The 288,358-nt window shown below is 40.5% G+C and overlaps 1 protein-coding gene across 2 annotated transcripts; it reads right to left on the reverse strand.

The window, feature by feature from the left end:
- Positions 1-18,164: 18,164 nt before the first annotated feature.
- On the reverse strand, positions 18,165-239,339 carry RAPGEF5 (Rap guanine nucleotide exchange factor 5). 2 transcript variants are annotated; one of them, XM_046669359.1, is made up of 26 exons: positions 239,043-239,339; positions 202,103-202,153; positions 200,290-200,396; positions 195,578-195,699; positions 193,929-194,097; positions 179,783-179,849; positions 158,234-158,282; positions 128,073-128,146; positions 118,182-118,307; positions 87,775-87,890; positions 87,243-87,331; positions 64,260-64,338; positions 60,159-60,303; positions 58,850-58,947; positions 57,111-57,141; positions 56,089-56,167; positions 53,355-53,504; positions 49,662-49,759; positions 46,480-46,602; positions 44,569-44,747; positions 39,491-39,581; positions 35,904-35,954; positions 35,027-35,114; positions 29,648-29,712; positions 25,360-25,414; positions 18,165-22,300 (listed from the first exon to the last, which is right to left on the reverse strand). In XM_046669359.1, exons 1-26 carry the CDS (start codon positions 239,265-239,267, stop codon positions 22,182-22,184), a joined length of 2,646 nt encoding a protein of 881 aa, XP_046525315.1. In that variant the 5' UTR covers positions 239,268-239,339; the 3' UTR covers positions 18,165-22,181. The 2 variants fall into 2 exon arrangements, with proteins under 2 accessions (XP_046525315.1, XP_046525314.1); XM_046669358.1 differs by having other exon boundaries at positions 87,775-87,893.
- Positions 239,340-288,358: the final 49,019 nt, after the last annotated feature.

Consider the following 288,358-nt stretch of genomic DNA (forward strand, 5'->3'; position numbering starts at 1 on the left):
GAAGCTCTTGTGAAGGTCCCAGCCCAGGGGCACAGGTTCCTGAAAGACTGTGACCTAACCCCAGGACAGGAGACCGCTTCCCCTCCACCGTCGCCTTCCACATCACTCGGGCTCCTGTATGACAATAAGGGACACAGCAGACAGAGTTGTGCATCTCAGAAGGTATTTACGAAGTCTCTGGGGGAACTCCAAGGACAACACTGGTGGCAAAGACAAGGACTCTGGACAAAGGTCGGCCTCTCACATCTACAGCTACAGCAAACAGTAACCGCAGCCCAGCCTCCAGCCCGGCGAACAAAACTCCCACTCATAGCCTACTTCCCTCAGTTCCTTTTACCCAGTACATCACGCTGGGCTTGCAACAAAAATTCTAAGGCATGCTAAAAGAGAAAAACCACAGTTTGGGGACCCTCCAAACCCCTGACACATGCTCCATTGTCCCATCAGACTTCACTTACAAAACACAAATTCAAAACTAAAATTATTAAGGATTTCAGGATGGAAGCCACAGGGTGTTACTCCCCAAGCAGAGGCCATTCTCAGCGCAGGGCCCTGTGTGATGGCACTGGTCACACGCCCCTGAAGTGACCCTGCACGTCAGGTTGAAGTCTGGTTAGTACGTGTAACGCTGTGGTTGCTCATAGCGGAATTTTGTCTCCTCCAGATCTTACCCAGGAACTAAGTTATGGAAGGGATGGAGTTTTGAGCAGTTCATCTTACTCCATCAACTCTGTTTTCCTTCAAATCCTAATACTGTCTCTGGGACCACCTCAAGCTCAGCTGGCCTGTGGTAGCCCATGTGCCTTCTCACTGGACACGTGCCCTGGCCTGGAGGGTAAGACCTCCGCCCTGCCTGCGGGAGACAGAGCCCCCATTTCTGCGTGTGTGTTTGTTGTGCTCCATCACACAGGGCAGGGATGTCTTGTATCCCTCAGTGCGTGTATGCTTAGCTGTTTTTAGGAGGAAATAGTATGTCTGAAACTCTGCATGTCATCTGCAGAAGCTATTCAGTTGAGTGATTTTCTCCTAAGATAATTACTTAAAGCAAATCAAAGCTATTCTGTAAGAAACAATAAAACACGGGTAACGTTATCTCATTGCAAAGAGGAGTTACCCCAACATCACTGACAGACAGAACATAAGATCAGTAAAAACTCAGCAAAGCCCTGGTCCCCTGGGTGTTCCTGTCAGCCATCAGAATCTAGACACCACACAGTTCCTCTTTTATCACAGTTTGGTGATTCTTCATATTAAACTTCCCCTGTTTAACCTCCTGTGTGGTTTTAAGCTCCTGATTGGATGTAGGCAAACTGAGAGATTTTAAACTATGAATTAAATTTCTTCAGTTGATACAGGACTACAGTTACTTATTTCTTCTTGAGTAAGCTTCGTTAGCTTGTGTCTTTAAAGATATGTCAGAAAGTGACGTCATCAAAATGATGGAATAGAAGTTTTCTATTGTCTTCCTCTCACAGAACACAAATTTTGACAATCATCCACAGATCAGAGAGAGTTTGTGGTAGTCCAGGAATTCAGCGGAGAAGTTCCAGTACACCACTGGAGCTAAAAATCCGAGACAGGATGCATCAAGCAGAGTGAGAGGAATGGCTTGGCTTTATCTGCCTCACCCCTCCCCCAGGGCAGCTCAGCTCAGGTCCGAGAGAGCCCATGTTGGCCTGTGATGTCTCCCTTCGGGAAAAGTGAGAGCATGTGAGTGAGCGCCCGGATTCCCCAGCTGTGTGGGATGCTGCCAAAGGAGCCCATTTCTCTCTCGCCACATCCAGATTCCTGAGTCAGGAGCTGCCCACTTGGACCAAGGAAAAAAAAAGACTCAAATAAATAAAATCAGAAATAAAAGAGGAGACATTACATCTGATACACAGACATACAAAGGATCATAAGAGACTCCTAGGAACAATCATACAGGCACACCTCGTTTTATTGAGCTTTGCTTTATTGTGCTTCTCAGATATTGCATTTTTTTAAGGTTTTTTTTTTAAAGATTTTTATTTTTCCTTTTTCTCCCCAAAGCCCCCTGGTACATAGTCTTGTATTTTTAGTTGTGGGTCCTTCTAGTTGTGGCATGTGGAATGCCTCCTCAGCATGGCTTGATGAGCGGTGCCATGTCCACACCCAGGATTTGAGCCAGTGAAACCCTGGGCCGCTGAAGCAGAGCACGTGAACTTAACCACTCGGCCATGGGGCTGGCCCCAGATATTTCATTTTTTGACAAATTGAAGGTTTGTGACAACTTTGCACCGTGCAAGTCTATCGGCGCCATTTTTCCAATAGCATTTGCTCACTTTGTGTCTCTGTGTCACATTTTGATAATTCTTGCAATATTTCAAACTTTTTAATATTATTATATTTGTTATGGTGACCTGTGATCAGTGATCTTTGATGTTACTATTGTAATTATTTTGGGGTGCCATGAACCACACCCAGATAAGATGGCGAACTTGATAAATGTTGGTGTGTGTTCTGACTGCTCCACCAACTGGCTGTTCCCTTCTCTTCCTTTCCTTCCCCCTGGGCTCCTTCTCCATGAGTCACAACAATATTGAAAGTAGGCCACTTAATAACCCTACAATGTCCTCTAAGTGTTCAAGTGAAAGGAAGAGTCACATGACTCTCACCTTAAATCAAAAGGTAGAAATGATTAAGCTTACTGAGGGAGGCATGTTAAAAGCCGAGATAGGCTGAAAGCTGGGCCTCTTGTGCCAGATGGTTAGCCAAGTTATTAATGCAAAGGAAAAATTCTTGAAGGAAATTAAAAGTGCTACTCCAGTGAACACATGAATGATAAGAAAGCGAAACAGCCTTATTGCCAATAAGGAGAAGTTTCAGTGGTTGGTATAGAAGAGCAAACCAGCCACAACATTCCCTTAAGTCAAAACCTAATCCAGAGCAAGGCCCTAACTCCCTTCTGTTCTGTGAAGGCTGAGAGAGGTGAGGAGGCTGCAGAAGAAAAGTCTGAAGCTAGCAGAGGTCGGTTCATGAGGTTTAAGGAAAGAAGCCGTCTCCGTAACATAAAGTGCAGGTGAGGCAGCAGGTGCTGATGGAGAAGCTGCAGCAAGTTCTCCAGATCTAGCTAAGATCATTAATGAAAGTGGCTACACTAAACCACAGATTTTCAGTGTAGACAAAACAGCCTTCTCTTGGAAGAAAATGCCCTCTAGGACTTTCATAGCTAGAGACAAAAATGCCTGGCTTTAAAGCTTCAAAGGACACGCTGACTCTCTTGTTAGGGGCTAATGCAGTTGGTGACTTTAAATTGAAGCCGATGCTCGTTTACCATTCTGAAAATCCTAGGGCCCTTAAGAATTATGCTAAATCTACTCTGACTGTACTCTTTTAATGCAACAAAAAATGTCTGGATGACAGGACATCTGTTTACAATATGGTTTACTAAATATTTTAAGCCCACTGTTGAGACCTTCTGCTCAGAAGAAAACCTTCTTTTCAAAATATAACTGCTCATTGATAATGGGCTTAGTCACTCAAGAGCTCTGCTAGAGTGTACATCTCATCGTTCATGTGAGATTAATGTTGCCATGCCTTCTAACTCACTGTTAATTCTGCAACCCATGGGCCAAGGAGTAATTTTGACTTTCCAGTCTTATTATTTAAGAAATACATTTCATAAGGTAGTGTTGCTATAGGTAGTGATTCCTTTGATGGATCTGGGCAGAGTAAATTGAAAACCTTCTGGAAAGGATTCAACATTCTAGATAGCATTAGGAACATTTGTGATTCATGGGAAGAGGTCAAAATACAACATTAACAAGAGTTTAGAAGAATTTGATTCCAACCCTCATGGATGACTTTGAGGGGTTCAAGACTTCAGTGGAGGAAGTAACTGCAGATGTGGTGGAAATAGCAAGAGAACTAGAATTGGAAGTGGAGCCTGAAGATGTGACTGAATTGCTGCAATCTCATGAAAAAATATTAATGGATGAGGAGTTGCTTCTTATGGATGAGCAAAGAAAGTGGTTTCTTGAGATGGAAACTATTCCTGGTGAAGATGCTGTGACTATGGAAATGTGACAACAAAGGATTTAGAATTTTACATAAACTTAGTTGATAAACCAGCCACAGAGTTTGAGAGAATTGACTCCAATTTTGAAAGAAGTTCTACTGTGGGGAAAATGCTATCAAACAGCATCGCATGCTACAGAGAAATTGTTTGTGAGAGGAAGAATCGATTGATACTGCAAACTTCATTGTTGTCTTATTTTAAGAAATTGTGACAGCCACTCCAACCTTCAGCAACCACCACCCTGATCAGTCAGCACCATCAACATCGAAGCAAGACCCTCCACCAGCAAGAAGATTATGACTCACTGAAGGCCCAGATGATGGTTAGCATTTTTTAGCAATATTTTTAAATTAAGGTATGTACATTATATCTTTAGACATAAAGCTATTGCAGACTTAATAGACTATAGTAGAGTGTAAACATAACTTTTATATGCACCGGGGAACCAAAAAATTTGTGTGACTCACTTTATTGCGATATTTGCTTTATTGCAGTGGTCTGGATCTGAACCCACAATATCTCCGAGGTATGCCTGTATGTCAACAAATATGATGATAACCTAGAAGAATTGGGTAAATTCCTAGAAATGTACAATCTACCAAGACTGAACATGAAAAAACAGAAAATATGAACAGACCAATAATGAGTAAGGAGATTGAATCAGTAATCAAAAACCTCCCAACAAAGAAAAGTTCACGATCAGATGATTTCAGTGGTAAATTCTAACAAACATTTAAAGAAGAATTAACACCAAGCCTTCTCAAACTCTTCCCAAAAACTGAAAAAGAGGGACCACTCCCAGTCTCATTTTATGAAGCCAGCATTACTCTGATACCAAAGCCAGATAAGGATTCTACAAGATAAGAAAATTACAGGCCAATATCCCCGATGAACATAGATACAAAAATTCTCAACAAGATATCAGCAAATCTAATTCAACAGCACATTAAGAGGATCATACACCGTGATCAAGTAGGATTTATCCCTGAGATGCAAGGATGGTTCAATATCTGCAAATCAATAAATGTGATACACCACATTAATAGACACATAGACCAAAGCAATTGTCAAAGTATTCTAGGAGCTTGCTGAAGTTGCAATGAAAATAAGATGGGCACGTGACCCAAGTGAACTCGGAAGGAGGAAGCAAGGAGAGAGGGTTCAGATCAGAAATGGATTGCCGGAAGATGTGAGATCTAAGCAGAAATATAAAGGATAGATACAGAATAGATAGGTGAAGAGAAATGAAAGAATTTTCTAGGCCAATTGTTCTCAATTCTGGCTGTATATTATCTTCTTAAAAAATAACTTTTTGAGGGGCTGGCCCCGTGGCCGAGTGGTTAAGTTCGCGCGCTCCGCTGCAGGCGGCCCAGTGTTTCGTTGGTTCGAATCCTGGGCGCGGACATGGCACTGCTCGTCAAGCCACGCTGAGGCAGCGTCCCACATGCCACAACTAGAAGGACCCACAGTGAAGAATATACAACTATGTACCGGGGGGCTTTGGGGAGAAAAAGGAAAAAATAAAAAAATAAAAAAAATCTTTAAAAAAAAATAATAATTTTTTGAAAGCTGAGTGAAGGATCGATTCCAGCCCTCTCTCCTTGGCTTGTAGATGGCCGTCTTCTCCCTGTGTCTTCACATCATCTTCCCAGATGATGAACAGAGAGAGATGCATGAAAGATTAAATGAGATGAGAGATGTCCAAATTTCCCCTTCTTAAAAGGACACCAGTCATATTGAATTAGGGGCCCCATTTTACTCCAGTATGACCTCATTTTAACTAATTACATCTTCAAAGATCCTATTTCCAAATAAGACCACATTCTCAGGTACTGAAGGATAGGACTTCAACACATGAATTTTGGGGAGGGCACAGTTCAAACTGTAGAAATGTGTATAGTGGCAATTATTATTAAACACATTTTATAAATATGTCTTTGAAAAGAAAAACTCCTGAATTCTAGCTTTGGGAAGCAAATGACATTATCCCCACAGTTCTTGGCCAGTGTGCCACTACATTCTGTACCACAGGATGCACAGCTGAGCCGCCAGTTTCTCTGAAGAGAGAGGTACCCGCTTGGGTGACATCTGTCAGATGGAATGCTCAGCTGAGCGAGTCTCGAGTTGCAGAACAGAACAGGCTGCAATGTGCAGCCAGTAAGAGGTCATCTCAAGGTGGCTAAAAAGACAGACTGGCCACTCACCAAAAGTGGGATAACTTTGCCTTGTAGATATGGAAAGAATCTCAGTGGAGAAGAAAGTGAGAAACACTGAGTGAATATTGCAAACTGAATTTTATCTTAGCATTTTAAAACATGCTTTCCTAAACTGCTGTCCACTTACTCTCCCTTCAGTATGTTGTCTCAAGCACAAAAATGTTGACACCTATGCACTAACAACCTGTTTGATGAAAAGATTGAACTGTTGGCTTTTCTCAGCTGATTTGGGGTCACTATTGGGCTCTCATTGTGTTCTTGAGGTCTCACTTTGGCTGCCTGTCAGTCAGCAGCCTCAAAACCCAGTGCCCAGAGCAGCTGTATCCGAGTCAAGCAGGAATAACAGACAGTGTGTCTGGTCTGGGACCCTAGAGAGAAGGTTTTGCAGATTAACTTGTTTCAGCAGGGCAGAAGCGGCTCACCTGCTTTGCAAGCATGTGAACCACTAGATGGCGCTCGATACTCATACTGAACCCGTCAAATTTCAGCACAACCAGAATCTGGCTGGCTTCCAGGGCTGATCTATCCTTTAGACATGGCAGACACAGTGCTTGGGCCCCCGATACTTTTAGGAACCCACAAAAGTATTTTAATTTCTTTTAAAGTCAGGAGAAAAAAAGGAATATAATATTGCTGTATTATATTCATCTTTATACCAACACAGTAGCAAAATATGCTTTCACAAATACATCATATATCATATATTATGTGCGTGTATATATATATATTTTAAGGCAGGAAGGGGCCCATGAAGGCATAGTGTCTAGGGCCCAGAGAGTCATAATGCAGCCCTGAGTGTTTTTGTGCGTCATCTTTAGAGTGTGAATCAAAAATGTCAGTGAAATGTCACGAAGTTCCCAGGGAGCATCTCTCCTGTAGACATTTTTCAAGATGCATGCATTCATGTATTTATTTAACTGTAAATCTCCCTTCTCAGTGACGTGTCCTCTTGACTTTACCTCCTAAATATCTCTGGACTCTGTCACCTTTGCTGTATCCCCATGCTGCCACCTGAGTCCAGGCCGCCGGTACCTTTCTCTGGGACTTTTACGGCAGCCTCCTACTGACATCTCTGCTTCCAGGCCTGACTATAAGCAGCCAGAGACACTTTCCAAAATCAGAACTGATCACATCAGTTTTTGGCTTTAATCTAAACCCTTCCATGACTCTCCACTGCCTAAAGCAGCTGTCGCTCAAGTGGGGAGTGTGCGCTCCAGAAAGTAGGCAAGATAGTTCACTGGAGCCGAGAGAGAAAAAAGAACTTCTGTTTATATTTAGCTTTTATCGCATCCTTTGAACATTTCTATTTTTTGTATGCTTTATCTACATGAAACATGTACAATATTTATACAGAAACATATATGTACTGGGAGAGGTATGGGTTTTTAACTTTTTTCCACCAAAAAGATGCATTATTGAAAGTGTTTGGAGACCTTAAAAATGATGTCCAAGCCTTTGAGAATTGCACATAAGGCCTTTCTGATATGAATCAAACCTACCTACAGGATTTTATCCGCTGAGTTCCAGCCACACACAACACCCCGTGAGAGCTCTAAGCTTTCCTGCCAAGGGTTCATGGGTAGGATGCGCCTCTCTGATCATCACCCCTCACCTGTCAAACCCTCCTCCCCCTTCAACACCGGGCTCCCTGCAGCCTCCAGGCTCCTCTCAGCAGCCCTGCTCCTCCCTGTGCCGCCTTAGCTGTACTGCATTTATTTGTTTACGTTTGTCTTTTTCCTTTACCGTGTTAGGAGGCATGTAAGTGGGTGTGTGCCTGCACATGTGCGTGCACAGTCAGGAAGGTTGTGTTTATAGAGCAGCTAGTAGATTCAGGGCACTGTGCTAGGCGCTTTCTATGTAATTTCAGTTCATCTCTCATTTGGGTGACCAATTCATCCTGGTTTGCCTGAAATTTTCTAGGTTTTAGCTCTGAAAGTCCTGTGTCCCAGGAAATCCCTCAGTCCCAGGCAAACCAGGATGGCTCGTCACCCTGAACAATAACCCCATGACACAGATGAGAACACTAAAGTTTGGAGAAAACTTCACTAAACCCACAAAACTAATTAGTGCCAGGAGCTGGCTGTGCCCCTCAGAGAATCAGTGCTCCTTCCAGCATACGTCATGTCTCTTCGTGGGCAGCGTCCACGTCTTATTCAACTTTGTATCTTCACGCCTGTCCTGATTCCTGCATAAATTAAATATTTGATGGATGAGTGAGTGAATCAATGAATGAACTCTCCAACAGAGAACTAAAACAGTTATTACATGGTGACAGAGGGAACTAACCAAGCCAGGTCTCCTTCCTCCCTGTGATTCTGCATAGCCACAGAATGTTAGAAGATTAGGCTCAGAGGATAAATGACTTGCTGGAGGTCACAGTTCTGGGAAGAAGGTTGAGCAGGGACCAGAACCCAGGTTTCCTGACTTGTACTCTGGGGATCTTTCTGCTAGAGCCACTGAGTGAAATAACCCAAAGGGCAGAGGAAATAGAGAAGACTGGGCTATTTTTTAACATCCGAGGATGCTAAGCAGTTCTGAACTGCCAGGATTTGCACCATTCAAAACCCCCTAAGATTGGAAATTTACCTCCCCACTGCCACCCCGAAACAGTCAAGCCTTGGGTCCAAACCAGCCCGGCATCTCCCGAATGGAAGGCCAGTACAGAGACCAAGTGCCAGGCGCTGCCAGCCAGCGAAGAGGCAGTGCACCACGCCACCGCCGGCACCGCTCTGAGATGCCAGTTTATCTCCATTTTTATGGGCGTCTCTTGGCTTCCAGGCAGTGTTTGTGCTTTGTCCCTGGCCTCTATTGACCTCTTTGATTCTGAGGGGAGGCTCAGCCCCAGGCAAATGGGAATTTGAATGCACAATGGAAAACACGGGTTCCTCTAGGGCCAGCGGCTGGTCCCGACATCTTGACTCTGGCCTTTCCAGAGAAGTGTGGGTCCGACCCTGCCCCTGCCAAAGAACAAAAGGAGTGACCACTGGGGCCAATATGAGCCACGGAGGGATGGAAAGCTGATGACTTGTCATTCTGGATCTGCCTCAGAGGCTACTTCATGGGAAAGATAGGAGGAGGGAAGGAAATAAAGCTTTGTGTTTTTATTCCCGCCCCCACCCCACTGGCGGGCTGCAAGGCCACCCACTGAGGCCACACCTGGCCATATTCCAGACCTTTATAAATGGCTAAGAAAGCAGAGTCGCTCAGCCATTGTTGTGAAAGTTGGGAAACTCTTTGCCTCATGGGATCTGTGAGCAGCCAAAGCAACTGACGCTGGCAGAACTGTAGGGGTGACAGTGCAGAGGTGAAAGTTGAGCAGACAATAATCAACCAGAGTGTTGTTTCTGAGCACAGCTTGATCAATGTCACCCACTGTGTCCTCTGAACTGTGGACTGTGTTCCAGAGCCTCAAGGAAGAATGTGACAATGGTGGTCCAAGGACCCTTGGACTGAAGGGTGCTGGCACAGACCTCAGGCATGGCTTACCTGGAACCTGCTCTGGAAAAGTGAACTTGGAGTCACCTTAGCAATAAGCGCTGAGGAACATTCTGGAATTGCTACCAGCTCCTTTGCAGGCAGACACTAGAATGCTGGGAGGGGCCAAAAGGGACCCAGGTCCAGGAGGTTCTCACTGCATCAGGCAGGCTCACCATTCTCTCCACCCTCCTGGGACTGGAGCTCACCTGTGGTGGTAAGTTCTGCTGCGTCTCCTGAGGTGGCAGCACCTCTGTGTAGCAACTGTGTCCTTTATCTGGGTCTGTGACAGTCACTTTAGCTCACAACATGAAGACAGCCACACAAATACCTGCCACGTGCCTGGATTTGCGATGAACCCTGACAGATCAGCGGTAAAAAAGACAGCCTGCTCCCTCAGGGGCCCTCTAGTCTAGTGCGGGGTAGGTGAGGCCGAGCAGGGCACAGGCTGTTACTTAATCGAAGGGGGGCACACCTGGGGGATGAGAGGCACCTGGTGGAGGGGAGTCCAAAGCCGACCGGAGGGGTCCAGGTAGTTCCCCTGCAGGTGCTGAGACCTGGGGCTTGAGGAAGAGTCAGTGAAGCAGAGAGAAGAGGAAGGGGGGCAGCCCACACCCCGCACTGTGAGCTCCCTGAGGAGACCCTGAGTCTACTTCACCAATACATCCCCATGTTTGTCATAGCGCCTTCTAGTGCCACGGAGGACCCATGGGCTAATTGGTCACTGAACAGAGTCCAAAGGCCTGGAGAGAGGGTGCCTGAAAGGGTTAGCTTGGCTGGAGCAGAGTGAAAGTGTGGGGCTCGTGGGGAGTGAGGTGGGGATGGGGAGCAGTGCCCAGAGGGGAAGCTGGGGAAGGAGGCAGGCAGCACATCGAGGGGTGGCCGCTGAGCCACCTTCAGGGATTTTCACTTTCTCCTGAGGGCCAACGGTTGGGAGTGGGCAGGAGTGAGGAGTCGCTTGATCCAGCCTATTCCCGTCCTCACCCTCCTCATCCCCTTAGGAGATAACAGATCACAGGCCTGCCTTGACCCCTTCAAGTGTCAGTATTCTCTCGTTCGGCTCCTTTCCATTCCCTTGATTTCTGTATTTTAAAAAAAGATTCTGCATTGTATTGTAAAAACAGAAAACAAGAACCCACTGGACCGTGGCCGAGTGAGGCAGCCAAGCCATTGCTTCTCCCTCTGCCACTAACAGTGCCCCATTGTGTCCTTTGACTTAAGCCGGGCCCTCAAGAACAGCTTTTACAACTGAGACAAATTCTGCACAGGATCACCACATGCCCACCAGATGTCGCTAATGTCTTACATTTTGGTTATGACAATGGCAGAGACCTCATTTCAATGTGCAGTGTGCAGATTGTTCTGAGGATAAAAGAAGGTTATTTTCCATAAGGGATAAAGTTCGTCTCTGGCTGTGCAATGGAACATTTGAACCGAAAGCTCAGGACCACCTTAAAAAGCTCACTTTGAGGGCCTATTACTATCTGTGTTCTAGGCATATTGCATTTCACCTTGGCCAGTTGCAGCCTCCAGAATCTGTGATGACAGAATTGTAACTCATATTTCTGCATTTCTTCTGGGAAGGAAAGCCTAAATGAGAAGGCAACCACTGAACAAATCTGTGAAGTCAGAGTTAAAGGTGTGGTTGACAGAGGAAGAGTGTCAAGAGCCTCAGTTGGTTGCTCCACGAGATGACCTGCTGCCCAGTGGATGGGGGTGGTGGGGTGTGCATGCTTGGTGGAACTTGGAGGGCTTCTGGGCTGGGAATGCTTGGAGCATGACTCTAGAGTTTGAAGGATCATTATTTAGCTTAAGTCAACCGAAAGTATATACTCATCCTACACAACAGCCCAGCTGTCACCTTTGACCCTGGTGAAAATCCAAGAAATGGGTGGGGTTCAATGAAGGTCCAGTGTGTCTACAAACAAGCCAGACCTGGTGTTAAGAAACTCCTGTTGGCTCCAGTCCATGCCTCATGGACAGCTCAACCTGAACACCTCCCAAACCGAGCTCTTGATAGTCTCCTTCAAATCTGCCACCTCCAAGGTCTTTCTCATACCAATTAATTGCAATTTCATCACACCAATTTCTCAAACCAAAATCCTTAGGGTTAACATTAACGCCTCTTTTTCTCCACATTCAATCTGTCAGCAAATGCTGTCAGCCCTACCTTCCAAATATATCTGGAACTGTTCAACATCACACCACCCCACTGCCACCACCCAGTGGAAATCGTCATGGTGTCGTGCTTGGATTATTCCAACAGCTTCCTATCTGATCTATCTGCTTCCATCCTTGCCCTTCTTTGGTCAGTTGAAAACTCAGCGGCCAGAGTGATCTTATTGAAACACAGATCAGATCGTGTCATTCTCTGCTTGAAACCTTCCAGTGTTTTCCCCTCGGAGTTAGAGGAAACATCCAGGCTGCAAGTGATCTAGCTGCATTGTCTCTGACCTCTACTTCTTTCTCCTTACTGACTGGCTCCAGCCACACCAGGCTCCTTGTTGGACCTTAAGCTCCAGGTGCACCTTTAGGATCTTTGCACCGGCTGTTCTCTCTGCCTGGGATGCTTTCCCTTCAGATATTTGTATGGTTGGCTCCTTCCCTTCCTTCAGGTCTTTTCAGCAAGGCCATGTTAGTTTCCCAGCGCTGCCATAACAAAGTACCACAAACTGGGTGGCCAAAACAACAGAAGTGTATTGTTTCCCAGTGCTGGAAGCTGGCATTATATAGTCTGAAATCAGGGTGGTGGCAGGGTTGGTTCCTTCTGAGGGATGTGAGGGCAGGATCCGGTCCAGGCCTCTCTCCTTGGCTTGTGGATGGCCTCTAAATGTTCACATGGTGTTCTCCCTGTGTGCGTCCCCAAATTTACCATTCTCATAACGACCTAAGTCATACTAGATTAGGGCCACCTGACCTCATTTTAACTTGATAACCTCTGTAAAGATCCTATCTCCAAATAAGACCACAATCTGAGATCCTGGGCTTAGGACCTCGACATGTGAGTTTTGAGGGGACACAATTCAACCCACGATAAGGCTTTCTCTGGCTACCCTCCCTAACATGCCACCTACTTTCCCGGCACTCTCCTCTCCCCTTCCCCATTTTAGCTTTTTTCTCTTGAGGAAGGTCATATCATCTGAGGTATTACTACATATTTCACTACTTTGTCTTGTTTATTGTCTATTTCTCCAACTAGATCAAAGCTCCAGGAGGAAAGGATCTTTGTTATGTTCATGGTTGTTTCCCACCACCTGGAACAGCACCTGCACATATTAGATGCTCAAGAAATATCTATTAGATTAATGTTAGCTTACTAACGAGGTGGGGAGGGAAGGAAGAAGAGAGAGAGGAAGTTACTGGTTGATTTAAGGAAGGAAAACACCAGGCAAGTATAAGCTCAGGCCCAAGGTGAGCTGTCCCTCCTTCTTTTGGCCTCTCCTGCTTTTCTTTCTTCCAAGGGGAACTTCGTCTCAACGCAGGGCTCCGAGTCTAGGCTCAGCCCTTTAGTGCTTGTGTCACTGACTCTAAATGAAACCAGAGAAAATTTCCCCCAACCGCAGAGGACACAACTAGAGAAGAGTGAGCATCTGTCCTTCTCAGTCTCGTGTCAGAATTACGACGCTTCTGTGTTGCCACCAGGAAGCCTGATGCTTGTGAGGTGGAGCTGCTGTCCAGCAGTTCCTGGGCCTGTGGTCTGGGCAGAGGGGCACAGGGAGATGGTGGGGTGGAGCCAAGGAAAAGCCTTCCTGGGAGCTTCACTGAATCCTCAGAGAGGTTGTGGCCCTGGATCAGATGAGAACAGGTCCAAGGTCTGATCAGCCCTTTTCCTTCCTGAGTTAATATGTCACTGACAATGTTAATGTTAACATTAGTTTCACCCCAGTTCTGCAGGCTATGTGCAGGCATCTTTGTTTAGATCAATCAGCAAACATTTAGGGAGCCGCTGCTTCGTCCCTGTGTCTAAGAGGCACTTGAGGATTCAAAAGGAAATCTCTCATCATTTGAGTGCTTACTATGTACCAGACATGGTACTAAGCACTTTACATACATTTTCTCATTTTATTTCTCATACAACCTTGTGAAGTAGGGGGTGCATTAACCCCCATTTTATGAAACGCAGAAACAGCAGCTAAGGTCAAGGGGGAAACTTCCGCCAGTTGTCCTAACGCCTAAAGGTCCAAGCCTGATTCGAACCTGGCAGTCTGGCTTCAGAGGTTACACTGTTAACCCTTCTCCTCACCCTCGAGGCAGCCCATGCTGGATCGGAGACAAGGCAATGCAGAGCGGTTCCGCAAACAGAAATGGGTGGGACCCGCTGTAGGAATGCACATAGGGTTACGGGGTTCAGTGTTGGTGGGGTCATCCAGGAGGACTTTGGAGTGGATGAGCCTTATTTGGGAGGTAGAGAAGGGGTCCTGGTTAGGAGGCAGAGAAGAGCCTGGCCAGACCTGAGTGCTGGGTCCAGGCAGGGAGCCTGGGAGAGAAGGTGTGGTAGGGCCAGATGGCCAGAGCCGGAACACAGGGACAGCTGAACGGACACAGTTTACCCTCACCATGTACCCTCCTTACCCTTCAGGAGGCACGAGCTGGCTTGTTCTTGGAAGCAGGCTCAACTACATTGATTCCAGGGACTTTATTTAGTTCCTTATTGCAGGCATTCATCTCTGGGAGGACTGCGGAGTCAGCATCGGGCACAGGACAGGGAAGGGGTGAGGCTTTGCCTTCCGGCATCCTCCCACTGCCTTTTCCCTTCCAGCTTGAGGCCAGGCCCAGGTCAATTGAACACAAAGAAGCATGAACAGTTCGTATTTCCCACATCAGCCAAGTCACTTCCTTAAAAAAAAACAAACTAAACAAAAATTAATTAGCTCCAACAGTCACAGATCTGCACCAGCTTTCTTAACAGCCAGCAGCTGGAAGGATCGTAAAGGTCGCCTAGCACAGCCCTCATCTGATGAGTGAATTGCTGGTTGGTTTTAGATCTGTTTGCCCATCTCTGGTGGGGAAGAATTCATTATCCTTAAGGCAATTCTGGTGGCCTGGGCTCTTCCTGGTAGGGAGCCCCCACCTCAGCTCTCTGTGCATCCATATCAGTCTTCCTTCAAGACTCAACACCTTGAAAGTAGGAAATAAGCCTCATAGACATTTATTTATTTAGCAAATGTTTGGTGCATGCTATTTTCAACAGGCATTTTCATTAGTAGGAATCAATTATTCGCCACGTGTACACTATCAGGTGAAAGTGGGTACCAAATTATTAGTCTCCTGGGGGCATCTTCCTGATCTCTCTGGCCTTGGACAGGTAAGTAGAGACGAGAATGTGAAGAACTTGTCTGCACATGGGGTTTAGGTCTGCAGCCTGGGAGGCGCTATCGAAGGATTTTGAACTGGGGAGAAAGATGATCACATTTGTGTTTTAGGAAAAAAAATTTTTCAGGGCCGTTTGGAGATTCTATGGGGGCAAAATTTAGACTAGAGGGAAGGAGACTAGACGGAAGGTTACTACAATGACGGAAGTAACGGACAGCAAGGGCCTGAACTCAGGTGGGGAAGTGGGATGGGGCAGCTGTGGGGAACCTGAGCAAGGGGTGCTGGTGCGCGGAGCCAGGATAGTTCCATGGGTTTGGACTTGGCTGGGTGGTGGCACCACTGACTTTCCTAGAGAAAGGGATTTCCCAGTTATGAGACACCAGAGAGCTACTGTTGCCACAGAACTTGGGAAAAGATCTTGCCACAGCCTCAGGTCTCCCGTGATGGTTAAATGCTTTGAAGACTTCATTCTCTGTTTTGGGTTTTTTTTGGCTAGGCGGGGGGGCGGGGGGTGGGGGCAGGACTCCAAAAAAAGCATCTACTGCAGGGATTTTCTCAGAATATGGCTATGTTTATTCAAATTCTAATTAGAAATTACAGCCTCTAACCACACACAGACATCTCGGAAACTTCCAAATGTCCGTGAGCAGAAAAGGAGCCTTCGGAGAAGAGGACTCAGTCCTACCTCCCATGGTAGCATCTCGGGCAGCAAGGCTCACAGCTGGGGTGGCCTGAGGGTCTTCCTGGGAGAAGACAAGGCCAGTCTGGAGCGCCTGGTTTTCCACCCTCCCTATTTCTGTGTAGGAAACCTGGGGATGTTAGAAACAGCCCGAGATATTGGAGGGGAGTCCACAACAGGAGGACTTGTTCTTTTCTTCCTAGGGGAAAATGCCTAGGTCTGTCAAGAAGACCTGCAACGTGGTTGGATTTTAGCAGAAAATAAATTGCGAGGTGGTGCAGTTAGGCAGCAGGGAAAGGCCTGGAATATTTCCCAGGCTGCCCCTGTCCTGCTTTCACCTTGGAGTGTCAGGGCCCTCTGAGGATGACCCAGAAGCTCCTTTCCCTCCAAGCAGGGGTGAAACCATACACTCAGAAGGTGGCTGCAAGGGTAGCTGCAGAGCTTACTATGGGACTGCCATGGTGAGGACTGAAATGACCTTGTGGCAGAAATGCCCTAAAAACTGACCAGAGGGAACCCTAACCCAACTCCTGGGAGAAGCCCCAGCCCGAGGGATGGAAGGCATATCTAGGAGCCACAGTCGGGCTGAAGAGTAGGTCAAGCTCCCCCTGAGCGAACAGCGAGTCACCATAAGAGAAACAAAATCAAGAGCTACAACTTGACCCAGCTCTGGGTGTGGCTGGAGTAGGGATCTCAGCTTGTGTCCCCAGAAGCTGAGTGACGCTGGAGCCCTGCGCTGGGACTGCCCTCCGGACCCCACGCTCCTGCACGGTAGGTCTGCCCTGTTTGTTGGGAGTACCTTTCTTGGGCCGGGAAGGGGAGCTGGCTGCTCCTCTGTTAGGTAAGGGACATTCGTGCTGCCTTCAGGAACAGGAACACTTTACTGAAAAAAATGAGCAAGTCTACAGCTTTAGGAATGCTGTTTGTTTAAAGTAGTGAAGGGAAAGCAAATACACAAGCGGCTCACTGGGATCGAGAAGACCTCAAAGAGGAGCCAGACCAGACATGGAGCTCTCAGTCCCTGAAACAGGATTTTGTAGCCAGCGCACCAGGGCCAGGGTCAGAAAATTCATTGGGAAGTTTGCTAATTTAAACAAGAACTGGCTTCTGAGTCCGCAGGAGCCTCGTCCATCTTTCCAGGATGGGCAATCACAGTGAAGAAAACCCCCGAGTGTCTGAAGCAATGGGAATTTCCTTCCTTCTCCCATTGCCTTCCGAGGCTGGAGCCTAGAGCTTCCACTCCCCCTTCCTCTCCGGCACCGCTCCAGACTCCAGGCTGCCCCCATGGATGAAGTGATTACAGGCCAGGACAAAAGCGGTAAAGCCCTGTGGTCTTCCTCTCTCTGCTCCCCAGTTGTCTGTCTTAGAGGCAATACCCCCTGTGCTCTCTCTCCCCATTTTCCCTTGTTTCGCAGAAGGGCCACTTCCTGGTGATTAAGAGCCCAAGAAAATCATCTTCTCGTCTTTACCTTTTGTCACAGGAAGACAAGCCCTTTGCATGGATGTGTGTTAACAGGGGATTCCCATTAGGGACTGTGCAAAGCCAAGACTATCGCCCACACGTGGACTGAAAGGACACGTTATCAAGAAAGAAGTGTCCTGGGAGACTGCATTAGTCAGCTTAGGAGAAATTCCACTGAGGTAACAAACCACCCCTGAATCTCAGTGGCTTCTAATGCTGCTATTTCTCACTCAAGTTACACAGCCTTCACAAGCTGGAGACCAGGTGGATGGAGGTGCCTTTACCTGGCACACTGCAGGTCTCATGGCAGAGGAGACTGGCAGGCATAGGCCACCTCGTAAAGCTTCAGTTTACAAGCTGCACAGGTCACTACTCCCCAGTTTTCACTGGACAGAGCAAGACATGTGGCCACTCCTGAGTTCAATGTGGTGAGATATAGAATCCTCTTGCGGGAAGGGATTACCAGATGGCAAAGGCCAAGTCTGACATCAACAGGCAGGATAGATAATGCCCGCATAGAGACGGGTGGAGATTTTGACCAGTGATACAGCCTGCCATAGTGTATACACAGCTAGTCTTCCCACTTCCCCAGAGCATGGTTAGGACCCCTTCGCTTTCTCATCCCACCCAGAGCTCTTGTGCTGTCAGGGCCTGGAGCCTCCTTCAGTATCTGGGTTGATAAGGGAGAGTTCCTGGTCCTACTCAAGTGGGTGACAGGGGCTGCTGGCATCCCCAAACCCAAGAATATGAGAATACTGTTGCAATTTCCAACACAGGGTGTTTGGTTTCTCCAATAACTCAATGGCAGCATAAGTGATTTAGGCTTCTACAGGCTGCCTGAGAATCTCCTCACCCACCTGTAGCTCTCTCAGGGAGCAAAGACTTTCCGAGTTCCAAACAACTGAGCATAATACGCTGCTGAAACAGAGGCAATGTAGCCCACAAGCATCACAGACAAAGCAAGAAGCTACGAGGCATGAATAGTATCTTCAACATCTTATATTTGGAAAAGCAGTTTTAAAAAAACACTTGAAAATACAAGATAAGGTAACAGTGACTTATATAAGTTTTCACCTTATATTGCTTGGCCATTTTTACATATAAATTATTGCTTACTAGCTTCGATAAATACACATCACAGTCATATATACAGAAGCAGAAAGCAAGAAATATGAGAAAGAAAATACTGTTAATGGCAATTCTGGTAATTCAACAAATGTTTCATATTTACCAGCTCTTATAATGGTGGAAAACTACGAAGTGTAGTCCCTGAGAAGTTAGGTAGACGCCCTGATTGCAGGTTTCCTATATGCTAATTGTTAACACAAGCTGACAATGTCACAGCAGTCCTAGTTAATGATACAGTAAAAGGCAAGAGTCTTTACTTCAGGTTATCGATTTCATCCCAGTTTTTAATAACAGTGTAATAGGAATACAATAAATAGGCTATGCAAATAAATATTACTCTGCTAAAAAACGTTTAGTATATACAGCTTTGCTTTATACAGTAGTACGTTTTCATCTAACTTTTTGGCAACTTTTAAAAACTTTTCTTCCCCCACTACTATTTTGAAGCACAATGGCCCACTCATTAATAAGCAGGCTGAAATTTTAAGGACATGTCTTTGAAGCATTTAAAAGAAACTCCTTGTTACACAACTGCAGCGGACCCAGTCTGCCCCATTTTAATGTTTTTGCCTAGTTTCTGAGAAGCTTGGGTTAGTTGTGCCATTTGGGAGCACTAAGTTTGGGATTTGTGGCATATGTGATGGCTGTACCAGAACGATGGGGCTGAGGCGGGGCAACAGAAAAGCCCAGCTCCAGGCATCAGAAGTCACGGTCCCACTCTTTCATGCAACTGTTTCTCCCCCTGTGGAGGCGAGGATACATTAGTGCAACATCTTCCCCCTACCAGCTGGGAGCTGTGGGTTTTACTTTATCCTCACACTTCTGAATTCAATGTACATTCTGCCTGACTTGCTTGTGGAGTCTAGGAAAATGAATTTATTCTAAACATAATTAACGGTACTAGAATAACATGAAGGTAGGCCATAATATATATCACTACAACCATTTGGCAATTGTACAGATTATAACAAAGAGTGAACTTACAACACTGTACCCTTTGGAGCATCTGCTAATGTATATGGCAAAAAAAATTCAGAAAGGTTGCGATTTTGCCTACAGGAACTTGTCCTGTGCTAACTTCCAAGCAGGGCTGGTTTGCTGGAATGCTGACAGATCCAAAGACCTGCGGGACTGTCTGAGAGCTGTGCTGCAGCAAAAAGAAGCCACTTAGACATGCCCCTGCACCACCTCGCTGGTGAAGATGGCAGATTATAGAAGATTCTCAGAGGGAATGGAGATTTTATGGATGATAAAAATCTAAGAGAGCTGGAAAGTAGCGTAGACATCTTCCAGTCCACCTTTCTAGCCAGAACAAAACCAATTCCAGAGGCTCTGACAAATATCTGGAGAGAGAATACAGCCCATCTTCATTAACAGGGAGCCGCTTAGGTCCTGCAGTGGCCTGTTCACTGTTGGACAGCTCAGATTTGCTGGAAAGAGCTTCCTGTTGAGCTAAATCTGGTCCCCACAATTCCGCCTGGAATTCTTTAATTCCAGATTTAAGTCTTCTCAGAGTTTCTGAAATTTCTGAGAGCTGCTGCCTGGGAAATCTCTGGAGACGGTTGTTAAATTTCAGAAGGATTCTGACATTCAGAAGACAGGGATGGAAAAGCAAATCTAAAGAAAATCCTCCTTTCCCTTTGCTGCCTGAGAGCCACGAGACCAGGGCTGGAGTAACAGTGAACAAGCACCATTTTCTCCCCAGCCTGTTTCCACCCACGCCACACAGGATACTCTGACTACCATCCAAATGTGTTTAAACATGATGCATGTGTGGATTCGTTTGGCCGTGTACATATTTGAAGGAGGTTTAAGCAGCAGGTGCTATGCTGAAATAGTTCTCCGTTGAAAATTAGTCCTGAAGAAGTAATGTTCTAGTCGGAGCAATGGAAATCTAATGTGAATAAAAATTTACACTGTAAAACAAAGAGACAATGTCAAAATGGCCTTACATGATTAGATGGGCCAAATGCTTCTCCCTAGCATAGAGAAAAGACCAGGACACACACTTGTGCTGTAAGCCCACGCTATGTCCAGTAATCGCCACGGGGGGGCTCTGGTCCAGTGTTTGATTGGCCAGGAGAGAAGTCTGTTTTCCCTGGTTCCGATGGCTCTGACCTCCTCCAGTGGGTCTCATTCCATTCCCGGTAGCCTGGAGCATTTCTCTGAGAGACCAGCCCTGGATGGTGCCTTTCTATAAAACCCTGTTCATTTTCAGGAATGAAGTTCTACGTGCCAGACAGACACGGTTCCTTCCAGTGCTCTCTCCAAATCAGTGTGTTTCCCGAGCCCAGGAAACAGCACCGCTATCTAGGTGTCAGAAAGCATCAGACACACCTCAGAAATGAGGTGTTGATGAGACAAAAGGAAGCAGTTCTGTACGGGCACCTGAGAGATGCAGAGGCAGGAGTGGGGAGAAGTGCACCAGGATCCACGCGAGTGGAAAATGAAGGGACCTAATACACGAGGAGTGCCCTTGTATTCTAGCAGCGTGACGAGTATCTAGCTGGCAGGGGTGGATTTCATTGTATCCCACAGGCTTTTTGTTCATTTGAAGGTGGGGGGAAATCCTCTAATCAGTTCTTGAGAATAGCAAGAGGTTTTATTTACTGTAGGAGCCCCAATGGGTAAAAATGGGAATTAAAAAAGACTTAAAAGACTCTGAGGCTTTGAAAAGAATGACAAATTATGGAAAGGCTCCATGCCTTGGTTGGGAGGTGGACTACAGACAGGACTTCTAAGTGTCCAGTGTAAATCAGACATTTGGATATTCAGGGTTCTTTTCATTTGCTGGAAGATGGGCAGTCCCCGCTACCTGAGCCCTTGCTCTTCTCTAGGGAGTGCTAAGCGCTCCACACATGAAAACCCACCTGACCTCCCTGTGCTGGCTGTTACCATTCCACACTGTGGGCAGGGAGCCTGCTGGAGTCATGCAAAACAGTAGGGTGTCATCAGGCACAAGAATGCAGACTTTTGTGACTGTGTCACCCCAATAAACAGTCACTGAGTACCTACAATGTGTCAGGCACTGTACTTTTTCAAAAATCACATTGTTCCCAATAAGAGATGAGAGCCTGTTTGCACATGTAAAGACAATCCCCGGAAATTATACAGTGAGTCAATTTCTTAAAGATTACTATTTTTCCTTATTGGCAAAGCAACTTAGTCTAACTTGCCTATAGTTGCAAATCAGTTGTGCTGAAACAAATTTCACCTGCAAGCGTACACGGATAAGTGATTGTGGATGCAAAGAAATGCATGCCTTGACATTTCCTCTGGAAATCAGAGCATGGATGCCAGCTGCTGGTCCTCACTAACTCCCTAGACACAAGTCGCTTTGGTGATGTCATAGTTTATATCCACAGAGACCATTCCTTCTCCCTGGAAATCTACAGATGCCATCACTGTCTTTAGATGTTCAAATGAGCTCCTCCTTTGACAGCCTATAAACAGCAATCTTCTACCAGGCAAAGTAAAACTTCTCCCTGTTTCATGCACACTTTTACTGAAATATTTGGTCACTGTATGACAAGACATGTTCTCTTGTCTTGATGCTGGCCCATCTCAAATTGAAAATTGGATTGGCTCAACCACGTGACCCTAAGAGACCAGACTTCTCCATTTCAAGAATGCTTCTGACTCTTCTTCTGCCTTCTCGTTCCAAGAGCAGCGTGGGGAGGCCTCTCCCCACCTCCGGTGGCTGACATCACTTCCTGAGCACGCTTTGGCTGGCTTTCCTGTGTGTGTCGTGTGATATGCTGATAAAACTCAGCAACTTCTTTTCTCACAGGAAAGCGACGTGCTTGGCACTGACATTCCCATAGCTCAAAGTGCTGCGGTTACAGGGAGGGGAGGCGGCGGGGCGGGGGCTCACACCCGAGGCTCGATCCTGTGTGAGAGCTCAAACAGGGCCTGCTGGCTGTCGATGACGTACAGGTGATTAACATGGGATTTCAACTCCTGGTGCTCTTTTGGAGACACATCACTTCCTATTTTTTGGAGGGAAAAAAAGGAGTCGATCTCAGGAGAGCAGTAATGCTATTTATAAACACCAGCAAAAGCCCACATTGAGGCTTAGAGTAAATCTACCAGGTAGACGCGCATTAGTCAGAATACGAGCAGACTTCTTTATTCTAACAGTGGAGATGCTTGTTCAGCTCAGACTAGATTCCTCAGGTCAGGTAATTAGACTGGTAAGGTATTTGTTTTACCAACGTTTATATAGCATTTATGACCTAACATTATTAGTATTTAGTGATCATGTTATCATCCCCCTCGACAGAATGGCAAACAGCACAGACACACAGCAAGCAAGTGGCAGAGCAGGACTGGAACCTAGGCCACGTGTCTCCGAGTCCATGGTCTGAAGTCTCACGTCACAGCAATTGCCCATTTAAATAGCTTTCACTCACTCTTATATCTCAGTCTGCTATTGTCAGAAATCATTGCTACGCTGGTGAGCGCACAGACACAATAGTTCCTCCCCTCCCTTTTTATTTAAGGTTTTGTATGATCCTTTGGTGTCCTAAGATTTGGAAAAAAAAAATTAAGGGACCAATTGAATGAACAGATTTCACATAACTGAACTTAAGGTATGGTTAACAGGCAAAGCAGGTTCCAAAAATTTGTGGATGGGCTAACATCTACCCAGCGGAGGACAAGGCAAGGGGGGTTTCCATTCCAAATCCAGGGTGGTTAGTGAATCAAAGGGCCCCCAAGGCTTTCGTGCACTGTGAACACGTATGTGCCATGTTGGTGACAGGATGCTAAGGAACCAGAGACAAAGTAGCTGGGACAATGTGGAAAATGGGGCAAGCCCACTTCCCATAGTCAAAAACAAACCAAATCCAAAAAAACCCCCCACGAAACAAAAAGAACCCAAAACCTCAAGGCACTGGGAGACTGGCTAAACTGCACAATAATGTCTGTCTCACAATAATGAGACAATGTAAATGTGAGTGCTAGTGACGCCACTTCCTCTTCCTGGAATTTCAGATGGGAGAAGCAGGGTGTGAGACTGGAGCTCAGCTTGAGCAGAAGGATGGGGCCCGTGGGAGGGTGAGCATTTTAATGCAACAATTTTTTCTCTTGGTGAAAACCCGTTTTTTCCTCCCCCATGGCAAATGCATTTTATAATTTAAGGCTTGTACGTCATGGCTGGCTTGTAATTCTTAAGTTTACCAGACACAAGGCTTCCTGCTTTCACAAGGTAAAAGCACCAGGAGTTAAAGTTTTTCCTGTCCCACTTGCTTGAAAGTGACCAAAAAGCTGTATTATTCTATAGAATGCCTTCTTAGGAAGACATCAGACTGCTTTTGGTTTAGAAAACACGATGCGACAAAGATAATTTTGTTGTTAATTTTTTGGCCTTAAAAAGATGTCAGAATGAATGGCTGACAACTGACACTTGAATGGCACTTTATAATTTATGAGTGGCTTGATTAACAATATCTCATTTTACCCCAAATGCTGATACTGGTTTACCATGCCTATATAAACTGTCAAAAAGAATTTAGATAATTCAGTCCTACATCCAATTTTAAAAGATATATAAACATAGAATACGAATAGGCCTGCTAGTTATTTACATTTTTCCTTTGCTTTGTGCTATGCAGACTTACTCTCTGGTGATGGGAGGTTCAAGAGAGGGTCAAGGCCAGCCAAGCCAGTATAACCTTCCTGTCCACACTTGCAGGGTACATAAACCAGAGCCCCTTGGTAAATGAGACTGATGTCTTAGAATCAGTTGAGTACTCAAATACTTGGGAACCAAAGGAGGATGAAATAAATATGAACCCATTATTCATCAGCAACATTATGCTTGTACATTTGAATTAATCTCCATGACAATGTTAATTTCACTGTTTCCATTATAACTGCATTGTACTTGTGTATTTAATGGAGAATTATGTAAGCACATTTCAAATGGTATTAATTGATGTTACTATTCGGAAAATTAGGTCCCTGTAATTCTACTTTTCAAACAGAAACTTTGTAATTCATACAGAAGTTCAATTGCTTTGTTAGGGTACAACATTGCCAGCCAAGATAGAAAAACAATTCTTAAGAATATGCACCTATCCTTAGGAAGTGGGATTTTGATTTTTCTACTTTATGTACATGCTATCTTGTTGAAAAAACTGTTTTACAATGATGCATTACTTAAAGTAAGTTTTACTTAATGGTCACCTTTGATTGATTTGTAATTATTAAACTCAACTTTCTATTTTTTGTTTTATTGCCCTTTTTGTCAATAGAATCCACATAAGCAAAGGAAAGGGTAGGGGCCAGGAAGTCAGGTAGACTCGATCTAAACAATGGCTGCATGAGTTAACCTCTCTGAGCCTCCTTTCCTGCTCTGCACGCTCAGGGTTAACAACCTCCAACCATCAATCACCAATACTGGTGTCAGGATTCCAATGCCCATGTGAAAGCTCCTTGAACTCAATAAAGTTGACTTCCTTTTCCTGTGATGTTTTAACACCATTTAAACATAGTATAAATTATGCCTGAAATTTAAAAAGGAACAAATGTTCCTACATACATTAGTCTCAGTGGGGAGTCTATACAAATGCTCAGAAAAATACTTTAGTGAACGGCACCTCCAGACGGGAAGTTTTTGTTGCAGAGGAAAGATGCTGGAAGGCTGCTTTAGGTACTTTTTCAAACTATATTCCTATTCCAGGAAGGCTCCAAGCAAGGAGGTTAGGGATGGGGTCATCCCTAGTAAACCCATTGGTAATTCTGAGCCAATGGGCAAGCAAACAAGACTTTCTGGGTCAGGGGTGGGGTGGGTAGCCTCTGATTATCTAAAGTCACTCTGCACAGTGTAAACTTGCTGCCATGAGAAGATAGAGATTGCTGTATCTTTTCTTCCTCTGCATCTCAAACATGCAGTGATGAAACAGAGAGAACATAGTATATGCATACAATATGCATATCATACTTCACAGGTTCAAATTTATTACCACCAAATACCTGGGATATGGGCAGAGTCTGTACCAATGAAGGGTAAATTTACATTCCACACCCGACTTCAATTACTCACCAAACTGGTTAGTCCTGCAGTGTCTCAGGGTTCGCACAGTGTCTGCAATCATATGCTGGAAGGTAGAGCAGGAGACGTATCAGTGGAACGGTCATTTAGGGTGTTGCTGAAGTAACAGTGCCTGCTATGATGGAAGGATATTTACACCCTCGGGTGTAAACTGAAAAGCTATATTTGGAGCTGGAACTTTAAATGATAATATTGAGCTTGGATTACAAGAGAATATTTAATCCTTGTCTGTAGAAACAGTGGCTCCCAGACCTGGTCGCACAGATTCTAACTAAGCCTTGGGAAAACACACTGTGAATAAATTCAGCACTCCCACCCGGTAGCTACCTGTCCAAATCTGCTTAGGCTTTTCACTTCAGGGATGTTTCACCTTCTCTCCATGAAGCCTTTCTGAGATCTTCCTTCTGAACTTGAGAGGCTCCATTCTTAACATCCCCACTGTTCTTTGTGCAATACATGTTGGCTTTGTGTTGTCATAACTGCTATGGAACTTTTCTCCTCCTCTAGACCAGGTACCACTAGAGGACGTCACATGCTCAGCCTACCATACATCATACACATTGACTCACACATACGAGCTGAATGGAGATAGGAATTTTTGTGGAATCAAAGACTCAAGAATCTCCAATGGAGACAGGAAATGAGATATTCGTGAAAGATAAACATTTTCTAAAACATCACCATCTTTACAGAGACTGTTTTCTGTTTGTAATTTACATTCCCTTCTAGTCTTCAGCATTCAACTTTAATTTCTTTCTTTAAAGTTCTCACTGATCTCTACGCAGTCTTCTTAAACCCGCAGCTGCTTTGAGAAGACCCCATCACCTCATACTTGTGTCCTGCAACAGTCTTCTAACTCCATCATTTTCAGTTTTCCATGATGAAGGAAAGATAGCATTTAGGACAAGACCATTCACCGCTACTGTTCCTCCTAAACAGTTGCCAGAATAATCTCCAAACACTGTCGTCATGCTTTAGTCCTCTGGAAAGTCTACAGTGACTCTCTACTCTGTTTCACATCAAGATCCAAATGTCATCCTATTATTCAAGAATCAACATTATTCAGTATCTCGTCCTCCAAACCTCCCCAAAGGGGCTGTCATCTCTCATGTCCTGCTTATATCCAGTGGACACAGGCTCATCCATATACAGCAAACCCTCAATGAACTACTGCTGAAAGAATAATGTTAATACTCATTTTTTTTTTACTTAATATCTGGCAGAACTATAGAAACTATTTGAATATGACCTACTTATTAAATTATTCTCACAACTGTATTTCTAACATATTTCTACTCAATAGTGGAAAATTAAATAGGACAGTGCTTACAGCAGTGGCTCAAGCTGCATTTGTAAAGGAAATGAGACCTGTCTGTGAGTGTATTGTTAAATTTCCTTCCCCAAATTTTACCACTATTCCCAGAACAGTTCTCTTGTTGCTTTAAGCTATGGCATCACTTGATTTCTATCATGCGCCATTTGTGAGCTCACGCAAGGCTCAAGCTGACTCGAGGCTCAGTACTGAGTGTGGCATTGAAACCTGAGTCATGATCCTCATCTTCAGGCTTTCTAAAGGGGCTGGGGGAAGGTGTGGTAAAAGGTGATGCATTTAACATTGAGGGATAAGGAGAAGAAAAGGAGGAAGTATTTGTTTTTTCATTATTTAATCGTCTGAGACTGAAACATTCAGAGTTGCTGAGGCAGCATAGGGAACAATGGGAATCTTATTAGACCCAGTGAGCGCTTCTGGGTCTTCATGTCATCTGACTTAATGTGTTGGCCTGTATCAGCCAGATAAAGATAATACACTGAATTATCTGCAAGCTGGCTTAAGCTAATATCCCTCATGAGGAATTGGTTTCTCATAAGTTAATTCAGTTAGGTTCTATTGGTTCATTATTATGAAAGATGATCCTTTTTTAGCCTAAGTGAAACCCTGTCCTTTGCTAAGAAACATTCCTTGAAAATACTGATTCTACTAGGAAATTCAGTTTCATTCTCTGGCATCCAAGTATAACATAGGGCTATATCCAATGTACAATAGATTTTTGTCCTTCTAGAAAAAATTTTAACTTCACTCCTCCTTCTCTGTGCAAGGAAGGGGTCAGGATGAGGTGTGTTGTATCTTAAGTGCCATCTGCTTTGAGGACTGGGAATTCACTCATACTACAAAATCTGCTCACTTTCGAAATGATGTGCTAGCAAGCGCCTGAGGGTGCATGTGTGCGCTATGGGCCTGCTGTGTGCATGTATAACTGCACTCATCTTCTAGCTGTCTTTTTAATACAAGTTCTCTTCAGGAATTTAAAATTTAAAATGGAATATTACTTATTTATGCCATGTTATTTCCTTAAACTTTCTTAAAGAATTACGGGTACAATTATTGACCCTAATAGAAGTACCATGAGTTAGACTTTCTCTGTTTCAGTCCCAACAGTTAGTTTGAAGTCTTGGCACATATGCAAGCAAGACCCTGGACTACACTAGCTTGCATTAAATGGCTTCCAGTGGATTGTTGGGAAAATCAGGGGAAGACCAGAGAGGCTGGTGAGAATGAAAGAGAGAAGGGTGTAGGGATCTTGCCATTGCTCTTTCCCAGTTGTGCCTTTATGGAATTGTCCTCTCACTTCGGTAGAACTATCTGAGGGGAAATGACATAATGTTAACCAAAGCCCTGGTTCACTCTGGGGAGAAGGTCAACCACCAGTCTGCTCTTAACAACAGACAACGGTCTACTTATAAAGTACAATTGTTCTCCTATGTCCCCTCTGGGTTAGTCAGAAGGAAAGTTACCAGACTTTATAGGGAATTCCCATTGGTGTGACACAGCTCATCCCACATCTTCACACATGTTCTCTAAAGCTTATTTGGCGTTCTTAACCAAATGTGTTGGCCAGGATTTGAAGTAATATAGACCAAAGCCTTCATATTCCTGTAGTCATTTCATTAATACCAAACACTGGAGATTAACCTGCCTAGAGACTAAATGTTAGCGCCAACAGCCTTTGGTTACAAATAAGTGCCCTGTGATCTTCAGAGCATTACACAGTGATGCAGAACAAATCTCTAAAAGAATAAGTACAAAATCTCAACTCTTTTAAATACCCATTTCCAGCTATGTTGGTTTGACTGCTCTATCTAAAACAACTGAGCTCTGATTCCAAGGCACTTAGTGCCGAGAGAGACTTGAAAAGTTACAGACATATTTACTTTAAAAATAACTAGCCATGAAGTGATCACCCTCGAGTGGTTAAAACGGAGCTATAGCAAGATATTCCAAGATGTCTGTCTTCCAGATTCCAGGTGCTTGGGTTTTCAGGTTGAACAGGGGTTCTGTGCTGCCTCATCCTATGTGTGGTGAGTTAACCTGACAATTGGAGCAGGGCACTTAGGAGGCAAAGGTCAGACGCCAAACCTCGTTTGGACTCTTCAGTTTGTACTGTTCTTTGGTCATGGTCTGTGGCCCCTGCCTCACTTGACCTTCTCTCAAATGCCTGACTCAGTCTCACAGGGAACTGAAGGTCAGTTCCTGAAAGAGTTCACACAAATCCATTACCATTACTGAAAAGGTCACTTAAAGGTCAGGATCTATGGACAGGGGTCACTGGTATCATCTTTAACCATGAAGGATAGCCTAATACATGACACTAAAGTTCATCTGTCAGACACCCATTATTCCCACAGTCAACCAGGTCTCTTTGGAGCACTCCTATTTTACAGATGCTCAGTTCTTAGAGGCAACTCCTCCTCTGCCACAGGCCAGTTAGAAAGCCTACAGGAGCCCACTGCATGACAAGGCACCTGGAAGGTCCTGGAAATAATTCAGGAAGAGGCATTTCAGTAACTTGTGAGGAAGGATTGCCTGGGACCCCTTACTCGTGAGCAGGGAGGGCACTTTGCCAGCCTGAGGTGCCACTGTCCACAGGCTGATAAAGGGGTGGTGCTTCCCCTCACATGGAGACCCTCTCCCGACAGCAACTTTACAGCTTTAATTCCAGTGCCACAACATATTCTCAAACAGTGATGTTAATCTAATGAGGTTCCATCTTCAGAAGTAAAAAGCAGATTTTCATATTTGGTTCTCAAAACCTTGGTGGCACACATTTTTAATTGGAATACATTTTACTGACAATGCACGACATGCAGCAAATAAGCTCCTGGAAATCACCATGGATTCAGCAGAAAAAAGTGCTTAAAGTATTTGTTTCTTGGAGCAAGAGAGAAAAGCATACATTTCCCTTACACAGGGGAAAAATGAGAAATAACGAAATTTACATACCAGCTTTTCAAAATTGACAAGATTATCCAAAAACGTTTTATTTCCTTCATGAATAAATGTTACATCTGAAAATTAAAAATAAAAAGACACCTTTAGGAGTGGATCATAAGTTAGGGCTGAAGAGGTCTAGATGCAATGAAACATTCATTTTTCTTAAACATTATGGATTATTCTATGCATTTTAACAAGAATATTTGAGTATTGACTCTGTAGTGTATTCGATGTGAAAGGGCCTAATTTATGTGTGTGTGGTGAGAAAAAAGATTAACATTAATGCAAGTATACATTTTGCACTTACAATGAAGTGTTTGACTTCAACCTGCTTAATATAAGCCAACACTGTTCCATAACCTGACCAGTCCCTTATGTTTTTAGACCTGAACATTGAGCAGAAAAGAACTGAGTACCCAGAAACAACAGGATTTTAATATTTATGTGTTTGCTTTTTAACTACCCCTGGCAAAGTGTATGGGATCTGCTTTACTTAAAATGTTAAGATTTAGATGTTTAAATTTAGATTTTTAGTTCTCAGATCCAGTGCCTGATTGTGTATCGGAAGTGAGTGAGGAAAGGCAGAGGTTTGAAAATGGCAAGGTTTCTGGCCCTGTTTAACTGGTAGAAAGTCAGCACCACTGATGAAAATAATATAAGGAAAGTAGGATGAGGGGACATTTTCAGAGGAAGGGAAAGTTACATTTGGTTTTGGCCTCACTCCATTTAAAGTGACGGAAGACATTCAAATAAAAATCTTTTGGTTGTAATAAACACAGGAGTGCCTCCTTGAGAGAGAGGGATATTGGGAATTACAATAAAGACAGCAGCCGAAGCTCTGGGAGCGGATGATTTATAAAAACTCAGATCAGAGGGTCAGTGACTGAGCATTAGGGAATCTATACAGACAAGAATCAAAGTAAGAAATATACTGCAATTAAAGAGCATACAAATAATCATGTTCTATCACAGACAGAGGGCAAACCAAATGAAAATAATTTTCGGAAATCTTGTTAAAATAACCTGATGTAAAAGAGGGAAAAGAACAGATTAAGATTCCTATAAACAGAAAGGGAAAGTATTTGCATTTAATCAAGATTTTGATTCTGCTGCTCTCAATGGGGGCAATTATAAGATAGGTGCTCTGGTAACCCACCTCTAACACACTAGCTGCTGAGCTTTGATTGCCCGCCAGAGGGCGACACCAGTTACTTAGTTACATCATAAACTGATAGAACTCCTCCCTCAAGACATCCCTTTTACACAGCTTCCAGTATGGACTGCAATGTTTTCCTAAGTTGTTTTTTTTTTTTTGCGTGTGAGGAACATTGTTGCTGAGCTAACATCTGTGACAATCTTCCTCAATTTTGTGTATGGGATGCCGCCATAACTCGGCTTGATGAGCTGTGATAGATCTGCGCCCAGGATCCAAACCTACGAACCCCCGGCCACTGAAGCAGAGCATGCAAACTTAACTACTACACCACCGGGCCAGCCCCTCTTTTTCTTTTTTAACTGATGTTCTAGCAGGAAAACAATTCAAAATGACACAGTCATCTGACAAATTCTCTGGTTATTTTATTATCTTTCATGATTTTGCTTTCAGAAAAGAATTGCAGGCGTTCATTCTGTGACAACATTTAGAAAAGAGCAGTCAACAGTTAGCTTTTCCCTTTTTGTATACCACATACAGCACTGTGTGCACTGTCTACATTAAACACCACCTAAAAGCCTAGTCTCTCTTAACTTCCCAAGAATTCGGCTACAAACACCCTCTCAGAGTCACTTGGTCTATTTTCCCACTGTTACAAGGTTCATCATCCCCTGCCTACGTTCCCAAGGACGATGAGGAGGGGTGATGACAATGACAGCTTATATTTATTAACAGCATCAGACACGGCATTAACTCATTGAATCCTCACAAAAGACTATAAGGGAAAGCCCTAGCGGGAAAGAGCGTGAAGAAACTATGGTCCAAAGACCGTGTGCAGCTGGCCCACGATCACAGCTCTAAGTGTCAGAGCCAGGATTCAAACTCGGGGGCCTGTATCTCTCACCACTGTGCCTCTCAGGTACCTCAAGTTGAAAGGACTTGGACATTTCTTATAACTAGTCACAGTTAACTTGCTGAATTTCCGGCTTATGGGCTCCTCTGCAACTTGCGTTTCCTCCGTGGCTCCCTCTTTCTAGCCTCTCTAGTCTTAGGTCTCTCCTCTTCCCGGGTGGTCTCACTTAACCTCAGCTCTCAGGGACTTGTGGAGGTTAGCTGATGAGGATGGGTGCTCTAGTGAGGGTGGCGGCTGTCAGGCTAATACTGCCATGAGGATAAGGCAGGGAAGGTATGTGCGGCCAGATGGGGAGGGAAGAGAGGCTGGAAGGGGCTGCCGCCCTGGAGAAGGGAGTTCAAGTGGCTGAAGGTTTTGACACAGTTGAACGGCAGGTGTGTGATGAGGAAGGCGTGAGGGAGATAAGCCAATGGGCATTTGAGCTCAGAAACTGGGATCTCTAAGTCATGGGCTGTGAAGTAGTTCAGAGTACCGACCAGGTTCAGAGCATGGGAAATGAGTACCTGCACGGCTCCTTGCAGCTGGAGACACCTGAACATACTCCAAACACTTCATATACTAGAACTTCCAGGTGAAATTACTCCATTTGAAGAGATGGCAAATGAAAGAGGAGGAAGAAACATACAAGCACCCAACATCCCTTTTATTTAAATATACCCACAAATATGCAATAATAATCTCTACTCTAACATACACACACAACCTACCAGGAGGACCTCAGTTTATCTTCAAACACCTGTTGATTGCTCACTCTACTGGAAGGGACTCCCATCTCCAAAGACACTGAATGATATGGACTAGTTTTACTGTGTCTGACCTTTAGCTCAGCTGGATCCTTTCCTCAACACTTACTTAGGGTTTCCCATTCATCACTTTCCACCCGATTCCACACCACAGTAGAGGGGAAAGTAAATCAAAAAGCAAGAAATTCAACTGGGAAATAGGAAAGCTGATGGCTGGAAGGATCCTCAGGTTATGGGCATACTTGATCATCTGCATGTTTACTGGGAATTGACTATCTCAAAAAATGAAACATGGGGGGGCCTGATCCTTCTTAACACTCACAGAGTCCACTTTGGTCCTTTTTCTCTAACTAAAAGCAACCTCAAGTAGGAGGCACAACACGAGGGGAAAAGAGTTTTCATTAAAAATGTGATTGCTCTAAAATATTTTATTGCAACTTTTTTTCTTTTTTGAGGAAGACTAGCCCTGAGCTAACATCTGCTGCCAATCCTCCTCTTTTTGCTGAGGAAGACTGGCCCTGAGCTAACATCTGTGCCCATCTTCCTCTACTTTAACATGGGATGCCTGCCACAGCATGGCTTGCCAAGCGGTGCCATGTCTGCACCCGGGATCCGAACCGGTGAACCCCGGGCTGCTGAAGCAGAACATGTGCACTTAACCGCTGCACCACCGGGCCGGCTCCAGTTTACTCCAACTTTTAAAATAATCTTGCAGTTAAGAAAACCTAAGAATTAACGTTGTTTATTTTTTCCAAAATGTCTTACATATTTTAAATTTTCATCCTATTTTCCTTTGGAAATTTTTTCAGACAAAAATGGGAACTTTAAATATGATAGAATACTACTGATATTTATTTTTATGATGGCAAAAAATTAAGATAAAGGAAAAATAAATGCTTATTTAAACTCAAGAAAGCTTCTAATAAAAAAACAAAAAGTTTAATTTACTAGAGCAAATGAATGAACGTATTTTCAGTAGAAAAAAGGAAAATTTGTTCTGCTGCCAGAAAAGAGGTGTAAAACTGAGAACTGCATCTGAGCTAAGATGTAAGTTTGAGACACTTGACTACATTAAATATTTTTTTTGGAAAACCACTAATATACAGCAGAAAGCTCTGCTTATATCTAATTAAGTTAAAGGGACATTATCAACCAATTCCCCATTACCTTAAAAATATTGTTTCAAAATTTTTTCTTCCTAAAATCAATTCTTTTCCCAGATTTTTCCTCATTTCTTATTTTTCCTATTTGTGTGATTCTAAGTGTTACTTCCCACCTGCCACCCCTACTCTCTAGTTGAAGGTGATTTATTTTGCAAATAAAAATTATAAACCTGAATAAACTTATCTTAAAAGAAAATAAATATGAAGAATCAAATGAACTTTAAAAATGTTATTTTGGTATTACAATCTCTCCTTATTTCATTCATTTACATTTAGCAGAATCTTTGCAGCTTGAATGAAGCACCCGTGCATCTCTCAGTTGTCCTAATACATTACCGTTTCACACAGATTCTTGCTTTATACTAGATGAAGACTGAGTGAGTACCTGCGGGGATGCACAGCAACTCAATAGTTCTGCAAGCTGTGGTTGTTCTGGAGAGAAGACGAAGAGGGAAGAGCAGCTTGAGTGCCAGCGGGGCTGGCGATGGGGGCAGGTGGGGCAGGAGGATGGCCACGCCAACCAGCAATCGAGTTCCTAGGTAACTCATTTCCAGAATCACATTTATGGATCCAGTCACTGGGGCCTGACCCAGCAGAAGTTATAAGCCTCTGCAGGGCAGAGCCTGTATAAAAGAGTCGTCCTATAAAATCCCTTGGGAAGAATCAAAATATGCCCAAGAAAATGGCCAAATCCCTTTTCCCTGGAAAGCACATAGGTAGGATATATACTGAATGTCAGAAGTGTAGGCCAGATCAAAAAGAACTTCCCTGTCATTAATCCCCTTAGTTTAAAAGGGACCACTGAGATCTCATTAGTAAATTCAACTAACATGTTTCTTGATGAATTATTTGGTGCTCTACAGAAGAGAAGTCAGTGGACTAACTTGGAGCTGTCACATACTTTCCTAAATGGATTCCACTCCTGGAAAGAAGAAAGTACATCTCTACCAATAATTTTCATACACTATATTGCTCCTGTTGACCAAAGGTACTTCTCACACAGCAGCAGGCCGTGGGCTGTACCTCGGAAATTTAGGTTGCAAACACAGAGCAGGATAGATCACCGTTTGGGTTCTTTATGCCAGTCTTATTCTTGGTTGAATTAAGTGGATTGTAAACTCCAAGAAAATAAGATAGTGCTTAGAAGCAGAGTAAAATAAAAACACACGTTTCCAGTGCCAAGTTTTGTGAGTCAAGTGAAAATGCTTTGATGTCTACTCAAGTACAGTTAAGTATTTTAGGTATCTCTGAAACAACTGCTCTTTTGAAGACCAATCACAAGCACACACAGTTAGGCTTGAATGTCAAAACTGCTTTAAAGAAACAAACGGAGAGTCCTTTTTTTGCCCTCTATAGTTAGAGTGATAAATTTTTGGAATATGGAATTACACAGCACAAAAGAGAGAAAATTGTTACCTTTAAGCAATAAGGGCATGAAAGGGATTTTGGGTGGCTTCATCTTTTTGAACGCATCTCTGTAGGCTTTGTGATTTAGTGAAGGATCCTGCCAAACAAAGCAGATGACAAAGAGAAGGAAAAATCAATGTGCTATAGAAACAATTCTAAATCCACTGTTGCTATACAATTTGAACATGATTTAGCTATCAGGGGTTCTTCCTAAGAATGAAGTAGATAAAGGTTTCCTAGGAAATAAACTCACCAAATTAGGGCAGGAAATCTAGGCAATGAATGAAAGTCAAGTTATTGGTTTACAATAATGGGAGATGACTGCAAAAGAGAGACACCCTTTGATTGCCCTATTATCTTCCTCAAATAGATCCTTTCAGTAGCGTTTCCTCTGCCTAATTTCTATCATGAGGTAACCCCAAAGTCTTTTGTTAGGTACACTGCCAAGAAAAACTGCCCTCATAATGCACAGACAATGCAGAGGAAACAAGAGAACTCTGTTTTATTGTATTCTGAAAAGAAACTATACATTTTGTATCTAAATTGAAGAAACGGTAAAAAGGAGAAAATAATGCATAACACACATTGCACACAAAATTTATACCAACTAATTTCGTAGGCTTTGAAACGGACTATACTTAAAAATCTGCCTTCTGAAAATTATACCAAAAGAACCATTCTCACTACCTTTTTCCATGGAGAGGAAGAAGCATTACTGTCAACTTACTTCTCTCCATGAGGAGCAAAGCTACCTTTCCACATACAAGTGAACAAGTCTAAGCCCCCTGACATGGCGGAGCACAGGTACTGACCCCTGAAATCTAGACAGAAACCTGACACTAGCAATTAATTTGAAGAATAAGTCTCCTTTGGCTCAACTACTTACTGTTAAACTTTCAAGTTCAGAGAAAAGTTTCTTAAACTTCCCAGGGATTTTCTAAAAATAAACAAAAAACATAAAAGAAAAGGTTAAAGAAGTCAGTTATTTTGAGAGGCACTAAAGGGAATTTTCATTAAGTTGTGCTTACATGTCTCACATTTCTAAACACAAATCGTTCCCTTGTCTGGTTCTACCCTGACTGCTTCTCATTATGCAATTTTCATCATCCCTTAATGTAACATTCCTTGGGAATGTTGCTAAAAAGTTGAAAATAAATAACAGCCATATGATTCAGGAATCTAGGTGGTTAGACATTCCACACATTGGCGACTTTTTAATAAAAACTTGGATTTCAGTTCCATATCCTACCTTTGATGAATGCTCTTATCTTCTTAAATAGTCTTGCTGAGTGGGAAACAATAAGGTTGGCTGACATTTTTGTATAAATGATATAATTAGGTTTCACAGCAGAGGGCTAAATAGTGAAAGGCCATGAAAACCCTGAATGATGAAGCCTGCAATCTAATGAGTCGAATCACTAAATTGTAAAGATCAGCTACACCAACAGGTGGCATATAAAACGACAGAGGATGGAAATCTGGGGATCAGACTTGGCCACCCCAAAATGTGTCTCTCTGGCTTGATTACTTTTAAAAACAAAAGACTAAAAGAAACTTTGACCTCCTCCCCAACTGCCTAAAAGAAGTGAAACAGAAGGTCCTGTTCCAGGAAGGAGCTAATACCATAAGGTAACTGGAATGTGACATAAAAAGTGTCTCTCAGGTCACATTGGGTGTAGTTGGCCCATTTACATTTCCATCTCCATGTAATTGCCTTCCACCCCCTTGAAGTCCCAGATCACTACTCCCAACATCCTCCTTTGTCTTTAGCTGAAGATGATATTTAAGCTAGCAGTTTGGCCATTTTGGCGAGTTACTCAGTTTCCCTGGGTCTCTCCTACATATACGTGTTATAAAGCTTTGTTTGATTTTCTCCTGTTATTCTGTCCCATGTCAATTTAATTCATAGACCAGCCAGAAAGACCTAGAATGGGTAGAGGAATTCTCTTCCTCCCTAACAGAAACATATGTCATCCTCCCAAATAAAAATTTAGGGCTAAGGAAGAAGGGTCTGGAATTTCCCAGCCTGCCTTGAACACTGTTAAGTGAAAAACTGGATGGCTTCTGCACTGACTTAGTAATAAGTCCCATCTGAATTTGAATTCTGACTCTGCCCTTTCCAGCAGTGGGGTTTGGTGCGAGTCTCCAAACTCTCTGACTGACATGGAGACAACTCATAAAAAGAGTATAGAGTCCACAGCTGGTGCTTAACAAATTCCAGCTATTAACACTAGGGACAATGTTCCAGAAGATATTTCTGGAATTCTCTGTTTCTAAAACAAATCAAAATAATGAGACAAACCCCACAACAATTGGACTTTTATATTACTTGGAAATAGACTTTTCAATTTGATAATTTTGAATCTGAGCTCAGTTTATCATAGCACACAGGTAGTTTAATCTGTTTGGAAACTACTGTTACACACACAGATGCACAGGTATTAATGACTGGAGGACAAATCAAATGAGAAAAGATAAAATGTAGACATGTGCAAGTGATTCCAGTTTTCCTTCTGAGCTGCATATCTTAGTCTGTTGAACAATCCACATGAATGTCCCAATGGCACCTCAAACTCAACATATCTAAAGCCAAACTGATCTACTCCAGGGGTCATCCACGGGCCAAATCTGGCACACCACCTGCTTTCGTAAATCAAGTTGCATTGGAATACTGCCATGTCCATTCATTTACAGAGTCATTGTAGCTGCTCTCGCACTATAATGGCAGAGTTGAGTCACTAAGATAGAGACCATCTGGCCTACAGAGCCTAAAAATATTTACTATCTGGCCCTTTACCCCAAAAGTTTGCTGACCTCTGTTCTAATTCCTCAATCTGACTTCTTTTCCTGTATTGACTATTTGGGATAGTAAGACCACTTTCTAGGCCTAGAGATACTGTGGTCCCCTCTGCCTGGGATGGTCACCTCTCCCCAGAGTCCCCTGCAACTCCCAACTTAACCTCTAAGGCCCTGCTGTTCAGGTCTTCTCAGCTAACCTGAGGCAGAATGAGTCCCTCCACTTGCTCTTCTGTGGTCCAACTGGAACTGGTTCAAGACCTCCTTCATCACGGCATACTCTGCCCTAAACTGTCTACCCACTTTCCATCTGCCACTGCGCTGATGCAGTGCCCTGCACATAGTAGGCAGTCAATATGCACATAAAATGCAGGCTGTGGAAATTTAATTGAATTATTTCTCCTCTGAATTTTTGCAAATCAAAGTTTCTTTCCAGGTTAATTCAAAATTCCACTCTCCCTTGACCCTGGCTAGTCATTTGTTTCCCTCCTGCTCTGATCAATTGCGGCAATTCTTGCCCACCTCCTTTAATCTTATAATGTGCGTGTCCATCTTGTTTGCTTAACTAGAGCGGGCCTTTCATTTCTTTTCTTTCGAATTCCTTTAAGAAGCACTGACTCTGACCCTCAGGTCACCACAGTGGATTCCATCAGAGTATGACCCCAGACACAAAGAAAGTGAATCCATAAGTTGACCAGAGACCTATGCTGAAATTAGTGTAAGAAAAAAAAAAATCGTTGGCCTATCACTTTCTGTTGCAGCAGTTTGAACTTGGAACCCTGAAGAGAATGGAGCAGATAGTGATAGGGGCTGAATCTGAGAGGCCTGGAGAGAGGCTAAGGAGACCACAGTGAGCCACATGCAGGCTGGAGCTATAAGAGAGAAGACGTGATGGTTGAAGAGAAAGGATGAGGGAGAGAAATGGTACATGGAGCGAGGTAGCCAGTCAGTAGGGAATGGAGAGAGAAAGAAAGAAAAGCCCAAAGAAAGAAGGTGACGGGGTCATGGGAGAGGCAAAGAGCCCTACATCTGTGTCTGGCTAAATTTAGGTACGCTCCAGTTTCAGTCCTTCTCACATATATCCTTAGGGTCCATGTAGAACTTGTGCTAACTTGAGTGGGCCTCTCCATCTTTGAACCCAAACAGCCTTTATTGTACAACACTAACAGAGGCAGAGCCAGGATTAGGGAGGCCTGAAACTTACAACATTTTGTGGGCCCTCTTTCAGAAAAATACAAAATTATCGTACTTTTGCAAATTTTACAAAGATACATATCATCCATGTGAACACACTGCCAGAAGCCTTGCAAGTGAGAGGCCCTGAAGCTTAAATTCATTCGTATATCTTCAGGCAGGTGAGCTTTTGAAAGGACCACCATGGAAGTGGAACCACGCTACCACGGGAGCAGATCAGAAAACTAATTCTAGCTGGGGAGAATTTTACAATTTTTATCTTTCATATATATTATAGAACCATTTGGAAGACCTTTGGCCAAAATAGTTCCTACCAACTTGACACATAAATTTTTAACATTTTTTCCTAGTAGTACTTATCTCATTTAAACCATTTAAATAAACATTTTAAATATAGGCTTTTTTGTTGGAACAACTCCTGTTCAGTTTTATTTGCCTCCACCCCCCCTCCCCCCCAACCCCATGTAGACCCCCAAGGCTCACCTCCCAGGTCTGCGACAGCCGGCTGACAGAAGCAGTGTTGAGACCCATCACAATAGCAAAGAAAGAATTCAGGTTTCTCTGGGCTTTGCAGCTATGGAATAAAAGAAAGCAGAAAGCACTCTGAAGCAACATCTTTTTGCCAGATGACCACAAAAGATGAGCTGAAAAGACTCTCCTAGGCCACAGAGTTCGACCTCTAGGGCAGGGCTAAACTCTGCTCCAGGGTCTACACAGCCTTGACTGCCCCTGTGGGAGCGGGTTTCCTCTCAACTATTTCTAACACCAAGGAAACACTTCCAAATGCTTCAGCTCATCCTTACCTTTAGGAAAAGATCTGTGCTCTTGATATCCTCTGGATACTTCAAAAGATTCCTCCTTTTTAAATCTGTTTTGGATGCATTTACAATTTCAACTGAAAACTCTTGAATTTCTGTTTCTTTATATATACCACACTCTTATTATAACAGCTTAGTCCCACCTCTTTAATCAGTATGCTGTCTTTATTTTTTGATAGACAAGCCCCTCTAACCTCACAGGTCTAAGCTTCCCTTTCCATTACCTTTAGATGTATTTTCTTTGCTATCAACAAAATAACTACTATATTATGTATATATTTAAAATATGGTATATATTATGAGATACTGTCTCACATTTCTCATTTAAAGAATAAAGGAAATAAAATGCAAAGTAAGATCATGTTGACCTCCATTCACTCTGTAAGGTTATCTGTTCTGTATAACGTCAATCATTCGACTTAATTGGTCAAAATTCCACTGATTTTCAAAGCCAGCTGAGGGGGCTTGGTATAAGAAGATGGAGGCTGGGCTTCCAGAATTGCCTGTGTATTCCAAATACTCCATTATCGGGGGCACAGTAGAAAACAACTTCTCTGAGGCAAGTCTTCAAAATTAAGAAATTACCCTAACTTGATAATTACATATGAAGAAATACGAAAGTGCTTAGCAGTTAGCTGGGTGCATAAAAAGTACCTAGTATATATTAATTTAGCTTCCCTCAGATGCCATCTCTTCCATGACATCTCCATCAATGTCTCAAATGGAATTTGGGAACAGTGTATATATAATTCTGTATTCTAATTTTTCAGTTATATACTGTGTTATGTTATATATTATGAATTCTTCACTATCATTAATGGCTATATATCACTTCATCAAAACATTTCATAATTTATTAATTCATTTCACTATTGTTGACATTTAAATTATCTTCAATTCAACAGAGAATGCTGCAATGAATATCTTTGTGTATAAAACTTTTTACTGTACTTATGATTTTTTTGAGTTAGACTTCCAGTCATTACCTGATTGGTCAAAAGCTATCACGACTGTAGGAGGTTCTTGACACATATTGAAAACTTCTGTCCCCCAAAACTATACCAATTTCTCGCATTGAAAGTTGTGTATAAGAGCATCTAGTTCAGAACTAGGAAAATGGTGTGGGCTGTTAACGTAGTAATACACCTAGCTGGCTGTGCTCTGGCAGGTCCTGGCTGAACTGGCCTGCTCCTAGAGCCAGCCTCGTGGAGTAGATACTGCCAAAGTACAGTGGCGCCTGGACTAGAAGGAGTGAGGGTCATGCTTGGGAGCATTTTGGAAGTTCTATTTCTATCAACAGTGGAACCTGGAAAGGCACTGCTGCCTCCACACCTAGTATCCAAAATATCTGGGGTGAACACAGCAGTCCTGCAGGCCCCTCACCACTGAATCTCCACTGGGCATGGTCTGTTCCTCTTATAGTCTTCCTGTCCAGCTTTTCGACTCTGCCTGCAGTTTGCTGGTAGCCAAGAGGACCTGGAACTCAGTCTAACTGGCTCCTTCACCTGGTTTCTGCCAACCTTCTCCCGGGTGGACCCAGCTTGGTATATTCCATAAACAAACAAACAAGATACTTCCTGGTCTATGATTTAGAAATTCATCCATTTATGAGAATCACTGGTGCCTGAAGGCGTCCATACTGTGACTCTACTTCCCTTCTGCCATTCACTTCCCTCATTGTACCCTTTCTGTCTCATCACACCCCTGGAAAGTTCACGCCAGCCAGAACAGACTTGAGTCAGCCCCATCTCTTGATGTGATGGTTTGAAGTGCCAGGCTCCTCTGTCGAGGCTCTTGTGGTCAGTGAGAACTAGCTCTATCTCTACGCCAGAAGCACCTCAGTTGGAGGCTCTCTCCTACTACATGATAGAGGTCCTGCTAGACAGTAGGTTCTTTAAGGCTAGAGTGTATGTCTATTTCATTCTCATATTCGGCTCATCACCCAAATATGCTTAGTATACAGCAAGCCTTTCAGAGAGCATTTGCTAGAGTTGAAACAAGATTTCCTGGGAAATGGTTTTATTATTATTCATTATAAAAAGGTTTATTTTCCCTTTTTTATTTACCTATATGTATGTATGTAATGTAATGATATGTAAAGTATCATTTACCTATATGAAATCTTAGATATAAGTATCATCTTTTCATGTTTTAGCTCCCCATAAACAATTTTCCTGGTCCCGATCTCTTTTTTTAGTCATACTTAAAATTAAAAAAAAAACACATATAACCAACATCTAAATCTGTAAAAAGAAAAAAGGAATTAACACAGACACGATTTCTCTAGAAGACAAACTGAGAGAGTACAAATACTGGATGTCATTCCAGTCTGGAATTCTCTGTCATCAAGGTTCATTCATTCCAAGATAAGAACAGACTGTCTGACACTAAAACATTCCAGTTTAGCAAACACTCCTTTGTCTGTGTAAGGAAATAAAATCCACTCAATCCACAGAGGTGGGGGATGGGGATGGCGAGAAAGAAGGGGAACATGAATATGCAAATGGATGCCTTAGGCAGGAAAGACACTTCGTGATCATGGAGATTACTGTGTTCCCTTGGTTATTCCTACAACTGTGATTATGAGGAATTTAACTTTATGTTTCTGTTGGCATTCTATTCCATGGACTAGGGACAGAGATCAGTACAGTAAATAATTCAAAAGCATGGGGCCACATGGAGACGATGTGAATATATTTCATTTCCCTGAGGATAGATATAATCTTATACTGGGAACTAAACTGTGTGGTGTCATTTTATTCCTTGGGACGTTAATGTCCCACTTCTCCAAGTAACTGGCATTTAAAAGAAAGTTTCTGATCCAAAAGAGCCTCACCTCTAGGAATTTCACAGACTATTTTGGAAAGCACTGGTGAAATAAAAAAAAGGAGCATTCACCATAAACACGGTCCAAGATTTAGGCATATCTATTATCTCTCTCTCATTCCAGTCCCTGCTACACCAAACACCAGCTCATGTACTTCTATTATCTCTCACCAAAGTAAACAAAATATCCTGCCTGGGGAGGTCTCCTTGCCCACAGTTCAGTCTATGTGCTACTTTCAGATCAACCTTCCTGAAGGACGACTCTCATTATATGGGTCTCCTGCACAAAAACTTCCAATGAATCCCTACTGCCCTCTCAATGAAGTTCGAACTCTTCAATCTGAAACTCAACATCCTTTGTAATTTGGCCCCATCTTCCTTTGCAGATCAATCTCCCACAACTTCCTTATAAATACCCTCCACTCTGGCCAAGCTGGATGGGGTTCCTTTCCCTGACCACAGGCTCTCTGCCTCCAGTGAGCTTCTCTGCTTCTCTCCTCCAGGGAGTTTGACCTCTGGGGAGAGTGTGCCCTTTTAAATTCTTACCTGTCAAATTCCACCCAGAATTCAAATGTAACCTCAGATGCGACTTCCTTCACAAACGATTCTTGAATCCTCCTTTACTACATCATTGGCATATGAACTTCCCTTCCTCTAAAGCCCCCAACAGAATTTCACCTCATAATGGGGCACACCCCTGTTCTATTTTGCACATTAGCTGTTTGAGTTAAAGAAGTGTCCCCCACACCCCAGCACACTGCGAACTCCTCCAAGGCAGGGAGCGGGTGTGGGCTCAGTCTGATTTCCCCACAGCACCTTGCATGAGTCTGCACATATACTGAGTGATCAATACCTATTTCCTGACTAGATTACCCTGGCAGGTACTTCAAAGCTGTTTGATATAAAAATTACTTTGAAAGACAAAGGAGAAATAAAATGGGAAGACTGGGAGAGCTTTTGACTCCTGCTGCCTGCTTCTGTTGGGAAGCTGTCTGAAGAGCAGTCTCAGGATACTAACCCGGTATTTTAAGAGATGCTCCCAGCAAGCCACTAAAATGTCACTCAACCAACATTTACTGAGTTACTGCTATTTACCAACTTCTGTACCAGGCACCCTAGGTACAATGACTGATTAGAATTAATCCCTGTTCTTTGGAGGCTAACAGAGCCCAGTGAAGGAATCCTAATATAAACAGATAAGTTTAATAAATAAGGAAATTTTTTAAAAAAGGAAAAAAGCATGTGTGTATGGGCGGGGGGGGGGGGGGGGGGGGAGGGCAGAGGTAGGGAGTAGTTGACCTTGCATCTGAAAGTCAGAAATTACTTAAGAATGACAGTAATTTGCTGGGTAGAAGTGGTCATTCTTGGCAGAGCCAATAGCACCTTGTCCAGGCTTGGAGGATGCTGTGCACAGGAAAGAAATAGTCATTCAGAGTGGCTGCAGCATGGGGTGCACCCAGCAGATGAAGCTCAGAGGTCAGGTGGGACCAGCCCATGCAGGTCCTGCTAAGGAGTTTGCAAAGTTCGTTCTGTGGGTAGCAAGGAGCCAAGAGCAGAATCCTAGAACTCACCTAATATTCAATGATTCTCACCCCCTCACGTCGTCTTCCCCCATTTTCCTAGCCTACGGTAGCTCGCCTGGCCACACTATGACTTAGCTGCAGGATACCACGTGTGTGCACTGCCTGCTTATTAGTTCTGTAAACAGAGTAGAGTGCTTTCGTCTGGCAGTTTGACATTTACCTTAAATACTTAGAAGCAAAGACATAAATATTCAAGAACGGACCTTTTCAATCCTTTGGTCACTTAACTCAATATTATACTTTTACATCCCAACCCTTCTTATCATCACAAGGAAAAAAATGTACTCTCTCAAGGAGAAGAAAGAAATTGCCCTTTTCATCACAAGAAACTCACTGGGCGGCGATTTTGATGAATTTTTTCACCAGCTGCACTCGCTTGCCTAGCTGGCTGCAGAGCAGGATCTCCGTGGCCACCCAGAGCTGGACCTCATTGCATCTCTGGAGCAGGAGGCTGAGGTTCACGGTGTGCTCTCCACTTCCTTGTCTGCTGAACGTGAAGTAGATCAGCTCTTGCTGAAAGAAAACATATTCATGCCAGCATCTATTTTTAGCACATTCAAAGTCAAAGTGATACAAAAGTTAGTCGATCTTTAAGACCTACTTGGGGAAGCCACTCTCATATCACAATGCTATGAGAATATAAAATAACAATATATTAAATTTGATAGAATTTATCTTTAGTTTTAGAGCTGCTTCATTAAATAATGTTTACTTAGAATCCTTATATAAATGTCATTTTTTACAATGTAAGGATGATGCCTTTACATGAAAATCTAAGACATTCTAAAGTTTAAATCACAAGTTGAATCAAATGGAAACTTCCCAAACTGGTTATATTGGCAAATACAAGTGAAAATGAACACCACCAGTATTCATTAAGATGCGCATTAGACCCTCACTGGTACATTCTCTAGACAAGAGTTCCCAAATGTTAGCATGAATCAGGATCACCTGGTGGCTGTTAAAGCACTGATTGCTGGGCCCCACCTCCAAAATTTTCTGATTCAGTAGATCTGTGGCCGGGCCAAAAATGTGTGCTTCTAACAAGTTCCTAGGTGGTGCTGATAATGCTGGCCTGGGAACCCACTCTTTGAGAACAACTCACACTGATATAAGATACTGTCAAATCATAAACAGAGAATGAGATTAGGGCAAGGTCCCAAATTTACAAAATCCAGTAAGACCAGTAACTATTTATATGGACGGATCAAATGCAAAACAATAGAAGCGATTTGCTTCTAAATGGAAGGGTGTGCGTGTGAATATGTATTTTACAGAAGTAATTCACATTCTCCCACTGCATAAGCAGGGACACATCCCTCTCTATTAACATTTGCAAAGTCACAAGTCATTTGGCTTGAATGAACTCACTACTTGCTCAAATTTAGATTATAACGCTCAATGCTTTTTAATGAGAAAATACAATGACATTTAAAAGACATTCCAAAATGAAGTGAAGCTCAAGGGTCCCTAAGTTGGGCATGAGATCCTTCTTCAGAAGGAAAGGCTATTTTGTAATGAAAAATTTCACTATATGGCAAAGCAGATCCAACATACGGTTGCACAGAGCTGTCACATTTTTCATCTCCCGATTCCTATGAGCCTTTCCACTGGCTAAATTTATTTATTAATTGTCAGTAGCATTTTGCCTCTAACCTATTGCTTTATAAATGTTAAAGCTGTCCTCAAGGGAGAGGTTGATAGACATAAAAATTTGAAAGATATCTCAGTTTTCAAGAAAGCACTTGAAGTCTCACAGCAGAGTCTAAATTTATAGTATGTTCTTAAGTAAAAGAATGTGTGTGTGTGTGTGTGTGTGTGTGTGTGCAGGTATGTACATAAATATGATTCTTGTATAACCACTGTAAACTTCACGGAAAAATTAAAATATCAATATCAAAAGTATCAAATGTAAAATGGCTCTTCAATCCTATTAGAGCTTCATATATACAAATACATATGTATTCACACATAAAAATACAGCCTATTTATACTGCATTATACAAACATATGACTGTATTAGAAGCAAATAGAGCATGATCGTGTATTCTGATTTTCCTAGGTGTGGTCAGTCTTTCAATATACTTCAAGTCTCCAAATATCTTTTTGGGCCATGGTATCCTAAGCAGAACTATATCACCAGATGATGGATCTTCTTAAAACCTAGTCACACACAAATAGTCTTCAAAAAGAATTTACAGCTAAAATAGCACTAGCATTTATTTTATCTTTTCATTCCACTTACCTCGTGAATTGAATTGAAGAGACTCCAATCAAAATTCATTAATTCCAGAGCAAGATCCCAAGTGTTCATTCCCAAAATCCTCATCGACCTTTGCTGTGACTCCTCATTTTCTGCAAATGGGTTCTAAACCGACAGACAGAAGCGAAAGGCTCCTCAGTAATTCCCAAATGTTTGGCACTGAATTGACTGGCTGTAGAAAGGCACTAGAGGCCCAAATTAGAAAAGTAATCTTGTCTGAGTGCACTTAATATTTTCCCTGGTCTGTTCACCTTCAGTGAATTACAGCCAATTTAGGAAACAGCCTTGGAAACAGCAGAATGTGATCAATGATACTTCACTGAGTTAGTCTGCCCCCTCCCCATCAACACACGTGCACGCACAAATCTGATTATAAAACACTGCCTGGCAGACAGCATAATGAAAGCAAAAGCCCTGAAATCACTTGGCTTCTGGTAAGAATTAATGTGCCAGCAAGGCTAGTATAAAAACAAACAAAAGAAATGTCATGGTGCACTTCAATAAAGACAGACATGGCTTTTACAGGAAATATGCTCAGCAAGCCTCATCCCAGACACACATTTACAAATTTTATTAAAATGCCTGCGGAAAGCGATAAAAATTTAAACAAGAAATAAAAGATCAAAGTTACTTCATTTATATTCCATGGGGGATGATTATCTGAAGTATCTATTGCTTTCCCGACACAAATAGTATGAGTTTGGTAACAGGATTTCCTTAAAATCTGGCATGAAATTATTAAATGCCGCCACAGCATTAGTTTCACTGTTACATTTATTAAAAATTATCTGACATCTTTCCAAGATATTTGATATTTTCTTATTAAAATATAAATTCTCCCATTTGAAGGGTTGGACTTGAAGAGATAATGATGTTAAAATAGTTAATGACTTGGAAAAAAAAGAATGGGACTCTACATAAATAAATGACATAGTAAGATAAAGGAAATATTTCAGATTCCAAATATTAATCTATTTTTAAACTATGAAACAAACTATTTGCATTTTAGAAGTTTGACATTTATAAAAAATTTTCCTAATTAAAAAAAAATGAATGACAAATGATCTTCACAGAGCTTTTCCACAGCCTTGATTCTCTTCAGAGTAGGTCAAGGTACAAATTATCCCGGGATCCCCAGAGTGGGATACAGAGTGGAGCTTAGTAAGGGCGGACGGAATGAATGCATGTGAAAATACTGAGGTGTTGAGATGGGGGACAAGCCCACGTTTCTCAAGGATTGGTCTGGTTAGTTTGGGACCAGATGGATGCCATGCTGCACTGCAGACATTCCAAGGGAGAGCCAAGAGCTGGGCAGTAACACAAATTTCTACTCACTAATTTAGGGGTGTAATGGCATTTTCACCTGGCTTTTTCTCTCTAAATGTGCCCTTTACCCTGGCACTGCCCTCTGGTTATTCAAGGTTGTCCACCGCTTTCTCCAAGAAACACTTTATATTTCTCTATCCCATTCATTCAGGGCTCTAATTCCCGCTTTCCAAGAAGATTAATTAATCCATGTGCAAGGATAGTGGGTACTAGCGGTCGTTTCAAGGTTCCAGTTCAACTGAAATCTTTTAGAGATGAAATACCTAAAGTTATGATTCCAACAGGGAAACTTTGATGGTATGCAAAGTTGGTGGGGCAAACATGTGAGGGCAGGACGGCATCTGGCTCATCTCAGAATACTTCATAGCACCCACTTATTCCATTAAGACATTGCCTCCGGCCCAGATTATGTTCTTCTGGAGCTGGCCCTGGACAGTGGTAGGAGAGCTCTGGAGATGCATGCAAGGGAAATGCAAGAGAGCTGTATGTGGCCTGGAGGAGGAGGGTGTGGAAGACAGAGTCCAGGTTCCCTTCATCACCAGGAGCCCACAGCAGTTACACATTACATTGTCCTCCTTCATGGGGAGGGGTAAAGTCAAATCATTCTCATTATTTGCTCAAAGATGCTGTGCAGAGTCCAGTTTGCCATGTTTCAGTGATGGAGTTACATCATGTACAGATGCAGGACCTGTGACCTGCTGATGGACACTCAGAACTGAAAGGCCCAGTAAGAAAAAAGGTTTCCCCTTCTCTCCTTTTCTCCCTCATCATGTACAAATGAAAGGAATGTGCAGGAGCTCCAGAGTCAAACACATCAGTCTGAAATCCTAGCACTGTAGGCAGCTAGAGTAAGCTACTCAGCCTCTCTAAATTCCATAGGGAATGTTAACACTCCTATTCATTTAACATGCCTAATAAAGAATTCCTTATTAGGCATGTTAAATGATATACTGTATGTCAATTACTCAGCACATATGAATCTGGTAATAAATGTAAAAAATGACAGTGACTAATATTATTATGGTAGCTTGATATCCTGTAGATAATTTTACATATTTTTATTATAAGCAGTTTTGTTAACCCATGTGGTACATACATTCCTCAATTATGTATACAACAGGAGCCAGCTGAAAAGGCCCATCCCAGCAATGACTCTATGAAACAGACTAGGGCCATGAGTCTGGATGATATAATCACAATCTGGTAGAGCCTGCTTTTTGTGGGTCATGGATCTGAGGCCTGATCCTACCATTCAGAAAGCAACCACAATTCTGAGGTTTTTAGAAATAATAATAACAAATCATCGACTTAGACGTAAATGTTCTTAAATTTAGAACTGAAAATAACACAGTGCGGGTTCTACATTTCATACTCTTACTCTTCTATGGCATCTGATGTCCCCCTATTATGAGGCCATTTTACACAGGGAAGGCTGATAACCCATCCTCTCTTTGAGAGGAATGGTAAATGGACGGAAACAAACAGCAGAGTCTCTTTTCTCCTAAATCCACACAGGGTGCATTTCTCAACCTAATCTCCATATATGCGCCAAAAAAGAAGAAATGGAAATAAGATTCCCTGGGTGAGGGAGTCACTTTTCTAAAATCCCTTATTTTAGGGGCTCAGAAAGAAGCAGGGTTTGACTTAGGAAGGGTTTAGAATTTCTCAAGATGGGCCTCTCTTTGCTTTGCAAAAGTGTTATTTGATGAGTGTATTGTTGGCTAACAGAGGAAACAGTTCAATATATTTTTCCAATATTCATTAAAAAATATACAAAAATATGCTTTGAGTCTGACATTAGTGGCTATGGTTTCAAGTACAAGGCTAAAGGTCCTTACCAAAGTGTCTGCCAGGTCTTTCCGATAGACATATATCCGACCAGACGCTTCAAGGGATTTAGAGATGGCCAAGTCATTTGGCTGAAGTTCATGCTTTTCTTTATTTAAAAAAAAAAAGGGTAATTAGAAACACAAGAAGAACAGTAGGCATATATGGTACATCAGAAGAGTGAAATTTGCCAAAGAAACATATTTAAAAGTAAATAGGATGTAAAGTAGATTTAATTCAGTTCTGCATTTTCTGTACAATGATACCAGTGGGACTATGGACATCACTGCTCATTATCCCTCAAGTGGAACCCTCTTGTGATTCTTTCTTATAATACTTAGTCATTTTTTATAACACAGAACAGTTTAGGGAAGAAGGTAGAATTTGCTCATAATCCCATCACTCTAAGAAAATCATACAATGGTAATATTGGTAACATTTGGGAATATTTTTGTTCTGATGTTTATGTAAATGTGTGTGTGAACATACACACACACATACAGTAACAATTATTATTTATACATATACATTCATAATCGTTATGGGTACACATATACATATATATTTGCAATTATTCCATATATGGTTTTACATTCTGATTTTATTATAAGCACTTACCCACTTGTCAAAATTATTTATATAAGTATGTTTAATTGGTTACAGAATAGTCCATTATACCATCATTCAATCTTTCCTCTATTGTTGAATATTTAATGGTTTCCAATTTTTTTGGTCATATAAATTAGATGGCAAGATACTAGCACCAGGCCTGGCACATAATAGGGTCTTGATGAATGGAATCTATTATTATAGCAGCCACAATATATATTGCTGAAGTCAATAACCTTGTGCATAAATCTTTGGCTGCTTATAGATACTCTTCTTAAGATAGATTCCCAGCAGTGGAACTACTGGGTCAAAAGGAATAAATAGTTTCAAAGGTTTTGATACAAACTTCCAAGTTGCTTTCCAATTCCTATTTTTTAGAAAATTAGTCATCGAATTCCTAAAAATAGGAATAAAACTTGTCCACTGACCAACAGAGATCATTACATTTGGTAAGTCTGCTATTTTGCTAAAACCAAAAATAGATTCCCAGTTATATTTCTTGACTACTAGGGACACTGAATATTTTTCATATATTTTTCTTCAATTTATTTCCCTTATTGCAAATTGTTCTTATCCTTTGACCTTTTTTCTACCATAGTTGGAGTTCTCCTGTAACACAATAGCCTTCTTCACAGAAAAATGTCCTCCTCCTAACTTTACAAAATGCAGATGGAAATCGACTAAAGTAAAACACAAGTTTATTCCACTGTAACATAATCAGCTTCTCCTGAGGTAGCCCTTCAGTTATCCAGCATGGTTGGGAAATGCAACATCCTACATATCTTTTTCTAGATAACTTAATTAGTTCAAATGCCAAATTTTGTTTTGAACATTTCTGCTTAATATGGAGTACATAAATGATAATCTAATCTATTTTTTATGGCCCAGCATCATGAAGATCAATAGTACTGTCATGTTGGGCTGTTGACGTGTGTAGTAAATGGTCCCACACAGCAGGGCTCTGAAGTTCTTCCATCTCCTCCCTCTTTGTTTAGCTACAATTTCTTGCAACCCTCTGTGTGCTCATGTGTACACATTAAATCTGAATTTATGAGAGCTATTCCACACTTGCTATGGAATAAAATGGCATGGCTTTCTGACAGTAATTTTTCCATTTACTAAGAAATTTTTTTCTTATTTTCAGGTTTGTCACTAGACTATAGAAGATTAAAGCTGATAGAATTTTAAGCTCTGAATAACTGGCTAGGTTTCTGTACTATATCCATACACCTACCCTGGGTACAAAACAGAAACCTCCTGAAAGCTATGAGATAACAGCACCGGGCCTTTTAGAAAAATCCACAAAACATCATTGCCAACATCTTTAAACTTTTTTTGAAAAAAAGAAAATAACAGTAGATTTCACTGTCATTTCATTTTGGAGTAGCATTTAAAATATTATTTATTTAAAATTATGTAACTAGGGCAAGGAATACATTAGGCTCTGGGTTTTTTCCTTAATAAAAAGATTATTATTTGGGGGATATTAAGCTGCAGGCAGAAAGGTTCTTAACAGACAAAACTACTAATTGATGTAAAGTGATGGCAGGTTTCCAAAACTGTGAGATAATTCAAGAGATAAGTTGATACTTCTAGTGATGATTAGCAATGAGTGTGTACACATTAGACTGCCACTGCCCACCCTGACGAATCTAATTTCATAGAGTGTAAAATGGCATTTCACAGCCATCAAATAGATTGGACAGTAAAGAGCTACTCGTTAATTTCCAGATTCACATGTGGCCCTGGCCTACCTGTGAGTCAGACTCTGAAGGAGATGGGCCTCAACTGTGCTACCAAGTTCACTCAGGGTCCTTCCTTCTCCAGTACCTTCTGTCTGAATGGGGACCCAATGATTCCTCTTTGTAAAGGCACTGTCTTAAGAGGCAAATGTTGCTTTTGATGAAGCTTAATACTGTTTAGAATCATTTAATATTTTTGGTCACTTAAAATTAAATATACATAGATCTATCTGAAATATTTTATTAAAAACTCAACCACTCCCTGATTAAAATTCATGCAGTCCACATGCTTATCAAATTCTTGCTCTTTTTTTCTAGATAGTGTTTTGATGGATGCACAGTTGGGGCCCTAGGAGAGGGAGGAGGGACTCTTGTTTGTTAGGCCTTGGGAGATGGGCTGTATCTGTCTGCATATGTAATTGACTAGCTTGTAGGACCATTTTACCTGCCTCTGAGTAACAAAGCAATAGAAGCAATCCTCTGTCACGTGATGCTTTAACATCAAATATATCCTGATATCCTCCGACTCTAGAATGATAACAGAGGTAAGAGGAAAGCGGCTATCTGATCCCCTCCCCGGCCTGCCCCATCTCTGGTTGATTAGTTCACATAGCATGCCCATTTTTCAACTACTGATGCTAAGTCACTGTCTTCGTATTTTTCTTGGGGTTAATGAGATATTAAACAAAGATTGTACGCCAAAAAAGAGGTCAGCGACATTGAGATCTGACAGGCTCCAGTGAAAACGAGAGGGCCTGTTCAGGTCACGTAGATCAATAGCGTCAGCTTGTAATCTGGGTGATCTTATTCAAAACAGACAATAAACCATTCTCTGAGGATAAATAAGGCCCAACAGAAGGAAAAGCTATCATCAGACCTCACTCCCCACGTCCACCTAAAGGAACACTGCCTGTGAGCTTTTGGCTTATTGTATAGTTTGTATTTCCTTCAACAGGGAGTCTTTAAGTATTAAATTGTCAGCCAGCAATATGACTAGTTCTAGGCCGTCTTTCTTTTTCCTTTGTAATTTCATCCTTTAGCAATTTCCCAAGTTAATTTAAATATGAAAATAGAAGGCTTATCTAGAGTGCAAAATAAGAAAAGCTTTATAATATATTTCAAAACACTGGCATGCCTCTTTATGCAGTTCTTGGGGAAGAAATCCAGAATCCAACAGTGCCCAACTGTTGTCATGGAAACACCTCTGGTAGGCAGTTTCTTATTGTCACTGTGGTCACCCAGCTGCGGACCCAGAAGGGATGAACTGCATGTTTACTCTATAAAAATGTCAACTCTCACCTTTTGGAGCAGATCCAGTGAAAGATTAATATTCAAGTACAGAAAATAACTTACCCCCAGAGAATGTGACGGCCACCAGAGCCAGATCCTCTTCTGCATGCTGGATCTTTTCTGCCACAACTTTCAGGATCTCTTGGGCTGTGCTGGCAACTTTGGCCTTCACACTGACATAGGAGTGCTCTGTTATATACACGTGACAAAAAACTGTACAAGGCAAAAGAATTGTTAGTAAACAGAGAACTGTGGACATGAGGTACAGACTTCTCCAAACCAAGACATCACCTTACTAGTCTCTTTAAACATGCACAACTAGATTTACATATTTATGTGTGCACATGGGCGCCTGAGGGTATATGCATACTAATGTGTCCTTGCACACCCGAGATGTGGATGTTATACAGCTGGTGAACAAGCATGAGTAGTACTTAGGTTTCTCATACAGCAATGAGAGACCCACGTCATGCAAGTATGCCCTCATGGTGGAGATGGCCTGACCAGAATACACTGGAATCTGTGGGAGATGGACTGTATTCTTGAGTCCTTTCTTTGAGCATTATTGAGATCTCCCAAAGCAGTATATTAAAAAGTCTAACTTGGGGCTGGCCCCATGGTCGAATGGTTAAGTTCACGCGCTCTGCTTCAGCGGTCCAGGGTTTTGTCAGTTTGGATCCTTGGCGCTGACAAAGCACTGCTCATCAAACCATGTTGATGCAGTACCCCACATAGCTCAACCAGAAGGACCTACAACTAGAATATACTACTATGTACTAGGGGGCTTTGGGGAGAAGAAGAAGAAGAAGAAAAAAAGATTGGCAACAGATGCTAGCTCAGGTGCCAATCTTAAAAAAAAAAACACAAAAAAGTCTACCTCATACATTTTTATTTTATACTCCATTTCTGGACAGTCACTGTGGCCCAATCAAGAACACTACAGTTTGTTATTAGAACTCTCATAAGCTTATCCAAATAGCTGTCATTTGCCATGGTTTCTGTATTCAGCCTTCTTGATCATTTAAGAATGAGCCCCTGAATCAAGATCGTGGTGAGTTTAGTTTCCAAATAGAGGTCACACTTCTAGTCTTTTTAATTTCCTTTTTATTGTCTGCAGTGTGAATAATTATTACTAGGACATTTCACTATCAGGGTGAACAGGTCCTGGAAAAATTTTTCTTTATGATTTGATAGCAGAAACTGTTTTAATAGCAATGGAGATAATTGACATGTTATCTGCTTCCTATCTCAGCTATTCCAAATGTATAAACCACTGGCTTCTTTAGAAAAGACAGAAGAACAGTAATATACTTAGATACTCTTCTCTTCTATACTGCAAAAAAAAAAAAAAAGGGGGGGAGTGAGAGTACAGCTCCTAGAGAAATTTCATATGCAATTTAAATGGGACCACAAAAATAAACCCAGGAATGTTTTCAGAGAAATGCAAATGAAGCCAAAACCTAACTGAGTTTACACGTACAAACGTCAAAATAAACACACCACCAGGAGGCACTGACAGCATTTTGTTTTTGGTTTGGTTGAGTGTGTCACTAAAACAATAGCATCTAACAAACAGGTGTTTTATACGTTGTCAACAGACTTCTGAGAGACAAAAAGGCTTTTTACCTTCCATAGAAAAATGGAATTTTTGAGCAAGGCAAAGATCTGCTCTACAAATCACTAAAGATGAGGCAAGTTTACAGTTTGCTTAATAAACTGATGAACGAAAAGAGGCCAGGATCGTGAAATACTCAAACTCTTTGAAACTCAGCTTGAAAAACTATATAATTAAACCGTAAGGCAAATGGTCAAGGACGGTCAGCAAGTAAGGAGTTAGGAGGTAAGGTCACTTCCTTTGCTCTTTCACTTGGTACAGATGTTACTTATGATACAAGAGTCCCATTGATGAGCATCATTATATACAAACGCAACATAACAGAAGAAGCATCCTTGTGACATTTTGCTGGTTAAGTGTTCAAGAAGTTGAGCAAATATTAAATGTGCACACTTAGAATTTTAGCACATTGAGAAAGGCAAGTTAACAGAGAAAGTCTCCAAGTCACAATAGCGTGAACGTTTTAACTGCTCTAAGTGCTTCCCAGCTCTGCACTTGACTCAACCTTCTTCCAAACAGGAGGAAACCATTTCCTGTTTCATTATAAAATACTAACGTAGAACAGCACGTCAGCACCTTCTGGGTGCTAAAAAGGTCTTTTCCCTTGTATTGACTGAGCAGCCCTCTTCAGGGTGGGTCACGAGCCCTCTCGGCACTGACGGGCAGAGACTGAGGACATACTGGCTATGTGCCACTGCCCAGCACAGCCTTGCCTTGAAGGAATTGCGATTGCACATCCTTCCTTTAATTATTCTCTCCAAGATTTTCTTCTCTAAATCTCAGGGATTGACTCAGCAAAGCCCTGCACATTGGCTTTAGTGGACTTTCCAGTTAGTCATAGGCAATGGGCTGACAGAGCAAGGAAGAAGGCGGCCAAGAGGAAAAGGTTGCATGTCCAGGCAATTTTGCACCTCTCCCTAAGAACGCAGGAGGCTCTTTGCAATCTCCTTTCCTTACTTTCCAAATTAAAAATGGCTTTGGTCCCTGGGGCACAGGTATATGATCAAGAAAATTGTAATGCTCAAAGCAAGAAAAGGAAAACCATCATTTTTGATGTTAACGTGCCTTTCAGAGTGTGACAGCTGGAAATGGTTAAAGGCAGGCTGATGTGTTAATGTTGGAGAATGAGGGTGATTAACTGCGACTCCACCTACCCAAAACCCTTGTTAAAATCATACTCACTTTCCTCTGTTTCAGTCACAGTTCCTCTGTGTTGGAGCCAGTTCTCCTTAAGACTGAATTGGTGGAAAAGGGCTTTATTCTGTGAGAGGGGAGAAAGAGAACAATGAATGAATGTATTCCTGCCCTTTGGAAAACCACAGCTGTTTACAACATGTTCCAAAAGAGCTGGCCAATTTTTTCTTTTTAATATGAAATCCACCCATCCAATCTTAGAGGAATAAACTGGGAGTTGCCTCTATTAATGCATGTGGAGGTGGAGAGTCTGAGCACTATGACAGACCTTGGCCAAGGCCAGTAGTAGGCAAAAAGCCCCTATAATTATTCCCTGCGACATCCTGGAGAATATCGGCATGATTTTTACTAGATACTACAAACATCCACAGATTCTTCTCCTGAAAAAGACATTGTTTCCACATCCCAACATCAACCTTGCTTTTGGATAAAGCAACCTTGGGATGGTTTCATACCTCTGCTGTAGTGCAAAGACTTTCTTAAGGGAAAAAGCTTCATTATTCAATATGATTATCCACCTGACACATCAGCTTCTACAAAACTTGTGCCTGACATCTCATTTGCATTTTTCCCCTCAAGTCGAATAGGAAACACATTCCTTCTTGCGCTCCTCTGTTTTTCTGTTGTGTCAGAAGTGCAAACCTTTTCCTTACAGGACTTCCTTACTCTTGCAGTCAAGATTCTTGCCTGGGTTTTTTCCTTTTTTGCATTGACATTTAAAATTCAAATTGATATCACTCTAGAGACACTGGGGAAACTCTGAGATTCCAAAATGCACCACAAAAATATGCAGAATGTCATAGGCACATGGTGAAATCGGATCTGCACCAGCACAGGGAAACTGAAGTGCACAGGAGAATGCCGGCAAGCCGCAGCCCCAGGCTTCTCCCACCACAGCCCTGTTCTGCTTGAGGTGCTGTTCATTTTAATCACGAAGAGATGCCAAAAGAGGCTAGGCAAGGTCTCCAAACCAGATCACTGCACTTCAGATAGAGAAGAGTCTGCCTTACCTTCCTTTGCGGTGAATACTCATCCACAGTGCTGAAAGGAAGAGGACAGGAAGTCAGTCTTTGTCTCAAACCCAGAATAACGCAGTTATTGTCATGGAAGACTAATTTTCAGGCACTGGGCAGAGGTTTTTGCTTTTCAAAAAGATGAAACACATTAATTTACAATGTATAACATGCTTGACATCGGGCTCTAGATTTCCAGTGAACCAGGAAGAAAAAAACCTATCTACTTAACAGGTATATTTTGCTTCCTACCCCCAGAAAGTGAGCAGTGAGGGAAGAACTGGATTTATTCAGTCCACAAAAACTCGAAAAGTTTTCTCATATGTTAGCAAATTTTAGGTGAAATTATTGTTATTCACATAGCTAAATACGTCAGCCAAGGCACATCTAAAAGATAATGTTTCTATGTGGACCTGAGGGACATTCCGCAGGTCCCTAGCTCAAATTTTACTCCAGAATCTACAGATATTTCATAATTTTATACCAAAAAGGCAAGAAGCATGCCTTAATATCATTTTCTTGTTTTAATCTATTATCTCCCATTTTTATGTGTTTTTTTAATGGAATGTATTAAATGTATTAAATTCCATTAATGCATTTAAACCTACGAAACCATGAATTAAAGTTTCCCAACAGGCCTGACTTGTAGCACAGACCAACTTCTGGGGGATTATTTTGATTTAAAGGCTGTCTTCTTTTTCTTTTTTGTTCATTTGTTCATATTTTCACACTAGCCTTAGGCTATGGAAACTTACTATAGTGTAAATTGTGATGAAAGAACCGCAAAATTCACTACACATTTCTTACACACTGTTCTAACTTGCACCTCATTTCTCAATTTCTAAATGTGTGATTTTTGTGATGGTGGACTAAGGGTTACATACGATTTGTTTTCTCTCTAATCTTAATTTATACACACATTTAATTTGCAACAGGATTTCCCTTTACTAAAATTAAGTCAGGCTTTAAATGTCAAATCAGTAATCTGAAAGGCCTGAACCAACATTTTCTATAAGAAATGCATTTGTGACTACTGAAATCTTAGAAGTTTTTAACAACTTGACAAAAGATGTGTTTCACATTTACTAAGTAGAAACTACACTGTTTCCCTTCAGATTAACTTTGCAGCTGTATCTGAAAACTGAAGAATGACTTGATGTTTTCATTTACCAAAATTAATATGGAGAGTTAGTGGTAAATCAGAGTAAAGTCAGGTATTGGCAATTTGAAAGACTAATCAAAGACGTTGAGGATACTTGCACATGCCCAAAGTCACTGAGTAAATGGTTTTCTTTTTTCTTTCTAAATTGATAAAGAAACCTCAGGGAATCCATAAAATTGAGCTTTTAAAATGCTCCATGACTTGATGCAACCTATTTATAAAACTTTTTTCCTACTCCATTAAAGCCTCCAAAATGACAAGTTCAATATTTACACTTTTGAAATTAAATAATAATTTATTAAATTATTGTTTTTGTGTACCCAGGTTATGGCTCAGCTTGTTTCTACTGTATCAAGCAGGGTTAAAAAAAATAAAAAGTCAAAATGAGTTTGATTTAGTGTTCATTCATTTTGAGATATAAAAACAAAATACACAATTTGCTACTAGAAAAGATAAGGAATCAAGATGAATCCCAGATTCAAAATGTTCAAAATGAACTGTATAAGACACCTCAAATTCTGTCACATTTGCTGCTTTCTTTCCTTAATTGCAATAAGGAAAATTAAATACTTACTGGCGACGGTGCATTCCAAGTATCTTTTGAAATTCTTTCAATTCTTTTTCAAGTATTGGGTATTCATATACATCATCCAGTACATTCCTGTATATGGTCTGGGGGAAAAAGAAAACTGGCAACTGAATTGGTTTAATGCCCATTTTGTAAGGATTAAGACATTCATACACTGGTCATTCTGCCCAGGGAAATAACGAGGAACCCAGGACAAGGGAGGGAGTTAAACCAGGTACCATGAGACCCTGAGTGGGATTCCACCTCTCCTAGCCCCTCACTCAACTGGCATGGCTCTCTAGCAGCTCTTAGGGGCTGTAGGAAGGGAGTGCTGGAAACTTGGAGATCTCTGGCTCACTACTCAAGATTTCTGTGCCTACTCTATATTTTAAAAAATAATATCCATGGAATCACTTGGTAGGGAAAAATCAATTGAATTACCCAATTGTTTTGAAAATAGTAAGTTTAGTCAAAGAGTTAGTCAAAGAGTTGAGTCAAATAACATTAGTTTAGTCAACCAGTTCTTAAGCAGGTGTCTAAATGATATCTGAATTCTGAATTCAAAGCGGTTTCCTTCATGAAAAGCAGAATCAGTTTAGACACTTGACTATTCTGGAATAGAACTCTTCCTTGCACAGATTCCATTCTACCCCTTCTCTCTGTTAACCTACACACCTAGTATGGTTTTGGTGGCCAAAGGACTCCAACTGTCTACAGATTATCTCCAGAGAATCATCTGTGTTGAAAAGCCTATTAATGATTAGAAATATATCAGTTTATCTAACTCCAAATGTAAATCTAGGTTAGTATCTCCTTTATAAGTTATTATTGCTTAAAATTCTCGAAATACATCATACTCTGAAAAAGGTTTATAATGTATATATTATCAATGTAGTTTTTAAATGACAAAATTTTATCTAAATATTGTATATATGAGACTGGTTAGTCCAAACTTTTAATAAATCTCAACATATTAAATAGTATCAAGTTTTAAAGTATGTTTTATTTTACCTTCCTTAATTACTTTTTTGCAATAAAAAATTCCCATGAATTATGTACAATAACCTTAAATTAGTGAATGTAAAATTTGCTGTCTACATTTTTTCATAATGAATGATTTAAAATTAAAAGAAAATTTCTATCTATGTACAGAGTACTGGGCCTCAGAAGTCAAAATAAATGTATACTTTCTTTGAATCACAACTTGAATATCACAAAAAAGTTGAATGCTACCCAAAATGAGATTTTTTTAATGTATAATTGAGAATAAAATCTGTTATTTGGCATCAAAGAATATTTGGAAGTATTACATTACCTTTAAAAACATTTTTGAATGTTCATCTTCATGTAACCAGTCTTTGTACAGAGCAATCCACTGGGAAACAAGATGTAAGACCTTACGTTTTCGACAAGGAACATCTGAGTTTTCTTCTTTGCCCTGATACTTCTTAGCAGAATAGGTGCAAATGGTTAAGAAAGAATATTACGTTGTTGAAAATGAAAATATATAAGAGATCCATTTATTCTTGCTAAAGCATATTTGCCAAAGAATCTACTAGTATCTAAGCATGCAGGAAGAAAAGAACACTTGTAGGGAGAGCAAAAGGTGTGCACTGAGAAAAGCAAAAGTAAATGGAGAAAGATGATTTACGTACACTCAGTGGCAGGCCATGAAGATAAGGGTTAGACAATCCCATTGACACAGCTGACATACTTCCACAGGCAGCACAGGTTAACGCCACCTCAAAGATTCCAAGGGTGGCTCCAAGAGAAGATCTGGCCTCACTACATAGGTGAACATTATTTCCATAATGGTTAGATCAGAACGAGGCCAAATACCCTTTGATCCTCAGAAATTCACATTCTGTAAAACAAGTTACTTCTCAAGTAGCCCCCAATAAGCCCAGATTTCTAGAGCATAATTTGTGATATGATTCAAATGCCCATGCCTGGGAATTCACTTGAAAAAAAGTTTTGGATGAATGTGCAAACATAAGAAAAAAAGACTGCTAATTTTCATTTTTTACTGGAATAAAAAAAAAAAAGAATACCCTAAATGCCTCAACCACTGAGGACAGTTAACTAAATTATTACATGTCCACTTAGGAAGCTATTCGGCAGCCACAAAAATGATGGTCCAGCAGTATATTTACTGATATAGAACATGCACAACATACTGTTGAGTAGAAAGCAAGTTAAAAAAAGAATATGTTAGGATGATCCATTTGTATTAACAATGCTTATTTATGTGAATAGTTTCATTACCTGGAAAAATATATATTGAAAGTTAACACAGGGTTCTCAAGGTAATGAGATTTCAGAGTACTTGAATTATTTTGTAATAATAAAATATAAATAATTATAAATTATAATAATTATACTCATAAGAATTTCCTAATTTGTATACAATGACCACATGTTAACTATGTTGTTAAAATTATACAAAAATTACAATCTCAAAGGCATTGTGCTTAAAGTCCTAGGAATGAGATAGAAGCATGGTGTTTTCCAAACTGACTTAGTGTTTTTGTCCCCAAAATGATCATTTCTGAGTATCTGGACACATGGAGAGCTAACTAGGAACAGGAAATGCTATGGTACCAAACACATGTAGGCTTTGGTATTGTTGGACAGGATTCTATATTCTTTAATGCTGGTATATAATTGCAAAATAGGAATAAATTCTATATCAGGCTTTGTAAATATATTAAAACATAATTCAATCACTGTCTCCTCAACTTTCGAAAACACATTAAGATGATCTGATTTCTTTTATTTCTACCTATGAAATAAACCCAAGCAATACACAAAGAATCTGTTAAAGTATCTATTTCTTCCAGTTTTTCACTTAGAAGGCAAACTATAAAAATTTATTCCACATTATTTCCACTTATACAAATGTTTTCTTCTTTTCCTGTGAATATAATGGCTTCAAATAATATAAAGAAAACAATCTGGAAAATTAAGAAATACTAACAACTTCTTTCTTTAGGTCAGCATGTGTAAGTGAAGAGAGCAGCTTTTTATTAAAGCTGCATATCCGTTCTGCAGTTACGGACCTGCAGGATAAAACAATTTCAGGGACTGAAACTTCAACTCTCTTCTCCACCCATAGTTACTACCATTTATTTGCTTAATCTTGTTCTCCATCCTATAAGCTGTATTTTTAAAAATATTAACTGATTAAATTTGCAGTTGTTTTATTCTGGTTTTCTGTATCAGGGTATATTCATTCTTTCACATTTTTCCCATGCTAGATTTTACTGATTTATAAATTTTGCTGAGAGAGGGGAACAGTGGGAAGGCATTGGGTGAGTTATAACCTCAGTGTAATGCACTGAACATTAGCCAACCTAGGGCTGTGAGCTTAAATAATGCTATTTATAATGCTAAAAGCTGAAAGGTATTAAATCCTATTGCAATAAAAATATCCATCCAAGATATCCAGACATAGCACAAATGCAACTAATCTATAAATAATGTGCAAAAATGATGGGGGAAAAAGCAACAAAAAATAGCTTGGACCACTCCTTAGAAGTTGATAGTAGCGGGATAGAAAAGGTATCTTCACTAAGATGTATCTAAAAATACTTGGATTAAATATGGATACTGTAGTTTTGTTTGTGGTTTGTATTACTTCATAAAAGGCAGAGTCTGCAGATATACAGAAATAGCCATGTAGGAAGACTCCCGGCTTAAAATGTTCTGGATTTCATGGGTGTTGATGTTTAGTAAAATGGCTGCTAAGAATCAGAACTAAATTTTCATATAAAATGTCTTAATCAAAGACGCAAAACATGTTTATAGGGCCAGCCGTGGTGGCCTCATGGTTAAGTTTGGTGCACTCTGCCTCGGTGGCGTGGGTGCAGAACTACACCACTTTTCTGTCAGTGGCCACGCTGTGGTGGTGGCTCATATACAAAAAGAGGAAGATTGGTAACAGATGTTACTTCAGGGTGAACCTTCCTCAGCAAAAAAACCCCCCCAAAACATGTTTATATCTAAGTAAAGTTGTAGAGATTCTTTAGGGAAATTCTATGAGGTATTCAATTAGTCAACAATAATCACAAATAATATTAGGATCATATTTGAAAACAATAGCTTGAAGGCATCTAATTTGCTGTAAAATAAACTATGTTATTTAACGATGGTAATTCCTTTGGAAATATATTATTAAAATGTAGATAAAATTAACTCATAGATATTTTTCTAAAACATTTTTAAAGAAGGAGAAATTGAAAATCTTGTACTTATTACTAAATTTCTTAGTAACACCCCACTTGAAAGCTGTGGAAGAAATCTGTCTTATTGAAATTTTTTTAATTCAAAATAACTAATAATGTTTCAAGATCAGTTTTATGAACTGGTTCTAAAAAGTTTCAAAATATCTCTAGCTTGGCTTAGCCATGCAATATAGTAAAGGACTAAAAAGTAATCACCATTTCTAGCTTACATATTTATCAAGAGAGATTTTAGTTCAATTATGTCCTTGATGGAGTTGTAGAGTACTTGTTTATAGGAAAGGCCTGTCAAGTGGGGAGAAATGTAACAATTATCCAACAGGAAAAGAATATTACCAAGACCATTATCATCAGAGTTCAGTAAAACTTCAGTATATACAAAAAAAAGTCCATCTTCCTAAAAATTTTCATATGGGCTCTAGTGGAACCTTTAGTTGGGTTTAATAAAAACCTAACAGTTAACCGGTTACTTAAATGCTTCTGAAGCTGCTTCCTTAAACACTGTGAGGTAAGAAGCCCATTTGCAGACTCTGAGTTTACTTACTTGGCTTAGCTTTTTGGCCTTTCAATGTGTCTATGTTGCATCTCTTCTAGTTAGTGGATAAAATCCTAACACTTCCTTAACTCGTCATTAACCTTTTAATCACATCCATCATTCTAAGAGAGCTGGGACAAAGCTCTGAAAAGATGACATTTGATTACATGGGGTAGTTAGACCTCCCATATGTGGGGAATGGCTTGTCCCCTGGGACATTTGCCCAGAAACATGACAGCACATATGTACATTTTCACACACAAGTGGTAGAGCACTAACTGACTGCTTGTCTCATAAGTTCACTTATTGCCAATCCACTCTACCTCTCGATTCTGGGGTTTATTCAGTAGGCTGAATTTCCCTCCGGGTTTCTAAAGACTTGAGACATAGGTTTGAAGATATAATATAAATAGTACAATTTACCCGCAATGTAGAATGTGAAAACAGCAGCTCTGCATTTCTACTTCCCCCTGTCTATTCTGTCTCATTTCACCTTTTACCTTGGATATCATTACATTAATATTTAACATATCCACACTCTACTGTGGGTTGAGTAAATTAAGAAAGGCAGTTAATTCCTAATGTGAGACATCTGTCGGAGAAAAAGCCGACACAGCATCCTGAAGTTAATGAAGGATATTGCCTTAACAGCGCCTGGCACAAGTCATCAGTCGTCATGAAGACAGTGTACGTGAGAAGGAAGTCATCAAGGAGGGTCTCTGCAAAGGAAGAGAAACAAACACAAGGTAAGCAAAGCAGTAATAAGAAAGGCAACTGCTCATCCAGGCCCAGAACAGCGTGCACAACAGAAAGATGATAAATGGGAGTGGTAGTGGGAGGGGTTTGAATAGGAGAATTTTAACCACAAAATACATTATTTATTTTTTATTTTATTTTTTGTAAAGATTTTATTTTTTTCCTTTTTCTCCCAAAGCCCCCCCAGCACATAGTTGTATATTCTTCACTGTGGGTCCTTCTAGTTGTGGCATGTGGGACGCTGCCTCAGCGTGGTTTGATGAGCAGTGCCATGTCTGCGCCCAGGATTCGAACCAACGAAACACTGGGCCGCCTGCAGCGGAGTGTGTGAACTTAACCACTCGGCCAAGGGGCCAGTCCCTACATTATTTATTAAAGTTAAGATTTTTTAAAATTCCTTACACAGAATGCTTCAAGCAAGGAGAATTTTTTGTTGTAAGGTTCTCTAAATATACAACTTTTGTCATCTTTTTTTTTTTCTTCTAAAACATTATTTCTATTTGTGGGTAAAGACATTATACCGCATAAATAATGTGCTTTTAAAAATAAATTTTAGAAGATTTTTCAGGTACATACTCCAGTCCTACAGGGAATGAAGCCTGCATGTTCTAATAAATTAAGGCTTTCTAAAGCCATTTACCTAAGTCTAGGGCAAGAAGAATGGATAATAAAACCCAGAGGACACAGAACAGGTTCCAAGGCCATTCACCTTTATCTCTCAAACGCAACTGTAAGACGTTGGGAAAGTGGTGAGTGATTTTCTTAATGCTGTGAAGAGAGACAGAGCTGAGTCCAGTTAAAAATGGAGAGCAGGTACAATGAATCACAACATGTTCCTTCCTAATTCCTTTTCTACCTCTTCAACAAAAACAGGTTCCATTTTTACTGCCTCTTTATCTTGAGCATTGTTGGAAAATTCTAGCTTACATGTAATATGGACCTGCTAAACAGGCAAACTCTGACCACCAATATAATTCCAAACTGATAGAAAAGATTATAAGCAGAATGCAAAATGGAGCTTTTGCCATAATAGTCTTCATCTAATCTCCTTAACTTAAAATTCATTTTACTATATGATTTAATTTTTGTATCTTTTACATTCTGGACATCAAGCTTTTAGTTATTTGAAACAGTAATAAATTGTAAGAATAATGAGCTTGTATACTCAATAGGATTTATGCTCTCTAAGATCTACATCCTAAAAATGTGTAAGTAGACAGAATTACCCAGTGCAGAGCATGACAGCTCAATGTTGAAGACTGGAAAAGCTCCAGAATTTTTAGAAATAACCAGTAACATTTACTTTAAAAGCTGATCAATGAGAAACAACAAGGCTATGTTTATGAATACAAAACTCTGATATAAAAGTTGTGAATGACATCTACAGTCCTATTATCAGCTGCAATGGTTACTTTATTTCTATATTTTGTTTGGTTGCAGAACATCAAGATAATCCTGATCCACACAGGGAAGTGGTTGTAAATCGTATTGTTTAAAAATAAAAAAAAAAAAAAGCTTGCTTTCTAATTGCAAGATATTCTTTTTTTCTTTGAGATTGGCACCTGAGCTAACATCTGTTGCCAATCTTTTTTCTTCTTCTTTTCCCTGAAGCCCCCCAGTACATAGTTGCATACTCCAGCTGCAGGTCCCTCCAGACGTGCTATGCAGGACACCACCCCAGCATGGCCCGACAAGCAGCGCCATGTCCACGTCTAGGATCCGAACCCATGAAATCCTGGGCCACCAAAGTGGAGCCCATGAACCCAACTACTTGGCCAAGGGGCTGGCCCCAAGATATTCTTAATTAAAATAAATCAGAGGTGTTAATGAAGAGTATTAAGGGAATTTTTTAAAAAGATATTTATTTATGATAAGAGCATTCCTTATTAAAAAAATAAATTTGACAACTGGCACCTAAAATGTAAAATAAGCCTAACTTAGAATATTGTATCACACTGCAATATGCCAACAGTCACTGGTCTAACTTAGAATGACTCTATGGCAAAAGCAAGTTCTCAAACAGAAGTGTCTGGGACTTGCTGGGCGTAAACTAAGTCCAGTACAAGAAAACTGTGGGAATGCGGTGGGTTGGACAATTTAACGTGAGTGGACAAGCATAGCCTGCATTCACAGACGAGCTAGGCGCTCTCTACTAGAGTCCCTGTTTACAAAAGTTACAGGTAAACTCTGACCTCCAATATAATTTCCAAATTGATAGCAAAGATTATATGCAGTTTCAAACACTTGCACAAAAAGGCAGGTGAAGCTTTATTCTAAGATCTGCCCCGAAACCAGTTAACCTGGCAGCACAAGTTAATCACCAGTCAACTGCATGAAAAATTTGGAATACATATTTGAAACTTTGTGTGTCTTTTATTACAGATTTAAAAATAGTTTAAATTAGCATCAAACAATAGCATAATGCCTGAATTCTCAGGATATTTTACAATACAATTTGAAAACTGTCACTCTGGGATGCTACTGAACAGCAATGTTCACAAATTCTCATATTTCTCTATACTAAATGTGGTTGATGAAAATCCTCAACTTCTCTGGTCTGATCAGAAATGGAGTCTTTTTTGTATTCAATGTTAGATATAGGCAGCAAGGACCACAGAGTAGCCTAGAATCTGTTTTAGGGTTTTCAAGGGGCCCTTGTAGATCAGACAATATACAGAATGTCACCACTGGGGGACAGCCCTGAGAACCTCACACATTTAGCATTTAAAATGCTTGATGTGATACACAGGTTCAGACTCTTTGGGATGTTCTTACACTTAGTTAATTTAATGAGGTTGGAACTACGTTCTAATCAAGATTTACTCCATTAGTAACTTTGACATAACCAGTCATTCCGTCCCGGAACAGCCTTAGATAATGAACTGAGTGACTATGAGAGTGGCTGGATGATGGCAAAACCATTTGGAATTCAATTCAATTAATTAGCTCATATGACAATATTTTGTTAAGGGCTTTGACCCCGAAATGCTTATTTTCCTCCAAGCTACTACCACATTTAATATTCAACAGCATTTACCTAATTATCTCTCTAAGAAATATTAATTAAAATAAAAACAATGAAGCTACATAAAAACATCTTTAGTTAAAATCCTAATGAATAGAAGAGAATCCCAATACTCCTAACTCAAATCTTTTTCTATTTAACACCATACTATTCTGAACATTTTCTCTAGATAGAGTTTTCCTTTTTTTTTTTCAGCATTGGTATTTTTTTTTGCTGCACATGAAAGTAATTGAGCGATATAGTCAAAATGACACACTTCAAATAAAAGTGCATTTTATAATAGCTATGCTTCAAAAAAGGCTGTCCCATTGGTATTTAGAGATATTTTTAGAACCACAATGGCTATATAAATGATCCCCTGAAGACTATTAGCCAACAACAGCCATTTAGAAAGACTAGCAAATCCACTGGCATCCACATTAAAACACTATAATTATCTATTATGTTATACAGTGCTTAATTAATAGTAATTTAAGACTCTGGGCAGAAAAGTACCTTTGTGTATAAAAGCATTTTTCATTTAAACAAACTCATAGTTGCCGTATACACTAACATTTGAATAAAAAGATTTATTCATTTTGATTTCTAACTGGAATACCTAGGTATTAATATACAAAAAACTTTTCTTTGAAATTCTATTCATTAAGTCAATCACTAAATCTAATCCCAAGATCTTGGCTCATCACTGGCAGAAATATTCAGCTATCCTTTTGGGAATACCACCCTCCCCCAAAATAAAAAAAATATTTTCATAGTGGCTTTTTTAGATGCAGGAAGTACTCTTGCAGTATAAAAGTAACACGTGATAACCAAAACTGGAAAGCAAATAGTATTACAGTTTTAAGTACTATGTAACTTGAAATAAAATATATCAATGTGCTGTTAAAATCTAAAGGCTTGATAGAAATGGCTCTAAAATTCATGTTTATAATTAGCATAATGATGTTAATATAGGACTTTTCCCTATCATCTGGAATTGTTTTAATTTTAAGGTATAAGAAAAGAATTGTCTACTTTTATTTGATTCTACTTGAATGTATTTTTCTTTTATGTATAAATTAAAATATTTTCTCAGTCTCATTTTAAGAGTATCAAGCACTAAAAAGTTCCATTTTATTTCTGCAAAACCCAAGTGTTTCCAGAGCTTCCTAGAGTTGTGCGGAAGGTAGCACAGTAATTGGTTTGCCACAGATCTTTTTTAGAGGGTTCTGGCATGTAAATGTAACCCAATCAGAGGAACTGATCTAAATGTTTTCAAAAGGTCTAAATTTAATGAGATTTTTTTGGGTAAAAAATAAAGAAACATAAAAACAAACCCTGAAGTCTAGAAACCATAAGGAGTACAGTCATGCTTAACAGGGGCTACATTCTGAGAAACATGTAGTTAGTTTTGTCGTTGTATGAACATCATAGAGTGTACTGACATAAATCTAGATGGTATAGCCTACTACACCCCTAGGCTTTGTGGTACTAATCTTATGGGATCACCGTTGTATATGTGGTCCACTCTTGACCAAAATGTCCTTATGCGGCGCATGACTGTATAGGGTTACTTAGGAACAATTAGCGACATCTGCTTCAGTTATTTTTCAGCACTCATAAGCAAAATGCACTGCAATAGTGAAACCATTCACCTGTTAAAGTGAATTACCAAGAAAGAGAATGAAAAGAATTTTGCCAGACAACTGCCTATATCAGCCATTTAATCGAAGTATGGTAACGTGAATAATCAACATTTCTGTACTAACTCATATTCCCCAAAGCACCGTTAGCAGATTTGTTTCACCTGTATTTCTACTTCAGATGCAATGGAATTTAAGGCACTCTAAAATATGTTCTACTTAACCTTTATTTCAAGGAGCCAAGAAAAGCTTTGTACCTGAAAGGGCCCATCTGTGGCCCTGGAACGTTACAACTTACCATTCTTCTCTGAGAAGCAGTGCCAAAATGTACCAAGTAATTTGATTAAGCACAAATAAAAAAAAATTTAACAATCATGTTTGAGCCATAGGTTAAAGGGCTACACCATTAAAAGCTATGCTTCTTTCTGAGTGTATTTTACCTTTCTGAAAGCAATATTAATGACCTCAAGTGCAGCTGTTTATCACAGCTTTTAAATTCATTCAATTTCTGCATATTTTTACAATTCATGAGAGTAATCCTTAGCCCTTCTACAACCACCAAATCTTGAGAACTAATTCAATTTTTCCATACTGGTTGCATAAGAAATGCTTATTCATTTAATGCTGTTTCTACATCAAATCTTAAAAGACACTCCTTTAAGGAGAGGCAATTACTACAGACAGGGTTTAGGTGGCACTCTTCAAATAATGAAATCCAGTTTTACTTTAATTTGTAGGATTTGGGAATCCTAATCATTCTTTCTCTAGGAAAGATGTACTTGAATACAAGAGGTATACGTTCTTAGCTATATTACATCTCACGTGCTGCTTTTTAAAAATGTCACTATAAGGAGCTTAGAGTAATAAACATAATGCTTGCCCACCTTCTCCACACAAAAGGTCATGTTTGCAGGTCGCCCTGGGGTTAAGAGAGGTGGACAGGCCTTAGGAGCTCCTGCTGTCCCAGTGCCAATCAGCTGCTCTCAGCATCCAGGCACAATTATAACCCATTTGTGGCTCACACCTGTGTCTGCCAAGCTTGCTGGGAAGCTCAGAAAACAGTGTAAAGAACGCAAAAGGAATCAGAGAGCTAGCTTTCTACGTGGTAGCCTTAGGCATAATATTCAGCATCTCTGGGGCTTAGCTAAGTCACTTGTAAAGTGGATATCATATCCACACCTAGCAGAACTGTAGTCAGGGTTAAACAGAATAGTGTATCTACAGCAAATGGCAGAGAAACTGGCATACGCCAGGCACTCAATAAATACCACCTATTCTTTATTTTCATAAACTAATATTTAGATCCTGTCCCAATTCTTCAAGTGCCACCAACCAACCAACAAAAATTGAGTATTAAGAACTGACTAAATATAAGGCATTTGTTAAGAGGTTAGGGGTTGAGAGACAGGAAAGTGCAGAGTGAGTCATGGTTTCAAGCTCATAATGAGTGAGGAGCTGAAACATGTATCCCCATGAAATGAACTTAATGAGGTAACATTTCAGCTGAGCAGCACCAACCACAAATGTCGCAGGGGTTAAGGAGAGACTCCAATATGCCATGGAAGGATTACCAAACAGGTGGGATGACATGACCCCTAAAAACTTCCAAGAAGAATTGGTGGAGAAAGAGAGAAAGTAAATGTGAGCAAAGAAGTGAAGTGTGGGTGTGTCTGTGGCTGAGTCACAAACCTGGGGCCTTTGGGCCTTGTTTAGCCCTCAAAGATGTTTTTTGTTAGATAACAATATTTAAAAATGAGATCTGGCAACATCAGGCCCACATCTTATATGGCAACCATAGTTCAGAGCTGAGTTATCCTTTTTATGCAGGGTGCACTCTCTGGTTTATATGGTTCTGCCCTAGTTGGCTTCCCTTGTACATATTGACTGTCTGTGGACAGGAGAGTTTGTAAGTCTTGGTCTATGGCATAGTTATGAAAGAGTAACGAAAGATATTACATGGTATAACTCAAACGTAAGGCTAGAAAGTAGATTGGAGCTGGTTCCTGGAGGGTCTTTGAGTGCTAGACTAAGGAGCTGGGGGCTTGTTCTATAGGAAAAGGGAAGTGAACGGAGATTATCAAGATGAGAAGTGACAAGAGATAGAGATTAAGCTTGCTGCTTCAGTGAAGTCAGACTGGACAAAGGAAGAATAAGCAGAGGGAGGATGAGTTTGCTTTTCAACACATTAAAGCTTGGGTTCCCTAGCTTACTTTAAGCAAAGCTATTGGGTAAAAACATAAAAAACCAGAGCTTGCTAAAGAGGGCTGGATAATGACAGGAGCTACTGTACAGTAGCCCCCCTTATCCAGAGGGGTATGTTTCCAGACCTCCAGTGGATGCCTGAAACAGTAGACAGCACCAAACTCTCTCTATATTATGTTTTTTCCTATATATACATACTTATGACAAAGTTTAATTTAGGCACAGTAAAAGATTAACAACAATAATAATAAAATAGAACAATTATAACAATATACTATAATAAAAGTTACCATAGATCTTAGCATCTTCAGTGTGATTTTTTTTCTTTCCTTATTAAAGGGAGCCTTTTCACTTAAAGCAAGCACTTTATGGCTACTCTTTGGCATATCCAAATTGCCAGCATTACTACTCTTGTGCTTTGGGGGGTTACTTGAACACAAGCACTGTGATACCATGACAGTTGTTCTGATAACACAGATGGTTACTAAGGGACTAACGAGCAGGTAGTGTATATAGTGTGGGATATGATGGACAAAGGGATGATTCATGTCCTAGGTGGGATGTTGCAAGACGGCATGAGATTTCATCATGCTACTCAGAAGGGCGCACAATTTAAAACTTATGAATTATTTATTTCTGGAATGTCCCATTTAAGGTTTTGGGACAATGGTTGATTGCGGGTAACTGAAGCCGTGGAAAGCAAAACCACGGATAAGGGGGGACTACTGTATAAAGAGAGGCTGAGAACAACATGAATTTTCAAATACAATCCTAGGAAGATGTAAGCAGTGATCTTAGGGTTGAGCTGGGGTGGATGTTCACATTTGGACAATGGTAAGAGAAAAACAAGTTACAGAAGAGGAAAACAGGAGAGAAACAGGAGAATTGGGAGACAGAAATGTAACAGAAGCAAAAAGAAAGAAGGGATTGGAAAAGAGAGCAGATCCTAAGTGTCAAAAGTGGCTGGAAGGAGGTTCATAGACTGAGCATTCAAAGGTTACTGCATTTGGTGTGTGGATGGTCCCTGGTCTGAAGGTTTTAGAGAGATACACCTTGGTAAATCGTAGGAGCATGCTCTAGTTAGGCTGAAAGGAACTGAGGATATTCTGATAATCAGCTCTCACACCATCTATCACACTGTTTTTCCCCAAAGACTCTTCTTGCAGTTGTACAGCTCATTGATTAGTAATAGCATTTGCTCTCACAAATGACCCAGGAGGAAAAATTTCTTCATGATCAGTGCAAGTACCATTTTATTTAACAGTATAGATTAGAACATGGGAATTGTCATGGGTATAAAGCCTTCAATACCAATCTGCCAGCATCTACCAACAAAAATTAATATCTGGTTTTAAGATTCACCCAGTCTAACATAAGTGACCTCTCCAAGTTGCTCCATTTAGTATGATTAACATCACATAATGCATTCTTAAGATAGACACTATGGTCCTAAGTGCTTGCCGATTAAACATTCTAAAATTTCATGAAACAAAGAAAAATTAATTTAAACATTAAATCTTAAATCACAAGTCTCAGGCATAGTTTTTCAAGGAATAACTCTAACTCTTGAATCAACTTAGGACAAGTATGATATATATATATATTTTTTTTGCTGAGGAAGACTAACCCTGAGCTAACATCTGTTGCCAATCTTTTTTTTTTTTTTTGCCTGAGGAAGATTCAACCCAAGCTAACATCCATGGCAGTCTTCCTCTGTTTTGTATGTGGGTTGCCACCAAAGCATGGCCACCAATGAGTGGTGTAGGTCTGTGCCCGGGAACCAAACCCAGGCGGCTGAAGTGGAATGCACTGAACTTAACACTAGGCCATCAGGCCAGCCTCGGGACAAGTATGATATTTTTATCTCCTAAGCACCAAGAAGAATCTGTATTATCAACTTTCTTTCAAAACTTGAAAAATAGCACCAGTTGAATGTTAATTTTTTTTCCTGGTTATCATGAATCATTAGCACTGAGCTTCAGATAAGTAAAATTTTGTTTGTTTCTGGTTAACAAACTCTAGAGACACTAGAGAGAAGCTTAGCAATGGATAGTCAACTATTTTAAAGCTAAGAATTGGCATGATAGCTAGATATATTAAAGATAAGATATTGTACAAACTTACTAATTTAAAGTAAATACAACTAAGGCTCTTTCTAAACAATCTGGGACAAGATCTTACACAAACTGAAAACTTCCAATACAATAAAATTTACTTTAATGTATTGCCTGTGTTTACAAATATTTCTAGGACAAATATTTCAACCAGTGACTGAAAGCAGGCATGCCTTTGTGTTCTGGTTTTTGGAACAGTCATTCGAGTTCTTTTCAATAACACACAGTTGCTGTCTTCCTCACACAGGTGAAAGAGAGACTTGTGGTTGAGGGTCACAAGGAAAGATTTGGTCACAACTGTTGACTGAACACCTATCACTAAGGGTTGAGCACTATGCTCTGAGCACTGTGCTCTTTGAAAAAGACAAAATTGTAAGACAAAGTCTCAATGTCCACAGGGGTTTGGAAGCTGGTTGGTGAGATCATTAAAGGACTGCCAAGGCAGCCTATAAGCCCCAGGCTGATGAATAGTCCATTCATGTGAATGTTTAAGCAAATCTCTGCCCACCACCACCACCCAGCACAAACGTTCCAGCCCTAGAGAGCCCCAAATGTGCTTTGAACCACATCCAGTGGTTCCAGCTGGTGGCAGCCTCAGTGGGCAATGAGGAAAAGTAGAGAAGGGAAGACAGTAGCTCCTCTATTTGAAAATAATCACAACAGCCACCTTTTTTGACCACATACTGCATGCTGTACCAAGAGCTTTACTCACGTGATTTGTGCTCCTCATATCCACCCCAAGAGATAGGTCTTATATTCTGTTTTGTGAGATGATGACACCGAGGCTGAGACAAGTAAGGTGAATGACCACAGAAGTAGGTGAAGTAAGGTGAAGGATCCCCAGAAAGTTAATGTTGCAAGGGGCCTACATCCCAAGGTGAGCTGAGCCTATCTCCTAGGAGGCGGATCCAAATAGTCTGTATCAGGGGGAGGGGAGAGGAAGGGCAGGAAAGTCACAGAATCTCGAGTTTGGAAGGGATGAAGCGCCATTGATACAGGAACTTGGTTTTTTCATTGGCCTTGAATCGCCAAACACATGCCTACGAAGTTGTTTTCCATCTATGTGCCAGCGTGCTGGACTTCCTTTATTCCTACTCAAATTTTATTCTGTTTTTATTTTCTAGTGAACACCTGACCATAGCAAATAGATATAAGAGACTGGACAATTTACTTTTCTAAAGGTAGAACTGGCAATATCATGGAAGGATTACGATAGTCCACAAATACCTTTTGTGGACTTTTAAGATGTTTTGGTGGCCAATTATACATATTTATATTGTTAAAAATTGAAATGTAAAAGCAGAAACTAAAACAATTTTTTTAAAAGGTCAAACCATAAAATTCTTCCTTTCCTTCTAAATAAACTTCTCAGTATTAAACATTACAGATATTGAAAGCCATTAGTCACGTTATATTTTGTTCACTCTTTCCTAAATCAAAAGAATTGACTTTCAAGTCAAGGTCTTGGCTGTCCCTCACTCAGTTATCATCTGCACCTATCAGGCCAACATCTGGGTAAACATGCCATTAAACAGGTATCAGTTACCACTGGCCGAGATATTTTCGCCTTTGGGCTAACGGCACTCATACAAGCTCCTTGGTCTCAGACAATTCTAATAAGTCAGTGTTGTTTCATTTTAAAATAAATGTACTAGTCCCACACGTAAGAACATCCTTAGGCCTTTCTCTTAGCATTGAAATCAGATGATTCATGATGACTTGACCCACAAAGCAGATATGTAATGAGCAAGTTCTGAAATATCACCAAGAATATAAGATCAGAATTTATACAATTATATACTATAAGCTACTCCTAAAGAACAAATTTAATTTGTGCTATTGTTAAAAAAAAAAAAAAAAACCTCTTCAAAGCTGTAACATATGAAATATCTTAGTATATGTTTGATTTATTTTATGAAAAATATTTCTAATTCCTCCTAGGGAGACTTTTGGAGTAAAAGATGTAGAATTCTCAAACATGGGTTCAGTGGCTCAAATCAGACATGAGAAACGTACTTACAGTTAAGTAAACCTTGCATGTTAAGAATACATGAGATTATTCTAAATATTCACTTGTTGAGAAGAACATAAGAGCTAATCCAAAACACTTTTATAGGCTTTTTAAAAAATGATTATACAACGCTTTAAATCACAGTATGTTTATATTTCCTTGAAGAAACAGAAATATATAATTATGGCCTTGAGTCTAAAGTATCAAAACAAATTAACATGAACTTCCACTTATAAAATTATATGCCATTTTCCTTTCTTTTACGAATCAAACTTTGATTTTTCTGGGGCATATTGCTTCCCAGATATTTTAAAAAATAGAACTAAACAGGGGCTGGCCCCGTGGCCGAGTGGTCAAGTTTGAGTGCTCCGCTGCAGGTGGCCCAGTGTTTCGTGGGTTCAAATCCTGGGCGCAGACATGGCACTGCTCATTGAGCAACACTGAGGCGGCGTCCCACATGCCACAACCAGAAGGACCCACAACGAAGAATATACAATTATGTACCGGGGGGCTTTGGGGAGAAAAAGGAAAAAAATAAAATCTTAAAAAAAAAAAATAGAACAAAACAATGTATTTCCCAGCTTCACTTGCAGCTAAATATGCCCACAAAACTAAGTTTTGGTCCATGAGACAAAAGTAGAGCCATGTGTGATAAACAGATATGTGTTCTTCATGACTTGCTCCATCCTGCTGCCTGGACTGGGATGCTGACATCCATCCTGGTCCCTGAAATGATAGTCAGACTCTAGGGAAATGGAGCAAAGAGGTGGAAGGAATCTCAGTCCTGGCTGATTTCAGAGTGGCCTTACCAGGCCTGGACTGCATTTCTCCATATTTATTTTCATATGAGAGAGAAGTATATTTATACTGTTCAAGTCACTGTTAAAATTTTCCTGTTATACGGAACCATGCCTAATTACAAATAATGCATACACACAGAAAATTTTCAGAAACTCAAACACATGATCAGTAATGTGATCTGGTTCTCAAGTTTCTCAATTAACAAAAGCATTTAAGGAAACATTTAAGGAAAGATAAGTATTGTGAATTTATCCTGATCTCACTACCATGGATTTCTAGAACGTGTTGATGAAGACATATTTGCCTTGCATATTTTTGTTTTTGTGTTTTTTTAAAAAAAGAACACTCTGCCCAGAAGACTGTCAAATAGTGTAAATTATCATCATAATTCTGAGATGTACACTCCCAGTACGGCAGTCAGCACTAGAAGAATTTGAGCTTACTAAAATTTTCTACAAGTCATCAGTGGTAAATGAAAATGGCTTGCAATGCCTTCAAATTCAGATCAAACTGAACTGTGATGTGAGAGAAGATCCAAAATTAGGATGAAAAGATCTTCACTCTGTTCTTTTTTTCTTAACAAAATATATGATGTGACACTAGATTTACAATATCTATAGCCTGCTACACAAAAACAAAATATGTGATATTAAGCAAGACAGGAAGAAAATTTAGGAGAAAAAAATCCAATTTGCTCTACGTGCTATGTAACTCTCTCTTCATAACAGGTATTTTAAAGCACACTGAAAGGGATGTATTAAGAAGGAAAATAGCAGATGCTTTCATATAAGAGCCACTATCTATCATGGGTCCTAACACATACACCCATTCCCCAAAACTACGTTCATTTTTAGACTGAGAATTTAAGTAGAAATATCTAGCCAGGTACACAGGGTGCAATTAATTTGTACTTTTCATCTTCACACTAAGAGAAGCTCATTTAAAGGATTAAAAGATTTAAAAGTTAGAAGATTCACCAAGTATCCTGTATGCTGAAGACAGACAAGAACAGAATGTCTGAAGCAGAAAAGGATACAGAATTGCTCTGAAAATAATTTTCTGTCACTATTTAGATTACAACAAGATATTTCAGTTTTCCATACTTTCTGTTCACCCATATTTAACAATTCTGTCTAATTTCATATTTATTTCTGAGATTTGAGGGAAGGACTGCCAGCCAAGTAGCAGCCTTAAGAAGGAGGCAAAAACGCAGCAAACAGAATGAAAAGAATGGTTTCAATTGTAGAGCAAGAAAGCCCCAAGGGCAGAAAATGAGGATAATGGGAAATGGGAGGGGAAGGTTTTAAGGAAAAAGATTGCAAAGAGAAATGAGGAAAAGCTCAATTATAGGTATGTTAAAGGCAAAAATTCTCCCACTCAAAGAATATCTCTTTTAGACACGTGTTTGTCAATTACAGCAATTGTGTGGCATTGCACCCTTTAAATGAAGCAATAATTTGATTGAAACATGCTATGAGAGATTAACATGAAGTGATTATAATCAACAAATAATCATCCACTAACATTCCTTCCTCACTTATAAGATTATCTGAAGTACACTCTCTTACACAGACAAATCACTTGTGTAGTTTTCATTTTCTAATAGGAGGCAAAATTTTGTTTCAGGAAGATGTCGCAGTATTTTAAAATAAAGACAAGGACATCTGATGGTTTCACTTTAAATCCATCAACTGTCTGGGGAGATGACAAACAAGAACTCTGAGAGAGAGAAAAGAGAGTTTTTTCATCTTTCAACATTGTCTTAAATACAGTTTGTGTAATTTCAGTTGCTGATGTTACAGTGAAATTATGGTTTTGCTAAAATTATTAGATTGTCAAACTCACTATAAACACAATATCTCTTCTGTGTGAATTTCAGAATCTGTTGCTCCTTTCAATTTGCTGCTCCAAAAATGCCTGATTTGCATCACACATTTAAACAAGTTTCTGGAAATACAGGTAGACTCAAAATTACAAGTGTTTCTACTAAAGCACAATATTAAGTATGCAACAGACCCAAAACTCACCGAGAAAATATGGTAGTTTTAAAAACTTAAGAATTGAGAACAACATTTTCTTTTTAAAAGAACAAAACTCCATTTCCCTTTTAAAAGAACAAAAAAAGATAAAGATTTGCAAGAACAAAAATCAGCACCAAACTAACTGAGAAACTGTGCTACAGAGATTATACATATAGAACTACAGAGAGAACGGAAATAAAAGTAGCAGCCTTTACTCTTAAAGAGTATATATTAGGGAAATAGAATATAAAGAGAAAATTAAACAAAGCTGTTATCTTTCTCAAATTTGTTCTTATGAGAAAAATACAAGTTATATTAAGGATTTGTGTTTCAAAAGCAACCTTCATCCCATGTCAGACTAGATAGATTCAAGTCAGTATCTGATTCAGACAATAATAAAACCAAAGACTATTAGGACCTCATAATTCTACATGAACTTTGTGACTTATTAGACAGGGCCTTTATACTTTATATTTAAAAATAAGATTGTAATTTTACATACTCTGATTCTTTGAAAATTGACAATTCATATGCCAATTTATGGCAACTTTCAGTATAACCAGAATATTTTATTTGTAATACAAATACAAATAATGCAGCCATTCTAGAAAACTAGAAATTTACTGAACTACAAAGAAAGAAATACCTAAGGTTCCTCACAGTCATTTATCCAAAAAGATGAGTATCAAATGGGCATCCGAGGTTGAGGGAAAGCATTTGAAGTGCAGCAAATTAAATGTAAATATGGCAAAAAAAGCAAATAAAATGTGCCAATGTTAAAAAAAGAAAGTCCATTCATTTCTAAGTTTTTCGTACTGGCTGTAGTTTACACAGGGAAGCCCCTCCCGGTTCAGGGTTGAGGAATCATCATCAGGATCGATTTTACAGAAACTAGCAGTCACGTGCGTACTTCTTTTAGAATACAGCGTGAAGGAAACTTGGAGAGACCCTCTATCTCCCCTCCAGCTCTAGGACAAGGCCTTCACTGTAACCCTTCACAAAGCGGTTGCTACTTTCCTTGAAAGTATTCAAAGAAAGACTAAAAACTCTTGTTAAGACATCCAAGTTTTTCAAAATCCTTAGTCAGGAGGCTTAAGATCTAATTTCTAAGGTAATTCTTGCCCTCGGTCTATTTCATTTTCCATTTCCTATCTGCAGATCCTCTTGAAATTAATTTCCCGTAGCTGTACAATACTTTAGTTTGTTTCCAGTGTACTCTAGACTTACACTTGAACTCAGAGTACCAGAAGAGATCAGTGGCGTAAACATGAAAATGATGCAATTTAAAAAAATGCATTCCAGTGATCCATCCTCATTCTAAATAGGGACTGTTTCCCTGAAAAGCATGCTGTATACTCCTACTTATCTCCTTATCCATTAGACATCTTCCTCTGCCCACTGGTTATGCTGTAATGACAACCTCCACACTTCCATTATTAATCAGTGTATGTTAATGACCTTATGCTTCAGCTCTGTCTCACTTCATTTCACCTTGCTTCATTACCAACAAGAGTTTAATTAACCCACAATCTACTGGCAGTGTAAAAGCATCAATTCCCTTGTTACCATACATAATATTGCATGTTCAAAGGTGGTATGAATAGATTAGTTCAGAAGATGCACACCTCAAATGAAATCCAAAGTCAAAATCTGATTTTTAATCACTTGTCAAATGAGTGCTCTGATATAGCATCAGCTGGAACTAGGACCCTTCCTCCACACCCCCCATCTTTTGTAACCTTCTCGAAGTAGCTAGCTCACCCAGTGGCCATGATGCTCACAGCTGGAAACCAAGAAACAGGTCTTTGTGCTGGAGATTAGATGCTCTTAAGTGGCTACTGAAGCACCTGATTTGGGGTTTATAGCTAGAGTTGAATTGTAGGTTTTCACTTGAATTATGACTTTCATCTATGATTCTAGTCACTAGACAAAAATGATCTCTGGGATAAAGCTAGGAATACACCTGGGTTCATTTCCAGATTCAAATGATTACTCTATCTCTGAAGCAGCTTAGTTCATTTCTTCTACCTTAGCTCCTATGTCCATTAGATGAAGACAATTATCCTGTACAAGGATCCATCTAAAGGGAGTGGCGTCTTGAGCAATCTTCAAATCCCAGCTCTCAAATCTGGAAGGAACCTCAAATGTCATGTGGTCTAAATCGTCTGCCTTCATAAATGAGGAAACCGAGAAGAAAATTTCTACAAGATTCCAATTATCACTTTGTCAATATTAATTTATAAAGTCTCCCAATGCTTCAATTATGGTCAGCAAATATATTACATTCTCCATACTAGTAATTACGAGAGAAGCTAACAGAATGGCCAAAAACCCAAACCAAACCAAAACGAACAAAACCCATAGTACCACAATGATAGAGCAGAGCAGAAACCATATTCTAATGCGAGCACTTTTACTTCCAGCTCTCTCTCAACAGCACTTCAGGGATTTTTGTTGTCACTGCAGATAGCTGTTTCAAGCCTTCCCTTTATCTGGATAAACAAGCCCTGACTCAACAGTGGCGCTCTGCATCTGCATCTGAGGCACACCCAGGGCAGCTGGAGTTGGCGCTAATGAATTTAGTTAGTCTTCATCTATGCAAACAAAATTAACCTAATATTTAAAAGTGACAGTTTCATAAAGCTGAAAAAGACCTCAAGTGGCAACTGAGTCCAGTTATTTGTCTCTGAGAAAGCTATTTTCACAGGTCAAGATGATAAAAGGCCGATATCGAATATTTCCATGGATGCCAATTCTATGGCTTCTAGCCCTGGCTAGTACCCTTGGGATAACTACACCTCCTCCAAATTTCTTTTACTTCCTTTTTTTTCTTCAGTTAAGTCTATTTCCTTTGGTTCTGAACTTTGTTGGACATAACCAACAGTTTCATGTTAATTTTCTAAAATACTTTAAATACATTAAAATATCCTCTAGGTTCTTTATTTTTAAAGACATGTGGATATAGTCATCCTAAATGAGTACTTGTAATGATATTGGTTATTTAGCACCTATCATTTAATACCCACTATTTCCCTTTTTTGGTTTTTGTCTGACTCCCTCCACTAGAATATAAGCCCCACGAATGTGAGGAATGTGTTTTGTTTACAGCTGTGTCCCCCACATCTAGAACAGTGCCCGCATAATAGGAGGTCAAAGATATTTGTAGAACGAAGAAATTAAATTTTTCTAAGGCATTCATTCATGTGCATATAGAAACTGAATAATTGAAAATGCACTGTAATATTTTATTATAGAAGTAGTGTGCAAAGCTAAAAGTAAAGAAATTACAGAGAGATGGCTAGTATAAGAGGTAGGATGTAGTAAATTTCATCCCTAGGGGAAAAGTTACACTTTTTTTATGCAGCAGACTCTTTCTGAATATCCCAAAATGGCTTGGTAATAAAACTCTGCAAATGGATTTTACTATTAGGTGATAAATCAAAGCTATTCTTTGGAAATGTTAGAGCATAATTTCTCAAAAAAACTTCTTAAAACATTTCCCATTGGACAAGGGTATATACAAACAGACTTAAATCATCACCAAGCATGGCCACTGGACCTTGGATTCCAAGCTTCCTATCCCATCAACATTCTAACTGCTCTATGACGTTAAAGAAATGCAGCAGGAATACAAACTAACATTAAGTCAGACCAAATAGCTCAAGACCTACGCAACGGCTAAGTGAGGGTGATTTCAGCATAAAGTGACCCCAAGGTTCTGGAGGTTTTCTATGTAAATTCTCCTCCAGATCTAGAATTCTACGGTTCTGTGACATTTTCTCAAAGGAAAGGGGTTATAGAGAGCCCTCTGAGTTGGAGGGTTTTAGTGATGAAAGACACTTTGGAGATCGTCTCTCATGTATGACTTGCTCAAGGTCTTAGGTTGTTTCCTAACGGAGCCCAGATCTGGGACTCAAGCCTTCAGAATCTCACTCCAGCATCCTTTCTACTCAGCTATGTGTGTTTTCTCCTTCCTTAAAACATTATTCTTACAGAAGCAAGCATTCTTGGCTGTGAGACCTAAAGACCACCCAGAGATTTTTGCAGTGTGACAGAACCCTGGCAAAAATCCAAATGGGTTTTGTTCACTATACCATCACCTCCTCATTCCAAGAGTTGAGAAATCGAACAGCTGTGTATCCAGTACCTCTGTCTCCTCTGATTGTTTCCTTTTTCAAAACCATTTCAGTGGATGGACCGGCAGTGCAGGTTCATAAATTTTTAGTTTCTCAGCCTCCAAAGGCTTCAGAGCAGGGACCAGGGGATATGAGGCTGGACATAAAGCCCTGGGCAAGGAGTGGGGAGGGCAGGTAGAGTAAAGGGGGAATGATGTTCCTAACTCTCAGAGGCAAATATATAACTATTAGAAACTCAGAACACATCTATCAGGAAAAAATAAAAGGCCAGGGAGACAAAGTCAATGTTCTAGTTCAGTGGCTCTCACACCTGGCTGCACATTAGCATCAGCTGGGGAGCTTTTAAAGCCCATAAGGCTTAGGCCCCAACTGAACCAGAATCTCTGGGATGGGACCCAGGCACTGGTACTTACAAAAAGTGCCCCATGAGCTATTAATATGCAGCCACAGATAAGATCCACTGGTCTATTTGTTACATTATAAAACTAAATAAAAAAGATAAGTACAAGATAATTTTACGTGTATATTAATTGCACAAAATCATGGAGAGACTTACCACCACCTAAAAATTTCTGTGCCTACCCTCACAAAGTTTTAGTCCTGCAAAAGCCATGCTGCTACAGGGTTTTAAGGTCTTGCCACCTGCAAGAGGCGGCCTGGAGCAGAGGCACCAAACATCTTTCCAAAAATCCTAAAAGGTAAGAAAATCAAGGAAGAAGTTCACCTAAATTGTCCTCTCCCTTTCCAACGATCACAAGAAAGCATTCTTAATTTTTCCTCACAAGAAATTTGTATCAAGTGCATACGACAGGCTTTGTGCTGGCAGGAAAGACGATAAAAAAGTTTTAATGAAAAATAAAGTACCTGTCCTAGCTTTACTCAAGGTTCCATCAGTGCTTTGCTCTAAAAAAGCCATTAAGCTGGCAACGGAGAATAACTTTTGGACTCTATCAATTGAGTGAGACACTCCTATAACAAAATCCACGTACTTGCAGAGATGTTATTGCCTCGTTAAACGGGTAAGGTACTCGCTTCCTCAATGACATGCTCAACCTACTAGGGGCTGCTGAAAGCAAACCACCAATACTGAGGCATCCACGACAGATCAAAGCAGGCTGAGCAGACAGCTCCACACCAAGGACACATTAATAGAATACACTGAAGGATAACCTCACGAAGTAAAGAAATCAGCCATGCATTGAAGAAAGCAGGTCAAGCTTAATAAGAATCAGCTGGTAGGCTTTACCTAGTCCCACTATCCTATTCTGTTTGCTTATTTTTCTTGGAAACCTGTAATCAAAGCCAATTTTCTTCAAAAAGATGAATAGAGTAAGGAAATGAAAATAAAGAGTGGAGCAAATAATGCACCTCCTTTTGTGTTTTCCCTAAGGTAGACACATCATAATGCAGATTTAGAAAGAAAAATCTATAAGGTTTTTCTCTATATAATCCATCTGACACATAGTTCTTCCCTTGCTTTGAAAGAGAGATCATTATTCTCAGAAGCATCTCTAAGCAAAAAGCACTTTATCCTTTCCAGGGAGGGGAAAGGGTTAAATAGAAGTAGCAACCACCACACACCCTGCAGACCAGGCCTGGCTGCTGCAAACTTGCTCCTCCATCCCCCTGCTCCTCTACTCACAGCTTGTTTCTCTTCCTTCTTGCCTTCCTTGTAGTTCTCCTGGGCTGGGAATGCCCAGTGATGTCTGCCCTATTTCTGGGAAGATGAAAGATAGAGCTGCTTGATTTTTCTCTAACATTCCCAATGTTTCAAGTCAGAACCTGAACCTTGAAAGAAAAGGAAATCTTTGAAAAGAGCTTTAATCACTTTCCATGTTCACAAACAGATATTCAGTTACTAGACTCAAATAGCTGTTCCATTTTAAACAACGAAGAATTACTCATTCATTCATTCCACAGATATTCGCTGGATGACCCCTTGCGCCTGGTACCACCAGGGAGGAAAGGTATGCACATAGGGAACTATGAAAACGAGCATGGTAAGTGTTGTATGGATCTAATCATTTAGCGAAATCACCAGTAGGTTGCTTTTAAGCATCTCTAATGTTATTTTTGGTTTTATCATTCAGTTCGATTTGGTGATAGAATACCATATGAATTGTTGTTTTCAATTCTGTTCTTGAGTCAAGTAGCAACAGGAATACATTATCTCAATTGCCTTGGCATTCTCCTTCCTATTCCATTCAAATAAGTAAACTTTGTCTCCATTCGCATGTTAACATCAATTAGTAATCACTTCATCTTGTCCTTTGTGATACAGAAGGTCTCTTTCACTGTGCCTTGCACCTAGACTTTCACAACTAAGTGACTTTTGTGGGAGAGAGATGGGAAAAAACTTGCTTGGCTATATTCCCCAGCCTCTGGAGGGTATAGGAATGTAAGAATCCAGTGCAGGCTCACCTCAGCCTCCAGGACCATTTATTTCCTCCCATGTACCCTTTCTTCCTCATTGCCACTGGGGCCATGTAGACGACCACCATATGGCTCCACCCCACCCCATATGGCTCCATCTCTCTAAAAGGGGCGCTCAAGAACATAAAAATGCTGCTGTATACTTTTAGTGCAGCCCCTTCTCATTTTCCTCCATCTGTCTTCCATATGTTTATGCGACTCTATTAGGCTCTTGCACACACAGTCCTTTTATAATGAGGGTTGCCAGCCTGACCAAGATAAAGAACTAGAATTCACCTTTGTCAGTGATAACGGGCCTCAATTACTTTAAACACGTGGTTCATCTCGTATTCAAACTAATAACCACTTTTCTTCAATATGCACATGAAATTTATTTTATATTTATGATATTTCTCTTAATTTTATCAACAAAAATCACAGGGTGGCTTTTCTGTTGTATTTTCTCTGAGTGTTGTAAAGTTTTGAAGAATTGTATGTGACTTCCACTTAGGTGTGCTTATTATATACACATCAATCACTCTTCAAAGTTGACTTTTTCATTTTCATAAAATGCTCCTTTATTTGAAGGGAGAGTTGTTACCATTTTTTCCCTAAAGTATCCTTGCAAAAATCTGAAGTTTATATGTGTCCTCTACAAACTCTAAGGAAATGAGTAGGAATGAGGAGATGCTGACCCTGAAGAGGCTCTTGCTGCCCTGCTCAGGTCAAGCCACTGAGTCCTGTCCTTTTTGCTGTGCTGAGCACGTGGCTAAAGTGACATATTTGATCCCAGGGCCAGTATAACAGCCACTAGACACCATGCACAACACCATGTCTCAGCAGGACGCAACTCCTGACATTAGGAACAGTAATCAGAGCGATTTCTCATTCTCAGTGCTAAACAGTGGGAACTTGTTAGTGGGCTCCTAGGCCATCTTTCTAAAAAGACTAATGACAACAGAAAGAAAAAAGAAATCAAGTAAGGCCTAAAATTGGCTTTAATAATTTCTATACTTCCTAATATGACCTAGACCGAAAGTCTTGTATAATAGAACTGTGGTGCTATTAAGAAGAAGAAAGCATTCAATCCCCCAAAACATCTACCCGTTTAAGGGCGTCCTCTTCAGGGCAGATAATTTGCCTGTAATCTAGTCCAAACCACCTGTGTAAAGCAGTCTGGCAATCAGTACATGGAAAATTATGCCCAGTTCCATGATAATTATATCTGATGAAGCAGAACATGGGAATTGTGCTCAAATGCACAAAATATCGATAGACGTACAAAAACAACCCAGCACATGCCACAAGAATACATTTTTCTTTTAGCTTGTGCATAAATGACAAGTATTGATTCCCTCCCCAATTATATGCAAATAAGGTATTTATTTAAACTTTGAGATTGAACAATAACATTATACTAGGATACTGATTGGGTCATTTTGCATTTTTTTTTTACCCGCTTATATATTTCACATATCTTTGTTTCTCTTAGTGTCCTTTATAATGCAGTGAAGAGCCAGGCATCAATTATGTTCAGGAAAAACTACTGGGACACAAGGAAACTCCTGCTTGCACCTAAGCTGTCATTTTACAATCCTTCCTGCATGGAAAAAACCTAAGGAGTTACTCTGCACTAATTCAACCTACCAATACCTTTTATTAATGCAGTCACTATATTGCAAACTGTGGGCATTACAGGTGCTGTGATGGCAGGAAAAAGTGCCTTTTAGTCAGGGGATCAAGTTACAGAATTTAGGCTACAGCCAGAGGCCTATTTATTGGAATAATTGCTCCAGGCTGGAAGAAATTACAATTCTGGTTAAGAGAAGCAAGTACTTGCCCTTCTGTGATAAAGGAAGTGTGGGTAGGTCATTTTGTAAATGCAATGCAGTGTTTCCACAAGTGCAAGTGTGAAAAGGCTAAATGGGTATTTTTCTCCCAGAATAAGCAGAAAGGACAAGAAGTCAGATCAATAAGTCTTCAGTGAATAAGAATTTCTGGTCTAAGAAGTTACCAGTATCATATTCTGCACTGCCGGGCTTGCCCCCAGCAATTTGCACAGCACTTCGAAAAAGGCAGAAGTTGCTGCTAAGCTTACAGTTGCTGGGTAGTTGCATTAATTGTTGACATTTCCTCCCCCAGCTCAGTGCTTTCCACAGGCCAGGTGAATGCTTGCTAACCCCCACTCCTTCTATTTCTTTCCACTAAACACTGGCTATTGAATGTTGGCCTCTTGCCAACTGCCTTTAGGTGAGATTTGGTAAAAAAACTGCCAAAGAAACAAGAACACCTGCCTTCGTATCATTTTCTTTGTACAGCTATTTTCCAGGCAGCTGCTTGGGTCTACATGTGTCCATTTACTGGATTTAAACAAAACAGCATGAGCGTAAGGGGGAGGTGCACAAAGCATATGCTATTTCAGCCCACCCTGGTTTCAGCTACAGTAGGAGCCTTGCCCCTAAGGATACTGACAAGGGCAGCCACAGATGTGAGTGTGGAAGGAGGAGACACCCCCTGCCTTACCTGTTTCTTTGTCCTGGACTTCTTCCAGGTGCAAGTCATTCAAAAGGTGCTCCAAAATCTTCTCCGGGGTCCCGGACACGACCACGTATCTGTCAGAGAGCAGAGAGTCCACCGAGTCATCCTCGGTTGAAGACTGCGAGCGGCTGCTCCATTCATCATCCTCATCCTCCTCGTCAATGTATTTGAAATAAGGCACATCGAAGGTAGGCAAGGGCAGCTCTCGGTCTGAGAGCGCCGCGGATTCCTTCCTCTCTAAATTAGAGTCAAAGACCCTCAGCCGGGAGCTGCCCATTGTGAACAGCTAGTAACAAAGGCATCCCCTAAATGCTAAAAGATCTTGCCATCTCTGTCCTTTCACTGGGAACTGAGTCCATCTGGCTGCTAAGAGCTCTGCAGTCAGCTAGAACGCTCGAGAGGCGGAGAAAAAAGGAGGGAGGGAAGAGGAGGCAGAGGGAGCGAGTGAGATGGAGCAGAGAAGGGAACGCAGGCGAGGGAAGGAAACAGGAGCGCGTGCCTCGGTGGAAACTCTCACCTCCAATCGCTCTCCGCACTCCCGGCTGGGGGGGCTGGGCCACAGCACTGCACTTTCTTCAGCACCAGGACGTTCTGCTCTTGGTCTTTAACCTGAACAGTCGTCACTTCATCGTCCTGCTTTAATTGTGGACGGGAGTGAGGGATGGAAGAAGGAAAAAGGGAGAGAAAATTAAAAAGAAAAAAAGGAGCTAACTAAAGCTGCATTCTCTTGAGTTGCTGTCCACTGTAATTTCTTTAAAGATGCAGAATAAATTAGGAGTCTGCTCAAAAATCTCCCTCTAATGGTACAGTGTCCAGGCTCAAGTTCTACAGACACATAAAGCATTAGAGAGACATAAGTACTTTAGAGGAAATAGGAAAGAACATAAAGTGGGGATGGGATTCAGAGTTCGTTTTTAAAACCACTTGAATGATTTGAATGAAAGAATCTAAAGTTCGAAGTTTTAAAAAACACAACACACTAATTGCACGTGTACTATATTCTCTTTTATCTGGTTAATGCTTATGAAACAATCACTGTATTAAAATTGGAAGGTCCTATAAAACATCATTTAAACACTAAAACAATAAGCCATGTTATGTAGTTATAGCACATACATATATTCATCTACATCACAGCCTTACTTTAAAAGGTGAGCAAAAAACTACCCATTCAGCTCATTTTTTTTCCCCGACTTGAGATGGCCTTCAAATTTATCGTGTGCTTGTTTTGCCAGAATACAAGCAAAAATGGATCTCTAGTTAGAATCTCATCTAGGCTGAAATTCGGATGTCATGGGTGAGTGCACAGACTTTCTTCACTTCAGTCCGTTTTAAAAAGGAGAGAAGGCTGAACAATCATTCATTTCTGCACACACAGCTTCCACAGCCCAGAGCCAGCATGGCCCGCTGACGTGGCTGTCGGAGTCGGGCTCCGTGCTGACCCAGCAGTGTGCAGCCTGGCCCTGAGAGATGAACGCTTCCAGAGTGCGTAGCGTGAAATTCTCCTGATGTGCGACACCCAGGAAGAGTAAGGTAGCCCAAGAAAAAAAGCACTGTGAAATACACGTAAGAAAATTTAGCCTCTCTATTTCTGAGGATCTGAGCAAAAGATTAAAAGAAGAAAAGTTGATAGCAAGTAGGCTTCATCTTAAAAATGATGTTGCCTCTTTAAAAAGGGAAATATATCCTAGGGTTCCTAGCACATTTCTGCTACTGGCAGAAAATCCTACCTATAATTAGGTACAAACACAAAAAAAGGATATTTTTCCCCCAATGGATAAAAAGTACTCTGTCCTTGTGCCTTATTAATCAGTTCCACAGATCTATCAAGGACGTCAATGTATTTTATTCCCCTCTCCTAAGAAAAGGAAGGCATTAATCTTGTCATAATTGCCAACCAATCAGTGATAAAACTGTGATTTCCATTCCCGGTGTCCTGATTCCTGAGAAAAGGTAGCGACCTAGTCATTTGAGTCTTCCAGGATCTTCCTAAAAACAAAAAATATTAGTTGTTCTAAACAGCAATATAATTTTATGATTATTTTTTAATCTTTTAGTGGCAAATAATTTTACTATGTAAAACTGATGTATTACATTTCAGCAAGGTCAGACATGCAGTTACTGTGGCAATTAATGTTGGATATTCATTGTTAAACTCCCTGAGGACGGCAGTGTGACTCCTGTAACATGAACACCAATGTGTAATTGCTATTTTTCATTTCTCCAAAGGGTTTCTTTTGTTATCCATATGGCTGAAGTGAAATAACGTGCCTGGAGAGACAGGCATATATTGACCGAAAAAAAAAAAAATAAGGGGGCAGAATGTAGGTCTGGGATACTGAGACACACAGAAATAATTTAGTAAACTGCAGATTTGAAAGGACAAAAATCTTTCCCTGGTTTTCCTCTCATTATAAGCCATACTCATTTTACATGAGCCTGCTGTCATTCTGAAGTACATTTTACATTCTACGTGCACGTGATATATGGCATTATTAACTTCCACGGGCCATGCACATACATATGGATGGAAAGGGCTTCTCTAATGTCTGTGTAACTAATATGTATTACAGGGCTGTGCACAGAGCAGCCACACTCTGCTGGGCAGGGGAAGAGCTGAATCATATTGATGTACTATCAATAGCATCTTATGTCATAGTGATAGTTTCCATTTTGAAAACCTGTTAAAAAATAAAGAAGAGAAAAAGCAGAAAAATCAATGTATAAAGAAAGATGAAAGTTATCTAAAATTGCCAGGAAAACATAATAATCCTATGTATTAAGTCTGGCTCTCAAGAAGGAAGGCTAAATTAATGCCTCCTGACCCATGCACCTTTACCTAACTGTTCCTCCTGAAAAAGAGCAGAAGTACCATGGTTGAGGTTTTGGGTATGAAACTTTATTCTAGTGTTTGCTTGGTTAAGAATGAAAGTATCTGGAGAACTAATGATGGAAAATATGTTCAATGACAAACAGTTCATGGAATGCAAGTAAAGCATTAAAATGCTTATTTATAGTCATTCTTCAGCAAATAGTGAGGGTGTCCTTTGGGTAAGGCACTTGCTGAACCCCAAGAGGCAAGCAACGATGAGTAAGTTAAGTACCCTGCCCTTAAATGACAAGTTAATAGGCTCCATAACAACATAAGGCTAACTCTGTGAGCACCCTAAGATGAGGGCAAATGCAAGCGACGGTGCAAAGGCAGAATCCATGGGATTTGATAGTGAAAGCTCACTGCAGGGACAGAGAACAGGAATGTCACTACACGGGGCAAAAATGTACAGAGGAACTGGTTCTGGTGAGACTGATGAATCTAGTTTCAGATACTGATGTTTTAGTACTGATAGCACATCATGCTGTGGATGTTTGGCACGCAGTTAGAAATAAAGAATGATGACTCTGGACAAAGGTCAACGACAGAGACAGATCCGTGAATTATTCCAGTTTGGGGAGTGGATAAGATTGTCAAGGGGGAACAGGAGAGAAAGGGAACTACAAAGATGGGGACAAAGGAAGAAAAACACAGAAAGTAGGGAGTAGGATGTGGGGGTTCAGAGCCACGGAGGAAACCTACTCATAGAGATTATGAAGAAATAAAAACAAAGAGAACTTGGACAGCACTGTCTCAGGAGATTCAAGGAAAAAGCTCATGCGTTGCAAGTTTACAAAGATGATAAGTCTAAGGAAAAGTGATGACGAGATCACTTTGGATCCAGGGGTGGGAACAGAAGTGTTAATGTGTGAGTGAATGTGGAGGAAGTGAACAGACAGGGAAGACCACTTCCTAGGAATTTCATTTTGAAGGGAAGGAGTCAGACCGAAGAGTCTGCATGGCTGGGAAAGGAAGCGAGGTGAAGGGGCATCGAGAAGAGGCAACAGGGTCAGGAACACAAGTGGAGGGGTCGGGCTATAAAAAGATTGAGATTTCTTCCTTTTAAAGATTTTTTTTATTTTTTTCCTTTTTCTTCCCAAAGCCCCCCGGTACATAGTTGTATATTCTTCGTTGTGGGTCATTCTAGTTGTGGCATGTGGGACTCTGCCTCAGCGTGGTTTGACGAGCAGTGCCATGTCCGCGCCCAGGATCCGAACCAACGAAACAGTGGGCTGCCTGCAGCGGAGTGCGCGAACTTAACCACCCGGCCACGGGGCCAGCCCCGAGATTTCTTCCTTTTAGAGAAGATCATGGGAAAGAGGATGGGTGGAGATTTAGAAAAAAATTAAAGTAGGAAAAATAAGGAAGCTGAGATAGATCATATGAGATGGTCTCTATCTTCCTAATAGAGTGGGAATTGAGACCATCTTGTAGAGTGAGGCGGTTGAGGGTGAAGTTGGTGGCCTAAAGAGAATATTATTAGAAAAATGGCTTCGAGGGGTGCAACAGGGGATAAAAAAAGTCATGGAAAAAAGGATTGCCAGGTAGCCTTGTGGACTGCTGAGAGTAGAAAACACATGGTTATGGTTTTCTGGATTTCTGCTGAAGCACTCAGAAATCTTAGAGGAGAATAGTGAATGATGGAGTCCACCCAGGAGAAGGTGCTGGCAAAGGAGACAAGAGGAGGTGACAAGGGGAGGGATTCTGGGCAGCGGTCAACAGACCACGAAAACAGCTCATCGCCACATGATATCTGGTTAGGGAAAGAAGTGAGCCAAGAAAGAAGCTGATAAACTAGGGAAATGTGGAGGGACCGAGGACAAGTCCCCACAGGAGCTAACGGAGCAGGCAAATGGTAGAGGAGGAAGGAGGTAGAGGCTTTGATCAAGAAGTTAAATATCTGAAGTGGAGCCGTTCAGAGCAGTGAAAACTGAGGAAGAGAAAAGCAGCCCCTGACCTCCAGGAGCTGGCCTGGCACTCACAGCTGGGCCTTGGTGTTCTCCTATCGAACATCAATGATTTCATGAAAAATCAACATCAGACAAGGCCACTCTGTGACCAGGATGGAAAAAGACAGAAACATGGCCACTCAGTAATCATATCGGAACACAAAGCAAGAACATCGGCCAAGCCAGAAAATACCAAAAAGCCAGATACCGAGGGGCTGCTGCTTCTTGCCCAATTACAGCTGTAGCTTTGCTTTAGTCTTCCTTCCCCACAGATAGTCCAATCATAGAGTTACCCTGTTTCTTGACAACATCTAACCCAGAGAAAAGCCCTGCTTCTTTAAACCCTCCCCAAAATCACCTAACACAAACCCAAGTCCCACAAGTCTTTTCTCTTAACACCCTCTTAATACTGAGCTGCTCCAGAATTCCCCATGGTGTGAGGTCTCCCTCACTGCAACAAGCAGTAAACATAACTTATTCAACTCTGTTTTCCTGGTGATCTCTGGCTAGAGGACACTGACAAGAGTCAGAAGATGCTGCCTTGCCATTAGTATGGAGTGGTATGGAGATGGTGGTTAATGAAGTCAAGGATAAAAAGCATTTCCGTGTAAGGGTGATGAGAGAGTCATACACAGGAATATTCCTGAAAGTGATTGCAGGGAACGGGGCTCAGAAGATGGTGAAGTAGGAAACAGATAATAAAGCTATTAATGGAAGTGGGAGAGCATACTGGAGTGGAGGAAAGATGACCCAAGCAAGTGGCACAGGCGTCAGGAGAGAAGAGGCTTCGGTAGGTGCAAGAATGATGTGGAAAGTGAAGTGGGGAATGGGGTGTATTCCCAGAAAGCACCATGTTCCTTTATGCCTTTGTCCATGGTGCTCAGCCCTGGTTTGTACACGTTCAATGAGAAATTCCCCCCTCTCCCAAAAACACAATTTAGCCGCCAGATCTGCAGAAACCAGTTCTTTCCCTCTTCTCTTGAAAGGATGGTGGGAAGAACAAGAAACTCCAACAACTAGGCCAGATGGATTCTTCATAGCTTTGCTTAGGGGGATGTAATTTGGGATGAGTGGGGAGAAGGGGAGCAGAGGAAGTGCAAAAATAAATGTGTCCTCAGATGCAAGTGAGGGAGGATGAGGGATGAAGGGAAGCTGTTTGATCAGACAATCACAGGACCATTGAATGGAGCCCATCAGGAGTATGAAAACAGAAGAGGCCTCCAAGTTTTCTCTGCTCCTCATCTGTGTTCCATTCTTTGGGCGAGTAGCTCTGATTTATTTTCTTTTTATGGCTACCTTTCTATCCTGCCAGTGAATTTCGAATGAATAGAACCGGTACCTTTGACTTACTTTAGACTAACTTCTGTGATCATGATCAGCTTTGGTATTTCTAAATAAAACTTTTCTTTCACTTATTCACATGAAAGATTTATTTTTAGGATGAAAATACTTACAGAGTGATAAAAATATTGATTTTTTTAAAGTACATAAGGTGACGAATTGATGCTCACAGTTTAGCAGGTCTTAACTTGTACTGTCCTGAACCGAGGATCTGACTGTATTTATATTTTCACTCATCATCAGCACTAACAAGAAAAAGTGATTACTAAGGGATTTCTCAGGCCTGCTGGAATTGTCACAACTACTTGCTTGATTTTCCATTATCAGAGATAATGGAAACACAAAGAGTCCCCTAGCTTGATGCCATGGCATTCAAGAAGTCATATAAGTAGCACAAGTTGCAATGCCGCGTCCCCTCAAGTTTGTGAACACAGTAACTGAAGATGCTAACTTACAGAAAATATTCCTCTCCCAAGTACTCACATAAAGCAGCCACTGGTATTCTCCATGGCATCGTGTCCCTGCTGCTCTGTGAGCAAAACTCCTACAAGAGCTTCACTGGGGGTTCATGGATGGGCTTTAGGGACTCAGAGAACCCTCTGAAAGTATATAAAATTGTTACATGTAGGCACATTTTTCTGGCAGAGTCCAGAGTTTTAAGGCTCACTGAAGTCAGTGAATCCCAAATGGTACAAACCATTCCATACGATGAAACTCATACTTATTACCTCATCTAAGGAGCCTCCTTTGACAAGTGTCTTGCCACTAACACACTCTATCCAGACAAGATGCCCAAAGAACCCTGTCATGAAATCCACCACACTAACCTCTAATCATCTGTTTCTTCTGTGTTCTCCACTAAATGATGACATCTTGAGGGCAGAGATGTGACCTCCATTTTTCTTCCTAACACACAGCTTAGGACCTGGCATGTGATACTCACTTGGTAAAGGTTTATTGAACATGCAAATTAACGAGAAAGAGAGTCAGTGAATTACCTTTAAAAGGCAGAATTCTATCTCACATGGCTCAAAGGTCACTCTTACTACGAGGCTTCCTTTACCCTCTCCACTTAGTCACTTTTCTATTACAGTGCTCATCACATGAGATAATTGTGTTTTGAACTTGAGTGTTATAATTATTTATCCCATCTGTCAGAATTCTACCAAACTAAGCTCCACGCAACTAACATATAAAAGGCCACCCAGCTAACACACCACTAGAAAGGCATTCAGTAAATGGTACTGCCCCTCAGTCTAGGGCACATGAAAAAAGAGGGGTAGGCATGAACAGGTTAAACTGTGGGCTACATTGTGAACTGGGCAAGATGTGTATTTTGTGCCCTCTAATTTTCCCTTCCTGCTACACTGGGCCCCAACGAGGAACCTCAATGCTCCTCACGTTGGCCCAGTGCTCCATAACCAAACCTGGTTGAAGCAGGCAGCATCAGAGAACACTTCAAATGGAGAACACGAAAAAATCACCTAGTGTGATGCCATAGCATTCAAGAAGTCATATAAGTAACCCAAGCTGCAATGCTTTTTTCCTTCAAGTTTGAGAATACACTAAATGAAGATGCTAACTTAATTATAGGAAGGCATTTGCTATGGACTGCATGTTTGTGTTCTCCCTCCAAAAATTTATGTTGAAACATATGAAGCCCCAATGTGATGGTGTCTGGAGGTGGGGCCTCTGGGAGGTAAGTGTATCATGAGGGTGAAGCCCTCATGAATGGGATTAGTAGTCTTATAAAAGAGGTCCCAGAGAGAGCCCTCGCCTCTTCTGCCATGCAAGGACAGACCAAAATGGCCTTCTATGAAGCAGAAGGCGGGCTCTCATCAGACACTGAATCTGCCAGTGCCATGATCTTGGATTTCCCAGTCTCAAAAACTGTGAGATAGAAATTTTTATTGTTTATAAGCCACCAAGTCTGTGGTGTTTTGTTATAGCAGCCAGGACAAACTAAGACAGCATTTATAGCCAACAGCTTATTACGACTCCTTTCATCTCACAACCTTCCTGGTCTAACTTTTATTCATCTCACAAAGTTCACTTCAAGAACTGCCTCCTCCAGGAAACCCGCCCCCTCCACCTCCAGTCTGCTTTGGTTGGCTCTTCTCTGTGACCCCACAGCACCACGTGAATCCTTCTGACTCAGCATTCTGAAAAGCACATATTGATACACTTTTTTGTCTCCCTTCTAAAGCATAAGCTCACTTGCAGGCAGGCACCATATCTTCGTCAACAGTGAATTCCCAACAAATAGCCAGGTCTGGACACTTCACAGATACTCAAAGAACATTAACTGAATGAACAAATGAATGAACAAAAAGACGAACGGATAAATGCACATTTTAGAGTGGAAGTTTAGAGACCACCACCTTGAATCTCAAAGAAAACATTTCAAGCAGTGAATTCTGATGGTGCTGAGATAGCGGCTATTTTGCTGAAAGGAGCTCTTCCTAAGGATATTACCAGTGTGTCCTGTTCTGCATCTTGACCATCAACTTAGATGAAGCACTCAAACAGATATGAGTAAACTGAAAACAGCTGGCATGCTCTTCCAACTCGACAATGATAAAGCTAGGCATGGGGTTACACGTCAGATCAAATGACCTGCTCTAATTCAGGATCTTAGCCTGAGGAGAACTGATGTGAAAAATCATTGTGAAGCAGCCCCAGGACTTGGCCAATATATAAGAAAACGCACGATAAGTATTTTTTGAAGTATAAAACGTCATGTAATTATTAGTTACTGGATCATTAAAAGCTAATATAGTTTTATCTCATAGTGGTAGAGGTACCCACAACTCAAGAATTAAGGGGATAGCACAGCCATATGCAACAAACAGACCCACTAGGAAGGGACAAGAAAGGAGGGAATCAAGCCATGGCAGGCAGATAAATGCACAACAACAAACATTTATGGAAAGTTTATCATATATTGGGCAAAGCTAAGAGCTGAACATCCATTATTTTATTTAATCACTACATCAATTCTATGAGGTAAATACTATTAAAACTCCCATTTTGATAAAGTAACTTGGCCAAGAATGATCAGGGCAAGGGCATGGTAAAGCTGAGATTGAACCCAGATGGGCTCAAGCACAGAGCTTAACCAGAAACACAGATGTCCCCTAAAGATGGTCAATAATACACATTAGAGACTACAACTATTGAAAAGGACTTGGTTTACCCTTGGAGCGCACAGCCAAAGCAGGCCAATCTGCTTCATGGGTCACGCAACAGGTACGTCTAAGTCATGGTGAGGCTCTAAACCATTATAGTGGCCAGTTTTTAGTTCTAGATGGCCAGTCTGGTTTGAGAAAGCCACCAACGGACTGAATTGCAAGAGCAGAGGAGGGTTGACAAGGGCTGAGCGTGGTGTCAGGATCACAGCTAAACCAGCTCAGGCCAGGGCAAAGCTCAAGACCCAGCTAGGTGAAAATGAAGTGCTGGGAGGAATAGAATTAAACACGGCAGGGATTAGAGGAGTCTGGAAGTCTGTGGGCACCTGTGCCAAACAACTTGGATATACAGAGACAAGCAGGTTAAGGCTGGTGGGGTTTCCAGTGCACAAGCTGCCTTAGGCCCGACGGGCTCAAGCGCTGGGTAGACACTGAATTGTACATTTTAAAATGGTTAATTTTATGTTATGTGAATTTTACCTCAAAAAACAAAGAAAAAACCTGGGCTGCGATGAGCCTGTGGGCACAGGGGATTGCTGATGGAGGGTACACAGAACCCTGCATCAAGAAGCTACAAGGAGGTCTGAGAAACATGCTCAATGAGGTACAGTCCAGGTACCTGGAATGTCTAAGAAAGAAAAGATCAGAAGAATGAAACTGTAGTAGGTAATTTCCACTTTCTGAGCTACCCTGCCTTGTGAGAGAGGGAGCCATAGGCTTACTCAGGATGTTCTAGAAAGGTGACCTTCCTTTAATGGATGGCTAGATAAAGGAGGCTGATTGTAGCTCAATTTAAGGAAGTACTGACAACAGAGGCAGAATGAGCTCTCCCTCCAGCTGGACCAGAGCCTGTCAGCAGTATCACAGAAAACGTGAAGATGGCTCTTCAGTGAGAATGGGGCTGGACAAGATGATCTCAGCATCTTTCCCAACACTAAGGTTCCACAAAATTCAGCTGTCTTGACTCCAATTTTCTCACAGAAGCCCCATGTTGGCTCTCCTAAACAGGAAAATTGCACATGATTTAGCAGTTAGGTATCTCTTCTCATCTTGTCCTATGGAAATTCACACAGAAGCTTAGCAAACCAAACCACAAATGCCCACATCTATTCTTGGACTGTAAATGTGGGTATGGCAGAATTGGAATAGTTATCTGAAAAAAAATCTCCTCCAGCCAAAACCAATTTTGTCTGAGAACAACCTTCACGGAATTTGCTGATAATGTATCTCCTGAATCTTTTCTCTCACGGAAAAAAAAGTAAACAGATTTTTTTTTTTAAAAAAAAAAAGGTCAAAAGAATATTGCTGGCAAGAGAGACCTGACTAAGAGAGCACACTAAGAGAAAGATTAAGTAAGCAGATGTGTGTCAAGGTGAGCGTTGGCTTAGATTTACCAGACTGCAAAGTCGTGGCCTTACAAACACATCTTTGTACAGGCTACTCTGGCAGAAAGAGAGTATTCAAATAATGACAACGGATTTCTTTTTTTATTCCACATGTATTAAGATTAATGACTCAAATTAAAGCCTAAACAACACTAATAGGACTCATCATATCAAAACTAACAAAATCTAGGTAAAGTCTGATTTTCGTAAGTGTGAAAACAAACATAAAGTTGCTATGTAATATGACCAAACTCCCACAGAAAACCAGTAAACATGACAGGATGGAAAGCTTCTGGCTGCTAGAGAAGAACTCTGTTTACTAAATCCTATTGCCTCTAATAATTATCATGTAAAACAACTTGTCTAAGAACACTAAAATTAGGGAAAGCCTAGGAATTTGATCCTAAGGGCAACTTCAGCTGGGAAACCTACTTCACAATATAGCAGGAAACATGGGGATAGACTGTAATATCTTGAAATATAAAGTCAGTATCTTTTCATCCCAAGTATATTTCAATATGCAGTATTAGCTTGATGGATCATTCTGGCAAAAAAGAGAGGCAGACTCAGCTGGGGTTCTGAAAGTGTTTAATGAAGGAACAATTTACAGAAGTGTGGGTAGGTTTGAGGAAATTAACCAAAAAATGGTGAGATAACCATGGGCCAGCAAAGAGGGAGATCTGACTACCCCTGGGCCTGAAGGGGTGAGAGGAGGTAAGAGTGAGTGAGAGACTCCCAAGGAAGAGGGGCAGTCACAGAGGGACGTGGTCACTGCCAGAACTGCAGGAGGCAGCAGGACAGAGGTGGAAAGAAACTCCCTGAACTCTCCCTCCTGCACTCTGACCTCCTGCGACATCTCCCATTGGCCAAATCCCATTTGGAGGTGGAAGGCAAGAGATCCAGGGTGATACAGTGCACAGGGGTCAGGACTCACTGCCCACCACCAGAGAGCAGACATGAGAGCGAAGCAGGGCATGCAAATGAAGACAATCAGTGCATTTGACCTTTCAGTGTCCAGAGAAGCTGTGTCAACTTATCATTAATTTAGATGCCCACCTTACAGGTCATGTCGTCCATCATCTTGCTGTTAGGAAAACAACTCAAAAAATCTAATAGCTTTAGAGTAGGGTATGTTGTTAGCATTTCACTAGCTGACGTAGTCTAATTCCTGCATGCTTTACTGTCTTAACACTCTTTCTTGTCTAATACTTACATCAGTTTACTGCAACTCAGATCCTACAATTTGCTTCATACTCAACACTGCCCACATGACCCTTGAGAATTGTTATTAAATTACACAGGTGTTATTGTTTTTAACATAAAAACAAATTTTTATTAAATCTTTCCCAGCAAGTCCTCTAGTTCGAGGATAAAAGTTCTTGCTTGATGATCAGATTTGGGGGTGGGGATGGAGGGGAGAAGAGAGGAGTGATGTCAGGACAAGTTCCACTCTGATATTAGTGGCATGAGACGAGGGGCTTGATCTGTTTCATTCTCTGTGCAGTCCCACCATCCAGAACAACACTGCCTGTTAAATGAATGAATGACCTAGTGAATGATGGATGTGCAGACAGATACCATACATCAGAGTGGCCCAAGATCACGGAGAGAGAGCTTACCAAAGGCAAGGAGGTAAAGGTTCAGCCACACAGGGACTCAGCCCAGAGAGCAGGCTAGGGCAGAAGGGAGAAATTCAAGCGAGAAGGCTGCAGAACAAAAGGTCAAGATCTAGACCGCCTGTGGCTAGGAACCAACGCTCCAAAGTCAGATGTGGGCAAAAAGTCTGATTAATGGGCGCAGCTCACTTACAGCAGAAACGGAGTTTGAATCTGACTCTGGGGTCTTTTGAGCCACTTCTCATCCAAGGGAAGTCCTGTCCTCAGAGAAAGGCTGAGTTCACAGCTGCGGAAGAGGCCTCAAACTGTACTGAGAGGACAGGGGCCATGGGACTTGCCTTCTCTGGAGTGAAATCCTGACCACCGTTTAATAGCTGTATTCCAGAGGAAAAAAAGGTACTCCCCAAATCCCAAAGTGTCATCCAGAATATGAGGCTATTATACCCCTCAGAAGATTTTTAGATACTAAAAAAGACAGCGAATACAAAAGGACTAGCATAGTCCCACTCCAACTATCCTTCAATCACCAATGACTAGATAAAACAATTTATTTAACAATCCACATGCCTTACCAAACTCCCTTCCACCAGACCCATGCCAGGGGTATGGTCCATTTCTATCCCATGAGTAACAACCGATTCTTAATCAGTACAAAAATTAAACTCAGATGATGGCAGCCCTTCAAAGCACTTATGACCTGAATTAAATTAAACTGATAGCCACCAAAGAGAGACCTGCCTGGGTTCAAATCCTAGACTTGCCACTTACTGGCTGGGTAGTCTTAACTGAGTTGTTCAATCTCTCCGAGCATCAGTTTTCTTGCCTGTGAAATGGGATAATGCCTATCTTATTGACCCAATTATTAGTGCTGGACACAGAGAAAGCCCTCAATAAACAGATGCAGAAAAACATACAAACTATATTGCAACTGTATGACATCCAAGTATATTAACACCAAAATGTTACAAACTGGATTTGTATCAGGGCCTTGCTACAATTTTGTTCATGTGTATATGTGTTTAAGTATCATCCATATTTAAGGAAACACACAATGATGTCATTAAATTTTTTCAGCTGCATTGAAAACTGCTCCCTATGGTGTTGTATGCACCATTGAGAGCCAGAGACCATTGCGGGAGTTAATTACAGAGCTCACTGAACCTGGAGGAAAGAAGGCTCAAAGCCCTTCTGCTAGAGGAGCAGTGGGATTGAGGAAATGGATCATTTTCACGGCACTCTGGCACTCACCTCACCCCTCAACCCTAAATCTCACTCACCAAGAAGCCACCCACTTCTAGAGGGTGGCATCTAAAAGGGGGACGAAATTCAGTTGTTCCTGACTTTTATATTTTTAAAACAAAATTTCAAGAGTTAGTTAATGCCTTATGAGCCCCTTGTCTTTGGGTGGGGCTCCTGGTTATCTGCAGGGGAGTAATCAGCATCCTTTAGCATCAGCAAGCCTAAAGTATAAACGGGATAAAACACCAGCAGCAACAAACAAGGCGTGATATCAGCCATGGTCACTGGGGTGAACTCCCCTGCTTCTGCTGCCCCTCTGTTCTGGATATGGTGGTTATTTCGTTCAGCTAAGACTCATGAGTTATAAACACTGGTCACGGTTAGCAGGCCCCACGGAATATGAGAAGGGTCAGCTGAGCTGGGAAATCACTAAGACTTACCCCTTGGCTTCTCTAGAATCAAGAGGCCTAGGTCAAAGGGCAACTGAGGGGTACTGCCTTGTACACAGAGGATCTGATGGAGGCCTATTTGAAGGTAATTCAGAAGAAATGAGGATGCCTTCAAATTCTAAATTAGATCCTTAAGCATTTCCTAACATGTGGCAGAAGAAAAGGGAAAAAACTGTCAACGACTGGGATTACTGGAGAAAAACTTCGCCTGTCAATACTTTGAATATGTGAATCCTGTCAGCCATGGCATCCAGGCAGACTGCTTATACGATATGTTCACGACAGATTCTGTCACACTGGGATTTGCAGAAAACTGAGATGACTTAATGCTGAGAACAGTACTTATTTCCTTCTCTCATTAGTAGTATACCTTGATGGTCCTCAAAATTTACATACTACCTGAAATTTTTAAAAACCCCAAAATCTGAAATCTTGCTTCCAAGGAGATTGTCCAGAAATGACAAATATAAATGTTACCCTGAAATACCTTCTAGTTTCCAAGAATTCTCAAATCAAGTGCGTGTGTGTGTGTGTGTGTGTGTGTGTATGTCGTACATGCAAAGCTATTCTAAAGGGAAAATATCAATATTTACACTTTCCCCCAAGCAGCCCAAAGATGGGTTGAAAACCTATGTGAAATCATGACTCAGATGAAGTTTCTACATTCTGGTGGCAGATACACTTGTCATCTGGGGTTTGAATAACTCACAGCAGCAGTTTTATAGAAGCCTTTAAAGTCTGAACCACAGGAGGACGTATGGATCCTTAGAGCAGCACTTGATAACTAGCCCTGAGTGCTTCCTACGGCTTTGGCTTGTCTTCCCAAATTCCTCTTATAGGAAACTCAGTTGTGTTTGGAAATGCCTCCTAACTAAGTAAAGACCTAATTTATAAACTGAAATTACTTGAAAAGGCTAGCTCTTAACTCTGAATAGACCCAGCAGAATATTCTTCAAGTTTAAAAAGTATTAAATACTTGAAGTTTGATAAGAGAGTAGATCTTAAGTGTTCTCACCACACACACACACGGTAACTATGTGAGGTATGGATATGTTAGCTTAATTGTAGTAATCATTTTACAATGTATATGTATACCAAAACATCACATTGTAGACCTTAAATATATATGATTTTTATTTCTCAATCATACTTCAATAAAGCTTGGAAAAAAAATTTTAAAAATAAAAAATAAAGCAATACACTTAGAAAAAGGGAAGGCTTCAAGTCAAGGAACTCTACAAACTCTTTCCATATCTCTTCTGTGTGTATGTGAATGTGTATTTACGTGTGTGTCTGCGTGTGTACATGTGGATATGCCTGTGTGTGTCTGCACGTGCATGCATGTGTAACTTCAGAGAGGACAAAACAGGAAGAAAAAGGGTAGCCTCAGTACTCATGCAAGTTATGGAATGAACAATCCCTAGTTACCATAGCAACTGCGAGATCACATGGCCTGGGAGCAAAGAGATACAAAGCATCTTAAGTAAACACTCTTGTTTTCTCATGTTTTGTACATTCCTTGGTGTTTTCAGAGAGGCACGCCTTTGGTCTCTGCAGTAACCATCTCAGAAACCTCATTTCACAGTTTGAAACAAGACTGGGAGACAAGTATTACTGTGTCGCTCTTGGTTCATTGCACAGCCATGGAGAGTTGGTATTAAAATAGGTTAAGAAAATTTAAAATGCAATGAAATACTGTTAAAACTATTTGAGAGGCAAACAAAATTAGGAGGTAAAAAGAAAGAGAAGGGGCCGGCCTGGTGGCGCAGCGGTTAAGTGCGCACATCCTGCTCCGGCGGCCCAGGGTTTGCAGGTTCGGATCCCCGGTGCGGACATGGCACCGCTTGGCAAGCCATGCTGTGGTAGGCATCCCACAGCATAAAGTAGAGGAACATAGGCATGGATGTTAGCTCAGGGCCAGTCTTCCTCAGCAAAAAGAGGAGGATTGGCAGCAGATGTTAGCTCAGGGCTAATCTTCCTCTAAATAAATAAATAAGTTAATAATATTAAAGAAAGAGAAATGGTTAAAGTAAGACAAAAATAAATTTGGTTGCAAGTAGTAGGTCTCTCTCTCTCTTTTCCTGGGGTGAAGCATGGGTGTGGAGGGAAGAGAAGAATGGATTGAAAAGAAATGGAAGTACTTAAGTGACAATACAGACAAAAATATCTTCTATTTTCCTGAATACTAACATGTTCTTGTGTGCCAAAGAGAACTGAAATCCTCACATATAAACCCGCCCAGGTAAGATCCTTGCTCCATAAACTGTGACTCAGTGAAGTTTGAAAGTTTGTGTCTACTCTTTACCAAGTCTGAATTCTCTCAAAGGCTTGTCTACAGTTACAAATTGACTCTAGATGAACCTCCCTATCTTTTCTGCTTGTCCTTTCCAAGGTTAATTCTCCATGCTACAAAACCTTTAATTTAAAACTTTCCATCTCTGATGAAGTGGAATCCTGGAGCTGGAACAACCTGAGATTTGTGCAGATTTGGTTTGAGTGCTTGAACTTTGGAAAGATTTTAAACCGCCCGCAATTGCCTTCTCTAGTGGATTCAGGTCAACAGACATTGATTGAAAGCCTAGTGGCTAGACACTGGGGATAAAAGTTCAAAGAAAACATGAGGATTGCTCTCAAAGAGTAAATTGTTTATGAGAGAGAGAGACATGGGAGAGATATAAATTCACATTTTTAAAAAGCAGTGGTTTGGAGTTAGGCTGTAGATAGTGATTAGTTAATGAACTTAGCCAGTATAAATAATTAGACCGCTTTCTTGTTATTTCTAAGAGTTCAAGGCAGTGAGATGTAGCATTTTTTTAGTTTGTCGTTATTTGGGAGTTCTGTATCTCACTCCTCCTCAGGACATTCTGAACTCAGAAAAACAATTCCAAATATTTAATGACTCGACTTGAAATATGGCTTTAATACCCTCATAGCAGAGATACTTCTAGCTGGATATGCTAGATCAGCTGTCTGTCCCATATCAGCACCATTTCACAAAGAATAAATTTTTAGAAGTTCTATCCACAGGAGTATTTTTAGTACATAAAAGAACAGAATGATTTTTGGCATTGACAGGCATATTCAATCAGAGAAAAAATGGCTACTCAAAGCCTTCCAAGTAATCAATTGGTATCCACTAAAAACTGGCAACATTTTCCCAAAAGTGTTCAACATTCAAAAGTATGGATGCTGGTGAATTTAGGGGGAAGGGGAGGGGTTGTCAATTTAAGAAAGGAACTTTAGATCTAGAAGAAATCTGAGATCTCTAATATCCTAACTTTATAGATGAAAAAACTGAAGCTCTGAGAGGTAATGGGACTCACTAAATTTGTTCTCATATTTAATGTGGAGGAAGTTTGTTAACAGAATGTCAATTCTTACAGAATAAAATGGATTTTTTAATGCTGGTAACAAAATAGCAAATTAACTGAAGAAAAATTTGGCATGTGACAGCTAATCAAGAAATCTTACTTTTACATTACAAAGACAAATCCCAACTATATTAAAGATCTGAGTGAAAAGTACAACTCCTAGAAGAAAGAGAAGAAAATAAAATTTTTTTTGAGGAAGATTAGCCCTGAGCTAACATCCGCAGCCAATCCTCCTCTTTTTGCTGAGGAAGATTGGTCCTGAGCTAATGTCCGTGCCCATCTTCCTCTACTTTATACGTGGGACACCTGCCACAGCCTGGCTTGATAAGCAGTGTGTAGGTCCACACCCAGGATCTGCACCAGCTAACCCTGGGCTGCTGAAGCAGAGCATGCGAACTTAACCACTATGCAACCGGGCCAGCCTGAGGACCTTCTAATTTAAAGGCAATTTTTAAAATTAAAAAACATGAATAGTTTTGCACATATATGTATAAAAATAAGTAAATAAGGAAGAAACAAACTGGGGAAAACTATATGCAACAAATATGACAAAGATATTATATCCTTAATATATAAGGAGCTTATTCAAATCAATGAGAAAAATCCAAATGGAAAAATGGACAAGGAGGTGAATAGATTATTTACAGAAGAAAGATAAATGGATTGCTATCCATTGCAAATATTCAACCCTACTAGAAAAGAAATGTAAATTTGAACAAGATAATACTTTCTCCCCAATCAATCCAACAAAAATACTTAGTTTCTCATCCTAAAAATCATAACACTAAATGAGAGTGAGGGTGAGGTTGAGGGCATTACAAGACAAGTACTTTCATGTACTGCTGATGTAAGTGAAAACTGGCAGAAGCTTTATGGCAAGTAGTGGAGCAAAAAACATAAAAGAGATTAACACAGCTCATACCTGTGAGTAGTAATTACCCAGCTAGAAATTTATCCTGAAGAAATCTAAACTTAGGTAAAGATTTTTGTAGAAATGTGCATGTCAGATCATTTAGAACAGCAAAATTTTGAAAACATATTTGCCCCCAAATGGCAAGGTCATTAAGTAAAGCATATTATGGACACATAAGGAAAGCCTCATAATGTCTAAGTAATATATGGGGAAGGCAAGGGGGAATCGTGGTTAGTTATCACTAAGCTTTTCTTTTCTTCCTAGTAGCTTTCTATTATTTCTAAATTCTCTACAAAAGGCATGTATTACTTTTACAATCAGTAGAACATTAAACAAAAAAATCTTTAACAGAAATGTGCTATAAATTCCAGCAAACTGCCTGATACCTTATTCTTGACTGTTAAACACCTATAAACTTCTTCGAGAATGAAGCTTGTTTTTGAAAACAAATTTAATCAGTAAAACAGGTCAAGAACTATCTGTAATATACTGATTTTTTTTTTTGGAAAAATATATTTTAGCTAGAAACTGAGGGAAGGGGAGAATGGTAAATGCCAACAATACGTAACTGTCTTTAGATTGGATATTTATGATCTTTGCCATTGATGATTTGTGTCCTTACCTGGTCATAACCCACGAAGTAAAAAAGATGATGTTTAATTTTGCAAATACCTCACAAGAATGTGAGGAAACAATTTTCTGGAAACAAATACTTTATTCAAAGGACACCTCTTTCTTTCTTCTGTCTGCATACTGCCCTTCTTCACTCTCCTGTGTTTGTTTTCTCATCCTTCTCCCTCCCTAAATGGTGGGTGCCTTTGGGGCTCCAATCAGATCTTGCTCACTTCTGTCTCTATTTTGTGTGACGCCTGGCTCATAGCTGCTCAACAAATGCTTTTCTCAGTGAATAAAGCCAAGGATAAATTAATCTTAGCCAGATATTTAAAAAATTTGTTCTACATATGAAAAGGGAAAAGTTCTACAGAGATTAAAAATTATTTAGGACCTCAACAAAATCAGCTTTATGTGTTGTGGTTGAAGAACCACTCCTGGAGGCAGCAAGCTAAATAGCTATTTAACTGTGCCCGATCTTCACCTGATATGATGCTTTCCAATCATCTCCATGAACTCAAGCATGGGAATCTGAGATAAGCTCTAATGATGGAGAAACTAAGTGTCTGACTGATGAGGGACGCTGGCCTCTGTCTGACGTCCTCAGTGCAGTTAGGTAAGTGATGGAATTCCCCAGTGATGGTGGGTCACCACATTCAGCTAAAGGCGGCACATTCAGTTCATTCTGGATCTTCCACAGGCCTGTGCTACCCAACTCTTCTTTTCTTTCTAGGATCCCTCAGACTGAGATGTCTGGAGCCCACCATCCTCTGTCAGAAAAGACACCATTCCTGACTTTTCTCTTCTGGGTTGAAGGGGTCTCAAAACTTAGCTTTGGGCCAAAATGGGACCAACAAAACACTCTTTCATTACATTCTTCCCCAAAGGTAGCCACATGTGGAGCACAAAAGTAGAAGTCAGAGCTAAGATGCAAAAATGGCACACCACAGAGGGTGGGGCAGAAGGGTATAAGCAGCTGCAGATATTGAATGTACCTAGGGCTGCTGTGATCTTTATTAATAAAGATTTTTCCAGGGTGTGGTGAGCTTTTCTCAGGTCTGTGCAGGTCTCCTCTATAGGCCAAGATTATGAGTAACACCCAAAGGACAGGAATTCGAGATGTACTGACTTGGGATGGAAATGGGATCTACTTAAAATTGAGATAAAGGTCAGATTTGATTGCCAAATTACAATGGAAATGGCATTTAGTAGTTCAACAAGTCATGAAAGGTTTCTGTCCACAAGTATCTGGCATTCAAGTATATTCCTTAAAATACAATCAGAATAAAATTGGCTCTTTGCTTTGTGCCAAGGTTTCCTCTCTTGGCTTTTAAGGGTTAGTCAGAATTCTGCCTCATCCAAGGTCAAAATCCACCCTTCAACATCTTGTTGACTTATTCCTTAATCTCAAACCTGTAGGTATAAATCACCACCAATTTGGGCCATGTGTGCTCCCGTCTCTGCCATTTTATATTCTGTGGTTCCACGCATTTACATCTTTTAAAATTTCAGTCATACAATTTACTAGAGGAGACAGTGTTATCTCCATGGCTTCAATTACCCTCTTGGTTCCCATGATTTTAGAGTTATATCTAAATACTGTTTTAATACTGAGATAATATTTAGATCTGTGCTTCCCTCTGGATATTTAATGAGAAGCACTGAATAATCCCATTTATTTTTTGCTGACAAAATTGTTTGTGTCTCCTTTCAGGAGTTGCTGTGTTAATTTTCTGATAGGGTAACTGCTAAGAAGTAGGGGAAATACAGTTCAACAGAAATGTTTTATTGGGGCAAGGGTGATTTCAATCAGGCTAGCCTCACTTTAGGGCTCCACAAACTATAACTTCAGGAACACAAAGACTGAATTACAACTTTCTCTAACAAACCTGAAGGATTTCTGGTAATTACTATTTTTATTAACGATTGTTTGCTTCTGATTACAGAGGCTAAAAGGTATCTATTTTACTAGAATATTATCAATGGAAATATTTTTAAATTTTGTGATTAACAAACTCCCAACAAAATTAATGGATTATATAGTATTTATTGCCCGTTATAGAGGAAACTCTTTATAATCCTATTTAGCAGGTTCCAGTTTTTGAACAAAATTTTTTCTTACCCAAACAATCAAGACACATGGTATCAAAAGTTCTTTCCACTGCCTATGACTTTCAGGGGAAAACTTAGGATACTCAGGTTGATTGCAAAAAAAAAATCACGCATCATCACAATCCCCCAAGTTGTAATAACAATAAGTTCACTGAACAGGGAGAAAGTGATAGCATCTATCAACCATAAAATTCAGTTTGAGATTTTATTATGTATTGCACCATATGGGGATCATTAGAATTCTTTATTCCTAAGAGTCTCAATATAAAGCTTGTTTTACCTCTATAAATTGTAGCTAAGGCAAGCTCAAGAAAGATTTAAAAAATCATCTGTATGAAGTACCACTCTCTCCCCTCTTTGATTGCACAGGGACAAAATTTTACCTTGACACATTCCACCCTATCTCCACCTTTGAGGTCACCAAGATATGCTCTTATGACTCATTAAGTTTTCATGAACCTCCTTACAAATCCCTACCCCTAAGCCACTTCCTGCCATCTTAATTGTCTCATTATCACCATTATTCTCTTCCTCTATGTGTTTCTTGGATCTTGAGGAGTCCCTAATCCTTTGTTCTGACTCAGCTTGCTTCAATCATGCCCAGCCATTCCTGGAACCTGAACAAGAGGACATTTACAAGGGTTTGTTAAAACTGTTGAGCCTTGCTCACTTAATTATGTACAAACGTACAATAAATGAACATACATGCCAAACTTTATTTCTCTATTTGTTTAATACAGGAGGGAAATATTGGAAAAGAAAACAAACAAACAAACAAAATATAAAAACCTCTTCCAGGTAAACCTAAGTGTTACAGCATTGACTTCTATAGATCAAAAAACCAAGTGCTTCTTGCTTCAGTATTGGATTGCACTATGTTTTAAAAATTAAAGGCAAATTTTTATGTAATGACAAATAAGAACATAGTCATGTTTTAAGTAAATATGGGTATTTATCATGATTTATTAGAAAAATATGTACTGTACACTTGCCCACAGTCTGTTATCTTCTGTTATGATATTTTCAGCAATCTTCTATTTTTGCTATCTTAAAACAACATTTAGGGCTGCTGTACGCCAGATGGAACTTTTCCTTTCCACCCACTTCCCATAGCAAAAGGGAAAAAAAGGTTCTTTGCATCCTACATGGAAATCTTTTATGAATTCCTTTCCCTTATCTTTATCATCTCAAGTGTCTGAATCACTCAGAAATCACCGAACTTCGGCGGAATCAATATGTGGCAAATATCAAACAGCCAAGTAAATATATTTAAAGTGAACATATATGCCTGCATGGTGTTTATTAACAAAGGATTCACATTACATGCAAGCTCAAAATTCATTTCAACAAAAATAGGACTGAATCAAAGTTAGCTTTTTAAAGAAAATGATGATGTAGCAGTATATTTTAGGGTAAAGCTAATAAATTAGAATTGAATTGTAATTGGACACTCTATCTTCACTGGGACTTTTGCTCAAGGCTCCAGACTTGAGCTCCTCACAGCAAAGCCTTTATGTTAATGCAGGTTATTGCTTCATGCAAAACCAACAGGGAGGACTGTGAGGAGAGTTAGAGCTCTGAAAGGAGCGAGTGTGACCCTTTTTCCCCTGCAAACCCACTTCCTCTCTGCAGCAGAGGAATCTCTAAAATTCAAATCTAACCATCTCTCTCTCTCTCTGTTGCTTACTAAATTCTTCACAAGAGCTCAATATTGCTCTTAGCACACAATTTTTGGCTAAGCCTATAAGGCTCAGCGCCCTCTGGCCCCTAAGCCTCTTCCCTCACCACCTGCCTCCTTATGCTCCAGCCACTTGGTTCTGCCTCTAGAGCTGCAGCATCCTCTCTCTGCATCCTCTTCACGTCGTCACACATGCTCTTTCCTCTGCCTGGAATTCCTGTCCTTCTTCACTTCTCCTTGTAACCCTTCCGACCCTTCAGATTCTGTCTCTTCCTCAGGAACACGTGCCTCTTTTCCCAGATCAGCTGAGCTTCCTGGGAGAAGCTTCCATAGCACCCTGCATAACACTTATTGTACAAGTAACTGTGAATTCAGTCTCTGAAATTCTTGGCAAGCCTTAACCCCCTGAAGGCAGTGATGTATCAGGGCAGGCCCCAGGGAGCAAGGCACACTCTAACTTGGTACATGTGTCACCCTACTCCTTGACATCTCTTCAGGCTTCTATTTCTCCAAGCCTCAGAAGTGCACAGCTATCATGAAGTACTGTCCATCTGTCTGCATTTTTTTCTATACCTTTTTGTCTGAAAGCATCCCCTATAAACCCAAATGAAACCAAACCACCAAAGATTTCTAATGTTACCTGATCAGACAACAATCCACAAGGTAATAATGCTGTTATGTCAATGTAGATTAGGCCTTGGTCAGGGTAGAGAAGAAAAGAATATAAGGTTGCCAGTGGTCTGGAGTGAGATATACCACTGAGGGGGGCAAAAGCCAAAGAAAGATAACTTATTTTTCCATATCTCACTTTAATTATTTCTCATACAGAGAGGCTATGGTTATTTTAATTTTACAAGTATAAGACTGTAATAAACTTAAGGAGCAGCATCTGTACCACTGGGAATGCAAGATTCTTTGAGAACATGAGTTTGATAAATCTCAAAGCCAGTATCAACTTTCTTAATTGGGCCTTTTAAAATAAACTTGAGTATTTTCAGAAAAATAAATAAATAGCATAATGACAAATTCTTCTATCTTTCAAAATGCTGAAACCAATTTCTTAAAACTGTCGGGACTTGCAATGGGCTTCTTGTGAGAACCTAAAAATACAGCTAATGAGCAGATGGTTCCACCAGACAGCACGAGCACATCGGTGACTTTCTAGAGGACAAAAAAACCCACACAGAATTTAAAGAGTACATGAGCGAACCAAACTTGTAAACCTTGTTTTTGAATAAAGGAGTGCATGGATTGCTGCAATGTGAAATACGTCTACCAGAGGTATTTCCCTCTCTCTGAATGCCTGTGGAATTATTTAAACATTTTATTAAATACTGTCTTGAATGGTTACTTGTTTTCCATGTGTGAATTTTTCCCCAACTAGAAAACTTCTTGGAGGCAAGAACTATCTTCTACCACTTTTATGTTACTCTGTGACTATATTAATTCTGATTAAGTATAAACTATAACAACTTGCTCACGGAAGCCTATTTCCTATGAAAAGGTACTTTGGTACTAAACCTACACATAGTCAGGATTTTGCTATTAAAACAAGTAACATGGTTTCTATGCAGCAATTTCTCAGTGGTGGGCAACTTAATATATTATGAATTGACTATTACATCTGAATTCTGGCTTTCAATACTAAGCAATAAGGTTATAAAATTCTATCTATCTTTAAGTAGTTTCTTGGTTAAACTAAATTACTACTAAACTTCAAATAATGCCATGATTGCTCTTAATTTCACTTGCCTAGATGTACAATGCAAGTTTGAATACAGAATGATAAAACTACTTTTCCTTTTAGTATTTCTTATAGTGTAAAAAGAGAGTTTTCATCTTACATTTAGGCTTTAAAAAAAACCACACACAATGCAATAGATGGGAAATAAACGTTGGGAAAAGGCAGAGACCAACTTTTTAGTAGGTGAAATAAGAGTGGCAGAAGCCAGAATACCCCAAACCACTTCTCCCCTTGTAATCCTTGAACAAGGGACCCTTTGACGCAGGCAGAATTCCAGGATGAGGCTGCAGGAAACAGGGAAAAGGAAATTCCGGTTGAGGCTGAGTGATAGGGACCCTACCCTGGCCGCAGACTATGCCAAGATTCAGGTTCAGAATGTGCAAAATCCCCTTCCCACCCATATTTCATAAGTGAATTAGAAAAGGGAAGGAAGTGGGGTGGGTCCCCAGACTTAACAAAGGAACTGAAAGAAAACGGGCGGGAAAGGGAGGGATAAGGACAGAGTCCCTAGGGAAAGCGGCATTTAGCACGACTTTCACATACACTTTATAGACTCTCATGTCTGCAATTTGGAAATGAGGAACTCAGTTTAGGAGCTACTGTTGGTATTTCTACTCTACAAGCATAAGCTACATTTCAGGAAAAATAGTTTCGGTCTTTCAGTAAAGAGTGCAGTTGCATTCCAGAAAATAGGATTCACATCTAGATATATATATTTTAATATAGCTGTTTCACAGATACTAAAATCTGAACCGTTTATATGCTTTTCAAATCTAAGTTAGGACTCAAACTAAGCAAGCACCTTAGCATTCCCTTTTCTTTCAACCTTCCCCCATCTACCACCACCAGCCCTTCAATACATTATTGTTCTGTCTCTTTCCCCCAGGGCTGTCCTCCTAGTTGTTCGTCTTTCTGAGGACTATCATGATTCTTGTCAGCCTGGCTTCCTGTCCTCCTTCCTCTCAGTCCTCCCTGCAAGGGTGATTGCTGAGAAGATGTGCTCCACATATGATCAGACTTGAGTTCACGCTTCGCTCAGTTCTGCTTAATCACTCATCAGCCTCAGCCTTCTAATTTGTTATACTGAAATAATATCATTTACCTCACATAAGGCCCCACTCATCCTCCTTTTTTATGAAAACTAACAAGACCAACAAGTCAATGGCTCCTCTTTATTTGTAGAATGAAGTGAAACTTCTCAGCCCTCAATACCCTTCGCAGTCTGGTCCCAATGTCATTTCTCACTAAATCTTCCTTCACCTGCCTCCTTGTCACCATCTCCCCCTTCACGCCCACTCTTGGTACTCTGGTGACACAGAATGGTTTTGGATTTCCAAAAAATACCTTGTATTTTGACACTTCTGTACATTTTCGAATGCTATTCTTCCCACTGGGAATGCTTTTCTTCCACTTGAATTGTTTAAATCCAACCTAAAACCTACCTTAAGGTCCACATCAAACTCTACCTCTACCATATAGAGAATCCTGTTTCCCTAGGTGTAAATTCTTCTAACTCCTATGTATCTCTTTGAGAAAATCATCACTGCCTCCTTGTGTCTCAGTTATTTGTGTCAACGTCTTCTCTACAACTTGACTATACTCCTTCAGGGTCAGAGCTATCATAGTTATTCTGGATCCCTATAGCATCAGCTTTAATAAAGGTGTACTGAATAAATAAATGACCAAGAGTATTCTGGAATAACAGTTTAGTAACACCAACTCAGTCTACATGGGTCAGGAGAGCACCTCTAGAGTCACCGTGAAATCTGAAGTACAAACAACATTGCAGCAAATGCCAAAGATTTGGCCAAATAATTCAGTTTATTTTGGGGCTACCAGGGATTCTCCGTCCTTAAGGTATTGTCAAAGTGTCTAGTCTAAGAAGAAGGTTTATGTGGTCCCCATACTGTTAGCCAGAACCCCCATCTAACAATTTGTTCATGAGATAAACACTAAGTGCTTTAGAATGTATCTCAGACACCGGAAACATACTACAGGAAAACAAAGCAAGGTAAATGTCTTATGTAGCTTTTTGGCAAAAGTGAACAACCATTCTGGTGATAAACAGAACATTCTCATGTCTACCACTATACCACATAAAACAATAAAAATTCAAAATTTCTTAATATAAATTAGCACATATCCCTTCCCATTAGCAGTCATCAAATTCTGCCAATTTTACCATCTAAATGACTCTCAACATCTGCGGACTTCTCATTTCCCATAGTTGCCGCCCTGGTTCAGGCTTACATCTCTCTCCTGACTCACTACAACAGCTTTCCAAGGGTTCTCTCCAATACGTCCCTCTTCCCCACTCCATTTTTCCTCTAAACTGATGCCAGAGGGATTTTAGGAAGACCACCTTTGATTATGCCACTTCCCTTCTTTGATGGCTTCCCTTTGCCAGAAAAGCAAGTCTAAACTCCCTCGGGTGGCTTACTCGGTCTTTCACAACTGAATTCTAGCCTCCCATACAGCCCACTACCTTCATTCCCCATGAATCATCTAGTCATGCATCTTCCTGCTGGTCTCTCTGCCTTAAATGCTTTTCCCTGCACTGCCCTTCTATGAACATTGGTCATTCTTCAAGGTCAAGCCGACACGTCCTCATTTGGTAACACAAGCCCCTTCCTCTATTGATATAATCATAGGATTAAGGCTAGAAAACGTGATGCCTCCATAAGAGATTACCTTCTCTTTATTCTTTAAAGAATAAATAACCCAATGTTAATGTCATTCTTATAATGTTTAAAAGAAATAGCCAATTCCTGACCCCTTCTTAAAGTTCTCACATAATTTTCAACACTTAGGAATGAGTGCTGGCTAATTTTGCCTACTGCTTGTTAATATAAAAGAGGAAAACCAAGTGCTTCTCGAGAAACTTGTGATAATTATACATTTAACTTTTTTTATTTCAGAAACATCTTGGCACAAGCACAGAGTGAAGTGTTTCTCTAATTGCATGCATTTATAATCATGGCATTTACCAGTTTAAGAAAATATTAGATATGGCTACTTAGAAAGCCCTAAGCCCCTTCAATTTGTAACAAGACATACCAGCAACAAAAGCTTTATTCCATCAAATTCATTTCTATCTCTATGCAGCAGTACCTCAAAGTAGCTTTCTCACTTTGGCACTTATGTACAAAAAGGGATGTGGCATTCCAGAAGTAGAGAAGCACTGCGGTTTGGTAAAAGAATGACTCAATAAGCGACTTGGATTCTAACTCAAATTTCGCCACTGTCCACTTAAATAACTTTGGCCCAGGAATGGTAGATGAAGTACTTGAAGCATTTTAAAATCATAAAAGAAAGAAAATCTATATGTAACTCTAGGGTTTGGTCATTATTGTTGTGGTCATAACAAGAAGAGGAAAGTGCAGAACTAGGTTTACATTATGTAAACTGCAGTTTCCTCTGTTCATTCTGTGTTACAACTGAGCTTTCAAGAGCAAGAGTAGACGGCCCCTATTGAAAAGAAAGTGAGGCCAGGAAAAATGAAAATGTTACATCCATCTCATGGACACTGTGAACTCCATGTGCAAGCAAAGGTATAGATATATCAAATGCTTTAGACAAAAAAAGCAGTAAAATAATCTACCAGATTGTTTTTGTGTTTGTTTTGTTGGGGTTTTTTTTTTTTCCTACTGAGGAAGATTCACCCTGAGCTACCATCTGTGCCAATCTTTCTCTACTTTGTATGTGGGTTGTTGTCATCGCACGGCCACCGGTGAGTGGCGTAAGTCTGTGCCCAGGAACCAAACCTGGGCCGCTGAAGTGGAGTGTACCAAACTCAACCACCAGCCCAGGGGGCCAGCCCCCCAAATGGTTTTTATTCCTAATAAATTATTGTTAAAAGTGTAAGCATCTAGTATCAAATAATGCACTTAGTGGAGTACTATATAAATATCAGCCTTGAGAGTTGATTAGTTCAACTGCTGTCCTCCTGCAGGAGGGAGGTCACAGAATGCCTAAGTTTCTATTTATCACTAAAGAAGAAGGATCCTTAATATTCACCTTTTCTTACTTTAAGTTTCAGTAGAAAAGTCTACACAGAGAAGGCCATAATTCCCATGTTCATTTAGACACCATCTTTCCTCTCAGCAGCACAAACACTTCAGAGCTGTTAATGCATCCATATTATGACATTCACGCAAGAAGTAAAAATCCTTAGTGTTCTATTTTACTGTCTTAAAATGAAAGTTTAAAGATAACAGAGAGTAGATAACCATAAGCAAAGTTGCAAACCTTCTACCCATAAATTTGTTTCATGTTAAAAGTATTTACAATTATCAGCACCAAGTTCCCATTTCTATTTTATATTTGGAACATATTATATTCTCATTAGCTGAATGTAATATTCTGGACTGAACTACACATAAGGCACACAGGTACCTTTTCAATAAGTTGTTTGTTGGCCTGAGACAGATGATTTCTAACCTTGGTGAAGTGGTACTCTACTGTTTGTTTGATTTAAAAGATGTTGCCCTACCCTCAGATTATTGTTGGTCCGTTGAATTGAATATACAATCCATTGCAAAATATATCATTCATTTTAAGGACTACTGAAAAAGAAAAATGCTCACAATTACACTGGTCCCCCCTTATCTGATGGGGGATACTTTCCAAGACTCCCAGTGGATGCCTGAAACCGTGGATAGTATTGAACTCTACATGTAACTGTTTTTTCCTATACATACACGTCTATGATAAAGTTTAATTTATAAATTAGGCACAGTAAGAGATTAACAATAACTAATAATACAATAGAACAATTATAACAATATACTGTAATAAAAGTCATGTGAATGTGGTCTCTCTCTGAAAATATCTTATTGTACTGTACTCACCCTTCTTGTGGTGATGTGAGATGATACAATGCCTACGTGATGAGGTGAAGTGAGGTGAAGTGAGGTGAATGATGTAAGCACTGTGATATAGCGTCCCAGGCAGAATGGCGCACAATTTAAAACTTACGGATTGTGTATTTCTGGAATATTTCACTTAATATTTTCGAACTGCAGTTGACCCTGGGTAACTGAAACCACAGAAAGCAAAACCGCAGATAAGGGGGACTACTGTAAACTATGACACGTTCCATACCATCAATAATTAAGACCCATTCTGATTTCAGAGATGCTAAAAGGTGGGGGAAACATGCATCTTGAAATCAATAAACTATAGCTTATGAAAACTGCTGCTCTTCTAATTAAAATGAATGAAAAGGAATATTGTTTTGAGAAATTTAAGCCACATAGTAGGATATTCAAATATTTTAAGGTCACAGCAGAGGTTAAGAGTCAGTCTTTGATAGAGTCAAATTTTAGGATACTTTTAACAACTTAAACAAATTCCTAAATTTATCAATACTACCCAGCTAAGTGAAAGCTCCTGAGACCTCCACTTGCACTTAAACTCAATAGTCACCTCTGAAATAGCTGCAATTACAAGGCTTTGAAACTGCCTAATTATTCTTCCCCTTGAGAGACCAATTGTAATGATTCGATGTCCCACTGTTAGAGATGTGTTATGTTATTAAACTAAGCAGCCTGCCCTTCTTGAACATTTCACCTCCTCTCCTGCTCAGTAAAACTCTAACATTGTATTGATGGCCTTGGAACAGAAAAAGCCTGAAGCACTTTTTCCCCCTTGGAAAGGGTTGAAAATAAAATTCCAAGGAAAAATTAAAGTCAGAGAGAGACATGTTTATAAGCACTAAGGAATTTTCCCTTTCATGAGCAATCCTGGATAGTTCAGCACTGAGTGTCAAGTCTTAGAAACAACAACAAAAAGTCAACAGACAATAACATGTAGCAGAAGAAAGTAGTCCCATTGTCTTCCCAGCATGACGGCAGCATTCTCAGTTCTAAGGCTCAATCTGAATAACCGCTTTCAGAAGAACCGAGCAGAGTGTCCCTTTCCTCCAGTTTAACTACATCCAAACAATATAACTCTTGTTGGAACACAAACATTCATAAGATACCGGGACAACGCCCTTCTGATGCTCTCACTTGGTCTTCTGTTCTTATTCATCTCTAGTGATCTAAGACACATTTGCTTGGTCACTAGATCCACCCGTGTACCAAACATAAAAATACATCAGAATGTTCTTTCAAAATTCATATTCTACAAACAGATAGGGTGAAACTCCCCAAGCCGAACTTGAAAGCCATCAAATCAGGATCATAAATAGACACGGATTCATATTTACTCACGTGTCCTTATATTTCCACATGATTTACTTTTGAGAAGAGTTATCTTACAAGTCCAGTGTCATAAACCACTGGCTCAGAGCTATGAGCAGCTGTGATTTTACTAAGGCAGATGCTTTTGGAGGGGGAAAAAAACAAAACCTAAAGAATTTAAAATAAAATATTCTTTCCTTCAAATGTACAGCTGGGCAGAAATATTTTCCACTCCTTCAAACCTGCATCCCCAAGAGGAAAAGGGCTTACGTGTTCAGATTTCTCCTGTTCTTTTTTGTCCGTCTGCAGAAATTGACAGTTTTCTCTTGCCAGCTTCTGGACCAGTTCAATTCGTCCGATATCATCTCTCTCCTGAAGCTTGCACATCACCCCTGCCTTAAGAGTTGGAGAAAAAGCGAAGATATACTTAAATCCACAGTCCCAGGACATGACACCACTGAAAAGTTCACCTTATAATAAGCTCATCTTCTCCGTCGCCTGGATTAAATCATGGTCTTGGTAAAATATTTTGCCTTTCCAGAACTGAAACTGTGTTATTTTAATCTAGAAACGCAGCACCAAAAGACTTAAAGTTGAGATCATTTATCAGTCTACTTTAAGAGGGTGAAGGGCAGAGCAAACTAAATCATTTGCTACTGAAGTCTGCTCCTGATATCCCAGTATTTGTTCCTAACAGCCTGTTTCCTGTTACATAAGCCTAGCAAGAGGTTAAAAACTCATGGGAAAGTTAGCCAGGAACTACTCCGGCCATAAGGGTGAAGTGATACAGAGTACTAAAAATAACAGAACACAACCTCCTAACTCTTTAGCTCCACCAGACCATTCCATGTACAAATACACAGTTAAGAAGATCACAAGATAATTTTTTTTCACAACTGGAAAGTTACTACGGGGCATTATGAGCAAAATACTTCCAATACTGCACAAAATATGGTGGAAAAGTTTATTAGAAATAAACTGAAAAAAGAAAGCTTAAAATTCCATCATGGTTTGGAAATGATCCATAAAGCATCATATTTTTTATTACACCAAAGTACCTGAGTAATATGGAGGAGAATCAAGGATTTTGATTAGAAAAAAAAATGCATTCGTTACAACACAAAAATTACAAACTGTTTCTGCTCAAATTCTTTCAAAAATGGTTCACATTGCCATATCAGGACATGATCTAATAAAGAAATCTGAAGTTACTCTTGGCAAGAACAGCCAAAACTATGGAATCTTTGTTTCACCCAATACAACCTACAGAATTTTAATGGACTCAGCAACATGACCAAATACGGAGAGGGGGCCAGTAAGTGATCACAGCTTCATGGTCTTAACGCTTTGTGCTAAAGATAACCATTTTGTTGAGTGGGCATCAGAGAAATGGGACCACCCATGCAAAGAAAGACTATTCTCTAGAAGTTTCTCCAACAACTAGGAAGGATATTAACAAATCCTTGAAGTGGCCCAAATCACAGATTCCCAAAGGACAGCAAGTGGAATTCCTCCACCAAGGTCAGAGATTTATTTTTCCAACATCCCTCACAAGAGGTCCTCCAGTTTGTTTCCAAGGTTTCCTTGGACAGGGATCTCAGTTTATCTTAAGACAGCCTGTGCACTGTTGGAGAGCCACGATTGTTGGAAAGTCCCCTATCACATTAGACAAAACTCTGAAACTACTGAACTTCGCCCTATGAGTACTAGTTTTGCCTTCTAAAGCAACAGAACTATATCTTCTTCTTATCCAATACGACAATCTTTTGAATATTTAAATACCACTGTTTATGATATCCTTTTAGCATTCCCCATATATATTTTCTCCATCTTCCTACTTTATGCATTCATTCATTCACTCACTCGACATTTTAACTGAGCAGCAATCATGTGCCAAGATCTACTATAGGTTCTAGGAATATAGTAGTGAACAGCAACAACAAAAAACAAAGCCCTACCTGTCACGGAGCTTACATTCAATAGAGGATGTAGATTATATAACATAGAGATATGAAATATCAGATGGTAATACATTATTGGAAGGAAAATAAAAAAGGGCAAGGAGATAGAGAAATGATTGAAGTGTTACTAAGATAGGAATGTCTGGGAAGGATTCTTTAGTAAGATAACATTTGAGTGGAGACCTAAAGGAAGTGAGGAAGGGTGTTTCAGGCAGAGGAACAGAAGTGCAAGTGTCCTGAGGCTTGGGTATGTTTGGCATGTTCAAGGAAGAGCAAAGAAAAGCACGGCTGGAGCAGAGCTGGTAAGAGGGAGACCAGTATGAGTGGCCAGAGAGGTGATGTCAGACCAGATCATGTAGTTTCCTTACAGGATGTGTAAGGAGTTTAGATTCTTTTTCTGAACAAGATGGAAATCCTTTGAAAGGTTTCAATGAGATTACATAATCTGACTTATACTTTAATAGGATCATTCTGTCTTCTGGGTTGAGAAAACACTGTTAGGTGAGGAGAAGTAGTTGAAGCTAGAAGACCAATTAGAAGACCGGTCTTCAGACAAGAGATAGCTTGGAACTTGTGGTAACGGCAGAGATGGTGAGAAGTGGTTAGAATCTGGATATATTACAAAGGCAGGGCCAACAGAACTTGTTGTCTCCAAGATATTTGGCCTGAGTAACTGGAAGGGTACGGTTATCATTTCCTGAGATTGGGAAGACTAGGGGAGAAGGTCTGGGAAGGAATATGCCTATTAGACATCCAAGTGGAGCTCTGGGTTGGCAGCCTGGAGGTCCAAAGGAGAAGTCCAGGCTGGAGATAAGGCTTTGGGAGTTATCACAGTGTAGATGGTACTTAAAACCAGAGGAATGAGTGAGGTTACCTGTGGATGTAAACAGAGAAGAGAAGAAATCCACGAACCGAGTCTAATGTTGAGAGATTGGGAAGATGAGGAGCAATCAGAAAAGGAGAGTAAGAAGGAGCGGCTCCAGGAGGAGAACCCGGTGAGCAGTGGAGAAGGTGTTTCAAGGAGGAGGGAGTAAAAACTGTATCAAATGCAGCTAAAATATCAAAAGAGATGAATTCAAAATAATTGACACTGAATTTGATGAAACTAATTGGTGACTTTGAACATACCATTTTTTTAAACATAAAAAGTGGTAGGGAAAACAAAAACCCTCATGAGCATGGCTTTAACAGAGAATGAGAGACAACTCTTTTGACTAGGTCTGTTACAAGAAACAGGGCACTACCTAAGAGTGATATTGAAGGGAGTTTTGCTTGCTTGCTTGCTTGCTTAAGGTGAGGGATAGTCCAGCATATTTATCTTTATTAGAAATCATCCAGAACAGAGAGAAATTTGATGATGTAGGAGGGAGAGAGTGTCCCTTTTAGGAGCGGTGTCCTTGAGTGGGAAAGAGAGCATAAAGATCTACTCTCAGACAGAAACATGAATATGAGTATTTCACTCACTTTAACAGGAGGGAAGGTGAAGCACAGGGGTAAACATGCAGGTAGGTTGGCATATCTCATGGTGGGAACATGTGGAAATTCTTTTCTGAAGGCCCCTATTTCCCAGAAAAATAGTATCAAGTTATTAGCTGAGTAAGGACTGTGAGAAGATGCTGGAGGTATGCAAAAAGAAGGCATGTAATAGGCATTTCGGTTTCAAGAATTCACAAACTTTTTTTTGTAAAGGGCCAGAGGGTAAATATTCTAGGCCCAGTGGGCCATATGGTCTCTGGTGAAACTACCCAATTCTGCAATTTTAGTGCAAAAGCAGCAAGAGACAATATGTAAATGAATGAGCATGGCTGTGTCCCAGTAACACTTTATTTACAAAAACAGGCAGTAGGTTGTGGTTTGTCAGCTCCTGACCTAAGAGAAGAGGAAACTGGACAGTGGTTTAAGGATTGCAGAATAAGACTGTCAATAATGACTAAGGGCCCACTTGATTTTATTTTTGGGTCCTTTTTCCATCCTAGCCATCCTCCTTGGGACCTATTTCTATTTGTCAGGATTTTAACAGAGTCCATACCTGTGATAATGCTACACATAGGGCCATCTCGAAGACGCTCTTTTAATCAATACTAGAGAGTAAAAGAGGATCAGAGGTGTTACATATTCTCCTTTAAACTAAGAAGACAAGGAAACCATTCAGGGAGATTTCTATACAAAAATGATTAATATTCTTCGACTGTTTCACACAAAGGAATAAGTTTCTGTTATCTAGAAAATTCATTTATCTCGACCATCTAGAATTTCTTCTCTTTCCATCCATGTTTTCCCCCCAGTGTTTAACATACTGTCCTGCTGGTGGAGAGAGGATGTGAATAACCCTGCAACCTCAGGACCTGCTCCGTGGTTGTTTATTCAGTAGTGAAATGGGTTACTCCTAATCTCTCTCTGCTCCTCAGTGTGGCACCCCTGTATAACAGAGGGCATGCGTGTGACTGGAGCCAGGCAGGGGTGGTACCCAGGAGGAAAGCACTTTGGAGCTAACTAACTTGGCAAGTGGGAATGAGCCTGTTCTCTCTTCTCACCAGCACAGGCTCCAAAGCAACTGGGTTAAGCTCCCACAGACTCTGCTTGGAGAGTCTTTCCTTCTGTCTGTGGGTCCCAAATACATTAAAAAAAAATAACCAATAATATCATCAGCAATAAGAGTGGGACTTAGTAGAGGAAATTTAAGAGAACTTGCCTACTCTTTTGGTCTCTGTGTGAGCAGGATTTTTTAAAGAACTCTAAACAGTCTTCATTTCACACGCTTAGGATCCTAAATACAGACTTTTCTTTCTTGAGGAAATACATTTTTATTAGAATCAGATACATGGGTGCACAAATTGAGTATTTTAAACACAAAATGCTATTACTTTTAAAAATGGGCTTCAGATCGATTTATTTCATATTGATAACTAAATCATCTTATGATTAAAAAAGGAATATCGCTGTCTTGATTTTCTGGTTTCTGCATAATTTCTAGATGTACTTTCACAAGATAATTAGTTCTGTAGCACTCCTTACGTTAGCAACTATCAAAAAAGGCTTTCAAGGAGTATTTATGACTGTTTCTAAATTCCCTGGAGAACTTTAAGCCCAGAGAGGTGCTGGCACATCCTAGATAGTTACATAAGGCAGTCCTCTTTGAAAGCACCTCACTAAGCCAGATCTTCTCTGGGGGGGTCCCTTTCACAGCTCCATAATTTAGTGATTTAATTAAAAAAACCCAAGAATTTATTAATATATTTTGGGAGCTTTGTTATGGCAGGAGAAGTAAGATAACTAACAGTCCTTGACTAGACTTTCCCATTCTTGGACTACTTAATTTATCTATGCGAAATTAATCATAAACAGTTTACCTAACACTGCTAGGCCAGAAAAAAATAAAAGATTAATGTGTAACCGTCAGAAGAATTATTTAAGAACCTTATTTCAAGGTCTGCTTTGAAGAAAAAAAAAGTCTCCATAATATATAATTAAAGCTATTCATATGATTTTTCAGTATTGGAGAAGAGAAACGTTATGAATGTAAATGAAAAGTCTGTTTCCTTTATAAATGGAGTCATAAAATGTTGGGTCCATTCTTTTAGTGGTAAAATGAGACTTGGACAGGATTCCCTTAGGAAAGGCTACAAGGATGATAAATGAACAAGCTTTATGACAAAAGGTAAAAAGAACCCAGCTCTAGAGGGCCAGCCCCTGGGGGGAGTGGTTAAAGTTCTGCGTGCTCTTCTTTGGCAGCCCAGGTTCAGATCCCAGGTGCAGACCTACTCTGCTCATCAGCCACACTGTGGAGGCATCCCACATGCAAAAAAAAACAGAGGAAGATTGGTGCAGATGTTAGCTCAGGGCTAATCTTCCTCAAGGGAAAAAAGAGGAGGATTGGCAACGGCTGTTAGCTCAGGGCGAATCTTCCTTGCAAAAAAAAAAAAAAAAAGCACAGTTCTACGTATGAATACATTTTCTGCATTATCCTAACTTTAAAAATCACTTTTTCTAAAACACCTAGAAAAAACATCACGCAAAAATTGCTATCAAGGGAAGGAAAACTAGGATGAAAGAGTTCACCTTTCATGACAGCACTTTTGCAATAACAGAATGCTATTCAATAGAAATTCAGAGTATTCAGATAAATTCTTATTGATTACTTCAGAAGAGACTCATTTCTTCAAAAATTAAATCTTGAATAGAATTTCAAGAAATAATTTTTTTTTTTTTTGGCTACTTCAAACAGAAAATCCTAATGACAGAATAAAATACTGATGGGTTGGGATGGTATATTACATTACTCAATTGTATGCACCTATTTCCAAACCAGAAAATATTAAGAATTATTTCCAGAAAAATTCAGAAGAAAACTCATAAGAGAAAATAATAACAATAATTTTAGGGTAGCAAATATTTATGTTCTCAAATTTATTCAGAAAGAGAAAGACGACTATGAAAAATTTCTTCCTAGCTGGAATAGAAAAATATACCCTTTAATAATTGAGGAAAGGACCAAGAAGCATTCACAGTGAAAAGCGCATATGCTAGAAAGTGTGATGGTAAAGGCAGGTGTACTAATGCCCAGAGCATCACTAGTACAGGCCTCAAACACCATGCTGCGGTGTCATAGAGCCTTAGAAATCATTCAGTGACTCCTAGTCCCTTACTGTACAGGTGAGGCAATGCAAGTTCAGGGAAGTTCACTCCTCTGGTCTTCCTCCTTTTTGGAATTACCTGTGTTAATACACCACGCTGCTCAAACAGACCTATCCTACACAAACACGGTGTGATACTGCGTCCTGCCAAAGCATGCTGGGAGCAGAGAAGGAGGCAGAAATCATAGTTTCATGAAATTTATTACTGTTATTTCCCTCAAAGACTTTCTTAATCTTTTACACCTGTATAATTATCTCTTCTGATGAAACTAAATACATGATGTATTCACATAATTGATGAAGAAAAGGGTGTTCACTCATTACATATAGTTGATTCCTCGAACTTTCAGACCAGAATAAGGAGACCATCAATATTTTATCTTGTTTTGACCTGAGAGAAATCACAGCTCAGCCCTGTATACATTACTGACCATACTACTAAGCAGGGCAGCAAACTTGACAAATAATAAAGAAGTAAAAAGAGAAAATACACAAATTCTAATAAATTCTAACAAAGGATTTAAAAGGATCATGTGTTTTCTGTGACAGCTATGACAGTCTTAAATAAGATCTTTCTTCAGTCTATTAAAAAAAAAGTCACACTTTGGCTACTGATAAACTAATCATCAAATATTTGGCAATTAATTTGTATAATTAATAGTTATCATCACTTAATATTAAAATGATTGATTCCAATGGGGGATGAGAGACAATGAAAATAATTACTGAATCCAGTGGTCAATGGCTACTTGAACCAAAGCAAGAATTTCCAAAGTTCAACACGTCATAAATTACTCGTTGAAGATCTCATTAGAAGCCTAAAGTAGAACTCGGCAAAAATTCTATACATTTTGATAAAGATTCTTTAATCCTTTTGTCCTATATAAAGAGTTATAAAGAGTGAAGGGTCTAGAATGTTTATGTATGTGAAGATACCATGATGGAAGGCAGAGAGTAACACTGCAGCCCAGCTGTGTTAGACACCGTAAACGTTCACACCACAAGCATTGTGAGAGATGATCATAATAATGATAATAACTCATAAAGGATAACTCTTTTGAGTACTTACTATGTTCCAGGCACTGTTCTAATTGCTTCACATATACTCATTTAATCTTCATAACAACCCAACAATTATCCCCATTTTACAGATGTTAGAAAGCAGTTAGTACAATGGTTAAAAGCAAGGATGTTAGAGCCAGACTGCCTTGGTTTGATTCCTGGCCCCCCGAGTCACCAGTTCCTAGGTAAAGTGAGGGGAATTATATTGTCTAGCTCACAAGGTTTGTTGTGAGGTTTAAATACATTAATAAAAAACAAGGAACTTAGAAGAGTGCCTAGTGCATATGACGTGCTGCATAAGTGTCACCTCTCAACACTACGACAGAAAAGGAACACGGGGCTCAGGAGAGTAGAGGACCTTGCCCAAGGTTACTGTGGCAGAGCCAGGAAGAGAACCCAGGCGGCCTGGCCCTGGAGAGAGCACTCTTATACCTCATGTATGCTGCCTAACATTTCTTGAAACTATTTTTTGTGCCAGGATTGCAGGCATCTTTATGTTGCTTTATTTCAACCTCATGACAACTTTATAATATCTCTACTTTACAGAGATGAAAACCAAGCACATTAGTCACTGCCCAGCACAGCAGGGACACTATGGCGACAAAGACACAGATGCTACCCTACAAGAACTTACAGGTTTAGACGGTAGAGAACTTGGCTAAAGGCACCAGCTGTGAGGAAGAAGGGCTGGGATGCAAACGTAAGTCTACATGCTCTCTTCACTCCACCCACACGTCACTGCGTTGAAACAGGGAGTTTCTTAGGCAGAAAAGATATTTTTAGTGAGAAAGAAAAGAAAGGAGCTAATATATGAGGGGGGAACTAGAGTTTTCTGGCAGGTGGGAAACCTGTGCACAACAAGGCCCAGTCTCCCTGGGGTTAGTGACTGTCTTAACCCTTTACACACCCAAAGTTTGCAGCAGCCTAGGGGCATTTTTCTCATAGTGACATATTTCATCACATATGGGGAACGAAAGAGAAACCAATTTCCACTTAACTTGTTTAAAAGATAATCTGGAGTGAAGACTTCAATAATCTGAAATACTTATCAGAGTCTGGTATGTAGGTACTCAATTATATGTGTATACATCAAACATCAAATTAATAAATTTATCTATAAAGTGCACACGTATTAACACCCATAAGCATACATACATTTTATTTCTGATTCTGCCTAGATATCTGATAGTGAAATTCTGAAAGTTTTCTTTAAGCTCACCTTACATGACTTGAACTACTGATGATTCTACCCAGAGCATGTGTATAGATGGACCTGCAGAATCAAACCAAGAAAACTGGTGCTTCGACTGTCACAGCAGATCAAGCTTTCTCAGACACCTCAGAGGATGTGACAGCACCTTCCTCCCTCCACAGCCTAGGCCTATTAACACTCATAATTATGCCTCCCAGTGAACTGAACTCTTGACTCTCAAATCTAAACAGAATCTGTTCCTTATCTAATTATTGATTCAGTGGTTGCATGATTTCATTCCTCTGAACATCCTTTAGATGTGTGCTTATGTCACTGTTACTGAAGAAAGCCACAAAGACTCTAACAGGTCTGTGTATCCTTTTGAGATATACAGAGAAATAAAATTGCATTACAACAAACTTTTCTCTATAGAGTAAGTTCAAAACAAATAAAGAACAACAACAATTTCTGTTTAGAAACATCTGTCCCATTAATAATTTAATGATTTAAGAAACCTTTGAGAAAGTGTCAAATACACTGAGTAGGGGAATCTCTGCCCAGCTTTGCCTGGGACCCTAAAGTGTAATTTCAGTATGAACTTGTTGATTGCAGCATTTTCAATATTAGCACAGCAAAACAACTCCTTACATGAATTTATCAAAATATTAAAACCTACGCAACATTTATTGAAAAAGCTAATGTGATTATTCTGACCAGAATCAACAGATTTAGAACTTTAAAGGTGAAATGCAATGGTTTAACCAAGCTAAGAATCTTTAGATGCTGTGCTTTTACATAAAGTTAACTGTTGAAAGCACTAGGGTGTCCAAAGTTTTTACACTGCAACAGTATTTGAAGGTAAGTTGCTACCAAAAGCCTATCTGTGCCATGAGTTAGATACTGGGGTTGGCGCAGAATCTTCGGCAGGTGAGGCATCACACTAATTTGTCTGGCCCAGTCCCAGCTGTGCTGTCAGCTAGCTGATTCGACTCTGCCATCTCCAGGGGATGGTCTGCCCTAAGAGTGGCATCCCCGGGTTCTTCACGTATTTTCCTTGCTTTCTCTGGGAAGTGGAGTATGTCTCCCTATCTGTCCCTTCTCCATGAATCTCTATGAATTATAAATATGATTAGCAATTTAGGGCCTTTCTTGTAAAATGCCTCTAAATAAAAAATAATATTTTTTCCCAGGAATACCACTATTTACAGAAAACAAAAGGTAAAACCTTCATCATTTGCCAACACCTGTACTGTCCACCACTCCCAATACAGGGGAAGGGTGCAGTGAGGGACTGTCACAGCATCTATCATACCTGAGAATCTGGAACACCTTCAGCTTCTGTCACAGTTACGTGTTTGTCACTGTTTTCTTCATCTTGCTCAAGTGCTACAAAAAAGAAACAAAGAAAAACAATATTAAATGTAGCATCGAGGTCATATTCTTTCAGATAGTAATCTGTCAGGAAAAAATAATGTTAGGTAGATTAGCTCACAAAATGTAAATATTGATACTATTTTTTTGTTATTTGAATGAAAAGTTAACTCATAGCACTGGGTACTTTTAATGTACCTTATCTCATTTATTAAGTAAATGGCAGTGGAAAAATTTGATCTCAATTCTCCTCTTCACCTAAACCCATCAGACATCATCATGTCAGTATCGGGCTTCACCCACAAGGGAGTTGGGGTGAAGATGAAGGTTTCTATCAAGTTTTTTTAAAAAAAGTGTGGTTTGTTGGCTGGTCGTGTCATATAATTTTACGTTTGGACTGCTCAGTGCGTTATTACCACAAAATTCCAAATCGTGGAGTCTTGAATCCACCTCTTCTCGCATATTTCCCCAGCATCTCCCTATCCAAGTCCTTGTCACTCTTTCTGTGCTGGTACAATAACTTCCTGACTCAAAGGCCCTGATTCCAGCCTCTCCCTGATACAATGCAGCTTGGGTACCACTTTCTAAAATAACCAGTCTCAAGAAACACAAAAACAACAAGGGCGACGCTTTGGCCTATGTGTTGCTTATCTTATCAAGTCTGAACTCTGTTCCTTACTCAAGGTCTTCCTTGAATTCTCTAGCTTCCTCCTAATCTCCAACTTCACACTGACATTCACCACCAACTCTGATCCAAGCACAATGATCTAGTTATTTTCCTCTCTATACAGTTTGCTCTTTCATGGTAACAAATATTTATTGAGCATCTATTATGTGCCTGGCACTGGGGTTTTTCCTGTGAACAAGACAGATAGTGACTTGTGAACTTCAGAAAGTACACAGACTAGCTGGGGAGGCAGCCAATGAACAATGACAACTACCACCACAACTAATAATAACAAGAATAACTATAACTGTAATAATAATAAAAAATAAGATTGAATTAAAGGTCATGATAAATGAGGAAAGGACAGAAAACCAACTAGGGGTGATCATTTCAGGGAGGGGCCATGGATGGTACTTCTCTGAAGAAGCAGTCTTTGGGCTGAGACCTGAAGATTGGGATGGAGCCACCCATGGCAGGCGAGAGTGATCTGAGACAAGCCTAGGGAGAGCACGGACCACCATAAATTCAGATTTTAGCCTAAGAACATGAGGATGCACTAAGAAATTTTAAATTGGTAAGTGCATGATTTGAAGTGTATTTTCAAAAGTTCTTTTTGCCTTTTTTGTGAAGGACAGACGTAAGATTAGCAAGAGAAGAAGTAAGGAGACCAGTTAAGCGACTGTTGCTCTTGCCTTGGTAGAGATGACAATGGCTCAGGCCAGAGAGGTGGCAACAAGGTGAAGAAACACGGAGGAGTTAAGCTGTGTTTTCAGACAAAATGGACATAACTCGCCAATAAATTGAATATGAGTGGGGGAGAAAAGGGAGATGATGGAGAAGAAGCAATCAAGGGTGACTCCTAAGTAGAGTAAGTTACTCCCTGTACGCATCATACCATTTACTCTTTTTCCTCTCTCTATCAAAAAGAAGGCCAAAAACACACCAAACTTGCTGACAGTGAGGTCACCCACTATACTTTTGGGTTCAGTTTGCATTGTTTTGTGTATTTCTAAATATTGTGCTCGCTGCCCTGTATTTTTTAAAATATGATTTCATGTACCTTTTGCTTGTGTGTGCCTTTTATGCCCACTGTGTGGTGCTTACCATGGAACCCACCTAAAATGCTGTGAACACAGTGTGAGCTCTGTGAAAACTAAGTGGAATGAACAATTCCTCCCCAAGTGACCAAAATCGCACAACTTGACTCCAACTACTTATATTAGCTACTACTTTTATAACTATTATGAAAAAGGAAGGAAGGGAAATTCTTCTGTTAAACTCCATGGATAACCAGGATAATTCCTACCATTGAGCATCCAAAGGCACGGCAGGAACAGTAGAAGTGGGCAGAAGCTGTTCCTCTATTTTCAGCAAAAACTACCATTTGTGCTTGTTCAAAGGGAGTTCGTTCCCTGTTGCTACTGTTGCCCGATTAGGAGGGAACTTTAGAATAAAGAAAAAAACTCATGTTTTCTCTCAAAAACTAGAGGCAAAAATGCAAAGGATCAAAAAATACCTGGAGACAAATGAAAATGAAAATACAACATGCCCAAATCTGTGGGATACAGCAAAAGCGGTTCTAAAAGGGAAGTTTACAGCAATTCAGACCTACCTCAACAAACAAGAAAAATCTCAAATAAACAATCTAACAGTGCACCTAAAGGAACTAGAAAAGTAAGAACAAACAGAGCCCAAAATCAGTAGAAGGAAGGAAATAAGAAAAATCAGAGCAGAAATAAATGAAATAGAGACTGAAAAAACAACAGAAAAAAATCAGTGAAACTAAGAGCAGGTTCTCTGAAAAGATAAAATTGACAAACCTTTAGCTAGACTCACAAAAAAAAAAAAAAGAAGGCTCAAATAAATAAAATAAGAAATGAAAGAGGAGAAATTACAAGACACCTCAGAAATACAAAAGATTATAAGACTACTACAAAAAGCCATATGCCAACAAACTGGATAATCTAGAAAAAAACGAATAAATTCTTAGAATCATACAACCTTCCAAAACTGAATCAAGAAGAAAGAGAGAATCTGAACAGACCAATCACCAGTAAGGAGATGAAAACAGCAATCAAAAACCACCCAAAAAATGAAATTCCAAGACCAGACTGCTTCCCTGGTGGATGCTACCAAACTTTCAAAGAAGACATAATACCTATCCTTCTCAAACTGTTCCCAAAAATTAAAGATGAAGGGAAGCTTTCTAACTCATTCTGCGAAGCCAACATTACCCTGATACCAAAACCAGACAAGGACAACACAAAGAAAGAAAATTACAGGCCAACATCATTGATGAACACTGATGCAAAAATCCTCAACAAAATACTAGCAAAATACATTAAAAACATCATACATCATGATCAAGTGGGATTTATTCCAGGGATGCAGGGATGGCTCAACATCTGCAAATCAATCAATGTGATATACTATATTAACAAAACAAGGAATAAAAATCACATGATAATCTCTATAGATGCAGAGAAAGCATTTGACAAGACACAGCATCCATTTATGATAAAAACTCTCAATAAAATGGGTATAGAAGGAGAATACCTCAACATAATAAAGGCTATATATGACAAATCCACAGCTAATAACATTCACATCAGAGAAAAACTGAAAGCTATCCCTCTAAGAACAGGAACCAGACAAGGATGCCCACTGTCACCATCCTTATTTAACATCGTATTGGAAGTCCTGGCCAGAGCAATCAAGCAAGAAAAAGAAATAAAAGGGATCCAAATCAGAAAAGAAGAAGTGAAACTGTCACTATTTGCAGATGACATGATTTTATATACATAGAAAACCCTAAAGAATCCACCAAAAAACTTTTAGAAATAATAAATGAATATGGCAAAATTGTAGGATACAAAACTGACATATAGAAATCAGTGGTGTTTCTACACACTAACAACAAAGTAGCAGAAAGAGAAATTAAGAATACAATCCTATTTACAATTTTAACAAAGGGAAAAATAAAACATAGAATAACATCCTAAATTCTACTTAAAAATGCAGTGGGCTGTAGAAGTAAGGAACGCCACTTAACTAATTGAAATAATAAGAGAAATCTTTCCTCATACTGTAATGGGGAGTAATTTTCTTGGAGAGTAATTTGATACTATACCAATGTGGAACAACTTCACCCTCATGAAGTACCAAGCATACCTTGGCATTTAACGTATGCTTTATTTGAATTTTTGCTCTTTAAAGTTTTAATTTTAAGGGGCCAGCCTTGTTAAGTGCGCACGTTCCACTCCTCGGTGGCCTGGGCTTTGCCAGTTCGGATGCCGGGTGCGGACATGGCACCGCTTGGCAGGCCCTGCTGTGGTAGGCATCCCACATATAAAGTGGAGGAAGACGGCCGTGGATGTTAGCTCAGGGCCAGTATTCCTCAGCAAAAAGAGGAGGATTGGCAGCAGATGTTAGCTCAAGGCTAATCTTCCTCAAAAAAAAAGTTTTAATTTCCATAAAAATGAAGAAAATTAAATTTTGGAATATTTCTGCCTACTAAATTCATGTTTTTGTTTTTAAAACAACAATGTTCTGTCATCTAGAAATTTCCTTATCTTATCTTATTATACATGACATAGGATGTGCAGGACAATGAATAACAATTTCAGGATTGACACTTAACACTTTTTTTTGAGATTTAGGCATAATTCTTAATATATACAAATAGAATCCAAGGAGAAAGAGATTTGCATAGAAGCATACTTGGGATAAAAATTCAGTCCTATATTTCTAGCTTATCCCCAACAACAATGCTACATTTATTGCCACATCTTTGAAGACCTCAAAATCTGTTGCCCAGTGTTACACTTTGGTTAATAGAGCAAGAACCAGAAACACAAGCAAGTTAAGAGACTTGGCAAATATATCTATCTAGATCTAACTCAGCAATCTATCTTAATGTGCATACCGGAGAGACTCTCAAAGGGCTGGTGGACTCAATCTTAGCATCCTGATGACGAAGAAAAGACAGCGGTCTTCTCCAAGACATAAATAACATCAATTTCTTGGAAATACTGAAAAAGTATGATTCCAAGAATGCATTTTAGCCAGTGGTTCACATACACCATTTGGGAACAAACACTTATTCATCCTGGACTTTTGAGGATTTATGATCGCCCCAGCAAGTCTCGTGTGTGAAATCCACAGTTAAAGTCATCTAAAAGGGAGCACTCTACTGACCCTTTAATATGAAGATTAATGTCAGGAAGATATAAAGAGACAATTTCTCTCTTCAAGACTTCTAGTCGTGCAGCTCATGTGGTGGAAGGAGGAGGAAGCAGCTATTTAGATTTCTGAGTGTAACTCTTCTTTTATCTGATCAGAGTAAGAGTCAGGAAACTTTCCTATGCAAATATTGATTCTGGGACAGTTCCCTCTGGCGGAACATGTCCACAGGAATGACAACTTCTGGGACTGAGGAAGGCTAGGAATCTCACTCTCTGCCAACACAAACCATCCCCTTATCTCTCAACACACAGAGTCTAAAAGCAAGAAAAGCCCTTTGAAAATAACTTACCACAACAAAAGTCACAAGCACAAGATCTAAAGCACATATTCTGAATAGTAAACATCACAGCCCACATAAGAACTAAGAATATATGTGGATTAATTAGCAGGAATTCACATAAGAGTATGTAGTTTAAATGTATCTATCTATAAGTTAGCAAGACTGATTCAAGATGAGCACTGTTGCCAGCCTCCAAAGATTTTACGGCTTGCTTTGACATCCCTTTCTTATTGCCTTGTGGACAACAGGTTTTCTCTCCCTACAACTTACTAAGACGGTTGCTAAGAAAAGTCTAATAACCCTACAAATATTATTGTCTAAACACAAAGAGGATTGATGTCCTTTCAAAATGATGCTTATTAAATTTCTGCTGATCAATTTTGTAACGGTGAGAGCCAGACTAAGAACTTAAACACACACTGATCGTAACGCACTAGGTGACTAGAGCTGAGAGCGTTCTTTAAAAATCAACCAAACTATTGTCTTAAATTACAAGGCAACCAAAAATTTTACCACAGCCACAAATTTAGCATTTCAAGTCTCAATCTCAATGTGCTCAAATCAGCAAATATAGTTAAGAAAAAAACAATTCAATGAGTACTTTGCGAAGAATGAAAGTTTTGGCAATAATAAAATCTTTCACCTGTGCAGCATTTTTACAGCTAGAAAGCTCTTTCATAAAGGGTCTCATCGGATGTTCATACAACCTGACGAGCTGGGCAGGTAAAATCATCCCCATTTTACAGATGAGGTCCAGAGACCTGTCCTGGTCCTTCCATGTAACATGTATGTATCTGTGGTGGTCCAAGTGCACCTCAGTCAAGGATGGAGCAGTACACTGCTGGTCAAATGGCACATTCACAAATCCCTTCATGGGGATCCTGACCAGTATTTCTTTTCTTTTTTTTTTTTTTTTGAGGAAGATTAGCCCTGAGCTAACATCTACTGCCAATCTTCCTCCTTTTGCTGAGGAAGATTGGCCCTGAGCTAACATCTGTGCCCATCTTCCTCTATTTTATATGTGCGATGCCTACCACAGCATGGCTTGCCAAGCAGTACCATGTCCGCACCCAGGATCCAAACCAGCAAACCTTAGGCAACTGAAGCAGAACTTAACTGCTGTGCCACTGGGGTGGCCCATCTTTTCTTTCTTTTTTTTTTGAGGAAGATTAGCCCTGAGCTAACATCTGCCACCAATCCTCCTCTTTTTGCTGACCCTGAGCTAACATCTGTGCCCATCTTCCTCTACTTTATATGTGGGATGCCTACCACAGCATGGCGTACCAAGCAGTGCCATGTCCATCCCTGGGATCCGAACTGGTGAACCCCAGGCTGCCAAAGCGGAACGTGTGCACTTAACTGCTTCGCCACTGGGCCGGCCCCTCATTTTTTAAATGAATAGAACAGAATATAATAGAACAATAGGGAAAAAAATAAATATCAAAATGCATCCTAACTAGTAAAGTATTTTTCACAAATGTTGGTGAGATGTGTATCAGTGTATCAGGCCAGGCCCTTTTGTGTGTTCTGTGGATTGTAGACATAAAAAATTAGGAAAACACTGAGGTGTTTCCAGGCCACAGGAGGCAGAACCTAGTTCTTCATTATCTAAATAACTAGTGATTTTTTTTTGTACCATTCCTGGAGTGGGACCACAATATTTCTTTTAGGAGGCCCCTCAACAACACTTCATCCACGGTCAGCAAGGAATACGTTCCCCTCTGTGATGGCATGGCAACGAGCTTACAGCAAGAAATGCTGATCAAGTTTATTCGTTTTCAGTTACCAACATATCACAAATGCTTCAAAATCTTCAAATCTTTTCTATTCTTTAAAAAGTAAGGGAAAAAAACAACTGCAACCTTTGCCTCATCACTGTATTTGTTTTAGTGTTAAAATTTGAACAATAGTGGTCTGTATTCACCATCAAGCCATCTCACACAGTCTTCTAATCTGGCCCATCCAGTGCCACATGAACGCCTCTTTGGAAGCTGAGCAATGACCAGTATCTGTCTGTCCCAACATTCTTTTCTCTCCCAGTCTGTCCCTGTCAGCTGAACTTGAGACTGTTGTTTTAAAACTCTCTTCTGGGTCCTTATCATCCTTGAATCCTCTAAACACACAAGTTTCCTGCAGGCTCTTTCCTCTCTCGGCCTCTTTCCTCAGTGATCTGATCTGTTCCTACGGTTTCAGCTCTCACCGTTATGCAGCATATTCCCACATCTGCGTCTCCATTTCTGCCCTCTTCTCAGAGTTCCAGGCACACAGCTCCAGTTACATGCTGAATATTTCCATTTCACAGACCATCATGGATTTGCTACAAATACGTTGCTATGATAGGTACAGTGGCACAATCTGTCCTCAAGAAAGTCATCTATTTAATAGGGTGTGAGGACACACAGGTCTGAAATCGCACGCATCACCTTCACAATATGCCACAAGCCTCCTCCTCCTCTTGGAGTCTGTATTTGGGTTTAGATCACCACCAGGCATCTTCATGTTCTTCCTTCCTCTTAACCCTCACATCAGTCTCTCACTAAATCCTGTCACTTCTACCTCTGTAATGTTTCCATCCTTCCTCCTCTCTACCACTGTCATAGCTCATGACCTCACCACCTCTCACCTGGGCCACTGCCACAGCCCCCCCCCAGACAGCCTTCCCTCAATCCATTCTCTACACAGCTGACCGAGTTCCACTTCCAAAAGGCGAGTCTGATCATGCCATCCCCTCATCCCTTTAGACTTCTGTCCTTTAGAGAACACGAGAGTCACACAGGGAGCTCGATACCAATTTAGGCTCCACGGCCCCACCCCCAGCGTTCTTGATGAGTAGGACTCAGCCCAGTGATGTGCAGGTTTGAGAGTTTTAACACCCACGGGCCCCACTCTATTAAACAATGGCCAACATTCAGGTTGAAGCCTCAACCTGGCCTTGAAGACCAGGCCATCGGTCTCAGACTCTCCTTCCAGGTGCACCTTCCCCCATTTCTTTGTTTCTAGCCTAGAATGCCCTTGTCCCCGCCTTCACCAGGTGAAATTCTTCTTGTCCACTGGGCTCTCCAGCTCAACCATCATTTCCTTAGGGAGGATCCTTCTGAGTTCTCACCACTATCACCCACAGACCTAGACAAAATGCAGAGTCCTTCCTCCTGGCCTAACAAAGCTCTTTTTCTGTACACTCACCATTTTTTTCTCTCAGTGTTTTATAGCTAGCAACACAAACTTCTGTCTTTACGAACCTACACTATGAGTTCCTTCTCGAGGGGAGAGAGTATGTTTTCTTATTCTTATACCTGGAGTAATATCTAGAATATAATGTTAAGTACTTGTCTGTTGAACTGAACAAAGGTAAGCAATTCAGAAAGTAACAATTATAAGGCAGATACAGAAAGAATAAAATGTCACATCCAGTTTGAGGGAGAAGGTAAGACTATGAAAGAGTCTTCAAGAAAAAGATTCTGATAGGTGGATGAAGGGAGGAGAGAAGGGCAGTCAAGGTGGAGAACTGGCATAAACAGAGGAATGGGGAGAAAAGCACCAGATCTGACATGGGACCAGTGAATAGCACAGTGCTGAGAAGTAACAGAAAACAAAGCTGGAGGAGTTAGATGGGCTTGTACATCAGGCTGAGGACCTTGGAGGTCCTTTAGCAGCCAGTGAGGTGATGTGAGCAAAGGAAATATCACCATCACCATGCTAAACAGGCACAGCTCTTGAGCTCTTCCTATATTTAAGACACATGCTCTTAATGAGGATTATCTCACTTCATCTTCTCCATACCCTTCTGGTAGACGTACTGGCAAGGCTGGATTGACGTATGTGGCCAGTATGACGTTAATAATTTAATACCTCTTTATGCCAACATTTGTTAATATCTATTCAGTACTTTTTTTAGTAGGGCTAGTGAGAAACTGAGTTTCTATTAATAAAAGGTAAATACCATTTCTTGGAATTTAGCAATTTACTTCTTTTGAATCATTTCATTTGGTAATTTTTCTGGCACTTTAATTCTTAATTTTTCCCACATGTAATTTTTCCAACACACTTACTAAGGAGAGAGGTAAATTGCGTACAAGGATACTATCATGTTACCCAAACCCAACAACACCCCATGCTTTATTTGGTTTCAGAATGAAAATCTAGCAAGTCTACAGGTTGATGGAGCTGCCTTGGTGGGCCTTCAGCAATGTGTTTATATTCACTGACAAAGTATTCACCAGTGATATTCAGATCCAGCAAGGAGCAATAATAAATTTCCAGTAGATATGACCAACTTCCTTGGCTAGAGCAGGACCCATTTACATTTTAACAGTGATTCGATTCATTTCATGTAGAAATCTGAGTTAAATGAGCTCCTATTTCCGCTGTCGCAGTGATGTTTTACGGCAGGTTTACGGTTGGCCTTCTGCTTCATCAGATTCCACGTGCTACTATGGTTATCCTCATTTTACAGCTGAGAAAACTGAGGCTGAGAGATGCTAAATAGCTTGCCCATAATTACACAGAAAGTCAGTGGAGGATCTAGTTAAGTACCCACGTCTGACTCTTTATCTGCTCCAGTATGCCATGAAGATTTAAACTGTCTAAAATGAATTGAACAGGAGGGACACTGAAAACAAAAAAAGCAGGGGGTTTATTGCAAAGTCAGAGCAAGAATTGACTTGAATTTCCTACTAGGACTTCAGTCTCTTTGAAAATCAGGGCCATAATGACTTAGTTATTTTTAAGTTCTCCTACATACCCCCTTCCCCTCCAACTCTCGCCATGCCTCCCAACCCGTGGATTTATATAGAGCAGATAATGTTCATTGCACGAAAGAAATGTATTACTTTACTAACATTTGAATAGAGGTGTGCTGATGTTCTGGAAATTGATAGCACTCAGACAACAAAATAAATCTATAGTGAGGAGGCTAAAATCAGAGGTAGCTGAAACACTGCCACTTCCCCCATCAGCTGCTCCATGCTCATACAGTTGGCTGGAAGCGGCTCTAGTCACTGAGAGAGGGTTCTGGGCTGGTACCTGCTGCTCTGCTGACTGCATGATTTATCCCCACCCTAAGGCAGAGAGGATTCCATTTCAATTCTATGCCTTTGTCTTGTAGCTGAGAGCCTCCAAACTTCCTTCCCTCCACTTAGGCTTTTACAATGTTTTCTTTTCAATAACATTTAATACATGTCCAGTTAATGGAAAACTTATTCAACAGAGAAAAATGATAATGTCACCAGAGCAAAATGTATTTTGCATCAAATACTTTAATTAGAGCATAAATATTTGCTGGATTGGCCAGGGTAATAAAGAGTTAATCAGTATTTGAGCCCAGTAGCCTATTCGGTTGCCCTTCTTATGAGGAAACCTACCAGAAAAAAAAAAGTTTCTTTTTAATGCAAAGAAGGTTTGTATATGACCCAATTAAAAATAAAAGCTCAATGAAAAAATTGAGTTAACGGAGCTACAATTTTTCTTCATCATTTTTTCTTGAGAGACAGTAAAGCTTTTGGTTTTTTAAGTGTCTTTCAAGGATGTGTTCCTATGGCAGGACAGGTGCAGGTCAATCTGCCATAGTCACATGGTAAAAGATATGAGCAGCAATGATGCTCAGACACTGCAAGATGTTCATTCACTTAAAAAGATCCTAATGCACCCCACTACTCTACTTTATACAATTTCTCTCAGGAATTAAAATTTTAAAAGACTTATCTGAGGGAATAACAGACAAGTAATTTCTGCGCCTAACTATGCGCCAACATGAAGCTACAGGCTGTATGCCATCTCATCTAACTCTCCACACTCCTAATAAGCCCCAGAAGCATGTGCCATTAGCTCTATTTCACAGAATAAGAAAATGAACCTCTGGAAGCCACTAGGTCATAGCAAGTGGCTAAGCCACAACTGAACCTAAGTCTCTTGATTTGCTTTTCACAGCTACACAAATCTGCCTCTGGGATTGTAAACCAGAAAACGCAACAAGTCAGATCTACACTGACAGCCTTGTTAACTAAGGTTGCATGGGAGACAGGAATCTACATTTTAAAAATAATATTACAACTTTCTGCTACTCATAAGATGCTCATAAGGTTTTTTTTGTTCCTGATTTGTCAGCAATTCTACTGCTAACTCTTCCCATTGACATTACAGTGGAATTCTAAAATATGCAGAGGAACCACCAAGAATTCCCCAAGAGTCCTTGTGTCTGCAAATACAAGCAAAGACACCAAATGGTTCGATCAATCATTAATCAATCAATCAGGGGTGGGCATCCCAAGAGGAGGCCAGGAAAGATGTGAAAATTTTCCTTAACCCTCATCTAAATCTATCCTGCTGCAGCAAGACAACAGGCTTGAAAGGGTAAAATCTGTAGAGAAATGTTACCTTCTTTGGCATATCAAGAGCCAACTCTGGAAGTCTCCTGGGATGGCTAAGCCACAGGCCTGTCCCCCTGAAGAAGGCGGTCAGGAAGTAATGGGCTAGAAAAGGTCAAGGCTGCCCCATCTTGCTGCAAGTGGACTGTAGGCGGGAGAAGGGTAAAGAGGCAGCAGAGATGGAAGACAAGAGCCGTGGACCCAATATTCCCTGGCTGGGCTTGAGCTCTGAGAGGGCGACTTAAGAGAGATGGCTGAGGGGACACTGAGGACGGGAGCACTGGTTTATATACACATTGAGCCTTGGCACACAGCAGAGATCACTTCAAAGTCTGCCTCCAGCCCCAAGAGGGGGCCACATGCTCACAGTGGATCAGCAGTGAATACAGCAAGGCTAGGGGCAGAGCTTATTTTTCTTGAGTTGTTCTTCATTCCTAGGATGGGAAGTTTCAAGAACTCAGTAGTTTCTACATACCCTGGAGACAGATGCCTGCAATGGAGCCTGCCCTCCAAAGGGCCAGGGGCTGGATGGAGCATGTGGCAAGGAAGAGGTGGGGTTTACAGCCCCAGCAAGATATAGGGTGAGACAGCCAGGAAGGCCCAGAGACCCTGACTCAGCCAAGGTGGGCCCCTGATGGCCACTGCAAACCTCACAGGGGCAGCAGCAAATGGCACAGCCAATCTGCAGAGATCAGAGGAGCCTAGGGGCACTGTGGGGCTGCAACAACTCCCACGTGCTAGGGACTGAATGACCCAAAAGGTGGGAGGGGGTTAAACTAGCCCCAAGCAGGAGCAACATCTGAACAGACCATTTATCACAAAAAGAGTTCAAATCAGAAACAGCCAAGATATTGCTTCCGGCAGTAGGTAGCAGCTTAGGAGGACCATGGCGCACTTGTTGAAAATAAAGAACACAGCATTCCCCGACTACATTTCAGTGTAGTGAATAATTCTGAGAGCCTGTTACATTAACATTTCTGAGCATCAATTTCAGTGCTTTAATGGCTTATATAATAAAATAGTCTCATACGATTACCAGAGAACAAAACCAAGAAAATGTATGTGGAAATGAAAAAGTTCTGATACAGTATGGGCCATCAGCCCAAACTATTTTTAACATGCATGCTGAAGGCACTGAGCCATATTTCCTCTCAAATAAAAGTATATGTATTTTGAATTTTCATATAAAATTGATAAAACTATAGGTTATTTTATCATTCTGACTTTCTTCTTGAATCAAGGTAATGAAAAACTGCACTAGAGTAGGCCCCAGGAAAATTCCCTGGGAGGGGCCTGGACCACTCAAATAATGTGATCTTTTGATGAAACTGTGCATTTGGTTACAAGACTAGCCCTGAAATTAGTTGATTCATGTAGGCCAAGTGTTACCAGCAAAATGATGCAACTTTGATAATTTCGATTTAGGTACAAATGCTAAGCCTGAATTCCATGCCCATAGTCAGTCCCAGTTATGACTCTGAGAGGACTGGAGCACCCGAGCCTACAGCCTAGGTGTGCTGCTCTAACACCATGAGGCCCAATGATGGAATCGGCCCCTTTCCTGACCAGACAAAGTAGACACACCACTCCCTGGGGACTACAGGCTGCTGGGACAATGCCCTACCCCCTGCCAACTGCCAGCAAGAGGGCTTCTCCATACTCTCCCAGCTCCCTTAACACCCCCAGCTGAAGGGTGGGGAAGTCTACTTTCTTACTAATACGTGATAAATTTCTGTTTGCTGTATAAGGTCCTCCAGGACAGAGAAGAACTTGCACTGAGCTCCACCTTTGGAACTATGATATAGAAATGGGCCTTTTAAACACATGAAAACAAAACTAAAAATCAAAATGAAGAAAAGAAGAACACATAAAACTAAGATGGCAATCATATTTGTCATGCTTTACTCTCTATTGCAGTCAGAGTGGAGGCAAACAGGCGACATTTCTAACAACTACCATCTGTTCCTCAATCTCAAATTTCTCACAGTCATTTTTCTACTGGAAAAGAATAACAGGGTGTAAGCTTCCTCAATTTATCTTCATGGGTCTTAAAGTGAATGCTTCATTTTTATTAAATGTTTACATTTTCAATAGATAGAAGATAGCCACTTTTTGGCAAAAAGAGAACCAGACAAGCCCTTTAGTTCTATTGACGTGGGATCTGCCCACAATTTACTAGGCTATGGCTTTGATTCAGGCGCACTTATCGGGAGTCAGGTTAAATTCACTTCCCCTTTACACCAGTACAAACCACTCCCCCCTGCAAAACTGTCTTCCTGGTAAGTTTAAGTATAGAAACTTCAGTGAGAATATCTCCTTATTCCTGAGTCTGCCCACCAAATAAAGCTGGGTCATAATTCTCTGCATTTATGAAGCATTTATTGTCAATGCCATGAGAGTTTTATAATTCTGTAATCATTCCCATGAGAAAATCTCCATTCAGGTAGAGGAACACTGAAAAGTTAGGCAGTTGTCCAATAAATGAGTCAGTAGCAAAAGTATAAATAACATTTTGATTCCCTCTACCACGCTTGGTTCCTTAGACCAACGCCCTTCATAAAATACCAGCTCGTTCCCTGCCACTGCAGCTCACACAGACTTTGGAACATGTTTGTCAAAGTGTGGCATCTAAATCACCCAGGGCTGAAGCCTAGTTAAAAATTTTGGTGACAGGGCCTCCATCCACACTGAATTGGGAGGGGCGGTGGGGGCCGTCAGGGCAGGAACTGGCGTTGTTAACAAGCACTGCAGGTGACTGTTATGCAAATTCAATTCAAGGACCACTGCTTTAGAAAAACAAAATTTTATTCAGTCAAGAAGGACTTTTCATGCAATGGTTCAGAAAGAAACCTAGGATTATTTTTGAAAATATCCATCCATCTCTATTTCCTCAACTCCAAACAAGAAAGCTAAGTCAAAATGTACTGTTGAAGCTGAAATTGCATAATACAAGCCTTCATTGACTCCAGGGTCAACGTTTCTATCACCAATCTCATTCCAAAAACAGATCTCAATCACTATATCTAGTATTAAAATAGAGTATTTTTATAACCTACAAATGCAAATAGCTAGAATCACGGTTTGTTTAGCCACTTACAAAGAAAATGTCTGATTTAGATATTCTTGAATGTTAAGTATTTACGTGTTACATAAATGGAAAGAAAAGCATGTGAAGTAAATTTCAATTATTGTAACAGTGTCACTCATTCTGGTAGAATTCAGCTGAATCAAATGCCTGCCTTGTGTTATGTACTATGGCACGTTATTTACTTATATTTACACACATTGTGTTCCTGTCATTCCAGGGTTACTGAGAACAGCTCCATTTTCAAGGCTGTTTACACAATTAGACTTTTAATGTGACGAATGATGGACAATAGCTGGGTCATATGGCCAAGACAAAGATTTCCCTTGATAGCTCTTACTTGTCAATACAAATCACAGCAGAAAACGTTTGGGGGGCGGGGGGACCTTCCGCAGATTTTCACTAAGAAAATGTCAGTGAAATGAAAAAAGTTTGGAAAGCAAATTAAATTATCAGCAGTTATTATTCCTATATTCTTCCTGAATAGATAGCACTGTACAATTAAGAGCAGCAAAGCTGCCTCGGACTGGGTACTTAGGACAGGACCCACAGGCCAAGCATGGCAGCCTAGTGATTGACCAAGCCTGCCCTCTTCCTTTTATGAAAAATGGAAACTGAGGGTGGGGGAAGCCAGTGACTTTCCAGAGTCAACACAGGCCAGTGTGGGAGTCAAATTTCCTAACTACATGCTCAGGACTGCAGGATTTTGGTATGAGACGGTGTTTACCAGACTGCAGAATTTCATAACTTTATAAAAACAGCATATGGCAAGGATTCTTCTTAAGGCATTTTTAGTTCATAAGAGAGATGATTGTAGCCATTAATATAGCTTTCCCTTTAATTATCTAATATCTTTTAATATTTCCTTAAATATTCTAATAGTCAATATTTTAAAACATCTGCAGATTGCTTTTCCTTTGTACCTTAGGGGTGTACAGAGAAGCAATCTTCCTCCTCCCCCTCAAGCATGCACCCCTCAAATGTAAACCTTTCTTCAAACATGCAGAATCAGTCAGATACAGGGTTGCAAGTGGATGCATGCAAGTGGATGCATATCCTTTTGGGGCACTTGGTAATTAGCATAGTAGCCTCTGGGGCTGGCCTCTGGACACTGGGTGGCACATATCATATGTTCATCTGGGAAGCAGTTGCCACTCCCCAGAAGACCAAGAACAAAGGAGCTGGCAGGCATGGGGAGAAGCTGCCCAGTCAACAGTGTAATAAAGACACCCATTAGTTGCTTCAATCAGCTAATTAGTTCAACAAATACAAAACTAAATCATTAAAGAAAGTGGCCCTGATTGCATTGCTGGCTTCTGATTTGGTGTCACTAACCCAGCAGGGTGGGAACAGGGTAGTTCCACAGAAAACAAAAAACTGTCCACACTGGGGAACTGGAATGGGATGGGACTTAATTTTTAATGAAAGTCAAGCCCTGCCAGGAAGTTTCACTTACAAAAAAAGGGTACCAGGGAGACCTCTGTGTTTATGCTTTGAAATTTAAATCAATTTAAATATAAATTGCTCTCCTTTTTTGTCATTATGAGAAAGAAATAAAATGTGGGTTTCAGATCTCTGGTGTGCAAATGGTCATTAACTTTCATTTGACCTTGGGTGCAGAATGAATATCGAATTTATGCACAGGGTACATTCATTATACTCATCTAGTTTCCTCACAGAAAATATGTTCCCAGGAGCTGCAATGCTAGGAGCTGTCTCTCAGCACTCAAACAGAAAACTTGACTCTCCCTGTAATGCCTCTCTCCTGCCTTACACCCACCTCTCTGCATCGAACCTCAGGAAACTGTTTCTCAGGGCTTGGCAACATTTATAAAACACAGGCAATAACAGGCTGGAATCTGAATGATGTAGAATCATTGTCCTGGACCACACAAGACAAGAAAAGAACCTGGTCCCTGAGCCCTCACATTTCTGGGGGCAGAGACCATCAGCGCTCAGTTCTCCTTCCCAGTATCTGATTCTCTAAAACAAGAACAAGCTGCCATTTAGAGAGATAATTACTTCTGTCTGTTGAGCCTTATAGGCATCACATACTGCCACTGAAGTACCCTGTAGCGTGTTTTTGAAAACAAAGGCCTAAAAACCTTGCATTCTCAAGTACACTCTTGTTGTGGTTATAATTATTCACCTCCTTGGCAAATCAGTTTCATTTACAATCTTATGGACATGATCATGTTGAAGGATGAAAAAGAAAATTATCTTGCCTTGCTTTCTAATTTCCTAAATTCTAAACAATTCTCAGGATTAGAGGAATCCAACTTCTTATAGATGACACTCTCAGATCTCTTGCTATTTAGGAGAAATCAAGGCAAAGGGCTATTTTCTTTTATAGTATGTCATTGAATGGTTATTTATCATTTCGACTTAATAGCTCTAATTACAAAAGACAGTGTCATGGGATTTTTTTTTTAAGGCAATTTTCTTTGTATCCCAGTGGGAGAGTTAGGAAAAATTTACAAAGCATCTGCTGCACACATTTTCAACTGTTCCTGGGTTTTACCAATGCTATTATTTTCCTGATTGTAAGAATTTTACATTTTCCAATATCCTCTAACTTTACAGTGCTTTGAGAATTACTGTTTCAAGACTCTTATTATGGTTTTATGCCATTAAAAAAAAAAAAGGAAGATACAACCTGTCAAGCCCTGAATTAATCGCTGTTCAACAAGAACATGCACGGGGGAAGATGGGATGTGAATGCACAAAATCTGTCAGCAAGCAGGGACAGAAGAATAGTCTCTGGAAATGCTAGAACAAGGAGTTATTACAGTGCCAGAGAAGGAGAGAGATTTCAGAAACTGCAACAATTAGCATGGTGTTAGGCAAAGCTCGCTCTTCTTGGGGAAACATCCTAGATCGTCAATCAATCAGGAAGACCAGAATGTTGTGTTGATTATTTTAGGGGAAAACACATACTACTTCTTTCCTCTGGGTTGACAAACGCTAAATAACACATTCAGGGAGTTACAAGACAATCAGTGTAGGTCTGTGCTGACCACAAACAGGAGCGATGGCCGCTGGCCGGCAACAGCACCCAGGAGGTGGCAAAAGAGAAGAAAGGGACAAAAACAAACCATGTGGAAACATTAGTTCTGAGAGAACAAGACGCATCCTTTGAGGACAGGCTGTGAAAGACTTGGGAAAATTTAAGTGGTTGAAAATATCACTAAAAATTAAGCATAATATCTTGATTACTTAAAATACAGCTAACAGACTTTTGCCATTACGAACTTGTATTTTATAGCGTGAACAGTCATTATTAGAGCACTCAGGGATTACATGAAAAAATACTCAAGAGAAGATCACTATAGCTTTTAGTTTTAAGAGCATTATAAATTTTTTCAATAAACAATTATCACAGAAAATCAGACAGGTAGAAGCAGTTTGATATAGCAATAATTGAACTAGCATGTGAGCCTGTCTTTGCTGGCCCATAATTTGATTATTAACTTCCACTCTAAAATCCCATTTTATCATGCTATATACGAGCAATGTGTTTACAAAAGGTAAGAGTCAAGGCAAGCACAGCATTACATTAAAAGAAGAATCTGTCAACTGAAAACAAAAAGTAAAAATGTAGAGGACATAAAAGTTGGAGCAATTCCATAGGTTTAATGGTTATTTTTTCTTCTAAATGTGCAAAAGGAAAAGCCTTATTCTCTATTGTTAAAAAAAAATCAGTCAGGGGCTGGCCCCGTGGCCGAGTGGTTAAGTTCGCGCGCTCCGCTGCAGGCGGCCCAGTGTTTCGTTAGTTCGAATCCTGGGCGCGGACATGGCACTGCTCATCAGACCACGCTGAGGCAGCGTCCCACATGCCACAACTAGAAGAACCCACAACAAAGAATACACAACTATGTACCGGGGGGCTTTGGGGAGAAAAAGGAAAAAATAAAGTCTTTAAAAAAAAAAAAAATCAATCTATTTCACTTCTCGTGACAAAGCAACATGAATAGTTTTTCTTCTGAATGCTTCCGCCCTGAAGGAGAGTATGTCTTTTCAATTGTGTCAGAACCCGAACCTCACACCAGAGCTTCCTCTCAATGCTTGATTTGCCCCAGTCTTAAGTGCATGTATTTAAGGAGGGAGCTTAAAACTGCTAAAATTTCCTAAAAAGTGTTGTTGATGACCAGTGATTGTTACTAACACTAGATCTTCAAAGTGGGGAACTGAGCCAGACTATCAGGGTGATAAAAGACCTCATCTTGTCTGATGGGTCCACCATGACCAACAGATTCAGGGGATATGACTGGAACGTGTTACACGAGCAGAGTTCAATGTATGGCAAATAGCAGTAACCAGGCTGTTGAAATCACACACCCATTCAAATACCTAATTAAGCTTGAATATAAGATTCAAAAAACAGGAGCTAGGGGCCGGCCCAGTAGCACAGAGGTTAAGTTCGCATGTTCCGCTTCGGCGGCCTGGGGTTCGCCGGTTTGGATCCCGGGTGCTGACATGGCTCCGCTTAGCAACCCATGCTGTGGTAGGCATCCCACATATAAGGCAGAGGAAGATGGGCACGGATGTTAGCTCAGGGCCAGTCTTCCTCAGCAAAAAGAGGAGGATTGGCAGCAGATGTTAGCTCAGGGCTAATCTTCCTCAGCAAAAAACACCCAAAAACACCCACAACAAACAGGATCTATAAGACCAGGAGAGACCATTTAACTCCAATGTAAAACACTGGCTTCCCTCTCATCCTTTCTAGCATATTAAAAATAATGTTTATAAAAAGTTAAAACTAAACACAACAGGCAAAACCATTTTATACTATTATATATTTTACCATCCCAAAGAAATAATAAAATATCTTGATACACAAATAACACATTAACCTGAATCCCAGACTGGTTCATCCTGGAAAGAAAAAAAAACTGTTGCTATCTGCTACTTAAAAAGTTTATGAGATTTTACTCTGTTCTTTTCCATTTCAGGAACAACAGTGGAAAATGGGAATGCCATCACAAATCACAACTTTATTCTTCTAACCCAGAAAATTACTAACAAGAGGGGCATAGCATAGCTGGAAAACCAGAGACAGCGCATGGGAAAGCCTGGATTTGCATTCTGACAGCAGACCTTCTAGCCTGAGTGATCTTAGGCACAACCTCTCCTCTCTAAACCTTGAGATTGGGACAGTACAAACAACTCCTCCTGTGGTGAGCACCTGTTGCTCTTGCCTGCCCAGTAGCCATTGCCCTTCTGCTGGTTTTCTTTGAGGAGCCACACCCGCCCTAGCCTCAGTGCAATGGCTCCTTTGGGGCTGACCTGATTCTCCATCCTCCCCCCAGCATGCTTCCCCTGCCCCAGAGGTGGGCCTTTCACCCTTCCAACCAGGTCGCTACCAAGACTTCTGTTGGGTCTACCAGGAACAAGTTCCTCTCTTTCTGCTGAGATTAACTCCACAGATTCTTTGAACCAACACATTCCCTTTGCGGTTTTCAGTTTCTTTTTCTATCAGTTGCGCCTAAAAGAGTTCTGGGTAAAATATTCCCAAGGTGGTGACTCCTTTAAGGATAAGGAAGATACTAATGAAATTTTTTTATTGTTATATAATTAAATATTAGAGCTGGAAGGAATCTCTAAGGTTACCAGATTCCATGCCAACCCCCTCATGATACAAATCGGAATCACTTTGCTAAGGTCACAATGACATTTAATGGCATAAACAGAGCCTAGAACACCTTCTCTCTTTTTCAAACTTTAATATCCTAGATACTTTTTTTTTTTTTTTTTTTTTTGGAGGAAGATTAGCCCTCAGCTAACTACTGCCAGTCCTCCTCTTTTTGCTGAGGAAGCCTGGCTCTGAGCTAACATCCGTGCCCATCTTCCTCTACTTTATACGTGGGACGCCTACCACAGCATGGCTGCCAAGCAGTGCCATGTCCGCACCCGGAATCCGAACCAGCGAACCCCGGGCCGCCGAGAAGCGGAACGTGCGAACTTAACCGCTGCGCCACCGGGCCGGCCCCAATATCCTAGATACTTAAAGTACTTAACTAGCTATGGGCTAAGCAGAGACAGTGAAATATAAAAAACTGCCAAGGAGATTTACCAATAGGAGATTTCTGGCTTTCCAGAAATAGAAGCCCATCATGGCACAAATTTCACATGATCTAAAGATAATGAGAGCTAAACGTGCTTTGGCTGTGGATTCTCTGAAAAAGGAAAAAAAGACCCAAACATATCTTCCAAGACTCTAATTAGCTAACATTAGCAGTAGAATAAGCAATCCAACACAAATAAAGAAGTATAAGGATATCTGTGCTAATTTTTGTAAATCCTGTGAAGCCTTAAATGTTATTCACATTCACCAAGGTTAGCATTGAGAAAACTGTTTAAAGGCACATCCTAATGGCCTCTTAGAAAATTACAACAAAACGGATTTTTTTTTACAAAGCTAGAGCTTTGAATCATTTATATAATCTATTGATTGGCAGTTACTTTTATTTCTGTTTCTATGATGAGCTGAAACCAAAAACTTTCACTTTATACTAATTATTGTTTTAATAACCTTTGCAGTGAGACATAAATCTGGCATGACCACCTGAGCCCTAATTAACAGTTTTACTGCAAGACATAAGATATTAGAGTAATCAATTCCTTCTGTCAAACCCCAGATGTGCCAACTATCATTTTAATACTTTTTTATTAGATGTATACCAGCTTCTTTTTCTCCTTCCTCTTTTTTAAAAAAAACCTCAAAATAGTTTTAAAAAAACAAGATGCATAGACAGAAAGTACTATTCTGCAGTTGGAACTCTGTTTAATTAAGGCTGTGCTTAATGTCTCTGCATTTTATCCCCTCCTAACTACACGGTAATAAGTTTTCCTTTTCAAACAGTCAGTCAATTATTAATGTTTTTATTTATAAAACATACGTTATGAATTGAAAATAGCAGAGGCCATATTTGTCCTTGCTCACCACTGTATCCTCATACCTTACATTGTACCTGGCATACAGTAGGTGCCAAATTAGAATCTGATAAAGGAATGAATGAACACAATACCTATAACTTAGCCTCTCTTGTACCTTGGAATTGTCATTTCTCATCTACTCAATGCCAACTCAAGCAGTCAGAGTATAGGGTGAAACAGGTAGGTATCTCTAGTACTTCCATATTTGGATTCTTTGTATATTGTAATATACAATTTGTTGGTTATTTTTGTCCCTAGATTGCTTCCCAAATATGTGTGGGGTGCAGGAGAGAAATATCTTTGTTTTTCTCTAAAACAATCTTTATCACTTACATTACTTTTCTTCAGAAAATATTATATTTAGTTAAAGTCAGAGACAAAATAAGAATGCCAACTACCAATGATATTAGTCAACCTTATCTTGCAGGACCCTGGCTAATGAAACAGTATAAGAAAAAAGGAGTTATTTGGATTGGTAAGATAGAGACAAAATAGTCATTATTGACTATACGACAGATGACGCATTTGCCCATACACCAAATCCAAGATCATATTAAAACAAACTGTTGGAATTCATTTGAGTTCAACATTTTTGCTAGACAAAAAATCAAGAATCCTCATATAGCAAAAAACAACCAATTAGAAAAGATAACAGATGTAGATATCAACTACAATATCAATACATACATACATACAAGATCAATAGATGTAGATTCTAAAGTTTACATGGAGAGGGAGAAGACCCAGAATAGCCAACACAATATTGAAGGAGAAGAACAAAGTTTCAGGATTGACACTACCTAATGTCAACATTTACTACAAAGCTACAGTAATAAGACAGTGTGGTATTGGCAAATGAATAAACAAATAGATCAATGGAACAGAATAAAGAGCCTAGAAATAGACCCACACAAATACAGTCAACTGATCTTTGTCAGAAAAACAAAGGCAATACAACAGAACAAAGATAGACCTTTCAACAAACGGTGCTGGAACAACTGGACATCCACATGCAAAAAAACGAATCAAGACACAGACTTTAGACGTTTCACAAAAATTAAGTCAAAATGGATCACAGCCCTAAATGTAAAATGAAAAACTATAAAATTCCTAGAATATAACATAGGAGAAAACCTAGATGACCTTGGGTATGGCATGACTTTTTAGATATAATACCAAAGGCAAGATTCCTTAAAAGACAGATAAGAAAGATAAACTCTACTTCATCAAAAGTTAAAAACTTCTGCTCTTCAAAAGACAATGTGAAGACAATGAAAAGACAAGTCACAGACTGGGAGAAAATATTTGCAAATGACACATCTGAAAAAGGACTGTTATCCAAAATACACAAAGACCTCCTAAAACTCAAAAATAAGAAAACAACCAAACTTACTAAAAAGTGAGCCAAAGATCTTAAGAGACACCTCACCAAAGATGATATATAGATCACAAATAAGCATAAGGAAAGATGTTCCACATCATATGTCATCAGGGAAATGCAAATTAAAACAATACTACACACCTATTAGAATGGCCAAAATCCAGAACACTGACAATGACAAATGCTGGTAAAGACACAGAACAACAGGAACTCTCATTCTTTGCTGGTGGGAACACAAAAGGTACAGCCATTTGGGGGGTTTCTTACAAAACTAAACAGACTCCTACCATACCATCCAGCAGTCGTGCTTTTTGGTATTTGCCCAAAGGAGCTGAAAACTTATATCTATACGAAAACCTGCATAGTGATGTTTATAGCAGTTTTATTCCTAATTGCCAAAACTTGGCAGCAATCAAGATGTCCTTCAGTAGATGAATGGATAACTGTGGAACATGCGGACAATGGAATATTATTCAGTGCTAAAAAGCAACAAGCTATCAAGCCATGAAAATTCATGGAGGGACCTTAAATGTATATTACTAAGCGAAAGAAGCCAATCTGAAAAGGCTACATACTGTATGATTCCAACTATATGACATTCTGGAAAAGACAAAACTAGGGAGACAGTAAAAAGATGAGTGGTTGCCAGGGGTGGGAGGCAGTAGGCAGAGCACAGGGGATTCTTATGGCAGTGAAACTACTCTATATGATATTATAATGGTGGATACACATCATTATACATTTGTCTAAACCCATAAAATGTACAACACCAAGAGAGAACCCTAAAGTAAACTATGGACTTTGGGTGATAATGACTGCAACAAATGTACCACTCTGAGAAGCTGACAGTAAGGGAGGCTGTACATGTGTGGGGGCAGGGGATATATGGGAACTCTGTGCACTTTCTGCTCAATTTTTCTGTGAACCTAAAACTGCTCTATAAAGTAAAGCCTATTTAAAAAAAAGTGCCACAAAAGACAAAGACTTGAGAAATCATCACAGAATGAGAAGAGGACAACCAAAAACAAAAAAAAGAGACAGAGAGAGACAAAGAGAAAAAATAGTTCACTTAATCAAAACCACAATGTATCTAAAAATACATCAAACAAAAAACATGCAAGACCTTTATGGAGAAATTTTTAAAATAGTATTGAAGATTTGAAAAAATGGAAAGATATCCTAGGCTAGCAGAAGGAAATATGTATCTCCAAAGTGTCAAAATTTATCTAATGATCTATAAACTCAATATACTTTAAAAAAAACTCCTATAGAGGGTTTCATGGAGCTTGACAAAATAAAATTCAAGAGAACAAGAAAAGTAAAAAGAGATTTGCCTTATCCCCGCCCCCCAAAAAAGGCTTTATTATAAAGTGTTGGTAATTGAAACAGGATAGTGTAGACCTAGGGATAAACAGATCAGAGGAATACAAAGACCAGAAATAAAGGCAAGAACATATATAAACTTCACATCTGATGAGTTAGCATCATATACAGTGAATGCTACTGGTGTAAGTGGCTTAGCATAAGGAAAACATAAAATTTGATTTCTACCTGACATCAAATACAAAAATAAATTCCAGATGACTTGAAGTCCTAAATGTGAAAAACAAAACTTTAACACTGTCCACACCTAGCGATTCACCTAGCTATTCCATTTTTAGCAATTTATTATGAGAAAATAATTGGAAAAGGGTAAAAAGACATATGCACAAAAATATATATTCAGGTCTATTATTATTTATAATGGAAAAAAAAACCTAAATGTACAACCAAGAATTAAATAAATTGTGTAGTATGTATAGCTAATAAAAATGATGCAGATCTATATTACTGACATGAAAATGAATCCTATAAAAAGTAGATTATATATAGCTACAGTTATCATTAATGTATTATTGGTGGATACCAATGGAATATGTTCAACGAAACAGAACAGAGAAGGCAGAAATATACCCACACAAATAAGCATAACTTATTTTTGATAAAGGTACAAAAGTAATTCAATGGAAGAAAGATAGTCTTTTCAACAAATGGTGCTGGGGCAATTGGACATTCATAAACCAAAAAAAAGAACCTTGACCTAAGTCTCACACCTTATATAAAAACTAACTCAAAATGTATCATGGACTCAAATGTAAAACATAAAACTATAAAACCTTTAAGGAAAAAGAAAGTCACAATAAAGTCTTTGGGATCTAGAGCTAGCGAAAGAGTTCTTAGACTTAACCAAAAGACATGATCCATGAAAAAGAAAAAATTAATTGGACTTCACCAAAATTAAAGACTTTTGCTCTGTGAAAGACTTTGATAAGAAGATGAAAAGACAAGCTATAGACTGGGAGAAAATATTTGCCAACCACCTATCTGACCAAGGACTGGTATCCAGAATATATAAAGAACTGCCAAAACTCAACAATAAAAAACCAACAATCCAATTAGAAAATGGGCAAAAGACACAAACAGACATTTCACCAAAGATGACATTCAGATGGCAAATAAGCACATGAAAAGATGTTCAATATCATTAGCCATTAGAGAAATGCAAATTAAAACTACAGTGAGATATCAGTACATACATATTAGAATGGCTAAAATAAAAAATAGCGACAATACCAAATGCTGACAAAGATGCAGAGAACCTAGATCATGTATACATTGCTAGTGAGAAAGTAAAATGGTACAGCCACTTTAGAAAACAGTTTGGCAGTTCCTTAAAAAACTAAACATGTATTTCTATACTCTAATAACGAACTACCAGAAAGAGAACTCAAGAATACAATCCCATTTACAATCGCAACAAAAAGAATAAAATATCTAGGAATAAATTTAACCAAGGAGGTGAAAGACCTATACAATGAAAACTGTAAGACATTACTGAAAGAAATCGATGATGACATAAAGAAATGGAAAGATATTCCATGCACATGGATTGGATGAATAATCATAGTTCAAATGTCCATACTACCTAAAGCAATCTAGAGATTCAATGTAATCCCAATCAGAATCCCAATGACACTCTTCATGGAAATAGACCAAAGAACCCTGAAATTCCTATGGGGCAACCAAAGACTCTGAATAGCTAAAGCAATCCTGAGAAAGATGAACAAATCTGGAGGTATCACAATCCCTGACTTCAAAATCTATTACAAAGCCATAGTTATCAAAACAGCACAGTACTGGTGCAAAAACAGGCACATAGATCAATGGAACAGAATTGAAAGCCCAGATTAGAACCACACATCTACAGACAGCTAATATGCAACAAAGGAGCGAAGAACATACAATGGAGAAAGGAAAGTCACTTCAATAAATGGTGTTGGGAAAACTGGACAGCCACATGCAAAAGAATGAAAGTAGACCATTATCTTTTGCCATACACAAAAATAAACTCAAAATGGATCAAAGACTTGGGTAAGACCTGAAACCATAAAACTCCTGGAAGAAAATATAGGCAGTACACTCTTTGATATCGGTCTTAGAAAGGATATTTTTGAATCATGTCTATTCAGACAAGGGAAACAAAAGAAAAAATAAACAAGCGGGACCTCATCAGATTAAAGAGCTTCTGCAAGGCAAAGGAAACCAGGATCAAAATGAAAAGACAACCTACCAACTGGGAGAAAATATTTGCAAATCATATATCCAACAAGGGGTTAATCTCCATAATATATAAGGAACTCATACAACTGAACAACAAAAAACCAAACCACCCCACCAAAAAGTGGGCAGAGAATATCAACAGACATTTTTCCAAAGAAGATATGCAGATGGCCAACGGGAACATGAAAAAATGTTCAACACCACTAATCATCAGGGAAATGCAAATCAAAAGTACACTAAGGTATCACCTTACACCTGTTAGAATGGCTATAATCACCAAGACAAAAAATAACAAACGTTGGAGAGGTTGTGGAGAAAAGGGAACCCTCATACACTGTTCATAGGAATGCAAACCAGTGCAGCCACTATGGAGAACAATATGGAGATTTCTCAAAAAATTAAAAATAGAAATACCACATGGCCCAGCTATCCCACTACTGGGTATTTATCCAAAGAACTTGAAATCAACAATTCAAAGAGACTTATGCACTCCTATGTTCATTGCAGCATTATTCACAATAACCAAGACATGGAACAGCCCAAGCACCCATCAACTGATGATAAAGAAGATGTGGTGTGTATATATATATATATATATATATATATATATACATACATACATACAGTGGAGTACTACTCAGCCATAAAAAAGACAAAATTGTCCCATTCACAACAACACGGATGGACCTTGAGGGCATTATGTTAAGCGAAAATAAGCCAGATAGAGAAAGACAAACTCTGTATGATTCCACTCGTATGTGGAAGATAAACCAATACACAAAGAGAACAGTTCTTTAGTTACCAGGTGGAAGGGGGTTGGGCAGTGGGCACAAGGGGTGAAGTGGCACATTTAATACGGTGACTGACAAATAATAATGTACAACTGAAATTTTACAACATTATAAACTATTATGATCTCAAAAGAAAAAAAAACAAAAATCTAAACAGTCAACTACCAAACAACCCTGCAATTGTACTCCTTGGCATTTATTCCAGAGAAATGAAGACTAAAGTTCACACAAAAGCATGTACTTGAATGTGGTGATGGAAATGTTCTGTATCAATGTCAATATCCTGGTTGTGATATTGTACTATAGTTTTGCAAGATATTATTACCATTAGGGGAAAATGGAACATGGGATCTCTGTATTATTTCTTACAACTGCATATGAATACACAATTATCTCAATTAAAAGAGCACATATAAAATGATCCCATTTTTATAAAATCTGCATATTAATAGAGAAATGTCTGGAAACATATACAAGAAAAGAGTCATAGTGGTTATCTCTGTTGGTGAGATGATGGGTGATTTTTCAATTTCTTCATATATTCACATATTACCAAAGTTTTTTCAATGAGCATCCTATACTATAATAGTAAGGAAAAAACAAAACTATTTTTATTATGAAAAAGAGAATACATGCTCACTGTATACATTTTTTTCCACCGAACATTTTACTATATTAATTCTTCAAAATATCATTTTAAAAGCTGTTTTACATTCCCTTACACTGATTTAGCAATTTTACCATTTCTCTCTTACAAGGACTTAAGATTGTTTCTAATTTCTTATTGTTAAAAAAAAAACAAAAACACAATAATAGATTCCCTCTACCGGAACCTTCACTTGCATCTCTGATTATACCCTACAGCCGGACCTCCAGTCATGGAGTTAATGGATCATTGAGTTAGGGATACTGGAACATAATGAAAAATTACTTTCCTGAGCAACTATGAATTTACGTCCCCATCATTAGTGTAGGAGTAAGAGACCACTTCACTCTGAGAATTTGCCAAGGTTGTGTTCACATTCCAAGCTCCACAGATCAAATAAGTATGGAAAACAGACATACTAACTTCATACAGCCACATTAAGGCATAATAAAATTGACTTCATACCACTCTTTTATTTTGCACAATCTAACATTATGGGTCTTGTTCACTCCTCTTCGTTTCTTAACTTCCAGAAAGTGCAAACTTCTTAGCCCGATATCCAAAGCCTACCTTTTTCACTGTGATCACTTGGCTCCAGCCACTCTCACCTCCTTGCTGTTCCTCCAACTCCTCTCGCACACTTCTGCCCAAATGCTCTTGTCTGGATATGCACAGGGCTCAGCCCCTCACTGACTTCAGGCTTTGCTCAAATGTCCCCTATCAGAGGCCTTCCCATCCCACTCTGTGCAAATTAGCAACCCCCTTCTCCAGCTTCCCTCTCTGTATTTATTTGCTCTGTTTTTCTCCAGCAACCACACACTATAAGTTTTTGATTTCCCCAACTTTTTCTGAAACTTAAAAAAAACCAAATCCTGTCCTCCAAGGCACTGCCATCCAAACTTGTACAAAGTTTTGTCTCCTTATTACAGGAACCATGATCAGCTCTAGCACAATTTATTTCTAAGCTCTCCCTCCTACAATCTTTATACTGATGTCCTTTCTCCACCTTGGCCTCCACAAATGCCAATATCCATGATCTAAAGCTGTTCATTGAGGAGCCACGTTCACGCTGCCCTCTTTGTTCAATACCCTGTGGGTCTAGATGGCTTTCTTTGCATCCTGCTCTTCACCTTTATAGCATCTAGTCTCTGTGTCCTCTACATCAGCCAAATCAACAAAGGAAGCAGTATAAATATAATAAGCTAATTCATACTAAGGTGGGTGTGATTCAAAATGTACCTGAGAGAAAAGCAAATTCTTAGAGTTTCTAACTGGAAAAAGAAAGATGTAAAATGTATGGTATGTGTTCTTAAGACATTTCCATTCCATTTATTTCTCCAAATTCCCATCTCTTTGATCTTATCATAGTCTTTCCATCTGAAAAGTCTGACTCCAGTTTAACATTATCCAAGAAGCATCTCTCTTCTGTTTGTCATTCCATTCCGCAGTGACCTCCTCCCTCTGAATAGCAAAGGATGCCTCCTTCTGTGCCTCCTCTCTAAGTGTTTTTCTACCTCAGTGACTCTCCATTTCATAATGATTTCAGCAGAGTATGGCTTTCTCTCCTTCAAAATGTATTTGAAAGCTCCCTTTTCCTTTCCACATATCACTTCCACAGATTGTTTCCTACAGGTATTAGGAATCTGATCCATGCAATCAGTCCTATGTAAAATGCTTGCTTTTACATATCCTTACACAATTATGTTTAGAAGAAACGACTTTGAGATAAAAAATACATCCTTAAATAGAATAAAGCCGGTCTTTTCTTAATTTTCTTCTGTAATTATGATAGGTAATGCAGCGTGGTTTGCTTTCTTTTGCTGTGTACTTAGACTTTTTTCATGTTGCAATGGACTACGGATATATTCTTAATTTCGTTTTTCCTTGCAATAGGAAATAAATTAAAACAAGCTAGTCAGATTTTAAAGTATATATAACATCCTGTGCTATTCCGATGGTAGAATAATTGATTTTAAAAACAGACAGTGATACTTTTCTGCATTCTACACCAAAACTTCCTGAGATACACTCAAGTGCTCACGACCACGTGACATGTGAAATATCCCCAAAAAAGCAGAATCTTCCTCCAGCGCCATGAAAACTACTCACCAGACTTTCTTGCTTTCAAGGCAATAACAGCTGCTAGCTCTCTCTGCACCTAAATAAAATATTAGGGAAAAAAATTAAATTAGAATAAGAAAAATGTAGCTATTAAAAGCAGTACTTTGTTTTTAGATATGCAACCAAAATTAAGAGCTATTGCAAATAAAGCTAAGTTGCTGCCACTTTTAGGGATTTCATTTGTTTTTAATAACATGGAAAAATTTCTGCATAGGAATTTGAGGCCCAAAATCTGGAATAATCATACTGACTGACTTCAAAAAGAAATTAGATAGTTGCCAGAGTTATACATTGTAAAACGTTGGTATTTTTGCCATGATGATGGGAGGAGCTTCAAAAACATAATCATAAAATGATCAGAAATAATGCAAATAAATTATTAAAACAAGCATGATACTTTGGCAAAGATATTAATTATTATTTACCCCTCAAAGATTGTAGTTAATACAGAAACTCTAGTAAAATTAAGATAGGTGATCCCGGTTTAACTGGACCTCTGCTCAAACACAATGAATGTTCACTTGAAGTCTGACAGGTTTATAGCAACCATTTCGGAGAACACGCCACATAAAACAACTCCTAGGAGAGGTGAAATGGGAATAGACGAGATGGAAATAGACAAGATGACCTTTAAAATCCTAAGCGCCTTAAGCCCCACTTATTTGTCCAGATTTTTGCTTGCTCACTCTCTCTCCCACTCACACTTTGAATGCTGAAATCCTTTCCTTAAAGCATTCTCTAAGAGGAACATAAAATAGAGACAGAAAAGATAACCATGGTCACTCTCAAGATAACATGAGAAAAAAAAGATAACATGAGGATCATCTTCAGGAAATCTGTTTGGTAGCAATAAAAATTCCATAATGAGCAAGCTCCTTCCTCTTCAGGACACAGTCTTCTCAGCTTAGAAGTGTGTGTGTGTTCAGGTGTTTGGAGAGGGTAGAGACAGGGGTGGTTGTGCTGAGTTTGGAAGGGTCCTGCAGCTTTATACATTACACTAATGATGTTTTAAAGGGAGAACGTGGAAGTTCAAGGTTAATGAAGATTTGCTGTTGAAATTAATCTAATTTATATTCACTTACTTGAGGCAAAAGTAGCAATATATGCTAGAGACAGGACTCTACTTAGGACGGCTTTCACAATGGCCAGGCCATCCTCTCCTGACGAAGAGGAACTGCTCTTCCCAGAACTGCTTCACTGCTGTGCTTTCCCTGGCTGGCTACTACGAATGCCACTCTAAAGAGTATACTCTTGATTTAGCTGATTCTTTGATATCTTAAGACTCTCTCTGGAAAATTATACAGTAATGAGAAGACAACCAGCCTCTCTCCACCTTGGAAGTCTGAGCTCTGAAATTGCTCATGGTAGGAAAATTTGAGTTGAAGAATTTATGGGGAAAAACAGGCTTGGAGGAGACAGAAATGATGAGTGACCATAGGAAAACCTTTATAAATGCTTACAGGGCTAGTCAAAAACAGCAACAAAATAAAACATCAATTATTGCATATTTATATATTGAAATCAACTGTAAGGTTCATGACAGTTTGCCATTTTCCTCCTTAATAGTGTCGCAAATACTTGGGGGTAGGGCAAAGATGCACGCTATAAACATTCAGTGAGATCTCGTCAACGGCTCCCTGATTTTATGACCTTTCAAGGAAGATCCCACCACGGCTCAGGGACAGGGAGAAAGCAGAGAAGGAAAATGATGCACGAGGTGGATCATTTAATTCGCTTACAGAGGATGGAAAACAGTCTTCTCCACCCTCCTCTTTCAGTTTTCCATACCTGAAATTCTCTTCACGAGAGCTTCAGTTTTTCTTTCTCTAATTGGAAATAAGGCTCAAAATATAAACAGCTCAAAGAAGGAAACTACTATATTCCCAGTGTATAGTATAACACTACATCTTTTTTTTTAAACGCTACATCTTTTCAAAGATTTGGTGGGGAAAGAAAAGGAGGAATGGGATCAGCAAGAAATCAATACAGCATTTTGGGGGAGCTGGGAAGGAGATGAGAGATGGCAATGAGGAAGAACTTCACAGTTTAATTTAGAAGGAACCTAAAATTTTTTTTAATATAAAATAAATGAGATTACTCTACTGTACTACACTAAATTTCCTGAATGTCTGCGGTCAGGGAGGATGTAAGAGCGTTTTATGCAGAGTGGAGTGTATAATATCTTCCACGTTTCTGCCTTGGGATGGGAAAGGTTTTTGACAAAAAACCCCAAGGATAGGTTATTCTTCCTACAAAACACAAAGGACAGAGCACTGATCAAGCAAAAACACAAGCTGAGTAAGATCCATTATGCGCTCCTATAATACCTTCACAGCACTCTTTAAAAAAATTTTTTTTAAGTACACTGGCATTTTCAATTGTATGATTAATGCCTGTCTTCTGGATGGAAGCTCCACTAAGTCAGGGACCTATTTGTCTTTTTACAGTATTATCCAGGGCAATCAACACTCATTCATTGACCCGCAGGAGGTGGATGCATAGGCAACCTTAAAAGAACACAGAAAGGACCTAGGGGACAGAAAAAGCTGCCTGAGGGAGAACAATGAAAATCAGAAGAGAAGCATTCCCCACTAATAAGCTAGTGCCAGCAAGAATCTTCAGAACATACTAGAAGAACTCAAGGACTCCTTAGCAAATAACTGTCAGGTTTACATTGAAAACTAAAACTTTGAGCAACTGTAGAAAGAGAAACTAGAATTTTCTTTAAGAACTCATAAGGGACCTGTTGGCACTGAAAAAGAAATACAATACTCCAGCACCAGTCAAGCCTTCAGATGACTGAGAGCCTGGCCCACATTTTGACAACACCTTCCTGAGAGACCCCGAGCAAAAACCATCCAGCTATAAGATGCTCCTGAATTCCTGACATTCAGGAACTGGTTAAAATAATAAATACGTACTGTTTTAAACCATTATATTTGGAAGGAGTTTGGTATGCTGAAGAGTCTTCTATAGAACAATGATTATTTTTCTACTTTATCTGCTTATGTTGTTGGTTAACCTGTTTCTTTCACCATGACTGAGATGGAACCCTCTTCTCAGATTAGGCTCAAGAAGTATACACATGTAGGGATAAGAGGCACGTTCTGATGTTAGCCATTGCTTTTATTTAATGTGGGGGCTAAACCACGGCCTAGGTAGTCAGAAGAAACGCATTCTTCTTAATCTGACGGGAAATACGTTATTACCTTGGCCTTCTCTAATCACAACTCTTCCCTAACACGATCTGAAACCCCTGAGGCTAGATGGATCTCAGAATTCAAAATTTTATACATTTCAGAAAAGTACCCCCTCTATATCACACCCTCAGTGAGGTCCGGGGCAGAAACTTGTAATCAGAAATCAGACACGTTAATACTTCTGCAATGATATGTGTGATTATTCACACCAAATGGGATAAAGAAAGACTAGAAAAAGCTTCAGGATTTTCCACTAAATATCTTCAGTGTAGGTTAGAGTTTGTCACCAAGTTAGTTATGAAAACCTTTTGTTTCTCAGAGCTTTTACATTTCAGAACTGAACAAGGGGTTGTAAACCTCTACTGATTTTACACTAAAAGTTTCTTTCCCTCCTCTTTTTCTTACGTTTCTTCTTGTGAAAGAGCTATGTAGTTACTACTTTTAGTCTACTAAGAAATGCTTTGTTTAAATAGCTTGGATTTTCACCTACCTATTTCTCAAACCTGACTGCACATTAGAATCATTTGGGGAGCTTTAAAAAACTACTGCTACTTGGGCCCCAACTAAATAAGAATCTCAGGGGCAGAGGTCCAGGCATCAGTATTTGCTGCTGCTGCTGTTGTTCCAAAGGTCCCTAAGTGATCCAGGTTGTACCAGGGTTGAGAATCACTGCTCCATTGAATACGATATCGTAATTTTCCTAAGACTCAACCTTTTAATCTTATAATCATTTCAACTGACAATCAATCTTTACTTTTTATTTTGTTCTCCCCTAATTTATTTGTAAAGGAACATGGCCTTCACTGTATTTTTGGTATAACATTATGCTATAACACAATCAAATGATGAGATTCAGTTACTGCGTCAGCACTATGACAGACACTATCTACTCAAGCACAAGGAAAATTGCAAGGACGCTTTTTAGGAAGCTTAAACTTTAAAATATAGTCTTCTCAATAGAAAAAGAACTACATAATTCAAAACACACCTGTAGCTTAGGGTATATTTGCTCTTGTGAATATGTAAATAGGAGATAATGATGGGACTGGTAAGACATATCTCAAATTTTTTCCTCTCCCCCGGTTACCCATCAGAAACATGTTGAAATGTTTTGGTTTTCTATTTTCAATAAGCAGCAGGGCTGTTCACAAAATTGTCCTGAAATTCAACAAGAATAAGAGTCAGTCTTGTTTCCAGCACTTTGTCTTCTTTTCTCTCTGGCACTTTAATGGTGCCTTCAGCCTCAAAATCCAAATGCTCGCAAAGCTGTTTTGCATCAACGCCAAGACTTAAGAGGCAACAGAAAGCATCAAATGCAAACTCTGGGTGACAGGGAGTACCTCTGTGGAGAAGTTAACCGAGAAGACATGAGCAGACTTTGTGGAGGAAGAGGCCCTTGAAAATCAAGTGAGAAGCTGGACAGAATGAAGGTCATTTTGGGAGGACAGACCTATAGTGGCAAAGGTCTTAGCTAACCAAAGAGTTGTCATTACAAACTAATTTTGAACTGAATCACCAATTCACAATTTCCCAAAGGTTTTTAGTAAATCTATTAGAGATTTAAATTTTGATACCATGATGGAAATGTTTTTAAAACACAGAATCCATTTTCTCAATTACCTAAATTAAATGTAAGAAACATAATCTAATACTCGTCCATGTTTTATTCTCAAATATATTCACTTTTAAATCTCTATAAAATCTTAAGCTAGTGAGAACTTTAAGAATTCCAGAAAAAACAACACACAAATAAATCTGCTTCTTAAAATAATCAATGTACTTTTTTTTTAGGAAAAGATTTGCCCTGAGCTAACATCTGTTGCCAATCTTCCTCTTTTTTTTTTTTCCTCCCCAAAGGCCCAGTACACGGTTGTACATCCTAGCTGTAAGTCCTACAAGTTCTTCTATGTGACCCACTGCCACAGCATGGCAACTGACAGATGGGTGGTGTGGTTCTGCGACCCGGAAGTGAACCTGGGCCACTGACGCAGTGAGAGCGCTGCACTTTAACCACTAGGCCATCAGGGCTGGCTCTCAATGCACTTTTGGATAAGACAAAAACTGAGTGGTGATGGTGGCTAGATTTTTGTCCCATGAAGGAATACCATGAGCTAAGCAATGATTTCCTTTGTTCCTCAGAGACCTGTTTTCCCATTTCCAAGTCATTTTGTTCTGAAGAGCTAATATTGCCACAGGTCTCACACACGGATAATCTTGTGATTACCTGTGAATGTTAACCAATAATTAGAAAATTTAGAAAGTTATTTATACATCTGTCTAGACACTACTACTCTCCACCTAATAGTTTATTTAACAAATAGTTGCTTTCTGAGTAATTGCTGTCACCACAGCAAAGATGTGTTTTTAAGCATGCTGAGATGATAAAATATGTTTACACTTACTCATCTACTTCAAAGTTATTAGGGATATTTTAGAAATCTTTTATCTAGATTTTTTGTTGAATACATATAGATATGCCTTTTAATTTTATTATAACTTAGACAATAGCTGACTGTTCAAAGACAAATATATACATAGAAGTGGCCTGAAAGTAACAAAATGAACTGGAATAAAGTCTTACACTTAAGTTTTTAGCCTGTTATTTAAGTCTGATACATGTACATACATCTACTTTGAGAGAGGTTCACATTAAAAAAATCTGATCATTTTCATGGTATGAGTTAACAATGGAAATGACATTACTTAGAATGGATAACAATGTTTTTAGGAATATTACTAGAAGAATGACATTCAGGTCACAAAAAAATGATGGACTCCAGAAAGATCAACATCTGGATTGTACTTGGTATGGAGTACCATTTGTTTAGGTTCATGAGGAGTAGCCAGTATCCACAAAAGGACAAGAAGGAAATACCCACCTCCTTGTAACTAAATGCGATGGATGCAGAAGTCTCCATTTACCTTGTCCTCCCTGCAGGATTTAACTGTTACCCATTCTCTTCTTAGCCACTGGGATTCTATGACATCACATGTTCCAGGGTTTTCTCTTTCCTCTCTGGCTGCTACTTCTCTTCTCCCAAGGCTCTCCTTTTCCTTTACCTTTAAATTTTGATGATCCTTAGTGATCTATCCTCAGCCTTCTCGACCTCCTTCTTATTCTGCTCATTCTCCCTATGCAATCTCATTTACTCACTGGGCTGCAATTATGTCTGCATCTCTAGGGCCTTAGAGCCCAATATCTATCCACCTCCTGGACCTAAATGCCCCATTAGTAGCCCACACTCAACATTTCCAAACATGAGGTCATTTTCTTACCATCTCCCTCCACCCCATAAATCTGTTCTATGTCCCATATACCCAGTCAGTGAATGGTACCACGATATACCTGGATCTCAAGCCAAGAAATGAGGTATCCCAGATTTAGCTCAGCCCACCATCTTCTCCCACTCAGACTGCTGTCTGTAATTTATCTCTCTTCATACCACACTGTTCATTACCCTACAGCAAGACTAATCAGCCTAAAACATAAATTTTATATCTCTTGCTAAAAAACTCTTCAAAGAATTCTCCATGACACCATGACAGAGTCCAATGTCTAATATTGCATATACAGTATTCTTCTGATCTGGTTTTCATTATTGTCTCTATCTCCATCCCTCCTCAGAAAATCATGTCTAAAAAAAGAAAAAAATCAATGTTCCAGACTTAGGAAAATAGAACACATGTAATTCTCTGAATGGGTCATGCTCTTTCTTCCCTCTGGGGCTTTCCAAATGCTCTTCTCTCTGTCTGGAATGCCTCTCTACCTCCCCACTTTGTGTGGCTGTCACTTACTTGTCCTTCAGGTCCCAATTTAGTTACCATCTTCTCTTGAAGGCCAACCACCTCCCACCATGCAGTGAAGTCTTCCCTGTTTATACTCCAATAACACTCTACAGTTACCTCAATTATAGCTCTGTCACAGGCTAGTGAAATCCCCTCGTTAGCTGGGGGTCTCCAATAGTAGATTAAAAGCCCATGAATACTGACTCCTTTATTCATCATTCTGACCCTGGCTCCTGGTACTGATCCTGGTACATATGTTAGTGATCAAGAATACAAGTAAAGTGTTTTTAGTTGCTGCTGAGAAGAGAAGACTTAGGGGGAACATGACCGTTAGCTTCAAATATTTGAAAGGCTGAGGGTAAAATTCAGACCAATGAAGAGAAGTTGCAAAAAAGGCTTGTTTTACCTCTAAGAACTTTCAAATAATCAGAGCTGTCCACAGCGGAAATGGTACATGTGAGGTTTAGTAGAAGATGCTTCCTATGGGAAGGTAAATATCAGAAATACCCAGACCAAGGAACTGTTCTAAAGATTTGTTTTATGAATGCTTCCTTTCCAAATCATCCACCATCAACAGAGAACAAGCATGAGCCTCCCGGGGGTGGTGACACCTGTCAGCCTGCAGTTGAACAGCTGGTGATACTATAGCCATCTAATCCATCCAACAGAGATAGAGGTGGTGCAAATCTTAAGAAATAGACGAAAAATATCTGTTGGAGACCATTTCTTGTTATGGAAACATCATCAATTTCATGGCACAAAGAATAGGAGAAGCTACAGATATACCTGTTGAAATAAATCTGAAAAGAGTAAGCCAAAACACTGACATCTTTTCAAAAGAGCAGATATATCTGTTCCTTCAGTCTTCAAAGCTGCTCTTACTACTCCTGGTCAGGGATTTCCCCAAAGCCCTAACTGCTGATCAACATGAATTTCTTGACACATAAAGATTTCATATATATAAAATGTATTTTAAGGAAACAAGTCTATATTGGACATTCTGATTTTTGCCATAATAATGAAATAAAACAATTATGTTAACATCATTAAATTTTTAATTTTTATGTCTCAAGTTATTTTTTCCATTTTCTGGTAAGCCCAGAGTATTTTCAATCCATACCACATTTAATTGATTCTTCAGTAGATTTACATGATACAGTTTATTTAACAAAGTGTCTTTACAGACAATATAATTTGCAAACATGTCTTATAATACCTTTTATTCCATATTACATCTCACTGCTTACATGGTAAAATGTCTTTTCTCAGTCACTGTGCTTTGGGAAGGTAAGCTTCTAAACTGGTGCAATAGTATAAGTGCAAGACCAGCCAGGTCCCAGATACTGTAGGGATCTTCTATGGTTGGGGCCTCCTATCTGTAGGAGTAGATTCCTGTAGAACCGGGTAGGGGTGTCACATTAGAAACACTTGTATTGGGATGAATACAAGACCCTTCCCAACTAGAAAGTCTATCTATAAAAATTGCTCACATGGGAAGGATTCCTGGGAGAACAAGATTCAGAACTCAAGATCCAAAACCCTAAAACATGAGTAGGAAATCTCTCTTTATTTTATGCTAACCTTGACAGAAGTTCTAGCATTCCAGTTGGTGGGGCAGAGTCACAGCCCTCTACCTCATAGGATTGTTGTGAGAATTAAATGAGTTAATACCTATAAAGCATCTGGAATGGTGCCTGACACAGAGTAAGTGCTATCTGTTGCCTATCATCACATTACTATAATTAATATAGCTGAGCTTAACAGCAAAATAGAAGACAATTCAGTCCTTAATTGCTTTAATATTCCATGTTTAAGGCCCTTGTTCCCAGCTAAATTATAAACTCCCTGACAACCAGTATTGTGTCTGCTCATTATATTCCATCTATCTAACCCCCCATTGCAACTAGGATAAAAGGGACTGATGTGTTTCAGCGAAAAGTTGTCAACAGTGTTTAAAGTGCTTGCATTTTCAGAGTTTACTTTAAAAATGAACTTTTAGATTTCCACAGAATTCCAAAGCTTTTATAAAGGCACGAAGGGCAGACTTTAGTTTTGGAAGTTTCACTTTAAACTTCACAGGTATCAATCAGCTGTGGCCTAGCAGTTTTTTGACATTTGAGGGATAACTGCTGTTTTATGATTCAAGGGACTGTGGGTATATACTCAACAAAGAATGTGTATTAATTTTGTATTCCCAATGCAAGAAACTACCACCCCTTTGGCAGTTAAAAATGATATCCATTTATTATCTCACATTTCCATAGGTCAGAAGTCCAGGTACAGAGTGGCTCAACCAGGTCCTCTGCTTAGACTCACAAGGCCAAAATCAAGATATGAGCAGGGCCACATTCCTTACTGGAGGCTCTGGGGGAGAACACGCTTCCAAGTTCATGCAGGTTGTTGGCAGAATCTGATTCTTGCATCTGTAGGATGGAGGAGACTGTTTCCTTGCTGGTTGCCACCTGGAACCTTAGCTCCAAGAGGCCTCTCTCTGGTCCTTGCACGTGGGCTCCTACTTCTCAGAGCCAGCAGTACTATCTATGTTGAATCCATCTCATACTTGGAATGTTTTCTTACCTTCTCCTCTGCCATTTCTCTTTGACTCCCACCAGAGCAAGTTCTTTGCTTTAATGGGCTCATGGGATTCAACTAGGTCCATGAAGACAACCCAGATCCGTAGCCTTAAATATATGTGTAAAGTACCTTTTGCTATGTAATGTGATATTTACAGGTGCCAAGAAGGGTATTCATCTTTGGGGGACCATTCTGCCTACCAGAGACTAGTAACATAGATCCTCCGAGCCTTCCTGAAAAACTATCCCTCAATACCTTTTTAGGGCCTCACAGTAACTTGCTAATAGAGTCTAGTTCTGGAACATGATTTACCTCCTATAAAATCTTTACCAGAGCACACCCCTGAGTTTGCACAATGAAACCAGAAGCCCTGAGAACCAGTGTGAATAAATTTCTAAATTGCTAAGCCATGCAGCCATATTTGCCAGCATTTAATGACTCCGAACAGGTTAAAAATTAAAATGCTATTTAATATAACTTCATAGGTCTCATTTCATAAAATTCTTCAAATAAGAAGAGAATTTTATATCAAATCCCAAACCCAATCTGTTGAAACCTATTCGGTAACTATGAAATGTTTTAAGTGAAGATAATGTGGTAAATTGATTTTTGAACCCTAAATTGTTATTTTTAATTAACGTGGACTCTTAATTAATGCTTCCTGTCTCAAATAATTCATCTCTCCAATGCAAATGAAAATACACTCTGCTATGTGAGACTGAAATGTAATAGTGCATGAAAAGCATTAGCTGAATGCCTGCACAATGTAAAAGCTCAACAAATGTTAGCCATTCTTAGCCTTTTACCCATTTCTCACGTGGTCTTCTTAAATCAACAATGGCTAATAAATTAACATCTGTAAGCAAGTTTCTTCAATAATTTCTACACAGTGAACTAATCTCTGTGTTGTTTATAATATCAAAAAATTGAAAATGACTACAATGTTCAAAAATAGGGGAAAATGGTAAATCTGTGGAATGGGATACTATGGAACCAATATAAATGTCGTAGGAGGTACTTTTAGCCTTGAGACATATTAAGTGAAAAGTACAGACCATAAAATCAAAGGGTCTTTGTTTTTGTAAAAAAATATACACACAGGAAAAATAATCTAGAAAGTAATAAACACTAAAGTGTTAATAATGAGTTATTTCTGAATAGTTTCAATATGGGCATTTTTTCTATTCTTGAATTTTTTTTTAAGTCATTAAGTTCAAGCTAAACAATCCAAGTGTCAGATAAACCAGAAGAAAACTGCAAAGCGTAATCACAGTAATGCCAACTCACTACCAGGATTACCATCATTTTGACACTTTCAAATTTAGAGATAGAATTCATACGAGTATTCACATTAAATTTGATTATATTCTAATTTTTACAACAATATAAAATAATACAAACTGGTGTAAAGACTACCTTACTTCATCACCATCAAAAAACTCAAGTAATTTTCACTTTTTTATACGTCTCCTGGTCCTTCTGCACATATGGACAAGCTATATAAAGCTACAACATTGACTTAAGGACAAAAAAATTACATTTCATCTTAGCAGCTGTAAGAAGTTCTATTTTAAACAAATGCACAAGGCAGCAGCCCAATATGAAATGTTCATGGATCATCCTTTAAAGCTCCTTCAATTTCCCTCAGATAGGATTTCACAGTAACACCTCACAAACCCATGACTGTCAATATACAAACTAATAGCTGAATGGCGTATTTCTATTCCTTGTCAATTGAAAATGTCTATGTTTTCTATGAGTATTGCATATCGAAATGACTTTCTTCATCTTGGGATTAGACATCCAAATACCATAATGTACATGTATATGTACACATGTGTACACACATATTTCTTTCGATTCATTGAGACCTGTTTTATTCTTGAATGGGTCCTACACACTTATGCCTTTCTAAATAGATGCATTTAAATAAATGTCCCGATATTGGACTGTTTCAGTAGACCAAAGAACATGTATTATGCTGCTCACCAAAACCAAATTCTCAAGGCTAGAGTTAAATTAGATTACCGCATAATCTGGGTAGGTGCATACAGTTCCTTTGGAAGTTAAGAGATAACTTAGTAATTAATTTTACAAGTTGTGTTTGTGTACATCTTTATCTTTTGGTATTTGGGGATCTATTCCCAGAATGAATAAAATCATTCTGATGTGCAATAGACATAGAACAGATACCCATTTCTTATTGACAAAGGATAGAAATATACTATTCAACTATCTGTTCGGGTATTGACAGTCATGGGTTTGTGAAGTCTTCCTGTGAGATCCTACCTGAGGGAATCTGAGAGAGCTTTAACCAGCTCTCCAAGTGTCCCAGAGATGACAATCCATAGCCCAAGGCCCTTTGGACACTCTAGCTGATAAGGGTAGCTGTAAAGAACAACGAGGGAATGTACTAACAAGCCCCAGGTCTCCTTATAAACAATAAGAACAAGGAATACTATGCCAGAAATGTGCTACAATTCCTCTGGTGCTTTTTTGTCTTCTAGGGCCTCACTTGACAGTTTCTCTCAAAACCCAATCTACCTGGCCCTTCCCCAAATCACATAGTAGCTCTGAAGCCATGGAAGAGATAGAGCCAGGCTAAGGACTCCGAGCAGGAATGTTATGTTCCCTACAGATAAAAAATATAAGGTAACAAGATGTTCATGGTCCTGTGGCAGCTAGACAGAGGTTAGTCATTCTCCAGGGGAATAACTTACTTTTATTCTCTGAACAAACAAGCCTGCTCAGGTCTGTGATAGACAAAGAAAAGGGAGATTAACTACACTCCCTCTGTTTCTCCATGCCCCAGGAAGGAGGAGGCAGACAGCCAGGAAAAAGGGTGACTGGAAACTAGCATTTTAGCATTTTAAAAAACATATTTCTAAATACAGCAAAAATCATCACTGGATTGTACTCAACACATACTAAATGTGACAGATTCTCCCCAGTTTCACTAACCTAACATTATTTCTAGACCTTGCTAATTTGTCATATAGTCTTTTAAGTAAGTCTCTAAAATTCTAACGTTTTCAAGATTCATCAAAACCCAAACCCCATGCTATATCTGCTTCCAGAACCAGTACCAATTTTAAAGTTTCCAATTTAAAAAGCTGTCATTGTTATCTTCAGATACTACTGTTCAAGAGGGAATTTCTCCAATGTACCAATCCCAACTTGTAGATGCATTAAGAAGGACAAACTAGGGCCCGCCCTGTGGCCCAGTGGTTAAGTTCGCACACTCTGCTTCAGCGGCCCAGAGTTTCGCCAGTTTGGATCCTGGGCACGGACACGGCGCTGCTCATCAGACCAAGCTGAGGCGGTGTCCCACATAGCACAACCAGAGCCACTCACAACTAGAACCTACAACTATGTACTGGGGGGCTTTGGGGAGAAGAATTAAAAAAAAAGAAGAAGATTGGCAACAGTTGTTAGCTCAGGTATCAATCTTTAAAATAAATAAATAAATAATTTTTTTTAATTAAAAAAAAAAAAGAGAAGGACAAACTAAAGGAATCCTAGCCACTTTATATGATTCCCGGACCCAGAACGGGTAAAAACGGAGTCCTGTGAAAGACATACCCTTAAAGAAAACGACTGAAGCTTCAGGTGAAAGATTAGACATGGCAAAGGACAGGAGTTTTAAATGAGTGAAATCAAACTATAAGAACAGACAATATTAGAGGAACGAGATAGCTCACAAGACAGAGAATCCTGAAAAGTTTGTATCCTTGAGTTTCATAGTGTCGTGCATTCAGTGATAGAGCAATTTTTTGTTCCTTACGACCCAGTTCCTTGTGCCTCTGTAACAAATATTTCCCAAGAGAACTCTATCTAAGGAAAAGATGACTTGGGAGAAGAATCAGACAAAGCCTCAAATTAAGTGCAGTTCTTGGTGAACGAGAGTAAAATCAGATCCATCTTACCTGTACAACAGGATCCCAAACAGGGAAAAAGTAAGAACAAGACTTTTACTAGAAAGAATGCAAGAAATCACGAGAGAGCAAGTTCACAGTTGATGTCAAAGCTGATGGAGTCACATGACAATTTCTGGACACTGAGCAGAGAAAAACATTTTGTGAAGTTGACAATGTGCAGCAGTCAATTATAACCATCTTTTTTCCCTAAAGAGGGGCAAAAGGAAACTCCATACCAGGTTTCTCTTTCTCTAACACTTTCACTGATAGTTATATATCCTAGTATGGCTTTTTGCTTCTTATGGCTTCATTTACTTCAAGATCTTCTAGAATTTTTAGCAGACACCTTGGTTTATAATTTTTGTTTGACTGGCAAGTAAGATTTTTTAAGCTCAGGGCTATTTCTTAGAGGAGTGATGATAATGTATTTGAAGACCCTATGAGAAGGAATTTAGAAAATACCATCAACCACACACCAAAATAAACTCAAAATGGATCAAAGACCTAAAGATTAGGCCTGAAACAATAAGTCTTCTGGAAGAGAATATAGGCAGTACACTCTTTGACTCAGTTTCAAAAGAATCTTTTCGGACACTATAACTCCTCAGTTGAGGGAAACAATAGAAAGAATAAACAAATGGGACTTCATCAGACTAAAGAGCTTTTTTAAGGCAAGGGAAAACAGGATTGAAACAAAAAAACAGCTCACTAATTGGGAAAAAATATTTACAAGCCACTTATCTGACAAAGGGTTAATCTCCATAATATACAAAGAACTCACATGGCTTAACAACAAAAAAACAAACAACCCGATCAAAAAATGGGCAGAGGACATGAACAGACATTTCTCAAAAGAAGATATGAATATGGCCAATAGACACATGAAAAGATGTTCATCATCACTAATCATCAGGGAAATGCAAATCAAAACTACACTAAGATATCACCTTACACCCATTAGATTGGCAAAAACATCCAAAACCAAGAGTGACAAATGTTGGAGAGGTTGTGGAGAAAAAGGAACCCTCATACACTGTTGGTGGGAATGCAAACTGATACAGCCACTATGGAAAGCAGTATGGAGATTTCTCAAAAAGTTAAAAATAGAAATACCCTATGACCCAGCCATCCCACTACTGGGTATCTATCCTAAGAACCTGAAATCAGAAATCCCAAGACTCCCTTGCACCCCTATGTTCATCGCAGCATTATTTACAATAGCAAAGACGTGGAACCAACCTACATGCCCAGAAACTGATGATTGGATAAAGAAGATATGGTATATATACACAATGGAATACTACTCAGCCATAAAAAAAGACAAAATTGGCCCATTCGCACCAACGTGGATGGACCTCGAGGGTACTATGTTAAGCGAAATAAGCCAGTCAGAGAAAGATGAACTCTATATGACTCCACTCATAGGTGGAAGTTACTATATTGACAAGGAGATCTGATTGGTGGTTACCAGGGAAAAGGGGGGTGTGGGGGGAGGGCACAAAGGGGGAAGTGGTGTACCCACAACATGACTAACAAAAATGTACAACTGAAATCTCACAAGGTTGTAATCTATCATAACATTAATAAAAAAAAAAAAAAGAAAATACCATCAAAAGCAGAGGTTCTACATTAAAGTTGGACGAATGAAAGAAAATGAGCAAAGGAATACTGCAGAAAGACAGAGAAATCTAAACTGATGAAAATTATAAACTAAATCAGCTTGGAGAAGGAACACAAGGTGTAAGAGTGTCTAGTTCAATGGTCCCAGAGTATTAGCTTTTGCTCTCATTCCCATTGTTCTCTCTTCCTAAATTCTGAACACTCGATTTGTAATTTTAATTCATCTCTCAAGATGTGGCCACAAACTATCCACCACTATCACCACCAGGTTCGTGTTTTATTGTGGACACTCAACACTGTTCTCTTTCACCATCCAAGTGCCCCCTGTCCTCTTATAAGTGCTACTAACGTAACTATCCCACCAAATAGGCATCTACTATATAAAATTCACAACATAGCCTAACTCACATCACCTCAGTTGACAATTAGACTGTGTGAACAAAAATAACAAATGTCACTCAAGCCCAAATAAGATGTTTGTATTCTCTTATCTTTATAATTTCCATTGTGAAAATTTAGCCTAAAGAAAGAGAAAGAGACTAATAAGCTTTGTTTTGGATATTGATTTTAAACAAGAGATGGAAGTCTAGAATCCTTTTTTATCTCCTATTTAAGGATGTCCAAGTTTCCATTTCCTGTTTTTGGACGATTCCCAAGTACTCTCAGTGCTCTGCGATGCCTCAAGGTTTAGCTTATTTCCTAATCTACATCCTAAGAACTATGGATTTGAGAACAGTATTTAATTCACTGTAAACTCTTCCCTATATTTAGTTTACCCTGGATTGTGATACAAACAGATGAAAGCTGTGTCATCAATTGCGAATATTCTTTTTGTCATGAACACTGGAAGAATTCATGTTTAAAAATAAAACAGAATAATGCTCACAACTTCAAGGATGGGAACTGATAAGCTGTGTCATTCAAGGGTGCTTCTTAGCTTACCAGCTTGATCAGACCAACAGAGACTCATAATAAATGAGAAAGAGGTTTTCAAGTTAGCAAAATTTGTAGTGTCAGAAGATAATAGAAAGGAAGCTAAGGTGCTAAGGTAGAAACCATATACAGAACAGGGAAACTATTTTCAGACAATGATGCCCAGAGTGCTTCTGTAGACTTTCTCTAAAAAGGAGTCTTTATAGCCATGTCATTTCCCCCTACGCTGAAAACTTCTTACAGTTTTATTGTTTAGGTTTTTGCATGCCAGGCATCTGGGAAGGTGGTTCTTTCCTGAAAATCACCAGAAGCACGGCCGGAACATTTCAATCATTCATGTGTGTGTAAATTTAACAACTGTAAATCTAACTAAATTATAAAGACATTTCTGTTTCTACATATATACTGTCTTCTCATGTTCCTTTAATATGAAAACTCACTTGTGTATTCTTCCAGGGTAGAATTTCAGGTTTTTTTTTTTTTTTTTAATGACAGGATCTTTCCTTTGATGAACCTAAACTGAGACTAAGAAATAAACTATTGGGATTAAAGAAATAGGAATTTTCTTAAGACAGTCATATACAAAGCACCCAAGTTTGAATAAAAAAAGGTGAATATACAGGACAGCACTGTAAATTGTATTGCTGGAGACCACTGCCTCCATTCCAGTGTCCCCAAAACATGCACAACCTTGACGAGCACATTAGCAACTCTGCATTACGGATGTCACTTTTGCTTTCCTTTAATGCATTTAGGGGTCATGGTAGATGAGAACTACTAGACTGATGTTTGTAAATATCTTCTTTCCTGCATGATGTTTACACCTACATAACAAAGTTTCTATACCATTGCCAACAGGAATAACTACATCGTGAAGAGGTAAAACACAACAGTCCCTTAATAAATGCTTACACAATGAATAAAGGTATTTTAGAACTTAGATATATATAATCCAACCACTCAACTTGGCCAGGGCACACTGTTGGAAGATTTAAGAATCAAGGTCCTCAATCTCAGTTCAATGATATTTCACTATTTCAGGCCAATGAGCCATCAACTGAAAGATGAAATTTTCTCCTCTGCCCTTTATTCTCATTCCTAAATACCAGGACTCCAGCACCTTACCTCCATTTATTCAGTCTTTTAGCTTGGAGATTTTTCCAGTAAGACTATCTCAACCAATATATAGCAAACACTTTGCTGTCCATCCCTACTTTTTGGAGGCTCTCTTGAATTTGACTTTCATGGTATAAATCATTCAGCTATTTCCACTTCCTCTCACTGTCCTCTCCTCTCCCTACTGTCCTCTTACTGTGGGTGCTCCCCAAGACTCTATCTTCCATTCTGCTCTTCAATAGACATCCTGTGACTGGTTCCCATAACTCTAGCCCTGACCTCTCTGAGCTCCAGATTCACATCTCCAGGTGTTTCCCGATTATTTTTATGTTCCTATCTCCTCACACTCAATATGTCCAAAAATATATCATCCCTCCTTCCACATATTTACTCAGCTTCCTAAGAATATCATCACTTTTCCACTCATGTAAGTTCAGAACTTTAGTCATCTGACTCCTCCTATACCTTTACCCGGTTCTACTGATTTTTAAAAAATCTTTGTGCTCATTTTTTAACTTGTTTTTCTTTTGGTTCCTACAAAAACCACCATAAACTAGGTTTCCATCTGCCTCTCAACCAGTCTCCCCTTCTCCGACTCATCTTCTTTCTTAAACATCTACTTCATCATGTTAATTTGTTGTTCAAAAAGTCATTCACTTTTCCTAACAAGGATCTTCTCTAGCCAGGTGGGTCTACTCACTATTTTCCCACTGTACTTTCTTACTCCTCAGCCTGCACACAATAAACCCCACAGCTGGGGTACACATCCTCCTAATCACGACCTGTTCTAATCCTAACTGCCATCAATAGTGGTTCAAATCTAGTCTCTTCAATGAAGCTTTCTGCTACTGTTCCTGAATTTGCTATCTATACACCACTATTATTGGTGCTCCATTGCCAATCACTTTAAAGTTATGTGTCACTTAACAAAGGGAATACATTATGAAAAATGTGGTGTTGGGCGATTTCGCTGTTATGCGAACATCAAAGGGTGTACTTATATAAACCCAGATGGAATAGCCTACTACACAACCAGACTATATGGTACTAATTTACGGGACCACTGTGGTATATACAGCCCGTTGTTGACTGAAACGTTGTTATGCAGCACATGACTGTTTATATTAACTCTCTAAATGTACTTGTCTTCCTGGTATGACTGTAGGAACCACATCTTACATGTCTTTCCCGCTTCTGAAACTATCCCAACAACTATATTATATTAAGAAAAAAATGAGGCATTGTAGTCAGGAGAACATGATTAGGAAGCAGAAAATTCTGAGTTTAGATCTTGGCTTTGTTCCTTGCTAGGTGAGCAACCCTGGGAAGGTATTTAACCTCTGCAAGCTTCCATATCTATAAAATAGAGATTATGCTACCTTTTTCATAGGGCTGTTTTGAAGTCCAACAGAATGTGTACATATGTGTATGCACAAACACAATGTTAACATGGTCTGGTCCATAGTGAGTGCTTTTTAAATAGATGGCAGTTATGATTTTGCACACAATAGGCACTACGCTTTGGTCAATATTTTAAACTGCACAATCTACAGATTCAATGCAACGCAATCCCTATCAAAATTCCGATGGCATTTTTCACAGAAATAGAACAAACAATCCTATAATTTGTACAGAACCACAAAAGACCCCGAATAGCCAAAGGAATCTCGAGAAAGAAGAACAAAGCTGGAGGAATCATGCTCCCTGTTTTTAAACTATGTTACAAAACTACAGTAATCAAAACACTATGGTACAGGCACAAAAACAGACATATAGGTCACTGGAACAGAATAGAGAGCTCAGAAATAAACCCACATACATACAGTCAATTAATTTACAACCAAGGAGTCAAGAATATACAATGGGGAAAGGACAGTCTCTTCAATAAAAGATGTTGGGAAAACTGGACAGGTACATGCAAAAGAATGAAACTTGACCACTATCTTAAACCATACACAAAAATTCACTCAAAATGGAGTAAAGACTTGAACATAAGCTCTAAAACTATAAAATTTCTAGAAGAGAACATAGGCAGTAAGCTCCTTGACATTGGTCTTGGAGATGATTTTTTGGATCTGACACCAAAGGCAAAAACCAACAAGTGGGAATACATCAAACTAAAAAGCTTCTGCACAGCAAAGGAAACCATCAACAAAATGAAAAGGCAACTTTACTGAATGGAAGAAAATATTTCCAAGTCATATATCTGATAAGGGGTTAATACCCAAAACATATAAAGAACTATATAACTCAACAGCAAACAAACTTCCAAAGAAGACACAAAAATGAGGAACAGGTACATGAAAAGATGCGCAACATCACTAATTATCAGAGAAATGCAAATCAAAACCACAATGAGATATCAAGTCACACTTGTTAGAAAGGCTATTATCAAAAAGACAAGAAATTAGTGTTGGCAAGAATGTGGAGAAAAGGGAACTCTTGTGCACTGCTTGTGGGAATGTAAATTGGTGGAGGCATTATGGAAAACAGTATGGAGATTCCTCAAAAAATTAAAAATAGAACTACCATATGATGCAGCAATTCCATTTCTGAGTATTTATCCAAAGAAAACAAAAACATGAACTCAAAAAGATATATGCACCTCCATGTTCATTGTAGCATTATTTACAGTAGCCAAGATATGGAAACAACCTAAGCATCCACCAATGGATAAATGGATAAAGACAATATGATACACACACACACAATGGGATATTATTCAGCCATAAAAAAGAATGAAATCTAGCCACTTGTGACAACGTAGATGAATCTTGAGGGCATTATGCTAAGTGAAATAAGTCAGATAGAGAGAGACAAATACCATATGATGTCACTTATATATGGAATAAAAAAAAATTAAGCTCATAAACACAGAGAATAGATTGGTGGTTGCCAGAGGCAGGGGTTTAGGGATGGGAGAAATGGATAAAGTGAGTCAAAACGTACAAACTTCCAGTTATAAAATAAATAAGTTATGGGGATGTACCATACAGCGTGGCAACTATAGTTAATAATACTGTATTGCATATTTAAAAGTTGCTAAGAAAGTAAATCTTAAAAGTTCACATTATAAGAAAAAAATTCTGTAAGTATGGTAACAGATGTTAACTAGACTTACTGCAGTGATCATTTCACAATACATACAAATATTGAATCATTATGTTGTACACCTGAAACTAACATAATGTACGTCAATTATACTTCAATTTAAAAAATTTCTTTTTTTGGTGAGGAAGATTGGCCCTGAGCTAACATCTGTTGCCAATCTTCCTTTTTTTTTCTTGCTTGAGGAAGATTGTCTCTGAGCTAACATCCGTGCCAATCTCCCTCTATTTTGTATGTGGGATGCCACCACAGCATGGCTTGATGAGTGGTGTGTAGGTCCATGCGTGGGATCTGAACCTGAAAACCCCACACTGCCAAAGCAAAATGCACGAACTTAACCACTACATTACCAGGCTGGCCCCAATAAAAAACATTTTTTAAGTAAAAAAATAACCCACCAAAGTCATGCTAAATATCTTAACACACCATCAAGATTCCATTTCACATGAAGTTTTACACCACCAGTGTAAAAATACACCAGTACTGTATTTAGTCTAAAAATGCTTTTCTAAGCTACATTTCAGAGGAGTAGAAAAGGCAGCTTTTAACTTCCAAGCTGTGCTAAGACCCAGTGTATAAAACTCTGTGCAAGATCAGTTTCATCCACATTCATAACCCAATCCAGCAAGATTTTCAGCAATTACCATTTTAATAATGCAGTTAAAGCAGAACTAAAGAATCCTGGAGGAGGCTAGAAAAGTTTCCAGAAAGCCAAGGCCACGGATAAAGGTTTCGTGAGATAGGACTGCAACAGCCTGTCAAAAACTGGAGCTCGATGATTAGGAACCATGGCCAGCCTCTTCCATGAAGAAGGCATGAGCTTTTCTTCAATCAACAAATCAATTCCCAACTCTGATTAGTGGCTTTAAAAAACACAATGAAAATGTTGCAATCTAATACCTTAAAAACCAACAACCTGGCCTTTTGTTGGCAGAGGTAACTCTTTTTTTTTTCCCTAATGAAACATACAGTCTTTTCTCCTTTGTGCAGCAGGTCGCAACTTTCCATAGGTTGTGTCATACCGTATTTAAAAAATCAGACATTACGCCTCCACTAAGGTTCCAGGAACTTTCCACCACGAATATCTATGATCTCGCAGGAGAGGCTGCATCAAGATTACCAAGTCAATGCCATTGTCTTCTTTTGCCTTGATGTGGGCCACCCACAATGATGAGCAGCTACAGGGGAAGTGTCTCTCAACACAACTACCCAAACTGCCTCACTTCAAAGACCCTGGCCTCATTATTTCTGCAACCCCAGGCAAGGAAAGCACAAGGCCTCACCGCAGATGTTAGACGAGCAAGAATTTCATCGCTGCTTTCTTCAGAGTCTTCAATTTTTTGATGAGACCTTTGAAAAACAAAGAACAAATTACTCTTAGGTTTTGGTTCCTCAAATTTATATACCAAGTTATGGGGAATACATGGCAAATAATGGCATTATTGCTGAACACATTAGTGAAAGAACCCATGCAAATAACGTAGTGTCAATAATGTCATGGGAACAGGACTCCATTGCAGCCCAACCACTCCTTCGAAATCAATTAGCAAGACGCTCCTTACAATACACCACGTAAATCCTGAGGATCCATTATTGTTCTCCAAATGATATCACAGAATAATCCTGACACACCAGATTTACTAAAATAGGCACGTACAAAGCATAAGTAGATTTAAATATAAGGTGGTTAAGTACTGAAATTCCCAGATCTTGAAAATATAAAACATGAATTTTCCACTCCATTTGAGTTTCAGCCAAAACAGATTTATTATGAAATGGTCTATTATAGGCCTAATACTGTGATAGGAATTATGTGGAATACAATAGAAGCAGCACTTCACTCGTTTTGAAGAGACCACAGCCCAGTTAAGAAGCCAAGACAATGACTCATATGTTATATAACTAAAGAGACACGTACATATTACATAGTATAAGATCTGTTTGTTTGTTAAGGAAAATCACCGTTCTAATGTTACTTATGAAAAATTCTCACCACAGAAATGCATAAGTAACATATAAAATTATCTACTTCTTAAGACAAATCTTATAAAACTACTTTTTTTTCCTGGTTTGGTCAAAGAAAAAAATTAACTAGAGGCAACTGACTATATATAATTGTCTCCCAGATCTATGTCCACAGCAATCCCCATCAGCACCTTCTGTGGCCTTGGAGGGATTGGTGGTAAGTGCCCCGCAGAGCAGTGTTATCAGAATGGCAGTTCAATGATTGATTTCAATCTCAGTAACTGCAGTGGGCCAGCTGGAGCGCCAGCCTTGCAGTGCAGGAGGAGGGCTTCTCCTGGCTCATCGGAGAGCTAAGAAGCAGCTCTTTCAGGAGGGAAAAGCTCCTCAGATCAATTCTGGCATTGGCACCACACCTTTTAAATCAGAGCAATGAATTACGAACTCCTGCCTTTAGGAGAATTGCATGACACAGGTATGAAGCAATGCCAGTGTTGTCAAATAACTCAATTACTTGTGCAGCAAACTGTTTGAAATGTTAGCAAATAATCTGCCCAATAAAAACAGTGGGAACTGAGGATTACAACTGACCATAGTCCCAAAGAAGCAAGTTACCTTGATAATGAGTATTTCAAACAATGAGCTTTATTACCACAATTATCTATTCACAAGGTTTCCATATACATGAAGTTACACCAAGAAGAGATTTGCAACCCTTTAGAGCCACCAAACCATGTTTATATAACAAAGCTGAGGTGACTGAACAGATCTGACAGGAAATTAAGAGCCAAACGCACTAGACCTGAGAGCACCAGACAACGGCTTCGACGCTCCGTCTGTCTGTATTGAAGTGCGGGCTGTCATGCCGTCTCAGGTTTCTCAGACTCCAGGAGACACCTGAAGGATTAGTTAACGGGCATGAGGTATTTTGCATTAGCAGAGACTCTGTCATGAACGTGTTTTCAACAAACTGTGAAAGGAACTCAAAATTCCAAGGGAAGCCCTTGTACATGTGACTGATAATGACTATTTCATGAGTAACGGCTGAACTGTTGCTGGTTTAGTGACAAATAATCTACTCCCTGTTCAGAAGCTAAACTATCTTCCATCATTCTTCCAGAACAAAACACGCCTTGGCTGAAATGTTTCTAAAGGAAATATGTGTAAGAGAGACAGAGCGAAGATCTCCCAAGGGTTGTCCCGAAGCCCATATCCCATTTTTATCACCTCAGTCACCACGATCTATGCCCAGAACTCCCAAGTCTTTCTCTAGCCCCTGAATCTCCCCTGAGCTCACCTTGTTTTTCCATCTGTCTTTAAAGTGGCTCTAAGAGGAAATTCCAGGAACTTTACTTTCACTCACGTGGGGATCTTACAGGCTCCTCGAAGTCAACATAACTTACTCCTTCTTGCCTCCTGGCCTCTTTCTACTGGCGCCTCTCACGACTCAGCTTCACAGTCTCCCTGTGACCATTCCCGCCCTCCTGCACTCCCCCGCCTTTGCCAGTGACCAGATCCTCTCACTTCTCTTCCTCAAGCTCTGCTTTCCTTCAGTCCCTCCCCACAAGCCTCCATGACAGTCAAGGCCCTCGCCTTTGCAAATTATTTTAACTATCTTCTAATCAACTTCCTTGTCTCTGGCTTCTCCTCTTGCACCCAATCTCCTACCAGGATTACCCTTCTAAAACCCAGATGTGGTCCTGCTATTCTCCAGACTTCAAACTTTCAGGGATTATCCCACTGCCTACTGAAAGCACTAAAATTCAGAAATACGCTTCCTTTCCTGCTATGTGCCTCATGTCCCCTGCACCAGCAGGCACCTCCATCTCACCTGACGTAAAGGAGGGTCTTGGGAGCAGGACTGGCAATAAGAGGCAAACAGGGGAAGAGCTTGAACAGGTGGAAGGAAGAGAGCAGGGTAACACCTCACCTCTCTTCTTCCTTCCTCACCACTGCAGACCCTCCCCAGCTCGATGCCAAAACACCCAGAAATACCACTCTTTGCCCAGCAAATGTATTTTACAAAATGTAGTTTAATTCTGAGTATTTTATGTATGTAAATACACATCAATGCAACCCAGTGAAGACCAAGTTCTCACTATCATATCAAAAGAGACAAAGAAACAGATGGGGCAAGGGAGAATAAAGAAAAGAATTAATTGTAATACTTGCATATTTTCCACTACTAACGGGGGCTGTGCTGCTCAGTGAATAAGAGAAGAGAGAAGCTCTCAATGTGGTTCATCACTGGTTAGAGAAGGGACAGAGAAACCCTGGCTGGAATCAGGAGGTAATGGCAGTGACAAGTGACAGAGGACAGAAAGAGAAGAGAACAGGAGTGACCCCAGGAAGGAAGACCCATCCCTGAGGGTTTGTGCCAACAGGAAGCTCCAGCCCAATAGGCACTCGTCTTTACTAATTTCCATGGCTGCTTCTCATGATCTCTGCTTACCAAGAGCCTAGGCCTGACCCAGTCATTCTCCAAGGAAAAGTGCAGAGACCTAGTGCTGTGAGTAGATATCTTTATAAGTTCAAGAGGTCTGCAGTATCTAAGAGGGACAGTGCAAGGACAAGGAACGGCAAAAGCCTGTGATCCTCTGCCCTTGGCCCTCTAACCAGCAAACTGGACACATTATCATTTTACCCAGCCCCCATTGAAAAGAAACAAACAAGAAACCCTGTTCTCCCTACAGTCTTCCCCATATTAATTAATGGCAACTCCATCCTTCCAGCAGGAAGTCATCCTTGCATCCCACCCCCCCAACACACACCCACCCACACTGCATGTTGTATCCATCCTGAAACCCTACTGGCTCTGCCTTCAAGGTATACTCCTATTTGACCACCTCTCACTATTCTACTAACACCACCCTGGTCCCAGCCACAAAATCTCTTATCTGGACCCAGGAGCCAGAGTGGTCTTATCAACATATAAATTAGATTATGTCCCTCCTCTGCTCAAATTCCTCAAATGACTCCCCATCTCCCTCAGTATAAAGCCGAAGTCTCTACAGTGGCTGACATCTCTCGCTCACTCACTTGGCTCCAGCCACGCTTACTTTGCCTTTAATGCTTCTCCCTCAGGCCTTTGCACTGGCTGTCCTTCCTCTCAGCCTAGAGCACTCCCCCCAGATACCCACATTGCTTTTGCCTCACATCCTTCAAGTCTCTCTGTTAACTTCTTGGAGAGGCCTTTCTTGACCCATAACCACATCCCTCGTTTCCTACTTCATTTATCTTCATAAAGTTTTCTACCTTTAACCAACATAAATCTGCTCGTTTATGAAATTGTCTCCCCTCCCCTACTAGACTGGAGGCTCCATGGGAGTAGAGATTTCTGTCTGTGCTTGTTCATGGTGACATTCCCAACACTTACAACACAACCTAGTACATAAGAGGCATTCAATAAATATTTTTTGAATAAATTAACTGAGTACCTTAAACTTCAAAAGATGCTCTGCTATGAACCACCATCCCAGAACTCCCACTGCACAGGATACTAGCTTGATATCTGTAGTCAAATCAACTGAGGGACCCCGCTTAAACTCAAGACCTATTCCCTTTAGCTATTCCATCATTCTCCCAGCTCCCTGCAGCAGGTCTTCCTTTCAGTGACCTTCTTGTCACTAAATCCAACAAGAATGACTTTCTTATATCTCATACCAAAGAGCTGGTAACATTGAAAATATCTTAAATAAAATAACAGCAACACTATCATCCTCAGCTCCTCATCTTCCCCTAAAAAATAATTCATACAGACATGGTGACAGCTTCCAATCTAGGCTATTGTTTGACAATCATTTACACAATTCATGATGCAACAGAAAAGAAAAGCAGCAGGAAGTTCCCCACAGAGAAGGTCCCAGCCCAACATGGTTGAGTTCCGACAGACAGCATTAGGAGGCAGCACATGGGAGCTGTGATCGGGGCAATGTAATTCACTTTATACTAGTCAGGCCCAGTATAATCTCTAGCAACTTGGATTTAACTGGAAGCCCTGTAGAGGTTCCCAGAATCTCTCAGTTAGCATTCCTTCATAAGAATTAGTATAATGGGTTTGAGATTATTCCAATCAGGTTTTTTAAAATAAAGCTATATGAGAGATAGAGACCACACTCCTTAATCAGGTTTTGACCAAAACATTTGTGTCTCAAGATCCAAGAGCAACCAATACCATCTTAGAGTTGGAAAAATCCTATCTCCTTTTCAAAAGTAGAAGTTTCCTGGCATTCTATGGTGGAAGGCTGGAAGCATTTTCTTACAGAAATATTATCCAAATAATACCACTTAACTTGTATATTGATATAACTTTAAAAATGTATTAGTTCTGTTTTTCTATCTGTGTCTTAATGTTGAATAGCATAAGTGGGCTGCCAAGAGCTACCACTACATATAACATCGTTTCTACAGGAACATGTGTTAAATACATCCCAACAACCATGAAACAGACAAAATTTGGAATCAAGTAGCTCAAAAGATAGAGACTGCACAATTGGCACATGCCAATCCAGCTGGGGTGTCATTCATGACCTTCCTGGTCCACTTAAGCCAGCAATATTCTGGGCACAGATGTTGCACATTACAGAGAAATCTAACAATATGAAACATGTCCTCAAGTCAGCTTTCATATAAAATGCTACTACTGCCATCCCAGGGACTTTTCATTTGTTTCTGAGTGCTTTTTACATATACACTACACATAGATCTTTGCATTAAACAGAGATATTCTAGACTGGGACCTAATGAGGTTGGGGAACACACCTGCCTCCAAATCAGAATTCTGACAGGAAAGATAATGTTCTTAGGGGATACCAGGTAGGCCAGTCCACTACCTCCCACCACATCCCCACCTCGCTCAGCCAGGCTGACGCTGACCTGCTCTATTTGGTTTGGAAGGACGTGAGGGAAATACAGTTTTTAGAATGGACTTCAGACTATGATGATGAAATTCTAGGGCATGGAATAAACCAGAAGCAAGACAAACCATACAGGAATCTTTCAAACATGATCCCATGACAAAAAGGAGATGCACAGCACAGAAATATATGAAAAAAGAATCATAATATCCAGTAGGTTTAGCAAAATCTATTTTTAAGATATTCTGCCAACACAAGGGAGAGTCACATTCCAAGAAATGATATCCAAGGTGAGGGTCTGATGGATAAGGAGTGGCCCTGGAACTGCAGGAGGAATACCCAGACAAGGAAGTGAAAAATGGCAAGAGACAAAGCTAGAGAAAAAGATAAAGTCAGGGCCCTGTCTGCGACTGCTAAAGAGTTTTGGTTTTATGCTGAGGGCCATGAACTTTGGCTGTAAAGCAAACCAGATGGATGGAGAAGTAACTAGAAGAATTAAAGGTAGGTTTGGTTTCTTGTTATTATGATTGAGAGAACCATTTGTTTCCTGAAGGAGAACAGCCAACAGAGAGTGCAAGATTGAGAAGGCAGAAACAGGAAGTCTCTAAAGAGGGGAAGACCCACAGCCCAGATAGAAGAATGCGTCTTGAGCAGAAGGCAGGGCTCTTCCTCCACCAGGCTGAGAAGGAATGACAGTAAGTTAGCTGATGATGCCACGATTTTACATCTTCCTTGGACAATCCAGACTCCATTCCCTACCTGCCGATTGTTAGGTAAGGAAAAGTATTCAGGGACTTCCTAAGAAATCATGGCCAGCAAGTCCTAGATACCACAAAAAAAGAATGCTCCTCAAGGAGCACAGACTCAATCGCTACTACGTCCAGTACCTACTGACCCCAAGAGGGTAAAAACGGTGTCAGATCTAACACTCAAGCACTGTCCCATATATATCTTCCCATAACATCTATATTCCACTCAGGTCTGTTTTGCTTAACACAGCAAATTCCTATGACAAAAGAAAACGCAGGATGGTAGAAGAATGAGAATTGGGTTTTTCTTGAGATCTTTGACATCATGAATATAAACAGCTGTTGAACCTTCTCAAGAGAAGATAATTTTTCATAGCATCAGGCTACTAGTCATGCTTATAGAGAAAATTTACCAAACCGTAGCAAATTGCTAATGTGACAGGTTTCATTAAAGATCTGAGGTATATAGTTACACATTCATGTAAAATTGAATAAAATTGGTTATTACTGAAACCTCTTTTGCACATTTTGTATTGAGGATTTGGGGATTAAGGCTTAATGTTTAATTAAATAGGTACATTTCAAATGCTAGCATGACCAGGCCTAAAAGTTCGATTTTTGTTAAAATTCTTGTATTACTCTTAAATATTGATGCACTCTGATAAAGATAAGCAATCTGTTCCCACACCTGGAACAAAGCCTTGTCTGTAAACAATGGAAATACTGGAGGACTCTGTTTCCTTGGGAGAGGGAGTGATGAGTAATAACGAAGACTAAGACCAGCTGACTTCATAGCATTTTTATACAAACAATTTAAAGTGATAAAGGGAAATTTTCTTCACCTATGATCCTAAAACAAAACTTACTCCAAGTTCCATCATGAGAAAATTTTCTGAGAAATACTCAAAAAATGTTTACTCATATAGTATTTCCTCTTCTCCAAAGATCATAAAATGAAAATCTAGTTAGGAAAAGTCAGGAATACAAAGGGTAGGTTTGGGACAGAGGAATGGCACACTTGAAGTTGATCTCCCCAGTGAGAAGGTGTTAATTCAGCACCATTTGAGAAATTAAGGCTGCCAATAGGTTTCTCACCTTGCTTATACATGTCCGGTAGAAAAGAAAAAGGTAGATAGGATAAGGAGAATAAAGGGAGGAGAGGTGCCAGGGCAGTGGTGGTGCTATTGTATAAAGGGTGCTGAGAGGAAACAGGGATCTGAATTTTGAGAGTCATCACTGTGTAGCTGATCATAAATACATGACTCAGTGAGGGCACATCCAGAGCGAGAGTAGAAAAAGAAGAAAAGATTGCAGACTGAGCTCTAGGACACTCCCTGTTTAGAGGTCAATGTTTCCAAATGTAGGTTTTATTATTACGCAGATATGGTGAGGCCAACAGATCAGGAGACAAATGCCATTGAAAAAATAGGTCAGTTTGGGGAGAATATCTTAATATTGAGTCTTCCAATCCATGAACATGGTTAGATCCTCCACTTATTTAAGTCTTGTTTGATTTTTTTCATTAGAATTTTGAAGTGTTTGGCACACAGTTTTTGCATACATTTTCTTAGATTTATACCTAAGTATTACATAGTGGGTTTTTGTCCCAGTACACAGAAATACAGTTAAATTTTGTATATTGACCTTCTATCTGATGACCTTGCTAAATCCACTTATTAGTTCTAGTAAGATTTTTTTGTGGATTCCTTGGGATTTTCTTCGCATGTAATTATGTCATCTGCAAAGAGAGATGGCTTTATTTTTTCCTTCTCACCTGTATATCTTTTATTTCTTTTTCTTGCCTTATTGTACCAGCTAGTGTTGAAAAGAAGTGATAAGAAGAGATGTACTAGTCTTGTTCCCAATCTTAGTGGGAAAGCAGTCAGTCTTTCACTATTAAGAATGATGTAAGCTATCAGTTTTATCAGATTAAAGAAGTCCCCTTATAGTCCTAGTTCTCTGAGAATTTTAATCATAAATGGATACTGAATCTTCTCAAAAGCCTTTTCTGTATTTATGGAGTTTATCATATAGTTTCTTTTTTAGACTGTGAATATGGTGAAGTACATTGACTGATTTTTGAACGTTGAACCAGCCTTGTATTCTGGGATAAACTCCCCTTTTTCATGATGCATCGTTTTTATATACTGCTGGATCCCATGTACTAGTATTTGTTGAGAAAGATTTTTGTGTTTACATTCATGAGTTATATTGGTCTGTTTTCGTTTTCTGAACTTTGTCCTAATAATGCTGGCCTCACAAAAGGCCTTACATTATTTACATATTGCCATATTCCTCACAGAGCCCAGTGAAGTACTTTACACAAACCTGATGATCAGTGAATGCCTGTTGAGTAAGTCCCTCAGATAAGTGTTGGTGACAAGTGGTTGCCTTTTCCCGAACCCTCTGCTCTCTGCCCCTTTTCCTCAGCTAAGAATTAAGAGGAGCAAATTCAATTATCTAGGAAATCCCTTCCAGATATAAATGCTTATGAAGCTACATTTATAGAATTTTCAGAAGTGCCAGCCAAGTGGCAAAAAGCACCTTGCTTGATAAAATATTCCTTGTGTCATGCTAAGATTTATCTGGATTCTTTACATAGCATTTTGAGACTTTGATTTAATTAACTTTCCCCTTTCCTATAACTTAGAGTTCTTTCTGTAAGGGTAACTTTATAGAACAGATTTCAACTTTGGTGTGTATTAGCCTCACCTTTAGAACTTTATTAAAAAATACTGAATCTACATCTCATTCTCCTTCCTAATCCTGATTCAGTAGCTCTCAGGTTATACCTCTTTATTTCTTAAAAGCACCATGGTTGAGAACCACTGACAGGTTGTTTCCAACTTCACCTTCTGCCTTCAATTCTCATTGCTGTCACTAAGAATAGAAGCCTGTCTCTCTGGCAAGTTAGGTAACCTGTCTTGCCTCAGTTCCCTCATGTGAAAAACCAGAACAACAGTACCTTCAAACTGTTGCATTAAATGAGTCATTATATGTAAAATGCTCAGAACAGTGCCTTGCACATGACAAGTGCTATGTTAGTGTTGACTATGATTGCTGTTATTGTTTTTATTGTTGCCACCACCAGGGCAGCTTAGGCCAAGTGACTAAGCCAGTTGTTCTCCATTTTCTTAAGCAGGGGAACCCCTTTAACACAGAGATAGATCACACACCCATTAACTCTGTACATGTTGATCGAGCAAATACAAATGTTACTGTGAATTCCAGTAACAAACTATTTAATTTATTTCAGAAGCATCTATACACAGTTAAGTCATTCTCTTTATTCAATGTAGAGATAATGCTTGGCTTCCTGATAAATTTGCAGGCTCTTGCAATCAGTCTGAGCCTTGTTCTCCAGCCCTCCCAAAGTCTGAGTTCTTCTGGCTGTGGCCCACTGCTTCTGCCGCATCAAGCTGCCGTGTACTGCCTCAACACGCCGCCAGTCGTCCTAACTTCACAATCCTGTGCCATCTATCACAAGGGCCCTTCTGCTTCTCTCTCTAGCAGATGGAATCATGAATGCTAAGAAATTCATCTTAACTCACTGGACCAAGGTTTCTCTAGAGTTGATCAGTAAGGAATCTGAACATTGGCACACTACCCAATTAAGTACACTGCCCAGTAACAGTAATGAGTAGGTATGATGTTTAAGAAAACAAACAAAACGTTAGAATCAAGAAAAGTCAGGTTGGGATGCAATGAGAGAGAGCTATTTCAGCAGAGGTCAAGTGGCTGAATGGGATGTCTGTGGAAGCCACAGCCAGACCTCAGGAGCATCAGCAATGGCAGCAGGCATCCAGGAGGGCACATCCACCAGGCAGGACCAAAGGCACTGATCAAGACGAGAGAGACAGACCCAACTTACACCAGCCCCAGGCTCCACAGCAGATACAACAGAACACCCCAGTTTCATTGCAGAGGTCACTAGGGAATTGGCTGCCCATACACTAGGCAAGATCAGTGAGGACAGGAAAGAGTCCACCCCGACAGGAGGGCCTCCTCTGCAAGGATCAAGGGGCCCACACTGCTCACCATATACCCAATGCCATCCTGCTGAGGAGCAGGGAGATGGCACAGAGAGACGAAGTATTTTTATCAAAATAAACTAAACATAGTTTTATTTTAGCTAACTAAAGGGACTTGTAAAGTTACTTCATTAGAATAATTTTACTGGATTAGACTAAAATTAACAGGCTTCTTTTCCTTCTTTCTGGCTATCTAGCAGGATGGAGGCTTATGTGGACCACAAACAATAGATGACTGAGAGAAAAACAAAGAAGCTACACATTCTTTTACATGTCTGAGTGTAGCGTGAGCTAAATTTTAGCAATCGTCTACAACTCTTCTAATAACAGCATAAATGTTAACTGCCATGTAATTGGTAGAATATAGTTTTATGTATTCAAAGTTCATAGACTCAGTCTATTCAGAGCACTACCACTCCCACCCCTGGCAAGCTGGGAGCTGCTGTAACGGCAGTTGAATGAAACAGTCAAGCTCCTCACAGCCTGAATTCTCGAACCAGTCAGTGTCAGAGAGAAACTTCTTACTAGTCCTCAAGGAATTATTAAGCTACTTTTCCCTCCACTGTTACTTCAGCATTCCTAACGCTTCCCAACCCATAAAAAAAGAATTAGGAAACAGTACATTCTGGACAACCTGATTTGGCTTTCAGTTTGAATGAGATATCATGACTTTTTTCCCCTAGAGATAGTACCCTTGACAACCGATTCCCTCACTTCTGTCAAATTACCTACTCAGTTTGAATATAAAAGTTATTTTGTACAGAATAGGAATTTTGTTTCCTCAAATTAGCCTAGAAAGCTGCAACAGCTCCATTTTCCTTCCTGCTTTAAACATTCTTTCTTAAATGAAAAAAATTCCCCACTTTTCTTTTTAAAAATGCATTTGTACAGAACAGAACTGCATTTATATAGAGGCATTAAGTGGTTTCCTCATAATTTTAAAGAGATTTAGAGAGAAGACAGCAAATTAGAGGGGCCTAATGGAGAACCACAAAGGCAGACCTTCATAGCCCTCAAATATCAAAAAGGTTATTAAAAAGACCACAGGACTGGGGCTGGCCCCGTGGCCGAGTGGTTGGGTTTGCGCGCTCCGCTACAGGTGGCCCAGTGTTTCGTTGGTTCGAATCCTGGGCGCGGACATGGCACTGCTCATCGGACCACGCTGAGGCGGCATCTCGCATGCCACAACCAGAAGGACCCACAACGAAGAATATACAACTATGTACCGGGGGGATTTGGGGAGAAAAAGTAAAAAATAAAATCTTTAAAAAAAAAAAAAAAAAGACCACAGGACTGGGTTTTCAGCTCGTGAGTGGACAACCTAAGTTAATGAATCAAGAGGACTTTAGAGGGCATTTCAGTAGAAGGGATAAAAATTAATGAATAATATAGTATAAAGGATAACATAGGACTAAGAATGACAGAAGAATGGAAAAAAATTTGATGCAAACAGCAAGAGTAGTAAGTTACTAAAAGTAAGACTGACACGGACTGGAGACACCATTGAAGTTTTGTGGCCAACGTAGGGCTTGGGCTCCCCCTTGAGGGGTGGGTAGAATTTGACTAGACAAGGAAAGAAGCAGTGGAAAGAGCAGAGCATTACAGGGGGCACGATGGAATAAATGGGTGTGGGATGAGGCTAGAATGACCGGTGAGCCCCGCGTAGAGCGGAAACTATGATAGGATCATATGTATTGACCATAAGAAGGGCCATGACAACAATGAAAAGAGGACAATGTCCCTGGGCAATATTTCTCTAACCATAGTTTATTCCAAGTTGTATAACTTAAACCTTGGCTTTCCAAAATTTGGCCAAAAACATTCTACCACAGCTTAGAAGTTTGTTTATAACTCTAGTAGAGAAAAAACATATACATTTTCTCTCCAGAAAAACCTTGCAGTGGTTCCGTAATTTTATCTTTTTATATTTAGCACTTATAATATGGGATAGATCAACAGCTCCCCAATGACAATTTTTCCAGAAGAATTATCACTCCCAAATGCATGTGTTCACACCAACACAAAAAACTTATTGATAAACGAGGCATGCTACAGTGATTCTCACCTCCAGAGGCATGACATTTGTGTTCACTGATCAGTGTGACAGAAGATGACAAGTAATCTGGAATCAATATTAAGACCCAAATTTTTTAAATATTTTCATTTTTAGAACTTGTCGGGAAACCCAGACCTACTCTAACAAGGTCATCTCACTCACTGGCATTCCAGTCTGCTTTCTAAGTCGGGGAGAAAGAAGTGGAGCTAAATCATGAAGACTGCTTGCAAGTTCTTTTCAGTTGCCCTCATGCCCCCATCAATCTGGAGATGCCCATGGGATTGCACATGCTTCCATCTTGCATTCAGGACAGGAAATGGTTAAGAGCTGGAGAATGCCAGTTCCACAGAGCCAAAGCCAAGTTACAGCCACCTCCAGTTCAAAAAGCAAACCACTCCTTCTTAGAAAGCTTGTTAAAGTTTATTAAAATGCTCCTTGACTTTTCTCAGGAAACTTCTGACCTATATTAAAAGTATATTACACCAAAGAACATTTTCCATACTTAGACTAATTGAGTGATGAGTTATACTTGAATTTCACTTTGCCATTGCAAAGGCCTCTATAATCAGTGGTGGTGAATTCATAACCATTCAAGAGTCAGACTAACATTTTTATTGCTTCTGTTTATAACGTCTCAGAAGGGGAAGCTAGAATGACTCCCATAACTCCTGGGAACACAACTAGCAGGTGTTAAAACCATGGGCATTAGAGCCATACAGACATGCATTCAAACCCTAACACTCCACTCACCACTTCTGTGACCTTGGACAGGTTATCTGACCTCTGTGCCTCTGTTTCCTCACTTATAAAATAGAGAATAGTTGCAACTGTCTTATAGAACTCATCTGAATATGAAATAATGAATATAAAGAATTTAGCATAGTTCCTGACATAAAATACGTTCTCTACAATCAATCTTTCTATTACTGTAGTGTCTCATTAATATTCTGAGAAATTTCTTCTCTAAAAGCCTATATTAACTGTTCAGTATTAACTGTCTTTTTTTTAAACAAGAGTAACTTATCTTAGTTATGGTTGTAGGTGTTTCTCCCTGATTCTACTTTCTTACCCATGAGATGGGGCTAAGACCACTTGCCCTGCTAACTTCACAGAACTGAAAGAGTCAGCAGTATGGGAACGTATTCTGAAAACTGAATACGTAAAACTTATTAACTGAAATTTTTAATCTGCAATTCATTATACTGAAATAAGCTTGTCATTAATGCTGGATAAACAAAGGTGCATCAGAATCACGTCACGACTCAAGTCCTGTTCCTGAACCTTCTCTAATGAATTAATTTTAATTCGTTTTAATCATATAGTGATTCAGTACCTTCATGTGATAATGACTCACGTGTTTAAATTTGCCAAATGTTGCCTCTAGATTATTTTCAGAAATGTCTGTTGAGCTGTTTCTTAGGAAAGTCACGACTTGGATAGTGGATATGTTATTATTTTATTCCAAATTAAGCTAAACCATGTTTATTCCTAATTTAGATCATCTCCTCACAGCAATGATTAAATTAGAAGCAGACTGGTACAGCTGGTGGGACATGGACGTCTGGAATTTGAATACCAGCTCAGTTATTTATTAGCTGGATTTAATTCTCAGCAATTTATTTTACCTTTCTAAACTCACATCTGAGAAATGGGAATATAACAACTACCTCTTAACAGAGATAGTGATCTTAAAGAGCAGAGCATAGTCCCTAGACACAGGAAACGTTCTCTAAGTGAGAACAATTTTACAATGAAACAAAATAGCATCTACTTACAGTTCACAGATGCCAGCTCTAGCGGGTATGAGAGGCACAAGTTGCAGTAGGAGTTTGACACCGTTTTGCCATTCTTCTTCTCTTTCAAATTCACAGTACAAGTAGCTACATTCATCAGACGAAAACTGGTAGAAAACATACGTATCTTGAAAGTATAAATGCTGGTCCACTGTTGAAAATGGAAAAGGTGTGGATCAGTTTTTTTGAGTATATTATTTAGAGTCATAAACCAAAGAATAAATTGAAAGCCCTACTACTTACCAGGGAGAAGACAGGGGTAGGACTATAATTATATATTCTAAGTCCATTCATGTTCACAATCCCATTAAAATGGACTTATTGACCAACCTATTTTTATTACTTGAAGCTTTGGCCAGTATATTCACATTTTATAATTTTTCTGCTTCAGGGACAGGTGAAATCTATAACAATTCAAAGAGAGTGGGGAGCAATTTTTTTAGCATCTCAAAGCAAACTAATACATTTAATTACTTTAGTGGTACACAGATATAACACTATGACAAGTTTTAGACCAGTGGTTCTCAACTGGGGGTAACTGTGCCCCCCAGGGAACACTGGCAATGTGTGGAGACATTTCTAGTTGCCGTAACTAGGGGGTACTACTGGAAGAAAGGGCTGCTGCTAAACATCCTATAATGTACAAGAGAGCCCCACACAACTAAGACTATCTAATACAAAATGTCAACACTACCAAGGCTAGGAAACCCTGTTTTAAAAGGAATCAAGAACTGGAGACTCTTCAAAAAAACATTAATACAAAATGTTTTGCTAAGCAGAAACCTGAACCTCACAAGCAAGCTGATAATAACATTCCTCAAAAGTAGTTAACTGATTTTCTAAATAAGAGTATCAGGTGCTAGGTGTTATTAACTCACTAAGATTACACCCCCATCCCCATCTGTACCACTCTTTCACAATGGGACTTGGGGTATGCTTTCTGAACCTTGCTGTGTTCTCTGAGCCTCAGTATTTCTTACCTATAGAAAAAAGAGGGCTTCCCAGCGACCAACCAGCAGCTGCATGATAGAGCTAAATAAAGAACCTAGATTGCTTGACTTCTAATTCTTCAATTCCCTGGGCTAAACTAAGAAAAGAGATATCTGCCATCTATTTTAGTTTCTAGTTAACATCAATTGTCGGTTCTGTTTAAACAGCTAATTTTCATAGGACATCTCTCTAACTGTTCACGATTACTTAGTCAATTAAAATGGCATACACATTCCACTCATAAAATCAGTTTCTGATGACGATTCTAAGTACAGCAAGATAAATCACACATTTAGAGCAACCAAAGATGTCAACAATTAAAAAAAAAAAAATGTGAGCTGCATTTTCAGTAGAGAAGGTAGAGAATAAGGAAAAGATTCTTAGAGGTAGTAGTCTATGAATCAGCAAGAACCTAATTATTTTTACAAAAGGTGTGAAACAATCAAAAGATGACCTATCAAAAGAAAAAGAAAAAAAGATAACCTGTCACTTTTATTTATATAATAAGAGAGAATACAAATATTTACCTGCAAAAACAATTTCAACCCAGATTGTAAAATCCTCTAGGAAAATCAAGTACATTTTGGCCTGGTAGCTTAATAAAATAATGATTTTGTGCCTTTCAAACATGTAATACTAACCTGATGACATAATTCCCATATCCAGCAGGAGCTGCCAGACCCCTATGGCCATGGATCTGCACTGGACAAAAGGACAGTGTTCCAGAAGCCAGTCCACCAGTTCTGACCCAACGCAGCTTCTCCTGGACAAAAACAAAGCCATTCACAATCAAAGACATTGTTGCCACTCATCTGCCAAAAAAGTGATACTTAATAGCATCCCTCTCATGTGCTTGCTTCCTTAAACAGGCAACTCAAGAATAAATGATATGTACCTCATTCATCTTCCAGATTTCAGCTCAAATATCACTTCCTTCGAGAAACTCAGAATCATATCCTCTCACACTTTTTCTTCAAATCACCTAATATTTAGTAACTGTGCATCTCTCCAAATGAATAATATCTGCTTTCCTCACTTAACAATAATTTTCACGAGAAAAGGGACTATACATAACTATTAATCCCCGACAATTAGAACAGTCCAGATATATAGAGAGTTCTCAAAATATATGTATTTGAATAAATGAAGGAATAAATTTAGCAGTCCTTTATATGAAGATAATACTTTATATCTTGCCTTGGTAAGGTAAGTACCTCAAGTGGGTGATGATAAACCTCAGTTCAACTATTTATAGATTTTTATCTAGTCTCTTTGACAATAAAATAATTCCGAGAAGGTTAGAGGAAGTTGGGACCACAGTGAGTGGTGCAGAGTTTTGGTTGCCATGCTTCAGAGATAAAACCCTAAAATTTCTCTCAGAGAATAAATCTGACTGTTAATCTTTTTAATATAGTCTAAGCAATCTAGCTAAGCAGCCTAGATCATAAACCCACAAACCCAGATGTGTGTGATGGATTCCATTAACCACACACACAAAAATATTCTCTGTAATTGTCTTAAAATACACAACTTTATTTGAAGACTACCCCAATCTGGGCACTACAAGTAGTATCTTCATGCCTACTTCTCCTTCTTTATCAGCCTCTGATGAAAAACCAAAGGAAGAAAACTCTGAAATATGGTTTTTCATTTGCAGAAATTTCATTGAATCCCTCTCTCCCTTATGAGAACATGTCACCACGATGTTTTTTTTAAAAAAGATGTATCATATAAATGGCTATCTGTAGTACATTTAAGGACCAAAAGATGTCAACTTTTGAATTCCTAAGACAGAAAAATATTGCCTCTCTCTTGTGATTGGCATAGTCACAAATACCTAGAAATCACACTGTAACCAACAATACAAAGAAATGCTATGAGGTACTACATTTTCTAGAGTGAAGGAAAAATAAGGTAGTACACTTGCCCACTGAGATATTTGATCAAATATTCTAGCTTTGGATAAAGCATCACTCTTTTTGGTAAAGTGTCACTATTTGAAAGATACTCGAAGGCAATTAAGGGAGTATCAGACATGTTCAGTTGCAGGTTAGGATTAACATATTAGAAAGATTAATAGCCAAACAAATGGATGTTTTTTTGAAACAAAATGAGAAAACAGATCGCAACAAAACAGGCAATTAGACCAGTCAATATTAACTTCTAATTCTATAGGACACCTTTCATGTTAAAGGCTCGAAGTTAATTAATTAATGTTAATTCCTCAACACTTCTGTCAATTAGCCAGCATCTTTGGGCTTGTAAGCAATTTTATCCCATGGATTAAATACTGTATCATCTTAATTCTCATTCTGGGAACAATACAGCTCTTCAGCGTGCTGGTGTGTGTCTGACATCACCCAGAATATGGAAGGATACAACAAAACATTTACTAAAGAAACTAAACTGCCAAAGTGCAAAAGGTGGCTAGATAGATGTATATGCTTGTTTGTTCACAGGTGATGAAGAAGTTTCTTAGACTGGGGCCCAGGTCATGTTGGTGACCATAAAGCCCCCAAACCCCGAGCTCTACCTTGTCATTGGGACGGGTGCACTCTGTTTTGGGGGCAGGGCTGAGTCAATATGCTAAAACGCAGTATCACCATGAAACCATTAATTAGTAATGAGGTGAGATGCCTCTGCATTTAACTCATACTCCCCTGACTTGCTGATCAGGTCTGCAACAATTGGGTTAAAATACCTAAATCTGTAGGATTTAGGGAGAGCAGGGAGGAAGAAAACAGCTAGTTGGAAGGGAGCAATCTGAATACTGAGAGCAGTTCTTTCTCCCAGAATATTTTCTGTCTTGTACGGAATCCAGAAACTGTTCTGAGTACATGTAGATCTAACTACAGTTGCAATACTAGGTAGGAACATTGTGCTATGAAGGTGATTAGTTACAAGGCCAATGTGATTGCTGTAACAAAACACTAATTTGACCAATCTCTGGAGTTGAAAATTTGATTTATCTTGGTCTCCTTCTGTCTCTGGTTACATTTTTAGCAATTAATTCATGGTAATATAGACAGAACCCTCATCTCAAATATAAATGGGGTGATGGTATTCAGAGACCAGTTTTGAAAGTAATTCTCATGTGGTATATGGGGAACATTTTCCCCCAGTTTACTCCCAGACATATGAAATAACCTACCTAGGCCATCATATTAGCACTTTGTCTTTAAACCCAGAACACTCATCAGTCCTTAGATTATAAAAGAAAGGAGGTTCTGGCCCAACCATTGAGAATATGAAATAGCAAAACACATGCTCTCTCCCCATTCTACTCCCATTAAACCCTAAGTATGTTCTAACTTGGATGGATTGGGTCTTTTCCATTAACCTGATTATGTGCATCTCCCAATTATTTTTTTCAATCTATATCCATGGAAACCACATGAAGAAATAAAACTGAGAACAATGACAGATATTTCATATACCTTTTGTGGCAGCTAAAGCAAATCCTATGAGCTTGCTCACAACTAGACCCAAAGACTTAAACATACAGTTTTTAGTTAAAAAAAAAAAATCAGATGTGTCTAAAGTTAATATTTAAAAAATAAATAAAAATAAATAAGAGGCTCTACGTGAAGTAGTCCCACCATCACCACCGCCCCTCTCCCTGCCTGTCAGATCTACTTGGCCTGAGCTCTAATCTAGCGGTTCTCAGACCTTGGGCTATGAACTCCTTACGAGGAAAGGCGGGTGATCTTGGAGCTTTTTCAAGGGGTTCACAAGTCCATATACACAAAAGCGTTGTTTTTGAACAGATTAGATCATGTCTAATCTATGCCATATTTTTCAAAGCCTATGTAAATACCAATGTGATTAACATGGGATTTTAAAGTCTTAATATTCATTATAGTTCTCCCACCCTTGCTACCTAGTTACTCCACGGTACCTAAAACTACAGATTCTGCCAAGTTTTTGATTAGAAAGAAGGTGGTGGCATGGGATAGTTACTGACTAGGAAGTGGCATGAAGTAATTATCTGGGATGTGAAAATCCTCCATATCTTGATGTGGATAATAGTTACATAAGTGTGTGTAAAAATTAAAAATTTGGGGCTGGCCCCATGGCCAAGTAGTTAAGTTCGTGCACTCTGCTTCGGCGACCCAGGGTTTCGCTGGTTCCGATCCTGGGTGCCAACATGGCACCGCTCATCAGGCCAGGCTGAGGCGGTGTCCCACATGCCACAACCAGAAGGACCTACAACTAGAATATACAACTATGTACTTGGGGCCTTTAGGGAGAAGAATCAAAAAAAAAAAAAAAAAAAAAAAAAGTTCATCAAGCTGTACCCTTAAGATTTGTGCGTTTTACCATAAATCATGTCTCAATAAAAAGGGGGTCTTCTTACTCAAATAGGTTGGGAACCACTATCCCCAAAATCCAGGCCACAATGAAATTTTTCACATCTGTGGTAAATGGAAAAAAACAGGAATATTGTAATCAGTTTGTGATAAAGCTAAATTTAGAGAACCTAAAGAAACGCCCTTTATTCTGAGAATCTTTCTTACTTTTTTGGTGTCTTTTATTTTGTGTACTCTTCCTATTTTTCATGTTATTGTAATCTCATTTCTGTAAGGAAGGATAATGATAATAAATGATAATAGTTCTTTCCCTTTCCATTTTATTTTGGTAGTTTTCTTTTGGTATTGTTTGGTGTGGTTTAATATCTTTACTTGGCAAAACAACAAGCTGATAATTCATTGTTGTTTTTTCTTTAAATGGCTCCATGAAATGAAAACATGTTCCAAACTTTCTAAGTGACCATTCTCCTGGTCCAACTGTACTTTAAAACTGACCATTAGCCCACCCATTTAGTCTAATACCTCTGCCCTATTCAGCAGCCAAGGCAGAGAAATGCCATCCCTATGCCAACCTGCCCCTCCCCTCTTCGCAGCACCCAAGGAGGTGGCTCACTCTCACCTGGTGAGTTAGAGCAGAAGTCCCCTCTCCCACGGACCCTGCGTCCTCACAGAGCCTTGATAAGGTCCCTGAAGAGGGGACCCATATTATTGAAGTCTCAGTGCAGCACATGCCCAATAAAAATATTATAAAATATCACATCTCAGAGGAAGCAGCACAGAGACTCTGTTAGGAACCCATCCACATCTGTGGATGATGATTCCCCAGCCTAAGTTCAGAACCAGGAGTCCAACTGTCAAACACTCGGCTAAGTTTAACTAAGAGAAAAGTCACCATTAGTATCCCAAATAGACTGTTTCAACAAACAAACCCTCCTTCTACTGGTATAGCCCATCTCTCCTGTGATCAAGGTTACGATTTTAACATGTTTTCAGGTTTTTTTCTCAAGGAGAATTTTTGACAATGTGTTAGGAAACTGTGTTACCTGTAAAATCCCTTGAGGTTCACTCTGTCCTTTATCAGGTCAGCTGCCTGAACGATAATAATATTTCTCAATGCTCTTCCTGCACAAGAAGAATTCTCTCCATAAATCTAAACGGAAAAGACATTCGCTGTAAATTTAGAACAATAATGTGACAGTTTGTGAGCTGCCAAGAGCATACTACATATGAAAAATCATGGCCAAGTCCCTCAGCTTACATTTTAGCCTACGTAGCTACAGACCTAGAACTACCTATTTTATTTTTGCTATTGGTCTACTTATGTTTTTAAGGTATAATAACTATTTTCCAAATGCTAAATTGCTTTCATTATAAATAATCTCCTTTTACACAAAGTTTTCAGGGTAAAATATCTGTTTTTTTAAAATACAGTGTTTCTATCAACACAGCAAATTGAAGAATATTTATATGATTATATGTTAACTCTGCCATATTGATAACACATTCATGTAAAGGTCTTGGAAGATGGGAAAATAATTTTTTCTTATCTAGTGAACATCTCACATCATGACACAATTTGATAGCAGGCTGCTATCTGCTTTGCTTTTAAGCTTCACTCAACTGCAGAGGTCAGTTAATCCCAAGCATCCCGGTTTCATGTACTTCATGATTCCATCTAGCAGACAAAATTTTCATTTAACTTTTTTTAATCTTCTAATTCGCCCATATGCATCTCTGATTCTTGGAGGATGAAGGAGGGTACTCCTTGAATCTAGAGAGGCCTATGTCCTACTTTACATATTACCTCCTTTTTCTATAATTGGCACCTCCCTCCACAGCACAGTGCTGTTCCACAAAGGAAGCTAAATGAAAAGGACAGTCTTCGTAAGAAAAGGCTCATAAAAATCAACATATATTAGGGGTATGTGCTTACATCTGGCTGTCTTGTTTCTTAGTGAACTCTTTTTGCACCTATGAAATACTTTATATCTTGTCTCAAAGCAAACAAATTGATAATATATTGACTAGGACGAGAGGGAACACTTCAACCCCACCCTTATGCTTGTTTAATTTTCCTATTATCACCTCCTAAACACAACCTGATGAGAAAGTGAGAAGCGCAGGACATGATTTATTTTTAACATGTTAAAATTAGGAGGGGAAAAAAAAAAACTTGAACAAGACAGATAACAGAAAGTACTACCATAAGAGAGGTACGAGTCACCTGACCCTTAACCATTCCTGACATGGTACCAACGTTCATTCACTCAGTTATTCAAAAAACATTTAATGCGCAGCTTTCAGGCCCCATTCTAGATGCTGGGGATGCAGCAGTGAACAAGGCAAAAAGGTCCTTGCCCTCACAAAGCTCATCGCCTTGTTATTCTAAAAAGGGCAACTCTTTGTCGATTGATTCTTTAACATAACACAATGAAGGCATCCCCATCTTTTTTTCAACGAGCATATGGAGATATTCTACTATTAGGTAACTATAAATATGAATAACCCCTTTTTGTACAAAGTTTTCAGTGTAAAATATCCACTATTTTTAAAATACACTGTTTCTACCAATACAGCAAATTGAAAATATTTATATTATATATCAAGTCTGCTGTACTGATAATGCATTCATGTAAAGGACTTGGAAGATGGGGAAATAATTTTTTTTCCTATCTAGTGAATTTCTTGCACCATGATACAATGATTAGAGCATTTTAAACACCTTTTGTGTTGTCATCCCGAGGTGAAGGAGATAGCATCATCAGGAGCAAAGGGAATAGCTGTAACTAGAGAATTCAACGGCACGATTTGTGAAGCATTGTTCAGAAAACACAGTAACAGAGAAAAAAATCATACCTGGGAAGGAGTATGCTCAAGGTATGGATTGGAAATTCTTCTTGACAGAGTCTATTTTGAAAGAAAGAAAAAGGGAAAAATTAGAACCAAACAGAAATCTTTGTACCATAAGGACACAATAGATGCAACACTGGCAGGCCCAGCAGTTGTCCAAGCCAAAAAAACATGCTGAAATCTCAAGTCATGGGCCACGGCGGATTAATGCCCTTATTCTCATTCAATCTAAGTATCTGGTCAACATTCATTCCAATGGGACAGGATATTCCATTTGAACAGCTCCCAATCTTGAGAGTTCAACTTAAAAACTGCAATAGAAAGACTGGGATGTTTTTGTAGTTGTCACTTTATCCTCCGCGTGATTTGCTTCCATTTCTCCCTCCCTTTGCATTTCTACCTTCACCAGTCTAACTCAGGCTTTCTTTACCAGACACCGGAACTGCTACTTCAGCTTCTCAATGGATTTCCCTGCCCTCAGGCCATCCTGCAAACCTCAACTAAACAGATGTACCTGAATCGCCCCCTGGACTTACAGTGGGTCTCTCACTGCTTACGTGAGTCTATCCAAATGCCCCAGGCTCCCCTTCTGGGTCTCCCCCAGCCTGCCTCGAATAGGTTTCTAGTATTCCCCCCCTTCTGCCTCCCTACACGGCTTTTTTGATTCAACAAGATCCACTCGTCAGAAGAACCTGCTACTCATACTGCTTCTGCTTTCACACTATTCTCCTCCTCAGAAAGCCCTCCATCTTCCCTGATACTTCCTGAATCTCACGGCACTTTGAAGTCCAGGTTTCTGTAGTCACCTCCTGGGTGAAGCTCCTCCCACCTGCCCTAGTCCACTGGGGTTTGTCCCTCTTTGCAGCTCTTTGTTTTTTGTACTATTTGTGTGGCAGTTCCCGGGTGCCCTGCATTGTTGGCTGTCCTATGTGGGCATTCATCCCAACTAATCCATAAGCTCCTTGAGGGAGTGCTGACAGCTTATATACTGCTTGGCTTTCACAGCATCTAGCACACAACCTTGCACAAAAATGATTCTTTTTCTATTCCTTTACTTATAGATATTTGCATCTTTATTATCTGAATTGTAGGAGCTAATTTTTCCTACCTCACAATCCAGTAAGCAGCACCATCACCCACATACGCTGTGGCACAATAGAAAACTATTATCATTTCCCATTGTAGCATAGGAAAAAGAACAGAGAAACTAACATTTACTGAGCTTCCAACCTATGTTTAAGAGCTCTTTACATCTCTATTCCAAGGCTTGCTGTCTTTTGAGACTCCATAGTTTTTAGTCTGCCGCCTCCCCTTCTTAGAATCATTTGCTAAATTTACAAAACATAACCTGCCAGTCATCGCTTTCCAGCATCTGAATCCTCCACCAAATTTTAATCTAAGACAAAATTCCCATTCTGCCTCTTCCTCACTTCACACAGCTCTCATACCACTCATCTTCTAGCTAAACTGAACTAAATAAATGGACTCTCTGGAAATGTCAACTGGTACACTCTGCTGAAAGTTGGCAATGGCTTCAAAGAAAACGAAATTTATAAGATAGACAAGTCATTTTTAATTCCCATGTATTGAAATAAAACATCCACCCACCCTTCTGGTCTAGTCTATACACACTCCCAATCGGCCCTTCTTAGTAGGCCTTCTGTCGTCCAAGCCCAGGTAATGTATTCATTTATTGAAATACTGAACAATTTAAAATTTGCAAATGCACCAGATTTATAATTTGAAGATGAATCATCATGATAAGTAATATTTTTCCCTAAACAGAGACACGTCAAAAAATCAATACAGCAGGCCAGAACTGACAATCTTTATTACTCATCTAATTGCCTGAAACAGCTCAGGAAAGCAACTGCTTCACATGATCTAGTTAAAAAGAAAGCTTTTAGGTAGAAACAAGTTCTAAAGAATTAGGTAGGGGTTTTTTCACGAAAGAAAGCAAACCACTTCCTTTCTCTCTGCTGCCAACCTAAATCTGGCTGTCTCAACACTAGTGTTACACTCACACGATTTCACTTCACAGAAACTTCCCCTGTGGATGGCTTGTTTCAAAAGATTGGTAAGGTGAGGAAATAAAGCCATGAGATGGTTCCATGCTGACTAGATAACAGCATTAGATAAGCTATTAGCCCATGGGGAATCCACAAGAGCAACTTAACAAGAACTGCCTTTTACAGCACACAATACCTAGATTTGTTGTCAGAAACTCCTGTGAAGCCCTAGCTTAACTGGTCCCAGGGGAGTTTTGTTTCATTAACGCTCTAGGACAGCAGCTCTCAAACTCAGCTGAGCTTGGGGAAGCCGCAAAGCCCTCTGGAGAACTCCGCTAAGTACCGATTTGTCAAACTTAAAATAACTACCATAACTCGGTACTTTCTGAGAATCCACTTTATGTTAATGGTTGGTATTGACCAAAAATAGCAAGTGCCAAAGACTTAAAGAACACAGAGAAATCATCCATTCATTAGCTCATTTTAAATAGATATTGGGAAAAGACTGTTACATAATTTTATTAAGGGAATACCATGGGCCAGCTTACAGGAATTTGAGAATCACTGCTCTGTCACCTCACTAATTGCTCTCCCAGCATTTACCTGTAAAAGGATCACAAGAACACCCTGAAAATGCACCTCTCTCCATTTCAATATTCTTTCCCAAATACAGTTATTCAAGCTGTTTTCATCCCATCTTTGAATCCCTTGGGGTTTTTTTTTTTTGTTTTTCCTCCTCTCAGCATTTCAGGGCCTCATCCAACCACTCCTGTGGCAATTAACTTCCATTCATTTCACATTTATGAAGCACGTACGGAGCTGTGGGAGCTTCCAGAAACATACATATGAACAAGACACCAGCCCTAATTTAAAAATCCATTACCAGAAGACATAAGATCTAAAGAACACTTTAAACCCATGAATTCTCTTTCTTGATTCTGATTTCCTATCAACTTACTCTATAATCTTGCATGCTGGTCCAACTGATGCAGGGTGTCCTCTTTTAAATTGCTCTCTCCATAACATCTCATAAATACAATGCCCAGAGGAGATGATGATTCTTTTTCCCCCCCTTTATTTCCAATTTCCTACAAATACTTAAGCCAGATGCAATCATTCTCTCATGAAAGACACATACATACCACAGAGAAAAAACTAGTAACAATACAAATGAAATTAGATTTTAATTCAAATTTATTTCTTCTCTTTTCCATTTTGATGAACCATGGAAAATGATTCCCTAAATGATTCTAGCAAATCTCATATTTTAAACATGTATTGTAAAATTGTAACCCTTTAACAGTCACAGATGAATTTCCTGAAAAAAAAAAAATAATGGCATAACACAAAAGAATAACTAGGTAGCAATAATATATACACATATATATATTTTTTAAAGTTAGGTATCCACTAAAATTAAACTATAATAGTCTACAAGGTTGGGTCTGAATCAAGTAGGGAACTCATTCCAGAGTCACTGAAAATATCTGTCTAAACCATGAAACTATCAAACTTAAATATGATAGACTTAAGACATTTTTTTAGCAGCTCTTAAAGGAAATGTCTTAATACTCTCCTTAGATTGAGTTCAAGTACTTAGGCTATTAAGCGGAGGGAGAAATGAAAGGAGAAAGACTGAATCACTTTAATAACCACAGAAGTATGACCTGCTCTATTACAAACAGGAACCAACAAGAACTACCAAATTTATTGATAACTTGAGAATTCATTAATGACACAACTTTCTGTCACCTTCAGCCATTGTCCTTTTCCCATTCTGAGTAATCAACAGAACATGAAGATGTTAAAGTGGAACAAGTATACTGAGATTTCTTACAATCCTAGGAAGCCAGAAAGCTTCATAAGTAACTGGAGGGCACATATGTTAAGAGATTATAAACTTAAACAATAAAGGCTGTGATCTAGTAGGCTGTCCAGTTCTAAGACGGTGTGTCCTTTTTAAGCCCCAGGATACATTTACACCTCAGTCAAAGCTTGAAAAAGGTTAAAAAGAATCCCAGCCAATCTGTTGGCTTGAGAAATACACAGTCATCACAAGTTAAGCATAATGCAAAATGGAGACATGAACCAAATGCTGAACTGGAAGGGCAGGGCACCACGACTCTTTCTGCAAGCTCTGGTCCAATTCAAGCCTACAACCCTTTCCTCAGAGCTTCAAGGGATGTGCTCCCAATAGTCAGTCACACTCACAAAGGCCATTTGTAACAATATCTTCTCAACATAGCCTGGCAACACCAAAGTCAATGACGGTCTCAAAATTATGTTCTTCTATGGCCCTGTGATATCTTAAGAAAACAGAATGAAAGAGAAGGTAGCAGAAATGCTTACTGAGCACCTCTTTTGTCTTAAGCACTGTCCCACATTAGTAACTGCACCCACCTATCCATAAGTTTACAGACAAGAGGCCTGAGGGTCAGAGAAATTAAGAAACTTACTTAAAGCCCCAGAGCTGGAAAGTTACAGAGCTAGGATTGATTCCAAAGCCACTACTCTACTATAACATGCAGCATGTTACTAAACGAGTTTTTACTATGTTCTAGAGCTTGTACTAAGGATTTTACAGGCACCATCTATCACTTAATCCTTGAAAAACTATTAACTAGGTACTTTTATTAATCCTATTTTGCAGATGACAAAACCAGACTCACAGAGGTTAAGAAATTCACCTGAGTTTGCAACCCAAGACTATCATTAGTTACTACTGCATACACATATCTTATAACACAGATTGTGATGAGTGAAGAGTAACATGACAAATGAGTGCATCTAACCGCATGAAGTCACAAAAAATATTTGCTAGATCCAGCAGTTCTCAACCCTGGATGTAAATTAGAACCATCTGGGAAACTGAGGAAACAAAAACAGGTGTTCAGTTCTTACTCAGGACCCATGGAATTAGAACCTCCAGAAGCAAAACCTGGGCAATTTTTGCCACACTCCCCATGTAGTTCTAAGTCAGGGCTGAGGAAAAACTGTAAAAATCAGCGGTTGAAACTGGCGATTTTAACCTCTCATCATCCACTTCAGCAATGAGGCCTGGAGCTCTCTTCAAACATCACCTCCCTCACACGCTCGACTGAGGTCAGAACACGGTAGAGGTACAAGTCATTTGACCAACAGCACTGGGATCTGTAGCTGAGCTTCCAAGTCTGGCTTGTGCAAAACAAAGAGCCACTGTTTCAGTAAATCCCACCTTACACCTGTTTATGTGGTATGTGTTTTCTATATACCCTATCCCAGACATAGCCCTAAGCCAAGGTACCTTCATGTCTGCAGAGTAACAGTGCCTACACACCTTCTGAAAGGGCATACCCTTTTAATGGTATCCACGGCATTAAACTTCATTTTCACTTCCCATTATTAAAGGGCTCTCTTCTAGTATAAACATGTTTGCCCCACTTAAAAGCTAAAGTAGAAAATTAACGTGGGTTCTAGGAATACTTATAAACAATCCTGCCTGCCTAGGGAGATAAATCCGCAAGAACCAGCAGCTTCTGGGGAAATAAACACAATAGGTACAACAGAAACAAACCCCAAAGCGTCCATTTGATTTTATTCAGTCCTTAGGAAAATATCTTCTCGCTCTCTTTACAAACGAGAGAATAGTTTTGCCTACCAGGGTGGGCTTCTTTGGTTAACGCAATCACAGAAAAGCCTTTAAAATTTAGGAATCAAGTCACTAAGGATTTCACAACAGTTAAGTTCACAAGCTTACTTATTTCCACTTGCCACAGAATTCCCGGCTTATAGGCTTATAACACCATCAACCCACCCAGTCACACCTGGACTTCAAGATGGACCCTGTCCACAGCAGCCAACAGGAAGCAGCTCCCACCAGCCAAATCTGGGACAAGTGGAGAGGCAAAATAATCAAAGTATTGCTTTATAACCCACAGAATAACGATCCATGAGTCCATACTGACATAACTAATTGAATAAATAAATGTTTAGGGTGGGAGGAGACACTAGCTCTTCCTTAAAGAATAATTCCAATTACTAAATGTAATAAAAAAAGGAAAACCGAAAATCACCATTAGGCAAACACCACAATAATACATGTTGCAGACAAGGATAGTCAATGGGTGCTAACATTAGTGGACAAAAGTATGAGATACAGGATATTTGCATAGTGTCAAAGTGCCTCCCCCTCAAGATAAGTACAGAGGAAAAACAGTAACTTTTTAGTGGAGCTTAGCAGACACCATCTTAACCAATTGATAAAAGTTATCACCAATATGAGACATGTTGACGTCATCTGCCTTCTGATATGATAAACTGAGAAAGGCACCCTTCTGGTATTTTTGTCAAAAAGCATACCTGAATTTAATGAGAAAACAGGCAACTCCAAATTGAAGGACATTCTTCGATATAATTAGCCTGTACTCAGCAAAAACTGTCAAGGTTATGAAAGACCAAGAAAAACTCAGGAACTATCCCAGGTTGGAGGAGCCCAAAGGAAAGGGACAACTAAAAGCAATGCATTGTCCTAGCCGACTAGAATAAGAACCTTAGTAGGACAACTGGCAAAACCTGAATGAGGTCGATATTTAAGTTAATTGAGTAGGGATGCTGGTTTGAGAACTGTACTGCGGTTATATAAAATTCCAACATTCGGGGAAGTTGTGTGATAGTTATAAGGGAACTTTTTTTTCCAACTCAAGTCTAAAATTATTTCAAAATGAAAAATTGAAAAAGAAAATAGCTTCCTTCTTCCCCACAAATAAAGTCTCAAAAAAATTCAAATATTATTCCAAAATACAGCATCTATTTCTTTGCAACAGCTGCGCTGTCCTCCCAAGGACCTCATCATCATAGGCTATACGACAGAAGGCCCCTCTTGCTTCCCTGACCCCTCTGGCCTCTAGCACCTTCACAGAAACCAGATTAATGTCCCTAAAACATCTCCTTACATATCGCCTTGTTTTTTAAAAACAAAAGTTATTTAAAAACAAAAACATTTTACTCTGCGTGCTCACAATGTTCCAAGTCTTTCAGCAAGTGGTCAACACTGGCCTTACTTGTCTAGTCCCCGTGGCACTTCTCCCTACAAACTCTCCACGGTAGCCAGGCAGGTTGTCTGATGTTCACCATGCAAACCAAGTGCCTTCTCACCTCTGTGCCTGAGCCCCTGCCATGACCTCTGCTCCCTGCACTACTTTTCCACACGCTGCCTTGCCTTCAATCCATGCAAACCTTGCATGAATCCCAGCCCAGCCCTGAGCCTCCCTGAGTAATCTCTTCCTCCAAACGCTCTAACACCTGTCTATATTTGCCACTAAAATATAATGCCTCCTGGCTGCATTTGTATGTGTATGCTATCTGCCTTTAACCAGCCTCGAAAACCCCTAGAGGGACTGAGACCTTCTGTAAACCTATGACCTTCCACAGTGCGTAGCAGTTACCATCCAATGGTGACTTCTCCCTAGTGTCACACTGCCTGAAACCCATTCACTCTCAAGCCCAGTGGTAAAGCATGATGTTGCCACCTCAAAATCTATGAAACCCATTGCCACCTCTGGCACCCTGCTGCCGCCACCACCACTGCCACCACCTTTCCCTTCTCTCCTTTCTCATCTCTGTCTTAAATGGTCACGTATGGAGAGAAGCATCTATGTAGTATATTTTTATACACTGAATAATTTATGTGCTTGTTTTAAAACAAAGATCCACTTGAATGCCAATTATTTCTTTTCAGTGAAAAACACTTCAATTAAGTCACTTTGTGTAGTCTTCAAGAGGAAAAAATATGCACTTTTCCTTCCGTATGTTACTGACAAGACAGAAATGAGCAAAAGAAATACACTTTGGAGTAGCCACACTTCTTACCTTGTCTGGCTCTGGAAACAAATTAGTCTTAGATGTTCCTTTGTTAATTTATACATAAATTTTTGAAAGGTGCTCAACAATAAAGGTGATAACGTACAGTCTTCTAGCGGAAGGAATATTTAGTAAACTAGTTGTAGTTTTTATTTCTCAATTACTCAACTAAGACACAGAAAGAACCTCAGAAATGTAGCAACAGAAAGGACATCCTGAGGTTACCTGGCCCATTCCATAGCCTTCATCTAAAGTATGTGAGCCAGGTGGGAATCTAGATCAGGGACCTGCAAACCATGGCCCACAGGCCAAACCCAGCTGCCACCTGTTTTTCATAAAGTTTTATTGGAACACAGCTGTGCCCATTTGTTTACATCTGGTCTCTGGCTGTATTCCTGCCAAAAATATTTACCATCTCGCCCTTTACAGAAAAAGTGCATCAATCCTGGTCTAGATCATCAAATTTTACCAAGCAGGAGGTACTCTACAATCTCCCTAGCGATATATTCCAATGCTTAACCAATTATTGATAAGAATTTCATTTTGAACCAAATTATTTCCCATTGCAATTTAAGATGACATCCTCCAAAACTGATTAAGGCACATTTCCATCTTCACTGACATGCTACGTAAAAGCAAGAAATAGGTCAAAACAATTTTGCGATCCCAAGATTAAAACAAACAAACAAAAAAGGAGCAGTTTCACTCACTTCTTTTAAAATTAGGAATTTCCAATCTATACTATAATGCAGAGAAGTCTAAACTACAAAAAACTGTCAAGGGTCAAATATACAAAAGTACTACAAAATCCAAGAATACGTTGTTTCAAACACCTCAATCTTGCACACAATATTCTCTGCCTGGAATATCTTTCTCCTCATACATATAAGTTTTCATATAGTTTATGTTAAAATGTATCCATGAGGGGCTGGCCCCGTGGCTGAGTGGTTAAGTTCGCGCGCTCCGCTGCAGGCGGCCCAGTGCTTCGTTAGTTCGAATCCTGGGCGCGGACATGGCACTGCTCATCAGACCACGCTGAGGCAGCGTCCCACATGCCACAACTAGAAGAACCCACAACGAAGAATACACAACTATGTACCAGGGGGCTTTGGGGAGAAAAAGGAAAAAATAAAATCTTTAAAAAAAAAAAAAATGTATCCATGAGCTCAAATCTCCCATTAGAATTTTCTCTTACGTACTTCCAAAGCACTTTAGATTCCAGATACTTATTTACATTTGGATTTCCCCTACTTCATAATAAGAATCTTAAAGACAGGGTCTATATTCCACTCCTATTTATAAATGTCCTCAGTGACTAACATGACTCATTGCATCAGTTTATTCTCATCAAAAGTTTATCAAGGGAAAAAAACCCTGCAGCTCTTTAAATTCCTTCCTTAACTCTTTTCACCTTCCGGAGTTGAGGGCTCTGCACAGCACCTTCTATCTGGGAGGCTGCCTTGTATGGTGGTTAAGAGCAGAGCACTAGATTTGAATGCTTTGATTCAAAGCCGATCTGTTCCACTTAAAAGTTGTACATCCTTGGACAAGTTATTTAACTTCTTTGTGCCTCTGTTTCCACTTCTCTAAATAGGTGAAATAAAATCTACCCATAAGGTTGTTGTAAGGATTAAATGACTCAAAACAGTGGTTCTCAAGTTTCAGCGTGCATCAGAATCACCTGGATGGTTTATTAAACCAGATGGCTGGGCCGCACCCCTAGGGGTTTCTGTTCAGTAAGTCTGGGGCCAGGGCTGTGAATCTGCATTTCTACGCATTCTCAGAGGACGTTAACGCTGAGGGACTACACTTTGAGAACCACTCACCAAAAATATGTAAAGAGTTTAGAACAGTGCCTGCTATATAAAAAGCACTCAGTGAGTGCTAACTGCTGTTGAGCATTAAGCAAACTTTACTATTACATACACGAATGTGGGTCTCCCCTACTACACTGTCAGCTTCTCAAGGGACAGGATTTCATCTTTTCCATTCACATCCCTAGGACATAGCAGAGCGCCTGTCACAAAGCAAGGCCAGTGGGCATTGGCAGAATTCTCTGCCTCTTGCCCAACGTTCCTCTTGGCCAGAAAAGAAAATAGGATTTGTGGGAAAGAAAACTCTCCTAGTAGCAACATCCCCCGGGGTTTCACATCAAGCATCTTTTGGACATGGGCTATTTTATTCACTTGCTTGACCCATAAGGGTTAGGTCCCACTTCCCATACTTGGGAGTCTGGAAGCGCTAACTCAGAATCAGTCAGCTTTTATAAGGTTCTTGGAACCACGGCCCCTTCCCAAATGGGTAGAGAATTTCTATAAGCCTCTGTCAATGGTAACAACCTGCCACCACTGCTGTTTAAAACTCTAGGTACACTTAATTCTTACATAAACAAAAGTTTTACCTGGACACTGCCAAGTGGAAATCCTGTCATTCATTCTAAATTTATACTGTCTTCTGATTATTGTGACTTATCTTCCTCAGTGTTCCCAAATCTTTTACTTAATAATTCATTTAAGAATTTGACAGGATCAATATGAACCTTAGCACTCTACAATTTCACATACACAACTCAAAAATTTATGACACTCGCAATACCAGGGTTATGACACAGATCCTCCACAACTTTGCAAATAATCCTAACAGCAGTGCTGTGATCCCACCTGCAGACTTTCAGTATCACTGAAGGTCATTTTTCCAGCTCCCCTGAAGTCATTTAAAGCAGTTGGGAAGCGTATTACTGCCTAACATGTGCAATTCCAGTTTGAAAAATCATTCTCTTGATGGAAACAGGAATAGTCTTGTCTCATCAGTCAACATCTTACCATTTGCCACAAGGAGTAGGCCTACGCCTTCCTTCTTTTCTTGCTCTGATGACACATAAAACTGTTAGCTTTGTTGGCCTTTATTTCACGTGTCCTCAGTAACCTGGCACTTGCGTCTTACAGGCTTGTGAAACTTTATTTATCTTGGGTCACATGTCCTCCTTCCTCTCATGTACTTCTTTTTAAAATCTGAGGTCTATTGAAACCTCACTTTAAAGCCGCACCAGTTTCTTTCACTTCCTTCTACTTTTCTAATACATTCTAACAGTAACATGCTAGAGAAGCAGAATTTCGTTCACATCTTGTGCATATTTCCTTTTAGTGTTTCCAGCTATGACACCCTATCATTTCTCTTGATTTATTGCAAGCAGATTCCACAGAGCCCAGGGTTGGAGACAGCCTTTTTCCCCAGGTTCCCTCTCTCTGATGGGCAGGGCCTAACCGGTACTGTGCTACATTGCTGCTGCCAAGTTTCCTGCTCTGACTGGAGGCTTTCACTTTCCAATTCCTTGACACTGATTTAGATTTTCTACCTTCACTGAATCACCTTCTTTCGAGTCTCCCCACTAAATTATTTCTTCTAATCTGTCCAGACATCCTTTCTCTTCTCTAATAAGTTATGACAGAGAGTCTTTCTCCAAACTGTTTCTCTTCTCCTGCTGACTCTCTACTCTGGCACAAAGGCCCACTACAGTCCCAGCGAACATAATCAATGATCCTTCAGACAGAAGGACAACTAGAGAATGGGCCCCACAGGTCACCAGAGCAGTCTTCAGATGTTCCGGAATTCAATCGGATCTCTAGTTCTCTGGTTTCCCCCCTGGAAATCCCCCTTGCACTGCAACAGGCATCAGTAACTGCCAATCAGTACTCCCTGCTCATTAGAGGCCTCCCAATAGAGGCTTCTGGAATACCGCTAAAACCACCTGGCAAGTATTATCTTTCTCATGCCCCATCTTAGTTAATCTCAGATGCCAGTAATCAACAGTTATCTACATCCTTCCTCCAAGTGTGGTCTGAGGAGAAGCAGCATCGGCATCACCTGAGCCCTTGTGGGAAATGCCGATTTTCAGGTTCCACCCCAGCCGTACTCAGAAGATGATGCTTAACAAATCCCCAGGTGAATAGATCACGGTCAAGCTTGAAAAGCATTCATCTACACTACCTAGATATGAAATCCTGCTTCAGCTACAAATCCTAAAGCAAATCATAAAAAACCCCTCAAGATACCAACAGAAATGAGTTTTGAAGATGTTGCTTACCCTATTCTCTCTCCTAAAAGGTGAAAAATGCATCTAAGCATAGGGAAGATGGTAAAGAATTCCTGCAGTAAATAAACCTGTTTAATCCAACATTTCTTAAACATATCTGAAGGAATTTAAAAAGTTTATCTATTTTTATAAACATCTGTTACCATCTCAAGGCACATTTATTGGTGTTAACAGAAAACAGTAAACTAAAAAGCCTGTCCCAGAGCATCAGCACCTCCATTTGACAATCATAAAGCCTGTACTTACCCCTCCAAACCTCTCTTGCTGGCCTGTTCCCCAGCGACTTTTCAGTAAGTATGTTAATCAGGTTTAGACATGATGTTGCCCCTACCTTCCTGGTCGGGGAGGTCAAGCAGAGACCAGCCTTAGCTCTAAAGGCAGGACGTTATGCAGCCACGATGAACAAGAGAGAAGAAGCCAGAACCGGAGCTCCCGAATCCTCACACTAAAGCGATTTGTCATTGCCCACAAACTCTCTGGACATATTTTGCCTCCTCTCTTTACTATTTTCCATTATCTAGGAAGAAAGTCACATTCTGATTCCAATTTATAAGTATATATAAGATCCAAAAACAACTTCAAGTCTTTTGTGTTCACCCCTCCTCTTAAGCACAATTACTCTAAGAGGTACCTCATAAGGGGTTCCATTTTTAGAACTCCCTCAATTTTTACTTTTAATCAAACTTCATTTTCCACACCTCCAACTGCACTCTTTGTGCTTTCTGTCTGTATGAAATATTTGGTAACAGAGCTAACATCTTCTCGAACCTTATTCAGCTCAGCTACAGTCAATCACAACCCTAATTTTTTGAGGCCTCTTTCAAGGTATGTTAACATTGATAATCTATTTCTAGATGAAAGATCTAACGTTAATAAAGTGCCCTACATCCAAAAGTAGGGGACTGAGGAATTAACCGACACAATGTGTATGAATAACGGAGGAGGATACCTTTGTTAGAGTTTTTACACCCCTTAAAAGGGTTTTACAATCCTTGGTTATCTAAACACGCTCCGCTCTCTCCCTTGCCACCCTCTCTCCAGTTCCTCTTCCACCCACACTCCTCCCCTCCCACGTCCCCGTCCAGGTACATGATTAAATATTCTGCAGCCATTACAAATATGTTAAAGAACTTGTAATACATGGAAGTATTTTGGTGAAAAGAGAAAAAACTAAGTAAAACTGAAGAGACAGTATAAGGTCAACTATACTTTAAAAACAGACAGAAGGGAATATACCAAATGGCTAATGGAATGGTCTCCTTGTAATCACTACTGGTAGATTTTTATTTCTTTCTATCTTTCTAAACTTCTGATTTTTCTATATTAAATATATTACTTTTATAACCAGGAAAAAAAAGCTACTTTAAAAGCAAAATAAAAGCCCCACTCATGCCACTATCCTCCACCTCTCACCCTATAAAGGAAAAGCAAGATTACACAGATGCAAATGGTGACTCTTCACACATAAAGGATTAAGAATGCATCCACAGTCGGAAGGAAATCGAAACTTAAGTTAGCTCTAATATAAGTGTATTTATGGATGAGGGAAAGTGAGATAAACCAGCCAATGAGTCTGCTAGGAAGGATGTTTTTACTCCTTCTCCCTTTCTGCTCCACGGAGGTTCCTTTAGCCACTCTGTCTGCCTGCCCTAAAGAGACAGAAGCATGGAGAAGACCTATGGAGGTGAGTGGAAGGAGCCCTCTGTGAGAGATAAAGGGAGACAGAAGACAATGAAAGACTAGTGGGAAAATTTCATCAGCACAGCAAAAAGAGATGGGGCAGCCTTTCCATCTCTAAATGGCCATGGTGGGTAAAGGATATAAATTGGGCTTTGACCAAAGTTCCTATTCTAATAACATCAGTGGTCAGAGTATTTTGCGGTCAATTTGCCAAATTGTTTAGGATCACTTTCTCTTCCTAATAACCTCTGAATACTCAGAGCTAACAACAGCTAAAGAAAACAATTTGGAAATAAATACCCAAAGTCAAATATCAGTAACTTTGGGGTTCTCAGTGTTTGAATTTGTCTGTACACAGCCAGGTTAGATATCAGCTTCCAAGGGAAGAATGAGAGATACACAACGGATTATGAAATGACAGCTACATTTAATACATGGTCAACGTAGTTTCTAGTAAAATCTAACTTCCTCCTCTGTCCCAGGGTACAGGTACTGCATTCACTAGTCTCAGATAGGCAAATTGCACTCCAGCTTTTTTATTAATTGTGATCCTCATATACAGGACACTGCCTTCATCAGAGCCATAAGCAAGAATTTATGTTTTGATCCCAGCCTCACGGCTTTCACTACCCATGATATTCCTTCCTGAATTCCAAGTGGCAACTCTCCAGTTCAATACAAAAGAATTTCAGTACTCAGATCTCAACATGCAGATAGGGATGAATTTCTCAACCCATGGGAGAAAAAGGGGTTTTAAAGAGCCTGTAAGTTTATATTCAGTTAACTATTTTTCCACACAGATCTTTCAGTGAAGGTAAGATTAAATCACCGAGGTTGTTTTTAAAGCAGTTCCTAAACTAGTTTGAATACTATTTTAAAACTCATAGATCGAACATAAAACTGAATTAGACCAAAGTCTTGGAAAAAGAACACAAGATTGAAAACTTTTCATTTTTTCTAAGAGATATGCCCCTCTCTAGTGCATGAGGCCTGCAGAAGCTTGGTATTTCTTGAGTTTGATGTTATGTGTGTCCCTTGGAATAAAAGGACAAGACTCCATTAAAAATAGTTGCAAGAGGTACTGAGATGACCAAGAACTTTCAAGAAAGGAGTACATTCAGAAAGGTGACAGCATTGAGCAAGTAATTGAGGATTTTTCCTGCTATTTCTATTACATATTTCAAAAGCCAGGAATTAGAAGACATTTGTCAAGTAACGGGAAAATTTTGAATACTAAAATATTTTTAAAATCCCAGGGTAAAAGCATATTTAAAATAAAGTTTTTATACCCTTCTGGCTTCAAACCCATATATGATTCTGGAGATTAGCTGCACAACAATGTGAATGTGGTTAACGCTGTTGAACTGTACACTTGAAAATGGTTACGATGGTAAATTTTATGTTACGTGTATTTTACCACAACTAAAAATTACGAACCATGGGCCCACCGGGTGGTGTAGTGGTTAAGTTCACAAGCTCCGCTTGGGTGACCTAGGGTTCACGTGTTCAGATCCCAGGCATGGACTTACACATCACTCATCAAGCCATACTGTGGCAGGGTCCCACGTACAAAGCAGAGGAAGACTGGCACAGATGTTAGCTCAGGGACAATTGTCCTCAAGCGAAAAAAAAAAGACAAAAAAAATTATAAACCACATAAGATAGATTCTGAAATTCCAAATTTACTTACAAATGATAATCTCCTAAACTAAGTAAGTAAACACATAAAGAAAGCCATACTATCCAGGTTGAAGGTTGTCTTCTCGGGCACTCTCAAAATTGGCCTGAATTGCCGGTGCCTCCACACCATGGGGGAGATTTAATGCCTTGTCAAAGCTTCGTCTTCATTTCAATGAGGTTTTAAATGGCAACGTTAGAAATGTAATCACCAGCAAATGAAGCTCCAGGAGTTAATTAACCCAATTGTGTGCCCATGTTTTCTTCTTGTAAATGCATTTAAAGGCAGCACAAAAGTCACCGGTATACATAAAGCCTTAAATATGAAGGTGAAAATGAGGACTGTTCCACCTGCAGAGAACAGAACTTTGCTCTTTCCTGGCAAAACAGCTTTCTCCCTCCACTCACCCACATTTCTGTAGTCAAGCTTCAATGCTAACAAAAGGTTTTCAAAAGTCAATCCCCATTTCTTATTACTGACTAAATTTGACACACATAAAGAAACTTGTTTTTGAAAGCTTTCCTATTATAAATTAAGTTCATGACTCATGGCAGGCAATTCCTTTCACATAAGTCTCACTTCTGTATCTCAGGCAGGACAACAAACACTTCGACACAATCACAGTCCTATTAACCATCAGGTGATGCATTAAATCTTGAACCACCTTCTCTCTGGCTTTGTCACACTCTTCTATGCCGGAGGGAGCAACCCACCAGGAGGGGAGTAGAGACACAACTGGAAAAGGCTGTGGCTGTTTTTAAATCATCACCTTTCAAACTTTTTCGACGGCAAACCACAGTAAGGAGTACATTTTATATGGTGACCCAAGTCACATAAACATATGTATATATGCATATAACTGAAACAAAATGCTTTTAATCTTCCTCTTATACCGCCTCCCAAATGAGAGAGACTGAGCCCGTTATTATATATTCATAGTAAATGCTAACATTTCATTAAAATGATTCTACAATTCTCATGTTAAACTGTCATGAAAAAATTTCTGCTTTTTTTTAGCTACGTACTTGAATCTTCAAAATATTCAACAGACATACATAAGTACTTACATATTTACATATTCAAAATCAGGCTGAACTGCATGACTGTATACCTAGATATGCTATGTGTGTTTGTGTGCAGAGAGAAAAAGGGAGTGACCAACTAACCTCGGGACCCAAAACAGCATATTCAATGCATGGGATATACTTTAGTCATTGATTTTTTTTTTTTTAAGTAAAGCTTCTCTATAACTAGACCATGCTCTCGTTTGCCAGAATAACCAACACTCTAAACAATCTTATTTAAGGGAAAGAGTATCTCAGCAAAAGAATGGATAGACGTAATTTTCTCCGAATCAAACTGAAGAGGGAATAGAATATGTATTGTAGACATCTCCTTTTCTTTTTTCTTTTTAAATAGTAATGCTACCTTTAAAAAAGAGGGGGGGGCTCCTAAAAATCTTCATAGAGGTAGGATGGTTTATCTTCTACAGGAGTTTCCATTTTGGCTGTTTCTTACTTCAAATAACAGGACAAGAGTATGGGGGATGGGGGATGTTAATAATGATCATGAAAACAGCGTCAAAAAAAAGAGAAAGTGGCAGAAATAATTGACTGTACTATTGTTAAGGGTGGCAGAGTAAAACTAAAGCCCAAAATGTAGAGACTGGGATCTTTATGCGTCTTCTGTTGTTAATAACGTTCCAGAGTCAATGTTTCTGAGGGAACCACGAAGAACTGAAACAAAGCCGTTGAACAAAGGGTGGCAATTTGTGATAAGGGAAAAGCTCATGCGAGCAAAGAAGAGGTTGTGGACGTGGAAGGAAAGCCTGTAGCCTGAGAACAAACTGGCACATATTTAGCAGCTCAATGCCTATATATATATATATATATATCAATACACGCAAACTCAATTAGAGATATATACTCACGAACCACAGACATACTGCTTATTACTTGCCACTGTCTTAAGCACTTTTTACAAATATTAATGCATTTATTACTCATAATTACCCTTGGCGGCACGGAATGGTTAAGCAAAGTGTCAACAGTCATTGAGCTGGTGTGTGGCAGAGAAACCCAGTCTGGTTGGTTTTGGCATTTGTGCTCTTAATCCCTACATTCTGTGGCTTCTTCTTTGGAAATGCCCTTGGTTCCTGCCTCTTTTGAAGCCTACCTCTCCAGTCTTCCAATAATTCTGCAGGTCGACCTGCACTCCAACATCCTTCTAGTAATTTCAGAGTTGGTTCCTCTTGTTTGCAATCAATACTCCTGACTGACTCAGTCCCAAATCCAATTACAGAGGCAAGTTTATGTGAACACAAAGCCTGCACTGTGCTCTGGCCCAATAAGAAGTCAATCACCGGAGGAACACTGGGAACAGGGAGGTAGGCAGGCATAGGGAGGGGCATATTTGTCATGCAAATGAGCCAAATCCTCATCTTACAGGATGGGAAGCAACCACTATCTTGAAATTTATGAAAGCAAGAAATAATGGGGTTCACTATTCTCAATTTCAAGCAGAATGCAGGTGGATTTCGTGTGGCCAGCTACAGAAGTTCACAATTTTCTACCTGAGTCTACTGTGAAAAGCAGCTATGAGTATCTTTAGGCCACAATTCCCTGGATTTCATGCACAGAGAAATTTAAGAACTGGAAAACATCAAGAGTGATTCAAGGAAATAAACACTCTCCTTTCTACCGAGTCAGCTGCCTCTCTTCCCACATGACCTATCTTCTACCTTATCTTCCTTCACCTAACCCAAGGCTGAGTTTGAGGGCAGCTGGCACAATGCTTATCTGGCATTGAAGGTGGAGACCTGGCACAGAGCAGATGCAGCCTGAGGACAAGGGGTTGGGGAGGGGAGGTGAAGGGGAAAGGGAGAGGCATCCATTTCCATCAGCTTGGAGGCCACAGCTCGGACAGGATGCATCAGAATGGTAGCAGACTGACATTTAGTCTCTCCTTCCCCAAACCAAAAAACTGAAACTTCAATACATGTCCTAGGGACAAATACCGCCATTTAGTCATTTAAAAAGCATCCCCTTTCCCTCTTTTTCTTTCACATAAGCTGCCTTACACATATAGAGACAACTTTTGCTTTAAATGTACACACACATACATACTCTCTCTCACAATTTCTTAAATAAGAGTTTTGGGAATCTAAGAGACCTTCTATAGAGAACAGAGAAAACCTTTGGTCATATTTCCAACAGTTACATTCCTCTTAACACCAGGAACTTATTTTGAGCGCTTGCTGATTTTTAGCTGCCCATAAAAACAGAAAGGAAATCACTAAATCCTAGCATCCCATCCTTCCCAAACTCTCAGACTTCTCATTCCCAATGCCTCCATCTTGTATCAGGCCCTCAGCCCCTGCCACCCGGACTTCAACCCCATAAGTGCTTTCCCTGCCTTAACTTCTCCTTCCTCCATTCTGCATACCACCTACCTAGACACATCTTTCTAAAGAAATGCTTTGTTAACTGATAGTGACAGCCACCTTACATCTGTGAGATCAGATCCACATACAGTCTCAACTTTATTCTGTCCCCAAAACCCACACATGTACTGTATGAAGTGGTTCCCAAATGTCAATATGAGGCACAATAAGAATAAGGACAATGTAGTAAATTTTTTATAAAACTAAATTTATTTAATTATGAAGAGCACTCCTTTATTCAGGGGTTGTGTTCTTTCTGCCTTTGTGCTAAAATGTCCTTCTCTTATGAAATGTAAAAGCTATTGCATTTTTTCAACCCTCATTTGACAAAATGAAAGTCTGACGTCATATGTTAGCTCTCACTTAGAAAAAAAATTCACAGGGCATTAAATACAAAGTCTGGCAACCTCTATAGTATACAGGTTTCCCATCGACATTTTCCATTGCTAATAACAAGACTAACACAAAGACAAGCTCAAGAGCACTTATCACCTTCCCTCAATTTACAGATCAGTCCCTTTTACCCTGCTCTCTCCTGCCCCAGCCAAGCCCACCCCTCACTGTCCCTATCACATGCCATGCTTCCTTCTGCCTTGACCTATTCTAACGTCTTATCTACCTATTACAGTCTTACCAACTAGTTAAGTCCTGTCCTCAAATATTACCTCTGCCCAATAGTTCCCTTAAATCCTGCTAATCAACCTCAATCTCCTTTCTCCTTATAGTATATATTATCTAAACCAGTTATTCTTAAATGAGCTGTCATGACACACTTAGTTGCCATATGCTGTAGCAGCTTTATTATTAGTAAGAGAAGTACTGCGGTTTATGAATAAATTTTTTTTCGCCAAAGCAGACTGGTTTTCTAAAACATCTTTTTCCAATATACTTTCTGAGTGGGAGAGCAAGACGTGAAGACCAACTTCACCATGTAGTTTGGTGGAATTGTTATGAGAAAAATAATTCACTATTTGTTGACTGAGGATTCAATATATGCCTAGGATGGTCAAGCACGTGAGCCCCACACTTCACATGTCTCACGGCAGAGAAAAAGCTGAGAGCGTGGACTGGACCCAGCAACCCTGGGGAAAGGCGTTCCACGAAAGTGGAATGATATGAGGAGACAAATCTTAAGTCCTGGCATGTCACTCTCAAAAGGAATAAGCTTCTAGAATTTAGGAATCGTATTCGACATCTACATGTATTACACACTCCAACATTTGATAGATTTAATTAAATATTACAAGAAGAACCAGACAATTTTGTCCACCAGACTATGAGCTCCCTAAGTGGTCCTCAATCTTGCTCCCCTAGGGAATGGAAGCTGGCACATGGTAATATTTATTGAATAAAAAAGTGGTGAAGCTTTATGAAAGAAAAGTATATGTAAATATACAATGTTGTGTACAGTTTAGAGAAACTCTTACGAAAAAAATGTCCCCCACGTGTTCAACAAGTATTGTTGAGAACCTACTATCTCCAGGCACTGGTCTAACTGCATGGGGTACAACCATGTTTGAAACAATCATCCTGGCCCTTGGGTAGCTTACATACTAGTGGAAGAAAACTGATCATAAACAAAATAAATAAGTTAGTTATCAATTACTTATGTTAGAAAGTGGTAACAGGGATAGGACATGGGAAGGATGTAGATGTTACAATTTAAATAAGGTAGCCAAGGGGCCTCATTGAGAGAATGGCCTTTGAGCAAAGACATGAAGCAGATGAGTGGGTATCTGGAGAAAGAGGGTTTCAGACAGAGAAAACAACAGGTGCAAAAGCCCTGAGGTGGGAGCATGCCCAGTCTGATGGACGACTAGCAAGAAGGCCAGTGAGGCTACAGTCATGAAAGAGGACAAGAATATGGTGTTATTAGACCTGAGGAAGAGACCATCTTCTTTTGTCTACAAAGCAAATTCTTGGCACCGTGAACACACCACTCCCATTTATGTCTAACGTAAAATATGTCAGAATCTCTAGGCAAATCAAAGTATTGTATATATAACCTTTGTTGCCTAATAACTAACCTTGATTGTCATTTTACACTTGGCTTTGTTCTTTTCATACTGTAACAGCAAGTTTAATTTTTGAGATCAAAGAACTGTCAGTAGCATAATTGCTCAGTAAAAGTAGTTTTTGCAAGTCTTCACTAAAAAGGTACTTGTGTGCTGCATTTCATGTGAACTGTCAGTTCTATTGCTGACAGACTGCTTTCATTTCTTTCTTGAGGTCTTAAAGAACAGATAAGCCTATTTCTTTGAGCTGTACCCCAAATTATTAGTTTAGATGTTATGCAGCACATAAAGTAAAATTAGATACCACCCTCACCAAGGTAATGTCAATGTAAACCTGGCAAACAGACAAACCCCAGCCCTTATGTAACCTCCACTCTGAAGTTTTCCTCTCCTCCCCAGGCCCGGAGAGGTAAGTTCTCCCCCTTCGTGTTCCCAGGTACTTTCTGTTCCATCATGTAGTTACCATGCTATGTATTTTGTAATTTTTACAGTTTTGTAAAACTATATGGTAATATCATTAACATGTTTATCTCCCCTGCTGGACTTGAAGACTGGGATCATGCCTTTATTCACTTCAGGATTCTCAGCTTCTGATGCCTGGGGTGGATGTTACTAATCTTTGTGGTTCTTTTCTCTTTCCAAGCTCCCGGGAAGAGGACACTTCAGTGAGTTAAATCAGTGAGGTCATGTGACTTGCTCTGGCCAATGAGACATGAGCAAAAGTCACTTCAGGCAGAAGCATTGAAATGTCCAGGTGAAATTCTCCATTCTTTCCTCACATGTTGCAGTCACTGTGGAAGATGATGACATGGAAACATCATAAGATGGAAACAGAGCTGCCACATGGAGAACAGCCACCCTGGAGAGCACCCAGAGGCAATATGGTCTATTTGTGAGGAAGAAATAAACTTTTTCGTTGTGTCAAGTCACAAAGATATTGGTGTATTTTTGTTACTGCAGTAAAACTTAGACTATCCTGACTGACAAATCACAGAGTAGGTGCATAATACAGATTTTCAGAAGGAAGAAAAGATACCGGGAAATGCAAAAGCAAGGACGGCTGCACTAGATGGGACATGAGAGGTAGGTGCTACATTACAAGCAGCTTCCTGCATTGAAAGAACAATTAACAAAATCATTAATCCCCTTTGTCTTCTATTTAGCCTTGTACTACCAAAGCTAATTGCTTAAACAGAAGCTTCTAGATTTGTTAGTCATTAAGAAATGAAACTAATTTTGAATTTCACAATCGTACTTCTCACCAAGGCAATACCTTCTTGTACACATCCTTTGACCAAGACAGAAGTCCCTATTTAAAGGAGGTAGTTTTGAAAATGTAATGCTTATCAGCAATCAGTACATTTATAAACTCTCTATCCACTAATGCAGATCAGTTAGATAGTGGTTCCTTGAGTCCAAAAGTTCCTTTTCTCTTGGGCTGGAGTGTTTGGGGGGGTAAGGGATGGAGGAGGAGTGAACGATGTAAATGCTGTAAGAGCTAAAATGTCTAAAAAGATTTAAGGGAGGTTAGATGAGAGCTTTCCTGAGTGTCTTAACATAATTATCTTTAACACGAAAAAGTAGCCTTCAATCACCCAAACTCCTGAAAAGAGTATCTAGCATCCTCTTCCATGTGAAATGGGCCCTCACTTGGGGCCAGGTAAACGGTCAAAGGATGAAGAAACAGGAGGGCTGTGCAGTGAAACAGAAGAACAAACAATAGGATGAGCTGATTCAGAGAAGGCACACTGGGCAAAGAGCCCACGAGGAAAGCCAGAGGGAACAAAGCTTGGGGGAGGAGGAGAAGGAAATGGGAACAGTAAAGCCAAAGGAAACCAAACCCAAAATGAAGATAGATAGCTCATTTCAGGTGAAGTGAGTAAGGAGATGAGTCTTCAAAAAACCAGGTGAAAAGCTAACCAGAGATTTCTCGGGGCCAAACCAGAGAAGGAGATACTAAGAAGAGAAAGGGCTCCTTCCCCAGCTAGGAGGATGGGGAGGACTTGCACTCCAGACTGGAGGTGGAAGCAAGGTAGATCAGCAAGAATGTCCTCGCCCCAGGGTCTGAGACTGGAAAAGAAGCTTGCATGACCTGGGGGCCCAGTCGTGCCCACTCTTCCAGTGAGCTCCTCTTCATTCCCTGGATGGGATACAGACTCTCTTTCCAGGGTCATCTGCGCCAGAACCCCTCTTATTCCCTCTGGTCAGTTTCCAGTAACTGGTGACGTGCACATATCACCACTCCTGGGCAGCCTCCATCTGGGAAGGCTCCATCCCCTTCGAGGCACATTAGGGCTCCTCCCCTCCATGCTTCCAGTGGCTTGTCTTCTCTGGGTGCCCAGCCACCAAGTCTTATTGGATAAATGACCAGAAAGGAAGGAGACTCTAGCAAAAACAAAGGGCTCACAGGCCTTAAATCTGTGCCACAGTGACTAACATGAGTGACTCATCATAATTTGCCTCAACTGTATGAGGTCAGAGCCCCAACTCCCTCACACATCCACCCTTCTGACACATAAATATAAGAAAACCCAGAAAGAGGGAAAAAATTTCAGAGTTAACTTTTCTTCATAGAGGAATTTTCTTCTTCCTAAAGAACTGTAACAATAGAAAACTTGAGACTGAGGACCTGTTTTGTCTTTAAACATTTCATTTACTAAGACAAGGTATTTAGATGTTGGTATTCAACCTTTACTACCCCAACATTATCTATAAAAGCTGTGAAATAGTTTCAAACTGGGCATAACATTTCAATAAAAAAGAACCGATAATCACACAGAATTGGTATGGGTTTGTGTTGTGGTCCTGCTTCATGCTGAGCTTACTGTAGAAGATGATTTGGCTGAGCACCAAAACCATGAAAAATGGTTTTCATCTTATTGACACGCCCATCACTGGAACCCATTGGCAAAGGAACCAAAGGTGTAATTACTCTATTCAATTGTTTGTTACTTTGTAAAAGTAGTTTTGGCAGGCATTTCAGAACATGTTCAATATACTGTGACAAAATTTAGCAAGATCAAAGTACCACACAAAGGTCTTATAACTCCTGTGTAGAGACTAACAATGCTAAGGGTGTCTGGGAAGAAGGCAGGGGCAGGAAAAAAAAAAAAAACCTGTCAGACAATTGTAGAGAAAGAACGCAAACTTCTTGTATAAAAGTATCTCTGATTCTGAACCACAGCCATCCAAGATTATGCACAGGAATGATGCAGAAATGACTCTTGGGTCACATTCTAGCACAGTTATAGCTTCTTACCAGGGACCTCTCAGGACCTTCTGTGGTTAAGCCCAGCATCACTTCAGAGGCCGGGCCCCTTCCCTGCACTCCTTACCCTCTGTCCTCTCTCTCACTTCAGGGGCTAGGCCAGCTGGCTTGACTCAATCACTGCCAATGCCCACTCCATTCATGAGGGTCTTCTCACCAAGGCTACACCTTCTACTGTCACTCTTCCCAGCACTGCTCTTCCTTAGCCTCCTATATCAGTCAAGGGTCCTATCAGAAAAGAGTCTATCAAAGATGCGTGGGCAAGGTTCAGGGACCCAACAGGAGATGTTGCAGCATACATGGGCTAGTAAGGACAAGACTTTAACAGCCACAGGTAGGAGGGCCTAGGGGAAGACACAGCTTTACTGGAGGCTACAGGGAGCTGAAGCGACCAAGGAGGGACTGCCCAGCAGTAGCTGTAGTTACAGATGGTCACAGACACTGCCAACACCACCCTGAAAAAGAGGGAGGAGAGAGAGATTCCCCTGACTTCTCTCTCCTCCTGGCCTTCCACTGACTGAACCCAAACCAAAGCCAGATGGCAAGAGAGCCCCAGTGATGAATATCCACAGAGGGCAGCCTCCAAGGTACAGATTAGAAAAAAACGGTAGAGAGTACACGGGATGGACAAACAGAATAATCAGCACAGCTGCCATGAGCCTTTATGTCCCAAATGCTCATCACTTCTTTTTTAACTCTGTGGAAACCATGAAGTGGAGTTTCCAATATTGTTAATTCAATAAAGGTCTTACAGTCATGGTCTTCCATCTTGGTTTGGCCTTCCATCATGTAGAATGGCAAATAGAAAACCAGGTAGCCTCCTGGCCTCAGTAATTTTCTGATGAAGGTCACCAAACTTTTCAGGCCCTTTAGACCAGTGCTACCAGGTATGCACCATAAACTGGCAGCATCAACATCATGTGGGACTTGACAGAAATGCATATTCTTGGGCCCCATCCATGAGCCACTATATTAAAGCCTCTAAGATTGGGGCCCTGGAATTTGTGTTTTAACAAGCCATCCAGGGATTCTCAGATATGCTAAAGTTTGAGAAGTCCTCCTTCAGACCCCATCTTCGACAGCTTTAGGGAGAACAGTCCATAGATAACCTATCAGAGACCCTTGGACTAAATGGAGTCCAGCCTAAGGAGCCCCTGACTCTTCTGGCTTCCACACTATGACTGTCAGCAACATACCAATGTTTGAGTCTCAGTTTCCTTCTTAATTGCTAACAATAAAACCAATACGATCTCTTTCAGCTTTCAAAGGGATAGAAGATCCCTTGGAATCCCTCAGATCTGTCATGTCAGGCAACGATGACGATATTGATGATGATGATAACAGCAATGACAACAGCAGTCACACTTACTAAACCTTCTCTACATAACTAGCTCTGTCTTACTAGTGCTGTGCATATTAATTTACTCAGTCTCACCACCCTGTGAAGTGGGCACTGCCTTTGCTTCACAGATGGTGAGGTTGTGGCATATAGAAGAGCTCAGTTACCTGCCTTCGAGTCTACATAAGAAAGGGATATCTACTCCAGAGTTATGAAAATAGTAAAACAAGAAAGTATATGAAAGCACGTTGTAGACATAAAGCAATATATAAATGGCAGAGTGAACAGCCAACTACTGATGAACTGAATTTGCTGAGTGTTTTTAAGCTCTAAATTCATGAGATATTCAAGGTAGATTAGAATATGACTAGGCGTGTTTTTTTTTTTTTAAGGAGTTATGTGCCAAAAAGAGTGGGAAATTCGAATGCCTCAACAGGTGTTATTTGAAGGTTTCTGATAAATTTGAAATAGTACAGGAAAACAAATGTTGATGCTAATTTAAGGCTAAGAGATAGCTTTCATTGATGACAAGAAATAGCAATAAACCTCTTACCTAAAAGAAGATAAAACCATTTGGTAAGATCCCACCAGACCCAAAGCAATGACATCCCAAGTTCTCTTCCAACATCTCTCCCAGAATTCTGTTTATGGCCAAACATACCATTTAATCTTCTAGAAACAGATTTATGGTTATGTTCTTTTTACTCTTTCGATATGACAAATTCTCAATTTAATCAGATTCCTCCTGCATCTTCAAATGCTCTATTAATGCATTATCTCTCCCATCCCCAACTCAAGAGATGTGGTGAATATTAAAGATCCATTTGTCTAAGATATGCCTCAAAATGTTCTAGGGGTTGAGTTGGCATCTCAATGGAGAAGGACCGCTGCTCTGACCTGATCAGACAAGGAGCAAGACATGAAAACTGGTCCCCTCTCCCACCATCGATTCTCATGATAGAACAGTGGTATTCCACTTTAGGGACAGAGACTCAGAAAGGTTAGTTGGCTTATTCCAGGTCAAACAGTCTTGAAATGATACACAGAAAAACGTTCTCTCTACCATACCACAGACAAATTCTATTTTAACAGATTGAAATAAGCATCATACTTTCCCTGTTTCTAAAAGGAATTATCACATATCTTCCCTTTTTTCCTACAAAAGAAGACTTCATACCTATATATAAATTCACAGCACAATATGAAGAAGCAAACCATTTGTAGTGTTTGTTCATTATCGTCAACATTTAGAGTGTTAGACCAAGCAGAAGAGATAAGCTGTTCACTTCCCTCAATAGTAACAGGAGAGAGTAAAACAAATTTACAGTCAGCACCAAAGGCATAAGTGTTGGGCAATCACAAGTATTTGCATGTACACCTCATAACAGCTGCAGGTAAATGATTTGACAAGGTCAAATTCAACTGAACGACAAAACCACCAATGGGGCTGGAGTTTAAGTTGCTAGACCAGCTAGGAAAAAAACACAGGACGACAACCAGCTAGATTGCAGAAGCCCTGAATTTCAGGACTCTCTAACTTTAGTCAAGGTTTGTTTTGCCTTATTAGAAATCCTGAATTATGTTTTTCTACAGATAACACAAATGGTACCAAATGAAAGAAAGGTATTTTACAAGGGAGAAGCCATGTCTCATGAACAAAGCAGATAAAATACAAAAAAATGACCAACTGAGTCACAGAAGGTAAGATCTGCCAACTCCCCACACAAAGTACGGAGACTCAGAGGCTAGTCTGAATCGACCGACATTTGGGTATACTCGTGGTTCTCAGTTTTAAAAAATAAGAAATACTTTCAAATTTTACTTTAAAAAATCTGAAATTATTTTTCAATAATTATATATATAAATATATAGATATATAAGCTTTATATATCTATATAATTTCATTTAAAAGAATTTTGGTTTCTTCTACCTTCAACATTACTCTGAGGCTATTTATGCTTTTTGTAGGAAAAATTTAAATTTATTCTTCTCTGACATTTAAATCATTACCTAAGCAATAAAAATTGTTAATATAATCTTAATTCACACTTTTCACAGTTCATAAATAGATACGGTTTGTGTTTGTATGCACGTTTTAAAGCTGTGACTTACTTTGATGTTTCTACAGATAAACTATACAGCTACATTTAAAAACTGAAACACGACTTGCCATAGTTCCTTTATTCTAAGATACCACAATTTTAAGACACACCATCAATTTAATAATAGCTTTACAGGGGAAAAGAAAGCAGCCCATTTAATGATTATATCGGTTGTAACATGCATCCCTATTTAAAAAGTGTTATAATGAAAAAGAGAGAGAGAGAGAGACTATAATCGAGGAGATACACTAATTATTTCACTTAGAGAGGGGATACAGCAGAATAGGGAGACCTCCTAATATGAAGCCCGATTTCTTGGGTTCAAAATTTGGCTTCTCCATTTACTGGATGATCTCAGGCAGCTTACCTAGCCTCTCTGTACCTCATTTCCCTCTTTGGAAAAAAAAAGAGGACAGTGAGAGCATCTGCCACCTAAGGCTGCTGTGAGGATTAAATGAGTTAATGTTCTTAAAGCACTTCAAACAACCTGACACCATCAATGTACTATAAGGATTTGTTAAATAATAGTAATCACCACCATCACCATCACCACCACTACCACCACCTCCCAGGGCTCACTGAAGCATTTGCTACATTCTAAGGCAAACAATATCCAATTCAACAAACCGGTAAAATACTTTAATTCAAGGAAATACTGACAACTGAATGAGCGCTTGATGCTATGCTAGGTTTTTAGAGGAAGGAAAGATAAACAGTAAAATAATTATAGAATGATGGTGCTTCTCTCTAGAAGGCAGGGTAGGGAAGGCCCTTTTAACCAGGGGTCTGTGGCGACCCAGGCTTCATAACATCCACAGGCCCTCCGGAGTGAGATGCAAAATTCCATCCCCACATGCACTCTTCTGGGGGGCTATCCTCTGATTCTTAAAAAGGCCTAGGATCCACAAAAAAGTTAAGAGCCAATCACTTAGGGTAATCACGCCACGTTAACAGGTAAATATACCAAAGTTTAATTTTATTGAAAGATATTTGTGTATTCTCAATGATTTTATTCCACCGTAAATAGGTTCATTTACTTTGATAGGTATGCGCACTTCCCACTTCCTGATCAAGTTTCTTAAATATTAAAGAAGTCACAGGCATAAACATAAATCCTGGATTACAAGAAACTCATTCTACCTCTTCTTCCAGTCTTCCACACGCTCCAGAAAAGGAACCTACTTGCCTTATAAATCTCAAAGCACATTTGTAGTATGGAGCGAGTCAGCTCCAAACCTCCCGAGAAAACCATGGCTCCTGGGATGAGTCATCCCAGACCTCCAGGGCTGCAGTACAATGGCTGGTTCCGCTGGGGGATGACAGACAGCTGCTGCTCAAGCCATCGCCAAACTTGGCAGTAATTAAAGACTGATCCCGGAAGCCATAACTGAAGACACTGGAAAGAAAACTAGCCGTGTTTTACACTAAGATTTGAAATGTCTCACGCACCCATTGTTTCAATACACCACAGGTTATAATTAAGTCAAAGTCTTAGAAAACATGGTATTGTGGGGAAGCCACAGATTTTGGAATCAGACAGTCCTAGGCTCCATTCTGCCTCTACTACTTTCTAGCGGGGTGACCATGGAAAAGTTACTTAACCTCTCTGGACTGTAGTTTCCTCATAGGTGAAAATACCTCCTACCTTTAGGGGACTATTGAAATTCACTCTGAAAAAGATGTGCCAGTATCCACAATGGCCTGTGTGGACTTTCCCCTTTCCCATATCCATTTATGAATGATTTATCATAATAATTTGCCACAAAAAAATAAAGTCACTGATTTTAACTATTTTGCCTTCACAGAAAATCTTAGAACTTCTCATGAACTACTTCCAGGTCACATAGCATTACTGGAATTATCAGTATTCTCAACAAGGGTTGTTATGCAATATTGGGGCAAAAAAAATCACAAGTACTCAAAGTCGTCACCAGTGACTTTTCTCCCACCTTTCCAGCTATTTTCAGCCATACAAGTCACCAATTACTGCCAAGTCAATTTCAGAGACAGTGCAAGTGTGAAACTATTTTGTTATGGTACCAGTATTTAGACACCACCTAAAATATGCACTATATGTTAGGATATCACATTTTTTAAAAACGTGGGATCTGACATTGCATATGAAAGCAAAATTTTTTTTGTGCCTATATTTCCATAAATACGTCTATGAAAGTCCCTTTGCCTAGAATAAGCATCTGCTAGGGAAGGAAGAATTTAAGCACCAATGTGCCCAAAACTTTCCATATATTGTCTCTATTCTCGGAAAAACCTGATCCATGGAATATCTCATTACAAAGGAAGAAACTGAGTCTTAGAGAGCTCAGAGAATAACTCATGCAAGACAGAGATTTCAGAGGCACTGGGATTCATTCACACCCAGTTTCTGAAGCATAGCCCATGCTCTTTTCCTCTGATCTAATTATGTAACCAAAGCCTTACGAGAGGTCAAAGGGGAGAGAAAGAGAGAGAGTAAATACAGCATTAACTTGCCACTGAGTTCCTTTGCTAGAATTCACATGAAATTAAAATAGAATAAATGAATCTATAATTTCTTTTCCTTCTTCCCAAATAAATATATTCAGAAGTGATTTCCATGGAGTCTTACTTTATCTGTAGCCATGGTCAACACAGTTTTATAATACAGTGTCAAGGTTCGAGCTGGTAGGAAGTCAATGTTTCTCCAATAAGATCATTTCATATCTGATCTGACTCACCTGCCCTGGCAGACCACGCCTCCCTTGATGGCCTTAGTCTTCCGACAGGCTACTCTAAGCAGATAAGAACAAAGTAGGGGGGCAAACTCACAAGTTTTTTTTGGATTGGCCTTGATCAAGGTGGGCCTGGGTGATTTCTGCTTATGACACACTTATTGCTACTCTTAATTTTCGTAAACATTAGTTACCATTCACCTGTATCCACAATACTTCCCCTCCTTCCCTGTGTCCTCACCCAGTAGGTCAATCACAAGCGTCTGTGTGCTCACATGAAAGAAAAATTAACGTCTGGCATTACCAGCAGCATCACTGATCACTCTCAGAGTAGTAAGGTCATCTCAGCAAGTACTTTAAGGCTACGGCAGCTTACAGTAAACAGACCTTTGCCCTCAGTGCATTTGAGGAAAACCAGAGAGTCAATTCAGAGGATGGACTATGGAGCCAGACTGGCTGGATTCAAACCTCCCTCCCTCCACCCACTTGGTGATCTTGGGTAAATTATATCTGTGTTTCAGTTTCCTCATCTGTAGAATGCAAATAATAGCATCTAACTCATAGGCTTGTTGTAAGAGTTAAAGGAAATTTATATCAGAATATGCATGGCACATAATTAAGTGATATGAAGCATTAGCCATTGATTTTTTTTTTAAAGATTGGCCCTGAGCTAACATCTGTTGCCAATCTTTTTTCTTCTTCTTCTTCTTCTTCTTCTTCTTCTTCTTCTTCCCCCCAAAGCCCCCCAGTACATAGTTGTATATTCTACCTGTAGGTCCTAGTTCTGCTATGTGGGACGTCGCCTCAGCCTGGCTTGATGAGCAGTGCTAGGTCTGTGCCCAGGATTCAAACCAGCGAAACTCCAGGCCACCAAAGCAGAGAGTGTGAACTTAAGCACTCGGCCACAGGGCCAGCCACCACTGATTTTAATTTAAATACAAAGAACAAATTAGATGTTTTGCCTGTAAGTTATATGTATAAAATGACTATAAATTGGGAGTACTGGTATAACTTGGAGCAGTGTGTGTTCCCCAGTCAACAAAGTCTTATTTCTGGCAGAGGAGGGTACTAAGTCACATCTAAAGCGTTCCAGCTTGGACAAAGGAAATGGGCTACCTTGTTCCCCTTTGCGAGGGAATCATCTGGGTAGAGAGCGTAAATGAAAAAGAGAACCACATGCAGAGAGCCACCAGCTAGCTGTTCTTCCAGTTTCTAAAGTGTGAAGGCACCTGCCATGCCATAGGGACCTGGCTGAGAGCAGGGTGGCTCCAGAGAAGAGGTCAGGGTGGAGAAGAGCAACCCAAAGGCTGAGGAGCCCTGGAGGACTTTGGTGAACAGTCAACTTGGCACAACTGATGAATCATTCTGGCTGCTGTACATGAAACAGATTTCAAGGAGACGAAGAAGGAGGTAGAGGACTGCAGAAAAGACCAAAATAAGTAGCAGCCGAAACCCAAAATAAGTCAGTCCCAGCACTCTGACAATATATATAGAAAGAGGCAACAGTAGTTACAGCTATTGCGTTAGAAGGAGAAAATGACAGTCTCAGAAACAGCCCAATGAGAATTTAAAAAGAAACAAAAACCCAAGATGGAAGGCTTAAGACCAACCACTAAGAGAGGCAAAAGTTGGGGGAAATGAGCAGTTTTCAGTAAAAACAATCAGTGCTTCTTGGGAGAATGGCTGACTTCAGGTCCACAGCAGGCAATGTACAAGCTAAGCTTAGAATATCTTGTGCCAGGAAGCCAGAAAGTTATCAGAGACTCTCGAGACCTTGTAAAAAGTATACAGAAGGTAAGAACAAATTGAGCGTCCAAAAGAATTATGGACGGTAATGGACTGAAACAAATACATTAACATCCACAAGTTCTTAATGATACTTAAAAAGGAAAACTTACTGATTATCATGGGAGGTTGTTAGGGCAACAAATCATTACTCAGAAAATTGATAAAAGGAAAAAGTTAAGCCTTTTCCCTGTCTTTCCTACACAATCTGAATTTTAGGAGACCCAAACAGTTCATGAGGGGAAGTTCTTTATAGACAGAATTTCCACCTAAAAAATGCAAGAGGAATGATATCAAAAAAGACAAGAAATAAGCATTGGTGAGGATGTGGAGAAAAGGGAACCCTTGTGCACTGCTGGTGGGAATGTAAACTGATGCAGCTACTATGGAAAACAGTATGGAGGTTCCTCAAGAAATTCAAAATAGAACTACCATATGATCCAGCAATTACGCTTCTGGGTATTTATCTGAAGAAAACAAAAACACTAACTTGAGAAAACATCTGCACCCCCAGGTACACTGCAGCATTATTTACAACAGCCAAGAAATGGAAACAACCTAAGCATCCGATGGATGAATAAAGAAAACACGGTATATTAAATGCAAAGGAATATTATTCAGTTATAAAAAAGAATGAAATATTGCCATTTGCAACAACATGGATGGACCTTGAAGGCATTATGCTAAGTGAAATAAGTCAGACAGAGAAAGACAAATACTATATGAGCTCACTCATATGTGGAATCTTAAAAAAACCCCAAAACCAAGCTTATAGATACAGAGAACAGTCTGGCAGTTGCTGGGGTGGGGGTATGAAATGGTTGAAGGGAGTCAAAAGGTTCAAGCTTCTAGTCATGAAACAAATGTCATGGGGATGTAATGTAGAGCACAGAGACTATAGTTAATAATACAAAACTGCATGTTTGAAAGTTGCTAAAAGAGTAGATCTTAAAAGTTCTCATCACAAAGGAAAAATATCTGGGGCCGGCCCCGTGGCCGAGTGGTTGGGTTCACACGCTCCGCTTTCACAGCCCAGGATTTCGCTGGTTCAGATCCTGGGCGTGGACATGGCACCGCTCGTCAGGCCATGCTGAGACGATGTCCCACATGCCACAACTAAAATATACAACTGTGTACCAGGGGAATTTGGGGAGAAAAAGCAGAAAAAAAAAAAAGATTTAAAAAAAAGAAAAAAAATCTGTAACTATGTATGGTGATGGATGTTAACTAGACTCATTGTAGTGATCATTTCACAATACACACAAATACCAAATCATTATGCTGTACACCTGCAACTAATATAATGTTGTGTGTTAATTTTACCTCAATAAAAAAAAGAAAAAAGTATAGACACTAAAAAAAAAGAGGAACGATAGATTTAGATCATCACCATTGTGCAACCCCCAATGAAATGGATCTAGGCCACAACCATCTATGTTGCTAAAATCTTAGGTGAAAGGTAAGCTGACTCTACCTGAACCCACTAATCAATCTTAACATCTCAAAAAGAGACATCCAGACATCATGTGTCTTGCGACGTGATGCAACAGATTTTACACAGCACCACCTACAAAGGATGTTTGCCTTTGAACCTGAATCTAATCAGGCTTCTACATCTAACTGCCAGATTACAGGAAACAAGAAGAATAGAGGAACAAATTAAATGACACCACAAGCAAGAAATCAGCCCCGAAAGTGGGATATTCTACTAAACAAATGACCCGCTCTCTCACCATCAAATCAATGGCATGAAAAGGGGTGGGAGGGACCATTATAAAATACAATAGATTTTAAAACCTAACAACCAAAGGCAATGTATGTACCTTGTTTAGTTCCTGATTCTAACAAATCATAAGTAAAAAGACATCTTTGAGAAAACTCGAAAATGAGAATTATATTAAGGAATTATATAATTCCTCAAAAAATGTGGGGAAAGGGAAAATATATGAAACAAGGCTGGCCAAATTTCTAACTGTCGAATTGGGTGTTTATTATACTATTCTCTCTCAATCTCCATAAGACAAAGTTCTAAAAAAAATGGTTAAAAGGTTTGGATGGGAATTCAAGGTGTGCCTGATCTTACCACTGATTTTTAGGAGGTGCTAGGGTCCTCCCACAAAGCAAAACTTAGCCTAAAGAGTCCACTTAGCATAAAGATGTGCAAAGAATCTTAACCAATTTGTGTTTTCAATTCAACATAAGTAGAAGTGACTGAACCAAGGAACCAGGAGTTCTGCAGTATTAACCAAATGTCAGCTTAATTTTTCCCAGTAAGAGATCTCATATAAGGCACCCAGATTGGGCAACACAACCCACAAAGAGCTCACTTGGTGACAGTTGATATCAGATTGTGCAGATTTGTTGGAGCCCCAGGCAGCATGGACAGGAGCCACAAGTATTCCTAAATCAGATCTTGGTCAATACAGACATTGCAAACTTTCTTACCAACTTGTGTAACATGCAGAGCTGCTTTTCTCTCTCTCTCTCTTTTTTTTTTACCAATGGTAGTGAATTTGTGTTAACTTGTCCCTATAACCACTCAGTTGTAATTGGGAAGCGCAGCCCATGAGATACTAAAGGTCCACAGAAGGATCTATGCCATGATTTGTTACTATCAGTATCACTGCCCTGACCGAGGGGTAACCAGATGACCCCGGAGGCTGGCAAGTCACCAACTGGTTTGGTACATATTTCACCTGTTTTTCTCTTTCCTTCAAACCCATTCTGTTATGGACCAAATGTTTGTATTTCCTCAAAATTCATACACTGAACCCTAACCCCCAGTGTGACGGCATTTGGAGACGGGGCCCGTGGGAGATATTTAGGGTGAGACTAGGTCATGAAGGTGGGGCCGCCATGATGGAATTAGCGACCTTATAAGAAAAGGAAGAGAGCTATCTCTCTCCCTCCATGTGCACCAAAGAACGGCATTCCTCTCCCTGTGGGGACACAGGGAGAAGGCGCTATCTTCAGGCCAAGAAGAGAGCTCTCACCAGAAACCAAAAAAGCTGGCACCTTGATCTTGGATATCCCAGCCTCCAGAACTGTGAGAAAATAAATTCCTGTTGTTTAAGCCACCCAGTCTGTGGTATTTTGTTACGGCAGCCTGAGCGGACTAAGACAGGTACATATTCACCTATTTTTCTTTCTTTCAAATTCCTTCCTACCTCTTTGTAAGGTGAAGTTTCCAAAATCACACAGGTGGTTCCAAAGACAAAGAAGGGGAAAATAGTTGAAAATTATGGGTTTCCAACATTGAAAAATTTGACAATCTTCCTCCAATAAAAAACTGGCCATATGCTAATGAAATGTGTTTAGAATGTCCCAAAGAGAAGTCATACAGTATCAGAACCAAAGACAGGTCAATAAAGTACACATTATTAGAAGTAACTACATTTAGAATAATTAGGAAGATAACGATAAGTAGGTATATTAGCAAGGAGCAGAAAATCATCCCAGGCAGCAAGCGAGAAACACAAGCATATGAACCTATGCAGATGAACACTACAGATCCAGCTATACACAAACCCTCAGCCATTCTCCTCACAGAGCACCTAGCTGCCCTCACGTCTTCAGTATCCTGTGCCATGAAAAAGTAACTGTCAAGGATAATAGGAACGCGATTTGACCTACTTTTCCCTAGATTCCTGCCAAGTCTATAACTCTGGTTCTTGTGTTTACTTAGCTGTCTCATCTTTGGGACACATTTCCTCACTTTCTTTGCAGGCAATCCTGTATGCCACTTGTTAAGGTCACTTGTGGGCAGTTTCTAAACTCCCCTGGTCTGGACTTAAATATGTCCTATCACACCCAGCTAATCCTCAGAACATCTTCTGAGGTACATCATGGACAGTCATCCCCACACAGAACGAAAAATGCCCAGGAGAGGGAAACGCAGCCTAGAGAGGCTGAAGACCCACCTCAATTCAGACCCTCGCCCACCCAAAGGAAGCCACAGCAAAACAAGTGCTTCTCCCTCACTCTCAAGTTTCCACAAACCGATCTTTGCAAGAGCTGAAAGTCCTCCAGTGAGGTCTTCTTTTAAGGCAGACAACCAAGACTTCAATTTTTTTTTTTTAATTACAGCCCCCAAAATCTACATTGTTGCAGCTTCCCAATAAAGCCTGCTTAATGATGACAAATTTTTAAAGACCGAGTAGAGCCCACCAAAGGTGCCCCAAAGCCCTGACGAGCAGAGAAACCTGAGTAAGCCTGAGGCCCGGGCCGGCCGGCTGAGTGGCTTGTGCAAGCTCCCAGAAGCCGATCAGCAGGCTGTCCAGCTTCTCTTAACGTACAAAACATGTCTGACCTGCTCAGGCCATTGGATGCACTTAGAACCCAACGAGAGACACTCCTTCACCAGGAGATCATATCGGAACACACCATCAGGAAGTCAGGACTGTAGATTCTAGGGGGCGTGCACCCTCCTAAGGGGGCGTCACCAAGTCCTAAGCGCTGGCGACTCTGGAACCCGGGAGCTAGACGCTCGCCCGGGAACTTCCAACTCCTGGGTCTGCCCTCGCCGGTGCCAGCGGCCAGAGCCCGACCCGATGCCCAAAGCTTGCATGCAACAGGGCGTCCGAAACGAGCGCACACGTCCCACGCCTCCTGCAAATGGGGATCCCACTCGGGGAGCCTCAGGCTTGCTGTCGGGACAGGGCTGGCCGGCTGCTCGACACCCGGACACCTGCAGCTGCCCCTCGGGGGAGAGGCAAACAGCCCTTCTTCCGGCGATGCCCCCGTCCGGCAGCCTGAATTCAGGTGCCCTTGGGTTAAGTCAGGCGCTACAGGGGAAGGAGAAACCGTCGTTCACTGGGGGGCACCCCACGACGCCGCAGTCCCAGGCTCCTCTGCTGCCCCGTCCGGCACCAGGGCGCCCTTCTGCTACCTCCCCAACTTCGAGACGCGCCCCTCAGCGGCCCGGGAGGGTGGGCGCGGGCTCCACGTGTGCGCCGCCCATGCCCACCCGGGCTGGGCCGGGCCACTCACCCGGCCGCCGCCGGCGCTCCGCTTTCTCCGCAGGGTGAGCCCGCTCCGCAGCAGCGCGGGCAGGTCCCGCAGCCTCGGCCGCAGCGGCGCCGGCGGCTGCTCGCGCTCCGGCTCGCGGGCGCTGGGGCTGCGGCGCAGGGCGCCGTCCGCCGCCGCCACCGCCGCGGCCAGGACCGGACTCTCGCACGGCGTCTGCATCTTGACGGAGCCCACAGCCATCCTCATGCCCCGCCGGCGGTGCGGCGCGGTGCGATGCGGCGCCGGCGCTCCTCTCCTCGCCTCCGCGCTCGCCTCCGCGCGCCGTCCGCGCCTTCGCCAGGCAGCGAGAGGGCGCGACTGCGGCTCGGCGCGGGGCGCGCTGCCAGCCGCGGCCCATTGGCGCGCGACGCCGCCTCCCCCGCCCGCCAGGTGCGCGCGGCCCCGCCCCGCCGGCCCGCCCCCCGCGGCTCACCTCCGCCGGCCCAGCGGGCCCTCAGCCCCGCCCGGGCCCGAGAGGAGGAGGGGAGGACCCCTAGGGCACCGGCTCTTCCACAGGTGTGGACTTCCCAGAATCCTCCACCAGACTCCATCTCCCATCAGTTCCCTTTAGGCTGAAAAGTCCCGCTTCGCTCCCTTTTCCTAACAGCCAAGGTCAAGTTGGACTTCGACCCAGCGAACTGGAAGTCTGGGACACTCCTTCCTTCTCCCAACCCCTCCTTGCCTTTTGCACAGCCTAGCCCCAAATCGTAATCGCTATTCGTAGAAACGATTTTTGCCAAAGAACTTCAAAATAGACTCTGTATTCTGCTACAAATCGAACACCATTGAGACAGAATGTCCCCCCCCCCCCCCCCCCGCCCCCGCTGTCCTCTCTTTGGCACACTCATCATTAAAGGATAAGACGAGAAAACTTTTGTTGGTTATGATAGGTGTTTAGCAAAATAGGTGCGAGTCTGGTGACCTGAAGGTGAATCTCTGTTAACATGTTGGAACCTGACCTTCCCTGAAAGCCTGATGCGTGTGATGACTGGGCCTGGTAAACTGCGAGGGCCTCCCGTGGTGTGAATCATTGTTTACACCATTCCAGGAGCGCGGAATAGTGGAGCATTGAGAGCGAAGCTGTTCCAGCAGGGCCTTAAGATCCAGGTGGCTGTGAATCTTCACATCCCGGCTCAGTCTGTCTTCATCAAGGGCCAGCAGCTAGGACTTTTACTCCTAGTGAGTAGAACACTGGGGACACCGTTACCTAAGACTTCTGAGAATTGAATCGGCTTATTCACTTTAAAAAAAAAAGAAGATAAAATTGACAAATAAAGATTAACAGGGTGTCAGGGCCCTGAGTTGATTTACCATGATACCCTCAGGCCCTCACAAGGTAGATGCTGGCAAATATATATGGAGATGTGGCCGTGTAAGGAAAAAGGAAGAATGATCTATGACCTCTGCCCAACTTCAGATTTGGCCCAAGAGTAAATAAACATATAGAAAAACAAAGATATTGCCTTGTACTCTTGGTAACTGCCAAGTGAGTGCGGATAATGAGCATTCCCAGCCACAGGAGCAAGAAATGCTTCTGACCTGGGGTGGGCAAAGAAAAGTCAATGAAGGGAGTTAAACTATGCCTTAAAGCTGAGTGGGGGAGATTCAACCAGATTCAGATTCGGATGAATCTGAATTCAATTCAGATTTCATCCAGAAAGAGGGATGAAGGTCCTTCAAGTAAAGAGAGAAAACGTGAGAAAAACGCCAAGGTGATATGACACAGAACCTATGAGGCACTGAGAATTTGTCATGCTGGTGGGAGAGAGGGAAGCAGGAGAAAATATCAGAACAGATGGTGATGACACTCTGCTGAAAACCTTAAATCCTGTCACCTTAAGCTGTGTGCGTTTACTGGAAAGGGCCCTGCAATAAACTTTATAGTCCATTACAGTTTCCAAATACTTATCACAGATATTTATTCAAGGCTGAAATTCCACTTGTATGTACCGTATAAGGCTGCCCCAGTTTATATAATGTTGAAATACTTCCGCTCCGATTGGTAATCAGTCATCGTCCTTAGCCCCAGAGTGCCACCCCATACTCCAAGCTTCCTCCTGAAACCCCAACTGAAAGTCCGGTAGACCTTTAGTCCTGGTCCAGGAGAGGCCCTCCAGGACACTTTCGGTCAACATTCATTCTGATTAGGGGGTACTTGTGCCCTTTCACTCTTGGTAATACCTTTTGAATCACACCATGAACTTACTCTGCTCCAAAACAGAACACATGTGTTCTGTCTCCTAATCCAGATTCCTGGTCTTTGCTCTCTTTTACACAGCTTCTCAAAGCAAGACCAGGGAGTTTGGATTTTGCCTCATAGATTCTATGACATTGACCAAGGGTCTAAAACTCAATACCAGTAAGGGCCTTTGGAAAGTAGGCTTGGGTTAAAGGGATAAATGACAATTGCTATTCAGCTGCTGTATAAGGCAGACAACAGGGAATAGTAGGAACATGTAAACAGAACACCTATGTCACTATTTAGCTCAAATCAAGCAATGGTCCCACCCCAGGATGTTTGCACTTGCTAACCCCTTTGCCTGGAATACTCTTCCTCTGCAATGCTGTCCAACAAAACTTTCTAGAATGGCGGAAATGTTTTCTGCTTTGTAACCACTAGCCACATGTGGCTATTGAGGACTTGAAATGTGACTAGTGTGCCTGAAAAACTGAATTTTAAATTTTATTTAATTTTAATTAATATAAATTTAGACAGCTACATGTGGCTATGGCCTACTTATTAGAAAGCAAAGTTCTACGAATCCATGTCTGTATCTCTATTCCTTCAATTTTTTGAAGTCAAATGTTTCCATCAGTGAGGCCTTCTGTGACCATGTGACTTAAAATCATAGCCCTTCCCATCCACTCCTGACCCTTCACAGAGCATATTGCCATCTAACATTTTATGTATTTTACTATTCATTTTGTCTTATGGTCCGCCTCCCCACAATAAAAATTTAAGCTCCATAAGGGCCTGAATATTTTTTTCCTCTTGTTCAGTATCTAGAACATATTAGTTGAACAGTTGAGTTTTTGTACATATGAGAACCCATTTTTCAAAAGGAGCTTAATCTGGATTTTTACATAAAATCTCCTGATTTTGCAATGTTGAAAATTTAAAAGAAAATCTAAATCCTATATATGCCAACATCACTAAGGTCAAACAAAACCACTGAGTTACCAGAGCCGATTTTTACTTACATCAAAACTAAAGTTTATGGAGATACTTATGGTAAGAAAACACAAGTTTTCTTGGCTATTTGGAGTGAAGAGAAATTGGAGACCAGGAAGATAACTCTGACAATTAATGAGCTGCAGAGAGATGAGGATCTGAATTCGTGGGGTCAGTGGAAACAGGGGTGGGGGTTATGTGTCAGACGTTAAAAAGAAAGCTGCTCAGGCCTTGGACGTGTGTTAGGGGATAGAAAAGTACTTCCAGTGGTGTTACAGATTGTATTTTACAAAGATAACCAACACAGTCTCTCCTATCCCCCAAGATCTTCTCCAGTATGATCTTGCCACTCCTCGTGAAGAAATGGAGTTTATTTCTCGGTTCCCTTGAACCTGGGCAGCCCCGGTGACTACTTTGGCCAATAGACTACAGCAGAGGTAATGGTGCCAGTTCTGTAAGTAGCCCTTAATTGGTCTGCTAACTTCCACTTCCTGCCTCTTGGAATACCCGCTCTTGTGATGCTCCTACTCAGAACCCGGCTTCCTTGCTGTGAGAAGCCCAAGCCACCTGGAGAGTCCCTGTGGAGGTACTCTGGCAGCTGAACTCCCATCCAACAACCAGCATCAATTGCCGGCCATTTGTGAACCTCTTTGGACCCCGAGTCCAGCTGAGCCCTCACATGACTCCTGTACTACCAACATCTGACTGCAGCCACAGGTGAGGAGCCAAAGCAAGAACTACCCAGTGAGCCCAGTCAGTCCCACAAACTAGGAGAGATACTAATAGATTGTTTTAAGCCGCTAAGTTTAGAGGTATTTGTTATGCAACAATAGAGGACTAGAACACATGGTTCAAAAAAGTGTAAAGAACATACTCCCTTGTGATAAAAAAGAAGGAAATTTATATTCATATTTGTACGTGAAGAAACGAAATTTCTTGTAAGTGGTGGGAATTGGCTACATGGGGAAAGGAAAGAAGGGAGATTTTTCATGTATGACTTTTTATAATTTTTGTTTTTTAAAAAAACATGTAAATGAGTTACCTCTTCAAAAAGTTAAATTTAAAAAATGGCTCCAGATTTAGAGAAGTCAGGGAGGTGGGGGAGCTGGTTTTGAGGGTTTTAGCTTTGCATAGCAGTTAAACTGGCTAAACTAAAGGGCACCCAAGTGAAAATCTGACCAGCAACAGCAGAGGGTGAGCAGGAACTCAAGAGAAAGGACTGCAGATGTAGCTATGCCAGTGTTGAAAAATATGATGGTAAAGGCTGGAACTAGACTAGGATGCTCAGGACACAGAGGACGAGCAGACACAGTTACCCCTCCCTAAGCTGGGCCCTTGGAGAACACGCATCAGATGACTTTCCAGTCTCGGTTGTAGGAAATGTGGCATAGTGAACTCTCATGGCTTTTCCTGCTTTAATTTTTCTGGTCCCATATGATTACCAAGAATACCAAGAAAAGAATCCGTTAGCTGGGCTTTCCCTCGTATTTTTCCACTCCCTTTGTACCTGCTTGTCTCCTGACAAATGTACAGAATGCATGTCATGCTAATGAGTCTCCTAACACCGTAGCTGTTAGGGCCTCCATGAGTCCTCCTTGGAGTCCATCCTTTCCCAACATTTCCTGTTTTTAATTTTGTCCCCATTTAAGATGTTTTGCATTGCTTTACCAGCTCTCAAAAATAGAAAACCTAAATAAAATTCTGTTTCCCTGTTCAAGCCTGCCAATGCTTCAGTATGTAATGATCAAAATGGATTGACTATGACATTCTGAAGGGCCAAGGTCGAGCAGTGGGAGATCAGAAGGCAGATCTTGCACAAGAAACCCAATGCTGTCCATACTACCTCTACTGAGAATGCCTGATACAGCCATGTGTACCTGATACCAACACTATTTTTGTGTTTTCTTATGGAATGAATATGCAATTGGTAGAAACATAGCAAAATAATGAAACATGTTTCAAACCTAAAAATGTTAGGCCTTACTAATTTATTTTATTTTTTGAGAATCATAAATAGATCTGCTATCAAACTGTTCATGACAAACCTATGTGATACTCTGCTATTATTTTTGTCGTACATCACACACTATGTGTCATGCAAATATTCACTTTGAGGATGATACATTTTCCTTACACTATTTGCATTGGTGGCTCCAGCTAGAGACTGGCTGATGAGGATGGGTGCCATTTCTGGTAAGTTCCTCTTCTATTCCTTACATTGATAATCTTGAAACAAAATCTGTCTATTCATGCCTTTTCATATGCTATTAACTGTTATCATCCTAGAAGTTTCTTTTTTAAAGTCAAGTATGCAAGTTTACCAGGCCCTTGAGTATTTAAGACACTTTTTCAAATAAAAAACCTCTTTGTGGTCGAATGCCCAAGAAGACAGAAGAAGAGGTCAACAAGAGAAATAGCTTGACCAACAGACAGCAAGAAAGCCAAGGCAATCTTGTCCCATCCTCTGTGCTCTGCTTATGGAAACCTACTTGTCCTTACTCAGATGAAATAATACCTCCTCCTAGGAGCCTTCTCTGCTCTTCCCATTTGTGAATACTCTTTCCTAAGGTTTTACCTATAACTATGAATCTACTTTTACCACCTCTGTTATCACAGTGTGTCTTTTTTAGAATTAAAAGTATACATATAAGCCCTACATGAGGTAATAAACTCCTTGAGGCAGAAATTACTCATCTTTGTATTCCCCTCTAGCGTCTAATGCAGTGCCTAGCACAGTGTAGATGCTAAGTTAATAAATGCATGCATGAATGAATGCTAGATGGATGAACAAATCGTGGTTAACTAAACGCTGGTATCCTAAATTGAAGAAAGCAAGACAGAGGTCTTAGCAGATGCAGAGTCTCAAAGGTCGCAGGCAAATACATTATCCCAAGGGTGATGGGAGGCTATAAATGGACTCCAGATGGTGGCATGTTCAGATCAGCAGGGAAGGAAGATGATTTTAGCATCAATATGTAGAGAGCTTTAGAATAGGGAGGCGCTGAAAGTTGGGCAGCCAGCAAAGCAGGTTCTAGAATCCCAGGCATGAAGTATTAAAATGGTAATCCATAAAATCAGGTTAATGGAAACTTCTGTGTTTTTCTTATACTATTTGCATCAGTGCATTCTGTGCACAGGTTCAGTGCTAATTAAATGAGCTGAGGATGGTAAAGCTGTTTGCAAACTTTAAAGCGCTGCACATACAGCACTGCCTTTCTGTAGAGTTGGAAGGGGAGGGTCAGATGAAACGATGCCTTGGAGAAAGCAGAGCCTGGACTAGGACGACAGAAGGGAGTAGGAAAGGAAACAGGGTGTCAAAGATCTTGCCCAACCAGAAGACAGAGACTGTTAAGAATATGTTTCTTCCTGTTTGTGAATGTTAAGCATTTGTAGCATTGACCCAAGCCAATTACAGAATAAGCTGTGAGAAAATCTGCTTTCAAGGGTCTGGCAACATCATATGAGCTCAAATTGGCTTTTGAAGATCTTGGAAAGAAGATATAGATATCAGGCTAGAGCACTCAGAGCAGGAAGGTCTCCAGAGTTCTTAAACACAAGGAAGGGCTTTAGCTTGGAGAAGATGACAGCACTCAAAGGGCGACAAGGGAGTTGTTTTCAAATATTTTGAATATGTAGAAGGGGAATTGGACTTACTCTATACAGAATTAGACTGAAGAGGGAAACCACAGAGAAGCAAGTTTCTTCGTAACATAATAGTTTTCTATCCATTTGAAGTCCTTTTGGACATAGAATAGTCCTTATCCTTGGAAAATGGGGAGCTCAGACTGGACTTGATGGAATTTTGTTTCATTAGACAGATGGTTGGATTCAATGACCTGTAAAGTTCATTCCAACCCAAAGATTCAGTTATTTCACTAGTCTTAGTGCATACTGAAGTGGTTAGAGGGCAGCAATTCTCACAGTGTGCTCTGGAGGCCTCTGAGCATCCTCCAGTCCTTTTCAGGAACTCCACAAGGTTAAAACTATTTATTTATTTATTTATTTTGGTGAGGAAGATTGGCCCTGAACTAACAGCTATTGCCAATCTGCCGATCTAACTCTTTTTTTTTCTCCCCGCAGCCCCAGTACACAGTTGTATATCCTACTTGTAAGTCTTTTGAGTTGTTCTATGTGGGATGCCACCACAGTGTGGCTTGATGAGTGGTGTGTAGGTCCGTGCCCAGGATCTGAACTGGTGAACCCCAGGCCACTGAAGCAGAGTGTGCAAACTTGACCACTTGGCCACAGGACCAGCCCCAAAACTATTTCTTAGTCATGCTAAAATGTCATTTGCCCTTGTGTTTTCATTCTCTCCTGAGTATACATTGGTGTATTCCAGAGGCTACAGACATGTGACGTTGAACAGACAGAACGTGGGAGCAGATGTGAGAATCAGCTGCTTCTCTTAAGTCAGACATTAAGGAAATTCACAACAGTGTACACAGTGCCACTCTTCTCACTAAATTTTGTTTTGGAAAAGTTATTTTTCATAAAACATTTATATTAACATATAATCAGTTTATTATTAAATAAATTAATAAATAAATATTTTTAAAATTTTGACATAGTGAGTATCCATTGATACAACCCACATAAACAAAAGCTTTTGGGGTCCTCAATAATTTAAGAGGTCCTAAGACCAAAAAACTGAAGGACTGCTATTGAGAACATGGTCAGAAAAAGACTTATCTCTGATAATAGGAAAGCAGGAAGAAATGAATGGGCTAATAAAGGTTTCTGTCTTGCCCACTTTCCAGCTACCTTCCTTGAGTTAATGCCACTTTTATCCTGACACAGAACTGATGATTTCCACAAAGATGGCTACTCTAGGACCTTGGGTGGTGAAATGGAAAGACCCATTCTTTAGAATCAAATGATCCTGAGTTCAAATCCAGATTTTTTCATCTTCTAGTTATGTGACCTTCAATTCCTTGGCCTTTCTGAGCCTCTACGCTCTGCTCTGTGCAGTACTTATACTCCGAGGTTGTTGAGAAGATTAGACAAGATTTATGTGAAGCATGTAATCCAATGAGGAGCCTCTGAAATGGTAGCTCCCCACGTGGCCGGAGCTACTGTCAATCAATCCCCAGGGTGCCCCAGGGAGGCTGCTGACCTGCTGAACAAACGGTGGTCTAGATGTGATTTTCACCAACTTTCCCCACCTATTCCCCTCTTTAGGCAAACTCCAAATCCTCAGACAGGTTATTCCTGAAGCACCTTCTTTGCCGCCAACCATCAAAATCTAACTTCCTCATCCTTTGTACTCTGAGTACAGTCGTGGGCAGAACAAACAGTGAACATGGAGTCAAAAACCCAGGTCATGTCTCACATTTATTGATTTATTAGCTCTGTGACCTTAGCCAAGCACTCCACCTCTTTGAGCCTGTTTCCTCATCTATAAAACAGGGATAATTAAACCCAATCTGCTGGGTGGTCAGAAAGGCTAAAGTAAATAATGCTTATGAAAACATCTTGCAACTTGTAAAACTGTATGTGTCCGTTGTATTAATAAATCTCGTCTGTTCTATGTTCGAAACTGGTCTAACCTAACGTATTTCACATATTTAATCAAAATTATCTCCACACACACAAGTACACATTTATTGGCTATTAGCATGAAATTTTCACATATTTTTACAAGCACACAAACTTTGTGAATGTGTTCTGTGCATCCCCAAAATTTGTTTGCCTATTCCACACTTTATATCAAACCCAGATACAGAGATACAGTAAGACACATCAATCTTTATTTCTAAATAAAGCTATTTAAAAGAGATAATATTGATAAGAGTGGCAATGGAGAACTTTCTTAAAAAAATTAAAATGTGACACTCATCTGATTCTCTCCCTGACCTGGTCTTTTGGGAGAGAAAGAGAGCTGGAGGAAGAGACCCTTGAAGGAGTAACAATTCGTGTCTGCTATTAACAGAGCTGCTAACTAAATCTTTTATCTACAGGTACTCTTTTATGCCTTATAGGTTTAGAAGTAGGAGAAGCTGTTAGTCATAAAGTTTCTGTTTATTCCTGGTGAAATGTCAAAACCTTCATTATCGAGGCTGAGAGAATCTGACTCAGTTCTCCAGTCGATTCAGTTTTGGTCACGGTCCATTGGGGTATCTGCATATTTGTTATCCTTGACTCTTCTTTGGCTGTGAACTTCCTAAGGACTGACATCACTCCTTCTGAATATTGTGTAAGTTCCACACTACTTATAGGATTGTTGTCTGCCTGGTGGGCATTGCATGGAGCTGTTGTTTTGTAATTCCAGATCAAAACTGATAATGTTTCACTTTTAAAATATGCAGATTTGAACATTCTCTTAGATACCAATTAAAATGGTCACAACAGAATTTCACATTTATTTACATGGAACACTCAGAGGATCAATAAGCCTTAATGTTTGTAAAGTTTCAAGAGTTTTTGTCAAGGTATACGGACAAGGTGATTTTTAGATCTCTCTCTATGGTATAAAGTTTAGAAGAGAAGAAGTCAAGAGTCCATGAAATCAAAAGAAACATTTGGAAACACTGGGTGTTTTATCTCCATAGCTCACTTCTTACCATCTTGCCTTACGGTTTCTAATCCAGGAATCCTAAACAAGTGACACCACGGTATGGTCTCTGAGGCCAGACTGGCTGGATTCAAGTCCTCCCGCTGCCTTTTACCAGCCCTGAGAAGTCCAACATGCTGCATCTCTGGCCTCAGTTCCCTCATTTGTAAAATGAAGATAATCACAGGACCTGCCTCATTAGATTGTTGTGGGGGAATAAATGAGTTATTTTGTGTAAAGTACTTAGAATGGTGCTGGCACAGTCAGGAGTACAGGTGTGTTAGAGATTATCTTTCTCATTCTTTTCAATCTGGGGTCCGTAGGCTTGAGAAGGGTTAGGAACCTTCTGGAATTATCTGAAAAATGCCTGTGCACTTTTCTGATGAAAGAGATATAGGCTTCATCAGATTTTCAAAGTAGGTAATCTAATAACAGGATCTTCTAAGACCTATGGCGTTTGCATTAGAGCCTACCTCCCTACGTGTGAGCACAGACAGACAGACCGCCCCATTTACACTGAGGCTTAATTATGAATTCAACCACAATGTAAAGGATTGCTCCTTCTCTTTGTGGATACCTAGCTAGTACAAAGTGATGTGTCGTTGCAGCACTACCACCCAAAGATACGAACCTGAGTGTGAACAGAGTCTAACACTCCACACTCGTGTGTGTGACGTAGACCAGCGTCTGCTGGCAAAGAGAGTTTGGGAGGGATTGGAGGCAGTATGGGAGGGGCAAAACAAATGGAAATCCAACACTTCTGTTTATGCTCAAATCCTAAAAATACCCTGAAGAAGTGACAATCATCACAAGATCAGCTATGAGAGGTAAAATGCGAGAGGAGAAAATGCCAAAAGAAGGCATTTGCAGGAGGCAACTTTATTTTCTGTTTCAGTTCTGCATTTGTCTTTCTAAGGCAGGACAGATCCTCCATGAGAAGAAAAAAGCAGATGGGATGACAGAATTCTGTGGCTGCGTTTTCCGGAGCATTTAAGAGAGAATTTATGACTCCTCATAGTTACTGTGCGATACGTATTTAGAACAACTTTCTCCCATGACAACAGGTAATCTTTATAAAATTTCTATCTCTACCAGGAGGGCAGACATATTGCTTTTCTAGCTTTTCTGCCTCTCACTTTGCATATTAATAACCTTGAATATCTACTCAGTGTTCTAAATAATTGAAGCTGCCTTGCTTGAAATCTACTTTGTTACTCTTGGCTAAAAAATGATTAGTTCTTTCTTCTCTCTGGACAATTTTCACAGCTTTCTGGAAAGGGCCTTTCTGCTTCAAGATCACATCTTTGGTTCACATTAGATGTCTCTGGAATCAAACTAGAGGTGATGCTGATTTTGCCTTAAGAAACATAACAACATTTGATGTTTTTTTTCTTTCTAGTTTAATCATAGATCAGGCCCAGGAATCAATCAATATTTATGAAACACCAATCCTGTGCTCAGCACCATGCTAGCTACATATGTGGATGGCAGCATCCATCCCCTCAAGGGGCTCAGAAACTAATTGGCAGAGCCAAAACAATCACATTTGAAAGAAGAGAAAAGAAAGAAATTCAATAGTCGCCAAGCCACACTGTGCCTGCTGTAGAGATGGAAAGATAAATAAGAAAGCGTTCATGCCTTCTGTAGCAGGCGAGTTTGTATTAGGAACTGTTTTCAGGTAAGAGCTTATAGGATTTCCAGAGCTTCAAAGGAAGAGGAGACAAATGAGAGTTGGCATAATCAAGGAAGACATCATAGCTAAGGTATGTTTTGAAGGATGAGAAGGATTTAGACAGACCAGCAATGGGAAGGAAGAAAATCATGGAACTAGAAATGACCAGCGCTGTATGATGCACAATGCCAGGGGTTGTCATTTAAGTAATAATCTATGTGAACAATGCCCTTTGACATTTGAAGGACACAACCTGTACAACCATATCCATTGCCCCTGAAAAAGATCGTGGTTCATTCATGGTAAGCGGAAAAAGCAAAACGTGTTGAGTAGTGAAAACTGAGAGTATGCTGGGATGTGTGGGACAGACTAGGTTATGGAAGGTGTTAAAAGTCAGGCAGAGGACACTGGAAGGTGCATGGTAAGCCATAGGGAGTTTGGTATCTTTCTGAGTTGGGAAGGGACATGGTGGAAGCATGTTTTGAGATGGTTAGCCAACAAGCAGGAGGCAGAGTTGCCTGGAATATTGAGAATTAAGATCAGGGAGGCCAGCTTTGAGGTATCATGATGACACCAGGTGAGGTGATGACAACCTAGGCTGTCAAATAATCTAAGCAGGAATGGAAAGGAAAGGAAGAGTTGAACATATTTAAGCAAAACCCAACAAGATTTTGATGTAGAGGATGGGAGATGAAAGAGAATTCACGCAAAGATGATACCTGCTTTCAATGAGCTGCCAGACACAGTTTTGGTACTCAGTGCCCTTGTCTAGAGTAATAAGATAGTGTCAGATCTTCAGTCTAATAAACTCACTTGCCGTTGTTAAAACAAAAAATATTTTTAAATTCTAGGGAACAAACTCTGGGAAACCAAACAAGGGATTTTGTGCTTCGCAGTTCATTGCCGACTCCGTTTGCATCAGGGCCAAACTAATACCCCAACAGGTTGTCAGGAGAAATTATCTTGCAAAACATGTTTAAACTAAAGACAGGATTAAGGCCCTCGTCATTTTACAGAATGACCTACTTCAAAGGAAGTCCATTTAAATATAATGGGTGGATTTATACGAGTTAGTAGATTTACCCAGAGCCTATTTGAAACCTTCCCTCCATATTACTTTAATCAATTCACAGGGGAGCCTTTTCTAAATAATTAGATGGAAAATAATAGAGTACTACGCGCTTTTATTATTTCCTTTGTACTGGTAAATGAGCAGAAGGTAAATAAGTTGGCTGAGATGCATGGAGCAAGTCAGCCATGGCCCTTTAGAGCTGTGGTTCTGGGCTTCAGGCCCGTGCCGAAGACCACATAGCAGTGACTGCTGATTAAATACTACATTGGAAGACCCCTGAACTTTTCATATAAATCCCTTAAACTAGCAATACTCCTTAGGATTTATGCACTAATAGAAATGATTCATGAGAGAGGCAACAAGGAAACAGCTTCTGTAACAAAATCTTTCCAGAAGAAGCAAAGATAATTGATCTCACTGACAAATCTCCCGCAGAGCTTAAACGGATAGTTGGGTGAGGCTTTGCTAACGCACTCAACGAGAGCCTCGAGAGCCTCGTGCCAGATCCTTCCTCATTCCAGAACTACGTGGCTTGGGTGCAAATAGTATGCAGAGGGTTAAGGGAGTCCAGAATGCTGAAAGTTACTTAACGTAGCGTGTCCTTGGCATTGTTCTGAGAGTCTCTGAGAAGACCTAAACCTTGTGACAAACACTGTAAGTAAAGGAGAACAGGCTTGGGGTCAATGGTCCTTAGCAGAAGCTTTGCTACACACACAGGGCAGCTTGCACTGTTCCTAAGAAGTTTGCTTCTATTACAGTCTCTTGGACTCCTGTTCAAAATCAACTTCCTCACCCCCATGGACAAACCCAACTTGACAGCAGCTATTGTAGCAGCCCCATAAGGAAATATTTGGCTTAGCCACAGACAACCTATTAAAATCATACAAAGCTGATGCAAACACACCCAGCTAACATATAGATATGACACAAGAGCACAAGCTAATAAAAGCCAATAAACATTGAAAGGATTGGGCTTTTGTATTTATGGGAGGAAAAAAATGCAGTGTTTGATTTGAAGCAAAGGCATTTACAGAAGTCAGGACTGTGGAGTATCCTTTCCTGTAGGGAGAGGTTCCAAGAATTCGCCAGTGGATGGACTACTCACCCTAGAAAGAACTTGATGCAGTCTGTCAGCTGATTAAATTAGAAACCACAGCAGCATCTTAAACATGAAAGTTTCAGATGCATGCACAGGTAGCCTGAAAGCACGTTGTCTTAGTCCTGGTTTCCCCGGAATCTACACCCTGAAATAAGAATTCTAGAACAAGTAATTTACTTGGGAGATGCTCTGACAAAGAGCGGGAGAAGAGTAGAGAACTTCAACAGGGACAGGAAGGGAACCAATAAAAGGTGCACTATTGGGGCCAGCCCCATGGCCGAGTGGTTAAGTTTGCGCACTCCGCTTCCACGGCCCACAGTTTCACTGGTTCGGATCCTTGGCGCAGACATGGTGCCACTCATCTAAGTCACACTGAGGTGGCGTCCCACATAGCACAACCAGAAGGACCTACAACTAGAATATACAACTATGTACCGGGGGTCTTTGGAGAGAAGAAAGAGAAAAAAAAAGAAGATTGGCAACAGATGTTAGCTCAGGTGCCAATCTTGAAAAAAAAGGTTTAAAAATTTTTTTTCAAAAAGTGCATTAACAAGAAAGATTGAGGGAACTTAATCCTGCTGGAGAACTCTGAAAGCCAATGTAGAGTTATGGGTGTTATCCTATTTGAGGGTGAGGGAGCTGGGGTATATATACTCCAATGCCCATCAATCATTAGTCATCGATTCCCTGGCTCTTCCAGGTGACACTTCTCTGGCACTGACAGATTAGGTTTCAGGCACCAGAGAAAAACCTCCACACACAGCGAGATGATGGTGGCAGTTTAAAGTCTGGCTGGTGTGTGTAGAGAGATGAGGCTGAGGGGACATGGGCAGGGCATGGACAGACTCTGCCACACACGTCTTCCTCAGCAAATCCCCTAGGCGTTGGGCCAGGAGACAGTTTTTAGGCAAACATGCTCTTTCTCCCAAAGTACATTTTTCTCCCATTTACTTCAGGCAGGTGCCTTTTCCTGTTTTCTGAAGTTGCATGACTGAATAGAGGCAGAGGTCCAAAGGACAAAGTATGTATTAGTTTGCTGGGGCTGCCATAACAAAGTATCAAGACTGGGTGGGTGATGCAACAGAAATTTATTGTCTCACAGTTCTGGAGGCTAGAAGTCCAAGATCAAGGTGTCAGCTAGTTTGGTTTCTCCTGAGGCCTCTCTCCTTGGCTTATAGATGGCCATCCTCCCCCTATGTCTTCAGATGGCCCTTTCTCTGTGCACACACATCCTTGCTGTCCCTTTGTGTGTTGTGTCCAAACTTGCTCTTTGTATAAAGACACCAGTCCGATTGGATTAGGGCTCACCCATATGACCTCATTTAACCTTAGTTATCCCTCTAAAGGCCCTCTCTGCAAACACAATCACATTCTGAAGCACTGGGGGTTAGGGCTTCTACGTGTGAACTGGGGTGAGGGGGAGTTCAGCCCATAATAGAGAGTAATTAGCACATTCAACATTTAGATTTCTGCATATTTCTATTAAGAAGGAAAATAGTGTTAACTAGGTTCGAGCAACAATTAACTGGACAATAAAAGTATATGTGGAGCTCCATTGTCTTAAGTTTAAAGAGACCTTTTATGAGTTCCTCAGCATCTCAATGCATGATGTGAGGACCACCGGCAACGGGACCCCTGATATTTAGCAAATCCTGGCTCTGCTGTACTAAACCCTCACCTCTGTTGAGTGCCTCCTTTGCATCAGGTGCTATGCTCAGCAATCTACACCAATGAAGTGATTCCTGGAGGTTGGGTCATTATTCCCATTTAGCAGATGAGAAAACAGGTTTAAAGAGGCCAAGTTTATTAAAGCAACTGAGCCTGTCTCCTAACTAATAGGAATGTGAAGGCAAGCTTCACCTATGCTGCAATTTTTATATTTAATTCAACAAATATTTGAAATGTAAACCTATTAAGTACTGAACTCAGGCTTGGGGGACGGTGGGAAGAGTAGGGTCATTAATAAGACTTTGGGCTTGTCCCAAGAGGCTATGTAGTAGAGAGAGAGGACAAACATACTAGGTAACAGGGAGGGAGAATGCAGCCAATCTCTGTACAAAGCCTCATGAGAACTCAGGCCAAGAGGACATCGGTCCGAGCAAAGAGAACACAGGGAAGCTTGAAGGCTCAGTTGGCACTTGAGCTGAATAAATTGCAGGATGGGGCCCTGAAATGGGCAGATTCACCTACTCTTACTCCACTCTTCAACAGTGTGAACTCACAAAGTTGAATCCTAGAATTGGAGCTCCGAATCCAGGAGCACTTCCATATGGAAGGTTAGTATTTGAGAGCAAGTACATTGCAGTTGAGACACTGCTGTGGGAGCCAGTGTGGTGGAGGTAGAAGATGGCAGCACGTGGGTTCAGCATGAGCTGCAGGTGTGTGCTGTTGACATGCGGCGTGCCTTTATAAAATCAGGTGCGAACATTTAAAAATTGGGAGATTTCTCACTGAACTCCAGATCTGGGGCTGCTTTGGAAAAATCGGGAGACCTGGCCACCTGGCCTTCCCGCCTGCCCGCTCTGAACAGCAGCTCCTCTGTCGCTAGGTGATGCTCCCTCCACTTGTGACAGCCCCATGGCTCCCTGTTGTCCTGTACCAGCTGACCTCACTCCTTTAAGCTGCCTGCCAGGCCTCTGTAACAGCTGGGATCGTGTCACTTGGCTGAGTATTATGGTGACTTAGAGAACTAAAAAGTCAACGGGATCTGTGTTTATATCCTGGCTGTACTATTTTACTTGCTGTATGATTTGCCTCTCTATGTCTCAGTTTGCTCACCTGTGAAGTGGGTATAATAGTCTACTCAAATCTACAACAACCACTTAATATGTGTAACTTGCTTAGCACAGCCCTGACCTGCAGAAGCTCTAAATAGAGGTCAGCTCTTATTAGTATTGCTGCTGTTCCCAGGTTTTGTCAATGTGCGAGTTTGTCTCTGGATAATTACCTCCATTAGAGCAAAATGTTAATGGAGGCTGTGTCTTCCATTTGGGGCATATATAGGACAATTAGTTTTGCATTGTTCCAAAAGCAGTTCTGTAACCCAAACTCAGCCTGGCCATCCTGTACGTGTGTCATAGTCAAAAAAGGCGCCAGGAAATTAATCTAGAAAAGGGGTTCATGGCATCTCTTTAGTACACCAGGTACAAACATTTCTCGTTAAAAAAAGGGAAAAAATCCAATCTCTACTGTACTAAGGATTTATGCCACATGTGCATTAAATCCAAACAAACAGGGCCAGCCTGGTGGCGTAGTGGTTAAGTTCATGCACTCTGCTTCGGCGGCCCAGGATTCACAGGTTTGGATCCCAGGCGTAGACCTACACACCAGTCATCAAACCATGCTGTGGCAGGGTCCCACATAGAAAAAATAGAGGAAGATTGGCACAGATGTTACTCAGGGCAAATATTCCTCAAACGCAAAGAGGAAAATTGGCAACAGATGTTAGCTCAGGGCCACTCTTCCTCACCAAAAATAAATAAATAAATCCAAACAAACAAAATTCTACTCTAAGAGATTAGATTGTAGACATCGAAACAACCCTTCGTGATAACACTTTAGACAAGATGAAGGACAGGAAAAGCTTGTTAATACTTCCAACATTTACATACATGAATTATATATTCATAATTATTCCTCAGCTAATAATAACCTGAGTTTACATTCCTTGAACAGACAGGGACTGATTGCCTGATAAAGGGAGGGGGGTGATAAGGTGCAGGCTGCCGGATTAATCCATGAGGCATTTTGAGTTTGCATGGAATAAATCCTACATGGGATGTTGGAGACAGGTCTCCCTTGACAAGCTGCATAACTGAAAAGTGACCCTACTCAGGATGGGCCCTCCTCTATGCCTTTCCCTACTATTGCATAGAGGCTGAAAGCAGAAGCCAGAGTCCCTGGTTTCAAATTCCACCCCTGCTGTTAGCTACGTGTCCTGAGCAAGTCACTTAACTTACCCAACCTCAGCTTCTCCATCTAAAAGAGGTATTCAACAACGCATCTTACACAGGGTTGTTGTGAGGGGAAAATACACACAACATGTGTAGCACAGTGCCTGACATATAGCAAGCGCTCAATAATGTTAGCCAGTTATATTATTATTAAAGCTTGGTCTATCACCCCTTTAAACAAAATGCCCAGAATGTTCACCAGTAGTGGAAGGAATTCCGTGTCTCTCTCAAGTTCACTGTCACCTTTGTATCTAGAAGGGAGAAGCCACACTTGTTTTTACCCGTCCAGGGTCATGCAGATTTGTGAAGGTGAAGGGGGTCTGTGGTAGTTGGCCCGGAGCGTCCAAATACATGAAGCACTGTGAAAAAGAGGACAGAGTTGCAGAGTGGAGAAAATGGCAGCAATGGAAGATCTGGGCAGAGGGAGGGGAAGACAGAGGACACTCAGCAGTTATAAGTTAGTCCTGCCCTTCATCCCAGCAAAACACAGAAACGTAAATGCGGTTGTTATTGGGCACCCAAGGCTTCATGTGGGTGAGCCAAGATGAACATTTTTGGCATCGTTTTGAATTATTGAGGTAACATTTATGTATAGGGAAGTACGCAGTTGGATTAACATTTCCACATCTCATCTAACAGCAAACTTTCAAATCAGGTATGGTTAACCAAGTTGAGGGCAGTTTCCCATGACTTAGAAATTAGCAAAATGTACTGGCTTGGTGAACAAGTTTCAATATTTCAATATTCTGGATGTATAACCAGACCTGGGAATAATAGATCCATGAAGACTTTGATTTTTTTCCCCTAAGGTTGCTTGGAGAGCTCCCTTCCTGTCATAGCCAGGATGGACAGACCCTGGAGGGAAACCCTGATGGGTCTCAACAGACGAGCCTGCTTAGTTAATGATTCTCCTCACCTCTCTCTTGACCCAGAGACTCCTAGGCAATTCTGTGGGTGAATTTTATGACTGACACTAATTTATACAGGCTGTAAAGGGTCCTTTTCTGCCTTGCAGCCTCTCCTCGGGAGAGTAAAGCATAGGAGCTGTAGCAAGAAAGTATAAACTTGAGTAAAGTGCAGGGAAGAGGTGCCTGGGGAAATCTTGGAACAAATGGATCATGTGGGTAAGCGCATTGTTACAGGACTGAATTAAGATGTCAGCACATCAGGACACAGGCTGTCCTTCCAGTGCCAGAGGAAGCCGTCCCTCTGCTGAGAAGCAGCCGGAGACTCAGTAATGAGAGCCTGAGATGCTTGCTGGACAACAAGATGGGGGAGGGGAACTGGTGTCTTGAGAGACGATAATTAGCAACTAGAAGCAAGTGGACGAGGGCAGAGGTGAAAGGACGTGCAGGCGTGTTTTTGATTTTGAATCAAATTTTTTTTTTTTACTTTTCCCTGCTGATGTCTGAAAATCGTCACACTGATGATCATCATGCTTGAATCTACAGTGCTTGATTGACTTATTCAACTCGAAATGGTCATTTTGAGGGCTTTGTAATTTTGTCTTACGTTTCCTTCATATGAGGCGCAGGCATGGGTTTCTCTATTGCAGACAGCCTCCTGTCCAGCTGGGGGTTCTTGGGGGGAATACACCAGGACTTAAGCCAGGATGTCTGAGAAAGGCAGAGAGGGAGCCCTTTACACAGTTCTACTGAGAGACGCAGAATGTGGATTCATGCCACTTACTACAGACTCAGAAAAGCTCTTGAGCATTTGCATTTACTTATGAAACATGCTCTTGATCAAATGACAAATGACATGAACCCTGCCCACAGGTTATTTACCCCAGCAGTGAATGCTCGGAGTGTCTGAGATTCTATTATCATGGAAGCCCCTGTGGACCTCAGGCTCTTTTTCTCTGAATTTAAATAAGCCTGGTGACTTTGCATTTGTCTTCATACATCATCTATTTGAATGACAGACTCATCTTAGCAGCTCTGCTCTGGGCCCTCTGTAAGAGCGGAGGCCACACTAATTGATGAGATCCAGCTCCCTATGCCAAGGGTCAGCAAACTACAGCCCGGGGACCACATCTAGCCTGCCATTTGTTTGTTAAATAAAGTTTTACTAGAACATAGCCATGACCGTTTGTCATGGATTGTCTATGACTGCTTTCAGGCTACAGCAACGAAGTTGAGTAGCTGCAATAGAGACCACCTGACCTGCACAGCCTTGGAATATTTTCTGTGTGATCCTCTATGGACAAAGTTTGCTGACTCCTGCTGTGGGGCATGGCTGCTTCTGCAGACTTCACTAGAACACCTGGTAGAGAGCCGGGTGGAGAGGGAGCATGACCTATAAGTGTTCCCGCTCCCCACTGTGCTCAGGGACCTTACTTCTTACATCTCTCTTCACTCCGACCATAGGAACAACACAATTTTGTTGTTCTTTTATCTTTGACCCTCAGGTCCATAGAGGTGAGTGAATCATGCTCTTAGTCCATAGTGCAGCATCCTTGGTCCATGCCAGGTCCTTGGTTGCTTATTTTACTTTATTTCATTCACCCCCTTCATCTCCAGTCCCCTTCACATCCCACATTCCTCCTCCCCATAGGCATGTCACTCTGTTTCATATGCATGTACCCTTATAAAATGTGTAATGTCATTGGTTCTGTTTTTGTTCTTTTAATGTACATAAACGATACTGTGCTGTAAATCTTATTATATTCTTTTTCACCGAAAACCATTTTCATTCAACACCATGTTTTTAAGATTCATCTATGATTCTTGTGTGCATCTAGTTCATTGCTTCTAATCATATCTCAAAGCTTTTAGGGGAAAAGGACAGTAGTTTCTTTTCTCAAAAGGTGGGGAACCTCTAGTGTATGAGTTCTTCATAGCACTTGCGACACAGCAGCTCCCCAGAGAAGAAACAATTCTTTTTTTTTAATTGCTTTTTCTCCCCAAATCCCCCCAATACATAGTTGTATATTTTAGTTGTGGGTCCTTCTAGTTGTGGCATGTGGGATGCCACTTCAATATGGCCTGATGAGTGGTGCCTTATCCATGCCCAGGATCCCAACCAGTAAAACCCTGGGCCACCGAAGCAGATCGTGTGAACTTAACCACTCGGCCATGGGGCCAGCCCCAAAACAATTCTTTAAAAAGAGCTTGCCACACATAAAACACAATAGGGTTTATATCAATAAATAGGGTCCCTGAATTCTTCACAAACTTGGTATCAAACTTAGTTAGAAGGCAATATTTTTAAATATATTTTATTTTTTTTTTGCTGAGGAAGATTTACCCTGAGCTAACATCTGTGCCAATCTTCCTCTATTTTGTATGTGGGTCACTGCCACAGCATGGCCACTGACAAGTGGTGTAGGTCACCACCTGGGAACCAAACTTGGCCTGCCACAGTGGAGTAGGCCGAACTTAACCACTAGGCCTCAGAGCTGGCCCCAGAAGGAAATATTTCTGACAGGCATTCAGCATATTCTCTACTAACCACCTCTGATATATCCCTATCAGCTATTTGTGGCCAACCATTCCCAACCACATATTGTCTACATTGGGTTCTGTGTGAAGGCAGCCAAGGTTTGGGATTTCTTAGAAGGTAGAAACTCAGGTAAGCCTATGCCTAAAGAGGCAAGAAAGAGCCGGAATGGTGTTAGTCCCCTGACAGCTGCTGGATCAGCTCCACTACACCCCAGCTGTTAGACAAACCCAACAGGACCTTGTTTTTCTCTTCCGTTCCCTCATCTTGCTCTCTGTCAGGAGGGTATGTTTGCTTCATATCTTCCCAGGCTCTCAGGGGTTGGAGGGTGGGGTGAGCAGAGAATCTCAGCCATTTGCCAGGTAAATGGTGTTCAATCAATGATTTTGTGTTAGACTCAGGCAAGAGTACTCAACTTTGACCAATCATTATTCTCAGAAAATACTGTAAATCGTTTCCCCCTCCAAAGCTCTTAATCTCACCTATCATGAAAATTCATACTTTTCATGTTGCTTTGTATATTGCTAGAAAAAGAACTATGTCTTCCGACATCTGACACTTTTGCAGTATGAGAATAGGCAATCAATGGTAGACTAAAACTAAGGATTTGTGTATACATTTATGGTAATGTTTGAATTATAATGATGTTAATGTTATCTGGCTCCTAATAGAGATCCAGAAAGCTTTTATGGAGTACTTAATGTACCATTCAAATTACTGCTATTTTCTCTCCCTCCCCCCAGTTTCAGGGCCCTCTGAATTCATGTGTCGAGCAGTAAATTGAGAAGAGGCAGTAGGGAATTAAAAAGGGGACCGATCTGCTGCAGGCTGTGGCAGAGTGATCTTTTTCACTGGCCCAGAGGGTGGAGGCTCTGTGGAGGATGGTGGCAAGGGGCTGTACCACAGGGCTTCTGTGTGGACACAGCTGTCTCCTCAGTGCCCCTGCGGGGTCCAGAACAGCGCCAATGGCAACTCTGCTAATTGAAGAAGGGCTCCTGATGGTTCATAATTCACTGCTTTTGTACTCAATCAATACCTCCTTCAACTCAGTTTCCTAAACTTGTGAACAGAATGGCTCATGGTTGATTTTTTTTTTATCTGAACAACATTCTCCCACCAAAAAGCACACACACACAAATTCAAGGTTGTCAGAATAAGATAACTCAGGCCAACTCTCTTCCTTTCTATCTCTTTATGAATCTGACTTCTATCCACACGCATCTCAGCATTGCAGACAGACAAACAATTTTTCCAATTCGCAATTAACAGAGCTTAAGAAAATCCCTCTGAAATTTGATCTGGGAAGAGCTATACTTCTAGTTTATAGCTAAAGAGATTGTACGCTAATTAAATTGACTTGCCCATCAGGATTAAAGCAAAAAGCTCCATGAAAGGAAAAGTCTAGAATGCATCAATGAGGAAAGCATGAAACACAACAAAATTCATTTTTTTTATAAAGATTTTATTTTTTTCTCTTTTCTCCCCAAAGCCCCCTGGTACATAGTTGCATATTCTTTGTTGTGGATCCCTCTAGTTGTGGCATGTGGGATGCTGCCTCAGCGTGGTTTGATGAGCAGTGCCACGTCCACGCCCAGGATTCAAACCAATCAAACACTGGGCCGCCTGCAGCGGAGTGCGCGAACTTAAGCACTCAGCCCACGGGGCCAGCCCCACAACAAAATTCATTTAAAAATATGTTTTAGGATAAATAGTTACAATAATAAAGGTTTTCACTCAGGAGATGACTATTTTATTAATCCTAATTAAGTATCTTTTTAAAAAAACCGTTGAGCAAGAGGCTGCTTCGATCCCACGCAGACTCCAGCACTCTTTATGCACGACCGCAGTCAGCTACGGGCTTGTAGCTCTGCTAAGAAATCTTCCTCCCCTCTCCTGCCTCCATCCCCAACACACATTCCAGAGTTTAATCAACTCCTGTGATAGTGCCTTATGATGTATGATCCACTATTTGTCATCGTCCCACTCACGCTCAAAAGTCCACAAGATGTCCACTGTCATTTTTCTTAGAAAACCAAGAAAATTCCAACTTCTCCTGTCAGCTGGCCCTAATGAACTGCAAATTTTTTAGAACTTAGATGATGGGCACATGGGGAGAACCAAATAGCATGTTCCTATATGGACAAACTACACACAGAATACGTTGAATTTTTTAAAATTAAAAAATACACAGAATCTGGGCCAGCCCCGTGGCCTAGTGGTTACGTGGTGCACTCCACTTTGGTAGCCTGGGTTTGGTTCCTGGGCATAGACCTACACCACTTGTCTGTGGCCATGCATTGGCAGTGACACACATATAAAATAGAGGAAGATTGACACAGGTGTTAGTTCAGGGCAAATCTTCCTCAGCAAAACAAACAAACAAACAAACAACCCCCCACACACAGAATCTATAACTATCTCAAAATATCAATTTTAATTAAAAAAAATAAAGTCCTGGGCCAGCCCGGTGATGCAGCGGTTAAGTTTTCACATTCTGCTTCAGCGGCCTGGGGTTTGCCAGTTTGGATCCAGGTACAGACATGGCACCACTTGGCAAGCCATGCTGTGGCAGGCGTCACACATATAAAGTAGAGGAAGACAGGCACGGATGTTAGCTCAGGGCCAGTCTTCCTCAGCAAAAACAGGAGGATTGGCAGCAGTTGTTAGCTGAGGGCTAATCTTCCTCAATAAATAAATAAATAAACAAATAAAGTCCTAAATTGTGAGTCAGAATTTTTATGAAGGTAAAGCTGTAAATATGCAAACAACATTTTTCACATTTGCTTTTTAAAATGTACTTACTGAATTCAACTATATCTACACCTTAACACATTTTCTAAAGGAAATAATAAGCCACATTACTTCTCCATTACCTAACACTTTCAGATTTTGAGTTGCAAGGTCTCTTAAAATTTTCAAGGTTGTATTAGGTTTCAGAAGGATTGGCCTAAATTGAGAGGCAACATGAGAGACAATAAAACATTTTTGTCTTTGTGCCTGTTGACACTGCTTAGGGTAAAAGCCATGAGGCTGTTTTGTCATACTCCTCTCTGTCTCCCCATTCTGCCTTGTTTCTACCCAGAACCCTTTGTTTTTCTGTCCTTACTGAGCTTGTGCAGAAAAACAAAATATATGTGTGAAATTCACAAGCAGTGAATAGTTAGCATAGTGCTTGGAGTTGGGTGGGAGACGAAAGGTTTCTTTAGCATTAACTGCTATGAAGGAAATACTTCTTTGACTCTGACTTAACCTTAACTCTTAAAGGATATTAGCTGGTAACTTCTATTAGGCTCCCAGTTGTACCATCTGAGGTAGGGCCCAAATGTCAGGGGAATTTAGAACCCACATTGAGTTTATAAGAATATTTCCTTTTAATATTCCTTACTTAGATTATTTGCCAGCAGGTGTGGTAATTGAAAGGCTGTGACTAGCAACCTGTTCTACATCAGGATGCTGTAATGGATTCTACTTTCCTTAGAAATCAACATACGTGTATTTAATGCCATTAATATCTGAATGGTAAATTACCTTCAAAGTTGCTAGAACGTAAGCTTCTGGAGGGCAGGGATTCTTATCTGTTTGTTCACTAACATATCTCAAGAGACCAGAATAGTGCTTGCTCATGTTAAGTGCTGAATAGATATGTGCTGGTCGAATGAATGAAGTTGGAAGATAAAGTTCAGCTGGGTGTATTAGGAGTCTGTGTCGGGAAGTAGAAATAATGAGGCAGTTAGAATCAACCAGGAAAAGAGATGCCATTGGCTCCTAATAGATATTAATCTCTTGAGAGGGCTGGCTTTTCAAAGGGGTTAGATTTTCCTTTCAAATATGACTGACTCACAGAAATGCTGCCTGGCAAAGGAGAGATTACAGAAGCAAAAGCAGCGACATTTAAATCTGATGTCTGAACTTCTCTAATTTTAAAATTCAGCTAATGATGGTCTTTTCCCAATTTACAGAAAATAATCAAGTTGGTGAATACTGTATTTCTAATTTTGAGTTTCTCTTTAAAAAACTTTTTCTTAAAAACTATGAACAACTACAGTTTGGGTATGTGAGAAACTACCATGCAATGGCTGATTTTTTCTCACAGAGCTCAGCTAGATCAGTGTGACACCCAGGTTTCACCACCTGAACATGTCTAAGAACAGGAGAGCCACTTTTGCATTGTCCTGACCATCAGCAGCCCAGAGATGAGGGTCCTAGGATATAGCCCCTGTTCAACCCACAGCAAACCATGATCTTTGAAAAGTCAGGGTCTCTTTGTATCTCAATTTTTTTTTCCTGGTGAGGAAGATTGGCCCCACGCTAACATTGTTGCCAGTCCTCCTCTTTTTGGATTGTCCCTGAGTTAACATTTGTGCCAATCTCCTTCTATTTTGTATGTGGGATGCTGCCACAGCATGACTTGATGAGCAATGTGTAGGTCCGTGCCCAGGATCTGAACCCATGAACCCTGGGCCGCCAAAGCAGCACACGAACCCAAACACCATGCCACTAGGCCAGCACATGTATCTCAATTTCATCATCTGTAAAATGAGCTTATATCCATCTATTCCACTTATTTCCCAGAGTTCTATGAGAATCAAGAACTTGAAACAGTCATTATATGAAAACCTTTTAAAAACTATAAGATAAACAAAAAATACAATCAAGAAATGTGTAGTGTGGTTGAACCTATATATTGGCACAACACTTCACTCTCATTCCTGCCCTTACAACTCAGGGAAGTAGAATATTCTGATTCATGTCTTCTGAAAGATTCATGTATATAATCGCCTGCCTTCTACAGCTCTAATGAAACCTGGAGAGCTCTGGTGTTAGAGAAGGCAGGTTTGGCTCAATATTGGTCTGTCGATTAGTAGCTACTCCCCAAATTAAACTCTCTCAGCTCCAATTTCTCCAACTGTAACACGGGAATGACGAGCTGTTACAAAGTAAATGTAAAGTAAACAAGAGTTGCTATAAAGTGGATGAGAACTATGTGCAAGTGATTCGTAACAGGAACAATAACAATGTACGTTTGCATATTAGTGTGCTGCAGATGTGAGATTCAAACTCAGGTTTAATTTCAGACAGAGTCCTCTTGTATTTATTCCAGAGTTAGATTTGTTCTGAGATAAACTTGATGTTTATCCCATGTGTATGGAGAAAATGTCTGTGACATTTTGGCATATCAAGTGGCATGTGCCTTATTAAAATATCATCCCTAAGGCCTCACCCCTGAAACAAGTTGTAATTAAAGAGACAATTTAGAGAATTCTTTGTGCCCTTGGGTCGTTAAGCTGCCTTCTCAGTGCCAGTTTTGTTTACAGCAACCTGTGTTAGGGCTAACATTGGCCGCCGGGTTTCCATAAACAACATTGGAAGCTGTAGCTCCTAATTAAGTTTACAGGTCTTCATGCTGGAAAGGATCAGACTGCCCCGTTGAATAGATCTGGCGACAGGCTGTCCACAGCACTTCTGTTACCTGCCCTTTCATCTCTGCCTCTCTTTGTGGGCTGCCCTAACTCCCTGCAGAAAAAGACTCCGTATTACCAGCTTCCTGGTGCTCGCCTTTCTCCGTAGAACATGTCTACATACACGAAGCTTCTAATTTAAAAAAGAAGAAGAAGGCGGCTGTTTTCTGGAAGAAGTGAAATACTTTACTGGCCCTGGGGAGGTGGAGAGAGTGGGAAGCATATCTTATTCCTGTATGCTGCTGCTAAACTATTCCTCCTAATTTTCATATCTTCACTTGTGGGTGAAGGTACAAAGGCAACCTACTGCTTTTTTTTTTTTTAATTGTCGTAAAATATACATCACATACGATTTGCCATCTTAGCCATTTTTAGGTGTACAGTTCAGTGGCATTAAGTACATTCACGTTGTTTTGCAACCATCACCACCATCCATCTCCAGAACTTTTCCATCTTCCCAAATTGAAACTCTGCACCCATTAATCAATAACTCCCCATTTCCTGTTCCTACTATCCCCTGTATCCTATGATTTACCTTCAGTCTCTATGAAGCTGACCACCCCAGATACCTCCTATAAGTGGATCATACAGTATTTGCACTTTTGTGTCTGGCTTATTTCACTTAGCATAATGTCGTCAAGACTCATTCATGTTGCAGAACATGTCAGAATTTTACTTCTTTTTAAGGCTGAATAACATTCCGCTTTGAGTATATACTACAGTTTGTTTATCCATTCCTCCATTGATGGGCATCTGGATTGTTTCTATCTTTTGGCTATTATGAATAATCCTGCTATGAACATTGGTATACAAATATCTGCTTAAGTCTGTGCTTTGAATTCTTTTGGGTAAATTATATACCAATTCTCTGGTAATATACCCAGTAGTGGAATTGCTGGATCATATGGTAATTCTACGTTTCATTTTTTGAGGAACTGTTATACTGTTTTCCACAGCAGCTGCACCATTTTACATTTCTACCAGCAATGCACAAAGGTTTCAATTTCTCTACATCCTCATCAACAGTTGTTATTTTCCGTTTTTTCGATAATAGCCATCCTAATGGGTATGACATATCTCATTTTGGTTTAATTTGCAATTCCCTAATGATCAGTGATGTTGCACACGTTATTGCTTTTGAACCAGATATAACTCATTGGCTGGATAGTCAAGGCCCCGTAGCACTTCCTCACATCCTGTATGAGCCTGTACCCTCTCCACTTAGCTTCCCACTCTCCAGTGTTCTGCTGGTGTCCCTCTGCCTGCCACCGCTTGGCTCAACCCAACAGAAGCCAGAAGGCAGGGGGACTTTTAACTTCGTAGAAATCGTCCTCCCAGGATGCAGAGCAGGGCAGGGTAATGGAGAGACTATATGTGGAAGTCCCCCCAATGGAAACTATGTACGATTCCAATATTTTAATGACGACTTTATGTTCACCACAATATGTAGGACAATGATAGGCTCATGGTAGAAAATAATGCTGATAAACTTGAATTTTTTTTTGCCTGATGTGTTAAAGCAGAAGTCAGAATTAAGCTTGTGAACTACCTATTTTACCCATGGCTTCAAATAATTAATATGGGTAATCGGTTATAGACCCATCCCTGCCATGATAGACAATTGTTTTGCCTTTCCAGCTATCACAAGGGCCATACCATCAACCCCTCCTCTCACCATCAATGCCCAGGGTCAATAAATGGATAATTGTTGAAGGTAGATGATAGGTACATAGTCTCTCTACTCTTGAATGCATTTGAAATTTTTCCTAATAAAAAATTTATTAAAATAAATATACCAGGCCCTACCATCTGTATTTTGTGCTGGGTAATTAATTTGGAATTTTTGGGTAATTGACATTGGATTTGTTTTTTTGTTTGTTTTTAGTTATACAATTAATTCTGCAATGACTAATGCTTAAGGCATTTTCTATGTCAATGACATAAACATAAATTATATTATAGGTCACTTATATAGTCATTTTAAGTTGTGCCTCTTACTTGGTGAGTATACAAAATAACATTTAGATAGCATTTAAATACCTCCTATAATTACACTGAAAAATCTTTCTCCGAGTTACTGAAATCGGTTTCGAATTTTGCTTCCAGATACAAAAAGTACTAGAAAAGTAGCCAAAAAAGAGACATGGACTCAACATGCTGCCAAAAATAATAATAGAACTTTAAATGTTAAACGGTTTTTTAAAAGCTCTTCTCTGGATTGAAATGCATTTACTCAAGTTGTTTTTCCCTCCATCCTCCTGTTTCTCGTTATAGAAGTGCTTTCCGGCTGACTTCCTGATCAGCTGGGGGGGGGCCCAGTCCTACTGAGTCAGCCGAGTGCAGCTGTTTGGTTTGAACGTGTGGAACTAGTGGAAACCAAGGTGGAGAGTGGAATAGGGACCGAGCACTTTGGGACACTTTAAACTGGAAAAAAATTGAGCAGAAGTATTGAGTTGCTATCGTGAGGGAAGTTGACCGACCTTTATCTTTTGTAGGCAACATGAAATGTACCAAATGACTGAGGTCAAAATTGGTCTATTTGCTTTGTTTCTTTGGTCAAAACTGAGAAGATCAAGGATTGTTCTCTGGTTGGCATCATGTTCTTCTGTGCACAAGTTATTTTCTGTTACTAGTGGTTTTGCAGGCCATGCAAGGGGTAAAGGACAAGAGTTAACATTTCCGTCGTCACTTAGAAAAATGTATCAGGATATTTCATTCCAAGACATCACCCTAAGTCTGGCTGTCCCTATTCATGTGCCCAAAGGAAAACTGGCAAGGGCGTCAAGACACTGTATTGAGTATAGTAGTTTCCCTGGTCCAACCAGTTCAGCCTGGATCCTGGCAATCCTCAGCCAGTGTGGACCACTTCGTGCAGAAGGCCACTCAGGGCTTTCCTTTAGGGAAGTCAAGTCTAGGTTTCATTCAGTTTCCCCAATTTTAGGAAGATATATTTAATGCCACAACTTCCAAGCAGTCAACACTAGTGCCTGCTTTTTGAAACTTTAATAATAAAAAATTAAATTAAATGAGGCAATGTATGTAAAGTCCGTAGCAGTATCCAAAACACGGCTAACGTCAAGAAATGTTAGCTCTTATTGATGATTATCCTCGCCATAAACATAGCAAACGTTGTTCTAAATTACTTATTCATTCATTTAGGCTGCAATTACTGAGCACCTACTGTGTGTCAAGCTCTGTTGTTGGTCCACAGGGATGTAGCCGTGTATCAGTGAGGCCAGTCCCTGCTCTCATCAAATGCACATGCTATGGGAAGGAAGACAGACAATAAATTATCAAACTAAATAATTTCATTTAACAGTCGCCACGAATAAAATAAAATAAGACAATGGGATGGAGAGTGACTGAGGGGAATGGGATGAGCAGGGAAGTTGACTTAGATTGATTGACCAAGAAAAGCTTCTCCAAGGATGAGACTTGGATGATAAAATGGAGCCTGCCATGTGAAGATTCAGAGGGGGAGCACCACAGGCAGAGGGAGCAGCAAGAGCAAAGGCCCTGAAGTAGACCCCACCTCAACACTGGCTGCATTATCATATGCAGAGGATGCAAAGCTAAGTGCCTTTTTGCTGTCATGTTAACAGTTTCTACTTTCAAGGCATCTAAGTACTCAACCTGCAATCAGAATAAACTGCCACCAGGAGAGTTGTGGTCCTTTGATAAGAACTAATCCATTTGTACAAACAGTGTGGACATTTTAGTTTAACCAAGCATGAGACTGACTTCTTGAATCAGCATTGCTTAATGTCACTATTGCACATTTCACTAGGAAAACCCACCTTCGATTTGGGTACCAGGCCCATGACTCATTGCTTCTCAAGTTCATAGACCTAAGAATCACATTATGAGATGGGTTGGCTCCTGCTCTGCCAGCGACCTGCTGGAAGCGCTTGAATAGGCGATTTAGACTTGCTGGGACTTAGTCTGTTCATCTACAAAGCAAAAAGAGTGGGTTAGACCAGTGCATCTAAAACTTTAACGTGCTTTCCAATCCCCTGAGGATTTTGTTACATGTGGACTCTGATTCAGTCGTGGGAGGTGGGGGTGGGTTGGAGGGGGAGCCTGAGGTTCTGCATTTCTAACCAGCTCCCAGGTGATGCTGATGTTGCCAGTTCTTGGACCACGCTTTTGAGTAGCAGGAGTTTAGATTATCTCTAAAGTGCCTTCCAGCTCTAAATCTAGGACTCTGTGTTCTAGGATTACTATGACTGGAACATCAAGTCCTTGATATAATCTCGATCACCTAAAGATCTGTGATAACCAAGACTTAGGTGAACTTCTTGCAATACCCAACCTGTGCTTCCTTCTGCTTGTCCAACCCTTGCAAGTCAAGGTCACTGACTCACATCAGCTACCTCCTACTGCAACACCTATGCATCTTAGGGCAGAGAGCGGTGAAACTCCTTATCACTGATCAACTCAAATATGATGAAGTGAGGACGCTTCAATTTGTTAAGTGTGCCAACATTCAGGCTGGGATGGAATGGTTAGTTTCCCAGAGTAGGCAAGAATAAAGGAGCATAATATTTTAATTTACATTATTTAATTAATGAATGCAATCCTTGGGTGAGATGTTTTAAAAATTACACAAAATTTCATGTACTTCTGGAAGTTTAATGAAGGATGTTATTGCTGATTTTACCTTAATTACCCCTGCTGATTTTCACTTTGAGGGGGTTATTAGGCAGGTAAAAACCTAAATTCTTACAACTGAAAAATCCCTCAACTCTTCTCAGCAAGATCAGTTGCCACTTTAGCTTTTTCTCTCCGAAAGAGAGACTGAGGTGGGTGGTTTCCCATGTCTTGTCAGAAGATCTATCTCTAACGGGCAATGTGAGGGGGAAGCATGAAGACAACTCAGGAAATTACTAGTTCTTGTTAAAGACACTGCTCCATTATTTACAGTAGGGAAGAAAGAGGGCTTGATGAGACATCCTGTAATGGTGATAATGATGGCTCACAGTGAACGTCACCACAGAGTTTTCAAAGTGTTTTCAGGAGGTAACTATGGTTATCACCATTTTATGACCAAGGAGACTGAAGGCTAAAGAGAGCTACAAACTGATGACTGGTTGAAACAGTGTCTGAACTCAGATCTTCTATCTAGTTTAATTTTCAGCATGTGGCTAATGCTCTAGTTACAGAATATTAACCCATTCTTTGCCAACTTTCTCAAGTTCACAGAGCACAGCACGTGGAGGAAGAATAAGAATCCGTCCAGTCCTGTTGGGTCTCAGAATGACATCCTCCATTGCCAAGCCCAGGACTTATGATTACCTTTACTGGCTTATTAGGACCACAAAAATCTATATTTCCCATCAGGGGTGCTCCCCTATACAGAATCCCCTGGGGATAGATTGAGCCTATCCAGGACGTCAGTAAATGACCTAATGGAATTAACTGGCATTTCATTCATCCTTCAACATTTCTTTTCTCAGACATCAGTCCGAGGGATCATAGTGTCATGGGGCATCCATCAAAGGAGAAGCAAAAAAATGAAATATGACTTACATTCCCTAATCCTTCTCAGGCCATGCAGGGAACTCCCTGGTGTGCAGCTGATCATTTCAGAAAAGATACCATAAATACTGGTTAGTTGGTTCCTGCCTTTTCAATTGGCTTTTATATATTTATATTTGCTACAAAGGAATATTCCCTACCTGAAGTGAGTGAGCATACATTTCCAGACAGATGACATCACTGACTATTACTCACTGACAAGCAAGGTCTCTTAGAAAGAGCTAGTAGGAAACAATTAGCAGAGGACATTGAACATGCGTCTTGGCAAAGAATTGAAATGGGTTACAAGAAAGAGAAGTATTTACATAACCATAATTTTTATCTCTTGTGGGCTCCTTATATGATTCACAGGCACCACAACAAATATTTGGAAATGCTTAAAATACATAGATAGGCAACAATATTAATAGAGAGCAAAGCCTGGGCTAGCACTGCTTTTATTGACTTTCCAAACAGAGCAGGCACTTGTAACTTACAATTATGTCTGTAGGTGAGGGTCTCTGTTAGTGCTATCATACAAAACATTTAAAAAATTAATTTCAACCCAAAGGAACCAGACCAAATCACAGGACAACATCCAGCATGATATACGGTTGAATATCCCAGTTCCAGATACAGTGGAAAGCCAACTATCGATAGAAATACCAGGATTTATTTCCTTGTTTCTCTTTTCTTCTTGTTTTTAACCAATCCTTTGTCCTCACTAAGATAATACTGGATTTTACAGGGGGCATGCTAAATTCAATGGAGGCCCTGGCAAGAACTAAACTGGCGACACTCACCTACCCGTTCTCTCCTCCCCTTCCCTATGGGCCTTAGCTGAGGAAAATGGCGACTACACAGAGCTTCCCGATGGCGGTGGGATTCTCCGAGGAATCCCAGTCTCATGCTGCCAGTGGGTCGTCCCTGCCACACCTATCCTTGCATATGATGAGAAGCAGCACCTGAGGGCAGCTTCGGATGGAGTGTGGGGAGCTGACTTCCTTCCTCTTTTGCCGACTCCGAACCTGAAGGTGATGACCACCTCACATTTCTGCTGAGACACCAACTAGAGTTTACGACCACTTCCTATTCAATTTTTTGCTGGGGTTAGAGAAAGTGTGTGTGGGGGGCTGGGCAGGGGTGGGGGAACGGGATGAGCTATATGGCAGAGATGTGGGAAATGTCCTGGCAAGGTAGCGAACTTGAGAAAAAAGCAGAAGACATTTGGACCTGGCATCCTGTTTCCTTACCCCCACAGCTTTCTTCTCCTCATTTTCTCAAAGGATAACAACTACTTGTTCAGACCTAATATAGGGAGCTGGGTCCCCACAGCTGCCCACTCTCCAAATGGCCAGTGGGCATTGACATCCACAGCAGTCAAAGTCTTGAGACAAGGGAATCCTGGTACCAGGGGGATGTTCTCCCATTGCAAGGACCTGGATTCCCTGCCCTCCCACCCGGGCTCAACCTCATTTGATCTGGTTCTAACTATAAAGACACTTTCCCAGAGAAGTAGCAGCATGAGGGAATGGTGCTCCTTCTCAAGACTTTGGCCTCCCTTTCTTGACTATAACAGTGGACAAAGGACTCTCTAACACCAGATAGGCCTTTGAACGCCCCGTCTGGGCTACAGAAAACAGATCTAGCTTGGTGAGAAGGGCTTCCTCCTCACACGAGCTCTCCCCGACAGCCACAGAGAGATTCTGTGCAGTACCACCCACTGTCTGCACACTTCTAGAAGCCCCAGGCAAGAGGGAAAATGTGTCTGGAAACAGTCAGCTTTCCAGAATTGAAGCAACTGTGGAAGAATTTCTGCTGTAACTCTTCACCCTGCCTGGTTGCAGGCTGCTGACTCGTGGAAATGGAACCACCATCAAGTGCGAATCAGAAAGAAGTGACTCTTGGCCCAGGAAGACCTGATGACCTATTCAAGTTCATTCAAGCATCTCTTGGCCTGTATGCCCTATTTTTACTTCCTCCTCTTGCTTATCTTGGGTAATCTAGAAAGGAGCTGAGAGACATAAATAATGTTTCTGATAATGGAGATCTGGGACCCAATTGGCAAGGAGAGGCCTGATTCAATCCAGGCTGAGTCAGAGATGATAGGCAAGGACAGCAGGCATCTGCAAGGACTTGGGCAACTCATTAGGGGGGAATTTTAGGAAGAGAAGAGGGAGAAGGTGCGGTGAAAACCGGTGCCAAGGAACAAAATGACTCCACCACTGCACCAAACCAACCTTTCACACCACATGGCTGTGTTTGGAGACACACACACACAGAGCCAAATTCTGGTTGACAGGAACAGTGGGCAATAGGGCTTTTTCTATGTTTGGGAAAGGAGGGACTAAATACCATTGCCAGCTAAGTTTCATTTCAATAAACATTAATTGGGCACCTATGAGATCCCACACAGTGTGATCAGAGATAAGAGAGAAATGAGAGAGAAACAGTCTCTATTCCCAGCCTAGGAACTGAGCTTTATAAGCTAGAACCCCAGATCCATGTAGTAGCTCCTAGCAAGTAATCCATGTTCTTGCACAAAATGAGAAGAAAGCAATGGTCTGAGTTACAGAGCAGAGAGCCTGGCTCAGGAGCAATCCAGCATCCTGCTCAAATGGGAGCCCAGTCCAACCCCAATCGAGTGGAATCTGGGTACCAGGGTGCCCAAGGCTGTGCTTACGGTTACTTTATCAGTCACTTACAAGTAGGTACTTAGAATACATCAGTGACTGAAATCGTGAACCAAACAGGAAAAACCTCTGCCTTGTGGGGTTTACATTCTTGGCGGAAGAAACTGTTCATAAGTAATAGTCATTCATAAGACTCAGTAAATTATGTGGCATTTTAGAAGATGCATGTATGGAAAGAATGAAAAAGTAGAGTAGGGTGAAGGGGTCAGAGGTGCAGCAATTTAAGAATAGGGTGCTCAGGGTAGGTCTCTTTGAGAAGGTGACGTCTGAGCAAGGACTTGGAGGGAGGATGTCCACTTGAGGAGCAGACCTGCGAGTAAACCCAGGGCCTCCTCAATGGGGGTCGATCAGGCTGGCGAGGGCCTCCCACTCTGCAAAGGGAGGGCCGAGAAAGCAGGCTCTGTGCACTCCTCTCCTCGTCTGTTCTCCATTTACAGGGCCTGGTACTTAGGAAATGCTCAATTAAAATCCAGTGATGAGGCACATTCTGGAACAGCATCTTAGGCCTGCTCTGGTTAGGGCACCTTTCCTGGGCCACACAAGTCCCTGGTAAGACTCTGAATATAGAAAAATTGATGATGCACCATTATAACAAGAGAGGACACTGGACAAATCCTGAAAAATAATCGCCTCTCTTCATATTCTTGGATTACGGTCCCTGCATAAATGCTGGGTGGGATGGCATACCCCAAACCCAATCAATGAAGAGACGCATCGTAAACAGTTTTCTGTCCTAAGATTGTGATGTAATCTGGCCAAAAGCACAGGTCCTAATAATATTCCAGGGTAACTGTCTTTGGCTCCTCCCTGTATCAGACACATCTTCTATGCCTCCACAGATGTTCTCTGCCTCACCTGTGTCCCAGACCTTCGGCCACTTGCTCTGCTGCAGCAGCCATGGCGGAGACTGATTCTGCCAGGGCAGCAGTCAGGTCAGCCACCTGAGGCCCGGGGTCTCTACCATCTCTGATTCCACGTAGCCCTGGGCCACAGGGCACAAGATCTGCATCACATCCTGGCCAGGTGTTGCAAAGAGAAGTTCAGGGGGCTGGAGGAAGGGCGCAGGTAATTATACCCTGTTCCTCCCTCTCACGGCCCGGGCCGTTCCGAGAGCAGAGAACACACAGCACATGAAGGAAAAGGGTAAGAATTCTGCTTGTTCCCCTGGTCACGTGCCTCCCAAGTGTATTTCAGATGTCTTTGTTCTATGTATAAGATGCGGCCATAAAATTTCAAGATTAAGTTCCACCCGCGAGTCTCAATGCTTCAAGTTTTTCAACAACAACAAATACAAGGGACTCAGACTCCTTCCAGGGAAAAAGACCATGTGATTTCTTTCACTCCTGGAGTCTGTTTTAAAATTCCTACCTCTCACTAACCCTCTGCACCCCTCTCCCTGTAGGAAATGAACAATAAATGATGCACTCTAGGTGAGAGGCACTCTCTGACAAAAAGATACACCATTAAGACACGAACTGCCACCATGTGTGCGTGCGTGCGCATGTGTCGTTTCCAGACTCACAAAAGCCTGCTAACACTTTTAAGCTCTGTTTTGAATTTTTTTCAAACTCAGATAATTTTCCAGATTTTATTCAGCTGAGTTCCTGGAACGCGCTTCGTTTCTTCCGTCGTGGACCAGCAAAGGCAATTTTCAGAACGACTCTGGCAGGACTGTTTCTCTGATGTGTTTCTTGCCCGAGAACTGTTTGCCTCCCTAGGAGCTGAATCTCACTCCTCCATGCTGTGATAAAGGTTGGTGAGAGTGAAGACTTGGTCTTTTGCACAAGAAAATAATAGGAAATCTACTTTTCACAACATGTTCCCTTCACTCGGTGCAGGCTCCCAGCTTCATGTGTTTAAATTGGACGTTTTTCGTGAAGTTTCGATGCCTTGAGGCTCACCACTGCACTCCTGCGGGTCTGGCCTGGACTCAATGAATATTCCTTTGTAGGGCAGAAGAGGAGGAAATAACTCTGCTCTGAGAGGATATACTTTTGCAGGCCTCCAGGGGCTAATTACGAAGTCCTGCTATGGAACAGGAGCGTCGCCTCCCAGGCCTCCTTCTAGGCAAGCTGGTTTATGGAGAGGATCTAAGAATAAGGCTGTGTGGAGAGGTTTCAGACAGGGATTCTGTGCTCACCTTCAGCACACATGGCTCCATGGACACTCCCCTCCCAGCCATAGCTTAGGGTTATCTCCTTTGTACAAAGAATAAATTTAAAACTCCTTAGACTGGCATCCAAGACCCTTTGTAGACTAGCTGCAAATCACTTCTTGGCCTTTAATTCCCTCCCCTGAGCCACCCTCCTCTGTGAGCAGTACAGCCATCCCAGAGCAGACTCCAAATCTCTCATCTCTTATTTCCCATTTGCCTGACTCTGGCGCTTTCCTCACTGAGATCCTGCTACCAGAAAGCATTGCTCTTACCTTCTGAAATTATTCCCACCTTTCCAGGCTCAAATTAAGTGGCATCTCCTCCAGGAAGCCTTCTCAGATACTCCTTCCTAGTTAGAATTCACTTTTGGCCTTCACTCCCTCCACGCTCTGTGCCTCTTATTGGACGTATTCGTGCAGATGTCTGGGGCAATTAGGAAAAACTGGGGCAAATCACACACAGCCAGTTTGAATTTCACCCCCCTTTTTTAGGAGCGAGGTGAGATGCTTGGGAGACGAAACACGATGGAAGCAAAGCAAAGAAAGGCTGGTGGGTTTGAAGGGGACAAAGTGTTCCAAGATATTCCAGCATACTTAGGGATGCAGTCTCCATGTGAGAGCCAGAGAAGAGGACCAAGGTTTTAAAACCCAAGGCGTGGAACAAGAGCTGAACTTTGATCTGCATCTATGTTGGTGGTGATGTTTCACGAATAGCTGTAGCGAGAAGCTGCCTTACACAGGAAGTGCTGTCCAGAATTCTGTGTGTCTCTGGGGTGGTAATAGATTGGGGTGGCAAGAGCACTTATCACAGACAGAATGATGGCTCTTGTCTTTGCACCTGTCTCATTCACTTGGCTTTGAGCATCTTGAGGGCAGGGATCAAGTCTTACTCATTTTGATACCTCCCACATACTGGTACTCAATAAATAATGGTTAGAAAATTGAATGGAATTAAGTTGAATGAGTCCTGGTAAAGGTTTCTATCCTAATGGTCTCTTAAAAGCATCCATAAAAAAACTAGGGTCAATTTTACATAGCTTTAAGAACTCTTACTTTGCTTGAATCAGGTTCAAGGAGGGAAATGTTTCTTTCAAACAGGTATGTTTGTCTGGAAATATGAAACCACCCAGTGGAAGGGGCCTTCCTCTGAAACATTATCTAAGCCCTCAGCAATTCAGTCTAGCTTTGGCCCAACAGTATGAGGGGTTTTCTCTGCATTCTTTGCTTTGAAATGTAGGTTCATTTTCAAATGTTAAAAAAATTCTGATACAGCAAATTCGTGTCCATAATTGGGGAAAATAAAAGTATGCACACGTACGCAAAATAAAAATATTCATGCCACCCAAAGATAAATGCTTTATCAACATTTTGGTGTATGACTTTCCACTCCTTCCCCTGGTGTCTCTGGACCTCCCCTAGGATCCCACAACTGAGAGGTCCAGAGCCTGACTCTGGGACTGCAGTCAGCATCCAGTCTGTCTGATTATTGCCTGGGTCTTACTTTCCATATCACCCTACTTTCTCTTTCTGGGTGCACCCCCCTCTCATTTTAGGGTCTCCCACTTTTTGCTTTCTCTCCTTTTCCTATCTGTTAAAACCTGCTCTTGGGAAAAGTTCAGACGCACACACTGTAAAGTGTAAATGAAGGGTCGGTCCCGTGGCTGAGTGGTTAAGTTCACGCACTCCGCTTCGGTGGCCCAAAGTTTCGCCGGTTCTGATCCTGGGCGCGGACATGGCACCACTCATCAGGCCACGCTGAGGCAGCATCCCATGCACCACAACTAGAAGGACCCACAGTAAGAATATACAACTATGTACCAGGGGGCTTTGAAAAGGAAAAATAAAATCTTTAAAAATATATATATATATAAATGATGGATCAGAATTTGTGAGCTACCCATTCCAGCAGTCTTTGCCTTCAATTGGAGGTGACAGCCTTAAATGAAAGAACCGCATCCCAATTCCAAGCTATGAAGCCCTAATGAAACTCTTCCTTATATTATCTCTGGAGGTGTATTCAGGTTTGGCATCCATCAGGATCTGCCTTATTCTTTTATTATTTATTAATTTATAATGAATACTTATACATTTATTATTTTCTTTAATATTAAGGACTCTCCTATGTTCTTTTTCTTAAGAAATTCTGGTAGATTCAAAATTATGAATACAAAATTAGATGTAAAAGAATATTTATTTAGAAGAAAGCCATGCTAGTGAGAAGCTCTGACGTTCAATCTTCAGGAGCTTGATGGTAAACTCACTTCTGATTTGTTCATTGATCCTCACCCTCCGATGAAATTGGCAAGGTACGTGCCATTAGCTCTGCTTCTCTGATAAGGAAACTGCCACCCAGAGAAGTCACATGGTCAACAAGTGGAACCAGGTAGTGAGAGACACTGGAGGTACCCACCTTAATAAACTGGAGGCAAGAAAAGTTAAATGATGTGTTGTAAAAAAGACGTATTTGTAGACAAGATCTCTCGGGTCCAAGCCTGCGGTTCCTTCCAGTACCCGCGCTGTCTCACGGAACTGAGGCCGTAACTCACACCGACTGAACCTTCCTCCAGTGCTTTTTCCCCAGCCCCAAGGTGGATTGACCCCTAAAAAAACCAAAAGAGGTACTATTGTTGCAGATTTGGGTTTTTCATATATATAAACATGGTGAAAAACAACACTAGGAGTATCACCTTAATTTATAAGGAGTCCGGAGAGAAATATGGATGTGTCGTGTTTCACGTGATAGGAGTGCCCAGAAAATTTCCATGCCAAATTTGTACAAAGTAAATTACATGGTAAACAGAGAACTCGCTATTTAAAGGAACTCTATAATAAAACCTTCTGTTAAAAATGAAAAGAATTCTTGTCAATCACAGAATAACATCCTAATTCCTCTTTTGACAGTTTGAGTGTTCATACCCAGGGCTTTCTTAAGGTAGAGCACAACTGCACACACTAGGAAAAATGCTGGAATTTGGACAGGCCTGGGAGGCGGACAGAAATAAAACCTGAGTCGTGGTTTGGTTTCGCTTAATAAGAACAAGCTTCAACACTGTGAAAATACCTGTCAATCTTACTAGTTTTGTTTTCAGCTCATCCATGTAAATGATGTTGTCAACAGGGCTTCCTGTCCGATCCGTAAAAGACAGCTATTCTGCCTAGTCTCTCAGAGACTCTGCTGGATTGACTGCAGTAACGGCCTGATTGTCCGCACCTCCCTGCGTCTGCGGCCTTTGCAGTTCAACTTTGTGCTCCTCTAACTAAGAGGCGGAGTCTGTTTGCCCACCTCTTGAACATGGGCTGGTCTTGTGACCTGCTTAGGCCAATAGAATGCAGTGGAAGTGACAGTGTGCCAGTTCTGACCCTAGGTCTCAGGAGACCTCTCATGCTTTCATTCACAACCTTGGCCCCCCGGGACTGCAGTGTAAACAACCCCAGGCTTGCTTGCTGGAGAATGAGAGCCATGAGATCCAGTCCCCTCTTCCCCACCCATTGCTGCCCAAGCTGACAGCCATCCAACTGCCAGACCTGTGAGGCCATGCTAGGCCAGCCAGCCCCTGATCGACCTACCGGCTGACTACACACCAGGAGCAAGCCCGGTCTAGGTCATTGGAGCCTGGCCTGGACCAAAAGAACCACCAAGGTGATCCACAGACTGGCTAAATAAAGAATTGTTTTTGTAAGGCATTAAGTTTTAGCGTGGTTTGTTTTTGCAACTAACTGTTACAGAAAACAACTGTAATACATTCCCATGAAGAGTTAGCTACTTTGAGAGCATTTTCTGCTTAAATAGCAACTGAAATTTTAGCAGTGGTGGTTGATATTCCACCTGCTTTAATGTCTTGGCAAGACCTGTGAACTATGTAGTCTGAGTTTAAATAATTCTACACCATGAATATATTCACATCGAATCACTGATACATATGTTTGGCAAGAACATTGTTCTGGCAGTCATTAAAAAGCAGAAAAAGTAGAGTTTTCAGAACAAAGTGAACTCTTTTTTTGATGAATAGATCCGACTTCTCATTCACTCTAAAGATACAGTGATTTCTCTTCCAACATCTCATCAAATAATTAAGACTTTATATAGGCTGTAATTATTCACTAGAATAATAATGGGGGAAAAAAACCCTTTTATCCACAGAATAAATCCCCTACAGGCTGTTTGGCAGGCTGGCTGCCTATTTTTGTAAATAAAGTTTTATTGGAACACAGTCATGCTCACTCATTTACATATTGTCTATGGCTGATTTTGTTCAACAACTGAAGAATTGAGTAGTTGCAACAGAGACTCCATAGCTCACAAAATCTAAAATATTCACTATATGACCTTAAGAAAAAGTTTTATAACCCCTACAGGATTTTTAAAGTAAATCTATTAAAATATTTTTGGAGTAAATCTATTAAAATGGCCATTATTAAGATACTCCAACATTACAAGCTCCAGCTCAACAAAACCTAACCAATCATATTGCAGGGGGAAGTATAAGAAAGAGAGGAAGGGGTATATGGGCATATTTTCACACAAAAAAATGTAGGAATGCAACCCTTGTTGGGTCTGTTGGATGGATTTCCCCCAACTAAACTGCAGTCGGGTTATACAATTAGGCGAGCCAGTAGCCAAAAAGGATTTACACAAAGGTAAGCTCTGGTAAGCTTTGCTCACCTGTTTTTTGTAGCCCATTCATTAATCATGGCCCTTAGGAATCACTCGATTCCTTTCCCAGACCCATAGTTATGTTTCAGGAATATTAGAACTCACAGCCAGGGAGGATAGATAGCTGGGCTTGACAGACACCTTCCTAAGCTTTGGTTTTCTTGTTTATAAAATGACCACCGGTGGTGTCTGAGGTTTCTCCAAGGTTGGACACGTGATTCTGAGCTGGCTGGTGGTTGTGGTGCTGCTAAGGTGGCAGTGGTTGTGGCAGCTCAGAGTACAGCTCCACAAAAGCCATCCAGTTGCTGCACAGGCTGTCTTGGGTCCTGCAGACCTGCTGACCCCAGCTCAGCTCTTCGAGGGGGCCCTGAGCCTCAAGCTCTAGCAACCTCGCACTGCTTGAAGGAACAAGGTACCTGCTGGTGCCTCAGTCAGTGAGGCCACAGGTGTGTAGATTGCAAAATGGTGGTGCCACCAGCTTGTCCCAAAAAAGCAACAGGAAGTATATCTATCTGGCAGGAAGGGATTGTGTACCCCCAAGTGTTAGCAGCGTAACTCTGGATGGCAGAAATGCCGGTGCTTTTAATTTTCTTGTTCTTACTAATGTGCATTTTCTACAATGATGCACATGGTGTAAAAAGAAAAAGAAACAATAAAAGGTGTTTTTCAAAGGACCTCTGTGCCATCGCTAAGGCAACAGGGATGATGGGGGCAGACTTTCCAGCTACACAATATCTGTTCTGAACCATGACCACTTCTCTTCCCCCTCAAATGCAGCCTTGATGCTTGTGATGCTGCACATAAAGGGTGATCTGTCTTGGGCCCCTCTCCATCACCCCAGGCCTAGCCCTCTCCCTGTGCTTGGGAATATTTTGATTCTTCTGGGACATGGACTCCAAACCTGCCCGGCCATTAGAAACACCTGAGGAAATTTAAGGTAAAATATTATTGCCAGGGCCCAGACTGGGTTAGCAGCTCAGGACCAGGGCTTGAGTAATTGCCTTTTTAAGTTCCTCAGGTGGTTTCAGTGGTCAGCTCAGTTTGCGGCCCAGATCCCCGTGGAACCACAGCCAGAGTGGGGTCTGACCTTGCTGGGAAGGTAACCCCAGTCTCATGAGGGGCCTTATGGAAGTCACCAAGAGAAACTTGGCAAAGGGATTGATTGATGGGCTACCTCTTGTCCATCACTTTTTTTCCCTTTAAACCTTTTATTCCCCCTTTATTTTCTTTATTGATTAAGAGCCTGAACTCTGTAACCATTCTGCCTGCTTCCAAAACTTAATTCTGCCACTTCCTAGTCGTGTGACTTTGGACAAGTGTCTTAACCTCTCTGTGCCTCAAGCTCTCTTACCTGTAAAATAAGGATAATGGTAGTATCTACTTCAGAGAGTTGTTGGGAGGATTAAATAAGTTAACATATAAAGTGCTCACAGGAGTGCCTGGCATGAGGCAAAGCTCACCACTGCTGCCTATTTTTATTATCGTTTGACATTATCTATCTATCTATCATCTATCTATCTATCTCTCGATCTATCTGTATTTTTGGTTCAGCATGCCTCCCTAGGCAGTCTTGCCTTGGCCTCCTTCCCAGAGATACAGGACAGATGTGGGGCCTCTGGGTCCTGACAATGGGTCTACTGCTGGGGACCAGGGACAAAGAAGCTCCATGTCAAGACAAATAGAAATAAGGGCTACCCACCCCAGAGCAAGCTCTTCTTTCCCAACAGTATGACTGGCCATTTGGAAGATGTCCAACATTTTAAGATGTAATTATCAAAACAACAGACCCCAAGCAATTGGACAAGCTGAGAAGTTCCATCACTTGCCAAGTTGCATGTTACAACGGTGGAGTTTTCAGTTTAGTGAATTCCTTACTCCTGTTCACGCTGTGGGTTAATAAACGACCACAGCCATGGCTGATCACAGAGAGAGGGGAAAACAGCTTTCCACCAAGCTGTCAACTCTTACCTGGAGCAATTTGGGATGGCACAGCTCCAGAAACTGCAAAAAGCTGCCACTAACAGTGTCAATGTGGTCTGTTACACGCCCAGGAGCTGTGCTACTCGGTGGCTGCTTTTTTGAAGCTACATCTATTAGGAGCCCACAGTGGATCAGTTATTTTTAGGCACCAAGAATGATCCTTTCTATTCCCAGGATGGCATTGGATACTTCACCTGATGATTTAGTGAGCACACTTCATAAAAATAGCACCATTATCTATATTTACAACCCAGAAATTTCTAGTGTCACCTCATGTTTGGTAGCTTTGTTTGGGATTTACTAGATGCCCTCAAGGATAAATAAATGATGACTGGTATGGAGAATACCCCTCTAGGCGCTTACAGTTAGCCATCGACGGGGCAGAAAGAGCACAAGAACTCAAGTGAGACCATCTGAGCATGAGGCCCAGCTCCCAATTTTGATCTCTGTAGGCAAATTTCTTAATCTCTCTGAGGTTGCTTCTCGAACCAGGAATAATAGCCACCTCCTTGCAGCTAGGCAGCGTCACGTAACTAGGCCTAGCCAATGAAGGATGAGTGAAATGACATGTCACTTCTGGCTGAAGCAGTGAAAAACTCATGCGTAACTTTCCCATCTCTCTCTTCCCTGGTACAAGGGATTGAGAAGGCATTTTCTTCAGATGGTGAGTTTTACAAGATGGTGAAACTGCTTTCAGCCTGAGTCCCTGAGTGACTTTGTGGAATACAGCCCAGTTGGGACCCAGCACTGATAGTTTTAAAAGCTCCTCAGGGGCCAGCCCCGTGGCATAGCAGTTGGGATTGCGTGCTCCACTTCAGCAGCCCAGGGTTCATGGGTTCAGATCCCAGGTGTGGACCTACACATCGTTCATCAAGCCATGTTGTGGCAGTGTCTTACATTCAAAATAGAGGAATACTGGCATGGATGTTAGCTCAGTGACAATCTTCCTCAAGCAAAGAGAGGAAGATTGGCAACAGATGTTAGCTCAGGGTCAATCTTCCTCACCAACAAAAAAAAAAAGCTCCTCAGGTGTGTGTGATATGTGCCACCAGCGTTCAAAATCTTCCACACTTGGCAGCTAATTGCTGCTTGTCTGCTTGATACTATCAAGTTTTCCCAAACTTAGTAAGTAACAATAACAAGAAGTGGCATTTTCTGTGAGCTGATATCTTTTCTCAACTCCAGGAGGGTAGCATTCAAACCACAAAGGAAAAAAATAAGCTTGTGTTATGCTGACTTGACAGTCTGGCCGACAGTTGTATTTTTCACTCAAGCAGGTGTACAAGGCTGCTGATCTGCTGCAGCATTTAATAGATCTGTAGGGGAGGGAGTCTGAAAAGAACAAAGTTCAGAGTTTTGTTACCCAAGACACACAGAACTGCAGTTGCCTCCTGGTCTTGTTAGCCAGTTTGGGTTGCAAGAAACAGAAACCCGCTTGTGCCGGCCCAAGGAAAGAGGATTGGAAGATGCAAGAAGCAAGTTCATGGCTATTGGAGGGCCAGAAGCGGAGTCCCTCATGACCACAGGAAGATACCCTTGGGCAGTCAGGATCTAAGACTTCCTCCCACTCCAAGATGCCACAAGGCCTCCCTTATCTCAGCTCCTTTGATTGAATCTTCATTGTCTCTCTCAACTGGCCCCACCTGCTTCCTCTGCCTGCTTGCTTCCTCCAGCACCCCCATGGGTCCTGACTGCATTGAGACTCCCTGGCTTGAATTCCACCACAAATTGGAGGCTGTGGATTACTTCGTTCAGATTTGCTCACTCCAGTCTGATCATCCCTACTCGTTTATTGGCACTGGAACACCCAAATCACAGATCTTTGGCCACCCCATAAACTGAGTGGCCTCAGGTCAGGAATTCACTCCTGGTCTCATCAGCTGTGGATGAAGAAGCAAGGCCATAACATAGAACCAAGTTTTAAATTGCCAGTTCCAGCTGGGATACCAAGATTTTATGTATACTGGATGTCAACCTTGAGTTGAGAGATGGACAACCATACAGTTATGTCAAACAGGTGGTTGAGAACCAGCTCAGTGACTCTCAGACTCTCACTGAGGAGGACAAAGAGTTAAGAGAGGATTTTTAAAGATCATTTCTTGGAAGAGCCAACCGCCATGCACACTCCCTACCCCCCGCTTTAGGGAACATATGTTTCCTGCAGGAGTCCAGAAGACAGGTGCCTGATCACACCTGAACAAGCTGACGTGGCCTGTGGCAGCAGAGTGAGTGACTGCATCTAGGAAGTAACTTTCTATCAGCAGGTCAAAGGTATTTGAGTTCTGGGGATCAGATTTAGTAGGAACTGTAGTAGTGACAAATTGAAATGGCAAACAATAAGATATATTGGAGTATATGAGGAAGCCATTTGGTATAAACCTAATTCGGCCTGACTTTTTTTTTCCAAAAGGGCCTGACTGTGGCCATTGAGCATGCATTGTATACCTGCTTAGACATTTCCTATGACAAGAACAAAGGCCCTTGAGATAAAGGTGCAACTTCCCTCCCCCTCCCAACGTTGCCATTTCCTTAAAGATTAAGCATCTTTCCTTAGGCTAGGAACTGATTGCAGTGCTCACCTGTGACCACCCAGCTTGAGGCAACAGACCTGCCACCCTGCTGTGTTCACCGAGACAGCAGACCTATCTGCTGTTTCCATCAATCGCTGTGCCGACAGAGCAGCCTCGTGACTATTGTAAAAGGGACATTTCAATCATATGTGAAACATCCTCTTTGAGTGTATATAACCACCCTGTATACCCCCACTTCTTTGGAGTGCTCTGTTCCTTTGTGGAAAGACTCTCCTGCATTATAATCCTCACATTTTAGCTCAGAATAAACTCACCCAAATTTTCATTTATAGATTGGTTATCGATTATTTTCGTCAACAGTAGGAATGTCAGCCTGAGGATCCTTCCCAGGAAGGGAGGGGAGTCCAGAGTAAGAGGTTAAGGGTATAATATCAGGAGCAGAAGATGAAGGGGCATCAGGAAAGGCCAGGCAGAGGAGGGATGCTGCCTGAGTCAGGGAAGCTGTGTTTGGAAGGGCCCAGTGGGGGTCTCAGGAGAACCCAGGAAAGTATCTGCAAGAGAAAGGCCTAGAGACTATGCCACCATCTTATGACAATACCAGTTCAGTATGGTCTGGTCTATTTACAGGTTGCCTGTAGCACTGTGTAAATAGAGGTGGGCAATTTGCCTATCCCCCAACCTTCCTGCTGCTTCAACCCTGAAGGTCCAGAAAATGTGGTCCAGAGGTCCGGCTAGCCTGAGGAGGAGTAGGAATATAAGACACAGAAGAAAAAAGCCACCAACTTTTGCTCCTTCCTGGACCATTGAGGAAATAGAAGAAATTCACATCTAAATTGTGACTTAAAATGACTGGAAGATTTTTGTTATCTGAGAGTGATCAGAAAAGTTGTGGTACTGCCCTGAGTTTTCATCCAGGAAGAGGGGAAAAATAACCCCACTGAACAAGTTTAAAGGGCAGTGGAAAGCAAAAATAAAGTTGTCTTTACATCTATCCCACGAGTCCTTCTGGTTCAACTTATGAATTACATACAGATGGAGTTGGGAGTGGGGGGCAAGAGGTTGTAGACAAGACACGTTGAGTAAGAGGGAGAAGTTGCCAGGAAGTTAGGGGATGTCTAGGTATTCCTCCATTTAAAATCAGCTCCCAGATCCTTGTAGAAAGGATCCAGTTTCTCCCAGAAGCAGGGCCTCCTTGGACAGATGCTTCTGAATGTTTGGGATTCTGTTCTATATCCATTCACTCAGCAGCATGTTGGGTTCACCAACAGGTCCTGCAGCACCCAGTCACTGAACTGACTGGCCTAAAGTTGTTCAGTAGAAATGATTGTGTGATGACCTTCCTGGGATTTCCTGTGGCCAAGATGACCAGAAACACTCATCTAAGGCCCACTCATAAATGAGTCTTGGAATTCCACACTTCTTTCCTGTTTCTGGCCAATAGTTTCCAAGTGCAGTCAGTTGAGCTGAAAAGCCCTGTGCAACATCCCAACAATTCAACTGCTGGGCAGAGCTCCTGCCGCACAGGGCGTGCTTCCATATATCTCATGGGATTATAAGAGAATGGAGCCAGTGAGTGGCCCCATCACATTTCATTTCCAAGTTTACTAATTAAACAAGAACAACAAAATTATCTTCCGCTAGAGTCCAGGTAATAGGGTCGGTACTGCAGAGAAGACAGAGATAAGACAGTCTCTCCCCATAATGTAGTTAACTTAGAAAAAGGAGAGCAAGACAAGTACAGAAATAATCATAATGTGTCTCAAGAGAGGGATAAACAATGTCTCTCAGAGTTTAAGAATGGAGGGAAGAATCTGTTCTGTGAGGGAGGAAAGGCAGGGGAGACAGAGGGGTTGGGAGTACAGCTTTCTGGTGAGTTGTGTTACTTGAGCTGGTCTTGAATGGGTAGCATTTCAGTAAGGAGAGAGGAAAAGCAAAACTATTGCAAGCCCAGGGGTCTTGCCACCTCTGCTTGGTCTACTGTGGGAGATTTTCCTCCATGATAAGATAGGTGAATTACAAAAATTTCACAAAAATGATAAATATCATTTAAAAATTTCATCTCCTGTACAAACTTATAGGTTGCCTGCTGTGCTCTGTAAATGGAAATGGGCAAGGACAAGGAGTGTGTCTTAGTCAGCTCAGGCTGCTATAACAAAATACCATAGATTGGGTGGCTTAAACAACAGACATTCATTTCTCACAGTTCTTGGCTAGGAAGTCCAAGATCAATGTGCTAGCCAATTTGGTTCCTAGTGAGAGCGCACTTCATAGCTTGCAGGCAGCCACCTTTTTGCTGCATCCTTACAAGGTGCGGGAGGGGGGGCTGAGGGGGTGGAGGGAGAACATGGGAGAGAGCTCTGGACTTTCTTCCGCTTCTTATAAGGACACTCATCTTATCAGGGGGCCCCACCTTCAAGACCTCAACTAAACTTAATTACCTCCCAAAGGACCCACCTCCAAACATCACAGTGGGAGTCAGGGCTTCAACATACGGATTTGCAGGGGGACACACAACATATAATCCCTAACAGATTGTTCTGGACAATTAGTAAACAGAAAAATATGGCTTGGAGTATAGGCATCTGACGGGAATCCCTGCTTTTCCCTCTGTGAGCTGCTGTTAGACGTGGATTCTTAGGCCCATGGATGGGTTTGGAGGGTCATGAATGTTTGAAATTGAAGGCAGATTTTCATACTTCGGTGAATTTTTCTGGATAGTGCGCCAGAGATGCCACCAAATTCTTAAAGAGATCCATGACCAAGAAAGGTTTAAATCACAAAGCGAAAAGGAAGAAGAAAGGACGTTAATGTATCAAATTAGTTTGGCTTGAATAAGAGTATTACAATAAAAGAGGGAAGTGTTTGGTTTGGTCCTTTTTGACTTAGGAACACTGCAGAATCTTCTCTTCCAGAGCATGACCAGTATACTAAGGGAGTCTGGGCTATCTCTGGAAGATGGAACTATTCACCAAGAAGGGGGAGGCCCAGGGTAGGAAAAATAAACAAGAGGCATTTTCTGGTCTTCGGCTTTGTCCTTGCTAAACCTGTGTCTTTACTTTGTAGTGGTGGTAGGACAGGGCCGTCCCTACCCATGGACATGCACGAGCCCACTGAAAGTCCCACCATCTCCAGATCGTCTTCCCTTGGACTTGCCATGCTGATTGGATCCACCAGAAGAGATTCCACTTTGTTCTAAGGCAGGGATGTCAAAAAGGTTTCAACTCCCACACGACTCTGATCTATTTCTAATGGTTGCCTGTAGTGTTATGTAAAGAAGTTTTTGAGACCAAGACCAGGCTGACAAGGAAGTTTTTTGCCTTATCTAGTGGAGGAATTCTCTCCAAAAGGTTT

Source organism: Equus quagga, chromosome 8 (assembly GCF_021613505.1).
Source record: "Equus quagga isolate Etosha38 chromosome 8, UCLA_HA_Equagga_1.0, whole genome shotgun sequence".
NCBI lineage: Eukaryota > Metazoa > Chordata > Mammalia > Perissodactyla > Equidae > Equus > Equus quagga.

What these genes read in the sequence shown, in the direction of transcription:
- RAPGEF5 (XM_046669358.1), bottom strand. Translation starts at nt 239,267, where the DNA reads ATGAGGATGGCTGTGGGCTCCGTCAAGATGCAGACGCCGTGCGAGAGT. An exon ending in AACCTCAAGGGATTTTACAG is followed by an intron (nt 195,700 to 200,289) that starts GTAACACAGTTT and finishes GTTTTTGTCCAG; the next exon opens with GAGAAGCTGCGTTGGGTCAG. An exon ending in TGCCAGGCGCTGTTAAGGCA is followed by an intron (nt 60,304 to 64,259) that starts ATATCCTTCATT and finishes AACCATTTGCAC; the next exon opens with CTATTCTGCTAAGAAGTATC.